This window comes from Tiliqua scincoides, chromosome 4 (genome assembly GCF_035046505.1).
Source record: "Tiliqua scincoides isolate rTilSci1 chromosome 4, rTilSci1.hap2, whole genome shotgun sequence".
Taxonomy (NCBI): domain Eukaryota; kingdom Metazoa; phylum Chordata; class Lepidosauria; order Squamata; family Scincidae; genus Tiliqua; species Tiliqua scincoides.
In genome coordinates, this window is record NC_089824.1 from 135,350,158 (window position 1) to 135,616,316 (window position 266,159).

General features: G+C 43.3%; 1 protein-coding gene and 1 pseudogene across 1 annotated transcript; one reads left to right on the forward strand and one right to left on the reverse strand.

Moving 5' to 3' along the window:
• The first annotated feature begins 11,632 nt into the window (after positions 1-11,632).
• On the forward strand, positions 11,633-172,426 carry TGFBR3 (transforming growth factor beta receptor 3). Its single transcript, XM_066624302.1, has 17 exons — positions 11,633-11,846; positions 35,160-35,328; positions 75,498-75,682; positions 100,414-100,551; positions 127,560-127,743; positions 135,317-135,485; positions 136,764-136,911; positions 141,646-141,835; positions 142,420-142,727; positions 144,371-144,523; positions 147,891-148,031; positions 148,635-148,805; positions 151,304-151,606; positions 152,938-153,058; positions 162,634-162,675; positions 164,989-165,096; positions 170,402-172,426. Exons 2-17 carry the CDS (start codon positions 35,268-35,270, stop codon positions 170,518-170,520), a joined length of 2,541 nt encoding a protein of 846 aa, XP_066480399.1. The 5' UTR covers positions 11,633-11,846; positions 35,160-35,267; the 3' UTR covers positions 170,521-172,426.
• LOC136650787 (5S ribosomal RNA) lies at positions 144,146-144,265 on the reverse strand (annotated as a pseudogene).
• Positions 172,427-266,159: the final 93,733 nt, after the last annotated feature.

The following is a 266,159-nucleotide window of genomic DNA, read 5'->3' on the forward strand; positions in this document are numbered from 1 at the left end:
TTGCTGCCTTTTCCCTGCCTCCTGGCTCCCCCTTCCCTTGAAGGGAAAGAGGCTGGGGCCCTCAGGCTGGGGCGTCATGACACCCCAGTTTGAAAAGCCCTGCCTTAACGTACAGACCTATTGATTAATCAACTCACAACCCAAACCTAACTTCCCATGCTGTTATGCATCGGTGTCGGAACAGCTTCCACTGAACCCAGCATTGGAACAGAAGTCCCCCCAAGGTAAAAGGACATTTGCCTCCTTGCCTTGAGATAAGCCCCAGAGCTGCTATGGGGTTACACATTCCTGTGTGCAAGTCCAAGCAACCTCTTGTTGGCAGATCAGGCACAGGAAGAAGGATAGGATACTGCTACTGATCCTGCACTCTGGGCCCAATCAGCTCCCTAGCTTACCCCATTCCACCCTCCTTGCCCCTGTTCTGCCTTTACCCTGCCCTTGCATTGGCCCACATGGAGCTCACCTGATCTGGCAAGTGCTGGCCCCCTGCTGACCCCAGCAGGGCAGTGTAGGCCTTTATGCTGGCTCCACAATTAACTATGCTGTGGCAACCTGCTTTACAACACATTTGTGACAGTTTAGGCCAGCAGAGCACTTATTCTGCAGGAAGAAAGGACCATAGGATTAGGCCATAAAGTTTTCATAGACTAATCTAGTGATGAAAGTGAATGTTGGTAATCTGCTGATTTCCCTTGTGAATACTTGTAACCTTAGTAAAGCAGAAAGGGATGCTAATTGCTTCTGATTTTTGTAGTACAATTGCCCAGGCCTACCTATCACCTATGGTCCTTTGAACAATGGCTGTGTGACAAATGTATGCATTCAAACTACAATATCTGAACCAAAGTTGTTTCCTTTTAGCTAATCACTTGTCTGGTTTTGAGTTTGCACAAAATTTTGTAGAATGCCCTTTTTATTTAACGGCTTTCTTAAATTTCCAGGCTATACATTTGTGATTCATTCCATGGGGAATGGCTTTTCCCAGGCTGGTGTTTCTCGTTTGTGAAACCCATTTATGCTTTTTAAAATTGCTTACAATGAGAAGGTAAATCTGTCTCAGATTTTTTCCTCCCTTGATTTGTTCCAATGTGTGAAGCCTACTTTGACATTTAAATGAAAGTTATTGTATAAAAGGGATCATTAAATTGTCCCTTGATGTATTCTAGAGAAATGCTGGCATAGTATTCTCAATTATTTTTACTTATAACAGTAGGCTCAGTGGAGAACATATTCGTTAGCTAAAGGTGAACTTGAGAATGGCGCAAGTGGCAATATGTACTCCATACTTCTCACTGAGCATTTAATTTGTTCCTTGAAAGGTGTGTGTGTATGTGTGGCCCCTTCGTGATATTGCTCTTCCCCAGAGATGCCATATTGTATATCACAATTATATTAGCCTGGCTAATTTCTGACTGAAAAGCATTTTCAAGGGTGGGAGGGTCATGGGAGAAAAACCACTTAACTTAGATATCATGTTAAGTGCTACTTCATGTCTATAACTGAGCTTAAAAAATCTGAGACTTGTGCCAAATTACACCTATACTGGACGTGTTTATCTTGAGCAGCTATTTATATTACAAAAATAATTTCAAGAAACTTTATCATAGGTGATACTTAAGGCTATCAAGCAATTACAGGTTTTTAGTTTAATTACCTACCTTTTAACTGATTAATCATTCAATTAATTTCAGAAATTTAAACATACAGTATTTGCATTTTACTAAGATGTGTGTGTGTGTATATATGTGCCTTATTGAGATCTCGAAAGAAGTATATGATCATTTATAATTTAATAAACAAAAGGCATCACTAAATGTTAGATGGGCGGTGCGTTGGGCAAAAAATTTTGGATATAATATATCAATGGATGATTGGAATCAAATTTGGAATACGAATATTAAGATAACTAAAGCAGTGACTTTTAAAGAGAACTTATATAAAATGTTTTATAGATGGTATTTAACACCAGAGAAGTTAGCAAAAATGTACTCTGGGTTATCAAATAAGTGTTGGAAATGTAATGAGCTAGAAGGAACTTTTTATCATATGTGGTGGACATGCGAAAAAGCAAAGAAATATTGGAAGATGATACATAAAGTGTTGCAAGAGATATTGCATTGTGTATTACCATTCAAACCGGAAATATTCCTCCTAAATGTGACATCAGAAATTAAAGACCAACCTAAGAAACACCTTATTGTAAATATTGTTACAGCGGCAAGAATATTGTTTGCGCAAAAATGGAAATCTATAGATGTACCAACTAAGGAAGATTTAATAGATAAAATCTATGAAGTAGCAGAAATGGAAGTTTTAACAGAAAGAATGAAAGAGAGAGATTTAGATAGAGTAAGAAAATATTGGAAGTTTTTTTATGATTGGGTAGATAAATCTAGTTAGATAAAATTGAGTGTTTTGTAAAAATTAATTTTTTTATATTCATAAATATGCGAACCTTTGTATTGATGATTAGTGTTTTTTTTTTTTTAGTTAATTGAATGATGTACTCTCCAAAATTTACTAGTGTCACATTTTAAAAAATGTATTTTTAAAACTTCGAGGCTATAATTCAGCCAAAGTCGAGAACTTTGAAACCTCATTGATTTCAATGAGGGAGTTCAGCACAAATAACTCATTTTTAAAACAATGTGAAATTTGGCTGGATCATGCCTATGTTACTTAAATCTGTTTCTGTTATCATTATCTGCTGAGATTTAATGGTGCATCCAGGATTCCAGACACATTTTGGAAGGAAATTAGGTGCTTCCTATTTATTTGTTGAAGGGTAAGTTCTTTATTGCTCCAGAGCCAACTATACTGTTACAATCTCAGGTTTAGGGCCAAACTACACATGACACATTAGCTGTGGGTAATGTTAATTTGTTGGCTGCTTCTCTACTCTAAATCATCTTCAAGAACAGGGGTCTCCAAACTTTTTGGCCAGAGGGCCGCATGAAATATCTTGCGCAGTGCTGAGGGCTGGAAAAAAATTTAAATATAAAATTTAAATAAGTAAATTAGAGATGGAAATTAGATGAATGAATAAATGAATGAGTGGGCTCATTCACTCAGCCTCTCTGGCCCTCAGAACACCCTCCAGATGCAATCAGAGCACAGCTCTGGTCATGTTCAGTCGAGAGGGCCAGAGGCTTTCAGGGGACAAGAGGCTGGCCGCGGGCCACATCTGGCCCCCAGGACGGGGTTTGGAGACCCCTGCTCAAGAGGATCAGTTTGCATTGGAAGAGCAGTGGGTGGAGGGAGGGGTGCTTATCCCATTCCCAGTCTGCTGTTTTTGCCTTAAAACTACCCCAAAGCATTCTGCATGTAAGTTTCAGACCCATGTTAATGAAGTAAACAACGGTCTGTAATCCCAGTAGGGGTAAAAAAAGTCACTAATTTGCTGCTGTACACTGAGAATCTGAGCACTTCCTAGAAAGGCTTCCATCCACTTATCTTGTATTTGTTCACCTGTTAATATGGCCCTCTAAGTAATGGAAATATTTCCAAATATAGCTTTATTCTCAGTAAGCACATATATTTTCCAGGGTTCCTTACCCAGATAACCCTGGCATCAGCACAAGTCACCCTGAGGCAGCTGCTGAGGGCCCAGCACCCCCAAGAACTACTGGTTGCTAATGCCTGCCATGACCCCCTAGGATTATTTGGGCTCAGCCAGCACCTGGTGACCATCAAACAGCACTATATTTACTTATTGTGGTGGTAGAGATGTGGGTTTTCTTCATTCTCAGTGAGTCCACCCAATGCTGTATAGGCACTGTTGGAGAAAACAAGCATGGCAGATGGTCGCCATCAGTTAGGCCATCATTCAGCTGGCCCACCAAGAATGAAACAAACCTGTGCCTGCTACCCATGGGGCCCACCACCAGAGGATACATTGCCAAAGGTCACCTCAAACCTTGGCCATCCCCTAGGTTCTGTGTTCCAATCTGCAAACCAAGCTGAATGCCTAAAATGGAGCAAAACCAAATTCCATATGGACTAAGCCTTAGCGTCCAATCCTATCTAACTTTCCAGAAGTGATGCAGCCGTACCAATGGAGCATGCACAGCAACATGCGGTGGGGGAGCAGTCACTGATTAATGATTTCTGAATAATCTTAGCATGAATCAAATCTCCTTAAATGGACCTGGAGGCTAGAATACACTTTAACATTTAAATGTTGCTGCAAGTTACTATTTTCCCTCTTTGTTCGAGGAACTTTCCTCTCCCACACCTCTCTTGTCGCACATAAAGATTACATATCCTAAAAGTAGCCTAGCAGTGATAAGAACAGAGGCATGGCATGCTGCAACACGCAGAGTGTTCCAACAAGTTTGAAATGAATCAAGAAAACCTGCCAGAGATCAGCCTCATCGTGTGCCTGACCAGCTCTGGCAGCCCTTCATGTTTGTGTTTATTTTATTCACAAATCAAAGTGGTTTGCCATGGATCCACTTCGTGTTCCTATTTAGAAGTCTGAGATCATGTTGTCTTGCTGATCTCACAAATAAGAGACACAGAGTGAAAAAGTGGTAGTGAAGCCCAAACACTGCCAAGTCAAACCCAGCACTCTAACCACTGCATCATACTGCCTCTCAACATGACATAGAACAGTGCCAATAGGCCCCCCCCATCAGATTGGCTTGTAATGATATCCATGTTTAATGTAAGAGAACCCTTGTTGAACTCCTCTTGGTATCAAGAACTGATCATGAAATCAGTGTTACTTGTGTAAATACATGCACAGCACATTAAATACTAGCTGCAAAAAGCATGTTTCTTTTGTTTGTCCTCCATGGGACATTACTGTGACAACAACAGGAAACCTGCAATGTGAACTATACAGCCTGCATTAATTAGTCCCACAGTCATTCTCATTCACTGTGTTAGGGCCAAACGACACTGAAACACCTATTTCACCATTGGAGCCAGCACACGTTGTTTTATAATGTAATTACACATGTGAGAAATTCCAATCTGAACCTTGTGGGACGGGGGGGGGGGCTTTAATATTTTGTCCCCATCAAATTGGAATGGAGGGGGAGGTATGGGAAGAAGAGCTTCCTTCTGAAATACAGTACTTGGGTTATCTCTGTCTTGCATGATCTTGTCAGATCCAGATGTTAACAATTTGAATCTTTTGTTGTATGTAGTTCCTGTTTGGGGAGGACAATTTATGCAACTCACTTGGAAGAAAATCCTCACTGAATCCTTCAGGAACCTGTTGTTGATTTTAAGGCAACCAATCCTAAAACACAGTAAGTGTAACTAAGGGTCCAATCCTCGCCAAATTTCCAGCCCTGATGCAATCGTGCCAATGGGCTTGTGCTGCATCCTGTTTTGTATTCTCTCTCTTCCCCCCCCCCCCCCCCCGGCTGTTTATTCCAGAAAAGTTCTCATTGGCAATTTGGTACCAATGTAAGTTTCTTCAGAGGCAAATAATCACTGTTGGGGAAGGATACAGATCAGGACTGGGGGCAATGGGTTACGGCCCCCTCTACATGGTCCTAATCTAATGTGAGGGAATCCCATTATGTGCTTATTTGCATTCAAAAATCAAGTACATGTGCCTTCATCATGCACTAGCAATATTGTCTAGCTTGGGATTTAGTGAAGTCACTAGCATGGACTGAAGCCATGCAAACACACACTGGGTCCCTGAATTAGGGCCCAATCCTATCCAACTTTCCAGCACTGGTGCAGCTGCAATGAGGCCCTGTGGTAAGGGAACAAATGTTCCCTTCCCTTGAGGAGACCTCTGTGACTGCCTCCCCACTACAAGATGCAGTACATGCCCCATTGGCACAGCTGCGCCAGTACTGGAAAACTGGGTGGGATTTGGCCCTAAGTCTCCCTGCAGGCACATCCTATGATGAAATTTAGGACCCATTTCTTTTTGACTTCAAAAGAAAGGTGGGGAATGGACTCTGAACTGATGCTTGCAGAGGGCTAGAAGCAAAGCCAGCCCAGCAGATTGGTGAGGGAATGCCCATCTCTGTCTGCCTACTTGCCTTCGCCCCTCCCCCTTCTCCTTCCACACCCTGAATTGGTAAGGAAAGGGAGGAAACAGAGAAGAAGAAGAAGAAATGTGGTGCAGAACATCAGATCAGAGAGTGGAAGGAGCAGAGGCTGGTATATCATTGGTTAAGGGGAGCAGCATATGGCATGCCATCTCAGGAATCAGGAGGTCTTGGGCCAACCCTGACTGGAAGTCACTGTAGGCTAGCTGAAGAGGAGACATCTAATCTAATCCATTCATTAGTTTTCACCTCACCCTCACAACTTGGAAGAGAAGACCCAACTGTTAGTGAAGACCCACTACGTGTTAAATTTTGCCCACTTATACAGAAGAGAGGGACAAGTCTGAAAAGGCTAGTTCAATGTTTCTCAAGGTTTGTGCTCTGCTGTACTGTTTCATATGGTCTACCTATTCAAAGTACCTCTGGAAGTAACTGGCAATGACATTGCCAGTTACTTCTGGGTTGGGAGGCCAGATGTGAAGTGACAAACACCAGTAAGAGGCTCTGGGTGGACAGGAGGCTTTTTTCCGCACGGAAAAGCATGCTTTGGCGCTCTGCCTGCCAAGCCAAGCCTCCTACCACTGTTTGTTGTGTTGCATTCCAGGTCTCGCTGCCAGGCAGCAGGGGTAGTGTGAGTACCACCAGACATCACCCCAAGTACCACTGATGGTACTCATATCACTAGTTGAGATACACAGGGCTAATTATAAGTTTTGTTAAGCCCATCCAATACAGCCCAATCTATCGTAACTCCCTGTGCAGCAATGCAAATATGGTGTCCACTGTATCCATGGGGGAGTTTCAGCGTGTTGAAGCCACCTCAGAGTAAGGGAACATTTGTTCCCATGCTGGCCTGATGAGTCTACTTGGACCTGCACCAGTGATGTCCCTGGCACAAATCCATGTTGACCCATGAAGGTGGATCAGGTGGACCATGAAGATGGAAGGTGGATCAGGCAGCACTGCTGCCAAGCCTGCCCCCTTCCAAGGCCTGATCTGCTCTTCTTCCTGCCCCCTTGCCACCCCATTCTGCCCCCTCCCTGCCTTCTTCCTGACCCGTGCACAGTCCTACTTCAGGTGTCCAGTATCCATTGCTGCCCAGATCTGACTGCTCACCAATTTTGGTGGCAGCCAAGACACACTCTGCGGCAAAGTTGCATTTGTGACAGCTGCAAAGCGCCTTATATTGGCAGAACAAACATTCTGCCGGCATAACATTCCTTCCTGTTTGGGCCCATATTTAACTGCAGGCACACACATAAGCAGCACTGCCCTCTTAAAGCTGCAATTTGGTGCACTCTCACTTGGGAATAGGTCATCATTGAATTACATCCAACTAAATCTCCACAGGATTTAATGGCTGCACATGATGTGCTTGAACATTGGACCACTATAGTATGGGCCACCAGCAATATTGAAGAGAGCTGGGCATCCCACTTGGCAATACAAGTTCTAACTGCCAGACAACATTCCTGGCATCTTCCATTGCTACAAAATGCAAACAGTGAGTCATTCTCTTCAGGTGAGTCAGCTTGGAAGTGATTAGAAACAGGAGACTCCCCTCTTTTAGACATGGAATTCGACTCTCAAACATGTTTGACTTTGAGGCTATTAAGTGGCAATCACAGTTTCAAGTTAATATTCTTCTAGCAAGGGCAAGTGTGCACAACTGGCCTACTGCTGGCGGCTCCTTCTTAAAATCTCCATCTGTGCAAGTTCCCTGGAGGTCCTCCTTCCTGCTGAATGGCTGCATGACTTGTTCGCCATAAAAAAATGATCAGTGCCAGTCAATATGTTGGTGGGTAAGGGTGCAGATTCTGGTTGTGATGAGCAGATCAAAATAACCCATCACCCATACATGGCCAGGCTGTGATAAGCAGAATAAAAGAATAGGGCAGGCTGCATGGGCTCCCTCCCTGATAGTGTGCAAAGCAGACTTAAATTGAGAGGTGCTGTGAACATCTGACCAGAGCTGCTCAAAAAAGCATGTCCTTGCTTGAATGCTCACAAGCAGAATCAAAACAAGTACAGGCCTGTTTGAGGGGAGTAGCTCTATGCTCTCCCCAGTTTTGTCAACCATTGCTTTACTATCCTAAATGTGAAGTTTGAGGCTAGGAAAGGGGGGAGGTAGGGAATGCCCAGCTCCCCAGCACAGTACCCTTTCCTGTTGGAGGTTGCAATTACCAATTGCAGAATCTCTAGCAGAAAACTGAAGCTCTTTGCAGAATTTCTGCAGTGAGAAGTCCTTCAAAGAGCTTCTTCTCACTGGTCATGATGCAAATGTTAGTTTTCCATCAGGTTTTCTGGGTTTGGTAGTTCCTGTCCTCTGTGGAAAAGAAGTCCTCTGTCCCACTAGAGTCCTGGAAGCCCCTACTACTGGAAGCCACTGCCTTCCGTTCTCCAACTCTGGTAGTAAGTACTGTACTTGGCTATTAGGGCTGCAGGGGTTGAGAAGGATATCTGCTCAGAATGTGACCAGAGGCTTGACCCCTTTTGGGGCAAACATCAGATTGTGTCCTTACTCAAGTTTAATCTTTGCCATGTGACTTCCAGTATTGTGTCTAGATGTGCTTTGTTAAACGTTTGTGGAAACATGTCTATATGAGGTCTGTGTACATTAGACACGTGAGGCAGGAGTGACAGGTGAAGCAGGACCACCCCACCAGAGTTCTTCAAAAAGCACCACTACCGAAGCTGAGTGTGCAAACACTTACACTCCAGGTACGTGGGTTGTTTGCTCACTCACAACTTCAGCAGCAGTGGCTGTGCTTTTTGAGGAACTACAGTGGGGCGATCCTGCACCACACATCTCTGGCGTACATCTGTTAAATGAGATGCTTCCCTCTGAGAAGGCCCTCACTTTCCATGTTACTTTTAAGACTCTCAGTAAGTAGCATGAAAACATGTGACATCAGTTTGTCAGTGATCAAAGGCATGCCTAAAATTGTGCCATACATGGAGGAAATTTCTCCCCATCTCTGAAAACTGGTTGGCCCTGTGCATGCCTGTATATGAAACTGATGCAGGCTGGAAATACTCAAGCCATGCATTTTTAGTATGCTTGTTCACATAACAGAATTAGGTGTTAAGAGTCCTGAGTTGGCAAAGTGAGTGTTCTACTCTGGGTGGCAAATGGAGATGTGATTTCCCTACAAACAATCCCCTCTCCAAAATACCAGAACAAAACCAGCACACCATGGAGAAAAGTTCTAGCCCTATCAGCACCTTGATGTGCCAGTTTTCTACTTACAGGAAGGTTTGTTTATGCAGGGAAGAATTCAAAAATATGACACTTGCAATCTAAAGTTGTACTGTCTATCTGACTATCTCAGAACTTTCCCACTTCAGGTACTAACTATAGGTTTCCTGTAAACTTATGTGACAGAGCTGTAGCATAGGTTTTTGCTTGTTTGAGGCTGCAATCCTATACACATTTACCTGGAAGTAGGTCTCATTAAAATCTATGGGATTTACTTCTGAGCAGACATGCATAGGATTGAGCTGTAAGAGATTTTTAAAATTTTTTAACTGTTCCCACACCATTGCTTCCTGACTTTCCACCTGAGGAGTTCCAAATACTGTTTGTGAGGCAAGCTGTATGTGTGGGCCAGGTCATGGCCTTTTTGCTTCTGGTGGTAAAAAGACTAAGGTTGCAATCCTATGAACATTTACTTGGGAGTTAGTCACACTGAACAGAGCAAGATTTATTTCTGATTGAATAAACAAGAGCTTGTGCTGCATGGAAGGCCCTTTGGCACAGACAGCCTTTGGGCTCAGGACAACAGCATAGCAGGCCACAATCTCCAGCTGCAAATCAGACATTTGTGATGTTTTCCATTCTTGTTGCTTTATATTGCATTGGGGAACACTGCCTATGCACAGTCAAAATGAGGCAAATCTAGCAGATTTTAGGACTCTGCTTTTTTTGCAGCCTCCTTTTCTACTTGTGAGTGTGCTTTTTAAAATCAAAGAAGGAGGCAGGATGGGGAGAGGAGCTGACCTTCGAAATACTTGGTTATCTCTGCCTTGCATGATCTTGTCAGATCCAGATGTTAGCAATTTGAATCTTTTGTTGTATGTAGTTCCTGTTCGGGGAGTAGAGTTTACACAATTCTCTTGGAAGAAAATCCCCATTGAATCCTTCAGGAACCTGTTGTTGATTTTCTGGCAGCGAATCCTAAAGCACAGTAAGTGTAACTAAGGGCCCAATCCTATCCAAATTTCCAGCCCTGGTGAAGTCATCTTTTATATCCAACTAAACCTAACAACTGGCTTCTCTGTTTTGTTCAATGAGGGCCCAATCCTATCCAGCTTTCTGGAACCGCCACAGTGCAGCGCCAAGATAAGTGAACAAATGTTCCCTTACCTTGAAGAGGCCTCCCCTCCAACTGCCCCCCCAACGGCAGAACCTCATTAGCTTTGCTACATCAGCACTGGAAAGTTGGATCGGATTTGGTCCTATGTCCCATGGAACTTAGTGAAACTTACTTCTGAGTAAACAAGCACAGGATTGTGTTGCATTGTCACAATCCAGTTTATATGCACTGTGCAATCCTATACATGTTCACTCAGAAGTTCAATTAGGCTTACCCCTAAGTACAGGGTGACAGGATATCCTCTTTTTCCAGGACATGTCCTCTTTTTAGCCTTGTGTCCTGGAAAAGAAATTAAATATCCTCCTTTTCCCTGTGAGCGGGCTGCTGCAAGCAGCACATAGCCTTCTTGCAATTAATAAATTATATGAAATAAATTATAGTTTAAAATTTAATGTAATAAATAAGAATAGTGTTTAACCACATGAAAACAATATATGACTGTTTTTAGCTTTCATTTGGTCACTTTCTACTTTTTTCTTGGAAGTCCCACATTTTGGGGTACCTTGCCCTCTTTTGTGCTTATGACATCGGGTCACCCTGCCTAGGTAAGTGTGCGCAGGATCGGGGCCTCAGTAATTTTAATGTGGGCGTGGGTTAGAACTGGGTGAATGTCTTCTTTTCAAGGCAGAAAGAAAAGCACATGTCCTATATCCGTGGGGCAAATTTTGCATAGTAAATCAGAAATGTGGGGGACAAAAAAGAACCCCCCAAAATGGGCTGGCTGCAGTCTTTTGTTATCTGAGGCTGCAGTGCTTCCCGCATTTTCCTGGGAGTAAGGTCCATTGACTGCAGTGGGACTTACTTCTGAGTAGACAGGCTGGGCTCTAAACTGCAAGACAGGGGAGGGAAGGAGGGGAAATTCCGAGAACTGAAGCGTTGCATAACCCCCGAGTGTCCGAGATGCGGAGCCGGAGGGAGGGAGAAGGGACTGGGAGACCCAGTTGCTGCAGCCGAGGAAGACACCAGCGCACACGCACCCTGCCCAGCCTGGCCGGGGCTGCAGCTGCCCTCCGGCGCGGTGAAGCGCAAGGCTCGGCCGGGGCTCATCGCAGGGAAGGGGGAGCGCCGGGAGGCGAGGAAGGAGGAGCGCTCCTTGGCAAGGGCTCCTGGTTCCCATCGCAGAGCGCAGCAGCCCCGCCCGCCGCCCAATCGCCAGCCTCCGCCGCTCTGACGGACGGGCCCGAGCACGAGTCGCCCGCCGGGGCTGTTGCTCTGCCAGCACGAGGGGGTGGACGCCGGAGCCACTCGCGGCGTCCTTCCTGACCGTCGGGGCATTCCCTGGACGTCTCCCGGGCATCTGCGGGGCGCGGTGGCTGCAACTCCCGCAGGGGGCGGCGCGCCTGGCAAGTGGGGCAGAAGTTTCTCCGGAGTCGCTCCCGAGGAGATCGGCTGCTGCGCTGACACGTCTCCCAGGCGGAGGGTCCTTGGAGGGCTGGGTGCCTACTCAGAAGTAAGTCCCGTGGTCTTCAGTGGCGCTTGCTCTCCGGAAAGTGCGCACAGGGCTGCAGCCCCAAGCCAGGGAACCCCAGCCTGGGAGGGCGGAGGAAAGTGCCTGCCTGCCTGCTGGGCACGGGGGATGCTGTCCCCTTTGGGGAGCTTTCCTGCTGCTCCTCTCCTTTGGACTGCGCAGGGGCTTCCCCTCTCCTCCCTCCACTTCTGTCCTGGCTGCTTGGGGACAACAGAGCCGAGCACGCCCCGAGTGTGACTGTGCCCACGCTTGGGCTGCTCTGCTTGTGTTTACGAGAGCCAAGCCTTTGTAGTAAGGGCGAGTGGCTTTCCTGCTTGGGTTTGCTGTGCAGAGATAAGAGAGGCGCACGCATTGTTTGCCCTGGAATAACAATGGATGGGTCCAGCTGCAAACCACACAGCTGGATGCCCTTCTGTAGGGTTCCCCCCCCCCATTAGTGGTGTTTTTGGCCCATCATTTCTAATCTGCTTTACTTGGGGGGGGGGTGCACCTAGCCTAACCTAAGGGCACAACCTTAACCAGGTCTACTCAGAAGTAAATCCTATTGTGTTCACTGGGACTTACTCCCAAGAAAGTGAGGTTAGGATTGCAGTCTTAATGAGCCATTGAGTAACTTCTCCCCAGGAACTGGAAGCCTCACACACTCATTGCCTGACAGCTCACTTGAGAACAGGAATAAGATTTCAGGCTTCTTCTGGATGTCATCCAGAAGTGAGTTGGAGCACTCTGAAGCCAGTGATTTGATTTGACTGGTGTCCACAAACCTCAACTCAAGATGTGCCTGCGTTCAGTGGGGGAGAGGGACCCCTAGGGCAGCAATTTTCAACCACTGTGCCATGGCACACTGGTGTGCTGTGAATGGTCTGCAGGTGTGCCACTGGTGTTTGGGGGGGGGTGTCATTTATTAATAGGGCCATTGGGGGATGTGCGCCTCCCACCAACAGCATGGTGTGCCTTATCAGTTGTCAAAACACTGATGGTGTGCTTGACAATTTTAGTACCTTGTCAGTGTGCCATGAGACAAAAAAGTTGAAAATCACTGCCCTAGGATAAGCTTGCTAGTAATCCTCTCCCCCTCCCTTTATCCAAAGGTAATCTGGCTCCACAAACTTGCTTAAGTGTACATCTGTAACCCCAGCTTTACTTCTGAGCAAGCAGACTCTTAGAGTGTGACTGTCCACTGGCTGTCACCAGGCTGCAAACTATTTACACTGGAGTAGGGCTGTTGAATCCCAGTCACCTCCCCTAGAGTACATGCGTTGTGCATTGCATAAAATCTCTTGCTGAAAAATATTCATTAGCATTTTTGCCCAGCCTGCAGGTGTATTCATTTGATCCCTGTTGCGTAAGTTGGGCAGAAATGGCTTAACTCAGTTCTGGTTGTCCTGGAATAGAATTAACTGACTCTTTGGTGTTGAACCCTGCAATCCTAACTGTGTTTACTCAGGAGTATGTCTCCCAAGTGTGATGGGATTTGCTCCTTAGAAAGTGTGCTTAGTAAATTGACTTTTTTTTGGCAAGTGTCCCAAGCGCTTACTCAGGGGTGCTCAATAGGTGGATCGTGATCTACTGGTAGATCGCGAGGCAAAATGAGTAGATCGCGGAGTGCTGACCCCCCCCCCTTCAGGTGCCTCTGGGTGAAACGCCGGGAGTAAGGCCCATTGTACTCAATGGGGCTTACTCCCAGGTAAGTGTGGCTAGGATTGCAGCCTCACAGCCTAATCCTAGGCATGTCTTCTCAGGAGTAAGTCCTGTTATACTCAATGGGGCTCAAGGTACACCAACATACATTGTACACATAAATGTTATATGTTATGATGGCGCGAACATTGTAAAAAAAACTCTGGTAGATCTCCGGGCCTTGCTGGGTTTCAAAGTAGCTCTCGAGCCAAAAAAGTGTGAGCACCCCTGGCTTACATGGTCACCTGTGTGTTGCTTACTATTGCACAACTACTTCTAATGCTCTTGACATCTTGGCTACGATTACTGGTTTGATTTGTAAAGCATCTGAACTATGTCACTCTTATATTTAGATTTTGTTAAGTACATTTGAAGCTTCATAGACCATACTCTCACTTACTGGTTGTACTTTCCTAGTTTTCAAGAATGTGGCAAGAGTACAGAATACTGCAGTTTGGATTTTTGGGATCAGAAGGATGGTGCTCTTTCTTCCTTTTTAAAATCCAGCATGAGGTGAATTCTGGTCTCAGCATGTTCCAAGCTTCCTGTGTGATCTTAGGGAGATGCTGTTCCTTTGGGTGACTCTTGGGGCAACTTTGGGGGTCAAGAATAAATTCATTAAAGGTGACATACTGTACTGTGAAAGAGCTCTGGATAGAAAGAAACATGCAGTATGTTCAAAAGTACTTGTTCTCAGGTCAGTGTGCACTGGATTGGAGCCTTAGAAGTACATTTTGCTGGAAGAACTGCACAGCAGCAGTGCATTGGCTCTTAAATTCACGTGTTCGAGGAGGCTATATAAGGTGCCACATGGTTGTGTGCAGGAGACACTTAACAGGGTGTGTGTAGTGGTTGTGGAATTGGACTCTGTTCCGGTTGAAATCCCGGCTCAGCCTGGGATAAAACTTCCTGGGTGATTTTTGGCTAGTCATTATCTATCAGCCTAGTCTACCTCATAGGGTTGTTGTGAGGACAAAAAGGAAGGAACCATGTACAGTATACCACCTTGAGCTCATTTGAGGAAGGATGGTATAAAAATCTGGGAAATAAATACTTGGAAGTGAATTTTATTGAGGTCAGTGAAACACCAAAGATGACAGCCTGTAGGTCACAATGTTATGCACATCTACTTGGAAGTTAGTAAACTTCTGAGTAAACATGCATATGAACAGGTTGTAAGCCTGTGTCTTTCCAGGAAGGCAAGAGCAATTTGGTTGTACTTTAGCCATTTGTGGTTTTAGCTGTTTTGGACAGCGAAGTGACATTTAATATATCTTTTGGACAAGCTGTACAAAAGGATATCCTTTGGACTCTTGCTCTTTCGTTCTTGTGGTTACATCTTCCATTGCAGAAGTACTACAGCTTTACATGTCAGTACAGTACTGTTTTGATCAGTGTTTTGTAGCCAGCTGAGGGTTGCTGGATGTTCTGTGTTTCAGTGACTGATTCTTTAGTCCCTTATGTCAGACCCATTCTCTTGTTGTGAAACTTGCAGAACAGGGACCACACTCTTTCTTCCTTTCCCCTCAATTACATTTCACTTGATAGTTGACAGCTGAAGAAATCCATGCAGTTTCATCAGGCTTAAATGGATACTATTGATACTTCAGTTCTAGTTTCAGTAACCTTAATGTTTTGCTCTGCCTTTGGGATCATATACTGTACATTTTCAGTGATGATAAAGGAAAAGTGGTGTGGTTGATATCAAACATTAGCTATTTGGCCCTAACTGGGTGTCAGAATAGGGAGTGTGAATCATAGTTTGATGCATGCATTTAATGTCTGAGGCCTTGGTTTCCATTCATAACTCACTTGCTTGCTTTTAGGGGACAAACTGGAAGCTTAAAAAAAATTAAATTCTAAGGTTATAATATAATCTGGTTCTAAGACTTGCTGTGAAAGTGAAAAATAATGCTTAGGACAGAGAATACGAAATCTTGCAAACGTATGTGTGTTTATTCAGAAGTAAATGCTACTGTGTACAATGGGGCTAATTCCCAGATAATTGTGTTTTAGGATTACAGCTCAGTGTGATATGTCAGTAGAATAAGAATATTCATTTTGATACTGAAACCAGTCTCAGCAATGGAAATCTGTAAGTTCAGGTTATTCGTTGAGTTATACAGGTGTCAGTAAAATTGCTGTGTGCAACTAAATTTTGCATGGTGTGCACAGAATTCAGGATCTAGGAGGAGCAATGGGTATAGTAGTCTTGATATTGTTGGGAAATGTCTATTTGGCTGCAGTAACCCTGTGCACACTTTCCTGGGAGTAAGTCTCCTTGAATTCAGTAGCATAGAATTGTGCTGTAAGTTACTGAAGTCTAAAGATGTTGTAGGGTTTTGAACTTTGAACTCCTGTGTCTTTAGCAGCTGCATGACAAGCAGAAGTTCTGTAAATAAAGCTTTCTTACAGCATACTGGTACTATGATAGGAAAAGCTGGATTTTGCTTATTGTGCAGCAGGCAGAAGCCCTGTCAGGACAAAGGCTTGTGCCTTAAAATATATTGTGATTGCACCTACTTCTAAAGCAGGGGTGTCCAAAGTTTTTGGCAGGAGGGCCACATCGTCCCTCTGACACTGTGTCGGGGGCTGGGGAAAAAGAATTAATTTCCATTTAAAATTTGAATAAATTTACATAAGTTTACATAAGTGAATATATTAAAGATGAACTTATATGAATGAATGAAGGTCTTGCAATAGCTCAAGGCCTATAAAAGGCCTTGCACAAAGCAAGGCTGGCCTTTCCTTTTCTGCCGCTACTGCATCACAGACGTGAAACAACAAGCATTGGAGGGAGCCCTCATCCCACAGCACACGCAAGAGGTCAAACAGTCTGCCTCACGCTGAGAGCAGTCGCGTCGGGCTTGCGTGGGCTCTAACAAATCTCCAGAGGGCTAGAGGCTCATTGGAGACTGGGGGCTCCCTGAGGGCCGCATTGAGAGGCCTCGAGGGCCGCAAGTGGCCCCAGGACCGGGGTTTGGGCAGCCCTGTTCTAAAGGTACAATTCTAGGCACACTTAGAACTCAAGTCTCATTGAACTCAGTGGGGTTTTTGGATACATTTGTGTAGGATTAGGCTGTAAAAGTTTGGATGGAAACAGTGGTTTGGTTTGTTTTCATGATGCGTAAAAGCTATACAGGAGTGGGCCAAATATGCCTTCTGGCTTTCTTAGCTGAAGCATTAATTGGTGATATTAAAATATGCCATTAATTGGGGTCATTTCCTTTGCATTCTATACTGGTAGGATTTTGTAAGCAAGAAGATGCAGTGACGCAGATTGTTCCCAAGTTCAAACAGTTTGGCTTGTGGGAGAGTGTCAAGACAGTTTACCTTTTAATGAATGATATTGGTGTACCATTGGAATGGGGATTCTGTCATTGGTATTTAGAAGAATCGTTATATACTACTTTCAACAGAGTTCATAAAGCTGTTTAGATAGCAGCAGAAATGAAAACATGGTTCCTTGACCCAGAGGGGCTAATAATATAAAAAGAGTAGAAAAAGACATGAGCAGACTTTTCTAGCCACCTGAAAAGATGATGGTGCTGGGCTGAATAGGGACAGTTGCTCTTCCCTGGCTAAATATAAGAGAGCCATTACTTAAAAGATAGCTCAGTTAGGAAGATCTTCAGTTTCCCCAGTAGATTCTTATCTGATTTTCAGAATAAAACAAAACAGCAAGACAGCACAGGATATTCTTGCAAGATACTTAAACAAAAATGCCTTCACAATCTCGTTTTTGTTGTGGTACATTTAAAATATATTTGACAGCTCTTAAGAACATAAGATCAGGCCATAGGCCCATCTAGTCCAGCTTCCTGTGTCTCACAGCGGCCCCACCAAATGCCCCAGGGCGCACACCTGATAATGATAGATAGATCCACACCTCTTAGATAATGTGCAATGGATTTAGTAGGAAATTTACAGTGTTAGCTGTTTTTCACTACATTTCTTTAAAAAGGGGGGGGGGGTTGTAAATCTCTTCATCATTTAATCAAAACAAAAAATCCATGGGAAAACAATACTATCCTATTTATTTTGGCTGGCTTTCATTTAACCTCTCCAGTGCCAGGCATTCAGACCCTTGCTGTGGCAGAGATTACGTCTGTGCCTGTATTATTCTGCCACAGTCTAAGAACAGCTGAGAAATGTGAAACAAGAGTTTGCTGGCTTAGTCAGGAGGACCCTGCAATAGAGAGAGTTGCAGCAGAGGGTCTCTGTCTTTGGGACTTGCTTTCCCCAGTTGGTTACTAGAGCACAAGGATATTGACCTTGAGGGCACTATGCAAAGTTTATCTTTTCTCCCAGGCTTTCTCTGGGAAAAGGGACTTTCTCTGAATGGTGGGAGTGTCTTGGGGCTACGTTGGACACAAGGGTAGTAGATCAGTGTATTAAAATCCAGATCTGCTGTAGTCTCACAGCACCTCTGGGGATGGAAGACCAATTTTAAAGTCACAATAGGTGTGCAGGTGAGGAGTGCTAAAGGCTTCCTGCTGTCCACTGTTTAATTCTCTTCCACGTTCTCATTATGTCCTTCTCTCTCTGCCAGGCTCGGTTTTGGTATTGCAGTGTGGGAATGGGAAAAATGATGCAATGGGGATGGGGTGCTTATAGGAAGGTAAACCATGGACAGGGGAGTTCAAAACTCTTTACCCCTGTGTCCTTTTTCCTGTTAAAATTGGACTCCCCAGTTTCTTTGTGATGAACAGAGGATCTGAATTTAAGCATTAAAATTGGCCACTGTCACATCTGTTTTGGTTCTTGGTATAGGTGCTCTATATTAAGCATTTGTTCATTTTAACTCCTGTCTACAGGATCATTCCAGAATGGTCCAGTAACTTTTTAAATAACTACAATGTTGGTTTTGACTGGTGAGTTTTTGCTTCAGTTCAGTATGGGGTAAGGATGCACTCAGACAGCAGTGTTTTGCGTGGCCTGTTGCAAGAAATCATGCACAGAGTCGGGCCATCCATTCCACAGCCCATGTTTTACCACTGTTTGCATTCTTCTAAAGAGCTGGTATAATGTGGTGGCTGAGACTACTGCAAATCAGGACTTCTTCAGTTTCAAATTTCTCTGCCCCAAACTCACTAGGTGGCCTTAGGCAACCCATTCCCTCTCAGCTTTAGCTGCAAACAGGACAATAATACCTACAGGATTGTTGTAAGGACTACATCAAGATAATCCTTATGAAGCTCTCTGCATGCTCAGAATGTGCTGTATAAATACTATTAGTATTCCAATGTTTGGATATTGGTCTGGACAACTGTCTGGTACTAACCCACTTACCGGCCACCCACTCCCTAGCCGTAATTGACGCATTTAAACATTTGTGAATTTGCAACATTATGGCACCCATTCATATAGATTGCCTGGTTTGTTTTTTTCCTTTGGAAGATGCTAACTTGGTTACTTTAGTTATCCCACTGTTGTTTTTTTTGGGGGTGGTGGTGTTAGTGTTGACATCCCCAGCCTTGCACCCCCAGGCAAATGTTCGAGATGGTGCCTCCCAAAGAATGCTGCTCCCCCCCTGTCACTTGAGGCTCACGGAACCGCGTGCAACCATAAGCTACATTGGGGAAGCTTCCTGAGGCTTCCCCAAGGCTTTAAACTGTGCTTCTGGAAAAATGGAAGCACAGTTTCGACCCCTTTGAGAGCATTAGAGAGGCTTCTGCGGGGTTCTGAAGTCTCCTAAGTGCCTGGGGCATTTGCCCCATCATCTATAATGGGAGGTCTGTTACTGCGGGGTGGGGGAGCAATTGGATTGGACAGTGGAAAATTCTGCCCTTTCATCACTTGGTATGTACCCTGATGGGATGTCAGGGTGGTTAAAGAATGTCCAAGAGTGGTCAATCTACATTATCTAATCTTGTGTTTGTAACTTTAGATGCTTTTCCAGAGATGTAGTTAATCTGCTATAGCTTTCCTGAGCCAAAACAAAGCAAAAACAGAAAAAAAACCACCCTGAAGCCAAAAAGTATGCCACCCAAGTCTCTCACAAGGCTTAGATAAAACAAATACCTTTTTCTGGCAATGCTCATTTGTGTCCTCGCCCTGGAGGTACAGGTAAGCAGGTCAAAGCAAGAGAGAGGAAGCAGGAAATGCAATCAGGGCTGTATTCTGGGGTCCATAGTACAGGGATTGCAAGTACATAAGAGTTGTTAAGGGAGCTTCTCCTTCGGCACTCTCAATCAGTAAAAGCTAAGAGGCACACAGCCTGGTTGTTGTATTGACTGGGAGGAGTTGATCTGACAGGCTGTCATTTTCTTAGTGCAGTCAGTTCACAAACTGTAATGGGGCAGGAAGGAGTTTGCCCTGGCTATTGTCCATGCCTCTCACTTTCAGAACATCAGCCCACTATCTGGACCAAACAATAAAATGCACCCATTCACTAGACTTCTGATATTCGCTCTCTAGAAAGATCTGAGTGTAGCAAAAAGATCAGTGTGTTTTTAATGAGAGCGCTGTAAATTTGGAAAACTAAAAATGGTTCCCAGGTGCTTGTTGTAAAAGGAAAGGATCTTTAAATACTGTGGTGGTGTTTGCCAAGTGTCCCTCCATTGACATGATGGTGAGTTCAAATGTGTTAGTTTGCCACATAGATCTGTGCTGACCTTGTAACTAAAATACAGACTGGCTGCTCCCTTGACCTACTGGGCCACTGACTGCCGCTCCCCCTAGGGCTACAATCCTATAGGGCGGGTTTTTCTCAAGGATTCCAAGACTCCCCTTGCTGGTTTCTGCAGCTCCCCAGGGAGCCACGGCTCCCAGTTTGGAAACCATTGCTGTAGAGCTCTACTACATGGTTGCTGGGCTTCATTCAACTGGGCAGGCCATAAATGGAACAGGCCTGGCATCCTGTAGGAGAAGACAGAAAGATTTCAGTGTCCCTAGGCAATCTGCATTGTGTGCAAGTTCTCTTCAGTAGCAGCTTCTTCCTTGGAGTTGTCCTGCTCTCAGTCCAGATTCGAGTGCCCATATCTGTGTGCATGGTTGCATGGTTGTGTGTGGCTGCAGACCTCAATGAGTAAAGATAGTGCATGTGTGTGGGCTTGAATATGGCCTCCCAGCTATGTAGGCCTCAGATTGGAAAAACATTTGCCTCCCTTATTCTAACCATAGGGTCCAGTCTCTGTAGTGGCCATCCTTCACTGGTTCGGCGTTATGATGACTTAAGAGCAATTAGCTCTTTTATAGCTTCGCTGGACTGAAAAGCAACACAACTCTGAAAGCACTTTGGGGATTATCGTTGGATCCATTTCTTGGTTGCTTTCCATCCAAAATGTTGTTATTTTCTCTCTGGGAGCATCAAGTTTAAAAATCTATGCATTGTAGCTAAAAGCAGCATGTATCCTAACATAGCTATATGCAAAGTCCCTGATTCATCATTTAAGAGGATATCAAGCTGAACTTTTTGTGGCTGTAAGCAAGAAACTCAACTACATGTGGATTATTAATGCCAGCCACAGTCCTGCACATGCATTGTGGGAACAGTTCATCATAACACATGTACTTTTTCAATGGCAAAAAAGTCTTCACTTTGATAAATGCCCCTTTCAAATAGGAAGTCTTTAGCAGAGGCTTAAGCAGATGGCCCAACGCTAGTTTCTCAGCTTTTGCGTGTAGGGAAGGTTTAGTGATAAGAATTTGAGATTAAGCTGGTTATGCTGAGACCTTGAAAGAGACCTCTATAGATTGTGAAGGAAAAGCTTATCTGAAGGTCATGATCTGCAGCTAGCTAGTTTTTTCAGCAACAACCAAAAAAGAAAAGAAGGGCCTTTGAGACTGCTTCTTCATGGTGCAATTAGCAACAGGAGAGGAAGCTTTGGCTGTGAATTAATTTATGTTGATTTTGATAAAATTATGTCAGTTCAGTCAAGGCTGGTACTGAACATTTGTTTCCTAATGATCTACTGACATTGTTTTTCATTTTTGTTATGTGTAAGTCATTTGCCATGCAAAATGCCCATGCAGTGCACAGGAGATGGGTTCTTCATAAAGAAATAGTTATAATGCCATAAAGAGAAGTATTGAGCAGGTCTTTGGCGCTTGTCTGGTAAAGAGAGACTTCCTTACACACACTTCCATTATGCGCTAGGGGCTCCTATGTTTTTTGCCCCTTCAGCTTTTTAAACTTTGACAATCCTATCCCAGCTTGGATTTTCCATGGAGTAGCAACTAAAATAAATGCTTAAAAAACAACCCAGTCCTAACCACCTTTCCTGCGCTGATGCAGCCACGATGCAACTCTTAGGTAAAGGAACAAATATCCCCTTGAGGAGCCCTCTGTGTCTGCTCCCCCCCCCCCAACCACAGGGTGCAGCATGCAACCTGTTGGCAAGAAGGCATCAGCACTGGAAAGTTAGTTAGGATTGGGCTGTAAGAGAACCTTTTCATACTATAGAGCCAAATATATATTAATGCATGCATTAGAACTACCAGTTCGAGCTAAGGTAGAGCTGGCTGCCACAGGAGCTATATTGTGATTGAAAACCTTACTGATGGAAGGGAGAAGGATCACACAAAAAGGTTTGCCTGGGAGAAAATTGCCTACTCTGCTTGGAGAGCCATGGTACATAGAGTCATTTAAAGAGGCATACATGATCACAAACTCTAAATCAGTGGTTCTCAAACTTTTTAGCACTGGGACCCACTTTTTAGAATGACAATCTGTTGGGACCCACTGGAAGTGATGTCATGACCAGAAGTGACATCATCAAGCAGGAAATTTTTAGCAATCCTATCCACACTTACCCAGGAGTAAACCCCATTGACTATCATTGTTAAAAACATATACATAGTAGATCTGTTAAAAGTACAGGTCTGTAGCATTTCCCCAAATGCAGTCACATACCATGATAGCATCAAGTATAAGATATTAAAAATAAAATATTGAAATGAATGGAAACCCACCAGAAATTGGCTCGCGACGCACCTAGTGGGTCCCAACCCGCAGTTTGAGAAACACTGCTCTAAATCATTCTAGAACAGTGCTAGAGTGCACAGTGCTACAGTGCAAGTAAGGACCGAGATACACATTGAGCAGAAGCATAGCACTATATCGCTTCAGAATGTAGGCAGGGAGCTGTGCGATTGAATTCTCCTTTGCATCAAAATGCCCGTGCCTATAGAGAACTTGCATGTTATGGAGAAACATTCTAGCCCAACCATTTTCAACCACTGTACCATGGCACACTGGTGTTCCGCAAGTGGTCCACAGGTGTGCCACAGGAATTTGGGGGAAGGTCATTTATTAATAGGGCCAATGGGAGATGTGAGCCCCCACTGGCAGCATGGTGTGTCTTGGCACTTGTCAAAAACCTGGCGGTGTGCCTCGACCATTTTAGTGCCTTGTCAGTGTGCCGTGAGATGAAAAAGATTGAAAATCACTGTTCTAGCCCAACCCCTGGTTGAAACTGAATTTTTTTTTAATGTAAGGCAGCATTTTAACATGTGATTCTCTACCTGCATTTTTGGGCTTCTCCTCTGGTTTTGAGTGTATCTGTTTTCCTGTTGTGCTTCCTGTGTTTGCACACTCCCTGTGGGCAAAAAAGGCACACTGCACCAGAAGCCCTTCTGGATCAGAGTTGCAGTTGCTTTCAAATGCACAACATTGGATTCTGCACTGATGACAGCTTCTGTCTCATACTGATGGTTGAATATGTGGATTCTGACGTCCCTGATACCTTCACAATATTATTTCCTTGTGCAATGAAGGAGGAGGAGGTCTGGTTTTAGTTACCTGGAGAGTTTCTGTTAAAAGACATGCACTCCTGTAAAGACTGGCCCTTTGTATGAGCAGCGGCACCAGAGAGAATTTTTCTAATTCAACTCCATGTTTTGCAGAGCTTTGTCTCTGTAATGCTCTCTCGTTCCTTGGCTGTTAAGTTCCTGTCCTGGCCCTCCTTTTCCCTGCTCTTGGATATCAAGACAGGATTAAACCTCTTTCTGGGTAGTCTCTGGTGAAAAGCAAGACCCTCCTTCTCCTTGTTTTGCCTTCAAAAGCAAGGAATTCCCTTTCATTGTAATGGATTTCTCAGCACAAAAAGGCTTATAGTCATTAGCATAGTTGGATGGAGGAGAGATGACTCCTACACAAAGGAAGCCTCTTTTTTGACTCATTGTGTTCGAGGTGCCACACTTGAAAGCCTTTTCCACACATGTGGGAGAAGTTTCCTAGTTCAAACGTGTGTATCTGGAGGCTGTGGTCTTCTGACCTTTAGTGAAAGTGGGCTTGATTGATCTCTTTGGTATTTAATTTTCTTTTCTTTATCCCAGGAAAAAGGTCTTTTGTTGTTCTTGAGACAAAGAGACTATATTTGTCTTCTGCAAGCCAGTTTCTAATGTTTTGCTTGCATGATTTCTCTAGCCATGTTCTCTAGTTTAACCTGATTTCCTACCACATGTTGCAAATGCTAATGTTCAAAACCAATCTGTAAGCCTCATCTCTATCTGTGTGTACAGTACTTCCTTTGCATGCACATTTGCACAACTGTGTCTTATTTCTAAAGGGGCCCTTGCCTCCTTTTCAGATTTCAATCTGGTAAAGATTAAAATGGTTTGTTTTCTGATAAGGAGTTTCCCAATGAAGGATCTGTTTAGACAATCTTAGGGGCTTTTATTATCTCTGAAAATTAATTGTATCAAAGGTTGTGAGACAGAGCCCTACATAACATCTCCTCCCCCCTCCCCCAGTATCCCACTGCTCTGGCTCTGTTGCTTTTGTTATTCATGAGATGGATATCCAAATCCCAATTCTGCATTGAAAACATCTAGGTTTTAGTGATTAGCGTTTAGTTTAGGTGTGTACAGTTCTAGCCCGAGCCAAATCAAATGAAGAGTAATGGAATTTTTGTAAAGTTGATTTGACAGGCATTACATTTGGGAAGGGTTTGTTACTCCAAGGCCAGGAATTTTCTTTGTAATGTTAAACTCAAATAAAGAAAGCAAGAGACAAGTATGCATACAACTTCATTCACACAACCCTATTGCAGGCTTGCTTCAAACCTTAGATTACTTCTTGTTGTCCCACGGCGCAATCCTAACCAACTTTGTAGCACCAAGGTAAGGGCACTGCAGCCCCAAGGTAAGGGAACAAACATTCCCCTACCTTGAAGAGGCCTCTGTGTCTGCCACCCAACTGCAGGATGCTCCATTGGCACATCTTTGTCAGTGTGGGAAAGTTGGTTAGGATGTGGGACCTAGTCAGTGACAATGGCAGCTTTTTGGGGTGGGGGCAGGGCAAGAGCAGCGGTCTCCCAATGGCACATTTTTCCCATGCTTTGGAAAGCACTGATCTAAGCATATGTAGGCCCTCATGGTGCTTAAGGACCAGACAGCAGACAACTATGAGTTCGCCTTCATGCCATTACCTACAACAGTTGCCGTAAAGGACTCTTGCTCATCCCCTGCCCAGTTCCTGGTTAGCTTCCTGCCTGGACATCCAGTGGGGAGGCTAACTGGGACAGTGGGGAGCAAGTGGTAGCAGTGGGCTTTCTTCCACTAATGTTATTTAGCAATTCCTGGATGTTCCGAGCCATGATGCAGCATTGGAAGACAAGACATTGTAAAATGGCATAAGGGGAAGATGTTACTGCTCCTGTCCCACAGTCACCAGATAATAAGCATCCCTGTGAGCTTGTTTTCCCTGGTGGCAATCCAGATCCTAACTGCCTCAGAAGTTGGCCAGGTAGAGGAGTTGGCACTGGGGTGGCCATGAGCATCTGGCCACCAGGCACCGCTTTTGGAGCTACCCTTCATCCAGTTTGATTTAGCATACTGTAACTGATTTTGTGTATAGGTTTGCCATCAGCTGCATATCCGTAACTGTATCAGCTTCCTTACCCAGCCCTTTGATGAGCAAGCTACAGATATGGGGACTTGCTGGACAGGTACTCTGCAGCCTCTGCTCTGGTGTGGGTGGGATTCAGATCAGAAAAATGATTTTGATGTCCCAGTCAAGGCCCTAGGGTTACATTTACTGTATTTACTTAAATAAACTCATAGGCGATCAGTAATGAATTTTCTGTCATTTGGGCTAGTTGCAGCCTCAGATTGTGTGTTTTCCTGTTTCCTAACTGTGAAGATATGTGCATGTGTGCATGCACACACCCCAGCCCTAGAAGTTTAAAAAATAATGTCTGGGAACATGAGTCAGGTCTTTTCTCACAGCAAGACTACCCTTCATCCATTCTGGTAAGGATAGGGGCAGAGTGCCACTGGCACTGGATTAAGGGCACGGCATGTGGAACACGAGGAATATAGGAGTTCTTTTTTCTGGTCTTGTAAGCCCTAGGTAAGAGGTTGTCTTATACCAAGTCAGGCAATCTAGCCTTTTGATCTTCAGATGGTGGGTTGGGTTGGGACTCATCATTGGCTTGCAACCTGACTTAAGGTGGGTTGCACCAGCAGCATGACGACTGTAAGCATGTATCATTTAAAAAAATTAAAAAATCAAGAAGTGGGTCCCATAAAGTGTCTTTGGGCTAGGTCTGGAAAGGCTGAAGTCATCTGACTACTCTCTACCGCCTGTAGAGAACTTTTAAAACTGGCTGTTCCAGGTATTGCACCTTAAACCTTCTGTTTGAAAAACATGTGCACTGAGATTTAGCCCCCGCTTTTTTGAAGGGAATTTTGGGCATCCTTTAGTTAATTTATTAGCAGGATGGTGTATTGCATTAGGTGCAAAGTGTGTGTTGCGGAACAAGATGATGTTTCAGCTGCCACACAGGTGGAAAAAAATGCAAGCCTCTCTATCCTTTTCAGGGTGTAATTATGTATATTTTGTGACTTCCTGAAGTTTGACGGAACACATAGTAATACATTAAGTATAAAAAGAAACAAGCAAAAAGTTACGAGAGGCATATGGGAGTAGGGGGGCATGGCTGTGAGTGGCATAACATAGCTAATCTTGGCACTCTTCCAGTTCCCATAGCCTTTAGCCGAGATTTGTGGAAATGTCCTATTACACACGGCAACTTCTGAGCAGCTCTCAGGCGTCAGAATAACTCTCTCCTTGGGATTTGGATGTACTAGTTAAACTAAAACTTATTTTAACTCCCTGGAAATGAAATGTCTTTGATTTTAGAAAGTACAACCATCCCCCAAGAGCTTCTGAATACATTACTGTTTATATTTGGAGTGATGGGCCCTGTCCTGGAAACAAGATGTTCATTATGGTTCACTGCCAGTCCTGCAGTGTTATTTGAAAATACCATCATTCTACTGCCCCACTAGCACATAAACAAATGCAAAAGAAAGAACTTGGAACCCTGGGAAATGTTACTTAAAAGCTGTGCCAGTACTGGCTTGAGATGAAGGCTGCTTTCAGACCTAATGCAAAACCATAGCTTGTTTTGCTGAACCAGTGGCTCTCAAACCTTGCGCCTGCTGCGCGCCTGGAACGTGGTCCCCGTCCGGACTGCATCTGAACATTCCATTTGGATGCGGCACAACACCATCCTCTTTCGGGATGCTCTGGGCAGTTGTGTTATCTGCGTGGTGTCCCAGAAGTCCTCACGACAGGACATTCAGGCAGACGTGACTGCCCAGAGCGTCCCTGTCCTCTAAAAGAGGAGGATGTTGTGTGGTGTCTAAGCAGAACTGAAAGATTCACTCACTGGGGAGACGGATCCATATGAACACCTGATCCGGCCCCTGGTCCTGGGTTCACGCAGCCCTGAGCTAAACAATGGTTTTGCATTATGTCTGGCCTGCCCACAAACTATGTTTGGAGCCAAGGATTTGAAACCATGGGTTGAAGGTGGTATGAAAACCATATCTGTGCTTGCTGTAGTTTGACTTTTTGTCTGAATTCACAGACTGTTGATATTCCATGTTTGGGGCTATTGCTTTTGCGTCCCAAGGCTCCTGTGCCTTGGAGGTGGAACGGAACCTATAGCCTTATGAAGATGTATCTTGAGTAGATGGGAAACGAAAGCAGACTACTGTCTTTCTAAATCATGGTTTGTCTGTTATATATCTGGAAGCAAAAGCACAGTGTTGGTTAACTTGGTCAGCACAAATCAGAGTTTCTTGTTACATGTGAACCCAACCAAGTTTGTCTTTGGAAAAAGTCTTTAAAGGTGCTTCATATGGTGCCTTTCTGACAGCAATTGTGCTTTTGAAAATGGCAAGCATGTCAAATTGGCATGCTCAATACCTTCAGTTCTAATTAGGGATGGGCAAACCCTCCCTAGTTTGGATTAACCCTTTTCTGGATTGGGTCTGGTCCCCTGGGCCTTGGCATGCAGCGCTTTCAGCATCTGCACAAGCTAGGACCTGCAGGCCAACACCCTTTTGGATTAGATATCCTTTGCTGTGATGGGATCAGAAACTACAGTAAATGCAAATCAAATCTGTGTTTTCTGTCTGGCTCTTGTCAGGCCTTTTGTTACAAGAATTCTGCCCATCAGCTCATTGGAACTAAAACTGTTTTTGAAATCTAAAGGTATTAAAAATCACAGATGGATCTGAAAGACATAATTAGAGACAGTAAAAGGTTGCCTATGTTTAAAATAAGACCAGTCTTAGAAGAGTCCATGTTAAAACAAAACCTGAACAAAGACAAGAATTCCCCTCCAGCTCCCCCCATCCTATTCTGGATAGTCATTCAACCAAACTAGATAAGTTAGCAATATCTAACCTTTTTTTTTTTTTTTAAAGGATGGGGTAGATCGAGATCACAATGATAGATCCCTTTGTCCATCAGTGTACAGGTCACTTTATGTAGAATGAAAAGATAGGTCTTTTTCCCCCACGGAAAAAGCAATCTAGATATTGACACAGTGGAGGAAGTAAACTGGAGGCAGGGGAAAACAGGAAGGTGTATGTGATTGTTTCAGGTACATGTACTTAAGCTTCCTTCAGTAGGAAATGGAGATTGAGGTGTGAAATTCACTTGTCTTCTGACCCCAAAGTTGTTATTTTCCCCATTAGGGAAAACTCCCATTTTTAAAGATGTACAGATGTTCTGATGACAAAGGGTAAACTGAATGGATGGAGTGGGGGATTGGGATTGCATTGACTTCCACATGTTCAGATGAAATACTAAAACAAGCCTATGTGCATGCAAGCTGTATGTGTGTAGGCTCTAAATGTGGAATAAGGAGACCTGCAAAAAGGAAGGTTCCTCATGTGAGAGAACTCATGCATGTGTGTACATGGTGTAAGCACATAGGCTGTGTTGCTGAGATTTAGCTGGATGTGCTAAATCCAGCTAAAGGTCAAGGGAGGGCCTGCTACAACACTCCTGTCACCCCCACTGTTCAGTGTACCTTGCTGACTGCCTCAACATACTGAGATGGACATTGGAAGTCATTCAGTGAGATGGCTGGGCATATGAGATAGCTAGAGATGGATGTTCAGAGCAAGAAATGATGCCTCCTGTGGGACGTGTTCCTGAAACAATTGCTTTGCATTGTTTTGTGGTCAACCCTGATTTTAAAACAAAGAACTAGACCAGGGTCTCCAAACCCCAACCCAGATGTGGCCAGATGTGGTCCACAGTGAGCCTCCATCCAGCCTGTGGCAAACCACAGGCCTGCAGTGACTCTGGCTTGCGAGAGATGTGCGTGTAAGGCACAAATTTCAACCTTGCAAAGGCCAAGGCTTGCAGAGCTCTGCTAGAACCACATAAGCAAGCACGGCCTCTAACAATTTAAAGGAGACTTCAGTGACCTTCAGCCTGCTGGGGAGGAGGAGGAGTCAGGCTGCTCATGGAGGGTGTATCAACCCAAGGTATTTGATTCATTTCTCCTTATTCAAGGGAGCAGTGTTTTAAAGATCCTTTCTGCCCCTTAGAGATGTATCTGCTTTTATTTATTTTTTCTGCTTTATTGGGTGAGGTAGGGAGGACTTTGGGCAGCATGGCTCCATTTATGTGTCTCCCTTTTCTGTTTGGAAAACTCCTTGAAGTTCCTGGGGTTCCCCTGTTTGATTTCGCAGAGATGTATCTGCCCTCCCCCCCCCTTTTTTTTTTTTACTTATTCTGCTCTCTTGGGTTTCTTGAGTTTTGGCAGCATGGCTCCATTTGTGTGTCTCCCTTTTCCATTTGGGAAAAAATAACTTCGAAATCAGAATAAATATATTCATTTATTTAAGTTTATGTAAATTTTAATTTTAAATTTAAATTTATTTTTTCTGGCCCTCGACACCACACCAGATATATGATGTGGCCCTCCTGCTGAAAAGTTTGGAGACCCCTGAACTAGACTAAAAGGACCAATAACGTTGCCAAGTAACAGCAATAACATCATTGGAACTACTCAGGGAAGAACTGTTAGGTTTATGGTTTTGATCTGCAGTATTGTATAGCTTGTGATAGAATGCTAGGAGACTCAGAAGAGCCTTGCCGTGTAATACTTTCTCTGTTGAGGGCAAAGGTTATGAATACTGACGGGAAGGGGGCCTTAGGAACTGTGCTGTGATAAGAAGACCAGGAATAGGAAGCCATTTTTCATGCTGCAAAGAAAAAGTTTGACCGGGAAGATAATAGAATGCAAATAGGTGGAAGGCAAAGCAGGAAAATAAATGGGAAGGAAAAGAGATAATACAAGAAACAGATGGGGGATCTGTTTGGGGGAAATGAGCATAAAGCAGAGAATCAAGGACCCTGTGGAACAGTTATGACCAATTCTTGTTAGAAGTGACAAAAGAAATTGTCCACTCAGCGTTTTATCTATAGGAGATTTATTGCTGGTTTGCTCTTGGAAAATCTGGAGGAATAGAAACAAGTAGTTGTGGGCACTGAGGGAGAAAAACTGTGAGGGGCAAGGGGACAAGGGATGGAGAAACAAATATTCTCTGTAATGTTCATGTTGTTCAGTGTTATGGCTGGATAGGGCACTGTTTGAGATGGGATAGCAGCACCTGGTACAGAGCAGATATTGACCTTTTTGCTCTCTCTGTGACTGTAGATGCAGAGGATGAAATTTTCAGTACTGCACAGTCCTACCTTGAGAATACAGAGAATTGGGGATTTTGAATAGCTTGACTTATACTGCAGTCCTGCATGCAATGCTCTCAAGCATAAGTGACGCTGATGTCAGTGGGACTGGTACACCTTCCTGTCAGTTGGACAGACAGATACTATCAGTCAACCTGCTGATGATTCAAGCTTCTTTTTTGCTGCTTTAGTAAAGTTAATGCTGAAAAATACTTGATTGTCATGTGACAATACAGTATTTAATCAATGTTTGATCAGTCCTTGAGCACGTCTTTTTTGATGGATTAAATGCCCAACCCTAAATGGGATTTAATTCCACATCCTGTGTATGGGTTTGAGGAGCTGCCATCTTATTCTACAATTTAAGATTGTTTATTTCTGTTTGCAAAGAACATGAAGATGTATAATAGACTGTTCAAATTTGATGAGATCAGTGGAAAGTAATGGACCTTATTGCTGAAATGTGGCTGTATATGAACAGGTCAGAAAGGGGAGGATAGGCAGACCTTTCCAATGAGAGCCATGTAACCCTGAAAAATTCTCTTTCCTGTGCAACTAAAGACTGACTTAGGCTGCAGTCCTAAACACATTAAAGAGTAAAAGCCTCATTGATGCCAAGTGTTGGCAAGGTTGTGCCCTTTGGTTCTTAGAGTCAGTGTAGCTTTATCCGCCATGACCCCTCTTTTGTATGCCACTTCAGCAAATCTTTCAGCCACAAAGGACGGCATTGCTTGATTATACGCTGACCTTCAGGAAAAAGTGATCTAACCAATGGTTACAATTTTCCTATTCAGGGTGTTCTGTTTAGCGCTTCTGTATCTAATAATTTCTTGGTTTCCGATTTTCTTCTGTTCATTGTTTGCGAAATGGTCATGGGTGTCAATTTCACGTTGCAAACTGCTTATTCATACACTAGAGCACGTATAATTTCTGGCATTGCATGGTTTGAGGAACAATTCAAGTTGCTCTGGTAATTGGTCTTTGGGGTCCCTGCAGATTCTTTCCTGATGCTTGCCATGAGTGCTTCTTGCATTGGGAAAGACTGTTTTGTGCATCTGGCAAACTGGCCTTGCCCATGAAAGCTTATGTAGTTTTTTAAGGTGTCACAGGACTCAGCTATTTTTCCTAGAGCAGACTATCCTGCTCACCTTGATGTAATTTTAACCTCTGATATACAGTATAATATTGATATCTATGTATTAATAATGAACTCACGTGATTGAGTGCCTGTCCATTTGTATGCAAAATTGAACCACCCACAGAAAAGCTGAAAATTTTTACACACTCTTTAGAAACACAAAAGTAGATAAGTTGATATATAATAAGAAAAGGAACACCAGCAGCTCCATCACTGCTGCCAAAAAAAGTCACAGCCTTGTGTAGATGAAGCATGTTTAGTGGCCCTCCAGAATATTGAGGTGTCAATTGGAAAAAGCCAGTAGCAGAACATGGGAGAGGGGAGAGGCAGGGAGAGGATATTGACTTACTTTGAGCCATTTGGATAATAGGTTTGGGAGAGGCAAAGTTTGATTGTAGGTCCCTCTTCTGTATATTTCCATCTATTAAAGAACTCCTTTGGCAGTCAAAGAGAATGCAGTATAGCAAATGTCTTTATATTTTATCAAAGTGGTATAAGTCATCAGTGGTTTGCTGTCTTGTAGTGATTTGCAGGGAAGAGAGAAGCGTGCATGGTGACAACCACTGGATTTCTATAGGTTTTGAACATTCTTCATGTGAACAGTGTCTGGGTAATATGGAAGCTGGTCTCATTTTAAACTACCTTGAGGCTGCAGTCTTGTACGCACTTACCTAGGTCTAAGCCCCACTGATCATACTAGCACTTACTTCTGAATAAACATCTATTGGACAGCACTGTTAAACGTCTTTGACTTTAAAGATAGAGGGACCTGCAAGCAAATGTATATCTTCCTCTCCCCCCCCCCCCCAATGCTTAGTTTTCTTAAGCTGGCCAGTTCCTTCACCCTCTTTGCATTCTGCTGTTTCTCCAATGGACACCTGAACATTCTGTGGTTCCTGTGGTAGACAGAACATGCTTGGTTGCCATCAGTGGTTTTGTTTCCTTTTCCTTTCAGTTTCAAACTTAGCTACTTCTGTGTATCTAGGGAGTTCCCTGAGCATTTAGAACCCATCACCTTGCTTTTGGGTTGTCCTGTTTTGTATATAAACTAATAGGCACATAACCACTTGAACCAGATGCTACAAATATAGCTCTCATTGTAAGTAAGATGCTGGAATTCACACCTGTGCTAACTACTTATCATTGTCTATGTAGCAATAAGGCTACATACAGCCATACATGGTGAGCTTGCTGCTGGCCTGCACTTGCTTCTTATTGATCAGGTTTACAATCTACGTATTGAGAATTGAGGTTGGGTGCAGTGGTAGTGGCCAAATGTTCTGAATGTTAATTGGCAAGCCCTTGTGGCAATCATGAAGCCACCCCCTGCCTCTGTGAGTAATATTTCAAGTTTATAGAAAAGCACCAGGCTTTTGAGCAGCCCCCTGTAGATATTAGGTCTGAGGGGAAGGAAGATCTATGATTTGACTAAAACTGGGGGTGAGTCAGAGGGTGAGGTTTGTGGGTTTCATTACTAGTGCCCCTAGTAACGGCGAACTAGGGAGAACCTCCAATAATTGGAGATCCTCCAAACCTTTTTGCGATGAGCCCTAAAAGTTTGGCTGCAGAAAGCTTCCATGTTGTGGTACCATAAATCACAAATCCTTCTTAATGGATTACCTCATGACTATTTCAAGTTGCAAACGAATACTTCTCCTCTTAAAATACTGTTTGAACATGCTTAATTTTTGTTCTGTAATGGCTGTTCATACTGGACATTTGGATTCATTTTCCAGAAAGCCGCACCATGGATTTAGGACAGCTCTTTAAAATGGAGATTGGGGCAATTGCATATATTGACTGAATTTGCCCCTCAGTGAGGAGTAGGGTCACTCCTCACTGGAGTGAGGAGACAAGGAAGAGAATGTTACTTTTACAAAGAAAATATCTGGCCATGTGTAGCTCACATGTTTCGCTTTTGGAAACCCATAGATGCGCTTCCAGTAAATCTGTGGTTACGCATTGGAATGGATTGTAAAGAACACATGATTTCATTCCAAAATCAACAGCAAAGTGTTCTTCTGTGGCATACGTGCAGAATGATGGTTTTAATTTGTGTAGAGTGTGTAGGAAAGAGAGGGAGGTTCAGAATCGTCAGTGAGCACGTCAGGCAGGAGGGTTTGTTTCTGGCATGTAAAGGAGGAAGGCGATTTTGAGGAGATGACAAATGCTTTCAAACAGAACAATTGCATCTAGTCCAGCTTTCTGTTTCCAGCAGTGAATAGCCCCTGAGCGCTCAGTGGCCTCTGTGGTCTTCCCTTTTGTAACCTCTTTCCTTTTTCCCAATCGTTCTTTACACTGGCAAAAATGTCCCTCATCCAAGTCCACTTCCTAATGGCCCTCATTTGGTTTGAAATGTGAATCTTATGCCCTCTAAACCATGACAATGGTAGGTTGCTGGGGTCCCTGGAGCACAGTCCTACTCTGGACCCCCCATGGATTCCCCTGATGGTGCATTGGGCCCTTCCACTGCCACCCGTATGTTTAGTTTGGGAGTTGGACAGCCAGGTGGGCGCTTCACCTGGCTGATCCTTCATGACCCACTTATGAAGCATTTTGGCATATATGTATAAGAAGAGCCAAGAAGGACAGATGTGTTATGCCCTATGAGATTTTGGCATCACCAGCAACCATTTTAGACAGTTTCTTGGTGCTACATTGTCGAGGATAATTACAATGGGTTCATGAGAGGTTCATATTTTTTATTTATGTTTCACATTTTTATACCGCCCGTCCTCCAAAGAGCTCAGGGGGGTGTACACAGCTGCTCCCCTCCTTTTGTCCTCACAACAACCCTGTGAGGTAGGTGAGGCTGAGAGAAAGTGACTGGCCCAAGGTCACCCAGGAAGCTTCGTGGTTGAGGATATGCCAGGATATGCATATGCAAGGACTTAGCTCAAAATCTGCTTGAAATAATTTTGAATTCGTTTTTTGGAACTGTATTACATTTTGATCTGGCTGCCCACCTGTGGTCAAATCCAGTGTGGTGGTGTGGTTAGAGTGTTGAAGACTAGAAGACTGGAGATCCTGGTTCACATCTCAGCTCAACTATGAAGTTCACTGGGTGACCATGGACTAATCACCATCTGTGAGTCCCATCTACCTCACTGGAGGATCTTGGCGGCAGCAGTGCATGCCAAGATCCTGTACTCCCTTTCCGCCCAGACCTGCTCCCTACTCTCCTTGGACTTACACCAGCAAAAGAGTGAGCATAGGTCCAAGGAGACCCATTGTTGACTAGGTAGCTTTCAGTGAAGTAAGTAAAAACATTTTTACTTACCTCTCCTGGGTTATCTGGTCTCCTCCTCCACCACTGCATATAGCGCATGGTCAGGTAGCGTGACGACATAGTGGAAACTGGTGGGGAGGTAGGATTGGACGGTTAGATTATTCCTCAGTCGCAAAGGTTTCCTGTCTCTTTTTAAAAGAAAGATGTGATCTCTGTGTTTTTTTGTATTGCATTTAAAACATCAAATGACTGCTCTGCAAGACATGTTTCTAAAAGAATTATTTTTACTTCTTTTTACAGGTCATTACAAGTCTCGAAGATTCTCTTTCAGAACCTTTACAGTAATATTTTTCGTCAGTATCAAGAGCTACAAAGGACGTTAATTTGAAAAACCACAGTGTTGCAAACATGACTTCAAATTATATAATTCCAGCATTTGCTTTGATGATGGGATGTTTAGCATCTGCAGGTAGGTGATATTCTGTTAACTTGGTCTATAATTCTATACACCAGTGGTTCTCAAACTGGTGAGTTGCAACCCACCAGCCCGAGTACCACTTCACCTTTCCCTTTAAGGGGCGGGGGGAAAGCAGCGACACGATCCCCAGGATCACGCTGCTGTGGGGGAGGGGGGCTGTGTTTACAATTCACTTGCTGCTGGGGTCTGCGGGGCTAAGGGCTCCCCGCAGCTTGTAGAATATAAAAAAACCTATCATGATCCACTTCTGGCTTGTGATTGCAAAACTGGAAGTGGGTGGCACTCTATTTTTTTTAATATTCTACAAGCCACGGGGAGCCCTGCAGAGGGCTCCGTGGGGCTCCCCACACCCTCCAGACTCTGGCAGCAGGTAAGTTAAGTTAAAAACAGCCCCCCCTTCCCCCACAGTGGTGTGATCCTGGTGATCGCGTCACTGTTTTCTAGCCTGCCCCCGCAAAGACTCACTCCTGTTCTCCAACTCCCAAAGAGCTTAACCAAGAAGTAGGTCTCATTGAATTCAGTGGAACTTACTTCTGAGTAGACAAGCATAGACTTGGGCTTTTGGACTTTGTTGTAATTTTTTCCATGAGCATTTGGAATTAATTGCCAATAAAAACTTCTGATCAATAAGAGAAGTTTTGGTCAACTAACTTTTATGTCAGTTAAGTACATATATGAGATGTTTCTTGGTGTGACCATATAAGAAGAAATGACCTTGAGAACCTTGTTATCTCAACCGGTTACAAAATTACAGGCATTCCTCCACTCCCCCCCCCCCCGTAACTGGTATCCAAGGATTCAGTTATTAGCTGATTCAAAATCCCCCCCCCCCGTGCCCATGACTGTTCCTTAGTTTTTGTGCAGTATCACTTGAAGTACAGGTGTTCCTTGCTTTAACAAATATGCTTGCTGAACTGCAGCATGCAATCAGCCTGCATGCTAGAAGAAGATTAACAGGGAGCTCTTCCTGTTAACGTTTAGTTAGTCTCCTGCCTGTAGTGTGCAGGCTGGTTGCCTTGCAGGTTGCTCTTCGGTTTTGCAAGAAGGTTGCTTTGTTAAAGCAAGAAACACCTGTGCTGCCAGCGATACGACACAAAAACAAAGGTAATAGGCCCAGGGGGGTGTGGAGACTGCCATTTTCACAAGGTTCCCCATATTCATGGTTTCCATATCCACAGGGTGGTGGTGGAATGGAACCCCTGTGGATACGGAGGGACGCCTATATAAGAGACTTGAGAACTTACCCCTTTATGCAAAAGATGTGCGTTGGTTGGCTATCTTGGAGCTGATGAGAAGACCCTAATCTGGAGGGGGCAGGTATACCTAAGCACATCAAACTGAATAGATTTAGTCGTTAACTCTGTTATCAAATTTAAATCTACATTAAATAAAGGTCTAGACTCAACACTGGAAGATCAGTTTCATGTATGACAGTTCTAATGTTACTGTGAACTTTGTTTTAATATTGATATAAGAAGAATGCATGTAGAGGAACTTCTGTTAATTTGCTGTGTCATGCCATCTTCTGAATAAAGCCCTGACAATACAGGCTGGCTTACACCTGTTACAGTCTTCATGGAGGTTTTCTAATAATAGACCTCTAAAAATGATGTTGAAGTCTTGGGTACTTTTTGTCTAATGGTAACAGCCCTCTTGGGCTTTTGTTTTGGCACTCAAGTATTGAGTCTAGGATTGGTCATCAAGGAAGTGGCGAAATGGAGATGATGTAGTGGGGAGGCTGGACAGAGGATGGATGACTTGTTTAAATTTGGGATGTCTTCATTGTGGAAAAGATGACCAACCACAAGGGAGACACATCTGGGCAATAAAGCTCAGTGCAAGTTGGCTGCTTTTCTTCAATTACGTGGAAAATAATGTTCTTTCAAGAATGCATTTAAATCTTCTGAGGCTTTCTCCGGGTTTGAACTTGGATGAAGGCAGTCAGCCAGTGCTATCATTGATGTATTAACACTGTATAATGCTTGGCTGCTGTAATGGTCTTGTCTTGTGGCAAATAAACTTGTAAAAATATAGGAAGCTTATCTGGAGGTGAGGGTGATGTGCTGTAAATTCTCAAAAAAGGTTTTTGCTTATCACTCATACTGAATGTATTCATGTAGCTCTTTACAGTGTTCAAAAAGCACCTCATATACTTCTCAGTCATCACTTCATATAGCTCTGAAATTTTGGTCAATATTATTGTCCCTTTGTTGCAGAGAGATGACTATGGCTTACTGTAGGCCTGGATACAGTGGCTTGCTAGCCTATCAGAAGAGTTCATGTTAAAGGTGGGATTTCAATTGGAACCCTCCTGGTTTGCAGCTTGGTCTGTGAGCCATTGGCTGAGTTTAAGTATTAACTCAAAATGGAAAAAAATTATACATATATACGACCAGAGTATCTGCATATCAACACTTCAAAAAAATCAACTATTTTTCATATCATATCAACTATTTCAAAAAAATAGAATTTTTTCAATTTTTTCCCTTTTTTTAAAAGTAACTCATAAGCATGTATTGATTTGTGTTTTGTTCTGTTTATGTAATAGAATAAAATTTAAAAGAAAAATATTAACTCAAAATCATGACTTGAGCTTCTAGATGTCCAACAAGCAAACCACAGGACTGTTGGTCTGCTGACAGCTTTGCTTCATAGGTTTGTTGCATCTTCAACCTCTTGAGGCACAGTGGAGGCCCTAACTGTGGTTTGTCAGTTGTCTGTGAATTCAGGTATAACATCAGACCATAGTTAAACCAATAAAATGTAACATGCTTTTTTTTTTTTTTTAGAGCTTTTCTGCTGTGCTGTACTATAATGAGTGATTTAATTTTACAGGAACACAAATCTACTTCATGATATTGGCAAGCAATAGCTGTTACCCCATCACAAATAAATTACAGGCATCAAAACCAAGTACAGTAAAGAAATCCATAGAGATCACTCAGGCACAGACTGAAGACTTTTTCTCCTCTCTAATACTGGTTTCTGGTTGCTGTCAGCGGCTCAGATTCAGGGAAAGACGCAGCATTCATTCTCTTAAAAAAAACAAAATGAATCCTAACACACTATCTGGCCTGGCCAGTCCAGAGCCCAGTCACAATTGTCTGTTTATTCATTTTAAAGCAGTGGTATGCAACCTGGTGGGTCGTGACCCACCAGTTTGTGTAAAGGTTCCCCCGTCCCTTTAAGGGGTGGAGGGAGAGGCAGCGATGCAGGATCTTGTTGCTAATGGGGGGAGGGGAAGTGTTTTTTCTCACTTAGGGCTGCAGCAGGCTCCAGAAGGTGTGGGGAACCTCGCACAGCACTCCTCAGGGCTCCCCAAGACTTGGAATGTTGAGAAAAAGTGAGTGCATTTGCAAAGTGAGTTAAAGCACCCCCCCCCCAGCGACGCGATCCTGGGGATTGCATCGCTGCCCTCTCCCCTCCCCCACAAAGACTTACTTTGGGAGTAAATCTCCCAAAAAGTTGGAGAATCATTGTTTTAAAGCATTTTTACCATGCATTTTCCCTTTTGGAAAAAAAAGGCAGCTCACAACGTTAAAGCCAATATCTGAAACCCAATAATACAGATTTAAATGATGAGTCACAATCATAACAACAGCAGAAGCACAAACTCAAAACAGCGTTGCAAGTGTTGACACTTGCAGGAAGGTCTCCCAGGTTATCGCAAGAGGTGGACTCTCGTATTGGAGAGAAGCAGTCCCAGAAGTATCATGGTCCTAAGCCATATAGGGCTTTAAAGGTCGACACCAGCATCTTGAATTGCACCCAGAAACAAACCAGCAATCCGTGCAGTCAGAGGAACAGCGTCCTGATTGAATCAAACTTTCCAGATGAGTAACATCATGTGCCACCATGTTTTACACCAATAGTAGTTTCTGGATGATCTTCAAGGGAAGCCCTTTGTACAGCATGTCATAGTACTCCAGTCTTTGATTGCACTTCCGTATTTTGTTCTGTGACCTGAGCACCCAAGGTCATGAGTAACTTAGGGCGCAATCCTAACCCCTTATGTCAGTGCTTTCCAGCAGTGACATAAGGGCAATGCAGCTCTGAGGTAAGGGAACAACATTCCCTTACTTTAAGGAGGCCTCCGTGAGTGACACCCAACTGCAGGATGCAGCACATGTCCCATTGGCACCGCTATGCCAGTGCTAGGAAGCACTGACATAAGGAGTTAGGATTGCGCCCTTACTAGGTTAACCTCACATTATTGGATTCCAGGTTAGACTCACATTGTACTACATTTTCAGATTAGGGCACACATGCACAATTCTGAGCTCTTTTAAGTTAATATTTTCTGAATAGTAACAGTTTTCACTATCAGGCTGTTGTCCTCTTTACTACAAAGTGTGAATAAGACTTTACAGACACATTCTCTGTGTGTGTCATATTATCCCAGCTATTACAGCAAGATTCCTATGGAAATGGATAGTAATTATTTACTTGGGAGTTTTATTGTCTTTTTGTTTTGTTTGTTCTGCTTGTTACTCTCTCCTGATAAGGATACTGTGTTGGATCTCAGTTCTGAGTTGCACAACACCATGGTGATGATTGGCATGGAAATGGAACAATAAAAATAAATAGTTCATTTGTTGCTATAACTCTTTTAAAAAAAAGAAAAGAGAAATCCTCATGGGTCTTCTGCAGTGGAATTGCAAAATACGGTTGAGGTTAAGATAATAGAAACTCTTTGAACTGCATCTTGGGAACTGGACACATGTAGGGAAATTAACCTTTCTTTGCTGCGTGACCTCTAGTTTTATTTAAGCTGCAAATTACGTTTCATGCTTTCCTCCATAATACTTACCCATATTTTGTTGTGAAATAAAAGACACGTGTGAACTTCTTTCCTTTCCTGAGAGGAGGAGTAACTTGTTGAGTAATTCTGTTTAAACGCTAGAACAGTGTTTCTCAAACTGTGGGTTAGGATCCGCTAGGTGGGTCGCAAACCAATTTCAGGTGGTTCCCCATTCATTTCAATATCTTATTTTTAATAGATTCTACCATGGTATGTTACAGATCTGTACTTTTAACAGCCTACTATGTATATGCTTTTAACCATGATAGTCAATGGGGCTTACTCCTGGGTAAGTGTGGGTAGGTTTGCAGTTTAGGATTGCTAAAAATTTTCCTGCTTGATGACATCACTTCTGGTCATGACATTACTTCCGGTGGGTCCTGACAGATTATCATTCTAAAAAGTGGGTCCCAGTGCTAAAAGTTTGAGAACCACTGTACTAGAACATGCTCATTTGTTTTTGGCAGTTGTAAAGGTTTTAGGAAGTAGCACTGAATCAAATCTCACAGGCAATGGATGTATTGTAAAGTAGAAGGTGCATCCTAAGTTTAAGACAAATAGATGAGAACAGGAGGGGTTGAAAGTTGGATTGAAGTTTGGCTCTCATGGATGCTTCATTCAGATTGTACCAATTTGGGTATATAATGTTAACAAATGTACAGGTCAGGAGTTTGCCTCAGCCAGTTTATGCTTTAAATTCTTTCTTCTTTAAGAGGCAACGTTGGATCATAACTGGTTAGTAATAAAAAAAAAATGAAGGTCATTAAATCATACACCTGTGACTACTGAGCGAACCAAATCACCCAAATTGTGTTAACTTCTGATTTTTTTTAAAAATGCATCATCGTGAGCAGAAATTGGAAGGATAACTTAGGCAATCAGCAAAATGCAGCTACAAATAATGTTTAGCATGATATTTTATTGCCCACTAAAATCCTTGTCCATTAGTAACTGGCGAAATGGAGCTTTTCCATGCTTCTAGAAAGTAATGGCATCCATTCAGTTTATGTGGGAGGAGAACAAGAGATGGACTCAAGAACATCATTGTGGTAGAGGCTGAGTCTGTCCCTATCATAGGATTCTCTACAGGAAAGGGTTGCCCAACTGTGTCCCAGATCACAGTCTGTTTTGTCCCATAGACCTTACTGGAGACCATTGATAGCCAAGGCAGCTAGCCTCTTCATAGCCCTACTTCTTCACTAACATAGACCTACCCTGGGTTCTATTCTTTGATGATCCCACTTCCCCACACAGGCTATATTGAATGTACGTTTGTGGAGAAGGGGGACAGTGTCTGCTAGTGATATCCTGCTGGTTGCTCTTTCAGCGTTTGTGCATAAGGAGCCCTATCGTATTGTGCACAAGAATCATCCAAGTGATGCTGAACCTTGATTGGCCAGATCTCATGGAGGAATCCTATGTGTGTATGCTCATATGATCCCTTCTGCACCAGTATCTAATATGGGGCCAGCAGGCAGAGTCCTCCTTCCCTGTGTGCATGTTTGTGTGGGTTGGGAGATCTGCACTTGACTCTAGAGTGGGAAGTGACATTGTATTAGAAAATGCCTATTTATGGGGTAGTAGTAGCCAAATAATACTTTTCACAAGTAAAGAAGGTGTTATTATGCTAAGTCACTTCGTAATAACTGTATTTGATACAAGATAAAACCAAGCACACTTCTTTAAAAAAAAGAGAGCTTCTACCATAGAATGTTGATATTTACAAAAGAACATTCACTGTCTTGCCCTCCCCACTTTTTGAGATGAACATCTGGTATCTCTGTGCTTGATATCTTAAATGTATACTCAGAATCTTGAGCAGTGAAACAACAATGTTGGCACACACAGCTATATTCCAGTGGAAAAGTTTTATCACATGCAAGGACTGTAGGATCTGAGTGACATTTTTAATGACCGCATTAGAACAGCAATTGTTTTTCCAACAGCAGATGCTTCGTTTCTTACCAAGACACCTGGAGTGATATATTTTTTAATGCAGCCATGTGTAACTTCATTCCTCCTGCAGACTGACCAGCTGTTTGATAGGTGTGTGTGTTTTCCCCATGCAGTAGCCAGCGTTTTACAAGCTGTCAGTCCTTGGGTACATAGAGTCACCATACAAATTTGTCTTCCACGCTGTTTGTTAATCACTTTCTAAGTGGAATATTCCATCTTGTTGTAATATTCTGCCTGTCAGGCTTTACAACTGTGAAAAAGTATTTGCACAAGAGGAAAAGAAAATCCGATTCTTGCTAGAATGTGGAATTGTGTTGGTAGATTAACACGTTATACTCAACTGAACGGATTAGGTGAGGAGATGCTTTCTATATTGTTCGGGTCAGAAGCTGAAGCACAGAGGACCAAAACACTCCTTCTTTTTCCTTTCTGTAGTCTGCAGATGATCTTGGAGCAAGTTACATTTCGATTCGAAGCGCTCTCTGTGTTTCAGGGTAAATGCAAAGAAAGTATCTGCTGTTGCAAAGGGAATGCTGGACGAGATGAAACTTAGATGAGTCCACTGAGGCAGTCCTCACACTTTTCTCTGTTGCATTCAGTGCCGTTTTTATGAAGCTGTGTTTACACATGACCTGTTCCTTTATTTTAATGGGCAAAAGAGAGACACATACCAAAACTTGAGGTCATAAATGCCATAATGTGCTCTCTTACTGTATTAATGGCCACACGTGTTCCAAGTGAAAAGACTTATCTAGTCTTTTGTGACTTGCTTGGCAGATGACTATGCAGAAATGCGTCCCAATACCTTAGGTTTGCGCAAGTGTGCCCCCGGCACCATTTATGCTTCATATTAAGGACTGTGATGAGGACTTAGATGTCTGGGCCATCCATCTGTTTGTGAATAAATGTCATTGTTGGGAGAGAATAGATGAATATTTATCAGCAGAGCATTTTCCCTAAAAGTTTATCCTGGATTGCTGTTTAGCTTATTTACATGCAATCCTATGTATGTCTATTCAGAAGTGAGTCTCATTGAATTTAGTGAGTCTTATACGAGGTATTTGTGTATAGGAGGCTCAGGCTGCCTCCTTATGGAAGCTCCTTCTGCATGAGGAAAGGAGCAAGATAAGGAGCCCATGCTCCCAGCACTCTTTGACTTGCAGCTCCAATTGCCTGATGTGGCAGAGCCTTAAAGGAGAAATTTAAAAGGGAAATGGTAACTTGGAAAAAAAATGCGCTCCAAGCATGGGGCCCAGGGCAACCACCTCACTTTCCTACCCAAGGGACGGATCTGAAACCAGAATCAAATCCTGGTTTCACTTCCAGTTTGTAGGCTGAAGTTAAATCATGGCTTCCAGATTTAGGTAACACATAGAGCTATGGTTTACTGAGTCAACATTCATTTGTGTGAAATGTGTGTGTGTGGGTGGATGGATGGATGGATGGATGGAGGGGGGGGAGATGAGAGCATGGGCTCAGTTCTCCCTGTGCTCATGTTCACAGTCCCAGAAACCATGGTTTCTTGCATCACCTAAACCAAACCAGTGACTTGTCCAAGGCCTCATGAATGATGTGTATGATCCCTCTCAAATCCAAATTAACTCAGTTTATGCTGGCTCAAATAATGCTGACTTGAATGGGTACTTTTGCATTTCTCTCTTACATTTACAAGACTTCTGCTTATATCTGCAGTGAGAAGCATGCAAGTAAGTCAACATATTAATACCAGACCAAGTCTTGATTTTATTGATATGATTCAGAAGAAAAGAATTCTAATGCAATGTTTCTGAGTGCTGTACTATTTAATGGTGGTGCTGAGTATTTATATGTAGGAAAGGCATAGCATGTTGTCCTGTTTCTTTTTTCCATCCATTTGAAACACTGCAGACATACAATGAACCTATCTGCCAGGAATACATTTATTCCTGCCTAAATGTGTCCTATTTTGCATGTGCCTTTTACTTAAATGAATGAATTGGCTAGGGTACACATTCTCCTCATTCACTTGTTGAAAGCTCCCAGGAACTTGGAGTTCAACAGAACAACCCACTTGACCTACCTAACGCAAGAGCTGAGGGGACTCAGAGTTGTGGAGACCCCTTCCTAGCTTGGAGGTTTTTGTTTATTAGTGAGTACAGTCCAGGGAAGAAGAGAGCAAGCCTCTCTAATTTACTCCCCCAAAGAGTTCTTTATGATGGCCACCTGGTGACCATAAGAGGTTCCTTGCTGACAATGCAAGATAGGCCAAGCAGATTTGGTTCCCTAGGCATTTTCTCTTTTCTATGCACCATCTGCTTTGTTTCAGATGTGTTTTACAGATTAAATAAATGCAGAGGTGATTTTGAGAGGAGAGAGGCTCTAATTATTTAGAGCTAGGGTTGCCAGCAATGACTGAAGCTATTCTCGGAGATTCTCTCTCTCTCTCTCTCTCCCCCCCCCCCCCCATGATGTGTTGTTGGAAATTCCTGGAGGCACTGTTAGAATAGCCAGGATTGCCTTGTGTATTCTCCTGGAGATTGATGCTGGCTTCTAAAGATTCCAGGTCAGTCCTGGAGGGTTGGCAACTCTATTTACAGCTGCCTCTTTCTATCAGTTTCAGTGGAAACTTCTCCTGGCAGGGATTGTGTCAGGTGTTGACCATGTTGGGTTCTGGCAGAGGGCCTACACCCATTAGGGAGACCATCCACCTGCCAACCCCTGAGACAGCAATACTGGTGGCAGTGCTAGCACCAATATGCCATTGGGGTAGGGTAGGAGGTGCCATAGGGGCCCAGTGCAGGGCTTGGACCCAGGGCTCCCAAAATCTGGCCTTAGCACTGATCCCTAAGGAATATTATCTGCTGTTCAGGGCTGTTCAATGCCTCTGACCCAAAACCTGTGTGTGTGTGTGTGTGTGTGTGTGTGTGTGTGATGCAGCCTGGAGTAGGCCTCAGGTCTGCATGCATTTTTTCTTTGGCCGCTCATAAAGCACAGTGTCTGAGCTAGGAATACCACAGTTTTTGAACCCTGACCTTCTGATGCAAACTTACTTACATGTTGTGAGAGGGTGGGGGGAGTGCTCATTTGAGCTTGAGAAACACCTTGATATTTCATTCTAAGGGAATCACATTTGAACAGCCTTCAAGGCCAGCTGTTGGCGCTCTGGACAAGATCCTTGCCCTGTGCTTGATTAAAAAATTACCACATTCTGAGGTTGGTTTCTTAGGCGCTCTCGGTACTATCCTAATACCCAGAACAAATATTCTGTCTGTTCAGTGGATGAGCCATCGCTTGAGACTTTCTTTGAGGATGGCTGTAAAATGGGTTGAATGAATTTTGAGATTTTCCTCTGTGACCAGTTTCTCCTTGTCTCAAAAAGGTGGCTACTGCCTTCATTGTTGAAATTTAAAGTAATGTAAAGCTCGTGTACTATACTTTCTTAGAAAGGCCAAACCCTATCCAAATTTCCACCACTGATGCAGCTGTGTCAACAGGGTATGTGCTGCATCTTGCAGTGGGCAGGCAGTCACGGTCCCCTTTCTCAACCTAAGGCAGTGGTTCCTAAGGCAGCTCACAGTTTGGGAAACCACTGACCTAAGGGAATGCTTGTGCCCTTACTTTGGTGCTATGTAGTGGCTGCATTGGCACTGGAAAGTTGGATAGAATTGGGCCCAAAGTTACTACCACAGTATTGAAGGGAGCCAATAAAGAGAGGAGCTCCATGTTTAATGTGAATACTTGTAAGATCTTGGGGAGAATCTGTCTTGGGGCCCAGTCCTATACAGCTGTCGAGCGCCGGTGTAGCCATGAGGCCTTGAAGAGTCCTCCACGACTGCCTTCTCTTGCAGGATGCAACACATGCTATATTGGTATGACTGCATCAGCCCTGGAAAATTGGTTAGGATTGGACCCTCAATGCATTTTAAACAGTGCCAGTGAAGCGCATGTATCTAGCATAGCTGCTCTTTTCATAGAACTCTGCTCATAATCTTATTTTGATGTCTCTTATTACTTCTAATATTCATTTGTAGAGCTAAATGGATGTCAAATGAGACAGATTTTAAAAACAATTGGCCTTGTAATCTCTTCTATAATCTCATGGAACAATTATTATTCCATGCTGTGTAGTTAAAGCAGTCTTCTAAAGTCAACAGAAGTGGACTGTTTTCCATGCACTCGAAAAGGGATCACTTTGTTTAGTTTGGATGCCTGTCTCCAGTCATAATGAGTGAAAATTACACTTGGCTTTATTAAGCTTATGATTATTGTTAATGGCTTATATCAGCTATTGGCTCAGGATTTTGATATTGTACATCTCATTATTATTTTAGCAAGAATTTCCTTCATATGGAAAATATACCAATTTTTCTTTTTTTTAAATAAGCCTTCAGGGTGTAATCATCGTACCTTAGTTGGCCAGAAGGGGTCATTGTTTCATAATTGCATTCGCCCCAATTAAGGAAGAAGGTCAGGGTGCTTCCTCCATAGTCATTGCTTCCTGGGTGAACAAAACAGGAGAATGTTAGATTGCAAGACATAAGTGTCATTATCTGCTCTTTCTGAAAAGTTCTTTGCTTTTAGCATTTTGAACACTGGTTGTTGCAGTCAAAATAGCTGCTCACTTGACTGGTGTTTCATGTTCCCTGGGCCCTGGTTTGAACATATGTGCTTACAATGGTGAGGATACAAAGAACTGTATTACGACCTGCCAAAGGGTTGAACTTGCCTTGTGAGATTCTTAATTTTTTTTTCCTTTTGAGCCACAGATCCCTATCCTGTATCACAAACTGGTTTCAAAGGGGGCAAGGCTGTAACTCAATGGTAGAATGCATGTTGGGCATGCACAAGCTCCTCAGTTAAATCCTAGTATCTCCAATTAAAGGATAATGCATAGGTGTTGAGAGAGACACTACAGAGCCACAGCCAAGCCAAGCAGCTAATAGTGTGCTAGAAGAACCAATGACTTGACTCGGTATAGGTTCAAAAGTGGTTTTATACATGGCATGGGGCTGCCAGTATTAAAGAAAGAAATCAAAAGATTCCCAAAAGGCGCAGGGAATTAGTTGTGCTGTTCTTTGGATCTTGGAAGTCTAACAGCACAATCCTATGCGTGTCTACTCCGAAGCAAATCCCATTCTGTTAAGTGGGACTTACTCCCAGGAATGTGTGCACAGAATTGCATAGAATGTGTGCATAGAAGTTGCTTTTTCCATGTTACCTTTGGCAACTTCTGCCCTGATTGCAGGACTGTGCACTGATTGCAGAGGTCCACAGATTCCTACTGGAGACTGCTGGAATTTGTGCTTGCCACTTTACCCTTGTTATTGGCATAACACTGAACTTCAGAGGTGCGCATGTGCTCATCCCTGTTGGTTTATGTAGAGGTTCTGGGCTGGATTGATGGCTGATCACTCAACCCTGTCAAACTGACCGTTGGACATTGCAGTGAGACATTTCATGATATTCTCAGGCTTGGGAAGATCTTTCACCAGAGTATATATTTATCTTCATGTTTCATGGGTGCAGTAACCATGGCATGGTCAGAGGTAGCACTTGTATAGCTTACAGCTGTGTTATTCAAACTGTGAGGCATGGCTCTTTAGGGCGGCGCCAGGAACTCAAAGGGGAGGTGTGGGATGTCCTCTTGCAGCGATACAGTCACACCCCTGGGCAGTCTTCTGTGTTTTTTTTTAAAGCAGAAGAAACGGGAGTTGCTCAGCTGCTCTCTCTGAGAGTGACTGCGAGAGTGGCTGCTGCCACCCCACCCTCTTCTCCCTCCACTCCGAGGCTGCCGCCTTCTGTGTTCGATGCATGTTGTTTCCAAAGTTCTTCGACTCCAACCCCCATCTGGCAAGTACCGAGCATGCTGAGCTTGCAGTCTTTAATCCTCGCTGATCCTTGTCTGGTTGGTTCCTAGTTCCCAGACTGGGATTGCTTCTCATCAAAGTGAAATCTCTCTTTTCAACCCTTCCCTCTTCCACTCCCCCCTTTCAATCAACAAATCTTCCCGCTTTCCTCCTCCTCCGCAAATAAAACCTATTTTATTTCTTCCTATTTTACCAGTTATCAGGACTCTTAAAGTTGCTTCCATGCAGTTGGCAAAGGGGGAGGGAAGCACATACTTTACTTGGCCAGGAGCAGAAAAAGCGTACTGTTTTTAAAGTGATTTATTAATCTTATTTTTTGACTGAAGAGGAGAGGGTGTATTTTTAAAGTGATGAATCTTGCTATTTGAAGGGAATACGTATCAGCCATTGATGAAGTGATTGCCAGCCCAATCCTATCCACACTTTCCTGGGAGTAAGCTCCATTGGGGCTTACTTCTGAGTAGGCATGCATAGGATTGGGCTGTGCATCTCCTAGTATAGGAGACAAATCAGCTTCCTAACCAGACCCTTATCAGCTCTGATATATTTTCATGGTCTATTTCTGTTTTCCCTACCAGCTGCTGGAAAAATTTATTTCATTAAATTAATAAAGGGTTCAATCCTATCCAAGGAGAATGGGAGAAATGACTAGTAGGATTGGGGTCCACAGGGGTGTGTGTGTGTAATGTTGGTCAGACTGGTTGTTCACAAAGTTCATTTGAGAAAACAATTCTATTGGTATGCTTACAAAGTTTAAAAAAAAAAGAGTCCTCCTGGACCAGACAAAATCTACCTACTCCAGCATCCTGTCTCCAACAGTGATGAGCAGCTGATCATTTATAAGGCATGTACATTGCTGTGTATTAATAATATTTTTTAAGATCTGTATTTAATTAATGATATGATTAATATAATTAATATTAATATAGTTAATATACATTTAATATTTAATATTATAATAAATATAATATTATAATATTATATTTAACATATTTAATATAGTTAATATTTCTGGCCACTTCCTGTCTAATAATGTCACTTCCAGCCCTCAGGAACATGATGGGGAGTCATGGCCGACAGCCACGGGGATCAAGGGGGCCACTGGCCGGAAAAGTTTGAGTACCGCTGGCTTACAGTATATGGGGGAGGGGAAAGCCGCTTAAATACTGGAGTTGCTTATGAAAGTGGAGATGGTATGGTTGTTATTGAAACATTTTGTACTAAATCTATAGATTTGAAAAATAACAAAACTCAGTAATGTAGGATTCTGTGTTTAAATCTTGTACACAGGAGTACAATAGGCAAAACACACACACACACAGAGATTGTGCTTTGTGGAATTCAGTAGGAAGATATTGCAGCATCAACAGTATAAATCATCAGTTCAGAGCATAGTTAAACATAGGCATGATAGGAAATGGAGTATGTTGTGAAGCTCAGTGATATCCTCTGATACAAGCAGAATCGAGTTGTAATGACAGAGATGTTTACGACTGAGCCAAATTACCAGGCTTTATGAAACTGTGGCTTTACAATGATTGGCATCAGCAGTGAGTTAATTTTGTTAGCTATAGAGAGTTGGCCTAAAGGTTGTTTTCTGACTGCTCTAGCAGATTTTTTCCCCCCAAAAGGTTGTTTTTAAGAGTGTTCTAAAGAAAGCCAAATATGTGTGTCCAAAGCCATAATCTGTATTGTTGAGGCCAACCTGGAGAATTTTAGGCAGCTATAAATTCTTGAAAAACAGGTTTTAATTTAATGAAATTGGCACAGCTGAGTTTAGTTTAATGTTAGGAAAGTCTGAAGTTACCCTCCTTAGGGTTAGAAGATGTCAGTTATGATGTATGTTGAAATGTTATCAGCCTATCTAGATGCAATCCAGCTCTTTAAAGGAGAGGCGCATCGACCATGGAAACAATGAAACCACACCAGTGTTACTCAGGCATGCTGAGGCAACCACAAGATGATGTATGCCTTCAATTTTCACCTGGTGGTTTTGTGAAAGGTGAAGAGGGCACTTTCGCAAGACCGCTTCACTGCATATTGTGGTACTTTTTTCATCTCCAATGATTGTATTAGCCATTAATTTCAGAGAGGAGATATGGAAATAGATATTAACTCTCTCCCAACATAGCGGATCATTTGGCAAGTTAAAAAAGTTGTTGTGTACAACTGACCAGTCAAATCATGGTCTAATGTTTAAAGTACTAATTTAGCAGAACTGTGAGAGATACACGTGCGCCACTTACAAACATCCAAGTTAACTTTAGAGAACAATGAAATTAACGGCACAATCCTAACACACCCTTGGGCTGGTGCAAGTCCCTTGCACTCATCTGGGAGGTTTGCAAGTGTGCCATAAGGCACATTTGTGCCTCCATTTGAGTTGGGGAGGCCAGCGAGGGGGCCCATGGATGGGTGGTGGGGAAGCGGGAGGTGGGACCAGGACCTGGCACTTAAGTTTCTGGGCAGCCCGGGGCAGCTCCAGGCTGCTCGGATTTTTGCTACCTCTTCAGGTGGTGCAGATCCGAGTAGACCCATTGGGACTGCTGTGGTTCTACCCGGGGTAAGGAGAATTATTTCCCCTTCCCTTGGGCTGAGCCAGAGCCAGCCCCAAGTTTGTGCTGGATACAGTGCAAGCCTACTGGCCTGCCTGTTCCAGTGCAAGTTAGGATTGCACTATAAATGTTGTAGTAGTTCTGGTGTTATACCTGGAAAATCCAGGTTCATTTAACTGCTCAGCCATGAAACTTTCTGGTTGATCTTGAGCAAGTCACTATCTCTCAGCCTAGCCCAATGGTTCCCAAACTAATGACTCGTGACCCACTAGGGAAACTGGAAGCAGGGCATGCCCCCTTACGTGGGGTGCCCCTGCTCCAATGGCAGTGACAGTGCTGTAGAGGTTGCAGTGCTGCTGCTATGAAGGGGTTATTTCTTACCTAGGGGGCAGAGCTGTTCTCCTGTAGGGTCCTAGAGGCTTGCATCCCCCCTCTGATGTCTTCTGAGGCTTCTGTGAACAATCCTTATAACCGATCAGCAGCTACTTCTGGTTTTCACTGGAATGTAACTGCTGATCAGAGATAAGGATTGTTTATAGAAGCCTTGGAGGACATCAGAAGGGGCTGCAAGCCTCCAGGACCCTAGAGCAGGCTGGCTCTGCTTCCAAGGTAAGAAATAAGTCCCTTGGTGGCAGCACCTCTGCGATTGCTGTGGTGTCATTGCTGTGTCCTTCCCCGTCCATGCAAATACTTACCTGGTTCCCAGCTTCCCTGTAGGGGTTTGGGAACTACTGGCCTAGCCTATCTCACAAGGTAGTAAGGACAAAAGAAAAGATGGTACGATGTACACTGCCCTGAGCTCCTTGAAGGAAGGATGGTATAAAAAAGTGAACAGTAAATAAATAATAATTTATTGTAATTATGGAGTATTTATACTTACAAGGATATGCAGACTTAAATGTATGAATGATATTCAGGAAATGTTATAGTTTTGCTTAGCTTTTAGCCTGCAATTCCAAAGATAGTTGCAACTTTTGTTTAAAATGAAATTAAACACACACATTACGCACACATATATACAAGGCTGGAGATCAAGAAGCTCTTACTCCTTCCTTTTGATATCTGATGATGCCAATACAATTATGAAAGTAACCAGCCACCACCCAAAAGCCCTGTTCAGAAGTGAAGCTTTCATGCATTCCTGCACACTCCAAAGTGGCAGTCGCAGGGAGACTCTTTCCCCATGTTTAGTGTTTGCTGCCTCAGACAGGGGTGGCGCTAAACTGGGTGCACAATCAGGAAATTCTCATACATACAGGAGCACATGCGGGCTTCTGAATAAGACTGCAGGCATTATTGACTTCATGGATTATTTGACCTTGTTCAGATAAGAGCTGATCATTTGACAATATCTAACCAGTCATTTGACAGGTAAACATAAAGTCTGAGTGAACAATTATGTATTTGTCCAGCTTTTTCACACAGTTTTTCTAGCAACGTGCTGAAAACACATTTGCTAGGAAAGTTAGTTGGCCCCTAGAGTTTCTGAGAGAGAGACCTACATGCAGCAGTAACCCTACTGGGACACCATTTTCCACTTGGGTGGCCCCAGAATGAATGTGAATGTGGATGTGGATGTTCTGAGTCCACGTGGAATTGTGAGCTGGGATATCAGAGAACCAAAAGGTCACATTTCTTCCTCATGCCTTAACTTTGGGAAAGAATCTTGGAAACAATTGAGCTAAACTTTAACCATGTGTATCATTTGTTTTCCCCAAAACAGAGAAGTGGAAACTACAAGATTTTATTCCCTTTCCCACATTTAAATAAAACCATTCTTTTGAGATTGCAATGGATGCTTGTGAATGGGGTCAGCCTTGGCTTGTGACCATAGGCAGATATCAAGATTTGGCCAAATTTGCTGCCAGATGTCTGGCAAAAGGATATTTTAATTGGTGCTTTTATGGTTGACAATGAATTGTTATTTTAGATGTGTGTTAACTCCTTACGTCTTGTAAGCTGTTTGGGATACAAAGTAGAGATATAAGTAGATGTTGGGTCTGTAGCTTGAGAATTCTCCCCAAGTTACTCTTTCCTAGGTTGCTCATATTTTGCAAAAAATTAGTATTTAACTAAGAAATAAGAAATCTGTTTCAGGCCCTTTCTGTGTGATAGGGGAAAAAGAGACTAATGAAGAAGTGCTGTGTAAAGGCCCAATCCTATCCAATTTTACAGCGCCAATGCATCTGTGCCAATGGGTTCTGCACTGCATCCTGGAGTGGAGAGGTAGTTATGGAGGTCTTCTCAAGGTAAGGGACCATTTGTTCCCTTACCTTGTGGTAGCTGTATCGGCACTGGAAAGTTGGATAGGATTGGACCCTAAGTGTGTTTGTCTCTTTTTAAACAAAGAGCCGAGCTCTAGCCCCTACCTCTGTCGGATGCCGGTTTGAGAGTGTAGCAAATTGGTTTTCTGGATTGGAACAGTGTTTCATAAATTTGAAAAATAAGGGGAACTGGTTAACCATTAATGTTCATGCTCTTTTTTTGCCAAAGTGAAACTAAGGGAGGAACTGGCCATTAAATTAACAATTACAGATTGAGTTAGCTGTTGTTGAGCTATATCTTTGTCTTCTGTAAATGTTCGTATCTAGATACCATACACATTTAAGTGTTATGGAAACTATGAGTGATTTTTTTTTTTAAATGGGAATGGGTAGAAGGAAGGAAACATTCTCAGATGTAATGGAGGTGGGAGGTATTTGCAATAAAGAGTGAAATCTGAAATTAATGTTGTTGAGATTTCTAAGCAAAACATAGATCAAGGAAGATGGAAAGAGCGTGCCTGTTTATTCCTTACATGGCTTTGTTTTTCAGAGATCCAACTTCCTTGATAGCTTTTTAAAAACAAGCTTGTGTTGGAGTCACATCCCCAAACAGGAAAGATTTTACTTGAATGATTTCAAGACCGATCCCCAAAAGGATTGTAGAGAGAGATAACAGCAAATTAAGCTATGTTTTTAATGGCTAAGATGTCTTCCTTTTTGGGTGGCTTCTTTATGTAAAGGCACTATTTTCAGAAAGAATGTTGTCTATTCTGTAATTGACTACTAGTATTTGTACTTGCATGCGCAACCTACAGATGTTCAAATTCTGTGCTTGGTGAGAAATTGGGTTCATGCCTAGGAGAGGGGTAAAGGGGGTAATTTGTACCCGGGCCCAGGGTCAAAAGGGGGGCCCAGGAGCCAAGGGAGGGGGCCCAGAAATTTCCTGGGATCTGACATTTTCCTATCTACTCAGACGTTGCCCACCCAGGATGCTGGGGACACTACGGTGAGTGTGCAGCTGCAGTTACTACAGCTCCCAGCAAGCCATATATGCTGGGCCAAGGAATGCACACTTGACACTTCTCAACACAGTTTCCAATCTGGGAGGAAACTGGCCTGCTACAGTAGCTCTAGGGCTTGTGGACCTGCCTACCAGGAAGGAGTGTAGAGGAGCTCAGGGACACAGCCACAAGACTGCTGCTGCTGCAGAAGCCAGTTTTGGTGCGCACAGAACACTTTCCATTCTGGTGGAAGCCTCAATATGATGGGGCTGATTTCCCGCAACGATTTTCTCTATTTCAGAGAGACTTAGGAGTGTGTTTGATTTTCCGTATTTCTGTATCCAGCTGCCAGTGCCACATGCGTGGGTATACCTGGGCTCCAAGACTTTTTCAGCAGTCTCTACCCTGTTTCACCCGTCCCTGCCCCTTTCCGCTTGCCCATCACCACCCTTTTCAAAGGGGCCCCAAAGAACCTTTGTCCCCCCTGATTTCATTCTTCTCAGAGGCCCTGTTCACACCACCCTTCCCTGCCATCTGAAGCTATTGAATTTTCAAAGGTGTCTGTATATGCAGAGTCCGGTTCACGTCCTTTCCTGTATCCAATGCATAAATTTCATGCAGGGTGTGGGTCAGGCTGGTGCTGTCCTAATTGCTTCCCACTGCAAGTGAGCAACTGATGTTAGGAATCTAGCCTGCCAGTTCTATTCTACCCTTTATGAAATTGAAGGGTTAATTAATAAGTTCTGAAGTCATTACTTGCTTTCTCTTTGGCCCTTTCCCAGATTTAAAAAAAATCCATCTCAACACAATTAAAAATTTTAAGATTTGGTTCTCCTGAAAAAGGGGGTGAAGCTTAGGAGGGATCGTCAGGCCCAAGGGAATAGACAAGGGCTCCCTTGAGCTCCTGAAATTATTATTATTATTATTATTATTATTATTATTATTATTATTATTAACAGTATTTATATACCACTTTTCAACTAAAAGTTCACAAAGCGGTTTACAGAGAAAAATCAAATAAGTAAATCTTCAGAGCAAGTTGTTGTCTTGGCACTAACTGAGTTACTACAGCTGAAGTTTGGCTCATTTGCTTAACTTTGCCATGTTTAGGTGCTCCTTAGTGCCCTGGGAGCTCTTACTTATGGTCAGGAAAACAGCAGCAGCCTCTCAAATCAGTGTTGTTCTATATGGCCTGCTAAAGTGTTTTCTCTGAGAAACTACCTGGATGTTACAGTGGATGCAGGGCTGTCATTGGCCTGCATCTCTCTCATGACTCTTACTTCTAATTTCTTGTAAAAGAAGCAGGAGACTGCCTCAAATTCAACTTTTCCCTGCTGCTCAAGGAAACACTGAGGAAATTTCTTAGATGTTGCTGGAGAGTCACATTTCTGTAATATCTAGTTCGAATAATGCTGAAATAAAATGTCGGGTACTTTTATGTGACTTTGTCTTGCTTTATTTCAGTGGTTCCCAAACTTTTTAGCGTTGGGACCCAACCTTTAAAAATTTTCACTTTACCAGCTGCTTAAGCCTCTGTGGCTGTAATGGTGATTGGGCAGTATTGCTCCTACATGTAGCAAGTTGTTTAACCATTGATGCTCATAGCCCAGTGGTTCCTCAACTTTTTAGCACCAGGATTTTTAAAATGACACTCTATCAGGATCTGCCTAGGTTTACAAGACATTAAAAAAGGAGATCCAGAAAGAAATATTTATTTATACCACAAACATTTATTTCCCTATATTTATACATGTTTGCAAACAGCAGTAGCTCAGTTCCTTGCAAGGCAGTTAACAGCTACAGTATCTGATTTTTGAATAGTTTCAGGGCTTCAGGCAATTTGTTATCTGTTTGTTATTTGTTATTTGTTATTTCCATCACGCTTTGGTGACCCACCACAAACAAAGTTGGGACCCATTGGTGGGTCCCAACCCACATTTTGGGAACCACTGTCATAGCCTAATCTATCCTTTCAGTTCCATGAATTGCCAGAAATTGGGTCATGACCCGTTGGTTGGTCCGGGATCCACAGTTTGAGAACTGCTGCTTTATTTCATTTCATATACGGTATTTCTTTGTTTCTGGCATTGAGCCTCACATAAGGGATAGTTTTGACTCCTTGAAGTCAGTGAGACTAGAGTCAAAAGAAAGTTACACAATGATGCAGTCACCAGAACAATGGTGAAATGGCTGTCTTAAGCATTGTCTTTCAAGGAGATTGTGTATTCTAGCAATCCGTGTAATATAGATTACACTGCGTAATATAGAGTTTGGGCATTTTTCATGACTGTGTCATTCTTTTCAAGGATGTGAATGGGCAGTCAGTACATGCCCCAAGGCTATAAACAGTACGTGTTCAATATAAACCATCAAGCTCTGTGAATTCTAGGAGTGTTGGGCTATTCCACTGTACAACTCCTACTAGTTCCACCTGCTATTTCTTAGTGGTGTGATGTATGCTGCCTACTCTTCTTTTATGGAGAGGTAATTAATTATGAAGGGTTATTTTTATATATGTAAAACAGTCAAAAGCAGTGCAGTCTTCTAGGTAAACAGAAGATTTAATTTGACGTCTTGAAATGCAAAACGATTGAAGTAGTTACCCTAGGAGAAACTGCTTGCGTTTTGCGATTAGCTATGCCTTGTAAACTTATCGCAGCAGACAGTCTCTCCAAACAGATGACAGTTGTGTGTGTGTGTGCGCTCTAATGGTTAGAATGGGGGGAGCCATTCAATTTAGGTAATTCTACTGAGAGTCAAAACCTATGTGTGGATGCTAGAGAAGTATCAGTCTACGTACATTGATAAAGCTAATGATAGGGAATTCCTGAAAATGCATCATTTTCAGATTGTGGATGGGTAGGGGAGTTGTTAGGCATTTGAATGTTTTGCCCATAATGGAATCTTGCTGCTAATGGAACATTACAGTGCCATGGAGAAGAATAAAATAGAACCCACATGATTTTCTGTTGCATGTGTTGTAGATATGCATGTCGTTTTAAATCAGTTGATGTTTTTCACACTTTTTGAACTCTAACTTCTGCTTCTAAACTTGTTGAACCTTCTAAATCTCACCCAGCCAACTGGCAAGAAATCACTTTGGTAGGGCAAGTACACATATCTACTTTAAAAGTAAGTTTTAGTACAGGTGGACCCTCGTTATCTGCAAGGGTTCCGTTCCTGGACCCCTTATGGATACTGAATTCCCCGTGATATCAAATCATGAGGATTTTGGGTCACTGAGCTCTGAACACAACCGGAGCTGTTCTGAGATCCGTGGAGGCTGCGCGCAGAATGCAGGCTGCGGGCCTCAGAATGGTCTCCGGAGGTCCTAGAAGGGCACTTCCAGTTTTCATGCAGCCTCCACGGACCTCAGAAGAGCCTCCCAAGCGCCAGTCTCCTCTGGATGCTTCAGGTTGGGCCGAATGTGGCTCAACGGGGGTTCAGAGGACCCCTGTTGAGCCGAATCTGTGGATCAATAGTCCATGGATAAGTAGGCTCAACTTGTAGATCATTGTGTGTTGAAGGACAGTTCGGATGAACTGTCCCCACCATGTGATTGCAAGTTCCCCTGGAAGAGAGAGGAGGGAACAGGCCTCTGCACTCTGTGAGCACATGAATCATTTGACACACGGAGCCAGTTGAGGCAATATATTGTTCAAACTGGCCCACAGTAGGCATTCCAGATGTTCAAAGGCAGGCTCTGCAGACGCACATGGGCTCTCAACATGTAACAGGTTGGAGGAGGTGCCTCTCCTTACCTGTGCCGGAAATGGACTTATGATGCAAGCCTCTGAAGGACTTGCATCAAATGCAGTTACTGAAGCAAAATATCAAAACTAGAGGTAAGATAGGTTTACAGCCAAACTGTTACTGAACACAGTGGATTTACTCTGAGTAAGGAAAATAAGACCTTTTTCCAACACTATCAAAAACTGAAGATTTCTTGTTGACAAGTGAATATATTTAAATATAAAGCAAATTCAGGTAACTGGCAATTGAATTCCATGTGAATTCCGTGCTCTCTTCACTCCATGCCCGCCTGCAATTTTCACAAGTTGATGCAACAGGGTTTTGTGTACTTTGCCCTCAAGTACCCACCTAGGTCCCTCTGCTGGGCATTATTAGTTATTGCATCCAATTTAGTCAAGAACTATCTGTGTCCATCCAACCAAGCTCAGGCCTCTTTCACCAGCCTACTTGTTGTACTTTTCTCTACTCTTCCCCAACTTTAATTCCGTTTTTTGGGCAGGTTTTTAATAAACTGGTTGTATTTTGTCTCCTTGCCTGATGAGTCCATATTCAGTAGAACCACTGGGTACCATTGTCCATTGTGCACTAGAAGGAGGAGTGGTTTTTCCCAAATGCCCCCTTCCCACCAACAGGTTTCTTTAGTCCAGGATGGTGGCATAGATCTACCAGTTCCCTCCATTCAGCCACTGACTCAGCAAATCTGGGAAGCAGAGAGAAGGAAGAGATGTGCTAACCTCCAACCACTAGACTGCGCTTTCCTTGGTCAGGGTCCCACTGTTCCTTGACAGATGCCTTTACAGGCTCGTTGTCTTGTTCCTACAGAATTTGGTCTGCCAGCCTCTCTTTGCAGGGCAAGTGTATGATGAACACGCATGTCCTACCTACTTCCCAGCACGCTGACACTTTTTACCTTATTTGCATAGAGGCAGTTTGTCCAAACCAACAAGCTCAAATGCCACAAAACAACAGTGGCAGTAGCAGTGGTGGCTGACAACTTCCAAGTGGCCAGCAGCACCCAGTGTAGGTACAGTGCACAACGTCAGCGGTCTGTGTTAGGTGCTGCTAACTAATAAGCAGTGGTATGCCTTCATGTTGCGCAGCTAGCAGCCCTCATGACTTTGCTGTCTTGTGATGGGAGAGAGGAGAGGGACTTGAGTGAAGAGGTGCTTGTTTTGCACATCTCACTCCCAGTCTCTTAACTCTGTTAGAGATTGGGTGCATTTCACTGGCACAAGACCTTAATGCTTATCTTTGCTGAAGATGAATTTAAATATTTTCCCAGGAACAATTAAAAAAGCTTTGCTGCAGCACAACATCAGACTTCTGTACTTCTTCAATAATACAGTAATATTGTAATAATACAATACAATTACAATATTGTAATAATACAATAATAGTACTAAATTTTTGTGTGACTTAAAGTGTTGTATAGTGGTTAGAGTTGATGGATGAGTACAGTGGCCAGCTGGGTTGAAATCCCTTCCCAACTATGAAACTCAGGGCACAATCCTAACCTCTTGTGTCAGTGCTTTCCAGCACTGACAGAAGGGCAATGCAACTCTGAGGTAAGGGAATAAACATTCCCTAACTTTGAGGAGGTCTCCGTGAGTGACACCCAACTTCAGGATGCAGCGCATATGTCATTGGCACCGCTGTGCCAGTGCTGGAAAGCACTGACATAAGGGGTTAGGATTGTGCCCTCAGTGGGTGACCTCGGGCCAGCTCTATTTCACAGGGATATTGAGAGGTTAAAATGGTCAGTGGAAAGCATGCACGTTGCCCTGAGCTCCTCAGAGAAAGGGCATAATAAAATAAATAATAAAGTTAGACTGGATCTTTTTTCTATTTAAGTATGTCGTCAATAGGTGCTTTTTCTGAACTCTTTTAGCTTTATGTTGAGAATTCATTTTATTGAGTAAGGCCTATTTTACTGGGCAAGGCAAACAGTAGTGCCATGGGAACTATATTCTATCTGTTGCAAAACGAATCTGTCAGCATCAAACAAATTGCGTCTGGAAGCTAGGGAATGAAAGTGTCCTATTTAAAAAACAAAATAAAAAACTATGTAGGCCACATGCTGTCCTCAGCAACCATATCTGTCCATTTTATGTATATTAGTCTTGAGAGCTGGAAAGCAGCCAGGGTTAAGACTGACAATTCTGTCCCACATGCATAAAAAAAGATTCCCAGATGGTTATTTACATGTAATAAGAGCCCCAAACACTTCATGTTCCCCATGCGCCCCCTCCTCCGCAAATTCCTGAGCGTACCTCCTGAGAGTAGAATGATATATGTGTTTAGACACTATATAAATCACGTACAAGTGCAGTTGAATGCCTAAGTGACCAAGTTTGCCCCTGTAAAATTAAGGTTTGGATATGTCAGGTGGATAGCCGAACTTGTTCATAGGGGATACAGTTGTGTGGCTCAATTTTTTGAGCTGGTGCAAGGAAGAACTGCTTCCTGACCCTTATTTCAGAACAATGATTGGAAGAACGGGTGCCATGTTGGTGCTGAACAAATATAGATGCAGGGGTGGAATACAAACTCAAGAAGAAGGTGGCTGCTGCAAGCCATTTGTGGCTGGGGGGCATAACTTGTGCATGCTCATGATGTTCACAGGCTTTAGAAACCTCCTGTGAGGATTCTAATGCATAATTCATTCATGCTGTCCACCTAATGAGGAGCGATAGCTGTAAGTAGGATGATCTTGCCTTGCCTTACCTCTTCTGCACCCAAGTGAATGAAATTTGACCCAACATATTTTTGTCAAATCCTCACAGCCCATTGTTCAAGGTTCAGCACCCAGACCAAAAGGGCGTCCCCAAACAAACATATGACAAAAGATCTGAGGCTTTCAGGAGTCTGCTGTAATCTGTTCAATGGTGCGTGTGCATGCATAATTCTAAAATTTAAAGAAAAAACTAAACCTCTTCCATTTCCTGAATATTTGTTGTTTTCTGTTGAATAAACATAAGTAAAAGATTAAATACAGTGACCCCCAACATAACAACAGCCAGTATGCCAGATCTTCCTGGACCCACCCAAAATTCCATCCCTGAACAGATGGAATCCAGTATAATTCAGATGGTGTCTTTTTTATTGAACTTATTAGTTAAAAAGCTAACAGGCTCTCCAACTAGATTTAAGATTTTTCACAATTGTGCCTGTACAGAGCCTATAAAACAAAGTCTTTCCTTTCCCCCTCCCCCATCCACCTACTAAAATAAGCATGGCTGAATGCTTACTAGGTCAAAATGGAAAACGTACATTCTTGCCTAGTTTTGAGTACACTAAGCCAATGCTAAGCTATATATTTTCTGGCTGTCTTCCAGCAAAGCAGGCTTTCTAATTGAAAACAACCCTTGCTTATTGCTGACCTTCAGAATATTCATGGCTTTGCTGGGAATGTGGGCCAATGGTTTGTTGTGTTCAGGCATTTCGAAAACACACAGTGTCCATAGGGATTAAACTGTGGCAGTGAGTTTTGTGGGGAGGGGATATTTCTGAGATCGCCCAAAGATGGTTTGTGTCCATTTTTTTGCAGCCGTCCTGCAGTAAATGGAAACTACAACTATGGCTCTGAGTACGCTTGGATTTTGAGTCTCTTTTTTTCCTTTGTTACTGTTTAGCATCTTTGGTGTTTTTCAATCCAGGTCATGATGTCCTTTTTGCAGCCCACCCTGTCTTAAAGTGAAGAACTGTATCTCCTTTGTGATAACAAGCAGCTTAAATTGTGTTTCTGAGATTCCAGAGTGTGGCCCTTAGAAAATGCCTTTCCTCCATTTTACATGATAATCTTTGATAACCTCTGTTTGAAAAAACATATTTGGTTACCTCAGTGTCTGTCTTAGCATACTGCTGAATGTTCATTTTGTACTAGTCAAATCTGCAAATGATTTAGGCACTGTGTGTGTTTTACTAAACAAAGATTGAAGCCATGGTGTTGGGTTTGTAAAATAATACAGTAAACCATATTTTTTTAAATGTTTGTTTTTGAGGGCATGGGAAAGGAGTCAGAACCTGTTAAATTGCCTAGTGTGCACAACTTTAAAATATGAGCTAGCTCTTCTTTTGATATAAACTTTTGCTGATATATAGCAGTGTACAAACTACACGAGAGGCGGACCCCGTATCCGCTATTCTTGGTTTCAGTTATCCATGGATCCACCCCCCTGCCGTGTGCTCTTTAACGTTATTTAAATGCTTACAGGACCAAAAATGTTCTTGCATTGCAAGTCGCTGTAAGCATACAAGCTTATAGTGACGCTCAGGCTGCCTTTTGGTAGCCTGAATGCTTGAAAAAATTAGATCAAGGTTAACGGGAATTGGAAGTTAACTGCTTTCTGTTAACTTCAGTCTAGTTTTTTCAAGTGACCAGGCTGCAGGGAAGCAGCCTGCACATTGCCATAAGCTTGTATGCTTATAGCGACCTGTAAAGTAAGAACATTTTTGGTTCCTTGACACATTGTGAATCTCTTTCAGTTAGTTGACACGACTGCTGTGATCTTGCACAGCATAAGTGGAAGCATTCGTTTCCATCTGTGGAGTTCACTACCTTAACTGCTGCTCTGGAATGCATGTTTGGTTTTGAACACCACCAGAACCAGACTGGGTCTAATGAGCTCTGGACTCTTAGAAAAGAACAAAGATTTTGAATATGCTTCAGAGCTGGATTCTAGTAAATGTGAATGTGTTTGGGTTTCCACACATTTCTGAGAATTCAACAAGTCCTCATCCTTCCTCCTGAAGTGTAATTATGTAGCATAAAGGGTTTTTACAAAAAATATTGTGATCTAGACAAAGCAAAGGAAACACAACTAAAAGTCATACAACAGGATGTCTAATTGAGGGAGTTGGATTGTTATTATTTCAAGTTGGTTTAATTGTGCTGTTACTGGAAACCTGCTTTATAATTTGGTTCAAGAAGGGGAGAAAGATGGCGATTGTTTTTCTTAATTTTCAGCGAAACATTTTCCCGGAATATTATAAAGGGGGAGAGTTTGTTTTGTTTCAACTCTTGAAACAAGATTGGCTTTCAGCTTTGGGGTAATGAGATGGTTAATGGCTGTCAACTCCTCCTTAAAGGGTCACTTATAGGAATTCAGCCTTCAACTGAACTGGGAATCTTGTTATAAATTAGAAAAGGGCTGAAACCTTCCTCCCCTCATGCCCGTTTCATCCCACTCAGGATACTTCACATGCTCTTATTTTTGTGTGTGGTGATAGTTGTTCTGAAGGGAGATAAGAGTTTGCTACAATGTGCAAAGTGCAGTTCTCTCTCTCTCTTTCGAACACACGCACACAGAGCATCATATATATAGTACTTCTTCGTACACCTTATTTCAATGTATGAAGGTTGCAGTGAGGGCAGTGGATCTTCATCTTGCATTTTTGAAGAACAAATTGTGCCTGATAGCAAGTGTTATGTACCTTATTTTATTGTAGTTTGCCTCAGTCTAAATAGCCCTTCCCCCCTTCAATATTCAGAACTTTTTCCTCAGTAATCCATATTACAGCTCTATACTTTAAGTCCACATTATTGGTGATGGGGGGGAGGGGGGAGATGATTTCTTTGTGCATTTTAAAAATTCCAGTGTGAAGCGGTCCTGTCAGTGCAGATGCTTAAGGGAAATAGCCTTTGATCCAGACAGTGGCAGTGCAAGAAAAAAATGTATGTTCGGGGGGGGGGGAGGCACAGAAGGGGCAGAGTGCATTTCAGGAAGGGGACCTTGCCCCCCATGTGACATTTCTGAGAGAGAAATAACTGTGCATTTTGTCTTGATGCTTTCATTCAAAATGTAGTTTCTCTAAATTAAACTGTGTGGGTTTGGATGGTATTAACCTTTCAAGTAAGCATGCTTAGGACTGCAGCCTTTTTAAAATTTCCAGTTCATGATTGGGCAACAGGTCCCTCAATGCAGGGGCACCTTGTCTGAAAACTGCATAGTGGGTGAATGACAGTAAATTCTTTTCTTCTTTTTTTAAAAAGGACAGCCTGCCTATTCCTCCTTGACTAGGTGATCATGCTGTACAAACTTGGAATGAATAGGCTTGCTAGAAGCTTCTTGTGCTTCCTTGACCAGGCAGGTCTTGAATTGGCCCTGACCTGGGGCTAATGGTAAAGGTGGTTGTGTTGGGGGTACTGTGGCAAGAAAAGAATACATGGGGAGAACTGTGTGGTACTTCAGAAAGGGATATCCAGCTTAGGCACACTGATAAAGATGTACACCTTCACTCTTTACATTATTGGGCGTTCTCCAAAATGAAATGAATCCAGTGGACTTATTCTATCTTTTGGTTTCCAGAGTTATGTGTTAATGCCTTGGGGTAGCAGTGTGGTAAGTTAACCACAGTGTGGAAAGAAGTGAGGCATTTCTTCTCTCTCTTTATATTCAGGAAAAATAACGTAAAACTTGTTTTTATTTCTGTGGAAATGCAGCGATTGAAGCCCAATGTGTGTTTACTTTTTTGTGTGTGTGAGTTTTGTTTGCTGATTTATGAATCCCTGCACAATTTAGTATAAAAATAAATTCACTTCTCTCCTGGACTCATGCCACTGGTTTTTATAACGTCTAGTATTTCCTTTCTTATTGTCTTTAATTTACCAAATGGTTTATTATGACTCACTTGCAGCAGTACAATAAACAAAACTACTATATGTCGGGCTGAGACATTTTGGTAGCATTCAGTTTGAAATACAATGGTTTAAAACCTGCAAGGTTATTTATGCTCCTCTATATAGAGTTTTTTCATGTCGGTTTTTTTCCCCTCCTCTCCCTCAGGTCCTCAGTATGGAATTAAAAAAAAAAAACCGGTTGAAAGTTTCCGACCCTCATTAATTCAACAGAGCACTTCCATCCATTGTTTTCCATGCAGTTTCCTATCCTTTCTGTAGTCAAGGAGGTTCAAATCCAAGATAAATGTATGGGCTGGCTCTCTCTCTCTCTCTCTCTCTCTCTCTCTCTCTCTCTCTCTCTCTCTCTCTCTCTCTGTGTACAATGAATGTTGGATACTGTTGACTTTATGAATCTTGTCAAGTTTCTGACCCTCATTAATTCAACAGAGCACTTCCATTCATAGTTTTCCATGCAGTTTCCTATCCTTCTGTAGTCAACGAGGTTCAAATCCAAGATAAATGTATGGGCTCTCTCTCTCTCTCTCTCTCTCTCTCTCTCTCTCTCTCTCTCTGTGTGTGTAGGTACAATGAATAAGTTGGATACTGTTGACTTTATGAATCTTGTAAAATGTTCTTGGTTAACCAATCATTACGCTAAAGGGTCTTCAGTGGATCAATGTTCAACCTCCACCTCTCTTCAGTTTGTTATATTATTCTATTGAGGATGTGGGTGCTGACATTGTGCCTTCAGTGTAAGAGCTGCTGAAAGCCTTCTAGTTGTCTGTCTGTAAAACATAGTTATTTTATGTACTAATCATTGTTTTTGGTTTACAATTGATTTATTTATTGCATGTATATCCAAAGAGCTGAGAGTGGTGTTCATGGTTCTTCTCCCCAGCCCCCTTTTACCCTTATAACAATGCTGAGAGGTATGCTGGGCTGAGACCCAGAAACTGGCCCATGTTCATTCAATGGGTTTCATGGCAAAGTGGAGATCTGACCTTGGGTTTCCCCTGGTTCAACTCTCTCACCATTACACCACATTGACTCTCAGTTTTATTCTTGAGAAAAAAATGAATACAAGGGAAATTGGGATGGTTGTCAAACCTAACTGCTGCAAGGTGGAGTAGGGCATAAGGTTGAGGGGGAGCAAGGCCAAGAAGGTCTGTACAAGCAAAGGCAGATCTCCTAGTTGCTTTAACTGGTAAGCAAGCTGACCTAAATGCTTTTATTGGGGATGGATCCTATCACCTCATCTGTTCTGGTCTATTGGTGTAAAGGAGGCTTCCTTGGCTGATGTGACTTATCTTCCCTGAAGTTGTTTTCTTCAACCTTTGCACCAAATACGCAGCTGTTTAGTCCTCAGTTCACTGGTTCAATAATTGCTGAGAGCTTAAATACTGATAGAAAGGAAGATTTACCAAATACATTCCTATGAGAGCTCCAATTAATTGGGAACAGCACAAAGTGGGACAGCCCAGAGAGGAGCCCAAGTACCTCCAAGTTCCTAGATGGTCTTTAGACCTGACCTGTTCAAACAGAAGGGCCCACTCCACAACACCATGGTATACTACTTTTGGACTTCTGAAGAGTAGTTTGGGATGTACTCTTGAGAATCTGCTATTCCCAAGATGGGAATCTGCTACTAAAGAACAAAAATAAAATTTTCACTGTATTTGTAGAACCTCTTGGATGTATCAAAGCAGCTCTGCCATTGTAAACCCCAATGTATTCTGGTCTAGGTATGGAAAATTCAGTTGCCTAAATAAAATTTGGGCATAGATTACTGGTGTGATTTCCCCCTTCCCCCACAACATGGTGCATTTGCTTATATAGAAAAATAAACAGTGGGCTCTGATGAAACAGCATAGCTTCTCCAATATGTTGCTGCCCAAAGAAGAAGTAGAGGAGAGAGGAGTGGGGAAATGCCCTATATAGAAATTCTCCCTCCATTCTTCTCTCTACCACTTCCTCTACTGGTCCAAACCTTGGCTTAGTTGTAATCTTACTAAAACATCCCTGATTGTATTTCTGGATTTTTGTGAAGCAGTCATCTTCTCGGTTCTAGCTTGCAATTCTGTTGTTCATCCTCTTGCACATCCCTGCATACATTTCTGTTATTCCCACCTTTCATGTACCTTAAAATGGTTTTGATTTTGGACTGGCAAAAAAGAGTTGTGTCGGATAGCATCTGGGCACTTTTCTGGCAATAATAAGTGTTGTTATTCTGCAAATAGGGTGATGATGCCAAGATCAAAAGAATCTTTGAAATTATAATGTATGAACAAGACCTGAGACTAATCTGCACTTTTGTTCATATGCTGAACTGCAACAAAGTTGCAGAAAGCTTGGTACTTTTGAGGAGGCCTTTATTCTTTATTTATTACATCTACTCTCAAAGATTTATTTGCTTATTTGGTACAGATGTTGCATTTTGGGTTGTATTGTGTTCTCAGCAGATGTGGCATTGAATTAGGACTCTGTTTTGTTTTGTTTAAAACCATTGAGAAAAATAGCCAAACTGCAGTTTCCATATTGGTTTATAATACAGTATATTGTGTATACTGGCAAATCTTTTCCTGTGTCAGAAGAAATGCCTTTGAATATATAATGAAAACCTTGTATGGATTTGTCATCTCCACATGTAGTTTACTCCCATTTTGCATATAAACTGCTTTTGTTTTATAAGAACATAAGAAAAGCCCTATTGGATCAGGCCAATGGCCCTTTTAGTGCAGCATTCTGTTTCCCACAATGGCCCACCAGTTGCCTTTGGGAAGGCCACAAGCAGGAGAGAAAGGCAAACCTCTCCTGCCATTGCTCCCGTGCAACTGGTAATTCAGAGATCTACTGTTGCTGAATCTGGAGGTACTGCATGACCATCACCACTAGTAGCCTTTGATAGTTCTCCAGAAATTTGCCCACTTCTGTTTTAAACCCATTCAAGTTAGTGCCTATTTGTGGTTGTGGCCTCTAGGGTAGTTGGGGAGGGTGTCTTCAGAATGGATCAACTTGGTACAAGGTAGCCTTCTATGCTCCTGAGCCAGAAGTACAGGTGTGCCCTGGTATCCATGCGGGTTCCGTTCCAGAACCCCCCTCCCCGTGGTTAACTGAGAGTGTGGATACCAGGGAACACCCCCACCCTCTGGTGGCGAGGGGAGCTTCATGTTGGGGGGACCTGCAGATCCGATCCACGGATAAGTGAATCCACAGATACAGCCCCCCTATATGCACAGTCCTTCTCAGAGCATTGGGGTCAGGTAGGTTAAAGTCCTGAGAAGCAATTATAAGATGATTTTAAGTATAAGCATAATATGATTTTGAAAAAGGTGGAAGGACCATGCTGCTCATATCCATTTGCAGTAGCAGCAGGAAAGGCGTAGTAGAATTGGGAAGGTGCCTCAGTGGGATGCCTGTCATCACCAGAGAACTACAAGCACTGTTGTTCGCTGGCCTTTGGTTCTGTGTCAGTTTTCAGCAGCTCTTCCTGGAGAATCATCACCATTTAGTGCCAATTTCTGTAACTAAGGTTTGTGGAGGGACAGCTTTTAGGCACGAAATCCTGTCAGCACTGTTCAGATCCCCAGTGATCAATGCATTGGGCAGATGACAATTTGTATCTTTTCAAAAATGACAATATGAATATCCCCAGCAATGCTGAAGCCTGCTGTTTCCAGTCTCTGAAACAAAACTCTGGAGTGTTCTATGCTCATGACATGGCACTGCGACACTCTCTGCATTGAAACTCTGATAATAAATCTGTGCTTTTTTGCCCATGTGCAGCGCATCTCATCAGGGCAATTTTTAAGCTTTGGGGGGAAGCCAGCAAGATGTAGTTAGCGTGCTCTGGAAGCTGTGGCACATATTCATGCCATTTGTGGAACGTGGTCACGCTTCTTAGCTGATAACACTGCGGAGCTCTCTATGGAAATGGAACATGTTATATTGGCAATTATTAGAGTTAGAATCAAATTCACTATAGTTATAAGTTGGCCTCAAGGTCACAATATCCCTTCTCTTCCCACATCTCTGTGGCTTTATTACAACACAACACACGTTACACATTAGGAGGCTGGCAATATGGGAAATCAGGCCGCTGAAATTACGTTCAATAATTTCCAGATGTCAGCATCAGAACTGTGAATCTTTATGAGGAGCACAGTTATGAAAAAAAAAATCCTGTTCTCAGGAAAACACGATTTTAAAAAAAAAGCGGCTTCCCCCAGCATGTACTTAGTGATATCAGATTGTATTGCAAGTCACGTACATCCATCCGCTATTGTCATAAAGAGCAGGTGGATTGGGCAGTGCAGATGTGCAGGCCAGTCAGGGTCCTACTTAGAGAGCTGCAACCATGGTATAACTAACTGGCTGGGTGCAGTGAACACAGGCATATCAACAACCAGGTCACATGATGGGAGTTGTCAGTTATTGTATGTAGAAAAGCCTATTGTCACTACAGAGGGACTCAGAAGTGGGTGGGGCTATGCAGATTGGAAAAGGCCAAGAGTACTCTCCTGCAATATAATTGATTGTGTAACTAGTTTTAGAATATTCTTACCCTGCCATTCATCTCCATTGGGCTGTGGGATATTAACTAAACCTTAGCTGCAGGCAGGGTGCAACAGATGTCTGTAGTGACATTCTGTTTTAACAAGGAAGCTGAACTTTTAGCTTTTTTTGAGGATAGCCAAAGGAAGCCATCTCTACCACACTGAAATGGATTGGTGGAAGTCAAGTGAGATGCAAGTTATACTTATTTGAAACATGAACGCCTACCTAGTTGAAGAAAGAAGAATTATTGCCTTCAATCGGTGGCAGCAGAGGCAATTTCTGTGAATGGTGAATGGTTGGAATACATGCAAGATGCCAATGGCTTGGTGATGATGGTTTAGCGGGGGGGGGGGGGGGGAGACAACCAGGATGTGGTCTGCACAATAAAATTTTGCCATGTTTTTGCTTTGTAGCTGGTACTTGGTTTGGCAATTGCAAAGCTTGCTGACACAGCAAAAAATGTTTTTTTGTTTTTTATGCTGTTTGAACTTTGGTTGGGAAGATGACTCAAAGGCTAAATGTGGTATGCTTTATATTGTGTATATTTATTTATTGAAAAACTCTATAGTTTACCTTTCTCTTCTACTACAAAGGCACTCAAGTCAGCTTACAGTAATGACAATTAAAATGACAATAAAAATAAAAGAACATCAAGCAGAAGATGGCAGATCATGAAAACCAAAACCTCTAAACCATAGAGTTTATACTAAACAGAATAAATAACCAGATTTAAATGCCCAGCAGGTCAAAGGCCTCTGAAACAGACAAACAAAAAACTTTAACCTTCCTGTTGAAAGTTACTAGGGAAGTGACCATGTGAATCTCTTGGGGCAGGGAGTTCTACAGTCTGGGCACAGTCACCAAGATGGTCCATCCTCTCACACATTCCCATTGTCTGAACTTCAGGTAGCAGTGGGATATGCAAAAGAGCCACCCCAAATTGACAGACTCAAGTGAAAAGAAACCATTTCTTATTTACCTGATAGTATAGGCCTGCTGTTTTCAAACTCTCCCGGAGTTTGAAACCCAAAGTAAGTCCTTGTGGGGGCGGGGCGGGGGCAGGGGGAAGGCAGCGACACAATCCCCAGGATCACGCTGCTCAGGGGGGCTGCAGGGACTGGGGTGCACTCACCAGTCCCTGCAGCAGTGTCCTGGAGGGTCCTGCTGGAGGCTTGCTGCTGCAGCTAGCTACTTCCAACAGTGAAGGTAAGCTAGCAGCTGGGGTGGGGATAGACGGGGCAGGGCAGGGAGAGGAAGGAATGGTGGAGTTTCTGGGCAGGGAGGGTGTTGATTAGAAGCAGAATGGGAGAAGTAAGGGGTAGCTCCTGGCAGCACTGGTGTGCACCAGGATCCTAACCCTGTTCCTTCTCCCCTTCCCCTTTTCTCTTATTCTCTTGTGTTAGCAAAATAGCTGCTGCAGATCCAAGGAGAACCATTGGGGCAGGAGAAACATGCCCCCAGGTGAGGAAACAAATGTTCCCTTACCTTGAGACTGTGTCCTGGCTGAAAGCATTGTATGCTTTTCTGGAGCGCTGCATTTGCAGGGGGGGATATTAGTTAGGAATGGGTTGCTAGATTTATATTTGGTTGTGGGAGCATGTTAATACATGCTTTGTTGTATAACCTGAAGTTCTCAATTGGCTCTCTATGTGGTTGCATTCACTAAGAGCCCACCATGCTGCAAACTGTCACCTGAAACTACCACCTATATTATGTTGCTGTGTATGAAGACCATAATTAATAAAAGTATGACAGACTATTTTCTTATCTTGGGAAATGGTATGGAGTAATCATTGCTGTGCAGTGATTGGCAATTGCAACTGGTCAAACTATGAGTACGTTTATGGCGGTGTGTTGTTGATACACAATTCTGACAAGAACACTATAGAAATTCTGATGTCTCTAACATTCTAGGGCATGTTCTGAAGGCTATGTTGTAGCCACCTTGCTGAAGCTAAGCAGATTTAGATTGATCAGTGCCTTGATGGGAATTCTGTGCACACTATTGTGCGCACTATATGGAAATTCTGTGCACACTATTGTGTTCCATGATGGAAGAAAAAAAAGGATATAAATGTGCAAGATCAAGTATGAGATGAAAGCTTGTTTTCTTGAACGTCTTGGCCCTTTGCCTTCCTTTTTGATAAGAAACTACATTCCAGTAGTCAGGTGCTGTCAGCTACCAGCATTTGTCTTGAATGAAGACAAGGAATTGTTTGTTTGAAGGTTCCATCTCAACCTGCCAGTTATCTGCCAGCAGTCCTTGGAATAAATGAATTTGTGGATTTGTGTGGAATGTGTATGGATGAGCAGTAGAGACAGAAAAACGTATAAGCTATAAGGGGAATGGTTCCATTTCTTGTCATTCCCATATCATCTCTTTCACTGCATTGCTTCCATTACCATTTTTATGCCCTATCTGCATCTCCTGAGATGTTATGGCTACACTGTTGTCTGTGTCCGTCCGTCCGTCCGTCACCCCCCCCCCCCGCCGGGTTACTCCCATACTTGACTTTTTCCTGTCTTCTTTCTGGTTTTTGCACTGGGAGGAAAGTGTGTTTGCTGAGAAACATTCTGTTGCTACAGGAACATACCCTAGTCTCATGGGCAACTACCATGACCACCTTTGAAAAACATTGCATAGAACACTCACTTCAGCAACATGCCCTAAATTCCTCCTCTGCATCAGTGAGGGCAACCTGAGGACAATCTTTATAAAAGATGATATACAGTGGTGCCTCGCAAGACGAATGCCTCGCACACCGAAAAACTTGCAAGACGAAAGCGTTTTTGCAATTTTTTCTGGTGACTCGCAAGACGAATTTTTCTATGCCGTGCTTCGCAAGACGAATGTTTAAAATTAAAAAGTTGAAGTTTTGTGCTTGAAATTTTTGAAATCCTCTGTACAGTATGTATGCCTTTAAAGAGCACTTAATAAACACTTTGTAAACCAAATTTGACTTTGTTCTGACTTTTTTTGCCCATAGGAACGCATTAATTAAATTTCAATGCATTCCTATGGGAAACCGCGCTTCGCAAGGCGAAATTTTCGCAATACGAAACAACTTGCGGAACGAATTAATTTTGTCTTGTGAGGCACCACTGTATATTAGACCCTTAAGAATTTAGTGATGGTCCATAGAATGTTAAGATAATTGACCAGTAGTCACATTGTGGCAATCAAGTTGGCAGATTTCTACATCCTTGGTTGTATATGTAACTAGCAAGACTGGGGTCTCGTGACTCATAGACTTGACTCAAGTTGGTAAAACGCACTTTTTCTGAGACTCATGGGGATTCAAGTCATGGGTGTCAAAGACTCGGGCATTGACTCGGAACTTGGGGATTTTATATGAAAAAAGTAAAGACTCAAATAGACTCTAGTCACAGAGACTCGTCATTTTGGGCCAAAAACTCAGCAAGGGAGGGGAGAAGAAGGAGCCCAATGAATTGGAGAGGGGGTTCCAATGATAGAAATCATGTGTGGATAGCCTAGGGAGGGGGCTAAGGAGGTGAAAAAGCAGGGGGAGGAGGCATTTCCTTGCAGTAGAAAAGGAGGGAAACCTCACTGACTGCAATGGAACTTCTGAGTTGAGCTGCAAAGGATTGGGTCATAAGCCTTCTGGCTGCTGCAGATGACCCTCCCTCCTGCTTGCTGTTTCTGTCCCTTCATGCTGCCTGTCCCATCCAGGCTTGCCGAGCTTGGGTGCCTCCTTCTTGGTCCATGACATGCTGCTCAGCACTCCTTCTGAAGGTGGAATTGGGAGTCATGATGTGAAAGGGGGTCGTTGTTGGGATTTTGTAAGGAAGTGATCACTTTCTGCACTGCTGCACCCACTCGAATAACAGCAGAGCCTTTGTTTACATCAGTGAAATGAAAAGGGTGTTTGAAGTGAAGGACTTCACCACATTGCTGATGGCAGAGGGGATGGGAATATCAGGGAGTGTTAAGTGAGCAGCACACACCCTACCAGCTCCTCTTTTTTTCTGCTGAGCCATGCATGACTTGTGGCTTGACTCACTTTTCAAAAAGACTTGGACTTGAGTCAAACTGATTCTAAAAAAGGCTCAGGACAAGCTGTGACATCCTCCCATTATGACTTGTTTGTGACTTGAGTTGGGATCGGAGACATAGGACTTGGGAATATGACTCTGGCACTTTCCTGGTAACTAGCAAAATGCGAGCCTTATGACAGGTGGAATGTTGTGCCTCTAAGAGGAGATGAACCAATGATGCATTGTGTTCATGCACCCAGTTGATGTAGCATTATAGCTAAGTGGCTAAGCTGTGAATCAAACCTTTCCTGGTTTGGATCTCCCCTTTAGGCAAGCCTTTCTCTCTCAGCCTCAGTGGCAATATGGGAGGTAATAATACTTTTCTTACAGAGTTGTTGTAAGGATGACATCCAGGTAATACATGTGAAGCATTTTGCATACTCAGAAAAATGGCATACAAATGCTTAGTATAATTAAAAGCAAGAAACACAGGGGGCCCAATTCAGACTGGGACTGTAGTGCGCAGAGAGAAGGGCTTCTTCTGTTCCATTTCCCCACTGAAGATTCCCCCACCCCTGAAAGTGGCTGTTTGCTGCAACCTTCCCAGATAATCTCCATTGCTGGGAATGTGGGGACCATGTGCAGGGGGATAGTATTTCCTAAAATCGGATATATTATACAGTATTTTAAGTTGCATTCAGTTAGTCTGAATAATTTTCTGATACGTGTTGCTGTGTTTGATGTAGGAGTGAAAACCACAGTTTTTTTTTAGTGACCTCCAGAATGGGGGGAAAAATTACAGAATCTGCAGCTGTCACTGTGGGTTTATGCCTAGGCTTGGAGAGGTGGGACTGCTCTCCATAAATATTTGCCTTGCTTTCACTTCCTGCAGATGTACTTTCTGTGTAAACTCCTCTGCATGCTTTAGCTGTCAGGGTATATAGCAACCATAATACTGTATACAGAAAAAGAAAAAAAAGTGTTTGGTAGTGTATTGTGTTGTACAGGTTCTTGCAAGGACATAGGCTGCGTTTGAGGCTAGAGGGCTGTTATCAGCTTATTACTGTTAGTTCCATAAACCAGGCACACCGACATGTCTGTGTATTTGATGATGGATGTTGGCAGTATTGTGGCAGCTTACCTGAGTGGGGCTTATGTTATGAATCAGTGCAGTATCAAAAAGCTTGCAGTAATCAGATGATGTTGTGATTTGGTTTTGTTTTTCTTCCCAGATTTCCAGTGAAGATATTGGATAAATACATCTCTGTCTTCAGCAAAATTTCTATTTTTTATCTTTAAAAAAAAATTTCAGTCTCTTAGGCACACCATATTTTGAGGTGGAATTTATTACTTTTTATTGCCTTGAATGCTGTGCAATCTTATCTCCCAATGGAATGCACTCCCCCCCAAGACCCCCTGGCTCCTACCTACAGTGTAGGATGTGGCTGTCTGACCTGACTTTTCTATCATGCCTTTGGGAGAGGCTGATAGTTTGGTGTTGTGGGTTGCTGGTCTAGATTTGTTTAGTTCTAGTTGATGTTTGGCAGGGTATGTATGATCCTGACTCTGCAGTTTTATTATAATTGCTTATGTGTTTTTATAGTGGATTTATTTTAAGGTATCTTATGTATTGACATGTTTCTCAAGGCAGTCTAGAAATAAACACACAAATCTTTCCCAAAAGCAATGCTAAAAAGCAGTTCCGTTAACACCTGGGAGGAAAAAAGAGCTTCACTTGGTGAAACCAAGGGGACTTCCGTAGAGAGGGAGTTCCACAACTGTGTATCATCACTGCAAAAGCTCTCCCTCCAATTGTATTCGTCTCTCCTCTGGTAGTGGGGGCACCCAGAGGAAAGACTTTGTAGATGATCTTACCATATGGGCAGGTGTCCATATGCATAAATTTAATTAAGTAAAGTCTTGCAAGATAGCCTGTGAAGTGATGATTTATTGGCTAAGATGTAGAGGTGAAGGGTGCTTGCCAAGATTGCCAGATGAGATCTGAACTACGTATTATGTTTACCAATAACATACCATTCAGGTCTCTCTCTATTTTTCTTTCTTTTTAAAAAAAAAATCTTCCAAGTAGCAGCTGTGCAGGGCCACGATAAATGGTATTTAATCCCTGTGCTGACTTTTCTGCTGAAAGTCCAGTCCCGTCCCCCCCCAAGCAGATGTTCAGCCCCAAACCTGATGTTTCAATTCCAAGGCCCAGGTTCCGGAACTGCTGAACAAGCCTAGCCCTGGTGGAAAATTAGTATGGCGCAGAATTGCTTTAAATACTCATTAGCTGATAAGAATCTACTCCAGAAGAATGCACTGCAAAAGGCTATATTTGTTACAGTGAACACAGTACAGAAAAACTCAAGAAACCCTAAGGCTAAAGTCTGTGTGGCTAATTTGGAAGTAAATTCCATTAACATGTATCTCTAGGTAAATTAATTTAAAGCTGAGTTGTGAATTCCAATGAAAATTATAGGATTAACTTCCTATGCATGATTCTTTCAGAAGCAAATTCCTTTGGTTTCAATGGGGTTTACAGGTAAGTAAGTACAGGATTATAGCCTTAAGCATTTAACTTTTCCATTAATTTCAGCACGAAATGTAGTGCTCAAATACTCCCTGGTTTGCACTCAGCATTTTATTTGTTGTTTTTTGTGTGTGTCTTGCCTGCTATGAACTTGGGGCTTTCTGCAATCTGTGTTCCAACAGGGCTTGATATGAAACTGCCAGTGGTTATTTTTGCCCTCATTTCGTTTACATTAAAGCCATTTCCCTCAAAATGATGTTTTGTTTTTGTCCTTTTACTCTACAGGTCCTGTGCCTGCTAGCGAGTGTGTATTGCTGCCTGTCAATAGTTCCCACCCAGTTCAAGCCTTGCTCGAAAGCTTTACAGTTTTATCTGGCTGTGCCAGCCAAGGAACTGCTGGGTTGCCACAGGAAGTTCATGTCCTCAACCTCAGAAACCCTGAAGAAGGCCTGGGCCACCATGAAAGAGAGGTAGAAATAAAATTGTATTTAGCAGGGTTGTCAAATGTGTTTCATACAGTGGGCTGAACAGCATTCATGATGCCTGCTGAGGGCCAGAAGTGATGTCATGAAGCAGGTTATGATGGCAAATAAGCACTTTTTTCTCAGGAACTCATTAGCTGCATATAACAGAAGAGAAAATACACATTTTAAAGTATTTTTAAGATATTGGAGAGCCCAAGTATCATGAGGGCAGCCCTTTCATCTGTGACACCTCAGCAACTGAGAGCATATGGTGGTGCTGGGAGAGCCTGAAGGCCAGATAAAGAGCTTCCAGGAGGCCAGATCACACCCACATGCCTTGACATCCATATATTAGAGAACTAAAGGCATTTGCGGGGGGGGGGGCCTTCAGGTATTACTGCCTAGGAATGGCAGGAGCATGATGAGTAAGGGTGGGGCAGAGATGAAAGGGGCATGCAGACACTCAGAGGTCTTCTCTGGGATGGAAAGGATTCTGAAATACACCTGACATAGGATTGTGCATGGTCAAAGATAGTGCATGGTGCCTCTGAATAGGCAAGGTTCTGTAGCAAGTAAGAACCCAGATGGTGGCACCAACTTTTGAAGGGTGCAGCTCTTAAGTGATCTGGGCTGCAGCAGGCCACGCTACCATGAAGATTCCTGGAGCTGACTATTCAAAAACAGCTTTCTGACAAAGAGTTAGCATTCATTCAACAGCTTCCCTAACCAGCTCTGGGACTCCTACATTTCCAGAGCAATTGGTTTATCCCTTCTCTCTCATATGTTTAACTTTATTGAATTTATGAGAAAGAGAAAGGGAATAAGAAACAGATTTCTTTTTTTTTCTTTTTTTACAAGAGGTGGGTCTCCCTCTCTTCAAAGGTAAATTGCTTATGCTGAAAATTATACTGAATAGTCTTGGAGATTTGCCATAGTCACTGTAAACAAATACTGACATGCATATGCTTTTAGCCTTGCTAAAGGGCCTTCAGTTTTTAACCAATGAGAAATGCTATTCAGACTGCAAACGTTGGAAACTTCAGTCGTTCTTGGGTGCAGTGTAATGATGTATTAAAGCAGGTTCCGTGCTGAGGAACTGGCAAAAGAACTTCTAGTTGGGGTGAAAGATAAAGCAAAAGGGAGAATCTTGACGTTCATTTTTGTAGTGTGCTCTGAAAACAGATCAAAACAGACTGCTAGAAGGAAAAAGAGAGAAATGTATCCTAGCATGGCAGCACATGACTCTAGTGCATGCCCTTGAAATATTCCAGGAAGAAGTATTGTGTTTTAGCAGAGCACGAGAGCTTAGAAATACAGACCCAGCATGGGAGAAAGGGGGGAATTCTCAGCTGTCCATTCCTGAAGTTGCTAAGCCAGAAAATAGATGCTTTGATTCCAGTCCTAAGCACATAGACTTTATAGTACATCCCAGTGTTTCCAAGAGAACATGCTTCCAGGTGAGCAAGTTTAACGTTATCACTTTACTATGAGTTGTTGTGCCAGCACAGTGTCACAAAGCTATTGTATACTAGTGCTTCATGGATGTTTTTGTTGTGACTCACAGAGGCCAACACAAATGTTTAGGTTTGAATTGGGAAAAGGTGAACCACCTCCATAGCCGTGGGGTGGGAATAGCCTGTGGGATCTGGCCTCATCAAAGATACTTTATGCTCTTTCCTGATGTTTTGGTTTTCCTCTCTTTTTCAAATATCTCTTGCTCCCCCCAACCCCCTTATGGAGATATAAAGAAAACTGCAGGAATTGCCCAAATGGACTCTTAGGATTTATTGCTCTGATGGTTATTATGTTATCTTGGTGGATTATGTTTTTAATTTTTGTATGCCACTTCGAGAGTTATTTTGGGCAAAGTTAATGGAATGTGAATTTTAATAATAAAAAGATGAAAAAAAAATTAAAAGGCTACCTCAGTAGTTATCCAGAATGTTCTCTGAGCACTTAAATCTCACCATTATTTGAACAGAAACCAGAAGTTTCCTGATAAATTATTGATAGAGGTGTTCATAAACGTTTTTATTTTTTTGCAGATTTCTTTTTTCCCAAGAAGGAAAAGTGCAGAAAGTGGTGTTATGTGTTTTTATTCCAAGGTGCATTTTTATAAACTATAATTCTAAATTGTAATTGGTTTAAAAATGTACTTGGTATGTGATATAGGTGGTATAGTGTCAGCAGAAGCAGCCACAGTCATTACCCATGCATCCCCCCGGAGTCCAGTCCAACCTGCTTATAGTGACCAATATGTAGAAAATGGTTTTTTTATAGATTTAGATTTTAAAAGATTTTTTTTTTAAAATTAATTTTTTAAACAAAAATGAGAAGTGCAGGAAGTGGTATTATGTTATTTTATTTGGTTATCTCTGAAAAATCACACCTTTAGTTATTGATTTCATGTCAGAATAGTTTCTCTCAAATACAAGTACTTAGAGATTTCCATGGTGGTAGGGTTAGGCACATGTTGCCTAAGCTATTTAAGCATACCTAAATTTATGTTGGATTGTGAACCAGGGGGTCCTTGGGTAATGCAATGACTCCTCTCCAACTATTTTAATCTTTAGGCCAGTGTTTCTCAAACTGTGGGTCGGGACCCACTAGGTGGGTCACGAGCCAATTTCAGGTGGGTCCCCATTCATTTCAATATTTTATTTTTAATATATTAGGCTTGATGCTACCGTGGGATGTGACTGCATTTGGGGAAATGTTACAGATCTGTACTTTTAAGAAACTACTATATGTATTCTTTTAACAATGACAGTAAATGGGACTTATTCCTGGGTAAGTGTGGGTAAGATTGCAGCCTAGGATTGTACAAAATTTTCTTGCTTGATGATGTCACTTCCAGCTATGACATCAGTTCTGGTGGGTCCTGACAGATTTTCATTCTAAAAAGTGGGTCCCAGTGCTAAATGCGTGAGACCCATTGCTTTAGGCAAATCTACTTTCCATAGAGAGAGCCTCCCATTTTTGTTTTACCCTCTTTAATAACTTCTGTTGATTGTGATTTCTAGCATATTAATGGCTTTGTTTTATTGTAGCTCACTGATGTACAGCATACAGGATACATTTTGCACCCACAGTCTCTAGTTTATTTTTCAGATAAAGAAATATTTTCAGATAAAAAAATATTTTTCAGCTTTCTAAAAGCTGAGTAGTTTAGCCTTTGGAGATGGCTCTTCAGAAAAAGAACAGGAAGCTGGGAAAAGGCTCGCTGGAGACAATGCTGTAGCACACACTTGTAAACAGTTGAGTTAGACAGATCACAGTTTTGCTTTTAGCCTGCAAACAAAGCAGAGCAGAGGTTATCTTTACTTTCATAGTAATGATTGCGGCTTAGTGCCCAAGTTTGACTGAATGGAACATAGGGTCTCCATCATCTTGTGCTGAGAGAGCAAAATTCCTTTATCCTTTGTGATGTTTCCTGTTGCCTTCCAATCCGTTTAGGAAAGGCAGAGATTTATATGTTGACCATAGAGCACTTCTAAGATCTTGGAAAATAAACCTTGTTTTCTGTTTTGTTTTGTTTGCATGCCACCACTAACATTGTATCAAGGTGGCAAACAAGCTTGCGCACGAACTGTGTGATCTGAGGAGCACAGCAAAGAAATCTTATTAAAAAATAAATTTCACCAGCCTTCATGTTAGAAGTGTGTGTTTTGTTTTGTTCCTTAAACTTGTCACATTATGGGCTCTGCTAAATTACATATGCCTTACATGCTGAGAGTGAGCAAATGCCTTCTTGCAGCAAATCCCTCATAGGCTTCATGCATTAAACATTCTTCCACTGTTATCCTAGTTCTCATAAATATACAACGTATTGTGATTCTCTCTTTTTTTTTTGTATTCTCTCAGAACCTATGGAAAACAAAAGTCAAATATAACCCCTCAGGGGTCTCTCTCTTTTTTTGTTTTTATTATTTTGCAAGCACAGTACTCCTCCTAAGGTTAATGAAAATTGTTTATGCCCAGACAATGAAACATTACCAAAAACCAAAGGGAGAAGTAGTTGTAAATGGTTTGATAGAGTCTTAGATCTGAAGTATTTACAGGGCTGCCATTGAAATGTTTGCTGTTTGCTTAGACTAGCGCAGTGGTTCCCAAACATATTCAACTGGCGGCTCCCTTGACCTACTGGGCTATTGGATGTGGCTTCCCATTAGGGCTACACTCCTATACATTGTATAGGAGGCAGGTTTTTGGTGAGGATTCCGCAGCTCCCCAGGGAGCCATGGTTCACAGTTTAGGAACCACTTAACTAGAGTTATAAAACCTCCTAAATGGAGATGCAAAGTCACAGCATTGCTGTCTCTTGTAAAAAATATTTGCAGTCTAAGCCCATGCAAGTTCATTTAGAAGTAAGTCCTATTGTGTTCAAGGGAGCTGACTCGCAGAAAATTGTGCACAGGATAACACCCTTAGTTCCCACAGAATAGCTCTGGTGATATTTCCTCATCCCTGCATAGATTCAAGTATTCTTTCTGTATGACAGCATAATGCATTGCATGGTATAGTGATGGATGCCCCTGTACCCTTACTGTTGTGAAGGATTGAGTTTTCACTGCCCCTAGACATAGGAAGACCCAATGAGATAAAGCCATCTTTGATTACTTGAAGCCCCCTTTGATGATTGGTCCATCAAGTTCAGAATTGCCTACACTGTCTGGCAGCAGTTTTCCAATCTTTCTGGAGGTGTCAGGGTTTGAATGTGCAACTTTCTGCATGCAAAGCAGCTGTTCTGCCACTGAGCTACAGTGGCTCCCCAGTTTTAGAGCCCTGGTTGGTTTAATCATTACTATTTATGAGCAATAGTTGATCATTTTTAGGGGTCTGATATAAGCAACTATTTCATCATAGCACGTGCAATATAATTGGACTCTATATAAAGAAAAACACTCTCATGTGGAAGTGGGGTTTGGCTGGATAATGGCTGATTTTCCTGGTTGCAGACTACTGAGTGAATTCCTGTCAGATGTGTGAAATGACTTCAACAGAACTGGGAAATAAAATGATTAAGCGCAAATTTCTCAGAATTGTTAGTTGGAGGGAAAAAAGATGTGGGTTTTGAGAAGTAGTTAAATCAGTAACAGGAATGAGCAAGAGTTTGATGCTATGTTTTGTTAAATACTGAAATGCAGATCCCTTAATAAACTTTTCTCATCGTAAGGCCTTGGCAGCAGACCATGAACCAGCATTTATCACACGGTGGTTCCCTGTGGAGCTATGTGATGACAGAAGTTTATTTCTTCTGGTCCTCCATTGGGACAACCGCTTTTGTTGTTGTTGTTACATAGAGTTTGGAACATCAGGCATCTCTATGGAATTTGTGGGTAGCACTTGAATATTGCTTATTACTTTACTTCAATTCTGTAACTGTCCTGTGGGAGGAAGGTATAGAGGAGCCGGGCACACCTCTCCATTGTGTCTGCTGCTGGCTGTTTTTCCTCTACTATAGCTATTTTTAAAAACTAATTGCCTGCTGGAAAGAAGAGGCACCAAGGATAGACTGGCATCACAGTGGTTGCTGTTGTCCATTTGGGACTGCCCAGCTCATCAGACATTAATGTTCTAGATGTATGTATTATGCATTTTTAATGGGTTTTGATTAGGGCTGCAACTGTTAACTCATCAAATGATTAATCAATTAAAATCAGTTCTAATTGATTAAAGTGGCATCCTTGATTTGGTGACATATTTCTTTTTAAAAAGTTGATTTCTTTCAAATCAAGTCCTTCTTGAAAAATGCAGATGGAAGAGACCAGCATGGCATACTCTCTTGTAGGTGAGAATGCTACTTCTAAGATGACTCTTACAGTAGAGTATACATCTACCACCTAAAAACTAGAGCTTCAATCCTGTATGCACTTTCCTAGGAGTTTGGGGAAGAGTTATACATTAGTAGGGCTGTTGGGGGATGTGAACCTCTGGCCGGCAGGGCAGTGTGCCTTGTCAAAAAACCGATGATGTTCCTTGACAATTTTAGCACCTTCTTAGTGTGCCATGAGACAGGTTGAAGTTCACTGGAATTCGGCAATATGCACTGGGATTCGGAATATGCACTCCGTTGTCATGGACAGATCACTTCCTGGTAAGGTTTAGGCTTGTTGCGACTTCCTTCCTCCACAGAGGCGGGGGGCCGTTTTCTATGGTCCGCTATGGTACAGGCTAATGGATCCTGTAGGTTTCCTGAGGGCTCTGGGGGATTTTCCCACTGCCAAGACTGGTGCCTCATTTGAGGCCCTGGTTGACCTCTAGAATGGGGAAATGACCAGGGCAGTGGATGAGATTGCTCCGGAGCGACCTCTGCCACGTCGCAGACGTTGCCACTCGCTTTGAAACGGGCGGTGGTTCGCCCCCTCCTGAAGAAGCCCTCCCTGGATTCCACAGTGTTGGATAACTACCGGCCAGTCTCCAACATCCCGTTTCTGGGCAAGGTAATTGAGCGGGTGGCGGCGGCTGAACTCCAGAGGGTCTTGAATGAAACGGATTATCTGGATCCTTTTCAATCTGGTTTCAGGCTGGGCTTTGGGACGGAAACTGCCTTGGTTGCCTTGGTGGATGACCTACGCCGGGGACTGGACAGGGAGAGTGTGCCCCTGTTGGTCCTGCTGGACCTTTCGGCGGCGTTCGAGACCATCGACCATGGTATCCCTCTGGGCTGATTGGCCGAGTTGGGAGTTGGAGGCACTGTTTTGCAGTGGCTCTTCTCCTACTTGGAGGGTCGGTCCCAGATGGTGGTGCTGGGGGATGCCTATTCGACACCCTGGCCTTTGAGGTGCGGGGTGCCACAGGGTTCAATTCTGTCCCCCATGCTATTTAATATCTACATGAAACTGCTGGGAGAGGTCATCTGGGGGTTTGGAGTGGGGTGTCATCAATATGCTGATGACACCCAGCTCTATCTCTCCTTTCCTCCAGACTCCAGGGTGGCAGTTGAGGGCCTGGAGCGCTGTCTGGAAGCAGTGAGGATCTGGACGGGGGCTGATAAGCTGAAATTAAATCCAGATAAGACAGAGGCTCTCCTGGTTCGGAAATCCTCGATGCAGGTACTGGACTATCAGCTTGCTCTGAATGGGGTTGCACTCCCTCTGAAGGAGCAGGTCTGCATTTTGGGGGTCCACCTGGATTCGCAGCTGCTCCTGGATTCCCAGGTGGCAGCTGTGGCTAGGGGGGGCCTTCGCTCAGTTTCGGCTGGTGCGCCAGCTGCGGCCGTACTTGGATCGTGCAGACCTGGCCATGGTGATCCATGCCACGGTGACATCGAGGTTAGATTATTGTAACGTGCTTTATGTGGGGCTGCCCCTGAAGACGGTTCGGAAACTGCAATTAGTGCAGAATGCGGCGGCCCTTGTGGTCACTGGAGGTAGGTGGTTTGACTCTGTCAGCCCGCTTCTCCGGGGGCTGCATTGGCTGCCCATTCGTTTCCGGGCCCAATTCAAGGTGCTGGTTTTGACCTTTAAAGCCCTATACTGCTCTGGGCCAGGGTATCTCAGAGATCGCCTACTTCCGTACAATCCGACTCATCCTCTTAGGTCATCAGAGAAGGCCTTTTTACAAGTGCTGCCGCCTAAGGAGGTACGTGGGCGGCGGCAAGAAATAGGGCCTTCTCAGTAGTGGCACCAACATTATGGAACTCCCTTCCCCTTGACTTGAGAATGGCTCCCTTTCTTGAGACTTTGCGGCGAGGCCTGAAGACATTTTTGTTTAAAGAAGCCTTCTGAGTGCATGGCCTTTTTAAACATCTTTTCTGTATCTTTTAGTATTTTTACAGGCCTGATTCCTCTGATTTGCTGCGTTTTGCTCCTTTTATCTGACTTTTTATCTGACTATGGTTTTTATGGGTATATGTTAATGTGTTTTTAATATGTTTTTATTTGTGGTTAAATTATGTTTTTAATCTGTTTTTAATATATTGTGAGCCGCCCTGGGTCCCTTTGGGGAGAAGGGCGGGATATAAATAAAATATTATTATTATTATTATCTGTGTTAAGAGTATCACAAACAGCACGTTGTCATGGGCTGAAACATAAACAAGAGTTTAGTTGTAGTTGCCCACAGGTGGACTGTCATGCCATGCAATCAGAGCCATTCAACAGGCCTGTTATAATAGCATAAATTGAAAAAAAAGAATAATCCCAAATTGCAAGGGACAAAAGTTCCTTTTTTATCCAAATATGTATACACATATATTGAAATGTATTTTGCATTTTTCTTCATAAATCTATCCAGCTTATTTTCAAAAGTAATGAGACTTCCATGACTGATTTAGGGAGACTGCTGCTGTGTCATTATTTTACTTATATTGAAACAGATTTTCTGATCTCATTCAGCATCATTGCTAACTTGTATGGTGTTATGCGCTTAGCAATAGCTGGAAGTTACTGTGATTCAGTTAATGTTAGTCAGTTAATTTGCCCTAATTAGTTCACACAGTATTTTTCTGCTATGTTGGTATATTAAAAACAAGCTTCTATAACTCTTTTTACCCAATGAGTAAGTTACAGTATTCATGCCAGCACAGAAAATCTGGTGTTTAACGTGGCCCCTTCATCTTGTTTACTCTGGATTGAAGTTTCCTCTCGGTTATATTTTCTAAGCCAGCTCAAAATTACTGGTCATTGAACTTGAAACCCTCTTCAGGTTTACCCACCAGGGTTTGCAGAGGATGTTGTATGTGGGCCAGGAGTCTGTTTGTTTAGAGCTTTGGGTCCAACAGAAACATCAGCTAATGATAGTTTACTCTTAAAGAGATAAGAAGCCATTATTTTCAGGCACAGTGTGCCTTAGCCACAGCTGTATTTTCTTAAAAACTGAGCAGTAGAAATTACAGAAGAACTATGTATACTTTGTCAGAAATGCCTGATGGGGGTCTGAGCTCATGCCAAAGCACAGAGAAAGAAAACAGCTATATGTGCAAAATAAAAAATAAAATAGAACAATTTAGCATTTGCTGGCTTGCCTTAAAAAAAACCTAGGACCTTTGTCAAGACCTGCCCACCTGTAGGAGGTAGGATATACACTAAAAGTTGCACAGGTATGTAGTGGAAATGTAAAATGACAAAGTAATGATAGACCACAATCCTTTTATCTGCTACTGATCTGGGTTTAGTTATGGCAGGATGCAATGGAATAACACATTGTGTAGCAGATGGCTAGATGTGTTTCAGTTCTACTCCAGGTGACTCACACTTGAGTTGTGTGTGCTAATGGGGGGGGGGGAAGGGAGGAGAACCAGTAGGAATACTACAAAGGTGACACACACATGTTTACTTTTAACATTTACCCCACATTTCCTCTCATTCTATAGCACTTCAGATTGGACACATCTATACCAGACCCTTGTCTTTAAAGCGCAAATGTTTTCAGTCTCTTGTGACTCATATTCTTGTTTTTTATACTTGCTTTGAGAAAAAAAGGGGGTTTTACATTTCCAGCCTAACTTTTCATTCTAAATTTGACATTTCCTGTATTTGACTGAACTTTTTTTTTGCCTGAAACGCACCTGTAAAGTGATCTACCTCCCGCATATGCAGCTGGAGAAATGTGTAATCTGTGGACTGAACTGACCTTTCATTTTACAGAAACACTGATATTCATCAATGGAATGGTAGCTTAAAAGCACTCTTCTGTAATTACCCTGAAACCCCTCCCAAAAAAAACTCCCTTTAAGTGGCCTGTCAATGTATATTAGCTACAATAAATGTTCTGAAGTTATTCAGCATTTAAAATGCATTTGAAGATTAAATACCTTCTTTCATGTTTAGTTTTTCCTCCTGTGGTTCTGATATAGGTGCTTTTCTTTCTAATATATAAGGGAAAATGTTTAGTCTCGCTTGGGCTTGTGATTGTATTTATTGTCTTTACGTCTACAACTGTAGCAGCACTTTGAAAATTGTTCCTTACAAACACAGCAAAGGAAAGACACATTGATTCAAAATTCTTAGCAGTGGGAAAAGAAGTGGATGGATTTTTAAACCAAGGCAATCTAGCTACATCCCCACAGTCTTATCTCACTGTTCTGTGCCATTATTTAATTATTTTTAAAACAAGGTTATACCCTGCATTATCTCATTAGCAACCTGATCCTAACTAGGGCTATGCAGCTCCTCACAACAGTGGAACATAGTGCTGCTGTACTAAATGGTTATCCGGTGGCCAGGAAATTAGTCTCTGGCAAAAAACTAGCAGGAAGGCCAGATGTACATTTAATGAAAGTGAGTTTCAGAGGGTGAGGGCCACCACCAAGAAGGCACTCATGCATTACCACTGGCCTGGCTTTGGAAAACTGCAGGATATACCAGAGAACCTCCCTTCTAGATCTAAATGACTGGTAGATTGATATGGAGGAAGGCGTATCCTTCACATATCCTGGTCCTGTTTTATTCAGGGACTCTAAAGGTAGTATCCAGCATCTTGAATCACTCCCCTAAATGAACTGATAGCCAATGAAGCTGGATCATTGGTAACCCTACCTCTGTTCTCCATTTTGTTTCTCCACTGCGTATGTTCCAGCTCACCCTGTTTACTGATAGGGGATAGTCATGTTGTGGTACTGTTGTCATAGTCATGTTGTGGTCCCCATTTTTGTCTTTTGGGGGGGCAGTTGCCTTCTTAAAACTTTCTTAGTGTGAGTTGCTAGTATTGTTCTCTAGAACTCAGCTCCTTCCCCATGCTCTCTAGAAGTTGCATCTTGGGATGGGTGGCTCCATTTTGTTACTTAGTGCAAGCAAGCAAGTAAGGACTCCTCCCTTCCCCCAGCATGTGAAAGAAATGTGATCATTTTGCATTGGTGAAAGGGAGGGGCTGAGTGAAGTACTGATGGATTGTCTTCTTAATGACTATTATCTTAGAGTCAAAAGGTCAGCAAGGCTGTTTTTCAATCACTGGAGCAAAGAAACTTTGTTTTCTAAATTGATTTGCTATAGTTCAGTTGTTTTTTTATCCATATGAGTGCTTGGAACTACATGAATAATTAGTCTCGAACTGTAATGCATACAGGATAGGACAGGTGGGAAGAGTCTTCAATGCCATGTAATATTGGAGGGGATGGTGCTTGCAGAGGGATCCTTGGGGCAGGAATAGCAATTTCACAAGCATGTCCTTGTTTTCAGCTGTGAAATATTTGATGGTATCTGTGTCACTCACATTCCGTAATGTGACTATGCAAAAACAGCAGGAATACACTTTACTGTTGAAAGTCAGTAGGCAGGAATTACTAATGGTTCATCTTACCTTACCCAGCTATTTGGACTATGCCTACCTTCCTCTTCACTTGTATAGCAGTGAGTGCAGGGAGGGGAATGTGTGACACCTCCTCTGATGGTTGCACTTCCACAAGCCTGGTTCCTGATCTCATACACTGGGGCAAAAATGAGACCAGGATTTTTTATGCAATCACAGCTTATGTATGTAGAAATTCCATTCTTTATGCCAGATGCAAATAGGTCAGATGCAGAGCTTGCAAGAGTGTGGAGGGCAGGAACAGCTCCCCCCTTCACATGTTGATGATTCACATAATGGGAGCTATAACTAGAGTCTTTATTTCTGAGATTAATATTTGCTTCCATGGTGCTTATCTTCATGCAAGGAGATAATGTTTTGACTTGCCTTCCAAATCTATAGTGTTGCTTATTAATATATATCAGGGCTGCCCAAACCCTGGCCCCCGGGCCACTTGCGGCCTGCAGAGGGCCCCAATCCGGCCCCCCAGGGAGCCCCCATCTCCAATGGGCACTGGGCCCGCTGGAAACCTGCCAGAGCCCTCACTGCCGATGCAACTGCTCTTTGCAGCAGGAAAAGGCTAAGAGCAGGAGCCCCGTCCATCCACAACCCTCCCATTAGGTTGGGGAGGCTGCAGCTGAGTGCAGGCTTTGGATGGGGGTGAGAAGTCCTGGGCCTGTTTGTGCTTCTTGAATTTGGCTTGGGGGGGCAGGCACTGAGGAGGGAGGGGAAACTGTGAGTCTATTTGTGCTGCTTGCGTGTGCTGGGGGGCGGGCGCTGCAAGGGAGAAATCGTGGGATGTTTGAAAGCCACTGGAGAGCATGTCTACTCAGCAGTAAATCCCATCAGACTCAGTGGGGTTTACTCCCAGGAAAGTGTGGATCCGATTGGACTGTGAGTGTGCTGGGGGGGAGGAAGGTGAGGGTCCGTTTGTGAATGGGGAAATGCACACAGCTCTCTGCCTGCTTCTAAGTTTGTTTGGTGCTGGGTGCAGGCTGGGGGAGGGACTGGGAGAGGGAGACAGGCAGCTCCCTTCTCTGTGTGAATGAGGAGAAACAAACTCCTGTCCTGAGGGGGCAGGTGCCCACCAGCTCCCTGACTGATTGTGTTCCTTTGCTGCTGCTTGTTGCCAGGATTGGGGGGGGGGGGAGTGAGAGTAAAAACAGGCTGCTGCATGGGGGGGGGGAGAGAAGCCCACTCTGACTCCTCTTAAGTTTGTTCTGTACTTTTCCCAGGGAAGAGGTGTGTTATATGTGTCAGGAATTATTTTAACAACCCCCCTTTTCTGGATCTCATGTGTATTACAAAAAAGCTCAGTAAAATTCATTCATTCATATAAGTGCTGTCTCTAATATATTCATTTATGTAAATTTATTCAAATTTGAAATGTAAATCCCTTCCCCCCCCCCCCGACACAGTGTCAGAGAGATGATGTGGCCCTCCTGCCAAAAAGTTTGGACACCCCTGATATATATGATACAAAAGAACAGGAACAAAACTGGTTTGCAGTGTCGTAACCAATGATTGTGTAGCCCAGTGCAAGCCCGGAAATGATGTCACAACCTGAAGTGATGTCATACCCAGGCTTTTAATAAAGTGAAAGTTGGGGGAAAACCTGCCTCCTCCCCCCAGAAGCTCACCACCCACTTGCTCTGCTACCTTCCGCAGCCAGTGGCATAGCTAAAGTATCTATCTGCTATCTGGGGTCAAAGATTTTGTAGCCTCCCACGCGACAAAATCAAATTTATTTAATTAAGTAAATAAATAAAAATGTGCCTCTTATTGGTTAGAGACACTGTGCTGTGGTGAAGAGGATTGGATACTCTCCCCCTGCTAAATATAAGAGAAAGTCTCTTGAGAAAGTGCATCTCTCAAGAAAGTCCCTCTTTACCCAGTTAGCAGGGGTAACTATATTATGATACATGGAAATGAGAGTTGACTTATTTATTGAGTCAATAAACCAATAACCTTATTGGTTCCATGCTGTATCATAATATCATTGGCTGTCAGAACAATCAGTTGCATAGATTAGCTTTGAGTTAAAGAAATCCATTTTTTGTTTCGTAAGGTAGTTGTCTTTTCATTTTCTGGTTAATTGACCATAACTTTAGATAGAATACAGATATTCCAATGAGGTTTGTTTCATTGCATTCCGCATTAAATTACCTTTCCAATGATATATAACAGGATGGTATTATTTGTACATGCCAATTTTTTCACAATTTAGGCCACTAGTGTCAAGCTCAGCTTGTTGCCCCCACCCTCAAGCTTGCTGCCCGGTGCAACTGCTACTCCCTGCACCCCCTTAGCTGCACCACTGCTGGTTTGTATATACAATGGAAATCTGACTCTGCTAAGAATCAAAGGTTAATTAACTATCCCCTTTCCATCACCAAAAACTGCACTAGCAATGGAACAAACTCCAGTAGAGTTTACAGTGTTTTTGTCTTTCCCACTGTCTGAGTTTTTGTCTCTGAAAACATACCTGTTTACAGAGACATTTCTGTTTTCTAGTAAAAAAAAAAAATGCTCTATTTCTCTCCTGGCAAATTTCATTGCAAGAGAACTTAAGCAGAATTCTTTTCCCCCAAATAAACAACATTGATGTTTGCCAGTTCTGAAAATCCAGATGCTGAATACCAGCTTATTATATGCACTTTTTTTTAGATGTTCACAAGACATGGGTTAGCTTGAAAATTGTGGCAGACAACCAATGGGCTTGGCAAGTTAAGAGAGTCTGAAGTTCCATCATTCATAATAATTGTGTCATTATGTGGCTAGTGCTGTTTCTAAGACCTAATACTAACAAGGTAGCTAGTCCAATGGAACTGCCAAGTGACTTTGCCTTGTGTGAGTCAAGATAACCAGAGTTACAGGATTCTGGAAAGCTGTGAGGGAACAATTTGATCTGACCGAGTCCCAGCTCCAGGTGAGCTCTTTTATGTCTTCTGGCCCAGGCTAGTCCTTCAAAGCTTCATCCCCTTGCTGCAGAGTCAGGACCTTTTAAGGGACATGCCAATAATTTTACTACTAATTCAGTTGCGTAGCTGGGCCGGGAAGAAGTGCCTGGGGCTGGGTGACACGATGATGCCCCCTACACCATTGTGTCACTCCCTTGCCTGTGCTGTCACCTCTCCTCCATGTGCGTGTGACCTTAACCAAGGAAATGGCTCCATTTGGGGATGAGGGCAGGCGGGTTGATTTTGCGGCATTTCCTGCCCACAAAAGAAGGAAGACAGGAAGGAGCTGTCACCCCCTGAGTGGAGACAGCAGAAAATTGCCACGCCGCTGCAGGGGGCAATGTACCCCATCCTAGCTATGCCACTGTACTAATTGAATAAGTTTGAAGGTGTCAAGGAGCCAGAGATTCTTCATGAGTGTCAAATTATTTGGAGTTACAAATTATTTTGCTGGCTGAGTTAGGGATGCTCCATGCAGTCAGCAGAACCAAGTTGTAAAAGTTTGTACAACTTCAGATTGCAGTCTGAATCCTGAAAGTTTGAGTATTCACTTCTCTCTTGGTTGTGCGCATGCACGAACATCCAACAATAGCATGACAGCATTATTACAGCACACTGTATGTCAATCAATCACCATGAAAGTATGGTTAATATATATTATATTTCTGGATTAGTACTGTGTTTTGCTGCAATGGATGAAGTGGGGAACTATTACTCTTTCAACTCTAATTCAGATTTCATAGTCAAATTTTGCAAAAATGAAAAGCTGGGCCTCATGTTATAGCTCTCTAGAGAGCAGTCTCTTGATCTCTGTAGGGTAGTTGGCACAAGTTGGCCTTGTGACTTTAAATAGAATTAAAACAAGCAAATGTGTTTTGTTTAATGTGTAACAGTCAGTCCCTGCCTCCTAAGGATGCTTTTGATTTTATTGGAATCCTGCTGGCCTCTGTGTGTTGTGGTGAACTGAGACATATGGATTGTTCAGGGTTTTATATGATCATTTTGTCAACCAAAAGATTTTGCAAGTGATAGTCTTTCACTTTTAAAAGTCTCAATTCATACCTGCTTTAAGACACAGAAGCAGTGAATTTCATCAATTTAAACTCTCAGCTTCTTATTTCAGTGGGCTCTACTTGAATATGTTGTGGCTGCTACAGGCTTATTCAGACCAGATGTAGGGCGCAATCCTAATGCATCCTTGGGCCAATGCAAGTCCTTTGCACAGGCCCAGGAGGGTTGCAAACATGCCATAAGGCACATTTGTGCCTCCTCGAGAGGAAGCTGAGCTGGTGCTCTGAGAAGTGTCGGCTGCGGAGGTTTCTTCTCAGACACTTGGGTTGGCCCAGCAGGGCCGATGCAAGGACAAAAGGGAGGCGGGGAAGAGGCGGAAGGGAGGCATTTTGGGGCAGGGGGAGAGCGGGCGGTGGGCGACCCCGGGGGCGGGGAGCAGGAGGTGAGACTGGGATCCAGCAGTGATGCTGGATTCCAACCCCCATTCCCGGGGAGAACGGTGTGACTTCAAGCCGCTCCATTCTCCTCGGACTTGTGTCACATCAAGAGGTGGCGCAAGTCTGAGGAGACTCATAGGGGACAGCAGCCCTTACCCAGGGGTAAGGGGAAAAGTTTCCCCTTGCCTCTGGCTGAGCTGCTTATGGCCACTATCCTGCGCTGGGTACAGTGCAAGCCTCCTGGCTTGCCTGTTCCAGCGCAGGATAGGATTGTACTCTAAGGCTGCTATACTATGCGGTTACTCACCTTTAAAGACTGAGTGGTTAGCTGTAACCACTGAGCAGAACTACTCTTTACTTCCCCATTTCTCATATAATTAACTGTGAATTTTCACCTTGCTTATTTTGTATACCTTTAAGCTCATCTTATGACTAGGCCTCCTGGATTTCCTGCCATTTAACTCTCATTCTTTTTCTCTGTGCCCATGTAATTCTAGTACAGTACTCAGCTCAGTCAGATTCAAAGCCCCATGTCAGCCCTCTTAACCATGGGACTGCTTTAGGGCCCAATCCTATCCAATTTTCCAGTGTGCCAATGGGGCATTCACTGTATCCTGTGGTGGGGAGGCAGTCACAGAGGCCTCCTCAAGGTATGGGAACGTTTGTTCCCCTACCTTGGGGCTGCATTGCGGTTGCACTGGTGCTGGAAAGTTGGATAGGATTGGGCCCTTACTCTGCACTGACTAAGTAGCTGGTGCAGAGTTGAGTAACCCCATTGCAGGGCTGCTTACCTTACTAGAGGGAAGGGGACAAAATGGAGGCATCGGCAGCTGCCTGGCATGCTTAGGATGCTGTGGCAGCCATTTTGGCGCTGCTTCAGCCCCAGGCGCTGGCCAGCTCAGGATTAGGCTGCCCAATAGTTTTCACTTTAAGAAGCAAGTCTCTCTGTTGCTGTGAATAACAAAGAAATATGTAGACAGTGTTGAGTCAAGACACTGAAACCCGTGGGGATAAGCTAAGGGCTAAACTACATGTGACATTGAACTCATGATTGAGTTGGACTGATGTGCTTGAATTTTTCCAACTTTAAATAGGAGCCACATGGAGGAATCAGGAGTGGGACAGCAACATGGAGGGGAGGGTAAAGCTATTCAGAATTCGTTGTCTCCCTGTCATGGTGACTGTTTTTCCTGGCTTATTTCCACCTTGTTTCTGTGCCCATGTCCTTGTCACCCCACTCTTTTCAACCCAAATACAAATTATCTTAAAGCATGAGCTTTTGAAACAGGTTAAATTATGTGAAGTAGGTTAATTTGTGCAATGTTACTAGGCTCAATTCTAAACGTACAATTTGGGTTTCCTTGATGCTGGATTTGGCACCCCCCAGTTTCCTGTGTAAGATATGCTTAGCCCTAGTTATACCAGGCAGAGTTATTCCCACCATACGATAGATGTGCTGTTCTAAAATACTGTATAATTTGGCAGAGCTCTGTACAAATGGCAATTTCTGCAAAGCAGGTGCTCAAAATTGGAAAGCAGATGAGAGCTAAAGACTTTGGCACTATTATGTGGCAAAGTTTGCACATAGCATGCCTACACTGTGCCAGTTCCCTTGGTCTCTTACTTTATAGGAGCATGAGAACTTGCCCAAATTTTCATTTCAAATGAAAACCTTAAAGAAACCCTAGGTTGTTTGACTGTTGACTCAGAAGGGGCCCACCAAAAAAGAAAAAATTTCATGTTGTGTCTCAGGGAACACCAGGTTCCTCAACGAGAACCACGACCAGGATGGTGTTGTAGATCAGGAGTTAGAAATGGAAGATCCAGGTTCAAATCCCTACTCAGCCACAGAGCTTCCTGGGTGACCTTGGACCAGTTATTATCTCAGCCTCACCTACCTCACAGGGTTGCTGTGAGGATAAAAGGAGGGAAGGAACTATGTACACCACACCCTGAGCTCCTTGGAGGAAGGGTGGTATAAAAATGTGAATTTTTTTTTTAAAGATTGTCTTCTCTAAAAGACAGCTGGGCCGCAATTACCTGTAATGTTCAGCTGTGGGAGAATGCAAGGTGTGTTCTGGGGCTGTTTCTCAGTCAACATGGTTTAATGGTAAAGTCCAGCCAACCTGGCCAGTACCCTGCATGAACTATATGCATATCCTAGAATTCTGCATAGCCTCCATAGTGAATTGGGTTTTTATAGCAGACGTTCAGGGTTCATTAGCTACAAACCAATATTGGAAGGGGGTAACTGTAAGATGGAAAGTTTGAAAACAGTTGGCTAAGATTGCTCATGCAGTTTTGATGATCTCACCATATTATTAGTGGCAGCCAAGTCTTAACTGGTTGAATCAGTCAACAAATCAGCCAAAACTCTAGTTGATTAATTACTGTGGGTTGGTTCAAATAGGTGAGGGTAGATTTGAAGTGGTTGAACAATGAGGGAATGGCAGACTTCTTCCTATCTGGAGGTTATTTTGTTTCTTTTGTGTTGTTTTAATAGGGAATAAATCAGAAAAAAAATGTCCTTATTAACAATGTTGGATAGCTTTAGTTTGTTAATTTGTAAGTTACGTTATATTTACTTCAGTAACTCAAAAAGACACCTGGTGTAGTCCTGTGCAACCTTTCCCTGCATCAGTGCTGTCCATGGGGGAGGTTACAAGCATGCTATCAGACCCTGCATGGACACGCCCCTGAAGCTCTGCCCTCCCCCACCATGTTCAGCATTTGTCAATCATTACAAGTGCTGAACAAGGGCAGAGCTTCTCACCGTGAGTGCCACCCTGAAACATTACCCCATTGCATGGATGGTGTCCACACAGATAACATCTGCACAGGGCTATTGGGGTATTGGTAATATGCAAACTATTTAAATATACTTACTTAATTGGTTAAAAAGCAAATAGCCTAATTCAGTGGTTCTCAGACTGGTGGGTCATGACCCACCAGTTCGTGTAAAGGTTCCCCCAACCCTTTAAGGGGCAGGGGAAGGAGAGAGGCAGGGAAGCGACCCCCAGGATCGTGCCCGTATGGGGGGGTAAGGGGGGTGCTTGTGACTTACTTTATGAAGAGAAGGCTGCAGGAGGTGCAGGGAGCCCTGTGCAGCCTTCTGCAGTACTCCCCAAGGCTTGGAACATTCAGAGAAATTGGGCGTAAAGCATAAAGGGCATAAAGCACTTCCGTTGGGCGTAAAGCACTTCCGTTTTGCAGGAGGCGCTTTGTGCCCGCTTTCTCTGAACGTTCCAAGCCTCTGGGAGCGCTGCAGAGGGCTGCGCAGGGCTCCCTGCACCTCCTGCGGCCTGCTGCAGCCTTGTCTTCATAAAGTAAGTCACAAGCACCCCCCTCACCCCCCCCCTTAGCGGCGCGATTCTGAGGATTGCGTCGCTGCCCTATCCCCTCCCCCACAAGAACTGACTGAGGGAGTAAAGCTCCCTCAAAGCTGGAGAGCCACTGGCCTAATTAATTGAATATTTGGAGTGCAGCACACTTGACAAATAAATAGGAGGAAGAAACAATTGTTTCTTTGGACTTTGTGCATTGTAGTTTTTGCTTTGGTTTTTAAACCCCACAGTAAACTAAAGCGGAATAGTGTGTTCCTTGTAGAGCTAAGCATTAACAGAAACTGAGAGTGCTGTTCAGCCTTTTTGATACTTGTTTGGGAAACATCTTCATTCACAGCTGAGTATTTTTAATGCTAATGTATATGCTTCATTTGCATAAGGATTAAGAGATCATACCAAGCTGCATACCTCAAAGCAAGAGAAGAAAGGGGAGTGAGAGAGAGACAGGCACGATGGGGCACTAATCGTGCACTATATCGATTATACACTATATAATCGTGCATTATATAGGCACTAATGATGCATTCACCGGTGGCATAAGAGCAGGACAGGATTCAGGTACCCCTTCCTGGTTCCTGGTACATCTGCTGGTGCAACTCATGCTTTGCCAGTGGGGCCTAGATGATAGAATTGGGCTGTTAGTGCATTTTCTAGTTGCTGTTCTAGAATCTGAATACTCAATAAGCTCTTAACCAAAACTGCTTTTTTACTCCTTCAGAAACCATCTGTTAAAACTTGTGCAGATTCTAGTTTTTCCACATATGGAAGAATATGTTCATTGTAGTACAATATGTTTCTTACTGTACCAAAACATATTTGTTTCCTTAATGCTTTCAAGATTGAAGTTTAGTTAGCAGCTTGCATAGCAGCTCTGTAATTGGTTTGATGGAATGTCCATGTGCTGAATTGAACATGGGAGGGAGTAGGAGGACAAATTCCTTTCCTAGGAGCTCTTCATTTGACGTTTGGCTATTTTGTATAATAGAATAATAAGAGAAAAATAGGATTGAGAAAGTCAAAGATAGTACTTTGACGTAATGTTGCCCCTGGAGATTTCAGATTATAAAATATACTTTTTCAAGCCCTGAGGTTTACAAGAAACTCTAATTTGATCCCACAGCATCCCAGTTGCATTCATAGCATTCAGGTCAGGCTTGGTTGGGGATCAGTGCGAGTCAGGAGACCCTCATTGAATCAGATCCGTGATGAGAAATCCACAGATGATCAGGCACCATATGTAGTAGGGATTGGTAATTGTGTTGGCAGCCTTCAGTCTCGAAAGACTATGGTAATTGGGATTGATAATTAAAGTCTCTCAAACTGAATGTAGCCACCTGAGGGATACTGTTTCTCCCCTTACCCATTTCTAACCCTCTTTCCTCCTCTATACAGGGCTCCTTGAAATTGGGAGACATGGATATCTTTTGATTTTTGTGGGTATCTTTGGGTGAAGAGGCAGAGCCAACCATTGTACTCCTAATAAGTGATCTGTGAGTGGCTATATGTATCTGTCAATTGTTTTGCTGACTGACAGTGCAGGGAGCTATGAGAGATACATGCACACTATTTTTGTATGTTTTTTTACACTTAGGAAGGTTAAATCATGTAATAGGAACGTGTGTTCCTGCTCAGGTTTTCTTCCACATGGCCCAAGTGGCCAGTGACACTGGCAACCAAGCTGTATTCTCTTGGCTGGAGAGCTGCTGCCAGTTCGCACGGAACAGAGAGATCTAGTTGGACAAATAGTCACAATAGAAAGCAACTTCGTTCGTTGAAGTGAGAGGGACTGTCCATGACATGTCAGAAGCGGGTAGCAGTGTAGCTGACATATGAAAAAGTCAGTCATGTTGGTGGAAACATAAACCAAGTGTAACAAGGGGCGATGGTGAACGTGATGGTTTTAAATGGAGGATTTTAAGAAGTATGAAAGACTATCCCTGAGGGCAGTGGTTTACCTTCCTGGAATGTACCTGAATAGGTAATTTGCTGCCTGCAAAATCTCCTTCAAGGTATAGTGCTCCAGTGTTGTGACCCACAGATGCAAAGGGCAATACTTTCTTAGGCTGAAAAGTCCATTTCCTCCCCTGTGCTTCTCTGAACAGCTGTCTCAATCTGGGTCCTGTAACGTGATATATTTTTGCCCTGCTTTATTCGCACAAATTTGTAATGGTTGTTTTGAGGAAAAATGTGCTGGGAGGTCCTTCACACTGGAGTGGTTAGTTCAGCATTACAAAACCTTGGGCATTGGCTTTCATAACAACATTTGCGAGCGTGTGATTTGAGGCCTTGAAGTCGGCAAAACAACATGATACTTCAAGGGTGGTGTTTGCTTTGATTGGTTTTTTCAGTCTTCATGCCCTAGTCTGTTCCTATCATACAAATGACTTTGGCAGAATAATGGGGCACGAGCCCACAGCCTGTTTTTGTAATTTGGTTGCTGTGGTGATGCTTAGCCTTCTATAAAACTGGTATCTCCAGGGAAACAGAGAGTTTGCAGCTGTCTTTACTTCCTTGATAATCGAACGTGTCTGCAACACTCCTTTGAAGGAGATTCTTAATAGCTATATGGGCATATGAAATGCACAGAAATATTATTTACCAGATATACTTATTTTTATGTGCTGGTTATATTCAGAGCAAAATGCTTACAGTAATCTCCAGCTCCAATAGCAAGTCTTCTGTGTTTCTTTACTACTGCTACGCCTGTATAGGGAAGATGGAAACAATTTTTGAATGAAGCTCTGCTGGCCGTTTAACTAAAAGCACAGGGTTTGTGTGCTTTTATCTTCTTTTGGACTAGGAGCTGACATTTGCATGCAGAAAAGTACATGTCGCAGTTTCCAAGGGGAACTTCCAGATAGTTCTTGTAGCACCAGCCAGTTGCTTTTTCCCTGCTTTCAGCTATATGCAGAAAGGCAACAAAATATAATGTCTCGGTGCACTTTCCTTGCACTTTGCGCTGTCAACACTAATGGGCAGTGCATAGCTGTTCTCTAAAAAGTTGAATATTCTGTGTTAATCAAGGCAATGGTTTAAGCACAGGAAAATTCACGTGGATAATGGTTGAATGACAATGTTGAGTGAACCTCTTCCGCTCAAGAGTGAGTGAACAAAGAGTGCCTATCAGGAAGGGCCCTAGGTCTGTATACTTCAGAAAATAGATGGAAGGGTTGCGTGATCAGCTGAGAGATATGAGAAACTTAGAGCCAAGTTGCACATTGCTTTAAATACGTAGTTTCGCTCTGCATGTTGCTTTAAAATGAAGTAGCAGCTGGAGGAGGGGCAGGCAAGACCACAAAGTGCAAGAAGCATGTATTGAACCCTTTCCTGCTGTGCCATATTCCTAATGAAAACTGCACCCCCAAAGCTGTTGTTTGCCCTAGGACAGGGATCTCTAAACTTTAAATAAATGCATTAGAGATGGAACTTAGATGAATAAATGAATGGGCTCAAATGTCCAGGATTTCTCCAAGCACGAACATCGCCAAGGAAATAAAGCACATATAATCACAGCTCTGGTTCTGTTTCGTCAACTGTGCCAGAGGCTCTCAGGGGATCAGAGGCTGGCCGCGGGCCGAATAGAGGCTCTCCATGGGCCGCATCTGGCCCCCGGGCCGGGGTTTGGAGACCCTTTCCCTAGGACATAAGCTTTCCTTGGTTCCAGGTTTATTTGCAGATGCAGTTTTTGTCAGGAACAATTTCCAGTGTTTGTCATGTTTACATTTGCTGTGTCTATATTGCTGCCTGTTAATACTTGTTGCATGCCTTACTTTTTCATTATATTTTTCAAAATATTTTCCCCCCGCTCTTCTGTGCCTCCCGCTTGCTGCTTTCCCCATCGTGCCTGTCTCTCTCTCTCTCTCTCTCTCCTCTCTTCTTTTGCTTTGAGGCAAAATGGCGCATGTGGGGCCAAAGCGGGTCTCCCGCTCATGCAGTGCGGGCTGATGAGGTCCGCTGGCCATCTCCCTGAGGTGACCTCCTGCTGCTAAGGGTGGGAGGGGGAAAAAGTAAGGAAGGAGGAGGAGGAGTATGGGGGGTGGGTGGGAGGGAGAAAATGGAGGTAGGAAAGTGCGGAGCAGCTGAGCTCAACCAAGTCATGACCATGCTCTGTGCAAGGCAGAGTTGGACTGGGAAGTTATGGGATGCCTCCTCTGGAGGGGAATCCGAAACAAGTCTGGCCCTGCCTTGCAGAGGGAGGGGCAACCCATATAGTGACAAATGCCCCTCCTTCCTCCTCCCAGAACAGGAGATTCTCAGGTAAGAATTCCTTTATTTGGTTGAAAAATTAGTGAGAAGGCACTTTCATGAAAATCACTTTATACAGGTCCTTAGAGGATAGCTGTTGGTATGGTGGGAGAGAAATGATCTTTTGAGGATAATGCTCATGTGCTAAACACAGTAAGAACAGGAGGTTATTTCATTGCCAGCCTCCTGAAAAGTGCCCACTTACAAACAGAAAGAGCTTTTAGGATACTGGGTAGAACCGAAAGATTCTGTCTTGCTGAGCAGGTGTCTTTCTGGTTTGCTGTAAAAGAGAGCCCCCTCTCTCTTGCAAGATCCCAAGTATCTTGTCTCTTTCCTGGAATTGTTTTCATTAGTAAATCTCATCTCAGGCATCCTAGACTTCCTCCCTGAAGACTGTTCAGCCCACACATCCTGAATGTTGCAGCAGAGAATCACTCCTCTCTCCCCCTACTCCAAAACTGCAAACGAGCCTTGTATATCTCTGTTGACTTCACAGAACCCATACATACATGTGATCAAAACCTCCTAATTTTGTTAACAAACATCTTGTCCGATTGTGTCTATATGGGCATCAGAGTCAGTGGATCTCAGAGTGGCTTTAGAATGGTGGATTCTGCCTATGCTTTGCAGGACATCAGTGCAGAAAGACAAATGATTATGCTAGAGCAAGGGTCTCCAAACCCCAGCCCAGGGGCCACGGAGAGCCTCCATCCAGCCTGCGGCCAGCCTCTGATCCCCTTAGAGCCTCTTGCCCAGTTGACCAAACACAGCCAGAATTGTGCTTGTGGGTTAGGGGAATGGGGGTCCATTTGAGTGTGTGTGCTTTATTTCTTGAGCTGTGTTGGTGCTTGGAGAAATCCTGGACATTTGAGCCCATTCATTCATTCATTTCAGTCATTTATCTAAGTTCCATCTCTAATGTATTTATTTAAATTTTATATTTAATTTTCTTTTCCGACCCTCAACTCCATGCCAGATATTTGATGCGGCCCTTCAGCCAAAAAGTTTAGAGACCCCCTGTGCTAGAGTTACGCATGATTCCCAAACTGTGGGCTGGGATCCACTGGTGGGTTACAACCTGATTTTTTGGAGGGTTGCCAAAGGGTTATGGAAAGATCAGATAAGTAATTGCCTGAAGCCCTGAGGCTATCTAGAAATCAGATACTTAGCTGCTAATTACCCTGCAAAGATTCTAGCTCCTTAAGTTCACAAGATAGCTGCTAATTGCCCTGCAAGGATCTGAGCTCCTGAAGTTTGCAAGCATGTGTAAATATAAATGGGAGATAAATGTTTGAGGGTTGTTTTCTGGTATTAGTTATATAAAAAATAAGTAAAATATTATTTATTTCTAGATCTTCTTTTCCAAGTCTGGTAAACCTAGGTCCCAATAGAGTGTTGTTTAAAGAAGTGGGTCCTGGTGCTGAAAAGTTTGGGAACCATTGTGCTAGACTCAATCACTAATATGGTCTTTAATAAGGTCTTAGTATTGTTCTTTTCTTTTTTTTTTGCAGGTCACCTTACATTTGAATCCAATTTCTTCCATTCATATCCACCAGAAGCCACTGGTTTTCTTGCTGAACTCTCCTGTGCCCTTGGTGTGGAAAGTGAAGACAGAAAGACTTGCCCCTAGAATCCCAAGAGTTTTCACTGTAAGTATTCTGAACTTTCTGATGCTGTGGAACCCCTTGATAATTGTCCATATTATGATGATTATTACAGAAGATATTTCTGTACCGCTTTTCATCAAAAGTACACGAAGTGATTAGTACAGCAACATAAATGAAAAGGTGGCTCCCTGTTCAAAGAGCTCACAATCTAGAACAGATGCACAAAAGAGAGACATCAACAAGTAGCCACTAGAAAAAGTGCTATGCGGAGGTGAACGGAGAGTTATTGTCCTCCTGCTTAATATAAGGCAGGGGTGCTCACACTTTTTTGGCTCGAGAGCTACTTTGAAACCCAGCAAGGCCCGGAGATCTACCAGAGTTTTTTTTTTTAAATGTTCGCGCCATCATAACATATAACATTTATGTGTACAATGTATGTTGGTGTACCTTGAGCCCCACTGAGTATAACAGGACTTACTCCTGAGTAGACATGCCTAGGATTAGGCTGTGAGGCTGCAATCCTAGCCACACTTACCTGGGAGTAAGCCCCATTGAGTACAATGGGCCTTACTCCCGGCGTTTCCTCCCAGAGGCACCTGAAGGGGGGGGTCGGCACTCCGCGATCTACTCATTTTGCCTCGCGATCTACCGGTAGATCGCGATCCACCTATTGAGCACCCCTGATATAAGGCAATCACTGCTTAAAATGTGGTTCTTAGCTCAAGTGCCAATGCAACTGATGCTGATGACGTTCATTGTGGGGAAAAAGTTGTGAGGTTAATTAAAGAAATGTATGTTAATTACTAAGGTTCAGGGCAATTAGGTAATGCAAATTTCCTCAATGTTTTGACCTTTTCTTTATTTGCACTTATTTGTTTGAATTCTTGCTTTCATGGGGTTCTATGGAATTGCCTTTCTGGTGTGATTGTTGACTCTAGTAGACCTTTCCTACTTTGACAGGCTGTGTGGTTTATAATGTATCACTAGTCTTGGAAGGCATTGTAGTGCGAGTAATCATGCCAAAGGCATAGTAGGAAATGCTACTATAACTTGCCTGCTGTGTGGTCTGCAACCCAAACTCTAATCGGTTTGAACTGAGCCTCTGGGGCACAGCAGAAAGGGTTTGTGCTGCTGTTATTGAAGTTTTTTTGAAGGGACAATACTAGGCCCAGAGTGAAGTCATGTGTGCTTGTCCAATACTGGAATGCTCCTTCTCCAGAGTGAGCCAGCTGCTACCTACTTTTTTGTAAATCAGTTTGCCAGGACATTCACATTTGCTATTTGTAGTGCTAAGCAGATGGGTTGTTTGGATTGCATTTTCCGACTATGATCTCATGTCTCATGATGAGTCCTTAAAACTTCACTATTTCACATCCTAGTTTCAGAAACAAACATTACTGTTGCTGGTAGGAGAGGAATTACTCAGGACCCAGTTCTACTTTGTAAGGCACAGCCCACAGCATTAGCTAGGACAGGTGATGCTCATCCTGGCCTGACTGAAGAGGAAAGAGTTTCTCAGACCATACAGACCAGACCAGTTTCTCATACCTGGATACGGTTTCGGGAGACAGCCTAGAATTTCCTGGAGAGAATGAAAGCTTTGCTAAACTGCTTATGTTTAGCAAAGACTGTTAAGGCAACTACAGTGTGGTACAACTTGTTCATATGGCACACAGTGCTCCTGAGGCTAATCTGAAAGAACAGTAGTGTGGTGGCTCCTGTCATAAGGGATGAGCCCAGCACCAAACTACATTGTCTAGTTCAGGGGTGCTCACACTTTTTTGGCTCAAGAGCTACTTTGAAACCCAGCAAGGCCCGGAGATCTACCAGAGTTTTTTTTACAATGTTCGTGCCATCATAACATATAACATTTATGTGTACAATGTATGTTGGTGTACCTTGAGCCCCACTGAGTATAACAGGACTTACTCCTGAGTAGACATGCCTAGGATTAGGCTGTGAGGCTGCAATCCTAGCCACACTTACCTGGGAGTAAGCCCCATTGAGTACAATGGGCCTTACTCCCGGCGTTTCCTCCCAGAGGCACCTGAAGGGGGGGGTCGGCACTCCGCGATCTACTCATTTTGCCTCACGATCTACCGGTAGATCGCAATCCACCTATTGAGCACCCCTGGTCTAGTTGGTTCTCGGGGGAATGCACAACTTCATTATGGAAATCACACATTTGAATACTCCCAACATCAACATCCCCTGCACTTGGAGTGTCTATCCATCAGGGAGAAGGTGTTATTGTAGAGTTCTTCCTGCAGTGTTGTTACCAGGCTCCTGTGGGCCCTGGGACATGGCCAAGTTCTGGTGTTTCACCCCCACCCCCCACCCCCACTAACCTTGCTCTTGCTCCCCTTGTGTCAGCTTTCCTTACTTCCCCCCACCTTTGGCTTTCCTTTCCTCAGCTCGCCTCTCCCCTGCAAGGTGCCCCACAATTCTCTTGGAGGCTTTGATGGGAGGGTAAGGGAATTCTTCTCCCTTTCACCTTTCTTGCTCTGGAATGCTCTTAGGTAGCAGTCTTGCCACCTGGAAGCGTATAGGCCTCATTGGCTCTTGGAAAGGGAGGGAAGAGATCATGGGCACTTTTCCTCCCATGAAGCAAATCGGGGTTGCCCCCTAGGATCTTCTTGGTCTTCTTGCAGAACTCCATTAGCTGCTATAAAATTCACAATAGCCTCAGATTACATTTTGAACATTTTGAGGTGCGATATGGAGTCTTCGGCTGCCCCAAGACCCATAGCAACCATGGGGTAGATTTGTGAGGGTTATTTATAGACTTTCTGCTGAAGTATTCAAGATGGTTTAGTACACATAGGATGTACTTAAGAGTGTACTGCTGATACTGATTGCTGTATGCTCCTGCTTCTAAGATGCCTCCCCTCCCTCCCAAAAAAAACCCTACGTAATTTGTAGACTGGAAGTTCAGATTTAAAAGGTTTTGTAAAAATTGATTTTATGTTAAAATGTAAAGGTGTGCTCTGCCCCCCCCCCCGGTTTTTAATCTGTAGAAAAATTTTCCCTCCTAATAAGAACTTTTAGGGCCCAGTCCTATCCAACTTTCCAGTGCTGATGCAGCCATACCAACGGGGCATGCACTGCATCCTGTGGTGGTGGGGGGCAGTCATGGAGGCCTCTTCAAGGTAAGGGAACATTTGTTGCCTTTCCTCAGGGCTGCACTGCAGCTGCAGCTGTGTTGGAAAGTTGGATAGGATTGAGCCCTCAGAAAAGTCTGCTCTCAGATTGGACTTCACTACAGTCTGCTACTGTCACAGTTTGTTCAGTGTGTAGAACACCATGTTTATTACTTTGATCCTTGTACTGAAAAGATTTTTGGCTTCGATGTCAGACTTCCCATGTCTGTCCATGCTGGAAAATGCAGTATTTTGAACTGTGTTTTTTCCGAACAAGTTTCTGATCTTGGAAGTTTTTTTTTTAATTTCAGACAATTTCAGTAGAATTTCATTAGAATTGGAAGTATGTGTGTCACACGTGGTGTAGTATTGTCAGTATTATTGTGTCTGTTTCTATGGAAGCATTCAGAGAGATGATTCATAGTCTTCCAGACTTCTCTTGTTAACATGGAAGAACACTGCTTTTTTATTAAAAAAAATAAAAAATGAATAGATCAGATGAACAAATCAGTAGCACAATCCTCTGAGATAGATTTCATGCTAATAAAAAAGATAACAAGAGTACTTATAATTTTTATGTTGAAAGTAAAGGTACTGTGACTAATATCCACTGAGTGACTAATAGCCACTGAGAATTATGATTTCTTAACGTGCTAAATTGATGTGGCTTAGATCAGATTAGATTAGATTGACGTGCACGGATTTCTTGACGTGCTAAATGACTGTGGCTTAGATCAGCTAGTCACGGAGCCCACCAGAGGACAGGTGACTCTGGATTTAATATTGTGCGGTACGCAGGACCTGGTTAGAGATGTAAACGTTACTGAGCCATTGGGGAACAGTGATCATGCTGCGATCCGTTTTGACATGCACGTTGGGGGAAGAATACCAGGCAAATCTCTAACAAAAACCCTTGACTTCCGACGAGCGGACTTCCCTCAAATGAGGAGGCTGGTTAGAAGGAGGTTGAAAGGGAGGGTAAAAAGAGTCCAATCTCTCCAGAGTGCATGGAGGCTGCTTAAAACAACAGTAATAGAGGCCCAGCAGAGGTGTATACCGCAAAGAAAGAAGGGTTCCACTAAATCCAGGAGGATGCCCGCATGGCTAACCAGCCAAGTTAGAGAGGCTGTGAAGGGCAAGGAAGCTTCCTTCCGTAAATGGAAGTCTTGCCCTAATGAGGAGAATAAAAAGGAACATAAACTGTGGCAAAAGATATGTAAGAAGGTGATGCTGGAGGCCAAGCGAGACTATGAAGAACGCATGGCCAGCAACATTAAGGGGAATAATAAAAGCTTCTTCAAATATGTTAGAAGCAGGAAACCCGCCAGAGAAGCGGTTGGCCCTCTGGATGGTGAGGGAGGGAAAGGGGAGATAAAAGGAGACTTAGAGATGGCAGAGAAATTAAATGAGTTCTTTGCATCTGTCTTCATGGCAGAAGACCTCGGGCAGATACCGCTGCCCGAACGGCCCCTCCTGACCGAGGAGTTAAGTCAGATAGAGGTTAAAAGAGAAGATGTTTTAGACCTCATTGATAAATTAAAGATCAATAAGTCATCGGGCCCTGATGGCATCCACCCAAGAGTTATTAAGGAATTGAAGAATGAAGTTGCAGACCTCTTGACTAAGGTATGCAACTTGTCCCTCAAAACGGCCATGGTGCCAGAAGATTGGAGGATAGCAAATGTCACGCCTATTTTTAAAAAGGGAAAGAGGGGGGACCCGGGAAGCTATAGGCCGGTCAGCCTAACATCCATACCGGGCAAGATGGTGGAATGCCTCATCAAAGATAGGATCTCAAAACACACAGACGAACAGGCCTTGCTGAGGGAGAGTCAGCATGGCTTCTGTAAGGGTAAGTCTTGCCTCACGAACCTTTTAGAATTCTTTGAAAAGGTCAACAGGCATGTGGATATGGGAGAACCCGTGGACATTATATATCTGGACTTTCAGAAGGCGTTTGACACGGTCCCTCACCAAAGACTACTGAAAAAGCTCCACAGTCAGGGAATTAGAGGACAGGTCCTCTCATGGATTGAGAACTGGTTGGAGGCCAGGAAGCAGAGAGTGGGTGTCAATGGGCAATTTTCACAATGGAGAGAGGTGAAAAGCGGTGTGCCCCAAGGATCTGTCCTGGGACCGGTGCTTTTCAACCTCTTCATAAATGACCTGGAGACAGGGTTGAGCAGTGAAGTGGTTTGCAGACGACACCAAACTTTTCCGAGTGGTGAAGACCAGAAGTGATTGTGAGGAGCTCCAGAAGGATCTCTCCAGACTGGCAGAATGGGCAGCAAAATGGCAGATGCGCTTCAATGTCAGTAAGTGTAAAGTCATGCACATTGGGGCAAAAAATCAAAACTTCACATATAGGCTGATGGGTTCTGAGCTGTCTGTGACAGATCAGGAGAGAGATCTTGGGGTGGTGGTGGACAGGTCGATGAAAGTGTCGACCCAATGTGCGGCGGCAGTGAAGAAGGCCAATTCTATGCTTGGGATCATTAGGAAGGGTATTGAGAACAAAACGGCTAGTATTATAATGCCGTTGTACAAATCAATGGTAAGGCCACACCTGGAGTATTGTGTCCAGTTCTGGTCGCTGCATTTCAAAAAAGACATAGTGGAAATGGAAAAGGTGCAAAAGAGAGCGACTAAGATGATTACGGGGCTGGGGCACCTTCCTTATGAGGAAAGGCTACAGCGTTTGGGCCTCTTCAGCCTGGAAAAGAGACGCCTGAGGGGGGACATGATTGAGACATACAAAATTATGCAGGGGATGGACAGAGTGGCTAGGGAGATGCTCTTTACACTCTCACATAATACCAGAACCAGGGGACATCCACTAAAATTGAGTGTTGGGCAGGTTAGGACTGACAAAAGAAAATATTTCTTTACTCAGCGTGTGGTTGGTCTGTGGAACTCCTTGCCACAGGATGTGGTGATGGCGTCTAGCCTAGATGCCTTTAAAAGGGGATTGGACAAGTTTCTGGAGGAAAAATCCATTACAAGGTACAAGCCATGATGTGTATGCGCAACCTCCTGATTTTAGAAATGGGTTATGTCAGAATGCCAGATGCAAGGGGGGGCACCAGGATGAGGTCTCTTGTTATCTGGTGTGCTCCCTGGGGCATTTGGTGGGCCGCTGTGAGATACAGGAAGCTGGACTAGATGGACCTATGGCCTGATCCAGTGGGGCTGTTCTTATGTTCTTATGATTGTACTATTACAATTATTATTGCTACCAATACAGCACCTACAGTATTTAAAGCACTTCATATGTAATTTAAGTAATTCTAACAGCAACCCTATATGGTAGACTCATTTTATTATCTCCTTAACTACGGCCACCTAGTGTGTTTTTTGACTGAAATGCCAATCATCACTACCACTAAATTGCTTCTTTCCCCATTAGAGGAAAAATTACAGGTACTTGTACCTGCTCCCTTAGGTCGGGTAAAAGAAGCTAGGGGTGACTTTCAGTGTAAACGTGCCTGAGGTGGAAAGGGTTAAGGAGCCCCTTCATATACACTCACACCATTCTCCCCATTAAAATTGCAGCGTCAGCAGCTGTGTTAAATAAAACAAAATCTGTAAAACTAGTTATGGAACTACAGATGACATACCTTTGTGATATCAGTAATTTTGAATTTGGTCATTTGCTTATATAATTTTTGTACTGCATTTGTTCCTGTACATACTTTATATGTATAATTTTTTTTCCCCCAACACCCATAAATGGTAAAACCATTCAGAGGTGTTTTATTGCCACTTTTGTGAGTCCTCTGTGTATACATCAGTATTGACGGTTGACTGACTGGAACGACAACATGTCAACAACAGTATTTTTGAGTGTGATTCATGAGAGAGCAAACGTAATGATTTAGGAGGATTTTTAAACCACTATTGCCCTGAAAAAAGCTGGTATGTATATTAGATTGACTTCCCCCCCTCTACAACCTCTAACATCTTGTTAGGAAGTGAATTATGTTATCCTGTACTAAGGGATTACTTTAATAGCAGGGGTAAATCACTGTGAAGGGTAAATTGTTTAAGACCTTTCGTAACGTGTTCGTTCAAGCCATGGTGGAAATTAAAAAAAACAAACTAGAGTGAATTAGGCTGAACAGGTTTGCCTGACAAAGGAATACATACTCCTTTCCATGCTGTTTCTCCTCTTCCTCTATCACCTCACAAACTCTGCATATTGAGTGTAACACATGAGCTGAAATACCATGTCTATGGATGTGCGAAATCACTTTGGTCCTGCAACCCAGTTCCTACTTGAAAGCAGGGCTTGGATTATGGGATCCAGAGGTGGTTCTTTTTTGTGGTCTCTGTGCAGTTTCATTGTTGTAACTCTGTGCCACAAAACATCCGTGGATTCTTCTGGAGTTCTTTAGCACAGCTGATTCCTCCAGTCCAGCAGAAGGCCTTATGCACCATTGGGCAGTATTTGATTCTTTTCTGATCACTACTACTTCAGCATGACTTTCTCATTTTTAGTATTTTCACGGAACTTTTTGCAGTTAGCTAGTTTTCTCCATTTGTTTTGAATTTGAAAAAAAAATTCCCTTTTATTCCTGATCTCACTGTCAGGTTTGTGTGGGTGGCAGTGTTATCTGAGCAAACCCACTGCAAAATTGCCCTGGGAGAGGGTGTTTGAATTCGGTGTGCAAACCCAAGTCTCTGATATTCCCATCCATCCACATAACCTGAAGATACTTTCCAGGCTACAAAAATCTACAAATGGGCTGTGCCAAACTCCTCCGCTACTCAAGGTTTCAGTTAACTGCAAATTCATACAGAGAGCGAAAAAATTGACTCTGTATTATTATACTGGCTGGAAATTCAAGTTGTTTGATTCAGCTCAGCTACGAACATTAGGAGATATTCCAAACGTGATGCAGAAAATACCTCCAAGCTGCAGCTTAGTCTTGGAGGTGAAAGGAAATCCCAGCCACACCATTATTTAATTCCTCCCCACTACACACACTCTTTGCTGCAAGCAAGTTTCCACATGAAGGCATTGGCAGGCAGCCATGGGTTTTATGTTTTATTCTTGTGTCAAAGAGGTGGCCTTTTGCAGGTGTTACTCAGCTGGTGGAAACTTTTGCTTCAAGCGGTAGCCCTTTGACTTCCATGGCTGAAGATCTTTCCTGCTGGAATGAGGCTGTTTGTTATGGAAACTACAATGAAACTTCCTTAGATACTTTTCCCTGTAAGCCACAGACCATTATTCAGGTTAAGTATGTGGCAAAGTCCTGGTGTGTTGGATTATGACTATTAGAGTATTTTCACCACTGTCCAGTGATTTGTTCTGGACATGGCAGTTCTGATGCATTCTTTCCTCCACCCCATACAAACTAACTACTCGTTTTAATGGTAGGTTTGACAGTTAGTGGGGAAGATTCTGTTTCTCTAGCGTTTTTCCATTTTTTCTCAAGCAGATAACACAGGCCTACAAAACTGAGGGTCAGAAAAGTTTTTCCCAAACTTTATGGTGGTTTGATATGAATTTCGGGGTGCTGATTCCAAAAATGGCATCCGTTTTGCCCTACCCGTCTCATTCTGGAGATATAGTATAGCCTCATTAGTGAATGGTTCAAGCAGCTTCATCATGAGGAAGGCTTCCTCATGAGGAAGTGTAGCCTAGTGTAGGCTTCCTCATGAGGAAGCTGCTTGAACCAGTCACTAAAGAGGCTATGCCGTGTCTCCAAAACTAGACGTGATAGGGCAAAACGGATGCCATTTTTTTTTAATCGGCACCCCAAATATACCCAGAAATTGGTGTAACGTTTAAGGAAGCAAAATATACATACATATGTACATAAGACCTTTATTGGCATAGATAACAGAAATACAGAACAACAAACAAACATCCAGAACACACACACACGCACAAACAATAAAATAAAACAATCATAATCATCTAACACCCCCTCCCCCCATTCACCATAATATAGCAGAAGACCCAGAATTCCGTCCTGCCAGAATCCCAGAAACAAAGTTGGCAACCTTGTCAAGAGAGTCAGTTTCCTCTATAGAGAGAAGAGTTTGTAATTTAAATGAATCCTCCCAGCCCTGCATTTTGTTCAGCAGTGGAGCCAGATAGTTCTTACGAAGGGTGTCATGCAGTGGGCAATAAAAATATATATGATGTAATGTCTCCACACAATTCCTGTCACTAGTACATCTTCTTTCTGAGTAGGGAATGCCACTAAACCTGCCTGCTAGCAGAGCTGATGGAAATGCATTGCATCTTGCAAGGGAGAATGCTCTGTGAGCCTGTGGGCACTGCAGATGATAAAAGAAAGAAGCTGGCTTCCCAAAACTGACTGGGATGTGCAGATGGAGAGGGGAGCAAATGGTGTTAGCTGCACAGAATAGCTCTTGATGCTCAATATCGAGCAATCTTTCTCGAAGCAAAATATGTGTTGGCCTGTGTAGTTGACAAAGGTTAATCTTAATCCATTTGGGGACTGCGGTGGGGCTCAGTTGGACCTAATGTGTCCCCCTATTTTGCCAGGCAGTCATGCAACATCATCAGGCCCTGCCTCAAACATCTTGAGGTTTTGGATGCATCCAACCGAACAACCCTGTATAATGGCAACATTGCAAAAATAAGCTGTGTTTTTCATTGGAATCAATGTGGCTTTGTGTGTGCCCTGGAGGTCCCTGTGCACACTGTACCATGCATGGAGTTCTGAATGGGGGCATTTGGTTGTACTTTGGAACTCCTTCAACTTGTTGCTTAGATGTTGATTTTGGTAAGTTTGTGTACATGTATCAGTTTTTAGGATAGGAACCTTGAGGATGCAAAAAGGGAATTTGAGGGGTTTGCAAGGTCAGTTCTTGTTGACCTCTGGTTAACATCCATACTAACTGGCAAGAGGCACTTTTTATAAGAGGCATTCTTATATTTAGTGGGGGGGGGGGCAACGGTCCCTATTTAACCTAACATAATTTCCCAGCCTGTGGCTGTTTGCTTGTGTTTCTGCATCATCATTTTTAGCCTGTGAGCCCTTTTGGGTCACAGAAACATGTATTTATTGTAGTCATTATGTAAACTGCTTTCTGCATTGTTTGTTGAAAAGAGGTATGTAAATCTTTTTATTATCATCATTACAATATATAATATGTATATATAGCTAACTAATCACATTGACTTTAAAGGGATTCTTCAAATGATTGATTTTTTAAATGCAACAAAATTAGGGACAGCTCTACTTAAGGCTTGTAATTAAAAGTCCCATATGCATTTCTGGAAATATAAAACGGTGTCATAGTTTCTGCCAAAGCCTGGTTTACTCCCTTCCCCCAGGAATATGTTTCAAAAATGTTGGGCCCGGGCCATCAAACCACAAGCGGCTCTTTGGTTTGCACTGGATTTTGGATGGCTGTCAAAACTCACTGAAAAACAAGTGCTATTTCTTTTCCTGTGCTTAGTATTTAACGGGAAATCAGGAGGCTACGTTTCCAATCACTTGTTAAATCAACCCAGATGTGTTCCAAATACCAGGTTAAGAGGAGCAGAGGGGAGGGGAGGATAGGAAATGTATAACTAGTGATAAAATGTGAATAAATAGTGACCTTATACGATTCCAAGGAAAGCAAGAGGGGATGGTGCCAAATCTGGGAAAGTTAACTTATGCAATTTTATGAGATTTTCTTTTGTTAAGGTGCATTTTTGGGGGGTCCAGAGCCAATAAAAAGCCATAATTACCATCCTTTCATTTTTGGCTTTGGTTCATTAGGCAGCTAATATCCCCTCTCTTTCTCCTTTTTCTGTACAATTTGAGATTGTTTGAAAATTCCTTTCTTAAAAAAAAAAAAGCATCACTTTCTCAGGTTGCTAAATAGACTTTAAATATCTGCCAAAAAACTAAATGCATAATGCAAGGTGTTGTTTATATAAGCTCTTCCAACTAGGACTTTATCCCTCACTTGGATTATTGTAAAAATGTAGCATAAAGGGGTAGAAGTGGGTGTGGAAGGGCTTATGATTGGGAAATTATGCAATTAAGTGCTTTGAATCTACAGGTCGGGCTTCGGTATCTGCAGGGAATCCGATCTTGGATGCCCCACAGATACTGAAAATCACAGATAAGCAAATCTGCGATTTTCGGCCCCTCATGCCCTCTGAAGGGGACTGAAGCTGTGCTCTGGTCCCCTCTGGAAGGTTTTCCAATACCTGCAGAGGCCGCATACATCCACCCACAGCTTCTGAGGACTTCAGAATGGACCAGAGAGGCGAAAAGTGCCACTTCTAGTTTCCCAAGGCTTCCCCAGGATTCAGAATGCATTAAAAGGCATAAAAATGTTACTTCCAGTTTCCCTCAGGCATTTCCCTCAGGTAACTAGAAGTGGCATTTTTTTTGCCTCTCTGGGCCATTCTGAAGCCTGCGGAGGTTGCACACAGATATGTGCAGCTTTTGTAGGCTTCAGAAAGCTCTCCAAAGGTGACCAGAACTCAACTCTGGTTACCTTCAGAGGTGTAGGTGGGGCCCAAGTCTGGCTCAGCATGGGTCCAGGGAACCAGATCCATGAGCCAGATCTGCAGATATGGAAGCCTCACCTGTACTGTACAGCTTGCCTATGGTTATCAGTTTAGATCAGGGGTGTCCAAAGTTTTTGGCAGGAGGGCCGCATCATCTCTCTGACATTGTGTCGGGGGCCAGAGTAAAAAAGAATTATGACCTTTTATAGGCCTTGAGCTATTGCAAGACCTTCATTCATTCATATAAATTAATCTTTAATATATTCATTTATATAAATTTATTGAAATTTGAAATTTAAATTTACATTGAAATTTAAATTGAATAAATTTACATAAATTTATATAAATGAATATATTAAAGATTAATTTATATGAATGAATGAAGGTCTTGCAATAGCTCAAGGCCTATACAAGGCCTTGCACAAAGCAAGGCTGGCCTTTCCTTTGCTGCCGCTTCTGCATCGCAGATGTGAAACAGCAAGCAGTGGAGAAAACCCTCATCCCACAGCTCATGCGAGAGGTCAAACAGTCGCCCTCACACTGTGAGCAGTTGCGTTGGGCCACTGCAGGTTCTAGCAAATCTCTGGAGGGCCAGAGGCTCATTGGGCGTCCCCGAGGGATGCAAATGGCCCCAGGGCCAGAGTTTGGGCACCCCTGCTTTAGATTACACTAACAAGCACCATTTTGATACAATTGCTTTTGTTATCTGATCTTTTGTTTTAAATGAAAAGAAGTATTTGAGGCTGATTGATACACTGAAACCCAGCACTGGCCTAAACATTTCTTGACATAATCGGTGGGCAGAGCATACTTTGGAACAAAAACATTGATTACCCCTCCTAACTGCACCTTTCAGAACATGCCCATGTTAAAGTCAGGTGTTCAACTTGTCCCTGATGTGAGACTCTGTACATTTCTCAGTTGGCTTTTGAGCATCAGATAACTAAAGCTGAAAATGATCTGGCAGTGTTTCAAGGGCAAATTTGCTATATCTGCATACTTGAAGCAGATTCTGGTAAGAAACATAAACAAGCATAGCATCAGGGACATCCTGTTTCTTATCTGTTTCTGGGGGCAAGGAAAGAAAAGCAAGAAAAGATCCCAGTTTGGTGTGAAATTCCCATATCTAACTTCTGGATAAAAAGTGTGCTAGTTTAGGTGAAACGTTTGTTTTCACAAACATATAATTTAATTCTCCCACCCCAGAACACCTCTCCAGTTATTAGTTATTCAGTTATTTCAGGTTTCTAGAGGCAGAAAATAGTGTAGCATTTCTGTGGATTTATGTTTGTCTGAATTCCAAACAGCTATTTTGATAGCTTTCCTTTGTAAAAGTAAAAGTTTCCTTTGTAAAAGTAGCTTTTTATTCATATTTTCAACTTGTCTTATGCATTAAGCATAAACCCCAGTACCTAGTGAAGTTTCTCCACATTTTTAACCTTTGAAGGCCTGCTTGTATTTTACTGTTATAGGTTCATGATGCCTCTCCAAATTGCTCCATATTGACACTTTTTAAAACATTCATAATGTTCCAGTTGAGTTCCTGATGATCCATTCCAATCAGTTGTTTAGGTTATCAAGATCTGTATGCAAGTTCCTTATTTGATTCAGATGGCATTTCAACTGACAACATTTACATTCTGTCTATAATATTGAGTGGTATGTGATATGAACCTGTGACAAAGTGATCTAGGTAGAAAAAGTCTGGAACAGCCCTCAGAGGCAATAAAAAAATTATTAAGCAACAGTAAGATTTATTGAGGAAAACAGAACTTAACACTAGCATTTCTAAAAGAAACATAAAAAGGCATTCAAACCAATACTTGGATTTGCCATAGATATTAAACACCATACGTCATGCAGAAATGCATAACAGTATAAGCATATTTGCTTGGAAATAAGTACCACTATGTTTGTTCAATACCACTTATTACTTGGTAAGTGTGCATAGGATTGCAGCCTTAGTGTTTTAAAGAAAAAGTTATAGTTTATTAAAAGCCCAATCCTATCCTTCTCCTTTCCCACTAGTATAGCTGTGCCAAAAACAAGTGTACTATATCCAGTGGGGAGGGGCAGATCGTGAGGCTTCAAAGCGGGTTTTAAATCGCCTTATACCTTTCTAAGCCTCTTGCTCTGCAGTAGGTCTCCTCAGACTTGTACAATTTCGCTAGCACAAGTCCAAGGAGAGAAAGGGGATGGGCAGGCTACAGGAAAGGGGGCCAGGATACAACATGTGTCATTGTCACTGGATCCCCTCTCCCACAGCCTCCTCGCCCTTGTTATGCCCCTCCCTGCCCCATTTTGCCCCTCCCTGCCCCATTCCACCCTCTCTCACCTCTCTAACTAACTTAGGGCCCAATCCTATGTGGCCTTAGCACCGGCAAGGGCTCTGCAGCATTGGGAGAGGAGGGGCCACTGGCGCTGGGCCAGTGCCAGTCAGTGTTGAGCCTCAAGTGTCACATGGAGGGCCAGCCGGTGCTCCTGTAGCACTAGCCGGCAGTGAGTATTTTGGGGGAAGCAGGGAGGAATGGAGTGGAGGGAGGAACTGGCCTAGAAGGGGGGTGGGACTGGTAGAGCTCTATTCCACTGTATCCTATCCTCCGTCTCGGGCTGCAAAGCCCAATATGGAAGCTCTCAAGTCTACACTGGCAAAATAGCCCGTGTAGACTTGAGAAGCTCCATTGTGGGGCTTGGGGCTTTCCCTAAGGAGACTTCCGGAGGTATTCGTGGTGTTTATGAATGCAGTAGTAGCCATTTTGGTGTTGCTGCATCCGGCGGAGCTGCCGGGGATAGCTTTGGGCTGTTACCTGCTGCAGCGGGAAGGATCCACCTTCCTGCCCGCATCCCAGCAACATGCTTATGAGCATGCTAGTGGAAAGTGCTTTACAATGCTTTTTCAGCAATTAGCACTGCAGAACACTTGTAGAGAACCATGTAGAGAGAATCTAATAACAATAGGCAGTTTTTATAAATTGTTTCAGCACTATCTCTGGGAAAGGAAATTGCAATTTAAAACTCATTTCCACAGTTAGCCAGTGCCATCACCCAGATGGAGTGAAAAGCCCAGGCAATTTCAGTCAGAAAGGACAGAAAAGATAAGAAAAATTTAACTATATATTCAGGAACAAAATAATACTTTATTTGAAAGACTCAGGGCCCAATCCTATCCAATTTTCCAGTGCCAGTGCAGCCATGCCAATGGGGCATGCACTGCATCTTGTGGTGGGGCAGCAGTCACAGAGGCCTCCTTAAGCTATGGGAACATTTGTTCCCTTACCTTGAGGCTGCATTGCGGTTGCACCAATGCTGGAAAATTGGATAGGATTGGGCCCTAAGCCTTTTATCCTATGTGGGTTTTTTAGTCCTTCCCATTGGTGTGACCAGTGGAACTGTAGCTGCACACAGTGATGGATTGGGATGGGAAAGCCTTGTCACATGGTAGCTACATCAAGGTAGGAGGGAAGAGCAGGAGCTGTTCAGTCATCACAGCTGTTAGTTGTTATCAGCTGCATTGAGAGAGACAACTGGCAACAGCTTCCATAACTTAATATATTACTTATATTGCACTATAATTGAAATATGAAATCTATCAATGCTGATGGGAAAGCCAACTAAATTGTACTGAATCACTTTATAGTCCTCTCCCTATTTCCTGTTTTTTTTTTTAAGAACTATTCAGCGATTCTCGACTTGTATGAGCACATCATGTTTTAGGAGAAGTGCATCCTGTAGACATTTGGGCCACATTATAAAACAAGTATTGTGTTCAGGCATACTCATAATTTCTAGCGTATTTACTAGGTATCATGAGATTTAAAAACAGTCCTGGATGTGCTGAACAGAGCTGATCTGATCACTTTGAGACTTTGGGCAATACTTAATGAGGAACATTTTTGTTGGAGCAAACTCCACTGCCTTGATGCATTTACTTCTGCTGCTCAATAACAGCAGGGGTGAATGATAGAATGAAGGAGGTGCCAGGTGGCAAGCTGAGTGCTTGTGATCCAACTGTGGCAGGGTCCACATGTGATAGGTTAAGCGAGCTCATGGAAGTGCAAGGCGTAGATGGGTCAGCAGCAGCTGTTACAATTCAGAATGTGAATCTAGAAGATGTAAGGCCCAATTCGTACAAGTATATAGGCAGCATGCACTGGGCTTCTTAAGCATACAGTAGAGTGTTTCACTCTGTATCCAGCTTGAAATTCAACCCATGCTTATTGGTCTGCCACAAACTGTTGAAAGAAGATTGCATATCAATAGCATATACAAGTGGGTTTTGTTGCAGGTGAGGTATGGGATGAAGCAACTGCTTTGTATCAAATTCAAGCCACATCCACAGATCCTTACATATGCACCACCCTGTCAGATACTCTGGGGATTTGAGCTCAGCATCTGAAGCTGGACCTCACTTAGTAAACAACTGTGGAATATGTTCTTTGCCATTGGTATCTTCCTTAGGCCCAAATCCTACCCAGCTTTCCTGCACTGATGCAACCATGTCAATGGGCATGTGCTGCATCCTGCTGTTAGATGGCAGTCACAGAGGCCTCCTCAAGGTACTGGAATGTTTGTTCCCTTACCTCAGAGCTCCATTGACCTCAGGGCTGGAAAAGTGGTTAGGATTGCACCCTTAGGCACAGGAGGAAATAGGACTGTGTGCGGCCTCCCTGTGGGGGGAGGGGAGGGCCTGCCCGGCCTTTCCGAGGGGGACCCCCTTGTGGAGGCCTCAGACTAGTTCACCACAAGAAGGGGGGTTGTATCACCCGGTTCCCCCTCTTTGGGTTGGCAGCATTTGCCAGACAGGAGCAGGGGCTGCTAGCAGCAGATCCTCCTGCCTGCTCTTCTGACTCCCAACTGCCTTGTCATCCCTGGCCTCCAGGTTTATGTAGGGCAGACCCCTCCTTTTTGGCCCATCCCCTTCCCTCACAGGGATGGTACAAAAAGGGCCTGTCTCTGGGACTGCCCTCCCCTGGGATTACCACAACTCCTCCCCTTTCTCTCTCTGTTTCCCTCCCACCTCCTCTCACCTGGAGCTGCCAAGGTTATTCCTGAGAGGGCTGGGAAGGCTGCTGCCTCTGCTCTGGTCTCTACCTTTGGGGGGTGGTCTGGCCCTGCCCACCTGGGTCCTGTAGCTCCGCAGATGACGTTGGGAGGTCCAGCTGTGGGCCCCCGATGTTATAGCCAGGTGCCCTGCCTGGCAAGGCAGGTCCCAGCTGGCTGGGCGAGGGAGTGCTCCCCTTTTCCCCGGAGGCGGGGGAGGGGCGGCAGCCCAGCAGCCGCATGGCCTGCGTCCTGCCTCCCCCCTCCCTCCTCCAAGGCGGAGGGAGAAGCGGGGGGGTTCAGCGCGCAGTGTTCCTCTGCTGCGCTTTGCCGCCTGCTGGAGTGCCCAGGCAGCATATGAGGAGGTGGCCCCATGTTCCACTAGCTTCTTCTCTGATCCTCTGGCCCAGAAGCCTTCTCCCTGGGTAAGTTGGGGACCTGTGGGAGGAGGGGAACCCTGACAGACTGTGTAACATTAGCCTCAGTGATTGGCAGGCAGTACAAAACCCAACCTGGACTTCTGTCTTTGCTTGGTCAACAGAGCTTCTTCTTTCTTCAGTCCTAGCTGGTATTAGGGGAGCAGGTCATCTTTTTCAACCAATGTGCTGCTGTAGGTGCAGCTGAAATCCATGTATCATTCATGATACACTTTCACTCTTGGTGATTGGTGGCGATATTTCTAGCCTTGTTGATGGTCAATCGCTGATTCCTTAGATCTTCCTCAGTGTGTCTGAGCCACATTTTCTTGATGCTCTTGCCAGCATTTTGTCATCCAGCTTCTAGCCCAGGTTGCTGTCACAGGAGACTGGAAGCTAGAGGGTGCACCCTCCAGGCTGGACTAGGAGGTGACTGCCCACAGCCTCAACTTGACCCTGACTTGGCTGTATGAAATACATTCTAGCAAAGAGATGGCTGAGTAGAATATCTGTTAGATTGCAGTCATGAAAAAGGCTGTTCAGGGGCTCATTTACCATGAAGCTAGGCAGAACAGAAGAAGAAACAGTATGTGAGGGCGAAGAAGAGGCCCTGAAAAAAGTGTGGCTTCTTATTGTGTTAGTATTGTTCAGGCAGGGAATGCCATTGTTCCCAGTGGATGAATATTTTAAAGACTAGTCAGAGTTCTTTGTTTTTGAGAGTGTCTCCTTTTTAGCAAAGAGCCATAGTCTAATGCCTTGTTTGGGAAGTGAAGAGTGGTCGGCCAAAACATTGTTCTTAGAAGAGTGAAAGAGGTCATAGGAGAAGCTAGTGAGGAAAAGTCCCTTATTTGGAGCTGCCTGTGTGTAAAGGCGGACGTGTCCATTGTAATGGCTAGCATGTGGTTACATTTATTATGGTCATTGTGTGCTTATTTCTAAAACTGATGTGTGACAGATGGTGGAGTTTGTTAGGGTGATCACCAAAGGCATTTTAATAACCACAAGCCTGGCCAGAGGGGTTGCTAGCCAGCCTGTTGGCAGGTCTGGTAGTCTTCAGACAGATAGCATACATACATTTTGTGAGTAACTTTAAAGACAGCACAGGACTTTTCTATACTGGAGAACTCAGTATTCTAGCTGAGAAGCACAGTCCCTTTGTCCCAAGATTACAATACACAAGATTATAATATATATGTTCAAGTTGAAGCCAGTTAAAAGTAACGAAGTACATTTGCCTGGAAGTAATTCCCATTAAACTCAATGGAAATTTTTTCATGAGCATGTATAGGATTAAAACCCCCTGAGTAGTGGAAGATGAGTTGTTATTTTCTTTTCTTATACAAAAGGCAGCTAACCATGGACTAAGTCAATTTCTATTCATTTGGCTTGCAAACCAAACAGTATGGGGGTGCGGGGGAATCTAATCTCAGACCCAAATATACCAGGGACTTAAGTACATCTAGAAAGGAGAATTCACAAACATATGTGCTTCCATATTGTAGAGCTTGGGAGTCTGTCCTACTCCCTGTTAAGAGATGCTTAGGAGTGTAGCCAATCCCTAATCACTTCTATTATTTCAGACCAGGGTTGCCCAAGCCTCGACCTGGGGGCCTCTTGCGGCCCTTAGGGGCTCCCAATCTGGACCGTGGGGAGCCTCCAGTCTCCAATGAGCCTCTGGCCCTCAGAGACTTGCTGGAGCCCGTGCTGGCCCGATGCAACTTCTCTCAGTGTGAGGACGACTGTTCGACCTCTCACCTGAGCTGTGGGATAAGGGCTCCCTCCACTACTTGCTGTTTCATGTCTGTGATGCAGCAGCAGCAGCAAAGGAAAGGATGACCTTGCTTTGTGCACGGCCTTTTATAGGCCTTGTGCTACTGCAAGACCTTCATTCATTCATATAAGTTCCATCTCAAATATATTCATTTATGTAAATTTATTCAAATTTAAAATGTAAATTAGTTCTTTTTTTCCCTAGCCCCTGATGCAGTGTCAGAGAGATGATGTGGCCCTCCTGCCAAAATGTTTGGGCACCCCTGTTTCAGACAAACTCATTTGGTGGCCTTGGAATGCTACTGGGTCAATTCACATGTTCTTTCTCATACTGGATACTTCCAGAGCAACCTCACTCTCCTTGAACAGATCAGTTCTATAGAGGAAGCAGTTAATGTTTGAAGAAAAGTGGTGAAACAAAGTGACGGCTGCCTTTCCTTTCCCTCTTTGGAAGAGTTTTTTGATCGTGGTCCAAAGAAAATAACATGTTTGGCTCATTTAATATAGCCTTAAGCCCTCGTAGTAAAACTCCAAGACCTGGCAAGCGTAACAGAATTCTCCTTTGCTCTTGCTTCCTCTGTTCAATTTCATTTCACAAGATCTTTTAAAAGCAGTCTCATAAAGCTTAATTAGCGTTAATTAATTTGAATTCCAGGTTGGAAACAGCAGCACAGAGCCACATTGGCTAAAGACACTCCTCTTGCCTTAAAGGACTACGGGCCCTTTACGTCAGATGAGGGGAAAAAGAGATGCATGTGCTCACTTCTGTATTGTCAGACCTCAACCAAACTCAAAACCAAGTAGCAGGGTGCAGATTGAGTCTGGGGGGAGCAGGAGCTGTAGCCTAGTCCGGCAGATGGTCAGATTCCCTAAGGGTAGTAGTTAGGGGCCAGAAGAAGGTAAGGTGAGGCAAGGGAGCCTTTGTAGTTACTCATAAAGATGACAAATATGAATTGCTGAGACTGAGGAACCAAGCCTGAAACCAGATTTATTGGGCCAGACCCCTCTTGGTTTCCCAGATTATCTAGCCTGGATAACCTTATGAGCAGCAGTACTCACTCTGGCTATCATCAGGGTGGCACTGCCGTAAAGCAAAGATAAGCCCAGTAATTTCCTCTGCTTCAGAGTTGCTCTGGGCCTAAGGTGCCTGGAGGTTGCTGGAGACACTTGTTCAAGACATGTACAAATGGCACCTGGCATGTATCTTTCAGACTGATAATATCTGAAATCCTGTTGCCAGTCCTGACTTTGAGTGAACAGGACAGGTACTTGGATTAGTGTGGCAATGGCAGGTGGCTGTGGGGAAGAGCTCTGGTCAGTGCAACAAGGAATGAATGATCGCTCCCCATGAATTATTATTTGACCTAATACTGAAGTACGTCCTCCAAACGGAGCACGTGAATAGTGGACATTCCTGATTATGACATTCCCAATTACTGAAGCTCACTTAATTTAATACTAGACAAGCAAATAACTTGGCTGTTATAGGCTCTGAGTTTCAAATGCTGAAGATTATACTACTCAAAAGGTGTCTCATTGGAAATGTATATAATATTTTGCGCTGGAGTTTTCGAACAGACCACATAAAAACAGCTTGCTCACTCTTCATGTTCTCTCCCTTTATGAAGCAGCATTTGCTTATATGTACGTATAAAGTGCTGCAAGGCAAATGTTGGGATGGTAGTTGTTAAAGTTGATTAGAAGTTAAAGCAGTATTTGTCTATCCTGTTTGTTTGACTACATTGTATAGGAGGATCAAATTGCTGTTCTAGCTACATCATAACTTGCAGTATTCATACTGAATCCTTGTACAGTATAGCCTGGAGCAGTGGTTCCTACAAGGACTTTGGGACTGTAGCAATTATTGGTGGGGGTGGGGCAGAGAGGGTTCGACAGTGCTGCAGCAATTGTGATGATACCAGGTGCAAGACTTTTTTAACTTACCTGGGGGATCACGCTGGTCTCTGGGAGGGTCTGGGAGGCTAGCAATCCCCTCTGCAGGCCTCCCTGCTGTTCCAAATAGCTCCTACGGGCAATTGGAGCCCACTTCTGCGCAAAAACTGGAAGTGAGTTCCAGTTGGGCAGGAGGTCTGGTCTAGAGGGTAGAGCCTCCATTTGCCTGAAGATTAACATCCACAAGGTCGCCAGTTCGAGGCCACCGGCACCGTGCAACCTTGAAGCAGCCGGCAAGCTGCAGCTGAGCTGTTCCATCTGCTCGGAGCGTGGGAGGATGGAGGCCAGAATGGTAAACCAGATCGGAGTGTAACATCTTGAATGTGGTGGTTCTTGAAAGAGAGAACCTTCTTTCAATTTGTAAAAATCCCTGCGTGGATTTAATAAGCCTGCCTGTGTAAACTGCCTTGAATAAAGTCTTGAATAAAGACCAAGAAAGGCGGTATATAAATACTGTATATTATTATTATTATTATGAGTTCTCATTGCCAGACGGAGCGGGGAGGCCTGCAGAGGGAGCTGCAAACCTCCTGGATCATCCCAGAGGCCAGCATGCGCCCCCCCCCCGTAAGTTTAAAAAAAACACAAAACACCCTTATTTCCTATGCTGCTACGATCGCTGCAGTGCCATTGGGGCACCCATTTCTGCTCAACTCCCCTTAAGGGGGAATGTTCTCTTCCAATTCTCTTGATGAGTTCCAATCCACCAGTTTGGAAACCACTGACCTGGAGGATTCACGGACCCATAGATCTCAGGATGCCGTAAGGATGCTTCAACAAGCATCCTTCATAGGATGAAGCCTATGATAGCCGTAAGGATGCTTCAACATGTTGACTATCTGAAATTATTCCAGAATAAGAAAATTTGCTTCTGTACAACAATTCCTTCCCTACATTGTAAATGAGTGACTGGGACATCTCCAATGCTGAAGCTTATAAAGATTTGATTACAACCTTGTCCTCACACAAGATTAAGGACTGCTTGTGCAGATGTAATGGCTGAAATGACAGATTTGGACCCCACTGTCTCTTTTTGAGGCATCAGTTCAGTGGATCCCATTGGAATTATAGACTGGGCTGTTTGTGGTACATTATGCCTAATTCTCTAACCCAGACTGTGGGTTGGGACCCACTAGGTGGGTCGTGAGCCAATTTCAGATGGGTCCCCATTCATTTCAATATTTTATTTTAAATATATTAGACTCAATGTTACCATGATACGTTACTGCATTTGGGGAAATGTCACAGATCTGTACTTTTAACAATGTTAGTAAATGGAACTTACTCCTGTGTAAGTGTGGGTAGGATTGTAGTCTAGGATTGCTTAAAATTTACCTGCTTGATGATGTCACTTCCAGTCATGACATCACTTCCGGTGGGTCCTGACAGATTCTCATTCTAAAAAGTGGGTCCTGGTGCTAAATGTGTGAGAACCACTGCTCTGTGCATAATGAGGTGCAAGGCAGTGCACACTTGTCACAATGCACAAGAAGTGAAGTGTAAACCTGATGAACATATGATTCCCCATTGCTGCCTTTCTTCAATCTTAAAAGATACCCAAACCTAGGCAACAGGCTGGGTGAATAAGTTTTAGTTCCACAGATCTAAACTTGAGTGGAGATTTGTCTTGTTCAGCCAACTCACTGCTGGGTTTAAGATAAATATGTTGAGACTACCAGGTGATGAACTGCCAGAAAAAGGTTTAATGAAATGTAAAACAATGACATTTCAAGCTTTTGTTTTAAAGAAGACAAGGTATACTTTTGTAACAAATCTTGTTAAAATGATGTATGATGCATTACACTGAATAGAATTTTTTTAATAGAAATATTTTATGAAGGTCACATGACCAGCAACAAATACAAGAGATCATCCAGAGTTGAAACAGATGTTAGTTCAAACTTTTGGAACTATTCTGGTAAAAGGGATAATGGTTCTTAAGCTGCTTTCTGTGGCCAGTGTGGATTAAATGGACTCTTGACACAAGAGATGACCCTTCACAAAACAAGAAGTGCCATGTGTCCCCATAATAAAAGAATGTTGGACATTTTTAAAACAGACTTTCCAATGAGGCTGCAAGTAAAACAGGATTTGTTTGGTGATTCATTGGAGAGATGATCTGCTGCCTGGTGTAGAACTGGAAGTGCTTCACATATCATCATAAGCAGAAAAGGATCTTAAGCATTTCAAAATGTGGGAGACAGAAATGGGCATGAAACATTAAGCTAGAATTCATCTTCCTTGCTTCAATAGAATGTCAGTTACCAGTTGATTGCTTCCACTGATACTGTACTACAGTTGTCAGTAATATTTATTGCATGCACTGAACCACGTATTGTAGAGTGCTGGTGTTCATAAAACCGCATGGAACTGCAAATGCACCAGAGAGTGGAGTTCAGGGTAGACTGAGGTTGACCTGTCCTACTTAGTTATTTTGAAGGTGGGACCGGACTACATAGTAACTATCCTGGAGTCTCACTATTGTGGGTTCTTAATGCTAGTTGATAATCTGTGAGCAATTAATATTGATTTAATTTCAAGTAGTTTGTCCAAGAATTCTTGCACCTCCATTCTGTGCATACTGTTTGTGTGCACAAGTGACACTTCTTAATTCCAAATGGCTTGCCAGAAAATAGAATTTCACTCCTGAGATAGTAATGGATGATGATAATTCTGAGATTCTGTGTGGAGACATCTCCAAGTGGCCCTTCATTTTTATTTTATTTCATTGTTCATTCTGGCTTTTACCATGTGATGTCTTCCTATTCAAAGGGTGACTGCTTTTCTTCCTCTGTGTAAAATGGAAATGCAACAGATGCTCATGTTCTGTAGCAATATTTGGTATTTTTTTAATGTTAAGAACACTGTAGTCTTGTGTAAACATTGCTTTGCTTAAATGTATCTATTGTTTAAGAACACATCTGTGTCCTTCCAGATGAAGTCAGCCAAATGTTTTGCAAATTCATTTGCAACGTGTTGTTGTTTGGAACGGCACTGTTGACTTCGTTGTCTGGGAGATGTTCGCAACTGCTTCGGCAAGCCATTGGTCATAGTGCTGTAGAAAATGTGCCTTATTAAACAGTCGCATCCCTCTATCTCTCCTTGTCACTTCTATGTGTTGCTTAAAACATAGCAATTCCCACTTTCTCACCAGAATAAGTTTCCTATGATGCAATTCTTCATTCTGTGAGATTTGACAACATGAAAGACAAGTTATCTATTTTCCTATATTTTCTTCCTCTAAGATAGGACTGGGTCTGATAAAATAGCTCATACACTGCTAGACACACAGGAAACTGGCTCCCTCTATAGTTTTTAAACAGATAACTCATATGCCCTGGATTTGACCTCCATGGCTATCATAAAGGCCTGCAGTAATTGAGGGGCCAAACAAATGTCTAACTAGCTAACCCATGGTATTGATTGCTAAGTATTCAGCAGGGGGGTACCCCATGAACTTTGACTCCAGCATCTATTAGGTACTAGAATACTAGGTTTACTAGAAACAAGTTTTTGAATTGTTTCCTGTCTGGTCAAGCAGTATGTTCAATCCAGTGGAATTAGGGGTGGAATGAAATGGCTCCCTCAGTTTCACAGCCTGTAGACACATTACAGAAGTGTAGGGACATTTTGATGATTGAGGGCGGTGGGGCACAGTTGGAGGGGTCAAATTCCTTGGTGTTTCTCCTGATGTCCACTCAGAGTGCACTTTGGAACTCAACCCTACAAATTAATACTGAACAAAGATGACATGGTAGTGGCTGACAAGGAGTTGAAGGAGGTGATGGGACTAGATACAGTGAAACCATGATCATATGCTCTGTGTTGGCAGCAAGGCATATGAGTCATAAGAACATCAGTGTGACCTGTAGTGGGAAGCCTTTATCTCTGAGAAATCCATACAGTTTACAGTGTAAACTGTAGATATAATCTGTGGAGATGTACTTATAACCATATGACACAGATCACTGTTTTTTCAGGCTCCCATATATGCAGTTTGTTGCTCACTGCAAGAAAGTTCAATTTGAACAAGAGGAGTTTATTTGATTACTCCAGCGGGATTGTTAATGTTGCTTGGATTTATACTGATGGAACAAAGCTAAACTGGGCATCAGAGAATAGTTCAGTGCAGACTGTCCCATGAACATTTAAACTTCCATATAAAACACTTGCATTACCCCTCAAAGGAAAATTTTATCCCAAATTGCATCAGGCTTCATTATGTTCATGTCTGCTTTTCCATCATAGGTTGAGGGTAGCCAGGTAGGAAACAAAAGAAAGGAAGGAGGGTACCAGTATGTGCAGGTTCAGGCCCCACTATCTCTAGATAGGGCTGGGAAATATCCATCTGAAATCCTGGAGAGCTGCTGCCAGCCAGTGTAGACAATGCTGATCTAGCTGGACCAATGGTATGACTCGGTATGAAGCAGCTTCCTAACTTCATATGAAATAACATTTAATAAATTGCTTACTTCCAGGCACTGCTAAAGCAAAGCAGTCTTCTGCATTATCTCAAAGTATAATTTTTTTTAAAAGCTGTTTCTGCTTCCTTGGGGTTTTCTGGTCTTCTGTGTATTAAGCAACATCAGATATTTGTTCCCTACCTCCTATTCTAGTAGTTACTGCAATTATGTCTCACTGAGGATTTCACTAGTCTGCTTAAAGGCTCTTTCTTGAAGCTGTATGTGACATGTGATAAGTATGAAGTAATATACTGTATTGCAAGAGATGTGGGTGACACAATGGTGATTATGTCATATAAATATATTCCATGATAACTGCCATTACACTGTGGTAATAGGTCTGTTGGAATGGAGGACACTGTAAGAAAGGGAAAGCTCAGCACATGGAACAGAGAATCACATGAATCTATGCAGGGTTTTCATTCATATAGGAAAATACACTCTTTGTGCAGATGTGGGACTTGGCTTTCCATGTCCAGATAGGCCATTCATTGCAGGTATAAGTACGTAGTTTAGCCACAGAATTTCCCAACTCCATTTACTTGTAATGGACTGTTTTGCATGTATTGTGTACAGAGCTGTTTCCTCCATAGCAATCAGTGAGGAAACCTGATATTAAAGGACCTTGAATAGTGCACAGAAATCTGTACTGGAAGCTGTCTCTGTAGTGAACAGTTTTGAAGTTTTCCATGATCTCTTTCTGTATGGCCACCAGTTTCACAATACCTTTAAAGCCTTTCTGAAGTGAGCCACCATATTCCTCTGGAAGTATAAGTGGAAATAACTTAGATTTTTAAAGATATTTTGACTTATGCTTCCTCTGATTTCTAAGAGTTAGGTATTCGATAGGCAGCCCAATGCTGTCATGGGCTAAATAGCTGGCAGAGGTCTGAGGAGGTGCATTAGAGGCCAGGCAGTCTACAGGATTGGACTATAAGCTGGTAAAATTGACTTCATATTTAAGATCTGAGCATGACTTTGAAAATGTTCGTAAATGATTATTTTAAAAATGATAATTAATGATTGATATGATGAATGTATAAAATCAATAAAATGTTGAAAATATGTGGAACTGCTCTGTTAAACTTAGGTTGGCCCCCTCTCTACAGGTGTTTTGGTGAAACTTGAACACTTTTTTGTTTCTCTGTGTTTCCTCTGGTTTGGGGGAGTGCCCCCTTTGTTTGTTGACTGGCTATTTCCCTTTTTATTGTGCTCAGTGGTTTTTTTGGTAACTTTTATTGTTTTTATTGTTGAAGCAAGTTTCCTTGAACACTTCCATTGAGTGGGAAAATGTGGGTTACGCATACTTTAAATAAGAAAAAAAAATATCTGTGCTTGGCCTCCTTAATTAGGTGGTGGTTGTGGTTTATTTGTTCATCCCTTCATGGAGGATTGAGGAAGATTTATGATTTAATCTCTAACAGTATGAGCCACACACTTCAAACCTCCAGGCATAATTTTTTCTGTCAAGAAAGTAACAGTGAAAGTTTTCCCTTTCAAGAGAAGCACATCATCATCCATAGAACTTTTTTGTTATTCATCACTGTCGGTTAAGTGAAGAGAATTCAATTTTGTGTTCTTTCTTATGGTGTACTTAAAATGATTGCACATTGTCTAACTGGCTTACAGTATTATCTGTTTAGCAGATGTTGTGGCAAGAACCCTTGTGATGAACAGATTTTGGTGTGACAGATTTAATTTCTTTTTTCCTTTTGGAGGAATGATTGTTCCCTACCAGGTGAATGTCACATTAAGAGAATGTCTCTGTTCTTGTCAGGTTTCAGCAGGTTCCATTGTGGTGTTTGAGAAAGAAAACTTCTCCCTGTCAGCAAAAATAGATGAAAAGCCTCTCCCTCAGGGAAATAAGCATCTGTTACAGTGGGCCCAAAAGGAATATGGAGCAGTCACTTCTTTCACTGAACTCAAAGTATCCAGAAACGTTTACATCAAAGTGGGTGAAGGTAAGTCTTGTAAAATCAGTAAGACTGTACATAAAGAAAGGGATTTTTATTATATTGGTTTGATTTTTTTTCATTCCGTGATTTGGGAATTTATTAGCACTGGATAGGAAAATCACTCTGCATTTCCTGTGACAAGGATCAGAATGCAGTACATAAAAAGACCAGTTGCAGAGACTAGCAGCTGGGGGTCCTTAAGCCAAATCTGACCTTCCTAGTGGCTACTCCCATCCATTTGTCCTCCTTTCACAGTGCTGGCACAAATGTGAAAGATCAGAAATGCAGGGGAACAGCTGCTCTGACAATGGAACTTTTCAGAAGTCTACTGTGAAGAAGTGGGAGAGGTTTGCCCCCCATTCTTTGCCCTCCTCCAAAGTGTCCTCTGGAAACTAGTTGCTGATCAGGAAGCTGTTGTGACTGGATGTGATACGTAGTTTTGCAATCTGACCTTGGTGTTATCATACTGGCTTATTTATTTGTTTTTTAAAATATCACAGATCATTGCAATTTTTTTGGTACCGGCTTCATCTCAGAACACTATGGCTTTCTCCTAATATAGTAAATATTTATCGTTGGAAATCTAGTTATTGACACTTTGTTCAGCTACTAAAGGTCTTCATCCTATTTTTACAAGCTTACAAAAACATCTAGCATCAAAATGCCTTTTTCTATACATTATTCTTCTTACAGCCATCCCATTGAGAGATTACAATGATTTCCCTTATATGGACAGGGATATTCTGTGGTAGAGGGATGTTGATTTGTCCTGAGATTGAGAAAGCAGCTAGCATTGTGCTGTATTTAAGAAAGTAGAGTGCCTCTCAGTCTACCCTCACAATGACTACAGATTCATTCCTTTAGTTCAGAGAGAGATCTTAGCATCTCCTTTTCAATTTTCAATTTGCAGTCACTGACTAGCAATTCATAGTAATGGTTATTGAATGGTTGGCTTTGTGAATCTTAAGTTTGCAGATATCTTCCAGGCAGCCTGAACATGCTATTTCACATTGTCTTTAGACTCCACCATTTACATTTATTTTCCATTTAAGTTTACTGGTTCTTTTTGGTTGACTTGTTTATTCTCACACTTGCTTTATGATGTTTTAGACTTATCATTACTGCCCTAATCCTATATCTCTGCTGCACAGGAGAATTTCACAAGGCAGTAACTTGTTAACAGTAGTTTCAAATTTACTTCATTTAACTTATCATTTCAATTTGAGAGCTGAAACTCTATCTCCTTTTCAGTGATTGCTAGCTCCTGGACTGTGCAATCCCTTTGGTTCTCCATTACCCTTGAATTAAACCTTTTAAAAAAGAGTTCCAGCTGGGAAGAAATCTTGCTACTGATTTATGACCCTTGGCAATATTAATTTATTGTGGAAAGTTAATACTTGAAGACTGGTTCTAATATTCATAAAAAGTGCCTTCATATTGTATAGCCAGAAAGACTGATTCCAGCTTTGGGCCATGTTGGCCAGGAGCTTGGTGGTAACACCTAATTCACATACAATAGAGCAAAATACTGTTGCCCCCATTTTAAAAACATAGGTGCTGCCCAAAGAAAATACATCTAGGGACCAGTTCTTGGTTTTCAGTCAAGCAAGGCGGCAACATACGTTGAAAGTTCAAGTAGCTGTCAGGAGGCACTGCAAGTGTTTCAAGTTAAACAGAAAGACAGTGTATAAATATTCAAAATAAGTAAAGAGGCCCTGGTCTCAGAGGCCCTGGTCTGATGTTCCAGTGGTTAGTGCTGTTGAATGCAGAGTTAGATTCACCAATGACTGTTCTTATGTTTCAAAAAATAAAACCTTATCCTGAAATGAATTATCAGAAGATAATATCAACTGAGTTCATCATTTTTGAATTTTATATCCATTTGGTTGAGGAGAAAATTGTAGTGCTCCCCTCCATCCCACAATTCCTCAAAGTCTACTGAAACTCATCACTGAATTTTTGGGCCATTGTGGTGCTTTATCATCTTCACTGCTTTGGTAATTGATGCAAACTCTTTTCTTCTCACCTTTCTCTTGCAATTTTACCATGAGGTGTCAGACTTTGACATAAAACTACATTTCCCATCATGTGGTATCCTTTTTCAGGAGACACTACTGTTAGATTTCAGTGCTTCTTCATGTGAATTGAGGAGAAAAGCAGTCTATAATAGTATAATAAAATGTTGGGGAATTGGAGCAAAAACCTTTTTTTAAAATGTTGATATTAATTTTGTGAGCCCTTTGAAAACAAAAGTGTAAAATCAGTTGTGGTTTACTTTTCCATATTCTGGTGTCATAGTTTAGATTTGAAACAACTATCAAAAACTCAGCTGAATAAGCAAGAAATAGCAATAGTTGCTCTTAAAAATTAGTTGGAAACTGGAAACTGTCATTACAAGAAGACCTCTGCTTAGTAGTGTGGTTGATGGAAACCTGAGATGATTTAGCAACACCTAATGAAACTGCAGGAAACCTCTTACAGTGACTTGCCTGAAACTATGTGATGATCTTTTTGGAAAACCTGTTTGGCAAGTCATTTACTTGTTTAGAAGCATTGTATTGTTGGTATTGAGAATTAAATCTGCATTTATGCTCATTAACTTGAGCTCAGCATGGACAACCTCAGGATCACTTTCCATCATCTGTGTGGGAGGAGTTGGCAAGGATCTCTGCTGCTTTGAGATCCCATCTGGCAGGGTACTTAACAGATGTTTGGGGAGTGCTCCATCAGGCTGCATGACTTGATTTAGCCTCTCATAGTTTATATAGAAGGATCCTCTAGAGAAGAAAGCAAAGTGAGCATTCAGAAATCATTTAGTATAGAATTGTGAATAACATGGCCTGGAGAGCTGATCTAGTGTAGTGGCTAAGAAACTGAACTGCCAGTCAGGACTTCCCCATTCAAACCTCACCTCTTCCTTGAAGTCACTGACTGTGCTAAGACGAGCTTTTAGCCTCAGCTCCCGCATCTGCAGTAAGGGGATAATACCACTTAAGTTAAAGTGTCATTGTAAAGATGACATCAAGAGACTACACATGAAGTGTCTTGCATACTCAGAGAACACTACAGGTTGGACCTCAGTATCTGCGGGGAATCCATTCCTGGACCTCTAGTGGATACTGAAATGCGCAGATAATGGAATCTGTGGGTCGGGTCCATTAGGTCATGTCTAAAGGTGTTCTGAGACCCAGACAGGTGTCAGAAAAGTGTAGCATCTGGGAGGTCTTCTGTGGATCTTCCCATGAGTTTGGAACCACGGTTGGTCTAATCTGCTGGTGAAGAAGACCCACTATATACAGATACTGAAATGGATTCAAACACTGTTTGAAACTTGCACAAAAGAGGGTTGGGGTGTGATTTTCAAGGATTCCTCCTTTCCTCTCAACACCCCTGTACTGCATACATCTTGTTCCTGAGGATCCCCTAGCCCTTAAGAGCAGATTTTCTTATAACAGGAGGCCGGTGAGGGAAGGGGGAATGGTCAAAAATGGTACCCCTTTCCTTCCTTGTGCAAGTGGGAGACTCATGCACAGGCATGTCTGGATACAATCCAATAATAATAGTTATATATTCTTATTGCTGGGGATTGTGGGCACTGTAAGTGTCTCCATGGTTTTGCATTTAAGTGCACCTCAAACTGAAGAAAATTATGTTCTGACTATGAGAGACAAATATTCATAGGAGCCTGTTCAGCAACTAAAGTAAATATTGTCAGTAAATCTTCCACACGACATCCAGTATTTTGCTCCTATTAACTAGGAAATTATCCATTATACTATATACTTTGGAAGCATGACATTGGATTAAAATTCAGAAGCTTGAAGTTCCAAGATTCTGTTTCTTACCTCATTGAACAACTCTTGAGTGTATAATTTAGGTCTGTTGCAAACATAACAGTTGCTCCCTGCAAATAATAGTTTGAAAATGCGAATCTAGTCTTCCAACCCTGTGGTGCCTCTACCATTTTCTCTGAGTCCTTTCCCCCCATTGTATCATGTAATAGGTGTAATGCTGCAATATATGGTTCACTTGTAAACCAGGATTTCTAGACCTCATTTGTATGAGAATATGTGTGTTTTATGTGGACAATGACTAGTGATACCTTAGAAGCAATTGTAATGTCTGAGAAAGATCTTCAGTGGTCAGACGGGTGTGTTTTAGAGTTCCACAAAACTCCACTAGCAGTGATTCCTTGGTGCAGAATTTTGGGTTACCTTAGTACATAATTTTTGGGGTCTTTTGTTGTTGTTGTACTCTTGTACAGCCTCAAGAATAATCCATCAATCAGATCCCATGTAGACTGAATGCTGGATCTTTAACTATGATTAAACATTACACCTGATTACCTAAACCATAATTAAGAATTGCCTATAAACCTGGATGTGAACCCATGGTTTAGAGTGACCTTGCAGACCATGGTTTGTGTTACCCATTGTTAAATGTTATATCTGCAGTGGATAAAACATGGTTAAGACAGTTTCCCCACCTATCCAGTCTATGTGTGTCATTCAGGAACAGGGCTCACCGCACACACATGCCTATAAGTCGACCCCACAGATAAGTCGCAAGCAGGTTTTTGAGAAAAATCATGGAATTTTCTATGACCCTCGGATAAGTCGGAGGTTAAACTTAGGGGGGTGTCTGACTATAGTTTTGTCTGATTTTACCCGAGGCCAGATCCTGAAATATAGCCTACCACTAATTGTTACCTAAGAACTGTAGTCTCTAATTTATTAAAAACATTGTAAAAGATCATAAGATACATTTTTATTCTTTTTAAATTCTGGTCTTCACCACCTTTTTGTAAACACTATTGGAGTAAGTGCACTGTAAACAACATACCAGTAGAACAGTGGTTCCCAACCTGGTAGTCATGTACTCCAGGGACACTCAACAGGACCTTTAGGGGTACTTGAAAAAGAATGGAATAATGGCAGAAAAAAGCAGGTTGTGCTCCAGAATATCTTGCAAGGACCAGCAAGGCAGGAAGGGAGGTAGCTAGTTGGCTGTGAAAGCCCCACCAATAGCTAGTTTTTGGTCATCAATTTATGTATGAACCAGTGATTGAAAACCAGCACAGTAAAAAAGCTGAAACATAATATGGAAAGTGATCAATCACCCAGAATTTCTCAGCACACTTCTGGTGCAAAACAGTGCAAAGGCAGAGTCTTCTGTTCCTCAAACAGATAAAAAGAGAAAACACTGTGAAATACATGAAATCTGGGCTTTCATATAGAGGAGATGAGAGCTTGTATTATTAATTACAAACATTTTGCTAATATGAAGGGTACAATTTATGGAAATGGGCTGCCAGAGAATATGCAAGTGAAAAAGGTTGGGAACCACTGCAGGAGAACCATGAATCAAATCACCTTTAAGGTGTCTGGTGTGTTAAGCCAGAAGCTCTACATACAACCAATAACACATAACTGAGAGTGTGCAATTCAATTCACTGCAGAGAGATGCAGCTGCATATATTTGCAAACCTTTATACTCAGAAGTAGACCCACTGCTTTCCATGGGTGTTATTCTTAAGTAATTGAATTCTTAAGTGCATTGAATTGTAACCTGAATTGAATTGTAGCCTGAATTGAATTTCTGATGGAAAGGAGGATCCCATCCTGGTGTTGAAAAAAAAGACTTCTGCCAAATGCATGCATTTGCAAAAAGGAACCAGGTTGCAGCACGAAAGGAAATGGAGGAGAATAAAAGGTTAACCTTGGCTGGAATTTCCCAGGAAAGTTACTATAGAACAGCCATTTTCAACCTTTTTCAGCTCACAGCACACTGTCAAGGCACTAAAATTGTCAAGGCACACTCCCAGTTTTTTACTTACATTTAATTACTATATTACAATTAATTTTTAATTAATATAATTAATACAATCAAAGCATTACATGACAAAGGGCACAATCCTAACCAGGTCTACTCAGAAGTAAGTCCTATTTTGTTCAATGAGGCTTACTCTCAGGAAAGTGTGGTTAGGATTGCAGCCAAAGACTAGGGGGGGATGTGCCTGTGGGACTTACTTCTGAGTAGACATGCCTAGGATTGGGCTTTTGGTTGCACTCTTTTTTCTCAAATACAGGAGCAGGCAATTGGCACTTTTCTCTCCTCCTCTCCCCCACCCACCCCCTCCCTCAGGCACGTCCCCCCCCATCTCATAATTGCAATTGCAGTTAGCACCTCTCCTACTGTCCCTCCCCTCACTGGTCCACACCTTCCAAAGGTCCAGAATCATTTGCCTCACATTCTCCCCCCCCTCATTGCCTGCTCCTGTATTTCAGAAAAAAAGCCTGATCTTAGGCATGTCTACTCAGAAGTAAGTCCCATTATAGTCAATGGGGCTTACTCCCAGGAAAGTGGGGTTGGAGAGAAACCTGAGAGCCCAGCCCAGCCCAGGCATGTCTACTCAGAAGTAAGTCCCATTATAGTCAATGGGGCTTACTCCCAGGAAAGTGTGGATAGGATTTTGTCCCAACGCCCCTCCTCTGAAAGGCAAAGGTGAGGCAGGGAGGGTTGATTTGGGGAGCTGCAGGCAACTGTGGCAAGGAAAAGAGATTTCAGCCAGCCCATTCTTAGGCTGGTAGCCTCAGCGGACTCAATGGCTTTGTACCTGCTTGCCTGCCCCTGGCTCCCTCATTCTCACTCCACCCAGACCTCCTCCAGGCCTTTCTGGTTGCCCAATCAAGCAGGCAGGGCAGACAAGGGACTTGATACCCAATCCGAGGCGTGTCTACTCAGAAGTAAGCCCCATAATAGTCAACAGGACTTATTCCCAGGTAAAGGAGGATCGGGTTGCAGCCTTCCTCTTGCTCACAGCAGGAGATGCAAAGCAGCTGCTCCTTTGCTGCCTGCCTCCTCTGGCCCCACCACTGCTATAGAAACAAATGAGCCTGCTTTAGCAAGAACTGAAATGGTTCAGAGTTGAAAGGCTCTGCCCTCTGATTGACCCAGAGATAAGGCAAAGTGAGAATTGGAGCTTGATTACTTGGCAAAAATTTCACCTACTCTATGTGAGTATCTAGCTTAATATGACAAACCATGGTTAAGCAGGAAGCATCCACTAAATCCTTAACCATGCTACTGTGCAACTGTAAGGTATTTAAAACTCCACTGAAAAGACTGATGGAATCTAAGCTGAGTAGTAGTCACCCTTGCTGGGTAGACCCTTATATTATGATCTAGCAATGCTGGCCCACACAGATAGCAAGCTTTCCTGCTTGGTTTATGAGAAGGAAAAAGCCCTGTATCTTTCCCGTATTCAACAGGAGAAATTGTGTGCACATTCAGGGCTGTAGTTCATGTTTCCCTAGTCAGTATTTGCCATTTATATCTACCTTCTATCCGTTAAAATTGTTACATCTGCAAGGGAAATGCACTTAGAATTTATAAATTCATTATAGCTTGCTAGTATCTTCCTGGAGATCTATCTTCTACTTGTTTTGAATAATTTGCCTATTTTATCAAACACCTTATTGTTGTGATAAAATGTACCCTTCCAACTGTATTTGATAATCTACAAATGATTTGTTAAAACAAGCTGCATGTGTTAAAAAGATCCCCCTCTTCCCTTTAGATCAGTTCTTTCCCCCAACATGCAACATAGAAAAGAACTTCATTTCTCTGAATTACCTTGCGGGATACCTGCAACCGAAGGCGGCAGAAGGATGCATTGTTTCCAACATGGGTCAAGAAAGAGAAGTTCATATAATTGAACTTATCACCCCGGATTCTAACCCATACAGGTAATGTATCTAATCAGTTTTTTAAAAATTATATGAGTGTTTAAGGGAACTAGCAAAACCCTACAAGCGAAATTGACAGGCATGCTGTCAGATTCATATATCTGTGGCCTAACTCTGTGAACAAAGGAGATGTTTGGCATAGGAGGACTTATATCAGGACTTAATATTTAACCTTAAAATTACAAAACCACATTCCAAACTTTAAGGAGGTCAAAGGAAAAGAGAAGGAGTTTGAGAAGAGAAATAAAACTGGAAGAGAGAGTAGGCAGAAAAGAGAGGCGTATATGGTCCAGAGATGGTAATGGGGGAGGGGGGTTGCACATTGGTTTAATATAGCTAGCCATATCTTTGGCAACAGTCTTTTAGTATTCTTCTGTATAAGGGGTTTCCACCTTTTCAGTACGGGGGGCCACATCGTATATTCTACACATTTTCATGGGCTGAAAAAGTCAGTTTTATAAATTAAATTTAAATGAATGAATAAGTTTTACTTGGATCTTTTTTGTAATCAGCATGGTATGATTCAGAACAAAAGAGAGATGTGACAATTAGAAATGAACAATGCCAGGCTTAAACTGAGAAATGATATATGATGAGTAAAAACGTCAAACATTTGCAAAAAACTGTGACAAAAAACCCAAGTGACTGCGGGCCAGATGAAATCTTGTGGTGGGCCAGATGTGGCCCCTTGGTGGTAGTTTGGAGACCCCTGATCTGTATCATTAGAATTTGATATTGTTACAACAGTGCAGTAATTCTACCCATGTGGCAATCTTAGCAAATGTTGTTTCCAAAACTCAGCAGGCCATTGCATCTCTCTAGCAAATTGTGTCTGCTTTTCTGCCACGGTGATGCTGCCAAGCTATAATTCTGAGATATGACAAGGTGGCCTTTGCTTCAAAATTGTGAAGTAAAATGTATATTGAAACATTGTGAGGCAGAAATGAGAAGGCATTGCAAAAGGAAAGGCACACTGCTTTTACTTTTCTTTACCCAACTTCAAAACAGAGAGAATGAGCAACAATTAGCTTTTGAATGTGAGAGCAAAGCTGTTGGACAGTAATTATTAGCCTAAAAAGTATTTTGTTTCCATTGTTATGTAAAATGGTTTTAGCATGTGTGGCTTAACAGTCTGTTTTGCACATGTTGTACCGTCTGGGATAACCTCCAGTGTTTTAATCAGCTGGCCAGACACTGGAAACATGATGGATTGGAAGAAGGTTGATAGCTGAAAATTTCTGGCATGCTGGTTCACTCTGCCTTTATTTCCACATGCAGTGCTTTCCAGGTGGACATCATCATTGATATTAGACCATCTCGGCCAGACACCACACTTGTCAGGGATCTTGTACTTATCCTCAAGTGCAGAAAGTCTGTCAACTGGGTCATCAAGTCACATGACATTAAGGGGAAACTGGAAGCAATTGTGAGTAGATACAGCATGACTTTTTGTTTTGGGGGAGGCATGGTGCTGTTAGCAGCCTATGCTTTATATGAAAAACCCATGATGACAGGCGTCTATCTGAATGTCTCCTCCTCTTTTGCTAATGTTGCTGATGTTAGTTTTTTCCTGACTACTGGGTGATATACTGCTTAGTTCATGGGTGGTGTGCTCCTGTATATGAGGGATAAATGCCCACTCATTTCTGAATGTCTGATATCCCTGACAGAAGTATTGCCTGATAATTCTGGCATGTAGGCAAAGACTTCTCCTTTTGATTTCTTTTTTCAACGCCTCACTGAGGAAATAGCAAAGGAAAAAAAACACATAGGAGATTGCAGTGTGTGTGTGTGTGTGTGTGTGATTATCCAAGGCTACTCAACGCATTTCACTTGCAGAACTCAAAGGGACCACAAAATCATCAAGTCTCCTGTGCCCCCACCAATGGACACACAGATACACAGGAAGCCAGCTCACAGATGAATGTGCAACAAGCAAGCTATCAATAGATGTGTTAAAGCAGACCCAGTATCTTAGGAAGAGGAGTGGGGAAGTCCCAGGGTCTTCGCTGGCTTAATCTCAGGCTTTGTTTATGGCTACTGCTACAAAAGCTGAGCTTCTTCTTCCTGAGGATGTCTAGGATAAAATCCATGGGATCAGAGGCCACATTGGCATCTCTGGGAGGACTTGCTAGAAGAGATTATTTGGAGTGTTCCAATGTATAGAATGATAGAAAATTCAGACAGAAAAGGCCAGTTTCTGTTAAGATTTTAGGAAGTCTGTAATCTTCATTCTCTGCATAGTTGGATCATACTTTACATTTGGTGCTCAGGAACAGTTCCACAAGGACAAAATACATATGCACAGTGCAGTTTATGAACAGTGAGCATGTGAATAAATCAAGGGTTTGGCCTGCTAAATATATGAGAGCTGAGTGATTGAGGAAAAAGTTGAGTCTCTGCTGGTATGCATTTTGCAGACAAAGGCCATGGTTTAATCACATCTGACCCATAAATAAATGATATAGTGCACATATATTTGTCAGATCTTGGCCAAGCTCCGAGGCAGGCTGCAGGTGCGGGACTCCAGAGCAGGCAAATGAAGATCAAGGGGACTAGACATGATAAGCATGGTCAACATGGTCAAGACAGGCTGGGATCAAATAATAGATCAGATAGAAGGATCAGAGGCAGTAGACATGGTCAAGGATGGACAGCTGGTTGGTACTGACACAGATAGAGGAAGACCATCTGGCCTGAGGCAGAAAGACTGATTATGGAAAGATTATGGATCAGTTGTGGCAAGACAAACAGTCTATTCCTAGCAGCATCCTTGGTCACCCTCAGTGCCTTTTGTACCTGAAAAATGGTTCCTAAGTAGAAAGCGTACACTTGAAGAAGTCCTGAGCCAACAGGCCAAAGACAATTTCTGCATTATTGCCCACCTCTGAAGTTAGACTAGAAAATGTTAATCAATCCCATATACAGTTAGCAATCACCACTTGGGGATTTATGGTATCAGTATACCTGGAGGAGAGGCAAATGTTGGCCTGAGATGTAGCCAAATTTCAGGCTACCAGTTCTGTTGTCAAAATTTTTGGTTCTCCCCGGGAAAGAAAAATGGCTACAAATTTCACATCATACGGTTTGTTTTAGGACAAAATTGCTGCAAAATATCAAGTGGAAGGCATTTTTAGTAGTAGTAGTAGTAGTAGTAGTAGTAGTAGTAGTAGTAGTAGTAGTAATTAATAATAAAATAAACTGGGCAGGTGGCAGTGATGACAGTCATTTTCTGAAAAACATATTTGTTCAGCTGTTTTATTCTACTATTTGAAAATAGAGAGAACAGGACATCCGGCAAATTTAAGGAACATAGTAATCTTGGTCTGAACTGTACTTTCTGCTGATTTGAAACATGTGTAAAAAATTGTTTTCAGATTTGACTTTACTGAAGTGATCATCTTTTGGGCAGAAGCTGAAAGGGCCAGCACAACTCTAGAGGAGAGACTCATAAGAACATAAGAACAGCCCCACTGGATCAGGCCATAGGCCCATCTAGTCCAGCTTCCTGTATCTCACAGCGGCCCACCAATTGCAATGGACTCCTCCTTTGCAATGGGATTTGCTAATGTTAACAATACCCTTTTTGTACATGGATCTCCTTTCAATTCCACCTGCAGTAAGCCTTTCAGTTAGACAGAGATTGCAAGATTATTTTGTGTTCTGTATGAGTACTTTAGGACCCGAACAAGAACGTTAAAAAATTAAGGCTGCAGTCCCAAACAGACTTCCAAGGGAGTTAACTCCATTGAACACAGTGATAACTTCTAAATAAACGTACATAGAATTGGGCTGTGAATTCCTTTTTCCAGCAATGAATTTGTAGTTTTAATTTTAGTGCTTATAACTATATGGTTGAGTGTTCTTTATTTGTAGTTTGCCCCATGTCCTGATTTCAAAAAGCATTTTGATTTGAAAAAGAAACCTCTTCCCTGCAGTGTTTTCATGGCAGAGTGAGCATGCTGTATTCATCCTCAGTATAAGACTGCTGTTCACCATGTGCAGGAAAGATTGACATTTGCTTAGCGGACAGGCACAGAGTTTCATGCCTTCATTTTGATTAGTCCTCCCAAATACTGCAGTTTACAAAATGACAGCTATTGATTGCCTGCACTGGTATAGTCCAAATGACTTAACTCAGTGGTTCTCAAGCTGGTGGGTCGTGACCCACCAGCTCAAGAAGCACTATCTCTGCCCTCTTAAGGAGCAGGGCAGGGGGATGGTGGCAACACTATCCCCAGGATTGCACCACCACCGGAGACAGAGGGGCTTTTCTGTACACACCCTCTAGTCTGCACTGCTTTCCTGGAGGTGCGGAGAGCCCTGTGGAGCCCCCTGCAGAGCTCCCCACACCTCAGAACTTTGAAAAAATGCAATCTCAACCCACTTTTGTTTTTGTGATTGCAACCCAGAAGTGGGTTGCAAATGCATTTTTTCAAAGTTCTGAGGTTCGGGGAGCTCTGCAGGGGGTTCCGCAGGGCTCCCCGCACCTCCAGGAGGCCAGTGCAGACAGAGGGTGAGTGGAGAAAAGCCCCTCTGTCCCTGGTGGCGGGCGTGATCCTGGGAATCGCGTCACCACCATCCCCACCCCTGCAAAAACTTATAATGGTGCAAACTCGACACGCGAGTTTGAGAACTGCTGACAACTGAAATTAAAGCAGTGAGTCTTTAGTGATTCAGTGAAGCTCTCTGTGGCATCTCAGCAGGCCTCTAGGTTCTGTCTCAGTCACTGTAAGCAAGGTCTTAAAAAAAAAAAAAGGCAGAGCTTGTGAAAACTTGCATCTTCCTCCATAAGGCATGAGTATTTCTCATTGCTTCTCCTCATAAGTAGGTCCCACTCAATGGAGCTTATTCTGAAGACAACGTGTCTTGGATTTGCAGCCTGGGGGCCCAATCCTGAGCATGCTCCAGCAGTAATGAGTGTTGCAAATGTGCTGTAAAGCATGTTTGCAGCCCTCAGCGCCAGTCCAGTGCTGGTGCTAACTCAGCAGTAGCCCGCGCTGGGCTAGCACTGCTGGATCACCAATGCTTCATGGCTCAGAGGTTGCGCGGATCACTGAGCAGCGGAGAGGTGAATGGAGTCGTGAAGGGAGGCGGGAAGGAGGTGTTGCAGGGTGGAGAGAGGGCAAGGAGGAGGCATGTCGGGGGTGGAGCAGGATGGGACGGAGGCAGGACCGGTAGAGCTCTGCTCCATCGTATCCTGAGCCTCCGTGTTCTAGGGTAACCCAAGGGTTGCCGTAGAATCGAGTAGCCCCGTTGCGGGGCTACTTCCCTTACCCGGGGGAAGGGAATGAATGTCCCCTTCCCCCAAGGAGCCACCGGCAACTGCCTAGTGCACTCAGAATGCCGCAGCAGCCATTTTTTGTGCCACGGTAACCTCGCTCTCCAGGAAGCTCAGAACTGGGCTGCTCGTTACTCTTTTTTTTTCTAACTATTTTGGCAGTCCATAACAATGAAATATTTTTCGTGATGGCATAATTAGCAGGCATTGTCATCGTCTTTGTTTTCTGCTTCTGCTGGTTTTTAACACTATCAGCAGCAAACCTGTTATTGAAATCAAAGTTTTTCCATGGAAATTAATGCTAAATATGCTCTCCCTGCTTCTGCAAAACTGTGCTTTTTTTCTTTTAGGTACTGCTCTTAAATTGCTGCTTTTTATTGCTCTCCCATTATGTGTGCTGATGGCTCTGTTTTATCAAATGTTTTTTGAAGAAGTTTTAGGATGTATCTTTTTGCTAGCCTCCTTGGACACCCACACAAGTAGGGGGAAGTTGAGATTTATTGCATAGAATAGTTTATCTATACAGCTCTTCATGGCTTTCAAGTTCTAGAAGGCCTATACTAGCCCTGGTACCCTTTTGGGAGGGAAGTTCCTGTACCCATATGCTCCCTCCAGCTTCAGAGGCAACCTGAATTCCAGCTGCTGTGTTAAATATGATGCTCGTCTTTGCTGATTTTTTGACACTTGCTTCTTCACGCTTTTTTTCCTCTCACGTGTCAATATTAGTCTTTCAAATATAACCTCTCCAGTCTCTTTACATTGAAAAATATGCTGTTATTCACATGACAAAAAATGCATACTGTTTCCATACCCATATTTTCTGTAACTAGAAAAAGCTTTGTCTGAAGTCTTAAAGCATTCTGTCTCCTTTATGCACAGGCAACAAACAGTGTTGGCTTTGGGAAAGAAACAGAACGTTCTATGGTGATGACTAAAACCATCTTGTCTGATATTCCCTCCTCTCACGAGGCTTTGATTACGTGGGCTTATGACAGGGGCTACCGTCCGGTTACTTCCTATACAAAAGCACCTGTTGCTAATAGGTTTCATCTACGTCTTGAGGACCCTGGTAAGGAAAGAGATGGATTTGTATCAAGTACAACCATATTTCTGAACTTGTGTCGTTCCAGTTTCTAAGGATCTGAATTTCTTCAGACCTGTGGGACTTTTCATGAGAAAAGATATCTGGTCATCAGGCAGAATTTTATTTTAAAATTTCCACATACTGCAAATATCTGTAATTCTGGGGTGCTGCAAACATCTGTAACTTTTCTGTCTAGAAATGAACATTGTATATTCATAGTTGGTCAAGTGCTCCAGAGAAAGTAACAGGCTTCTGGACCATTATCGTGGAACTGCATGATCTCATGGCGGGTGGTGGGGAGGAAGCAAGATAAAAGCAGACCGGGGAAAGTTGAACAACAGTCCTTTCTGAATTTGAGAGTGTTGCATAGGGAAGAATGGCAATAATCCTTTCACATAGGAAAGATAAGTAGCCTGATCTGCCTTTTGAGTGGAGTGCTCAATAATCTGTGTCGTCCCCCCACCACAATAGGAAACTGTACAAAATATTGTTGATTTACAATATTTCTTATTGCAAGGTATGACAATTGAACAATTGGTCTCATGACTATTTTCTCCTATTTTCTCTAGAAGAAATGAATGATGAGGAAGATCATTTTATTCCACCAGAGCTGGAAGAACTTCTGCATGGCGTTAACCCACCTCCTGTCCAAATCCCACCCTTGAGCGACAGCCTTGGTTTTGCCCTCCACTTTAATAGAGAGCATGACAATAGTGAAACTGACACAGTGGACACAATCCTGGCTAATCATGGCTTTGAGCAACTTCTTCCAAAAGTCAAAGAACCCGAAGAAGTGCAGGGTAGTGTGGACGTTGCCCTGTCAGTAAAATGTGATGACACATCGATGACTGTAGCTGTTGCAAAGGACTCACTGGAGGTTAGTATGACCTTGTGATTCCATGGTATAGTGAAGTATGGTAGAACAACCTGAAAACTGAATGAACTGTGGAGTGTTCAAAGTGTCAAAGAAACTTTCGGAGCTACAGAGGAGCATATGACCAGCATTGACTGCCCAACTGGTGGTCTGTCCTCTGTTTCCATACTTTTTAATGGACTGAGTTCTCAGCAGCTGGAACTATGAAGTGGTCGTCCATGTTTAACATTAGGGTCTTGAAAGTTTGTGACTGATTAATATGTGGTCCAGAATCCATCATGAGTGCTGTTTTCATTCGTACAGTGGGGAAGGGGTGATTTTTGCAAATCTCCCCTTTTCTCTGCAACTGTTTGTGCCCCTAAGAAACCTGTTCCTGAATGTTGGGGAACCCTCAAGTGCAAATATTCAGGGCACTCAGGGGACTGTGGGAAGGGAATATTGGCGAAAATCCTTTCCCGCTTGTTTAAATGGAGTGTTATCTGTGATTGAAAGACGCACCTTAGGATACAGCCAATTTTCTTCTTTACTCTCCTCTGGGAAAGAAATCCTGGGAAAGTTGTGGGTGCCATCGTCATGGTATGTATCACAAGAAAATTAAAAACTGCAGCTGTCATTATTTTTTATTTAATATGATAAATTACTTTCTTAATTTGAATGACTTGACTGTGCCAAGGGGCTCAAGCTAGGGATCCTGGCAGCAGAATTTATGCACCTTATGCTTTGCTCTACTGAGGCCACAGGCCGGAGGAGGGAATGGCTGACCTGCTTTCTGCTGTACTATTACAGATTGCCAGAGGCTGGAATTCTAACAACCAGCTCAATCTGGGGGTCAGATCAAACATTAAGCCAGTAGGTCCCTTTGAGCTGCTTCCTCATCTGAGCAACTTGCTGTTCAGGCCCTGACTGAGGCCTGCTCTAGATATGGAGCAGAATTTGGTGCAAATGAAGAGGTAGTCACCTGGGGTGGTAAAATGGACCAAGCCACTTCAGACTATATGGGGGATTGCATTTTTTTTTAATGCATGAAAAGCTTCCTGCAAGTAGAAAACAAAAGTAGAAGAGAGTGGGTAGGACTCTTAACAGCTCTCTCTCTCTCTCTCTGCTGTGCAAGTTTGTTTATTATAGGAAACTGTAGGTTGGGAGAACTTCCAAAAACTGCATCCCCACCTGTCACCTGAAGTGGTATAGTGTCCTCTACAACCTCAGGGTCCTGTCACCTCATTCGCCTGCATGAATCAACTAGGCTTGAGCTTCCCACCCCTGTCTGCTCACTGCCTTCACATCAACCTGCTTCCCAGCTCACCTGCCAACTTCCCTTCAGACTGCAAGTCCTGATAGTGACAGGAATCATGGTAATATTTTGGTAGTGGATTTCACAAGATCTAGGTTGGCAACCTTCAGTCTTGAAAGACTATGGTATAAGCCTACAGCACCCGGTATTCCCAGGTGGTCTCCCATCCAAGTACTAACCAGGCCTGACCCTGCTTAGCTTCCAAGATCAGACGAGATCAGACGTGTGCAGGGTAACAGTTGCTGTAAACATTTCACAAGATGCTCAGTTAAAAAAATGCATTTAAAACTTAACAAGTAAAACATGATCAAAGTTGGGGTAGATATGTAACATATGTTGCGTTCTCTCTGTTTAGGCTAGTGGTTACATTGGGACACAACTCTCCCTGCTGGATCCTTCATGCAGGGCTAAGGCAAACAGGACCCATTTCATACTGGAGTCATCACTGCAAGACTGTGGGACTCGACGGATATCCTATCCCTTGGACAGTGTTGTGTATCTAAATTCTGTGAGTATCTTATTTTTTTTATTTAAATAATTCCTATTCCTACTTTCCCTCTGAATCAATGGAGTTTTCGGTGCTTGGAGCAGGGGTCATCGACAGATGTGTCAGGACCCAGAAGTGGATTGTGACCTGAACTCAAGTAGGTCACAACTATGCTGCCTCCCCCAGAGACTTTGCTTTGCGGTGGCGGCTTTGGCTAAACCTCCCAGTTTTCATTGGGCCCCCTGTCTCAGGACAGTTGGTATACTATAAACTCCTTTTTTATATTTGACAACATATTTACTACCAATAATAATGTTGTTGGACAAGAACGGAACAATAAGAACAGAATGAGAATTCTCTCATTCACATGGCCCTTGAAGCCATTCCGTTTTTTCCCCCTTAGGTAGGATTGGAATTTGAGAGTTTAAACAGTTTTATAAGCAGGGCTGGCCCCTTGAGGCCAACTGAAGTGACTGCCTCAGGCAGCAGATTGGTTGGGGGAGGGGCATCCATCTCTGCCCACCTAATTGCCTCCATTGCTCCTCTTTCCATTCCCTGGTTTGGAAAATGAAGAGGGAGAGAGAGAAGAAGAAAAAATGTGGACGGGAAGAGAATGCTAAGTTAGAACATTACAGGGTGGGAGGAGCTGAGGCTGGCACATCATAGGGTAAGGGGGCAGGATTTGGGATGCTGTCTCAGGTATCAGAAGGTCTTGAACCAGCCCTGGTTACAAGGGAACAGTAGTTGAGAAAAGTAGTAGCTGCAATTATAAGCCTATTTAAGGGTCTAAATCTGTTCTCCTGGAACATCAGTCTGGCAGGTTCCATATATGTTTCCATTCCATTTTCCATAAAGAAAACAGTCAGTATATACTTCTTTTGAGGCCTGCTTTGGGAATGCTAGTTTTGTTAAGCATAATTTAAAGTACATCTAATGTGTGTTTAGCACCTGAAACTTGAATCCAAGTGATTCAATCTGATTTTCTCCATAGGGAAGCAGGCATGCAACCAATTGTACTTCATTTTTAAGATTTCTATCTACAGCACTACCTCAGCACTTTCACTGTAATCATGAGTGGTTCTTGGTCAGCATCAGATCAATAAGCAGGGACATCTCTTGGATTCTGAAGTTTCAGCACATAGTGATAATTTTGGCAAATACGGAAAAACTTGTTGGCCAACTCAAATAAAGCTAAGGCAACCTGATCAGACATAACCTGGTCCAAATTTTATTTTAAAAAATACAAAAATCCTATATTGGCCAGACCTTCTGGCTGTTGATCTAGAGATGTACCCAACCAAAATCCATGCATCAACAGGCGGTGGAAAAATACACATCTGGATCTCAACTCAGCAGCTGGCTTACCATCTTCAATGTTGCATTAACTCTAAACTTCCCAGTGCTTATCTTTCACTCAAGTTCCAAAGCATGGATTTCTCTGAATGTCGAACTTAAAAGTCTGTTTCAGCATCGCCAAAGTTGATATGCAATTATGTGGTAAATACTTGAAAACACTAGCTGTACTGTCTTTGGCTAGCAGCCATCCAACATCTGAGCAAATAGGGATGAAATGGAGTTAAGGAAAAGCAAAATAGTCAGGAAATGCAGAGGAACTGAATATGTGAAGAATGTTCCTGTACGACAAAGAGGCAGGAGAGGTTTAATGCATCCCAGTGTGGAAGTTGACATGGTGGCACTAAAAGGACTGGCATTGGGGGAACTGAGTGGGTAAGGTGTTGAGAAAAATGAGAAAACAAAGCAAATAACAAATGTCCATGCCATAAAAGAGAAAAATGAATAAAGCAAGAACTGAAAACCAAGATGTTTGTAAGTCCAGTTCAGTGAGCCATAGCTTTTTAATGACATTGGTTATATAGCTTTACCAGAAGTAGAGTCGGGCCTCTGGTATGTTCATTTATATACCAGTACCCAGCCTGCTTTTTCAGACCATCCAGCAGTTTTATTTGGAAACAAACTGAAGGCATTTCCTCACGCATACTCAACTTGCCTTTAGAGAGCCAGTGTGGTGTGATGGATTCATGCTGCACTTCTATATTCAGTTTGCTGGAAGTAAGCCCCATTGAACACAATGAGACTTACATTTGAGTAGATATGCATAGGATTTTGCTGTCAGACTGGAAAGGCAGGATGTAAGTGGGTTAAATTGCACAGTGTAAGGATGCTCTTTTGGCATGATCTTGGATCCCAGAGGTGTTCCTGTTGAGTAGGAAAAGTGAATTAAAACCTGATCTGAATGGGGTTACACTCCTCTTGGAGGACCATTGTAATTCAAAAGTACTCCTGGACTCGGCCTTGCTCCTGGATTCTCAGGTGGTAGCTGCAGTCAGAGGTGCTTTTGCTCAGCTTTAGTTAGCATGACATTGCATTCAGTCTGCTGTAAGGCTCTCTATATAGGACTATCTTTGAAGACAGTTGGAAAGCTTCTGTTACAGAATGCTGCAGCCAGGGTAGTCCCCCAGTCTCACTGATGCTAGTAAGAGCACATCACAGCAGTGCTCTACGATCTGCGCTGTCTACCAATTTGCTGCTGAGCAAGTCAAGATGGTAATTATTACATGTAAAGTCTACATGGCTTGGAACTTGGGTATCTGAAGACCTGTCTTTTCCCCCATAAGCTTACTCATACATTACATTTGTCATCTGAGACCCCACTCTGCCTCCCGTAACCAATGGAAGTTGCAGAAGCTGCAGGGCCTTTTCAGTAGTAGCACCCAGGGTGTGGAATTCCCCCCCCCCATGAGGCCTGATTAGCTCTATTGCTGCTAGATTTGAACAGATTAGTTAACACTTCTCTGTTTTATTTGGCCTTTTGCTCATAATATTGCTGTTTTTCTGTAGTTTCCTGTTTTGCCTGTTTGATGACTGCTCTGTTTTTAATTAACCCATTTTTGCCCAGCCCACGGGTGTACACATTTGGTCCCTGTTGCAAATATGAAATGGGCAGAAATGGCTTAATCAGAATGTTATATTGTGAGGTTATTTGTTTTAAAATCATCACACAGTTTTTCCTCATGTGAGCTACCTTGATTATCCCTTAAATGGGATGGAAAGACAGCAGACAAACATTTACTAAATAAACAGATGATTTAGGGCCCAATCCTATTCAACTTTCCAGCACCAGTGCAGCTGCAGTGCAACCCCAAGGTAAGAGAACAAATGTTCCCATACCTTGAAGAGGCCTCTGTGATTGCCTTCCCAACACAGGAAACAGTGCATATCCCATTGTTGCAGCAGCACCGGTACTGGAAAATTGGATAGGATTGGGCCTTTACTCACCAGCAATTTACCTCACTGTTTTTTTTCCTGAAAAATAAACTGAAAATAGAACCAACTTGAAAAGTACTGCTTTTTGCTTCCTTTGTTGAAGATTGTTATTCAGCTGTCATCACCGATTGAAGCCAGTGGTTGGGAAGTCAATTATGAAGATATGGAATCTGGAGATAATGGATTCCCTGGTGACACTGATGAGATTGATACCCTTTTATCCAGCCGGCCTGAAATCGTTGTGGTACGTAACGACTCGTCTGGCTGCAATGAAAATGAACTCACTGTGCGTGTTAGGAGGGACACTGTCATGTATTAGAACCTTGGTTCTCATAGTGTGAGATCAGCCAGCCTGGTGCAGGTAGTTGTCAAGTGAGACAAAATCTTTTCCCTGACACACATGTCATTGCTGACCTAAGAAGAAAGCAAGCACTACTGGAAAATTTGTTTATGTTTAGGGTAGATGTCAGTGACGATGAGAGAGAATCAAAGCCCCTGCTTTAGGAAAAGTCAGAGGATTGTTTTCTGTTTGGGATATCAGCCGTGGTTAAGGTCAATAGCCAAACAATAAGGGACAAAAGGATTCATTTCTCTGTGATGGGATAGGTAGGTCCTGATCAAAGACTGATCTTCCCTTACAAAATGTTTATGAACCATATATTTATATTTCCCTGTATTATAATCAAAATATTTATGTAGTTGACCATATTCTGCTTTAATGTGACCTGCCTGAAGCCAGTGAAGTTTTTTGTACCTGAAGACCAGAGAACATTCTCGCCCTCTCAGTAGCAATGCTGTTTGTTTTTCGGCCCACTTAAGTTCACTTGCCGTCTTTTCCTTTTTCTAGTTCAATTGCACATTCCGTCAACCAAAAGTTCCTCACCATCCCTTTTACTGGCCACCTGAAACACGAGTTGGCAACGTGACCTTCAGCATGGAACTTTATGGAACGGACCTCTTCCATACCCCAACTCAGGGGATCTTCTCCATTGCAGAGAATAGTCAGATTTTTGTTGAGGTAATGAACTGTGTCTGATACAGGGATCAAGTGAAGTGTGGTGCAGGAATATGGAAGCTAAGTGAAGTCTCTTCTTGTCTGCCCTAAACTAGCACTACACTATTGCCTTATTGCAGACAGGTGTCTTCTTTTGTGGTTTCTGAAATTGTGAAATTAATTCCTAAAAGGGAATTGTAGAGATTATATGAAAGAGAACACTTTGTGGCAAAGAATCCTCACAGCACTTGGCATGTCCAATGAAAACTGTGATAATTCATTTTATTTAGCAGGCTGATTTTATGTACTTGCAAAAGAGAGATCTGTCAGTAATTTATTGTTCACATTTCTTTCTTCTCTCCCAAATGCTAAGGCTTGATTGAGCTACAGAAAATCAGTTCAGTGTTGTCTGGAATACATTATATATTTTATAATGCACACATTTATATTGTATTTGGTCTTCCTCCAATGACCTCAGGGTAGCATGTACACAGGGTAACATACATACATGTATGTAGGCATATGTACATATATACTTGGAAACTGTACTGAGGGCCATAAAGCATGTTTAATGTATTATTAAAATAAGTATATCCCTGCTTTTTGCTGGACTCTATTCACCCATCTGGATCTGTTTGGGCTCAGCCCAAAATGGAACAGAAGAGGATGGGAGAGGGTAGTACCAGTGCAGCACTGAATTTTTGTGGATTGCACCCTTTGTTAAGAAACTGTTGTAAGGCTATTGCATCACTTTGGAAAGAGCTAGCTGTTTTTAATAAGTTTGTTTTGTACTCGTAAAAGACTATAATTTCTCTTAGCCTTCTGGGATGAATCCCACTGGCTGTAGATCTGCATCTGGCCTTGCCATTAGTTCTTTGGACAGATGTCCTAAGTTTTTCATCACCTGTCCTGGCACAAACTTGGTTTTTGCCTTTCTACACAGTGGAAAATTTATATCTGTGCCTGACATCTGTTCCCATTTTCTAGTGACAGAATTTTTTTTTAACATTAATCTCCTTGGACAATAAATTATTCATGACATAATCTTTCAGAGGTCTTAATTTCTTTCTTCTATGTAAATACTTTTACAATAACGGTTTTCTTAATGGGCAGATCTCCAAGTATCCATGCATCCATGCTTTGATGCTCCATGCAATTGTGGCACACTGTGGCTAGTGTCTAGACCAGCAATTTTCAAACACTATGTCACATAGGGTCATCAGGAGTATGGGGGAGGGTCATTAGTTAGTAAGGACCTTGGCAGATATGAGCCCTCCACCAGCAGTGCAGTTTGCCTTGTCAATTGTCAATAAATTGATGGTGTGCCTTGATAATTTTAGCGCTTTATGAGTGTTACCATGAGATGAAAATGGTTGATAAAGTTCATATAATAAAACTCAAAAACAACCAACACAGAGAACCTAATACAAGCCTCACTCAACCCCTTATATATCAATTATAATCAGGGATGGGCTCTCGATTAGGGTTGATTCGAGTTGAGCTAAGCAGCTATTTTTAACTAGTCAAGTTGACTCAAGGTGGAAGTCACTGACCCCGACTCCTCATGACTGAAGGCCAGTGACTCAAAAAATGACTATGTACTTGAAATGACTTAAGTACCTGTCTCCTGTGTGTGTGTGTGTGTTCTTGCTTACTTTTTTCCCTTCGCCACTTCTGCATTGCTCGGAAAGACTTTGTGGGCAATCCAGAAGCCAGCATTCAGAAGGATGGCAGCAGCTGACATGGTGAGAGGGTAGCTTGGTTCCAGAAGGCAGAGGCCTGGGGGGTTGAGGGGAGGAGAAAGGCTTAAAGGTATGCGTTTTTGGGGGGGTACAACTGTGAGGTTTCCTCTAGGAAGCCCTGGACTTGTGACTTGACTCGTTTCTCGAGATGACTCTGACTCAAGACTTGAAAGACTCAAAATTTTTCTCGAGTCACGTTGCAAGGGCCACAAGCTATGATTCTCTAATCAAGTTATGGGGTCACTGGCTTGTGACTTGACTTATGACTTGGGCTCAGTGACTTCAGCACATTCAGCATAGTGATTATAATTAAAAAGGCATAATAACTACTAAGTCAGAACCCCAGATAAAGCATCATATCAGCAGCAGCAACAATAATAAAAGCCATAATTGGTAAGAATAAAAAGGCAGCTCATCCCCCTCAGTATCCCAGTATTAGCATTTTGAGGGTAGGTGGAATGCTGTATTTTGCGACAGCCAGAAAGCACCTTATGCCGCCAGAACGCTCATTCTGGTGGTGTAAGACCCAAATAGGATCAAGCTGCAAATCTCTTAGTGCTTCATGGGGCAAAAACATTTTTAAATAAAATAACTTTTTAACTGTGCTTCTGCATTCTTCTTTTAGCAAGTGAAGGTTAATAAAGGTAGAAGTGTTTTTCCATCTCGATTACTCCCAGGAAAGTGTGTATAGGATTGCAGCCTAAGAAGAGCTTTCAGGATTTTTGAAGAAAAGCTAAAGGTAGCCGAATAAAAAGAGAACCTATTTTCTTTCTGTTGCAGGTTTCTGTGACCAAGGCTGACAGATCCCTGGGCTTTGAAATTCAAACTTGCTCTATCTCACCACATTCACACCATGATGATAAGATGTTGGAATATACCATTATTGAAAACATTTGTCCAAAAGATGAATCTGTAAAATTCTACAATGTTCCAAAGATTAATTTCCCTATACGACATGAACAAACAGAGAAAAAACGATTTAGCTTCATGTTCAAATCCATCTTTAACACCTCCCTTCTCTTCCTTCACTGTGATGTGACCTTGTGTACAAGGAAAGAAAAGGATAGTCAAGGATTGGCCAAGGTAGGTATTTACTGAATCTACTTAATTTGGGGGCGGGGAATAATGCCCCAATATTATCATTTGAGCCATCAGGCTGTTGTTTAGGATCAGGTATACCAGCACTGTCTGCATTCTTTTTATTGTTTATCTCATCTTTTCATGGCGTATTCCTTTTATGGAAACATTCAGCATAGAGGAAAACTTGTTCATTTTCTGAGGAAGAAAGCTATCCATTTTTTAAAGCAGTGAACAAGATAATATTTGCTATTTATTTCTGTTGTTATAGATAACAAACAATCCCAGTTATGGCTATGATAATAAAATACCTCTTGCAAATGAGCATTCTTAGACATCAGAGCTGAGCTTCTGATTACCATCCTCTCTGGCTGAACCGCTGATTACGACTCATCCCATGAGTTGGAACCCATAGTATCAGGCCTTTTACCCTGCCAGTGATCCACGTCATTCACTTTTTGCTGGTGGGTCCAGGAAAGCTTTTGATAGGATTGCTGATGGAACACAATGAGTTGGGCTGAATAAGATGGCCAAGGAAGAAATTCCACAACAGGACCGATCCCTTTGGCAAGTCCACATCTAGAGCAAATCATACAGACTTAGGATTTGGCTGCACCAGCACAGTGTCACACAAGAGTATGTGACCAGCCCAAGTTCTGGCCATGCCTGAGGCAGGATGCCAGACACCACTTCTCTTAGCCAGAGGTACACAGCATATGCCAAATTTGTTCTCCTCTTACCCAGCAGCATGCCAGGGCACAAAGTTCCATGTCTGCCTTCTTTGTGTTCTTCTGCCTCTACTGCTCATCATCTTCCCATGCTCCCTGGATTTAAAAAGAGAAAGGAGAGTTTAGCAGAAGAGAAAGTATAGAGGAGCAGTGGGCTGGAGTGTCTTTCTCCTGCACACTTACTGTTTTGCTCCATTCCCTTTGTTCCTTTTAAATCCAGGGCAGGAAGGAGGAGAGGGTGGGGAGGATGGTGGAGATGCCAGGTAGAAGCAAACCCCCCCCCCCACCTATCCACAATCTGCAGCATTAACCTCATGGAGAAGCCAGTTCTGCTAGAATATGTTGCCCAAGCATTACAGTGAAAAGAATGCATGCAACCTTGATGCTTGGTGGACATTTTAAGTAATGTCATTACCAAAATATAGTTCCCGTCCTGAAATGCAGCTGGGGAATGCTTCCTTGGAATAAGGATGACATGGGTGTTTTGATAACGTGTGCTGCTCAGTAAGCTATGGAGTGCTGCTGGTAACAAGGCAGCTGTGCGTCTGCTCTGATGCAATATTTTGAGTCCCTCATCTCACAAACTGCATGTGGTCTCCGTTCCTGCAGTGCATCCCTCCTGATGAAGCCTGCGCCTTTCTCAACGTCGACATGATCCTCGCCATGATGCAGAATAAGAAAAGCTTTACCAAGCCTCTTGCTGTGATAACTCCTAAAGGGAAATCAGAAGGTACCGTAAAGGTTTTGAACCTACTAAAAGGAATATGTTTCATTAGAGAGTATTACCGCTTGAATGGTACAAAAGAGCCTTCAGGTGGCATATATTGTTTCGTGTTCACATGTCATTATTGTTCCTGGGCCACATGGCACCGTTATCTTTGAGTGCCAGTATTTATTTGCTCTTTTATCTCCCTGCCATGTTTATGAAAATATAAGTTTGGCCAGGCACCAAGAAAGGAATGCACTTCTGATGTTATATCACAATATGGGATTCATAAACATTAAGTAAGTCTATGCAATTGCTTCCAGCAGTTCATTATTGTTTAGGAACCAAAAGCTGTGTGTTTTTTTTCACAGCTATAAATATTTATTTAAGCACTGTAATTACAGTAGAATTTCCAACGTATTGAAGATATTAAAGCATGGTGTGTTTTTTATAAATAGAGCGGCCACAATAAAAATGGCTGCACTAGCCTTGAAGAACATTACTACGGATAAACTAACTCCTGGAAGAATATTAGTTTTTGTCTTACATTTTGCATGGCTCTAGGAACCCGTTTTATTGTCTGTGTGAACAACAGTAGTTTCATGAAATTGTCCGTGTCCTGCAGACCTACACCACCACAAAGACATGCTTTAAAAAAGTATGATCTGCTTCTGCTCCTGTGGAAGCATCTTACAGAAGCCAGTTAGAATGGGACATTGGGGTTCTCTTTGCCAGGAACAAAAGTTCAGGGTCCAAAGAACTGTAAGACTATTTCCATTTGCCCCAAAGGGTTTTGGATGCTGTCCAAAGGAAAGCATTAATAAACAAATCTCAGTAGACCAGGGGCAACAAACATAAGGCCTGTGGGCCAGATAGGACCCACGGAAACTCTTTATCTGGCCCACATCATAATTGGGCTCTCCTAGCAACACCATAAGCTGCTCTCAGCTGCTGAGCTACAAAGTGATGCATTGGCAAAAGTGGGACTGCTGAAAGGGCAAAACTGGGAGAGCCCAGTTATCATGTGGCCTCACTGTCAGCAGCTCCACTTCTGCTATGGTGTCACTACTGAAAGGGCAGCCTGTGAGATAATTGGGCTCTCCTTTCCTTTCAGCTACACTGCTCCTGCTGTGGCTCTGGGAAGAAGAGAGGTATCAGAAGAAGAGCAGCAGTATGGGAAAAGAGGAAGAGCAAGAGGGGCAAGGAAGGGAGATGCAGCCAAGGCACGGAGAGAGCCTAATTATCATGCAGGCTGCCCTCTCATTAGTGCTGCTTCTGCTGAGGTGTCACATCTCAGTTGCTGATAAGATGACCTAAGTTTTAAAAAAACAACAAAAAAACCTCTGTCCCCGGCAGTGACACAATCCTGGGGATCGTGTGGCTGCCTTCTCCCTGCCGCCACAAAGACTTAGTGCTTCCCAAACTTCCGAGGAGAAGTTTGGGAACCACTGACTTACACTAAATACTCATTTATAGCTGATCTTACCAGATATTTAAAATACTGCAGGATAAATTTTGTATTTCCCTTGGAGTCATAGACTTGTGTTAGTCTTAAACATCACAGGCCTGATAGTTTACAGTTCAGAACTACCAGTAATACTTTGCCAAATATCAAGAACTTTATTTCTGCTAAATCTGTGGACGATGCAGATTAAGCTGTAATATGAAGGCTGTTCTTCACAAACATGTCCATCCCTACTATGGAATTATTGGGCTCCGCTTTAGTATATTGTTTCAGCAGTGAACTGCTTTGCTGTGGAAAAAAATCAAGTTTTAACCTTCCACCAAGTAGTAATGCTTCATCCCATGCTCTTTTCCTGCAGGGTAGCTGAGTGGATGGGGCATTCCTAATTCAAACTCAGAGAGAGTTTGAGCTGCTCGAAGTTCTTATGGGGGCAGGGGGAAGGCAGCGGGGGCGGGGGGAAGTCAGCGGCGCGATCCACAGGATCGTGCCCCTCAGGGGGGCTGCAGGGGATTGGGTCCACTTACCCAAGCCTCCTGCAGCCTCCCGGGGGAGCGGGAAGCCCTGCGCAACCTTCTGCAGAGCTCCCTGCAGCTTCAGAAGTGAAAGTGGAGCGATTGTGCTTCGGTTTAGCGGAGGCAGGGTGCAATCGCTCCACTTTCGCTTTCAAAGCTGCAGGGAGCCCTGCAGAAGGTTGCACAGGGCTCCCTGCACCCCTGGGAAGCTGCAGGAGGCTCGGGTACATAAGAACATAAGAACAGCCCCACTGGATCAGGCCATAGGCCCATCTAGTCCAGCTTCCTGTATCTCACAGCGGCCCACCAAATGCCCCAGGGAGCACACCTGATAACAAGAGACCTGCATCCTGGTGCCCTCCCTTGCATCTTCGCTCCTTTGTCCCCATATCCTCTCATTGTGCCAAACCGTTTATCACATCCCATCACGCTACCTTCCCCAATTTCTTCTCCTACTCTGCCTTTGTCTTGTTGTTCTCTAACCTCCCCATCCTCATCCCATAGGGATGAGGAGTCCCGAACCGGATGCCCCTCGGCTCCTGTCGGCCTTCCCCCAGGGATCAGTTTAAAAGCTGCTCTGCCACCTTTTTAATGTTATGCACCAGCAGTCTGGTTCCATTCTGGTTCAAGTGGAGCCCATCCCTCTTGTACAGGCCCCGCTTGTCCCAAAACGTTCCCCAGTGCCTAATGAATCTAAACCCCTCCTCCCTACACCACCGTCTCATCCACACATTGAGACCCCTGATCTCCGCCTGCCTAGCTGGCCCTGCGCGTGGAACAGGTAGCACTTCAGAGAACGCTACCTTTGAGGTCCTGGCTTACAGCTTCCTGCCGAAAAGCCTAAATTTGGCCTCCAGGACCTCCCAGCTACACTTGCCCACGTCGTTGGTGCTGACATGCACCACAACCGCTACCTCTCCCCCAGCACTGTCTACCAGCCTGTCTAGACGAGAAGTGATGTCTGCCACCTTCACACCAGGCAGGCAAGTCACCATGCGGTCCTCACATCCATCGCAAACCCCCCTCTCTATGTTTCTAATAATCGAATCCCCCACTACAAGAAGCCGCCGACCCCCCTCCCGCCGAGGAGTATCCTGAGTGCGTTCGGATACGGGCCCATCCCCTGGAGAAGGGGTCCCCCCTAGGGGATTGTTTCCCTCCTCTCCAGGATGACGTCCTCCAGCCCTGAGACTTCCCACCCGGGCAGCTGAGGAGCTGCACGCCTGAGGATGGGACGAAGCCTGATCGTCCCCGGAAGTCTCCCCACGGTCCTCCTCTGCCTGCCTGCGCTTCTCCAGGTTGGCCACCAAGGCTTCAAGGGAGCGGACGCGTTCCCTGAGACCCTGGAGCTCCTTGCACCGAGGACACACCCATGACTTATGCCCCAGAGGCATATAATCATACATGTGGCACTTGATGCAGAACACTGGATAGCCCCCACCCTGCTGCTGGCTGTCTGACTGCATAGCTTTTTTGTTGTTGTTGTTTTATTTAGGGGTACTTTTAAAAACCCTACACTGGTTAGCAGCCCTCTTCTCAAGGGAAGAGGAAGGGCAGTGTATGGGGCCCTGGCCTCCTCGCCCTGCTGCTGCACTCGCCCAGATGCTAAACTCTCAGTTTACCTGGCACTTAGTTCCCAGAGGCACTTAGGGTTCCCAGAGGCCCCATGCGTCTGGAGAGAGCCTCACGCGATGGCAGGTCTAGCTTTATACTCCTGGCTGGCTCCTCCTCCCTCCTTCCTTCCTGATTGAAAGGGGGGCTGGTCTTCCCAGGTGAGTTTACAAAAGCTCAGGAAGACAAAAGGCTGCTGATGGGCGTAACCTACTCTGCAGGCTCCTGAATGGAGTGCTTGGATTAGCCTAATGGGGCTCTTCCTCGTCTTCCTCCTCTCCTTCTCCAAAACTCAGAGGTCTACTTGCCTTCTCCTCGCCCAGATGCTAAACTCTCGGTTTACCTGGCACTTAGTTCCCAGAGGCACTTGGGGTCCCGGAGGCCACACGCGTCTGGAGAGAGCCTCACGCGATGGCAGGCCTAGCTTTATACTCCTGGCTGGCTCCTCCTCCCTCCTTCCTTCCTGATTGAAAGGGGGGCTGGTCTTCCCAGGTGAGTTTACAAAAGATCAGGAAGACAAAAGGCTGCTGATGGGCGTTGAGGAATCTTATTTGGAAAGGCTACAGCGTTTGGGCCTCTTCAGCCTAGAAAAGAGATGCCTGAGGGGGGACATGATTGAGACATACAAAATTATGCAGGGGATGGACAGAGTGGATAGGGAGATGCTCTTTACACTCTCACATAATACCAGAACCAGGGGACATCCACTAAAATTGAGTGTTGGGCGGGTTAGGACAGACAAAAGAAACTATTTCTTTACTCAGCGTGTGGTCGGTCTGTGGAACTCCTTGCCACAGGATGTGGTGCTGGTGTCTGGCCTGGACGCCTTTAAAAGGGGATTGGACAAGTTTCTGGAGGAAAAATCCATTATGGGGTACAAGCCATGATGTGTATGCGCAACCTCCTGATTTTAGAAATGGGTTATGTCAGAATGCCAGATGCAAGGGAGGGCACCAGGATGAGGTCTCTTGTTATCTGGTGTGCTCCCTGGGGCATTTGGTGGGCCACTGTGAGATACAGGAAGCTGGACTAGGTGGGCCTATGGCCTGATCCAGTGGGGCTGTTCTTATGTTCTTATCTGGTATTCTGATACATAGCCCATTTCTAAAATCAGGAGATTGCACATACACATCATGGCTCGTAACCCATAATGGATTTTTCATCCAGAAACTTGTCCAATCCCCTTTTAAAGGCATCCAGACCAGATGCCGTCACCACATCCTGTGGCAAGGGGTTCCACAGACCAACCACACGCTGAGTAAAGAAATAGTTTCTTTTGTCTGTCCTTACTCTCCCAACACTCAATTTTAGTGGCTGTCCCCTGGTTCTGGTGTTATGTGAGATTGTAAAGAGCATTTCTCTATCCACTCTATCCTTCCTGTGCATAATTTTGTATGTCTCAATCATGTCCCTCTTCAGGCGTCTCTTTTTTAGGCTGAAGAGGCCCAAACGCCATAGCCTTTCCTCAGAAGGAAGGTGCCCCAGCCCAGCAATCATCTTAGTTGCCCTCTTTTGCACCTTTTCCATTTCCACTATATCCTTTTTGAGATGTGGCAACCAGAACCGGACACAATTCTCCAGGTGTGGCCTTACCATCAATTTGTACAACGGCATTATAATATTAGCTGTTTTGTTTTCAATAAGTTTTCTAATGATCCCAAGCATAGAGTTGGCTTTCTTTACTGTCGCCGCACATTGGGTCAACACTTTCATCGACCTGTCCACCAACACCCCAAGATCTCTCTCCTGATCTGTCACAGACAGCTCAGAACCTATTAGCCTATATGTGGTTTTGATTTTTTGCCCCAATGTGCATGACTTTACACTTACTTCCATTGAAGTGCATCTACCATTTTGCTGCCCATTCTGCCAGTTTGGAGAGATCTTTCTGGAGCTCCTCACAATAACTTCTGGTCTTCACCACTTGGAAAGGTTTGGTGTCGTCTGCAAACTTAGCCACCTCACTGCTCAACCCTGTCTCCAGGTCATTTATGAAGAGGTGAAGAGCACCGGTCCCAGGACAGATCCTTGGGGCACACCGCTTTTCATCTCTCTCCATTGTGAAAATTGCCCATTGACACCCACTCTCTGTTTCCTGGTCTTCAACCAGGTCTCAGTCCAGGAGAGGACCTGCCCTCTAATTCCCTGACTATGGAGTTTTTTCAGTAGCCTTTGGTGAGGGACTGTGTCAAACGCCTTCTGAAAGTCCAGATATATAATGTCTACGGGTTCTACCGCATCCACATGCCTGTTGACTTTTTCAAAGAATTCTAAAAGGTTTGTGAGGCAAGATTTACCCTTACAGAAGCCATGCTGATTCTCCCTCAGCAAGGCCTGTTCGTCTGTGTGTTTTGAGATCCTATCTTTGATGAGGCATTCCACCATCTTACCCAGTATAGATGTTAGGCTGACCGGCCTATGGTTTCCCGGGTCCCCTCATTTTCTCTTTTTAAAGATCGGCATGACATTTGCTATCCTCCAATCCTCTGGCACTGTGGCCGTTTTGAGGGACAAGTTGCATATTTTAGTCAAGAGATCAGCAACTTCATTCTTCAATTCCTTAATAACCCTTGGGTGGATGCCATCAGGGCCCGGTGACTTATTGAGCTTTAATTTATCAATGAGGTCTGAAACATCTTCTCTTTTAAGTGGTAAGTGGACCCAAGCCCCTGTAGCCACCCTGAGCAGCGCAATCCTGAGGATTGTGTCGCTGCCTCCAGGTTGCCAGGGCGCACAGGCTGCGGTGTTGCGACGCCCCAGTTTGAAAAGCCCTGGTCTAATATATTAGGATTCTACTCATGTGTAATTGTGCTAAGAATAGTAAAGAATCCACACTATGGTTTCAGCTTCTGAATGTACAATAGTCAAACCACAGCTAGAGCATGGCTTCATCTCCTTCAAAAGTTCACTTCCACCTCCATGGTGTAATCTTGAGTTAAACACTGGCTCTAACTATGGTCATTAGTTTGTGAATTCAAATGTAACAACAAACCACAGGTCATATGAACTTATTTTTGAACCAACTTCAACCTGAGCATCAACAAGTTACATTATATTGAGCTCCATCTAGATCTGCATTGTCTCTACCAGAAGGTGGTGATGGAGGTGTCTTTTCCAGCCTTACTTGGAGATGCCAGGAATTGAACCTGGCAGACGAGGATATAGCTCTCCTATTGCTTGTCATTCACAAACCATGGTCTGTAAGCTGGTGCAGGTTGAGATGGCAAACCATAGTTTGACTTTTGACATACTTTGACTTGACTGTAAACTACTACAATTTGTGAACTAGTTTGGCCGCTAGTATTGTAATCCATGATGTAATTGGAAATGGAGATATGAAGAAGAAGGCACGAGTCCCCAAATTAAGCAAGCTGATCTTACTGAGTCATATTTTCAAAACCAGTGTGGATTATATGTGTGGCAAAAGTTGAGAGAAAGAGATCAACTAGCAGTATAGATGCATGTGCAGACTATTCTTTTCCTGAGCCCCTCTGACAACAATAGCAGGAACGCACATTTTAAAAACCTCTAAATAAACATTGGCCTTGCCTGCTCTTGTTTGGTGTTCACATGGCACTTTAATTAGAGGGTTTCAGTGGCTTCCCTGAGAGATCAAACTCTGTAGCTTGCATGCAAAGGCTGTTTGAAATTCTGGAATGCTTTCCAGGGAGACTCAAAAGCTGCAGATCAGAAATCCTTTAACCTCAGTCCTGCAGAGCATTTTTTTTTTTTTTTTTGCATTTAAGCACTTTATGGTGTACCATCAAGCATTGCTTGGGGGATTGGAGGAACAACTGTTTCTATTTAACTGTATGAGGCTGCAGAGAGTGTTACAATTTTTTTTTTCCTCTTAACACCAATGAATCCACTGTGGATAACACACAAATATTTGATCTCCAAACACAGTACAATTAAAACTGCATGCTTACTTGGAGTCTTTTCTGGCTCTCTTCTGTCATCTTCCACTGATTTCAGTAACTAGAACAATCCTCTGTTGCATTAATAGTAATTGGTCACTTGCAGTTCTGACTCTCCAAAGAATCTAGTGCCTGAATACATTAAGTTGAACCCTATCTTTTTTTCTTTTTCTTGTCTTGTAGTGAGATAAAGAAGACAGTGGTGTGCTAGAAAGCATGGCATGCTGAGGGAAGGCTAGATTAATTGTGGGATGTTTGGTGTAGCGGGCAGTAGTGCATGGATAATGTGTCTTTGTTGGCCACTACTTTCTCCACAGTGAATCAAGTGTCCTTTTCTTAAGGTTAACTGCCATTGTGCACCAACGACGAATTAGCAAGGCTTAAAATTTAAGTGAAAATAACTTACTGAATAAGAGCATTTACATCTTTAAGACATCAGTTATCGTTTACTTTGATGCAAACCAGGCCAGCTTTTATGTGTATTGTAAACCATATTACTGGATTTGTTCCTGTTCTATCTGCATCAGAAGCCAAACAAAGAATCATGCAGGCTCCACAGATAGGGAATCGGAACAGAACATTCTGCTCTCCCCTCATCATGCACAACACTCCCATTAGTAATGATGGGGTAATATAGCTGTGCGTCTGGAAGAGAATAGTTCCTTCCAGGTTTTGTTTTACTGTCTCAATGCTGGTTTTTGCTGTCTCAGCCCATTGTTTTATTGAACCAGATCCCAATCAAATTAGATAAGCCTTTGACCATTAGCTAGAGGTGATTGGTAGATTTCTTTAAAAGATATACTTTTTGTAATTTTCCTGCATTTTAGAGGCTGTCCTTTGTGAATGCAATACCTGCTTAAGGGTTGTTGGAGATCACACATATAGTAAATCATTGCATGATGTAATTGTAGTGAAATGATGCATTAGAAAGGAGTTTACAACATAAAATGATGACTTTGGCACATTGGCAGCTGTTAAGAGATTTACAGATTAAGAACTTACAGATTATTATTATTATTATTATTATTATTAGTAGTAGTAGTAGTAGTAGTAGTAGTAGTAGTAGTAGTAGGCAAATGGTAATGTCCCTGTATGGTTGCAGCAGCTACAACTGCCTCTTCAGATAATGCCTTGATCCCTGGGGAAACCAGTCCTGCAAAGCATTCAGACACAATTCATTATTTCTGGTGTATCTCACATCTAATGTTATCAGTATTTTCGTTGATGGAATGTGTCAGATGGTTGTAGCATTGTGATGGGCATCTATTGGACAATGTCTGTAACATCATTTACAAAGAGCACAATCCCTTTCCTTCATCCCTGGGTGGTTTTAAAGGGGGGAGGAGTAAAAAGACACACACCCCATGAACTTTTCCAGTTCAGCAGTAGCCCTTTTGAAAAGCAAAATGAAAAGACTGCGGAATATAGTACATGGATATCTCATCTCCTGCTATTATCTGCTCCTTTAAAGCACAGTCAGTCACCCACCTGCCTCTGGCATTATGGAATAGCTCATTTTATTTCACTAAGCGAATAAGCTTAGGCTGCAGCACAATTTATTGAATAGTTGTCACACCTGTGCTGCAGAAGCAGGGTGAGCACATGAGGAGCTCTCACATAATGCCCTCACTCTTCTTTGTGACTAGTCCTCTTTGCAAGCCCTTCTTCACTGTGGAAAGTCCGTTATAAGTGTGGATTGTTGCATCAAACCCACTACGCTTAGAAGGAGCAAAGAACATTAGGCTTCTGATGTTGCAGACGGGAAATGAACAAAATGATGGTGATCCCAAATCCATCAGCACCTGGAAGCAGAAACCAGCATAAGGGATGGAGAGTTAATGTAGGAGAAAGCCAATAGTAGCTTGGTGTAGATGCTTGGACAGCACTTGGTAAACCTATATAGCATACTACTCCATGGGCACATGCACAGACTGATCCTTGAGGATTTTGTTTGTACTTTACACACTTGTCCAAGTTTCATCAGATCTGACTGAATTTCCTAATAATATATTGCAGACTTTGCAAAGGGATTGCTGACATAGAGTACAAAATTCTGCTGAAGCAAGTATCATTTATCTCTCACTCTTTTAACAGACAGACCTTCCTCCAACTCAAAACCTCCTGAAGGATTGCCAAGTAAGTTTCACATGCCTGCCTCTTCCAGAGATGTACGCCAGAGCATTTTGGGTAGAAATAAAATTTCTACCCAAAAAGTGTAATTTCCTTAAATGTGTGACTTTGTAAACCACTCGTATTTAATAGGATCCAGAATAGAATGCAATTATTTGTATGGTTCTATTACCCCGGGCGTGATTCCAGTAGCATGTAGCAATGGGACTAGGCACAACAAGGGTCGAGCAAGCAATTTTGCTGGAATGCATCATTTCTGCCGCAAGCCAGGCTGGGAAATGGGTGTGAGCGTGAATGGAAGGCACTCGTGGAGTTCACTGGGTGGCCTTGGTCTGGCAGAGCCTCACAAAGTGGTTTTAGGGCAAGGGCATAACATAGAAAGATATATGATGGCCCTTTATTTTATTTTTCAGGAAAAGCCAGTTTAGGAAGGGCAATTTGGAGCAAAGAAGTAGATGGCAGTGGTGCTTAACCCCTTCCTTACCCATCATTTCACTCCAAATTGTCAACTCCCCAAGTGGCTTTTCCTGGGATGTAGGGAAGAGGGATACTGGCATTCCATTGCACATATTTACGTATGTATACTTAGGCCCTAATGTATACCCAGGCTCTAACGTGCAACTCTGAGCTCTTTGGAGCACGAGTGGGATATAAGTGTTACAAACAAATGCAACTGAGAAGAGCACAGAAAGATGCCTGTATAGCAGGGCTTAGCAACCAGAAGCCTTGGAGAAATTGAGTTCTCGTGCCACTTTGTACCCCCGCTGTCCATCTAGAGGTGGAGTTTGTGGCAACAGAACTTTCTATCTGCAGATAAGAGCTATAAGACCTCTGGTTTCTGTAGTCAGCTACATAGTTTGTCAGCTGAACCCATTTCATGCATCCCTAGAAATATCAAATGTACAGTTGGTGCTGACTCTTAAATTAAGCAGTGCAGCTAGGAAATGCATCATGCTGGTGCCTCTGTATGAAAGAAGGAAAAGCTCAGAATGACTGGAAGTGGCCGCAGTCGTTCAGCCTGTACTTAGAACAATGCCAGCAGGAGCCAGATGCTCTCTCTTACAAATTGCCCCGCCTCTCCCATGGAGAGCTCAAATTTTATTTTTTATTTTTTTGTGGCCTGGAACTGATTTCTATGATTAAGACCATTGCCAAATGTGAAAAACAATTGTTTCTATTTATGAATTTGCTGACTTTCAAGCTGGCATCACCTCCCGCTTAACAGTCTTTCCGCTCCCCACCTAACTAATAGGCTGAAGAAGCTGGGGAGATGGAGCAAAGTTGGCCAAGCCCTCATTTAATTATTTGCATTGTTATCCCACCCTACCCTAAAGGCACATGCTTGAGGAATATGTGGATTTAAAAATAAGTCTGCTAAAATTAGAGGCGTACACTATTTTTGTCTTTCAGGCTGAAAACAAGCAGTAGCTAGCAAGAAACCTAGCAGGATTGCAACTTGAATTGGTTTCATGGTGCTCATGGAGATATTTTTAGATTGCACCCTTGCTTCCATACTTTGTTCTCTTGGCACATGTGCCGTTATCGCACTACTGGCATTACGCACAGATGTGCCAAGTCTTGCACTGTGTCCCAAAATCTTGATAAATACGTATCTGCAGCTATAGTGGGCCTTTTCAGCAGATAGTTTAGCAGAGAAAGACTTTTGCTTCTCAAGGTGATAGCCATCCTCCGGACTCTCTTCTTTCCCCTGCCACTTCCTTGCTCTCTCTTGTTATAGATCTCTCCTTCAAGCATCTCTCATTCACTCCCTTTTCTCATCAGATTTGGACTTCCAAGCTGCAGAAATGGGAAGGCAGCAGGCAGGGGGCATAAAAGCATGAAAGAGGGGTGTATATCTCTAATTTTGGTAAGGGGAAGAAGAAGAGAAATTTTGGTTTCCCAGTGGTAAGCCCAAGAAGATGTATTTCAGGTAGATACATCCTGGTGGGTTGCTAATTTGTTTATTTTTCCACAGTTATACTTTATATTGCCATTTCTTTCAAGGAAAGAGCTCCTCTCCCTCCTTTTCCCCCTTACAACAACCCTGTGTGATAGCTGGGCTGCGGGATAGTGACTGGCAAAAGGCCACCCACAAAGCTTCATGACTGAGGGAAGATTTTGAACCTGGTTCAAGTCTAGCACTCTCACCACTGCACCAGAGTACCTGACTAGCTGCCAAGCCTCTCATTATACAATTATTTGAACAATTGTGTGTTTATGCTTTGCTTAGTCTTTCTAAACACAAGGAGGGCATTCTAAGAAATCAGTTCTGCTTTCCAAATATAAGTTTTCTTTTTGTATTTCCCTTCCATTTCACAGCTGTCTTCTATGGCCTGGATACGGTGACAGTTGTGGGCATCGCTTTTGCAGCCTTCGTAATTGGTGCACTGCTGACAGGAGCATTATGGTTCATCTATTCCCACACAGGTGAGCATGACGCACCCCCCCCCCATTGCACAGTAATTTTCTAATTTGCTTTGGTGTAGAACTGCTTTGGTCTTTGTTTGTTTTAAGGTATTTATTCTTTCTTACCAGGGCAAAGAGGGACGGCTTACAGCAAAAGCAAATACAAAACAATAAAATATAATGTTAAATCAAAACAGCAAAATATGGTGAAAAGCAAAAACAATAGCCTCAAAAACAAAAAACTGCAGCCAGAACAATCAAACAGCTTCAGCCCTCTCCAAAATCAGAATGAAAAGCAACGTTTTAATTTTGAACCCGAACAGAAGGCAAAATCTGTTCATTGACAATCATTGGTTATTACCCCAGTCAAAGGTGTGCAGAAGTGCCTCTTTTGAACAACAGCAGAACTTATCTGCTGAGCAAGCTTAGTCATCACGGTCACTTGACTATGTGAAAGTGTTATAATTACACTTTCAGCCCATTCTGGTAGGTTAGGGCAAAATTGTAGTGCCAAACCACATGTCAGAGAGAATAGAAAACCCTTTCTAAATTTTTAATCTAAAATAAAGTAGAAATTAGTTTAAGTTAGTAAGTAGTGTGTGCTGCATCCTTGGGAGGGGGGCAATCCCAGAGGCTTCCTTGAGGTAAGGGAATTTTTGTTCCTTTACAAAAATTGGCGCAAGCCTCCACTGCCCAGATGGGTCTCCTTGAATCTGAGCCAGCCATTTTACTGGTGCATAGCTGAGGACAGTAAGAGAGAGATGAGCTTACCTTTGGTCCCACACGTAGCTGGCTGTAGCAGTGGACTACTGACATCACCGCTATTTGCGGCATGAGTTCCAGAATGCCTGCCAATGGTGTGCTGTGCATACCACTATAGCCATTTACGACTGCAGAACCACTGTCCTGTTGTTTTAAAGCCCAGTTGGGATTTGTCTAAAAACTGAAATGTACTTTGTCTGTTTGTCTACTGTTAGAACAGGTGGCAATTCCCTTCCTTCTCTTTGTGCTAAAGGTTGCATGATCTGTTTTGTAGGCAGAGCATATTTAAATTTCATTTCACTTTTCACTTTTGGAGTCTTTCATAGCTTACACCATTTCTGCCCAACGTTGCATATATGCAACAGGGATCAAATGTGTATACCTGTGAAATGGGCTACGGCTGCAATCCTATACACACTTACCTGACAGTAAGCCCCATTGAACTAAATAGGACTTGCTTCTGAGTAGACATGTATAAGATTGCACTGCAACGCAACTGCACTATGAAGGGAAGCACCTGGAGAAATTGAGGTTCTGTTTCTCCTCAATTTCATGGAAAATTCTCATGGAATAAATCTTTAAAAATATCATTGAAAAATGGATTTATGTTCAGCCTGCCTATGTAAACTGCCTTGTGTCTATTGAAAAAGGTAGTTATATAAATTTTATAATAAATCATAATCATAAATAAATAAAATGAATGAAAAGCAGCACAAAGAAGAAAATACAAATTAAGGACTGATGGATATGGGCTTTTATATGAAAAGAAATTTGTAGCATTTGCCTTTCCATTATTCACAACTGTCGCTGTATACATAAATTGGGAAATACCTATGAAATAATGAGGTTCTTTTAAAACAAGTCAAGACTTTGGCTGTGTCACTCAGGTTCAGCAAACATCAGCAAACAGTGAAGGTAAATACTCTTCTCTGTAAGATTGTGCGTTTGGTTTTTGGGTACGTGAACAAGTGTGAAGGGCCAAGAACAGTTCTACAAGTCATTAGTCTACAGTTCTATGAGATATTAGTCAAAGCAAGCTGCTTAAAATGCACTTCACTTGCATCTGTCATCCTATCCTGTTAAAGTCTGAAGATTTTGTTCCCCCATCTTTGGATCACACTTCCAATTAAGAGGATGGATGATTCCCCACCCCCAAACTCCAGAAGTATAGAATACTGTACTCTGTTTAATAGGATCTGTTTGAAATAAACTGACAACGCAACAAATTATATTTGGCAAATGAGAACAGCAGAGCAAATAGACTTTCTGGACAGGGAGCAGTACTGGCAGTCTTCCTAAGTGTGAATAAGAAAGTACATGTTGTTGCAGTCAGATGGGTTAAGGCTTGTTTACAGCCTATATAGAGAAGATGGCCAGTTTGCAAAACTGAGAAATGGAAATCTGCTCTAGTACGAAGAGTGTTGGACATGGTCCTGGAAGACTGCAGTTCAAATCCCAACACTTGTCAGGTTGCCTTGGGCAACTAAGATCACTCTTTCTAAGATTCAGCTTCCTCTTTGTAAAATGATGATGATGATGACCTGCCTCATAGGAGTGTTGGGATGAATGAGATACATTGCCTATCATCAGCCTTTGGAACAGAGGAGGCTATGAGTCAGAGACACACCAGAACAAGAAATGTTCATCTCCCTCAAGGTGAAACTAAAACCTAATTCCAGGTTTGCAAGCATGGTGCACACAATTGAGATGGAGATTATGTAACACCTATGCTGATCACCACTAGTTGGAATGAATAAGTGACATCAGCACTGGCAAAGTCAATAATTGTGACATCAAGCCTGTTCCTCCCCCCTTGCCATTGGTACATCCTCCAATGTTGTGCTTACTGCTTCATTTGTTATTCAGTGTGTAGAAGTGGTGTAAAAGAAATATGGTGTATTAGTTATTCGGAGGAAAAGGACTAAAAAATAAGATGACAAGTTATTGTACTTCCGTCATGTAAATCAACAGGGAAGCTGTATTCAGAATATTCTGTAGGGTTCTGAATGCATTATCTCAGAAATGATATTGTTGAGTTGGAAAAGGTACAGAACAATGCACCCCAATTGAAAGACGGTTCATTCTCTATAAAGAATGGTTGATGCATTTGCAGCTTGTAGTTTAGAAAGAAGACTAAGGGTGCAATCCTAACCCCTTATGTCAGTGCTTTCCAGCACTTACATTAGAGCAATGCAGCTCTGAGGTAAGGGAACAAACATTCCCTTACTTTGAGGAGACTTCCATGAGTGAAACCCAATTGCAGGATGCAGCACATGTCCCATTGGCACCACTGTGCCAGTGCTGGAAAGCACTGACATAAGGGGTTAGGATTGTGCCCTAAGGGGCATATAAGAGTTTATGAAATAATGTGTGGTATAAGAAAGTGAAGAGTAAGACCTTTTTCATAATATTTCCTAACGTCTTGGGGGCACCCTGTGAAATGGATTGAAAGTACATTCTTTAATCTGTTTCGAATTTACTGTTTCATCATTAACGTATGAAATTCAGTGTTACAATAACTAAATGCTGGAATAATCACATATTCTTTCCCCGTCTTTTCCTGCTGCAATCTCTCCACTTCCTCTGTTGTCTTCTTTAGGGGTTTTTTTGGGTTGTGAGCCTTTCAGGTCAGGGACTTTGTTTCTTGCTCTGCGTAAAACACCATGCACGCGGATGGTTCCATATGAACAATAGAACACTGCACAGTATGTCTGCACAGAACACTGCACAGTATGGAAACAGCAGGAAGGAAAGTTAGGGCTTGCACCCTCCCCCCAACAATTCAGGGACAGCCTTTCTTTACAGTCACTTTGCCACCATTTGGAGGTCAACTCCTCCTGAAACATGTATTTGTGACCACTAGGTTCATGCCATGCGACTCTTAATCATGGAAGTTGAGTCACTGCAATTGGAGGATGCTGCAAAGACTGTTTCAGAGAGTACAGCCAACATTTTTCTTGGAGGAGGAGGGTGCGGAAGAAAAGATGAAACTCCAGCCGAGAGCTGTGCCACTGAGACAAGGGGGCATAACCCCACATTTGAAAGGAAAAAATGCATCTGTGGAAAGTTGTCCAGAAAGAAAAGAGGGGGAGAGGGGAAGAAAAAAATGAGGCAGTATATTTTTGGCATCCAAACAGTGACAGCTGTGCATGTCGTTTTCCCTAAAGACGAAAAGGTATTCATCTGTGCAAAGCTAGAGCAAAACGTATACCTATCGTATCTGATATGCTGTGGTTGCTGCACAGCTCTGTGTAATAGTGTGGTTTATAAAATGGGTGACAGCATAGCTGTAATAGGACCCAGCAGCAGGGGAATATGGGCCAGTTCTACATCTTACAGATCTGCTTTCTTGGCAGAGAGCTGGAGGGGCCCTAGAAAGGGAATGGAAGCAACCTCAGTTTCTGCATCAGGGTGGAAAGAGGGAGGCCTTCCCTCCCCGTAAACATTATCAGTTTTTAGCAACGGAGATTTGCTCATTGCTATCTCAGAGAAGTGGCTTTTTGAATGTCAGAGAAAGCAATGAATGCCATACAACAGGGTACAGTGAAACGAAAGAGCATCAGATAAGTCCTGATATGCACTTGAATCCACTTCTTGTGAACAAAGTACAGCAGTATATTTTGCTGCTAAAGCATCAAGCCAGACTCTGATCTCTGTTGCAGTAAATGTCTCTGTTTGTGTTCTACACAACTATAAAAATAATCCAAATTACAATTAAAAATACACTGGCTTATCTGTCTTCACCAAGAAGATTCTAAATTAAATTAGATTGTAGTTCTCCCTTCAGTCTAAATAGTCTACTTTCTAGTCCTTCAATCAGTGGCCTGCAGGAAATGCCAGACCCATCAAATGCCTCTGGCTGGACCACTGAGTTTTTGCCCTTTTCTGTCCCTTTTAATTGCTTCCACTTCTGCATCTTCTGCTGCTTCTAGGAGCCCCTTATGGGCAGAATGTATTTATCAGTCCACAGTTTTTCTTTTCAGTCTATATGGAAAGAGAGACATCGAGTTGTACTGTGATGCATAGGTGTTGGACTAGAACTGGGAATTTCTGAGTTTGAATGCTTGTGTCCCTACAGAATTTTGGGGCAGTCGGATATGCTCAGCCTCACAGGATGCTTGCAAGGACAAATTGGGACGTTCCTCATGTATGCCATCTCCTTATCACAAAAGAAAGATACAAATGTGATCTACATGTTTCTTCACAGTAAAACTGATTTTCCACCCTGGCGTAACGTCTTCTGTAAAACACAAAAGCCTACAAAAGAACTTCCATTGGTGTTATGTTGCTTCAGTTTGTTGGCAGACAGCTGTAAATAATTTTCTTTATCCTCAGATGAGAAACTCCCCTTGATAGCAGGGCAACCCACAATACAAGATTCCTATTTCTTTATGAACACACCCTGTGTTGCACTCAAACAGCATTTTGACATCTCTAAACCTGAAGACTTGCTATGCACAATTTCTTTCTTTTTTTAGAAGTGGCCAGAAGATTACAGCGATAGTGAGAGATTTTCCTTGTAACCTTTAATTTTGTTTGTTTGTTTCTTCCTCCTCTCCTCCAGGAGCACCGACAGGAAGACAGCAGGTACCCACATCCCCACCCGCCTCTGAAAACAGCAGTGCAGCCCACAGCATTGGCAGCACACAAAGCACCCCCTGTTCCAGTAACAGCACAGCCTAACCCAGGGGTGGGGATGCAAGTCCAAGAAGCAACATCAGGAGAGCAGAGGTTCAAAAGGAGCTTGTTTGTTGTCATTTGCCTTGAACAGATTGGTTTGGATTCTTTGGTGAGAAGCGGAGGGATTTTCTCGCTTCTCAGGATTAGTGTAGTCCTAGAACCTCTTGCAGCATGCTAGGCTAATATACAACAAAGCTACTATTTATGTACAGCTGTGGATTGTGTACACGAGTTCACAGACTTTCAATGTGAAACACAAACCAGTTGTTTTTTTTTTCTTTCCATAAATGCTGCTTTGTCTCTACAGAATCACGGGGCTAGGTTCTGCAAATGTTCAGGTGACACAAAGTGTCTGTAAAGGGATTTAAGCTTCCTAAAAGGGTGGAAACCAGACTTTCTTTTTCACCCTACCTTGGGTCAAGGGATTCCATCTCATCAGAACAGGAAAGTTTCAAGCACAGAGTGCTTTGCTTTAAAATCATGCATCTCCTGAGCTATACATTACCATTTCACAGATGTTGTTTCTTTTTCATTCGCATTACCATTGAGCTTAGTGCAGCATTTTGCCTGCAGTCATGTTATCTGCAGCTTTGGTGGGGTTATATTCCCGAAGTGTAGACTTTGGTAGACAGCAGAGATGAAAGCAACATCCCCATGCATAACTATGGGTATTAAAAACACTGACTGGGTCTTTCAAAAGACTCCCATCTGCACCAAAAATTCCTTAATGCAAGCTTGTTTGTACGCATATTGCAACATCTTAGTGTCAGTCCCAATTTTATTCATAATGGGAATTGCCAGTCTGCTGGGTCTCCTGAAGTGCGTATGAGGTGCTGCAAAGCCAGCCTGCTTTATGGTTCCTCCTTTCATGAATGGCAGCACATGCAACAGCATCCCTGTTTCCTCCAATGCTAGGCACAGCATTGTATGCAAAAATGAGCAAACTCTTACAGTGGACGAGGAAGTCCAGGTGTGTCAGAAATACCATGTACACATGTGCATAACTGTGTGTCCTATATAACATTATATGTATATAGTTAGCACATGTATATTTGAGGTGGGGTGTATGTTATGGGCCAGTTCTGAATTGTAGGCATATCTGAATGTACTCTTAAGAAATGCAGAAATGACCCAAAAAATCAGGAACAATGCAGAAAAATATGGCTGTTGAGATAAGCTTTGGAATTTGTGTATTCTGAGTGCAGTCTCTTGGGGGCACATTGTTTTCAAATCATAGGAATACATTCTTTCTAGCGACTGCATCCATTCCTGCCATCTTTAGAGTCTTTAGACAGCCTCAAGGTAGGATATTAGCATTTTAATGAATAACAGTCAAGATCACCCCGCAGTGTACAAATGTTTCTAGTTTTTATGGATGTGTCCACATTTGGGACTGACCCATAACACATACATCAGCGTTACTTTAAAAAAGAGTTTAGTAGATGAATGTAATAATCTAATTGGAGCACCCATTGGACCTCCTCTTCCACTATCAACAATTAGCTTTTTGTTATCAAAAATACTCAGTTTGGGCCTGCATTCTTCCAACATTTCTACAATTTTATAGTGGTTTGTTTTCTCTTTTAGTGCTCAAAGGGAAAACTAGTGAGCTAATTGTACTGTATTACTCACCATACATTGAAGTGGGATTCCTTAAAGACCCTCTGTGTTTTGTAACTAACTGTGAGTTAGTCATCTCTGTCTTGCAAATGGATGTATCCCAAAGCAGTATTTGGAATGCAAGGAGGGCAAACTGGTACTACCGTAGATACTCGCCTATAAGGCGATAAATTTGCACTCGAAAATGGTGGGAGAATCACGCGCCCCCTCCTCGTCTTATCTGCGCAGTCGTGCAGACAGACTGAGGGGGCAAGGGCGCCATCTGCACCCTGCCTGGGTCAGGGAGGGACTCTGCAGCAGGAGGGGCAGCAGCGCCTCCCGGGGTCTTCTGTGGGGTTGTGGGATTCCTGGCAGCCTTGCTTCCGCCCAGCCAGTCCCCCCACTGCGCAAGGAACCGGAGAAGCCCTGGAGGAGGCAGGGCGGTGGGGGGATAACCTGCTGGCCTGGCGCTACCCTGCACCCACTCAGAGCCACTGCACGCATTCACTTAAGTCCTGCCTTCCCACAAAGGCAACGAGTGGAACGGGGGCATCCTGGCTGCTGCCACCGCCATCACCAGACCAATGGAAGGGAGGGAGCGTGCAGGGAACATCCTGTGCTGCCTGCTCCCCGCCAGATGCTCCCTGGTGCGGAGGCAGCTGCCTCCCTCCGTGCCCACCACAGACGCAGCCCTGCGCTTGGGAGTGGGCAGCGCAGGTCGCTCCCTGCATGCTCCCTGCCCTCCATCAGTCTGGTGACAGTGGTGGCGGCAGCCAGGACGCCCCTGCTCCACTCCCTGTCTCCATGGGAGGCAGGACTTGTGAGTGCATGCAGCGGGTCTGAGTGGGAGCGGGGGAGTGCCAGGCCAGCAGGCTGTCCCCCCCACCACCGTGCCTCCCCCAGGGCTTCTCAGGCTCCTTGCACAATGGGGGACTGGGCAAGTGAGAGGTGAGGCTGCCAGGAATCCTGCAACCCCACACAAGACCCCAGGAGGCGCCGCTGCCCCTCCTCCTGAAGAGGGTCTACATCTGAGTAAATCAGGTGCTGCTTTCCAGTTTTTTTCACTCCCCTTCCCCCCCCCCCGGATCTGACTCCCTGCCTGATGAAATGAAACCCCATGTGCTTCTAAATCTCCCCACCGTGCAGTGTCTTCCCTGGGTAAGAGGTGTTCTTTCCAGTTTCTTTCACTCCCATGTGTTTTTATCAAAGAAGAATATTCGTAATGACGTGGCCCTTCTGCCAGACATTTTGGAGACACCTGATCTATGAGATAGATCGAGGTTTTTAATAAATTAGAGACTTATTAAAAACAGCTTTTGCTATGCTAGGTATACATACTATATATACTATGTATGTATACTGTGTTTTTAATACTTTCTTACTATGTTTTTAATAAATTAGAGACTGTATAGTTCTTATGTAACAATTACTGGTAGGTTATTTTTCAGGATCTGGCCTCAGGTAAAATCAGACAAAACTATAGTCAGACACCTCCCTAAGTTTAACTTCTGACTTATCCGAGGGTCATAGAAAATTCCATGATTTTTTTTTTTGCTCAAAACCTGCCCTCGACTTATCTGTGAGGTCAACATATGGGCCTGTGTCTGCGGTAATTTTCGCCATGCTCTAAAGTACCCATGCCTTCCCATACCCTAACAAGACATCTCAAATTGAGAACAGAATATCACAAGTGGAATATCACGTGGGAATATTATGTTGTCACTTTGTGGACTGAAACATGGTCCTCTGATCCCTCCTTGTTGAAAACAAAACTAAACTTTGCTCTCCCTTTGCAGGCTATCAAAAGCTAAGTTCTTATTACTTTCATTGGAGAATTTTTTTAATTCTTAACTGTGGCAGAATAAAGTTTATTCTGCTAGAATCCTACTGTTTCAGTTTGCAGTAAAATGTAGACTTGGTCTCTATGCCGAATCAAGCTGTGTGGTGGCATCCATTCCGTCTGTGTCCCTGGTTTCTGATCAGTGGATATTCAGACTTCAGAATGAATCTGACAGATACGTGTGGTCTGAGCAAGAGGACAGAGTTGTGCTTTTAATTAGGTGCCTAAACATGGTTTGCATCTAGTCCTATAAAGACTTCCACACTAAATTGACATTCAGCCCAAACTGGTTAGTACGGGCTTGCTGTGCTAGGACTGGACTGTAAAAGGGTGAGGAGGAGGAAGGAGAGGCTGATCCTCTGACTGGTTTTTGTTAAGAGAAAAGCCTGAGGGGAGGCATTTTCAGCAGCCCTTGCCCCCACACCCAGGCCTCCTCTTATCACACAAACCAACCAAGTAAAACAATCCCATCAAACTGCTGTTCTTGCATCTTAATAATAGCAATTTGATTATAGTCCATCGGAGTTTTTCCTAACATAAACCAGGCAATTGCTACATTTAAAACCAATAGTTAAAGGCACAGCTACAAGGTCCAGTTCCAAAGTCAGCAGTCATCAGTGGCAGGTTCTCAGTTACCCTTCATGCCCATAACCCTTTGAGCTCACTTTATAGCAATGTATTCTGGCCAAGGAAACAAAATCTTGGAAGATGTGCAGCATCCAATGAATCTGAGGTTCTTAGCAGTTTTGGAATGTATTAAAATTCAAATGGGATTATTTGCATGAGCAAATTACTGCCATTCTGAAGTGTCTGCAGGACTAGATCATTGGCACCTGGAGAACCAATATGCTACCTGTGTAATTAAAGATAACGCGCTTTGCCTAACCTTCAGCTGAATGTATTATGTAATCATATTCTATGTATGAAAATTTTGAAATGTCTTCAAAGAAGACTACAGTCTGTCAATCGTAGCTATATTTTACTACATTAAATGTGGACATAAAGATATATAGAAATATATATATAGAAATATATATATTTAAATATAAGTGGCTTTATATAAGATATTTAATTTCAGTTACTGTGAATTCTACAGTTTTGTACATTCTTTCTTTTCCTTGTTTTAACCCTTTGCCCTCAGATTTTAAAAAAAAGTAGAGATCTCATAGGAATTATTATAGGTTAAGAATTTTTTTGTAAAATAATTAAATATATATTTTTGAAAGAGAAAGAGAGAGATGTTGCATTATCAATATTTCTATCAATAATTTACTCTGAAAATTGGATTTATATTTACAGCCTCACAGAACCAAAAAAGCAATAGTTATAAACAACAGACATTTTCTAGGCTTATATGCAAGATTAAAATGTAATTAAGAGAGTGACCTTAATGCACTTAAGAATACTTCAGAATGCTCACTTTATTATATACCGAGTTATAATACTTTATAAACAGGCTGACTTAATGGAAATTTTTTTATCGGTTAATAAGCAGTAGAGCAAATGATAGATGCAAATAAGGCCCTAAAAATGTTTCTTTTGTCCCATAGCTTCTTATTTGGCTAAGGACATTGTGTTCTTGTGCCCTGATCCAGGGAAGCGCACACAAAGAGGGTGCAAATATTGGGTTGCCCCATTGATTTGAGTGGAGGAGCCAAAGCCATTCATGCATTCCAAGTGTGGATGGGATCCCTTCACTAAAATCATTGGGAAAGTCTTCCAAATAAGAGAATTCTATGTGTCCATTAAAGCTTTTGTGCTCATAGCTCGATCAGGGCAGTAGATTATGAACTTCAAGCCACTGAGTCCATTCACTGAGTGCCATTCACTTTGATGGAGATGTAAACATCTTGAGGATTGCAGCATTAGAGGACTGAGTAACTCCTTTTAGAAGTCAGACATATAGAAAGAAAAAGAATTTTCTAGTGGACAGCTTTGCCTCAAGGGTGAACAGTACCTTTTTCCACGGCCATGGAAGACTGTATTTCTGCTTCAATTTTAAGCTCTCTATTTTGGCATCATTTATTATTTACTGCAAGTTTCTTCATGTTATCTGATGTTGTGTACTATAACATTTGATGTTGTATAGCAGTGTTTTTTGAGAACTTGGTCTTGTCTCTCTAACAAACTGTTAAATCATGCAAAGAGGCTGACCCAGACCTTGGGCAGGGCTCTGTTTGTCCAAATGCAAATTTCTTTTGTTCTTACCTAGCAAATCAGAAGGATATTATGGAAGTCTAAGTCCATAATGTTGACCAGAGGATTGCTAAATACGTTCTTATGGATATTGTTAAAGATCTCTAAAAGATTGGTGAGGCAGGATTTTCTTTTATTTCTCCTCAGCATTTCTTGCTCACTTTAAGAGTTCTCGTTTTAATATGATAATGTGTTCTACAAATTTCCCTGGGACAAGTTTTAGATTCCTCCCCAGCTTGTGAATTTTTCAAACAAGTTTATTACATTAGCAACCTTTTACTCTTACGGTAAACAGGCTGATTTTAATAAGTTGCATATTTATCTTAAAATATTAGCAATTTCACATTTGGGCTCTTTAAGGACTTGTGGGTGAATGTCATTCAGCCTTTGTGGTTTGCTAATTTATAATGTATCTGTTAATTCCAAAACCTTCAGTCTTTGTACTGCCATTTGTCATAACTTCAGATATCCTTCAACAAGACAATGGTTATGTTGTGGGTCTCCCCTCAACAAACATCTTCAGTGAAGACTGATGCAAAGAATACATTTCACTTCCCTCCCTATTCTTTTTCAGTACTTCGAACAGACTTTTGCTATCTAACACTGCAACCCTAAGCACACTTACTTGTGCGTAAGCTGCATTCGACACAATAGCCTTAATCACTGAGGATTGTGCGATTGAGGTCCTATGGTCTCTCTGGCTAGTTTCTTCCTCTTAACATATTTAGAGAATGGTTGGTTGGTTTATGCAAACAGTAATTCCTTCTTTACTGCCTTATCACCTTACATGTAGTACATATTGCTGGCTAACATGAGGTATTTCCGTTCACATGAGCAGAACTGCTAAAATGGGGAAAGGAGAATTAAGTGTTCAGAAGAAACTTCTCTCTGTAAAACTTTTTTCTTAAAGATATCAGTTCCAATGCTCTGCTTGTTGTGTTCATCGTATTATCTACGCACTAGCTTTTTGCCTTTTTTCAAAATATTTTGGCATTGGGCAGCTGTTCTTTTTCTGTCACATGAAGTCAAAATGTCACGCATTGTGTAGGGCTGGTGCAGAATTCTGCATATCATTTTGAAAGATGATTGTACACCCTTTTTTGTTTGCTCCTTAATTGTTTTTGGTTGTGTGTGTGTGTGTGTGTGTGTGTGTCCTGGTCTTTTCTATTATGTATATCTACCTCATGCTTCCAAAGAAGACCCTACTGCTGATTGTAAGTGCAGTCCAGCAAGCACTGCTGTTGCACATTATCCATTCATCTCAACTGGGCTTGTCCATGTCAAGGTTCTTTTGAATGAATGGAGTGTGTGCAGCAGTGGTGCAGTCTGGTTTGTACACCTGTGTGAGTAAGGTGTCTTTTATGAGGCAAATGTTCTTTATTTTGTTTGTCAAACTTGGGGGTGTTCATGAAGCAACCGAATCACTGTCTGGAGTCTGCCATTTCCAAAACACAATACTTTAACCTTTTTTAATGAGCCTAATTTCTTGATGTCCTTTTAAAAAAAAAAAAAAAAGCTAGTGGGAGAAATATACCCACTTAATTCCTGTGGCCAGTTTGAGCACCCCACTTGTATCTGTGTCTGTATTTTGTGTATCCCCTTCCAAAAAAAGTTGTGTAAACTGATAAGTTGTACAGTTTTGATAAGCCTGTGTCATGTTCCCTTGAGTCCTCTGTGCTCAATAAAGGTATATCAGTTATTAATAAAAATATTGTGCTTATTTTTTTTTAATTATCAAAACTATTGAGCTCTAAGTACTGCAATGGTAAGTTTTTGTTCAAATGTAAAAGCGGTTTTGGACATAAAATTTTGGAACAGCAAGAAAGAATGGCAGAGCACATAGGCCATTACTCTTGCTTCCTGCATCAAATCTGAAGTATGAAATGGCACCTCTCCCCCGCTGTGAAATATGTCATTTTTTTTTACATCTGCATTTCCAGGAGCAGGCCAGGCTGTGTTTCTCTTTGCTCTATCAGTGGTACTGAAACTTTTAGCACCGGAACCCACTTTTTAGAATGAGAATCTGTCAAGGACCCACCGAAAGTGTTGTCATGACCGGAAGTGACATCCTCAAGCAGGAAAATTTTTAACAATCCTAGGCTGCAATCTTTCCCACACTTATGCAGAAGTAAGCCCCATTGACTACTTTTGTTAAAAGCATATACATAGTATCCTGTTAAAAGTACAGATGTGTAACATTTCCCAAATGCAGTCACATACATGGTAGCATCAAGTCTAATATATTAAAAATCATACTGTATATTGAAATGAATGGGAACCCACCTGAAATTGGCTCGCGACCCACCTAGTGAGTCTCAACCCATAGTTTGAGAAACACTGCTCTATATGTGATTAGGCAAATCATATAATTGGACTCTGTCTTCTTATAGCTGAAGACCATGCCAGTCCCTCTTTGTGTTCCTAACCATTTCCTTAATGTGTACCAGCACATTGCTTTTTCCATAGCTGCTCATACAATTGAACATCCTGAGCTAAACAAAGTAACTTGGACATAAGAATCCAAACCTGTGCACTTTTGAAAATCCCAAGTGGAGATCCCTTCCAAACTTCCAAGTTTCCACATCCTATCCTCTCTCTTTAACTCACAGTAAAAGGAAGCCAAGAAAACCAAAAGATATATTTTAACAATTGCATGTGTTCAGGTCCTGTTCCTAAATGTAAAATCAAAAACATGAAGGCGCTTCTTACTAAAATGTTTTAAGGCTGAATATTAGACTGAAATCTATTTCTACTCTTTGTAAATGCAGATTTTGACATATCTTGCTTAGAATGTTGGTTAAGCCATTTCTGCCCAATGTTGCGTATACGCAACAGGGACCAAATGTGTACACCTGTGGGCAGGGCAAAAATGGGTTAATGGACTAATTTTAGAAAAGTGACTAAATCTGAGATGCTAGACAATTCAAACTGAAGTCTTGCAGTACCTTGGAACAGTGGTTCTCAAACCTTTAGCACCAGCACCCACTTTTTAGAATGAGAATTTGTCAGGACCCTCCGGAAGTGATGTTGTGACTGGATGTGACATCATCACACAGGAAAATGTTCAACAATCCTAGGCTGCAATCCTACCCACACTTACCTAGGAGTAAGCCCCATTGACTATCATTGTTAAAAGCTTATGCATAGTAGCCTGTTAAATGTGCAGATGTGTAACATTTCCACAAATGCAGTCCACAGATGCATCGGAGCATCAAGTCTAATATATTAAAAATAAAATATTGAAATGAATGGGGACCCACCTGAAATTGGCTCACGACCCACATAGTGGGTCCTGACCCACAGTTTGAGAAACACTGCCTTAGAATTTGCCTCTTGCAGACAGAGACCTTGCATATGTTGCAGAGCCATTGAACCAAGTTGTGCTCCCACCTACTCTGTGCATTTGGAACAATGGGCAGTTTGCTTATAATTTTAAGAAACCCTCATTGTGAAATTGGTAAAATTGCAGATGTAGGGGGGGGGGTCACATCCATTGTGAATATAACAATTAAGGGAGAACAAGTCAATTCATGGCTACTACAGTAGTCCTCAATGGAATATGTCACCTTGAGGCTCTGAGGCAGTATGCCTCTAAATACCAGCTGCTAGGGAGCAATGGTGGGAGAGGGGTATTGTCTTTATCTCCTGCTTCTGGACTTCCCAGAGTCACTCACTGACCACCGCTGGACTAGATGAGCTTTTAGTATGGCAAGACCGATCATATTTCCTTTAGTTTTAAATCCTTGTCTATTGTGCAAAATTGGTGAGTTGGACCACCTGAATCACATTGTTTTTATGGTTGGAATGGGTGGGACTATGTTCCTCTATAGAAAATCAGTGTCCCTTTTCATTTGCACTTACATACAGAATTCAGATATCTATGAGCAATATTTTGGAGCATCAAGAGAAAACTGAGTCTGCTTAAATCTCATTAGAGTCAATGGAACAAGTATTCAGTTAAGTACTAACATGGGATCAGCAACCTTTTCAGCAAAGAGGCCGCACATTCGGGGTTGACATTGTAGTTGCCAAGCTCCTGGAAGCAGCTGCATGAAGCTCAGCTTGGGAGGCAAGAGTTCTGCCCAGTTTGCATGCACCAGACAAGGAACAGCAGAGCTACCTTCCTAGGCTTCATGTATCTACATAAAGAACATGAAGAACAAAGTTCTTCTGTAACAAAATGTAGATCTTGCTTGCATAGATTACACAGTATATATCATCTTGTAGCGTTGGCCCACTCTGGAGGCAGAGTGAAGCTGTTGCTCTGAGCAGTAGGTAGAGGGGACTGAACAGGTAAGGGCTGCCCCACACCCCATGCCTGCCTGCCACCTACCTCAGCCCATCACCCATCCAGCCTCTTTGCCCTGAGGTCCAATCTTTTGCTGGATTGGAGCTGGGGTGAGCCATCTTTTCATCCCAGCAATCACAGCAGCAGTGCTCAAGAAAGAAGCAGTCGGAGGCAACAATGATCCTGTTCTGATTGCTCCTCTTCTAGGAGAGTGCTCAAAAGAGGATCACTGAGTTTCCACCACCACCTTCTTGCCTGCCCTGCCACATCTGCAAACAAGTAGCCTAGGTAGCCAAGCAGGAACAAGAAACAATGATGGCAGAGATTATAAGAAACGAAGTGTGCTCTAGGAATGTGCTACTGCTGCTTCCTCCTTGTCTGCCTAGCTGCTTTTTTAAACAGGTTGAGCAAGCATCTGAGGATCCCAGCCTGTTTTGAAGAAATAGCTGGGCAGGGCAGGGGTTGGACTGTGGTGCACAGAGTCAAAAGGGGGGGGCGACCAAAATTAGAGAGCAGTTGTGGACATTGCTTCAGCTTGGACCAGGCCTGCACAAAGGCGTAGTGGATATGTACATAACAATGAAAGACAAAGAACTTGTTTTTTCCTTATTAGAACTGTGTTTTTGTCTTAAAACTTAATGAAGATAAAGCATTCAATCTGTCCTTGAAATTAATCTTGAAGATTGATATTCTGAGGGATGCCCAGTTTACAAAAACGATCTGTCCTACTTAACTTTTTTTAGAGAGAGAAATACTTTTCAACTCGCAAGTTACAACTTGTTGTGTGCACAATTTGTTTAAAATGTTATAAATTGAAACCTTGGGTTATTGCTAAAGAAACATTATCTGTTTAAACGTGTTGGTTCCTGCCAGACACTTGTGAATGAAACAAGCATTTTGGATTTAAAAAAGAGGTGATTAATAAGTGTCAGTTATAAGACGAGTGCAGAACAGACCTTTTCTACTCTAAACAAAGCTGAGATAGATATCAGCAGGGCCTCAACCGAGGCAGCGTACCAGGCCAGTGTTCTGATAAAGTTCTCTAATAAGTCATTTTGTAATTGTAAAGCAAAAATTTATGAGGACTGAAGTCAGCTTGCTGCCTTTGTTTTTGTTCTTTATTGCCAGTGCCTTAGCAGGAGAGCAGACCTTCTGAACTTATGTGCATTTACTGGGATTGGATTGCACACGCACATACAAAAATCAAATGACATCACCTACCTACCCAAAAAAAGGTCAGAGCTTAAATTACTTTTTCATGGATTTTCTCATTTACTGGAAGCCGTAAGGGAAATCTCTGCAGCCTGCACGGAAGAGTTTCTGCTGAAGCAACGTTTTGGCCGGCGATGCGTAAAAGAATGGGTTTCGTGTCTCCTACACCTCTCATTTTGACCACTGGAGTACTTTTCCTGTCACCTTTGAACTTCAGAGGATGGAAACATTTTCTAGGGGGTTGAAGCTGATTTGTAATTTAATCTTTCAAGAAGTAAATATTAAGTTTGTTGGCCATTTCAATCGGCACAGAAAAAGGTGCCGTAAGGGGCTGTCCAACAATGAAGCCACCTGAAATGTTCATGTGAAGTCGCACCCTTGGAAGTGTGTCGAATGGATGAGCCCCACCTCATGCATCCATCCTGCACCCTCTCCAATTGGCTACTCCACAAAGAGCGCCAGTCCTCTTATGTCTTGCTGGGAGCAAGTATCACTGCAAGTCCTGGAGGAAGGGATGGGGGAATAAAAGCCTGCCACTGCTCCACATCTCTTTTCCCTACCGACGTGGTGCTCACAAAACACCTATTAGGCACAGAATTGCATATTTTACCTTCTTGATGACATAGTTCCAGGAACCAGCAAGCCCCTTTCAAAAAATTATTGAAACGAATATAGGATTCTATGTCTTTTCAAAGAATGTGGGATCATTTGATGAGGACGAAAAGATGAATAGACTTTTCTGTCCTATGTCATGGCTTGGAAGCAATGCAAGAAATGTCTGACCTTTCTTCCTATGGCTCTTTTTCTTTTCTCCATCTTTTTGTCCCTCTGCAACATACTGACACAGTGTTGCTCCAGGAACAGGGGGGGATATTATAGCCGAGAATGTGTTGAGGGGGGAACGACAGGCTAGACATACCCCCCCCCCGGGGATAAGAGAGCAGCACTGTGGCCGCTGGTACATCATGAATGTTCTGTTAGGGGAACAGAGCAGGTCTCTGGCTGGCTCTAGTTCTCTGCCTTTTTTCATTGTCGGGACTTGCCAATGGCTCAGGCATTTTCAAACTGAGCTGGCAGTTAAAATCCTCACCAGAGAGCTAGCTTAATCGTAGGCAGTGGCATAGCTAAGGAGGTGCAGGGGGTAGCAAATGCACCAGGCAGCAGGCTTGTGGGGCAACAATGCCCCCCGTGCCTTCCATCGGGCTGCTGCAGCCCTGTCGGAGGCTGAGCCAACAGTCGCCTGCATGTAGCCTCCTGCCCACCCAGCCAAGTGTGCCCATCCCAGGAAATGCGGGATGGCGAGCACTGCTGTTGCGGTTGTGGCTACACCCTCCCCCTCCTCTCTGGAGCCAAACTTTAGAGCCCAATCAGCCAGCCAGCCAGGAGTCTCCCTCTGCTTCCTGCACCTCCCACCCCGCATCCCCCGCTACCCAGGAACGTGCTGCCTCTGGCAAGCCTGGCGGGCTCCTCTGTCGCCCCTCGCACTGCAGCAGGTCGGTCAGCATCCCTCTTTCTCTCCCGCATGCTCCCTCCCTCCCTCCTTCACTCTCTCTCTCTCTCTCTCACACAGAGCCAGGCTCCTGTGTGCCTGTCGAGGGAGAGGGTTGCATGTTCTTGCCCCCGCCTGTTTTTGTGTCCCCCCCTCAAGCCTGGAGCATCACAGCCTCTCCCCCCCCAAGCCTGGAGCATAACAGTTTCTCCACAACACAAATGCTCCTCCCTCTCACAACACACAGGCTGCCCCCTTCTCTTACACACACAGATGCTCTGTTTCCCCCCACACACACACACAGCAGGGAAGGGGTGCCTTCACTCACCTCATCCAGCACCGGAATGTAAGCCCCCCACCCCAGCTGGCAGCAACCTGCCCTCACAAAGAAATAACGGTCTCCTTTGTCAGAATGCCAGTGTTTGCTTCCTGCACATGCCCCAGGTAAGGCTCAGTTCTCACCATGAATCCAGAGGTTCGGTGTGTCTTGAGAATTCAAGTTGTGGTTGGACTTTCCACTTGTTCATTGCAGCAGAGAGATAATGTGATCCCCTATTTGTGTGCACCTCACTAACTCTGAGGCTGCAGTCCTATGCACACTTTCCTGGAAGTAAGCCTCACTGAACACAATGGGACTTACTTCTGAGTAGACAGGACTCACTTCTGAGTAGATATGAATAGGATTGCCCCCTAAAAGTGCAACAAGTACTTTCAACAAGTGCCTGCTCTTTCAAAATAATAACGAACATTTCTCACTTTAACAAATCAAAAGACCCAATTTAATTAATTAAATTTGATGTCATTGCTGGGGTGGGGGGCTACAGAATGTTCTTTGCACCAGGCAGCAACTGGGTTAGCTACGCCACTGATTGCGGGGAAGCTGAGCAGAGCAAGCTGGCTATACCCTGCTGGACAGGAAACGTTTTCCCCTCGCTGCCAAAAGAAAAGTGGCACTGAAGATTTGCACTAACCTCCATGGATCCATGGATCATATGCTTGTGTTGGACTATAAATGTTGCCTATGCCAGTGCCCTCTGCTGGAGCACAGACCTGCCCCCCACAAACTTAATGATGACGGTTGGTGGAAGGCAGCTCCTCACAGCCTCACCATCTCTAATAGCAAATTTCAACATTGGTGTGCTGCAAATTATCTGCAGCGGTGTCGTGGGACGTTGGGGGAGGGTCATTTATTAATAGAGCCATTGGATGCTACTAATAATAGCTCACAGCCATTTATTAGTGAGCCCCTCACCCGCAGTGTGGTGTGCCTTTTCAATTGTAAAAAAACCGATGGTGTGCCTTCACAATTTTAGTGCCTTATAAATGTATTGTGTGATGAAAAAGGTTGAAAATCAGTGGTTTAGAGTGAGGATTGGTCTAACTGCGTGGACCTTCTGATGGGTATGGGCTCTTGGTTGGTGCCCTACTTGGTCAAACACCAAGGTCACCACCAGATGCTAACCCCCGCCCCCCTCCCCCAAATCTGGTTGCTTCTTAAGCACAAACTCTTGAATGAAAGCAGGAAATGTGAAGCAAGGCAGGATTGCCCCCAGCTCAGGGCCCAATCCTATCCAACTTTCCAGCACCAGTGCAGCTGCAATGCAACCCTGAGGTAAGGGAACAAAATGTTCCCATGCCTCGAGGAGGCCTCTGTGATTGCCTCCCCACCACAGGATGTAGTGCATGCTCCATTGGCACAGCTGCACCGGCACTGGAAAATTGGATAGGATTGGGCCCTCACTCTACATCTCCTCCTTGTTTAAGCCATGTCTGTCCAACGTTGCAACAGGGGCCAAATGTGTACACTTGTAGGCCTGTGTGGAAGAAAGAGCAATTGTGCTTCTTCCCTCACTGAGCTCTTTTAAAGCATCTGTTGGAGGAAGGTGAGGGAGCCAGAACTCAAAGCTCTGAGGAGTGGAACATAGCAATTCTGATAGCAAAATCAGTCCTTCCTCCACGAGGAACGGTAAGTAAGGGCTCATAAGGAGGGTGACTCTGACCATGGTGACTGAGTGGGGCAAGGGCTGGAGAGCATCTGTTTGCTGCCTCCACTTGGTCCCCAACTGCCACCCAATGTGAACGGGCTCATTTGCATCATGGAAGGGCAATCCTAGGCCCTTGTGCTAGGCAAGGAATTTGTCTTGCCAACAAGCTGGCAAACAAATAAAACATGACCTCATTTGTTCCTGAGCCTTTAACAGAGATCTGATAACACTGAAAGCAGGAAGTAAAGCTCTTTGTAACCTGGAGATAGACACTGTCACTGATGTACATATTGCTACAGATTTATCTGCTGTTAAAGTTGGTTCAGAAGTGGGCATTGGTCCATCCAGGTCAGTATACTTCAGGGTTTTTGACAGGGAGGGCTTTCCTGGGCCTAGGTGAAGATGTCAGGGATGGTGCCTGGGATCTTATGGATGTCACGCATGTGCCTCTGCCACTGAGCTATACCCTCCCGCCTTCTCACCAGCTCCAAGGCTCACTGGAACAATTCCATGGCCCAAAGGAACTACCGTCTAGAATCTAGATTGATATTTCTATTTTAAAATTTGTTATTATTGAAACTACAGGAAAGCTACCTTGATGGGTAGTTCTGATGTGTTCATCGTCTAATTCCCAGGTTTTATTAGTTGAGCATGAGGGAGAGAATGCAAAGTTCACAACTAATCCATTTGCTTCTAGCATCATGTCCCCTGAAGTCACTTCTTAGAGAACACACTGTTCTCTACACAGCTTGATCTGCAGATGATGGCGGTAGAAACATTCACATTCTGAACCAGTAAATAGATCTGACTTTTTAATGACATACATAGAGAGAGAGAGAGAGAACGTTTCACCAGTGCTAATCTTTATACAAACCTCTAAGTGACGCCTGTTTAATGTGTTTTGAAAGTTTTGGTAAGGAAATCTTTAAATAATATTGAGGAAGTCTGTTCAAATGCCTGGAAATGTGAGAATTAAGGTCAGTTCTGTGTCACAGCTATTTTAAAAGCATGTTTTGGTAAGAGAGCCGGCAGGATTACATGTCAGGCAAATGCAAGGCTAAGAATGCCAGGTTCTGCATGTTTGCAGGGAAAGGCTCTACATGGTTATTACCTGTTCAATAAAGATGACTTCCAGGAAAGTGTGCATCGGCTTCAATTCTACCCACATTTACTGGTAAGTATTTTATTATGTATTGTATATATCCTAACAGGGTGGCACAAACTCCCCACAATTTTTGATCCTCACAACGATCTGGCTAAGGGCAAGTGGGCCAAGATTACCCATTTAGCTTTATGGAGCAGTAGGAATTGCCCCAGATATAGTCCAACATTAATCCCTACATTATGCTCAGTGCAAGAAACTCTAAATAAACATGCATACATTCAAGGTGTTCAGTTAGTGCTGCACTGAATCTAAAAATTTTACTAAAATGAAAATCCCTCTGAGTTCCATGGGCTTACTCTAATCTGTAACCAGGTTGCAACTTTGGCAAGATTGCATGCTGCTAGAAATTGATGAGTTATCCCAGAGGGAATGAACCAAAGCAGCAGTGCTCAAACGTGCAACCGCTGTGTTACAAAAATGCGGTCCCCGTTCTGACCGCATCTTGCTGTTTCTTCCCGTGCGAAATCCTCCACATTTGGGGTCAGGGATGCTCTGGGTAGTTGCGTTTGCTGCCTGGCATCCCAGAAGGCTGTGTGAGAGGATGTCCGGGCAGACATGACTGCCCAGAGCATCCCTGTACCCTGAATTTGGAGGACTTTGCATGGCACTGGGGCAAAACAGTAAGGTCTGCTCACCGGGCAGATGGATCTGCCCAAACCCCAGATCTGGCCCCCGAGCCAGGGTTTGAACAGTCCTGAGCTAGAGAATATGAGTACCCATAAATCAGGGGTGGTCAACCATTCAACTTTGGAGCTCCTGCGCCTTTAACAATTGTATAGTGTAGGGAATTTCAGCAGAGGCATCTCACAGATGACAAGCTGCACCTGTTGAAATTCCCTTCGATAGACAATTGTTAAAGGTGCCAGAGCCCTAAAGTTGAAAGGTTGGCCACCCCTGCCATAGATGTCTGAGAAAGTGAGCTTCTTGTCATTTTGGTTGGTTTTTACCAACTAAGGGCGCATTCCTAACCCCTTATGTCAGTGTTTTCCAGGACTGACATAAGGGTAATGCAGCTCCGAGGTAAGGGAACAAACTTTCCCTTACTTTGAGGAGGCCTCCGTGAGTGACCCCCAACTGCAGGATGCAGCACATGTTCCATTGGCACTGCTATGCCAGTACTGGAAAGCACTGACATAAGGGGTTAGGATTGCACCCTAAATGACATAACAAAATGGCATAACAAAACAATTTCTGTAGCCATCTTATGAAACATCCTAGTGCAATTCCTATGAAACATCTATTAATTCCTCCTTACAGGTGTGTGACGGAAATCCAGAGGACACCCTCAGCTCCCCTATGAACATTAATGGCAGATTTGCACATGGAGATAGTGTAGCATGAAGAGTTGTCCCCTCCAGTGAAATATATAAATTTATATGTGGTTTTACATACACACAATTCTGAATCAAGATTCATAGCTAAGGTGGCCCATTTGCCAAAAATGACCCTGTTTCTCAAATGTTTGTGTTTTGCTCAGATGGGAGGATGGCCAAGGTTAATTTCAAGCCATTTGGGGGCTGCTGCTGGGACCTGCCAGCATCAGATTTTTTTTGCCCAATTTTTCAAGGATTGGTAGTCTTCTGACATCACCATACTCCACATTGTGACATCACTAGGCCTCGCCTCAGAACTCTCATATTTCTGGGTGCCTCTAATCTAGCTATTTTATTTATAGCTACAAGTCTGAACTCAACGATGTGTGTCCAGTTTCACACACAGAAGAATAGAATCCTTTATTGGCATATATAACAAACAGATCTGCAAACTATATACAATGGGTCAGCCAGGAAGCAATTCAATTTCTTAGTTGTGCAACTCAATAAGCTGATACAGGAAGGTTGCCACCACATCAGTTATTTCAGTAGAAGAGTCGGTTAAAAGACAACATATTTTGGCCCCGTAAGAAAATCCCCCCTCTTGTTCGCAAGATGAGGTCTATAAGTCTTTGACAGACCTCAGGGTAGAAGGGGCAATAAAGAAAAGAGCAAACAATAGTCTCAATACATCCCTGCCCGCAAGGGCAGCGTCTGTCACCGTGGGCTATCTTATAAAATTTTCCAAATAAGACAGGGGATGGAAGGACATTAAATCTAGCAAGAGCTAGAAAATGAAAACACAGTTGCCTTTTGGAACAAAAAGTGGATTTCTTTAACTCAAAAATGACCTATGTGATGGGCAGCCCAATTCTGAGCTCCTCGGGAGAAGGGGATGTTCGTCCCCTTCCCCTGAGTAAGGTAAGCAGCCCTGCAATGGGAAAAGGAAAAGGCGCTCATGTAGGGCGCACAGCCCTCCATGAGCGCCCTGGATCCAGCAGAGCAGAGCTCCGCGGATCCTCCTCCTGCCTGCCCCCGGCACGCTTCCCGTCTGCCCTCTCTCCGCCCCCCACCAGCCTCCCCCCTTCCTGGAACGCCTCCTTCCATCCCTGTCCCCACCCCTGCCTACCGTTTCACAGCTCGGCAGTCCATGAGACCGTTGAGCCATGGGGGCTGCGCGACTGCCCCGCGTTAGCCCAGCACCGGCCAGCACTGGGCTAGCACAGGAGAGAGCCTGGCAGTAAGCCCCGCAAACGTGCCTTATGGCACATTTGCGACTGCTTGGCGGCAAAGAGCAGTGCTGCCAAGCACAGGATTGGGCTGTGATTGTTCTGGGAGCCAATGAGAAGTTACAGCATGGAACCAAGAAGGTGCTAATATGAGTCAGCTCTCATTTCCATGTATCATAATACAGTTACCCTGCTAACTGGGTAAAGAGGTACTTTTTCAAGCGGTGCTCCTCTTATACTTAGCAGGGGGAGAGTAACCATCCCTCTTCACCCCACCACAGTGTCTCTAACCAATAAGGGGCACATTTTTTATTTATTTACTTAATTAATTAAATTTGATTTTGTTGTGGGGGGGCTACAAAATCTCTTTGACTCCTGGTAGCAGACAGATGCCTTAGTTATGTCACTGTCTGGGGGGAAGGTGGCAGAGCCAGTGGGTGGTGTATTGGAATCACAGAAGATATGGTGAGGAGATAGGATGTGGTGTCTGCAGTGGCCCTTTGCTCTGGTGAATCTGGGAAACAAGGGGTTAAGACCTGGGCTTTCAACAGACCTGTGTGGCACAGCTGCAACCACTAGAGGCAGTCAGGCTATTACAGGATATAAGGAGCACCTGGGGCAGTCAGAGACTTGCTGATTAAATGAACTGACTCACAGTGTTACTTATTGGACTGACTCTCCAGCTAATGGCTTACTGGACTTTTGGACTGATTAACTGGCAACCTGACCAATGGATTGGAGGCAAAGAATGAGCTGATGCACTGACTCACGGACTAATCAAACAGAGACTGCTGAGTGGTGGAGAGCTGAAGTGGTGGTGGTGCTGCTGTATCTGAAAGGACTGCTGCTTGGAGAACTGGGAGGAGGGACCCTGTAGACTCAAAGACAAGCCACCTACTAGTCTTCTTGCTGGGGTTCATTAGTAGGTATTAGCTGTGCATGAATTGGGGGAGTGGCTAATGAGCTTGAAGTGGACATAAGTTCTCTAGGCCAAGGCTAGAACAGGAATTTGGCAAAACAGGTGATGAGCTGCTTTGTGGGAGGAGGCAGGTTTTCTACTGACTCTCAAAGCCCAGGCGTGATGTCACTTCTGGTTGTGACATCACTTCCGGGCATCATTTTTGAGCTCCGCACCAGGCTACACAATCATTAGCTATGCCACTGGCAAGCGATGGCTTGTGCAGGAACATTAGCAGTTTCACACATAGTTTTGCTATGGTTTACATTTCCAGGTAAAAATGTGCACAGTTCCACACAGGGTTACAGTTGATCCAATGTACATAATGAATAATTAGAAACTATATTCTATATAATCAAGCACCAAAAGGCTGACCACACTGCTCACTTGCTCCATACATTCATTAAAGTTGCCACATTTACATAGATGAGGATTTGTAGTGATTTCCAGTATCTTATAAAAAGATGTGTGCCAATACACTCACTGACTGGCAATTGCTCTGGGAGCTGTTTAGAGTTTACGAACTTTATAGTATCAGAACATTATTTTCAGGGGGGGAAAACACTCAAAATTGATGTTAATCAGCACAGCTCTATTGGCCTTGATGGAGAAGGTGTCATTTATACTCATAGAGTTGCTGGCTTGAATGTACAAATTCTCATTTAGCTCCAAATACCAGAAACATTAATCTGGCAAAGAGCCCTCTTGGATAAAGGCCAGTCAGTGTTTTGGTTTTGTTCCCTAGACAGATTTCCCCTCCTCCCCTTAAAACGTACGTTTCTTTGATAAATTGGATTATTCCCCTGTCTCTTGGATAATACTTTTTCCTTTCTTTTTTGGCACTTCAATATTCTTCTCCCTCTTGCATCACACACCTGATTTTTAACCATGTAGCACCAAAACCTATCTAAAATATTATTGTCCTAGTTCTCATTATCAAATGCTCCAATTTCTAGTTTTAAGGGCTTTCATTCAGAACGTTTGCTTTTTGATATTTGTATTTCTATCAGAAAGGATTATTCTTTAGATTAACCAATTCAATTGCTTTTTTTCTAAAAAATAGTAGGGTGTGCTAGATGCCTGGGCAAGGGTTAGTTTGACCTCATGAAGCACTGGAGAACTTATGAAAATAAACCCCAGCGGAGTGGATAAGCACACCCCAGGTGCTCTCTACCATGTTGAAGCAGACATCTAAGAAATGTGTTCATTAGCCATTTAGCTATCAACTACACCAGGGGTGCCCAAACCTCTGCCTGGGGGCCACTTGTGGCCCTCGGGGGCTCCCAATCAGGGGCCCTCCAGAGACTTACTAGAGTCCATGCTGGCCCAACGCAACTGCTCTCAGCATGAGGATGACTGTTTGACCTCTGGCCTGAGCTCTGGGAGGAGGGCTCCCTCCACTGCTTGCTGTTTCACTTCTGTGATGCAGCAGTGTCAGTAAAGGAAAGGCCCACCTTGCTTTGTGCAAGGCCTTTTATATGCCTTGAACTATTGCAAGACCTTCTCTTGATAAGTTCCATCTCTAATACATTCATTTACGTAAATTTATTCAAATTTTAAATGTAAATTAATTCATTTTTTCCCCGGCCCCCGAACACAATGTCAGAGAAACGATGTGGCCCTCTTGCCAAAATGTTTGGACACCCCTGAATTACACAACAAAGTGTGCATGTGCTCCCTGTTGTTAGAAAATTTTCAATAGTTACACTTACAGATTTTCTCTAACAAGAGACAGCTGAGGTCTTTGCCGTCCATTTTCGTTATACATGTACCCAATCAGAAAAGGGAGGGAGGCTCTTTCACAATTCACATACTTACATTCTGAGATCTTTGAGCCTGCTCTTGTTAGCCAGAAGGAACCCTGCAGCATACATAGTAGATCCTTCTCGACCTCCAAAATGTGCCAAACCTATGATTCTTGTCTTCATGACAAGACCTTTTTAAAATAACCCAAATTAATTTTGGGAAACCACAAACCTTAGTCAATCTTACCCGTTATCTAGCTAGCCAAACCCACCTTATCCTCTTCCACTCTCTTTATCACTAACATTTAACAGGCTTCAATCCTATGCACGCTTTCCTAAGCCCCATTGACTAGAAAGGGATTTACTTCTGAGTAGACATGCATAGAATTGGGCTCTTGGGGCTCAAATCCTATCCAACTTTCCAGCGCCAATACAGCTGCAATATAGCCCCAGGGTAAGGGAACAAATGTTCCCTTATCTTGGGGAGGCCTCCATGACTACCCCCCATCACAGAAAGCAATACACACCCCATTGGCATGGCTACATCAATGCTGAAAAGTTGATTCAACTTGGGTCCTTCATAGTTGAATCAGATTGGGCCAGTCATTAATATTTTTGGAATTCTGAAGGTAATGGATTAGCTTAATCCTAAAGGTTTAATTTAGGTATTCTGTACATTTTGGGTTCAGCATACTTGTCAATTCCAAGATCATTAGATGGGAAACCCCACCTTAGACTAAGCATTCCAGATTGGCTTTTCACAGACCCTGCCTCTTGCAATCTGTGTGATGTCCAATGGCATCCAGCCTAGATACCTTTAAAAGGGGATTGGACAGATTTCTGGAGGAAAACTCCATCACAGGTTACAAGCCATGATGGGTACGTACAGTCTGAGATTAGCTGGTCACTCATTATGAGGGCCAGGTAGGAATTTTTTCTTGTTGTCTGCATTGGCCGTGGATGGAGGTTTTTTTGCCTGGCATGGAAGGGAAGGTATATTCAGTAGGTTAAATTAAAAATTGGTCACTGTGTTTAATAAAGTAGAACAAGGTCAACCCAATTGCAATCTGGTGTCTTTGCTGGGGTGTGTGAGTATAAATAGAATGCTAGAAGTAGGGAGGTAGCAGCAAGATGCAAGTATCTTGTGGTCTTGTGTGTGCTCCCTGAGGTATGTGGTGGGCCGCTGTGAGATACAGGAAGCTGGACTAGACAGGCCCTGGAGCTGATCCAGCAGGGCTCTTCTTATGTTCTTAAGGCATCAGTGGATCCACATCACAAAGGGTTTGTCCTTATCTTTTCCCTAGTCCTGAAGCTTTTTCCCTAAAAGAGTTGGACTAAAGTTACCCAGGACATGGTATAGCATAAGAGAACATGGTATGGCACATACCGTACCATGGTATGGTGTAAGAGAATGTTTTCCTATGTTTTCATATGTATTACCAGGAGCCATCTTCTGAGTGCTGCCGCAAAAGGCAGCAGCACCGGAAGAAGATTGTCAGATGCTGCTGACACCAGTACAGGTAAGCCACCGGTGGGGGAAGGGGTGGGCAGAACAGGGTGGGGTGGAATGGGTGAGTTCAACAAAATCCACGTTAACTGTGGAGGAAAAAAAGCCAATTCTTAAAATTGTTGTGACTCTAAAATGTATTGGACGGAGTGCATAAGTTTAAATTTCATGGAGCTCAAAAGCTTATGCCCTTCCACAATAGATGTTACTACTTCAGAAGAGGAGTCCCTGGGCATTCTTAGTGTTTCTGATCCTATTTTTCCAAAGCAAATCTAACTGTAGCACCTATATACCAAACACATGACTCCCCTTAATGTTGTCCTGACCCCAATGCTGCCCTGACACTAGCACAATGCTGATCTGTGGCAGGACTGGCACAGCATTTCATATCCCATGTTCTAGTAATGTCTATGTCAGCTGGAGCAGAAAATATATAGGTATGGGTTGTAAATCAGCTATTATGGAGGATTCTACAGTATGGCCTAAAAGTCTGTTTTTTGGGGAAGGCAATTAAATGACTGCATCAGCAAAAGAAATCGCTATGCTAATTTTAGAAAATGTCCCAAAGATTGCTTAGTAATAATAAAACAACCCCATGTGGAAATTTCTACAGGCTGGTTTTTGACATTCCTTCTGCTCAGAGTGACCAAATCCCAGAATTCCGAAATATATATTGCCTTCTTATACATTAATGGAATTTAGCATCCACAGTCAGTTTTTCCATGATTTTGTAGTAGCTTTATGCATGTAAATCTTCAGAACTGTAATGGGAATGCCTAATTCCCTCAATCCAAAGAGACTGACAATAGGCCCCCTCATTGCTGACCTTTGTTGGTGTATGAGATTTGATTGTCAATAAAAGCTTCTCTGCATACTTCCCTTCTTTCCTTTCTAACAGTTGCCGATAATTCTTAGCAACCTATTTTTGTTCTTTCCTGTTTCCTTTCTGCCATGTGCCCCCGAGCGCTGCAAAACTGGTGCATTGACCTTTGAGAGAAATGACTCCCAGGCTGTTATTTAGAGGACACTCAGTAAAGCAAATGCAACTTATTAAAAATGAAGCTTCTTCACACCCACCCCCTCCGCAGATTGCAAACTTCTTAACCAGTCATTCTCATTGTGCCTTTAACAACATATTCATCTGTGTCCATCAAGGAGGGACTAAAGTTTACTTTGTAAAGCTCCATTTGATAATTTCTGCACATCCAGTTGTTAAATACAAAAGAGCAGGCTGGGCTGGTTGTTTCTGATCAGTTGTCAACTTTGAATCTACAAGGTTCCTTCTGTTTTATGGCTTAGTTAGTACATCTTATGGCATCCCAGCTTCAGAGGGTCCTGGAGGAAGTTGATTATTTGGATCCATTTCAGTCTGGCTTCAGGCCGGGATTTAGGATGGAGACTGCCTTGGTCGCCCTGGTGGGTGTCCTATGCCAGGGAATGGACAAGGGAAGTGAGTCCCTGTTAGTCCTGCTACACCTCTCAGTGGCCTTTGACACCATCGACCATGGTGTCCTTCTGGGTCAGCTGGCTGAGCTGGGGATTGGAGGCACTATTTGTTGAGGTCTGAACCCAGGAAATCACTCAGGTCCTGTGCACAGGAGGGAATGTAACAAACGCTGTGGTGAACAGACAGTTTGTAGCAAGTAACAGGGAGCAGCTGTTCCTGATTGCTGACTCTGTGCAGCTGATTGTGGGTGTGCCTTGTGCATATAACAAGGCCGAAGACAAACACTCCTCGGTGAGTGAGGGGGTGAGTGAGGGTGAGCGTGTAGAGTGTTAAGGAATAGGAATCAGGATGCCGTATATGTGTGTTGCTGTATGACTGACCAGTGTTGCTGTAAATATCCTTGTATATAATATATCTTGGTGATGGAACCTAACTCTCGTGTCAAGTGCCTCTTTGCCTTCTGAGAGTTTGCCTTGGACATCAGCCTCGAGTTTCTGTTGTGCTGCCATTTGATTTTGCTCTGCTGGAGACTCCTACACTCCACCCCCAAACCTCCCGCAACATTCTGCAACTTCCTGGCTGACAGATCCCAGAAGGTGGTGCTGGAAGATGCTTGTTCAGCAACCTGGTTTCTTCAGTGTGGGGTGCCACAAGGCTCCATTCTATCCCCCATGCTGTTTAAGATCTACTTCAGGGGGGCCCAAACCCTGGCCCAGGGGCCACTTGCGGCCCTCAGGGGCTCCCAATCCGGCCCTCAGGGAGCTCCTAGTCTCCAATGAGCTTCTGGCCCTCCAGAAACTTGCTGGAACCCATGCTGGCCCAATACAACTGTTCTCAGCATGAGGACAACTGTTCAACCTCTCACCTGCGCTGTGGGATGAGGGCTCCCTCCAATACTTGCTGTTTCACGCCTGTGATGCAGCAGTGGCAGCGAAGGAAAGGCTAGCCTTGCTTTGTGCAAGGCCTTTTATAGGCAATGAGCAATTGGAAGACCTTCATTCATTCATATAAGTTCCATCTCTAATACATTCATTTATGTAAATCTATTCAAATTTTTAATGTAAATTAATTCATTTTTTCCATTTTTTCTGACACAGTGTCAGAGAGATGATGTGGCCCTCCTGCCAAAACGTTTGGACACCCCGATACATGAAGCTGCTGGGAGAAGTCATTCGGAGGTTTGGGGAGGGGTATGATGGGGTTTAGGGTGCTATCAATTAGCTGATGACACTCAGCATTTACTCTCCTTTCCTCTGAGTCCAAGAAGGCAGTTGAGGTCCTGGATCATTGTCTGGAAGCAGTTGGGAGCAGGATGTGGGCGAACAAGCTGAAATTAAATCCTGATAAGACAAAGGTTCTCCTGGTCTGGAAGTTCAGATATTGGACTATCATCCTGCTCTGAACAGGGTTGCACTTCCTCAGAAGGAGCAGATCCACAGCTTGGGGGTTCTCCTGGATCCACAGTTGCTCCTGGAGTCCCAATGGTGGCTATGGCTGGGGGAGCCTTTGCTCAGCTTCGGCTGATTTGCCAATTGCAACCACATCGCACAGACCTGACCATGGTGACCCATGTCCTAGTGACATCTAGATTAGTTTACTGCTGTGCGCTCTACGTTGGGCAGTCTTTGAAGATGGTTCGGAAACTGCAGTTAGTGCAGAATGCGACTGCCCGCGTGGTTGCTGGGGCTTGCTGGTTTGACTCTGTCAGGCTATTGCTTCAGCAACTTCAGCAAGTTTTTCTGGGCTCAATTCAAAGTGCTAGCTTTGACTTTTAAAGCCCTTTATGACTTGGGCCCAGGGCATTTGAGGGACCACCTCCTTCCAAATAAACCTATCTGTCCTCTCAGGTCATCAGAGGAGGCCCTTCTAACTGTGCTGCCACCATTAGAGGTGAGGAGATAGTGGCAAGAAATAGGGCCTTCTTGATGGTGTGGACCCATCTTTGGAATTGTCTCCCTCTGGAATTGGGTTTAATTGTTTTATATTGATTTTTTAGCATTGTTTTTATTGTATTAAATATTATTTTGTAAGCTGCCTTGAAGGCCCTTAAGCGGGATAGAAAGGCGGGGTATAAATCCCTTAAATACACTACCATGCCATCTGCCTTGAAGAAACTGGACTCTGTCCATCAAGGGATTTCATTGTGTACTGATGTGTGTTGCAGTGGCACCCAAAGCAGCAGCAAAAGTTAGATTCCAAACAGATGCAAACAATGTGTGGAATCTGTTACCAAAATATTGTCTCTGGGCCTAATGCATTTTTGCAGATTTGCCAGGATCACCACACTCAATGGAATTTTATGCCTTTAAGAAATTATTCTTGGTGAAAGCAAGCCCAGCCTAGCCACTGTTTTCTTTGCTATGGGCTCCTGAACAAGGAGAACTGAGAAAGATTTGACATAGAGACAACATTGTTCTCTCCTTTTGGGAGTCCATTTCCTTTCTCGTTTTCTCCATTCCACAAGGGACCCCCAGCAACATAAAAGAGAAAACTGGTATAAATCCAGTCTCACCCCATTGGTTCAGATGGAACCAGCTGTCCCTTGGTTCCTCCCCTCACAGATCTATCTCTTTCCATGGTGACCATTCCACCTCGACAACATCATGCTTAAGTAACAGTACATAATGTTGCATAATTGGCACCTGCCTTTGCTTATTTTTCCTTTTCTACTTTGTTTTTGTGTACCTTCTGTGTCAAGTCTTCTAGATCATATCATATGCTATTTTAAATTGTAAAATGCCCTGAGTGCATTTGCAGAAAGGTGAAATGTAAATTTAGTTTGTGTCCCCAGAGGCTTAGGGATCTGGAGAGATTCCTGACATCTTTCCTCTCTCTCTCCCCCCCCCCCCCCCCATGGTGGGGAAGAGTAAAACTTACACACCAGGCTCTTAGCATGGGGAAGAGCATTGCATAAATATCAACAGCAGCTTGGTGTCTCGCTGACCAGTTTCTTAGACACTTTGCAGACAAAATTGTTTGCATCCATCATGACTCTGACTCTATATTAACAATTCTTCTGCTTCTGTTAGTTCTTTTAACCTTGTGCAACCCGAGAATGTGAACAGGGTCCTCTGGAATGTTTGACCATCTACTTGCCAGCTTGACCCTTGCTCAGATTGCCTGGGAGTGACTGGCCAAGTGGACAGGGAGGATGGTTAACTCATCTTTGGGGAGGGGGTGTTGCAGGTGGTACTGAAGTTGGCTGTGGTTTGCCCCCTCCTGAAGAAGACTTCCTTGGATCCCACCACACTGGCAGTCTCATACCTTCTGTTTCTAGGCAAGATGATCAAGCAAATAGCGATGTTTCAACTCCAGGTTTTCTTGGATGAAACTGATTGTCTGGACCTATTTCAGTCTGGCTTCAGGCCTGGTTTTAAGAGAAAAACAGCTGTGGTTCCCCTGATGGATGATCTATGCCAGTGTTTCTCAACCAGTGATATGGATACCACCCATGGTACTTGAGGTGGTGTCTGGTGGTACTCACAGGACCCAGACCCCTGCTCCCTAACAGTGAGACCAGTGACATGACATGACAATCAGCGGCAGGAGGCTTGGCTTGGTGGGCTGAGCTACAAAGCATGCTTTTTGCATGCTCTAAAAAGCCCTCCGGTCCATCCTGAGTCTCTTGCTGGTGTATGTCGCTTTGCATCTGGCCTCCCAACCTGGAAGTAACTGGCAATGACATCATCATCAGTTACTTTTGGTGGTACTTCCAATAAGTGGACCACGCAAGGTGGTCCAGCAGGGAGCAAACACTGGGAAATGCTGATCTATGCCAGGGCCCAGACAAGAGAGTATGTCCCTGTTGGTCCTGTTGAACCTCTTCTGGCTGGATTGGTGCTGGGGACAGGCGCTACTTTGCAGTGGCTCCCTGGAGGAAGGGACACCTTCTCTAGTTAACATGTACAGGAAAGTTTACTGCAGTTTGTACCAGTGCAAGCCAAAACAGAAAAGGCTCCTTCCAATGTACTCTAGTAGCACAGGGGCTCTGGCATATGATCTTTTTCATATGTCTGGACCAAACCCAAGGACTCTAGCCAATGTGCCATGCTGCCCCAAGCTAGAATTTTGGTTTGGCCATATTTCCTTTCTAAAGTGCTAAGAAATACTCAGCATTGAGAGGGTTAAGAAAAATGGCTCCTGGTGTTCATCATTCAGATCTGAATGAGTTTCAGAACACATAATTAATTTTAAAATGGAGTCTATAAAACACAGTTCATTTAAATGTAACCTAGACAAAGATGTTTCTTCACCATGAAATTCCCTTGCTGGTGCCTCCTGTTCCTTGGGGTGTTTAAGTTTCAGCATGACATTTAATACTTGTGCTTTACAAATTATGTCTCTTCTGACAAACACATGGTATGATATCTGCAACAGATGCAAAGAGGAAACAGACTAGATAACAGTGTGAAGCCTTTCTCAGATGCAAGAGATTGTCCCCTTATGTAGCTAGAGGGCTTATTTCAAAACAACAACATGGGGAGGAAGAGTCTATCAGCAGAAAGATCACTTCCCCCAAAAGTTACTATGCCTGGCTTGTGCAAACACCAAAAACCAACCCTTGGGATAATAATAAAACTGCCTCACTTAATTCTAATTTATGGTGTAATTTACAGAGGGAAATGCCATTAAACATTTCAGCAGGTGTTACCTTTGCAAATAGAGCTTATGGGGGAACAGGAAAATTAATGAGTGAAGACAGAAGGTACTCCACAACTGGCTTTCAAATTAAGCAAATGTTCCTTAAAGCTTTTTTGAAAAGTGGACTTAGTGATCCAGCCACCTTGCAAAATCTAAGCAGGTTGAATAGGATCAGTGCCTGGCTGGGTGACTGGCTGGGAACTCCTCACATGCTGGTTGATTTTAATGATGAAAGGCAAGGTATAAATAAAATTTAAAATCCAAAGCACATAAAAGCAGGCACAGCCTGCCCAGGCACATGCTGGAAGATGGTCAACTCCATTGGCCTACCATGCTCTCGCATTAACTACTATGGGTGTTGCAGCTGCCTCAAAAGTCATGTAGCTCAACTTTTTGGGTGACTTGACTATTGAGCTGAGGAAAGGTCAAATCACCATGATGCTAACTTTCCTAAAGAAATACTGGTGCTATTGTGACTCCCGTGACTTATTTTATTTAGGGCACAAGCCTATGCATGTCTACTCAGAAGTAAGTCCCATTAATCAGTGGGGCTTACTCCTAGGAAAGTGTGGCTAGGATTGCAGCCTTGTTCATTCATTTACCATATTTCTATCCCACCTTTCTCCCCCTAATACCTACCTCATTCATGATTACCCAAGCACATGATGAGAACTTCTTTCAATAGCATCTCTAAATCCGATTGCTGTTCAAGGGTTTGTTTAAGATTATTTTTGTCCCTCTCCTCTACCTAAACATGTACTCAAAGTGATGATTATCTTGAGGATAAAGTAGAGGTGTTGCAAGATTCTTCTGACAGAACTGAAAGGATCCCACACAAAGCATTTTGAGTTCCAACGTCTCTCGAAACAGGACTGAATGTGGAGAATGAATGCAGTCCTCACCATAATAAGGCCCTCTCCTGAGTACGCAAGGCCCACTTGAGAGACAAGCTGTGGAGTTGGCTTTGTCAGGCAGAATGGCAAATGACAAGCTCTGTTAGGCGGAGTGACAAGGTGGCTTATTCTCGGCTCTCTGGCGCGCCAAGTCGGTTACGAAGTCATACATTTTAGCAGCTTCAGGAAAATGACAGCCTAGTCAAAACAGCTTTAGTATTTCACTTGCTTATAACATTAAAAGCCAGGGTTACAAGTTGTAGTCCACTAACCTCATGGATGGCATATTAAAAGAATAGTTCTTGGAAAAACAACACCCCCCTTCCCCCAAAACGTTGCGTACCTTTTGAAAAATGAAGCTTTGAGGGCGCCCTGAGGTCATGTTTTCCACACGCAGAGAAACAATGCAGACGAAGCTGCCAATCTGGACATTTTATTCCAAAAAAGTAACATTCCAGTGTGTTTGTCCATGACCCACAGTTCAGAGCAGTAATACGGAGCTGTTCTTTACAGTACACTTTTCCTTATGTGAGCATATGTTATGTAGGGAAACTACTTAACTGTTACATCCCACTTTCCATAACAGCTAACTGGCATACAAAGTGTGCTCACATTTAGCAAATGCTTGGTTGTGCCTCATCCTATGTCAAATGTGAGTGGACTCCCCTCAGCCCACCATGGTGCCCCTCATCACAGCCATCAGCAGTGCAGGCCTGGCAAATGCCAGCCAGCCAGCCAGCCCAGAAAGGCAAATGGTGCGCCTCTCAGGACAGCACTGAGGCCGTGCAATGACAGGAGCCAGTGAAGTGGCCGTACCCCAGTGACCTAGTTTGTGTGATAAGCGCTATTTGTTGGTGGATGGAAGGAGGAGGAGGCTCCAGTGTGAGACTCACATAGACCCTTCCTTCTTTCCCTACCTCACCAACCAATCAAGCTGCTCCCCTGGGTTCCTCTGCCTGAGATCTTTCTCCTTTGCATTATTTTGATGAACTCCTTACAACAACCTTGTAAGGTAAGCAGACTGGGCATCTGTGGCAACATTCAAATTCCATGCCCCTCTCTTTTTCAGGGTTCATGGTACTGCATGTGCCATGGACATTTCTCCCAATTGTCACCTCTCTGCTACCACTGGTGTAGAATAATCGGTGAAAGACAAGATAGTAGGACACAGGTGACACAGTAGGGTGACAGCATCAGTGGTATCACAACAAAGGTGCAGCTGGTGCAAGCTGCACCAGGTGTCACCCTTAGGAGGGGGTGACGCCACACCACCCAAGCCACCATTTGGTGACCTTTGGCCTTCTCCAGGCCCAGTCACGTCACACTCTCACAATGATCACGTTTTTGCCTCTCATTGGCAACAACACAAAGCAAGTGGGCCTGGAGAGGACTGAAGATTGCTGAATGGAGGTGGTTCAGAGGTAGGCTTATTGTATTAAAAGCAGTGTGATAGCCTGGAAGGGCTGGGGAGGTGTGATGACATAATTACATCACTCCCAAACTTCCAGAATGCCAAGATCATGCAGGTAAGCACAGCACTGAGTGACACACCCCCCAGCAGGAACTGGTGGTGGCAGTAGTACCCTACTTCTCCTTCCCTCCTTCTCCTCCTCTTGCTCTGCCACCATGATAGTGCCACTAGAGGCAGGCTCCTCAGTTCACCCATCCACTGCTCTTCCTTAACTTATTTCTCCTACTCATTCTGTTGCTTTGTTTTCAAACAGAGCAGCAGAGCAGAGTTTGAGTGAGAAAGCCAGGAGCAACACTGCTTTTCCTTGGGGGGGGGGGAAGTGGGGTGGTGCTTCTCCTGACTTCCTTGATCTGGCCATGCTCTGCCGCTCTATTTCAAAACAGAGAGGTGACAGGAATAGCTATGTGGGGGCAAGATGAGGCAGCTGCAGAGTAGACCTGTGGGCACAGGGTGCCATCTGTGCCCAACTGGTGACTGGAGCAGCTATTTCACCTGGCCGCATGGGCGAATCATCCTGAAAGTAAGTAGTATTATCCCTAAATAATAGCTAGTGAGTGAAGGCAGAATAGTTTGCCTAAGGCACCTAGAAAGTTCATGGCCAAGAGTCAAACCAGGGAAGTCCTAATTCACAGCATGTTCTCTACAGGCATGTGTCATTTAATGACAGGGATACATTATCCTATCCCTGTTGTTATGTGATTAGGTCGTTAAGCAAACATTCAGCCCAATCTAGTGCCTTTGTTGTGTAAACAGACACTCCCTGCCTGGCACTAACTGGCTGCACAAACTACTGGAGATAAATCGCCTCTCCTTTTCATTAAGAGCCTCTTTGTTGTGCTTTGACCACTGTCATATATGTGGACCGACCTTAAGGAGATGGTTAAGTGATGCATGCCTGTACTATGCTATATCAGCTCTCCAAAAAATGACATCAAATCAGTATGGGACAAACATTATTGTGGTGTGCATGACATTCTCTTCACTGTTTTACGGTAAAAGAAGGGAAATCCTTGGTCACTTGAAATGACCCTCTTCTCACACCATAGATCACTGCCCAGCCCTCTTCCACCTGCCTTATGTTGTTTCCATTTCCTTTGTAATGCTTGTCCTGCACTGGTTTCTGAAGTGGTCATGCAAGAAAACTGACCACAATGTTTTGTTTTTTCTTAATGCTTAATTTTACAGCGGACCTGATTGTTCCTTTTATAAATAGCTGGAACTCAAACATATTCAGCAATGTTTATTATAAGGAAAGGTGGTTCTGGGGAGATGGTAGAAAAGTAGTGTGCTGGTAATTTGTGCCTATGTGCAGACATGACATGCATTTGAGATAGGGGGGTCTTGGATGGGACTTTTGCTCAGTTGCACAGCACACGCTTTGCATCTAGAAGGTCCCACGTTGCAATCTCTGGCAGGTCAGACAGAGAAAGAGCCTTTCCAGAAACCTAGGGCAACTACTGAGAGGCCTTGTAGACAATACTGACCTAGAAAGACCCATTGTCAGATCTCGTATAGGGGAGCTTCCAGTATGACATGTATGCAACCCAAATCTGGAGATTTGATCTTTAGAGAACTGAGTGGGAAGATAGACATTGTCTTGCGCACATGTGAACTCTAACAACATTGTTTAAAAGGCCAGTCCACATTTCCTCCCAAAGGCAAAATAGAGACAGTGTTGCACTAGTAACTGTTATAGGAAAATAGGAACAATTGGATGTTGTGGCTTGGTTTTATGAACAGCTTATTCAAGAAGAGAAGAATGACGATGTGTTGCATTATGGGCCTTCCTTGGGAAATGGATCATTTCAGCTCCTCCCTGTTGCATTGCTACTGTGACATACAGCCATGCTTTCCTCCACCAAGAGCTCTCAGGGGATACAAGCTTAGGCTTTATGAGCAGAGGATGCCAGATGCATCATGGAGGTGACTCATTGATTGTTGCCAGGGTGTAGAGAGCTGAGGGAGAGAAAAAGAACCAGAAGGCTTTGGCTACAGCACTCAGTGGAGTCTTTCATTTCCATTTCCCACTGGGATCCCATTCTTTCCCATTTAATACACTTCAAACATGTCCTCAAACTAATTTATGACATCACCTTCAGGGAGTCTTTTTCTTCTTCACCAACTATGCATATGTTTTGCAGCAGATGTCATGAGGGAAATGAGGAGAGGTGGACGGAAGAGCATGGGTGGGAACCAAAACGGAGGGTTTAATGAAAAACCAGGGCATCCGATGACATGCTAGTTTAATGGCATTGAGGGTTGAACTAAATAGTTCATCTCATCTTCCAGCTGCTGGGTGACCCAAGTCTCATCTCCATACCAACAGCCTCAAAACTGTATCTGATTCCTTGATTTTTTTTGTTAACTCTTTCCCACCTGTGTATTTTCTGTCCAAAAGATATGAACCTTCACCAATTTGTATAAGAGTATGTGAAGAAATCATGGTTATTTTTAAAGTGAGTGTATTTGACAAAGTGAACTCACACTGTCCATGAACATGAACATCTAAACTGCCTTTAGCTGACTCTGTCTGAGTTATAAGAACATAATAAGAACATAAGAACAGCTCCCCTAAATCAGGCCATAGGCCCACCTAGTCCAGCTTCCTGTATCTCACAGCGGCCCACCAAATGCCCCAGGGAGCATACCAGATAACAGGAGACCTGCATCCTGGTGCCCTCCCTTGCATCTGGCATTCTGACATAGCCCATTTCTAGAATCAGGAGGTTGTCGGACCACTGCTTCATCCAGTTTACTGTGGTCTGCAGTTTGGCAGCAGCTCTCTTGATTCAGATTAGGGGCCTTTGTCTATCTTAGCTGGAAATCCAGGAATTGAACCTAAGACCTTTGGTGAGCAAAGACCCCCATATAATGGTAGTTGCTTACACATCATATCTGCATGCCACTCTCTGTTGGGTGTTGATTTGAATGTCAAAAGAACTTTTCAATTCCCTTTCATTTTATAGAGCCTTCCTTCTGTCAAGGAAGGGATTGAGCTCTCAATTCCTGGACATCATTAGCAGATATGGGTGAATATGTAAGCCACAGAATCTATCAACTTACAGTGATCTATGCACCTAGGAATTGCTTTCTTTTCGTTTTGAAGGCTCACCCTAAATCTGAGGCTTTAAAAGCATTGTACTGTATTTGAATTCCCAACCTTTCAGACTGGAGAATGCAAATGAGTGGCAAAAACACAGCCTTTCTATGAACTTGACAGTGTGTGACCTGTTTGTTTCTGCAGCTCTAGACAGGTAGGAAAAGAACAAGAGGTTTTTCCAATCCCATGGTAGGCAGCTTAGGGCCCAATCCTATCCAATTTTCCAGCACCAGTGCAGCCATAATGCAGCTGAGGAAATTTATTCTGAGGTAAGGGAATAAATGCTCCCATACCTTGAGGAGGCCTCTATGACTGCCTCCCCACCACAGGATGCAGTGCATGCCCCGTTGGCACGACTGCACCCGCACTGGAAAATTGGGTAGGATTGGGTCCTTAGTGGGCAACAAATTATGCAGGCCTATACTGTAGAGTAGTATGGTAAATTGGATAGCAAAAGCTTATACTGTATATTCCAACTTCCTATTAGATCATATTACAAGCATAAGAAGCTGCCTTATCCTGGGTCAGACCACTGATTCATCTAGGTCAATAACATCTATGTTGGCCAGCGGTGATTTGTCTGGAGTTTCAAACAGAGCTCTTTCTCCAGACCTAGCTGGAGATGTTGGGGATGGAAATAGGGGCTTTATATGTGCATGGCAGGTACTCTACAAGTGAGCTCCAGTCCAACCCATAAGTAAGAAAGTCCACCAACAAGTGAGTGCTCCAACCTGTAGCCATTATACCATTGGGTGTTTTTTCTGACATTTTTATTGTCCTGAACCAGCAATCTTTTGCAAATGTGAAGGATCAAATACATAAATGGAGCCACTCCATTTAAATCAGAGGGAAAGCCTGTATGCTCTGGAATTGTTTCTGCATCCAGTAAATCACCTGGGTTTTGAACTGGGGTGAATGTAAAGAAGCCCTAAGCATCAAACAAACACTCAATGCAATTTTCTAAAATTACTGCTTTAGAGCAAAAGAAGAGAAGTTCTGGCTGCTAGAAAGCTCCAAGAAAGATCTTGCATTTCCTCTGGCAGTGATTAAATTGATAATGAGAGTACTTTGGGAAGACTGAAGTATGAAACCAAACTGCATGCTCATGCCACAGAATGGTTGATTTACTTCTTAGCATGTGGCGACTGTTTATAGACTGTCCATGATCAGGATGATTCATGCAACTCAGCAAAATGTCAGATCCTTACCAGATAATCCCTTATTTTCACTTACTTCACTGGATAATTTATGGATCGTAGTTTCATGGATGGGCTCCAAAAAAGCCATAATTTTCCCTCATTGGAGTTGGACAGGAAGGAATTTGATTTAGAATTTATTCTAAGCTATAAAGAAAAAGGCATGTTATACACTTGTAACCTTTGAGTTGTAAAATTCCTCATAAAAATCATAAATACCTAATTGGTGGCAAAGCACTCAAGGCACAAAATTTGAGACATCATAGCCTGATCCCTAGACCAGTGTTTCTCAAACTGTGGGTCAGGGCCCACCAGGTGGGTCGCAAGCCAATTTCAGGTGGGTCCCCATTCATTTCATTTTATTTTTAATATATTAAACTTGATGCTACCATGCTCTGTGACTGCATTTGAGGAAATCTTACAAACCTGTACTTTTAACAGGTTACTTTGTCTATTCTTCTAACAATGATAGTAAATGGGACTTACCCCCGGGTAAGTGTGAGTAGGCTTATAGCCTAGGGTTGTTAAAAATTTTTCCTGCTTGATGACATCACTTCCAATCATGACATCACTTTTGTTTAGTCCTGACAGATTCTCATTCTAAAAAGTGGGTTCCAATGCAAAATGTGTGAGAACCACTGTCCTAGACAATGTCTGGTGTCTTTGATGAAGATTGTTTATTGAGTCAGTTTTTATTCTGTCTCTCCCCTCACAATGAGGCACCCAAGGCAGCTTGCAAAAATAAAAATATATACAACAATAAATACAGTAAAACAGGGGTGCCCAAACCCCGGCCCTGAGGCCACTTGCGGCCCTCGAGGCCTCTCAATGCGGCCCTCAGGGAGCCCCCAGTCTCCAATGAGCCTCTGGCCCTCTGGAGATTTGTTGGAGCCCACACTGGCCTGACACAACTGCTCTCAGCTTGAGGGAGACTGACCTCTCGCGTGAGCTGTGGGATGAGGGCTCCCTTTACTGCTTGTTGTTTCACATCTGTGGTGCAGTAGCAGCAGCAAAGGAAAGGTCAGCCTTGCTTTGTGCAAGGCCTTTTATAGGCCTTGAGCTATTGCAAGACCTTCATTCATTCATATGTTCATCTTTAATATATCCATTTATGTAAACTTATGTAAATTTATTCACATTTTAAATATAAATTAATTCTCTTTTCCCCCGGCCCCCGACACTGTGTCAGAGAGACAATGTGGCCCTCCTGCCAAAAACTTTGGACACCCCTGCAGTAAAATAACACTATTAAAAATCAGTGACAATACTATTAAAATTTGTAGCACAGTAAACCAAATTAGAAAGTAGATTATAACACAGAGCACTCTCCCCAACACGCGTAAAACAGCAGCATAAAAAAATATTTACAAAAATCTATCAGAAGAGGTAGTGGAGCACAAATCTTGTAGGTTATGCAAAGGAAATTCTTGTCTGAAATTTTTTTAGTGTGTGTAAGAGTCCACCACTGACTACAAGAGTGTTCTGGAGGCGTTAAGCACGCTTAAACCTATATGATGTGTTCTAGGTACACCTTATAACCCCTGCTTTTCAGGTAATTCTGTGCAGAGGTGGCCCCATCTGTTTTTGAGGCCTCCAGGAGAACTTCTATGGATTCTGGTAGGTCCCTAGTTTCAGATGAAATCCACATAGGGTTCAGAATTTCTCTTCTGAGTTTTGCTCATCCTGCATTTGGCTGAACTGAAGTACAGTAGGCCTGCCACATCCTTGGGCTCCTCATCCACAGATGTAACCATCCACTGATTGAAATGCGTTTTAAAATATCTCCTGCTGTTCTTTTCTCTGACAAGCTATTATGGTGGCACAGGGAACAGGAAACAAGTACTTGTTCTCCAGAGTGCAAGGGTGTTTGAACCCGGACATTAAGCAGGACAGAGTGAACTGGAACACCACCTGACACTGCTGCTTCGTCAGCCACTGGTATGGTGGGAGGAGGGGAGTCCCTTACTGTGCTCTCTGTGTGGTTTTTACAAAACTGGAAGAGTGTAATTTCCAGTTTTCTTGAAAGGAACCATGCAATTGAGTTTGTTTGTGCAGTCCCTATAAATAAAACCAGAAGTCCTGCACAATGGAACACAGTAAGGTGGCAGATGATTAGCTTTCCACTTGACTGGGCAAGAAATGGATCGGTGTGGCTCATATCCATGGTGGGCTGGATGGAGGCAGCAACAGGGTGAAAAGCACCCCAAATCTGCTGCCCCCTCACCCTCTGCCACTGATGCAAGTTGCATCAGGTCATCTCAGGCCATGATGACAATCTGGTTTGGCATCCTGGAGCTAAGAAAATGATCTAATTGCAGATATGATTTGTTATGTGGCATAGCCCTGCTAACTGGGTAAGAGGCACTTTTTCAAGTGGGTGCTCCTCTTTTTAGCAGGGAGAGAGTAACTGGCCCACCTCACCCCAGCAGTGTCTTTTCTAGTGGCTGTCTGCTGGTGTTCTTTTGCTTCTTTTTAGATTGTGAGCCCTTTTGGGACAGGGAACCATTAGTTATTTGATTTTTCTCTGTAAACTGCTTTGTGAACTTTTTATTGAAAAGCAGTATATAAATAATGTTAATAATAATGATGATTATAGATTAATTGGTAAACTGCCTTGGAGAGTCAATTTTGAAAGGTAGGTTTGATATAAGAAATCTATAGAGTGGAACAGGAAATTGTAAAATTGCATAGAAAATAAACTGAAGGAGAAAAATCATCGTAGGCATTTTAGTATGTGCAAGTTGTCACAATTCCAAAATCAGTGAGGCAGGCTGTCAGGATTTCCTTCCCTCATCCCTTTCCCATTCTATCCCCCCAGTCCCTGAGCGCAATCATGCAGGTGTTTGTTGCAAAACATCTAATTCATGAGGAACTTTCCTTACTCTTTGCCTATTTAAGTCAGATGTTTATGCCAAGGTATCTCAGTTCTTGGATTTGAAGCCTAGAATATGTGTACTATTTTGTTTAAATAATAATTTTTTGAAAAAAACCTAACCCAGCTGGAGGAAAATTCTTTGTATGCATCTGCAATAGTAAAGTAGATTCTAACTTCAGTCTGGCTACAGAGTGCCGCTGATATTCTGTTCCTAAATGATCTCAGTGTTATGAGACCAAACTATTTCTATCTAGGTAACTTCTTTTGAACAGCATAGCTCTTTGAGGTTTTCTTTCTGGAGGACTGTCAGTCATATTTTTGGCATCATCCAATTGATGGCAAAGATTCAAAATGGCTGCCCCTGTCGAAACTGTTTATTTCATAGGTTTGCCCTTGCTGTGCACGCACACACTACGTTTCATTACACCTTGATAGTCTTGTATTGGAGAAGTCTCAAGTCCTCTTCAAAATGACTACATGTATATGCAGTATGACTAAGCTTGGTTCTGAAAAGGCATGTAGATTTCAGCGTAGATGACAGAAACTACAGCCCATTTCAGAGCCTGCTTTCCTAATCTGTAGCCATTCATATTGTGGATAAGGTGGGGGTGTCCCCAGACAATTTTGTCCCCAGACAAAAATGAGTTGTTTCATAAGGGTACAAAATATTTATTTATTTATTTTTTAAATATATGCCTCTTTCATGAATTACACCAAAGTGATTCCCAAGATAAGTTAAAAAAAAATTACATACAATGAAATAATATATACAATAAAAACCCAACCCCTGCCAGAATAACAGATGGAATCAAAACCAATTCAACCAGCCTTCCCCACCTAGCCCAATGAAAGAGGTATATTTTCAAAAGATTCTGGAAGGTCAGAAGTTGGGGCCACACAAACCCACAAAGGAAGGAGTTCCAAAGTCCAAGTGTCAACAAGGAAAAGGCCTCTGTTGGCACTGGCATGCAAAGCAGAGCCTCCCCTGAATACCGTAACAAGCAGACAAGGTCATGGGGCCACCTAGGGTCCAAATTGTTTAGGACATTATCAGCCCAGTCCTATCCAGGGCTTATGTGATGGGTCTCACAATCCGCCACTATAAATCCTGGATCAGCAGTTCAAAAGACATGCTACTGTTGTGCATGCTGGGGCCATTAGTGCAAATGGCTGGAGGCCCTGCACACATGCACAACAGTTGCTCTCTGCTGCCCCATGAGAGCAAGGTCCGCAGCAGTGGTGGTTCAGGGGAGAATCATGGGCAGTTCGGGGTGAAAAGAGGGCCAGCTAGGGTGGGAAGGGCAGGATCTCTGTGCATGGTGAGATCCTATCCCCCTTTCTCCACTGGGAAGCATGCCCTCCACTGGGAAGCATCTCCTCAGACTTAAGGCAGCTAAACAGATCTGAAGAGACCCATTAGGATCCAGATAGTCTACAGGGAGTAAGGAAAATCTTTACTTACCTCTGCTAGGCCATCTTGATGCCCCGTCCAGCATACAGTGTGTGCTCCAGCAGCAGAGCTGCATGCTATGGAGTGGTGGAGGAATAGGACTGGGATCTAACCTGGAGTTGCACCCAGATACAAATTGGAAGCCAATGAAGGTTGTTTAACAATATGTTTAAGGGAGTAACGTATGCCCAGATGCTGAAGCTTAAATACTTTGGTCACCTCATGAGAAGGGAGGACTCTTGAAAAAGGACCCTGATGATGGGAAAAATTGAAGGCAGAAGGAGTAGGGGAAGGCAGAGGAAGAAATGGTTCGATAGTGTTGCCAAGGAAATGAAAATGAATTTGGACAAACTCCGGAAGTTACCAGTGGTAGACAGGGAAGCCTGGCGTGCTGTGATCCTTGGGGTCATGGAGAATTGGACATGACTTAACAATTGAACAACAACAACATATGCCCTCCAAGCTATTAACGCTTGACAGACAAGAGTGTGTGAGGATTAATAATAAAGTAAAAGCTCACATTTAAAAGTCTTACACCTTTTAATGAAACCTGTGTAGTGTTTGGCTGGGATGAGTGAACATCTGTCTAGTTCTAGAGATCTAGATATCCTGAACACAACTTATCAGGCTGTTCTTAATGGGTGGTTGGCCTCACACAGAGAGAGGCTTTGCTAAGGTTTGTGGCAAGCTGATAATTTAGAGCAGAAAACTGCACCAGGGAACATGCCCAGAAGACAATAGGAAAATTAGTGCAGACAATGGAATGCTCGTGTGTGCTTTCAATTAAGCTCCTGGTGACGCACTTTTGAGGAGTAAAGCTGCCCTCTTCTTTGGTAAAAATTGGTCACTAACCGAACAAATCATTGGGAGTCATGAAATTGGTATGATAGGCCTAACAAACAGTGTCTTGAATATTAATTTTACATGCCCAACTTACTCAGCTGAAATGTTAGAAGACAACCAGACTTCTCAATACAGTTGGGGGGGGGGGGGAGAATCAAAGAATAAAATAGTCTGAACCTTTCAAGCACTAAAGGTGAATGAGTATAATGTACTTACTAAATGCAATTCGTGTGGCAAATCCAAGGACCACTGAATTGCCCTATCTGGCCTTGGACAAGACAGCTCTATAAAAAAATAAAAGATAGAAAAGGTCATGAACAATCGCCTCTCTCTCTCTGGAATATCTCTGAGCTGATAATTACTGTAATCCAACGATGATATAAACCAAGAACAGCTTGGTCTGCAAAATGCACTTACCATCACACTTGGCAAAACACTCCACTCTGCCATTTCTTTTCAAAACCATCTCTGGACATATTAGGCTGTTGGTCATGAGGAAGTCCTATTGAAATTAATGGGGCTCAAGTTAACTGCATGCTCATGTTTCTGTGTATCTCTATGCATTCGGATAGTTGTTATCTAGGTGAAAATGGATAGCAGGAAAATAAAAATTCAACTGAATTAACTTTAATATTAACTTTAATTATGCTTCAGTAGCTTATCCATGCTGTTTTTTTTTTAAAGAGAAATAATGAACATTTTTGTGAATTCACTGTACAAACCTATGTATGTCTACTCAGAAGTCTCACTGAATTCAATGGGACTTAATCCCAGGTAAGTGTATAGGATTTCAGCCCTAGAGTCTAACAGTCATAAACAGATATGCAAGGCCAATTCACATCTGTAGATGTCATAGCCTCTGGCTCCAGAAGACAGCAATACCTCCCATTAAGCTATCTCATTTAGTGCTCATGCACTTCATCCTGAGTTGTTTGATAGTTGTTGTAGCCAATAGGGGCAGTGCATTCGGAAGAGGGTGGGGCCAGTCAGCTCCCATTTCCTCCAAAAGCATCTTCTGTGTTTCAGACCACACTCAGCTTGACAAGAATGGATCTCCAGTGTTGTTGGAATGCCTCTCAGTCAATTGGCCAGCACCTCAGCCTCCAGCAATCTCCAACCCTTTCTTACACTTGCTGCATTCACATGGGTAGCATCTTATAAAGTTATCTCCCTCTAATAGCTGCCCCTTGAGATAAAGTCAGTCACACTCACAAGATTTTCTGTTGCAATATTACAGTCTGTCCTGATGTTTTGAAGGGTTTTCTAGTTGTTTGTCTATGTATCAGAAACATTTCTCAGATTTTATGCTGTTTCAATTCTTCTGTAATATCTGAAGTGGGGACACAAAAGACTGCAATGGCTATTTCTGTCCTTAGGAAACCTGCATTTCTGGCTTTTCCAGTCACTTGCTTCTGGAACTTGAGACACTGTCCACACAAGTAGACATAATGCATAAGAAAATGTCAGATAACCAAAGATCCATTTTTTACACCATTTTGCTTCCCACAGTAGCCAGCCAGATGTCTCTAGAAGCCCACAAGCAGAGTATGAAGACAGGGGTCTTCTCCTGCTGTTGCCACCCAACAACAGGTACAAAGTGACATCCCACTTTTGAGCTTGGAATTCCACACAGCCATCAAAACTAGTTGGTGATGGTGCTAATTACACAGGTCTGCTTGTATTTGCTGCAGGTAGCCCCCCCCCCCAACTAAACTGGAATGATCAACCTCTGAGAGTGCCTCTTCATAGTGAGAATGGGCTCATCATCTGATCTTTCCCACTTCTGACCTGGGCATGGGAGATTTTCATACGATCATTTTTTCTTCAGCCTCCAAACCTCTACATATAGTTAACGTATCTCAAGACATCTGAGGGCCCAATCCTATCCAACTTTCCAGCATTGATGCAGCCGCAACACAGCCCCAAGGTAAGATAACAAATGTTTACTTATCTTGAGGAGGCCTCCATGACTGCTCACTATCACCACAGTGCCCACTCCATTGGCATGGCAGCATCGGTAATGGAATGTTCAATAGGATTGAGCCCTGTGTATGGTAAATGTGTGTTACACAACTTGTATATATGGTGCAAACTTCTACCAAGTTTATTTTTGAACAGATCTCTTACTGAGTTCCCATACTCTGTGTCACCATCCCCAAAGATTCAGAACATGGTGCTAAAAGGACTCTGTGCCATAGTTGTACTGTTTTCTTCTTCCTTACTACCAACCTATGAAAGTGAAGTTGATTTAAGGTGTGTCACATAGTCAACCAAAGTTCTTTGGAAGTAGATTCTGATAGAGGTTGGAGAACTTGCAGGTATTGCCCTGATGAAGGTTTTTGTTGAATCATGTTGGAGAACTCAGCAGTATCGATAAGTTCTCCTTCAATGAAAATCCTACCCTAGTTTCATTTCTGTTTTGTATTTTTTTTTAAAAAGGAGGATAAGTCTGTCAATGGCCATTAGCCACAACAGCTAAAAATGAATCCTACAGATACAGAAACTGTACTAAGATGTTCAGGCAAACGCATATTACTTCAACTTCTGGTTGAACCCCTGCTAACTGGTTAAGAGGCACTTTTTCAAGTGGGTGCTCCTCTTTTATTTAGCAGGGGGAGAGTAACTGGCCCACCTCACCCCAGCAGTGTCTTTTCTAGTGGCTGTCTGCTGGTGTTGCATCTTTTAGATTGTGAGCCCTTTTGGGACAGGGAACCATTAGATATTTGATTTTCTCTGTAAACCGCTTTGTGAACTTTTTGTTGAAAAGCCGTATATAAATACTGTTGTTGTTGTTGATTCTCTAGAAGCATAAGTCTGGCCATCTCCGAGTGCAAAATACTAGACTAGATGGATCTTGGTCTGTTCTTATTCATTTTTGGAAAGGGATCAGGAAGCAAAGTGAAGCAAATCAGAGTTAGGCTGGCACTCTCAAAGAGGTAGAATTAGGAGTCCTGTTTTAAGTTGCCTGTCAAGATTTGTTCATATGTTATTAGGATTAGGATCCCAGCCTCAACTACTACGGAGTAAACAAGAATCTTTTGTGCTGTGCTTGGTATTTGATTGTTGCTGCAATTGGAAAATAATCCTTAAGTACTGGAACAGTCATCCATGTGGTATTGATTTACTAAGGCCCATTTAAAAAAAAAAAAGGAAAAATTTATTATAATTGTTTCTGATGGATGAATGAATAAGATTTTACTCACTAATTGACTGACAGGCTGCTATTGTGCTTAACTTCAAAACCACATGAAACTCTCAGAAGAAGTACAAGTGATTCAGAAGTAGTTATTCCCCGATTATGATGTTTTAGTGTAAACTTCTTTTTATTGTTATGATTCAAGGCAGTGAGGCTTGGAGAAGACTTTCATTTGGAGAATGGGTGCCGTGGAATGCCTATGTTTTAAGAAAACTGTCAGACTCAGATAAAGGGCTTGCTTGGGTGGTGGAGTTGTTTGGTTTGAATCTCAAGAATAATTAAAGTCATAAACTGATTTAAATAAAAGCAGATGCCTTGGACTAAAGAAGAACGTGTTTGGGGATACAAAGTCCTAGACTGTTACAGCACTGATGAGTAATACAGGAATTTTATTTAGCCTGTGTCCCAACATGTCTGGGCAGTGTGATGGGTTACTTATGGTTTTCCAGGCTCAGGCTATACATGATGGCAGCAGACCTGTTTGTTTAAATCTGTACAAAGGGGGCTGGACAGAAGTCCAATTTAAAGAGCAAAAGGAACACATGGGGACTATGCAACACCAGAGATTCCCCCCTCCCATGCCTTTGTTTTCTGATCATGTGGAAATGTTTGTAAATGTTCCAACCCAGTTCAACCAATCAGCTGCAAGTGTAGCAGTATATCGGTGTCTTGCTTCCCAGTTTGTGTGAAACCGATCATTACCAAAGCAACTGTAAAAAGACCAGGAGTCCTGAACAATGCCACTAGAACGGGGTGCCCAAACCCCGGCCCTGGGGCCACATGCAGCCCTCAAGGTCTCTCAATGCGGCCCTCAGGGACCCCCCTGTCTCCAATGAGCCTCTGGCCCTCCGGAGATTTGTTGGAGCCCACACTGGCACGACACAGCTGCTCTCAGCGTGAGGGCAACTGTTTGACCTCTCGCGTGAGCTGTGGGATGAGGGCTCCCTCCACTGCTTGTTGTTTCACATCTGTGATGCAGTAGCGGCAGCAAAGGAAAGGCCAGCCTTGCTTTGTGCAAGGCCTTTTATAGGCCTTGAGCTATTACAAGACCTTCATTCATTCATATTTGTTCATCTTTAATATATTCATTCATGTAAACTTATGTAAATTTATTCAAATTTTAAATATAAATTAATTCTTTTTTTCCCTGGCCCCCAACACAGTGTCAGAGAGACAATGTGGCTCTCCTGCCAAAAACTTTGGACAACCCTGCACTAGAATCTAAAATAAACTCAGAGCTCACCTGATTGAGTATTGAAACTATAATGATGTCTATTGCAAATAGGGTTGTTGGATCAGATGAACCTGAGATTTCAATGGCAGGGCCTGGTGGTGTGATAATACTTTTAAAAAATGCTCAAAAGCTCATAAATATAGAAGACTACTTTAAGCAATTTCTGCTCAACGCTGCATATACGCAACAGGGATCAAATGTGTACAGCTGTGGGCTGGGTAGAAATGGGTTAAGCATTCCTTACATAAGAACATAAGAACAGCCCCACTGGATCAGGCCATAGGCCCATCTAGTCCAGCTTCCTGTATCTCACAGCAGCCCCACCAAATGCCCCAGGGAGCACACCAGATAACAAGAGACCTCATCCTGGTGCCCTCCCTTGCATCTGGCATTCTGACATAGCCCATTTCTAAAATCAGGAGGTTGCGCATACACATCATGGCTCGTAACCCATAATGGATTTTTCCTCCAGAAACTTGTCCAATCCCCTTTTAAAGGCGTCCAGGCCAGATGCCATCACCACATCCTGCGGCAAGGAGTTCCACAGACCGACCACACGCTGAGTAAAGAAATATTTTCTTTTGTCTGTTCTAACTGTCCCAACACTCAATTTTAGCGGATGTCCTCTGGTTCTGGTGTTATGTGAGAGTGTAAAGCGCATCTTCCTATCCACTCTGTCCATCCCCTGCATAATTTTGTATGTCTCAATCATGTCCCTCCTCAAGCGTCTCTTTTCTAGGCTGAAGAGGCCCAAACGCCGTAGCCTTTCCTCATAAGGAGGGTGCCCCAGCCCAGTAATCATCTTAGTCGCTCTCTTTTGCACCTTCTCCATTTCCACTATATCCTTTTTGAGATGCGGAGACCAGAACTGGACACAATACTCTAGGCGTGGCCTTACCATCAATTTGTACAACGGCATTATAATATTAGCTGTTTTGTTCTCAATACCTTTTCTAATGATCCCAAGCATAGAATTGGCCTTCTTTACTGCTGCCACACATTGAGTCAACAATGGTTGCGCTTTACATGTGATATTACAAAACAGCCAAAACACAGTGAAATCTGGTACCAGAATAAGGACTGAGATGGTACGTCTGTGGTTGGTTTTCTCTTTTCTAATGCTATATATCAATCATTTCAAATAGTGTATTCGAAGGGGATACAATTGGCCTTTTCAGAAAGTGATACATAGCATTTTAGGGTAAAAAACAAAACACTCAACCCCACCCTTCCTGTATATGCAGCTAATGTCTGGTTCCAAAATATTGCACCCTGCGACTGATGAGAGACAAATACAGCCAACAGACTACCAGGGTACGTCTGAAATCCTTTCCAGCTGTGATTATCTGTAATCCTTCCTGGTTTCTCTTGAAATGCGAAAAGAAGTACAGCAGATGGAAGAATGGGAGATGATGGCGTACGCATCAAGTGAACAGAAGGTAAACGCTTTAACATTTGGAAAAGGCTTCCCAAATACTAGACTTTGATTCAAAATAGATGGCAAATGACTTAGGAACGTAGCATTACACTCTGTATAGGCACTGCCAGCAAGAAGGATTCCAAACCCAGTAGGAACATCTGGTTCCCTAAACTGCAGTTGGAACTCCAGTGAGGAAGGTCTTGTGTGTTTCCTGGATGAAATCAGTCTGTCAACAGAACTAGGAGAAGAAATAGCCATTTTCACACTGTGAGGTGTACAGCCATGTCTCAGGTGGACTGTGGGGTTTGTTCTTGCAGGCACTGAGAAGCACCTGTAGGGCACCTGTGGAGCAAGGGTGGACAGGCTGCAGACTTGTGGGGATCTACTTTGTTTGTTACTAGAACTCTGAGGACCACCATGGGAGCCAGTTGTAAAATAGTGGCTTCTGAGAGTAGGAGGGCAGCATTCCCTTAGAATTAAAGATTAGAATGCTCCAAAGTCAGTACTTGTCAAATGGTGGTATGACTACCACTGGTGGTACTTCAGTGCATGGCAGGTGTTCTGCCATGGTGACTCCACTGGCATGGTGACTGTGTGGCACCTAGTCTGGTCATACTGCAGGTGGAGATGGCTGGGGCGCCAGTGCACCAAGGTGTGCTTGTACAGCAGCCTGGCCCTTTGAAAGAGATGCAGGTCAGGCAAGGAGGGCAGGAGGATGCAGAGGGGAGGAGTGAACAGGAGACAGCAGCACCAGGTATGCCTCTCTCTCACTCCAGGGCAACTGTGAGGCTAGTCGCCCATTCCTGTGTGTAGCAGCCTTCTCTGGTGGCAGTAGTGGTACTTGCAAAAGTTGTACTTGTAAAAGAAAAAAAAGGTTATAAAACTCCACTTGGTGCTCAGCTTAGGAATTGTTTTCAGTACCAGAACTGAGCTGGCAGTTCTTCCACATACTCGTAAATCCACTCCAATTCCCATCTGCAAAGCATTCTTAGTTTCAGCATCCTATTTGTGGAGAAGAGCTTTTTGCTGTAGTCATTGACCACTGGAGGTGGGGCAAAAATGCCCTGGGAGTGGGGCTGGGGAGGTTCGCCACTGCCAGGTGGTCCTCTCATCCAGTCAGATGACCTTATGACATCAGCAACCCTGATGTCACAAATAAGTTAAACCACAGGGATGCTCTGCATTGATGAGCCATTTCTGATTAATGAAGGGCTCATTCACTCCTTGTAAGAGTGCAGACAACAAAGCCCGTCCCATTTCTCTTGGACAGGAAATAGCTTAAGATAGGAAACATAGGAAAGCAACTCATATACTGAGACGTGATTTTATTTATTTTCTTATTTTTTTTAAGCTGTCCACTTTTTGCAAGTCCTACACCCTGGTCTTCCTGTTCATTAGGAACAGGTTAGCCACGCTTGCCCAGATTGTTCAGTTCTGTTTGCTTTAACTTTTGAGTAAGTGGTAATATCTTTTCAGATCAGCAAGAAAGGTTTTCCAAGGTGGCCTCTCTCCACCTGACTTCCCAGCCTTGACAGTAGTAGCGGAACCCTATAATCACCCAAATACCTTAGGGTGGAGGGAAACCTACCAAAACCTCAGATAGACCCAGGTGGAGGAAAAGAGGAAGAGTGAGAGGCAGGAGGGTTGACCATATCTGGAATCCAAAGACACCATATTCAGAGATGCATAAAGCAGCAGAAGCAAAAAAAAAAAAAAAATCTGGGTGCTATAATAAGGTAGTAGTTGAGGTGGTAGTAAAAAGAGCCTGCTGGTGGTAGGAAAAATGTATCAAAAGTATAACAATGAACATTGACATTGAGAAATCTCTTCTTCCATTGTATTGTAGTCGTGTCACAAATTTGTGCTTGGCACCTCTCTATGCACTGCTAGCTGCCTAATGATTAGTTACTTTGTAGCTGTTTTGATATTTTTCAAGATTGTTTTTAATTATTGAGAACGACCTAGGTGGCCCCTTTAGTGGGACCAAAAGGCAGCCTCAACATGATTTAACCTAAAAAAGAAAAACAGAAATGTATGCATGCATGTGGCAGGCATTAATGTGTAACAAATTGCCAGTAAGTAAATGTGTAACATTTTAACTGAGGTTGAGATGGGGCTGTGCACAGTGGGAATAGTCCTCCATCTCTTTAAAACTTGAGGAAAGCTTGTTGTTGAAGTTATAGAGAACGGCTTGAGACCAGTCAGAAGCGGCAGCAAGACAGAAAGGTGATGCAGCTGCCGGAATAGCCCCTTTGAGCACTGTTAATGTTACATCTAAAAAATACTAAATAATTGTTTGAAGCAGTGGTGTCACTAAGGTTTGCGTCACCTGATGCGGGAGGCCAGTGCATCACCCCTGTGCGGTGGGTGTGACAGCACCCTGGGTGGTGGGCACGATTATGCACCATTGTCCCGCCCCCACTAGTTTTTTGGCTATAACTTTTGATAGAATAGAAATATTTCAGTGGGCTTTGTTTCACTGCGTTCTGCACCTCCGTAGCAATGCCAGTTGTTTGAAGTTAGGATTCCTATCACAGAAGAGCAGCACATGGTACCAGGAGTATGGTGGAAACAGGGCTGACCTTAGGAGCTGCAGGGCCCAAAGCGGCGGCACCCAGAAGTAGGTTGGCAATCATGCAACAACACAGTTATGTCACCACCAACTGCTTCCGGGGTGCAGATTTTGGGCCAATCAGAGGTAGTGGGTGCCCTCCAAGGGTAAAGTTCCGCTCGCCACACCGGCCTTGTAATGCCTTAGCATGGAGGATTTGATGCTGGAGTACGAATTGAAGAGTGAAGTGTCAGCTGCGGCCGCAGGCAGTTCGTTCTCCGCCCTAGCCCGGAGCCCCCTCAGTCGAATCGGCCTAAAGCTGGTGCTGGGTAGAAAGAAAACAAGAGAATAAGAAACTGCTGAGGAGATGGAGTGTTTAAAAAGGCCCAAGGAGCTAAAACTCTCACTAAAAGCTGCTGAATCCTGGAAAAAGATTTCAACTGAGTTTTGATTTATGTAAGCAAGCAGCAGGCTATGTGGAAAAAAAGACAATGAGTAAAAAATAGCAATTTTCCTGAATGTAGCTGGAAATGAGACTATGAATGTCTTTAATCGCATGCAGATAAACCAAGGGGAGAGAAAAGACTATGGAACTGTCTTACAAGTTTGCAGAATACAGCACAGCCGAAACAGGTGAGCCTTTTGAGGGATGTAAGTGCCACAAATGAATTTTTTTAAAAAGGTGAGTCTAAGGAATTCTTCACAGATTTAAAGTCGATGAGCCAGACTAGTAATTTTGAGTTGCTCACTGAGAATGTAATAAGGGATCAGATTGTAAAAGGAATTGGAGATCCAAAACTACAAAAAACAACTTTTAGGAGGCATGCATCTGACCCTAGACAAAGCAGTAAAGATAGGCAGAAATTACACTTCATACTCCAGAAGGCAAAACAGAAATAGTTACAATTGACCAAGAGTACAGCAAGCAAAAGATCAAGCAGGAAGAAAGCAGAAGGGTCCCACGCTATAAAAAGGGAGGCTAAAAAAAGAGATAGACAGGATAGTGGCTTAGAGGCCCGCTCCTGGGGAGGAGATGGGCTGGCACAAGTTCACTGGTATTGCAAAAGTGCCATAAAGCACTTTCATGCCACTGGGAGAGGTGGGAGGCCAACCCAAGCCCCGTCAGGCTGGCTCAAAAGGTAAGCCTGCAGTGGCCGAGCTAGGCTGGTGCAGGGGTCTGGGGGGCATGGGGAGGAGGCGTTTCAGGCTAGGGAGACGGCGGGCAGTAGGTGGGTCTGTGGGGGGGCCACAGGTGAGGGGACGGGGCCAGGATCTGGCACTCATGCTGGAACCTATCCCTGTTCCCAGGCAACACGGGGCAGCTTTGAACGGCTTGAATCTGCGCCACCTCTTGAGGTGGCGCAGACCCAAGTAGCCCCATTGGGGTGCAGCGGTATTACTTGGCGTAAGGGAATCCCCTTGCCCTGGGCTGATCTGCTTTGGGCCCCAATCCTGCTTTGGATGTGGGGCAGACCTGCTGGCCTGACTGTTCCAAGGCAGGTTAGGATTGGGCTGTAAAAGAATCATTTATAAGGTAGATGGAGCCACTGAACGGGTATGTTTATTACCTATAAGTTGTTATAGAGAAAAAAGATGGGACATTACAACTATGTTTAGATTCAAAGAAGCTCAACAAATGTGTAAAAATTAAGCATTTTCTGTTGCCCACATGAGAAGATATATTTAGTGAAATGCCTGGTACGAATTTTCTGCCAGTTCTGGATGCATAATGGGGATTTTGGCAGGTTCTGCTAAATGAAAAAAGTTCAGGGCTATGGAATTTTAATATGCCCTTTGGGAATATTGCTTTCACAGTTCCTGTTGACCTTTCACCTGCCCCCCAAAGTCTTTGACAGGATGGAACAGCAAATATTTGGGGGTTGCTTCTGTCAAATTGCATATTGATGACACCCTCGAATGAACAGAAGTAAAGAGGAACATGATCAAAGGTTGCAGGAGGCCCTTGAATGGGCTAGGGCAGCAGGAGTGGGCAAGCAGAAATGCAAAGTTAGCATTAATCACTTACTTTGAGAAATGAATATCTGAAAATGGGGTGCAAATTGATCTAAAGGAAATCAAAATTATCACCAACATGCCACCCCCAAGTGATAATGAAAGGGTTTAAAGATTCTTAGGGATGGCAACCCATGTAGGCATATACAGTACTGGAAATCTTGAACAGCATATCGGTGGCTTTATTACAGCATTCATTAAAAAATATTCACTGGCCCTGGGATGACAACATGAACAAGGCATTGCAAAGCTGAAGCATTCATTGAACCAACTCTGGTCCTCAGGTGTTATGAAAGCAAATAGTAAGGCCAACATTTCCACACATGCTTCCAAAGAGGACGTTGGGCAATACTCCTGCAAAAATATGTTGATGAGGCCAGCAACATATGCACCCAAAGCTCTCACAGGCACAGAAATGTGTTCTAGCTCTGATTCATGGAAGCAGGAAATGTAATACTTTTATATATCGGAGGACCACAAAGTCAGAGGCATAACAAGGGCAGAGCCTGGGGGGCACTTGCCCTGTGCACTACACCAAGGGGGATACAGTGCCTTGCACTGCTTACGGTACTCCCAGAGGAGGGGGTTCTCACTGTGGTGGCTTTGTGCCCCATTCTTTCTGCTCAGTGGCACCCCTTCAAGTGCTGCCCGTTCAAGGGTGAGCCTCCATGGGAGAAGGAACAGGGGTGCAAAGTTGGCACTGCTTCCTCCTCTAGGAAGAACCCAGAAGTGATGTCACAATGTCTCTGTGACATCACTGCCCCAGGCACCGGGGCTTCTAGTTACGCCTCTGCACAATGGGACCACAAAAGTTTGGTCACTGTTGCTAGAAAGTAGCTAGCCAATATCCTTCCCAGGCTTCAGATTCTTTTTTCAGTTACAAGCTGTATTATTTGATATTGAAACATAAACTTGATAAGACTCTGGTGACTGCAGACAGCTTGCACACGGCAGGTGACAAAACTGTGATGATGGGGAGCTGATCATAGACATTATGATGCAACTGTTTACCTGATTTCCATGGAGCTTGTTAGGAAGATGCCATCCTAACAAGATAATTCAGAGAAGGTGCGATCATCAACCCTTAGTCAAAGAACAAATCCAAAAATGCAGACTGTAGTCATTTGGCCAAGTCTGCAAAATGAACACTAGCTGGCCACTCCTCTGAGAGTGACCTCTCTACTGGAGTGTTCAACGGCAGCACTGAAGAAAACATGGCTCATACACATTGAGGAAGATCTAAGGAACCAGCAATTAACTCCACACACCTCAGACACAATATGCAGAGTACCCGGAAGACTTACTGATAAATTTTAAATGTCTCTGTTTAACTATTATACATTGTGTTAAAAAAAAGGGGGGTGGTGGTGGAGAGACATGGGAATAGTTTACTGTGTCTTTAAGGTTTGAGGACAGTTTGCTGTTGAAGTAAACAAGAACTAGCTGAGACCAATTAGAAGCAGTGCCTAGAGGGCAGAGTGCTATAGCTGCTAGAATAGCACTTCTGAGTACTGTTAGGATTATGTCTAATAAAGACTAAAAGAGTTGTTTGTAATCAAACATTTTTGTTGCTGTTGTAGAAGAACAGCACATACGGAAAGATAGTAAAGAGACTTTCCCCCTTAACATTTATCTGTATTTATTTTTCTGAAGCCTCTTCTGTGGCATGCAGTACAGTACTTGTTTCCTACCAGTCCATGTTTCCTTCATGTGAAAAGATGTTTTGTCAGCATTTTATTGCCATTAGCTGGTTTAAACAGGGAATGTCGTTTTAAGAGCCAGCGTGGTGCTCCCTCAATCTCCAGGGTGTCATTGGAAATGGAGGATTTTTGTATAATGGATGCAGGGATATGGAATTTACAATCAAGCACGCATTTTGTGTAAATAACTGTGTGGATTTGATGCACATGTTTGGTATTAGATTTCACGAGTAATGAATGTAACCCAAAGCAATGGGGAGTGAAAGCAATGTTATTTATTAGGAGTTTTTTTTAAACCTTTGGCTGTATAAAATAAGGTGGTGCAGTACAAGGGCGACCAGATGGCCTGATATTATGAGCCCAATGGTAATAAAAAAGGGTAAACATTACATGTGCATTTCTTTGTAGCTGTTGGTCACGTGATATTTTTCCTATGTGGTACACATTTTATCTGTCAACATACTTTCTATTTCTGTGCTTTTCCAGCCATTAAGTGATATGAAACAGTTTATTTCAGGTGGCAGATTCCATGGGGAGAATTATTGTCTTACCTCGAAAACCTATCATTTTAAAAATAAGAGAGACGGGGCTGCTGTGTTTCTGTTGTTTTGCTTTAGCTATAAGGATGCCCAGTGCCTACACCCATCTTGCCCATAGCCTGCTACTGATGGTGAGTACATTGGGACAAGAGGCAGGAAGCTCTGGGGCCTGGCACCTCCACACACCCACTCATGTGAGGAGTGTACTTCCCTTTTCTGTTTCTTTCCCTTCCAGTAACTGCTGCCACCATTTTTTGTGATGGTTAACAATGTAGGTCAGTATGAGGTCTCTTCTTGGGGACAGAGGAAAGAGCTGGAAAAGAACACAAATGATTGCTGAGCAACGCCGTCTTGCCAAACATTTCAAAACTCCTCATACCTGGATGAAAAGCAAGGTCTTTTGTATGAGATATGAAACCTTCCATGCACTTATACACAAATAATGCATGTTTGCCTAGTGCAGCAGTAAGTTGGGAATCATATTATTCACTGTATTAGGATAGCAATACATATTATTCACTGTATTGGGATAGCACATGCATGGATGTCAGTAGTGCTGAAGCCCTAGAGCAGGGGTGTCAAACAGAAGGCCCGGGGGCTGGATGTGGCCCATGGAGGCTTTTTATCCGTTCCTCAGGCTCTCAGCTGCTGAGCCATGCTGAGGTGTTACTGCTGAAAGCGCAGCCCACTTGAAAATTGAGCTCTCCCATATCTTGAATATGACCAAGATATGTATATTTTCTCTTCTGTCATTTGCAGCTAATGAGTTCCCAAGTGAGAAAAAGTGCTTATTTTTGTCATGAAATGTTTAATGACATCACTTTCGACCCTCAGCAAGCATCATGAATGCTATTCTGCCCTCTGTATGAAATGAGTTTGACACCCCTGCCCTAGAGAGAAAGTGAGTTTTCTCATTTGCCCTTTTTTTGTTGCTCCAGCCAGAAGTGTTTGCTGTTCCCATCAAGTATTTCCTCCCCCAGACCCAGCTTGGGACTCTGTGGGGGTCCAGCTTGTGCTTCAAGCCCATTACCACAAAGAAGACACTGAAGCTAAATTAAGGTTGTTCACACAAACGTATTGCTCTGGGGTGTCCAGATTAGACCCAACCACTAGCAATCTTAGAAGACAATAAGCAATACTGTACTGTGAACAGTAGTAGCAAGCCCTTCTGTAGCAGAGAGAGAGAGCAGAGCACTTATACAGGACACAAAATTGTCTCCATATGTAACATGTTCTTTCATGGACTACAATTCCCAGAATTTCTTTGTTTTCACCAGCACTTCCTATACATGGTCGGGGGAGCTAACAGGGTGGCATCTGACTGGTTGCAGGACAGTGGGACAAGCAACTTTATAAAAGAGATACTGAGAACCCAGGAACCGTAGGAACCTGTGGTGCCAATAAGAATTTAAAGGGCCCAGAACATATGATAGTAAATGAGTCACAGCCCAATCCTATCCACACTTTCCTGGGAGTAAGCCCCATTGACTGTAATGGGACTTACTTCTGAGTAGACATGCATAGGATTGGGCTGTGTGGCTGCAATTCTATCCACACTTACCAAAGAGTAAACCCCATTGACTATAATGGGGCTTACTTCTGAGTAGACATGCATAGGATTGGGCTCTTAGGTCTCTTGTTTCCAGAGCATGGAGGGGACTTGACACTATACTCCAGGGATAGGGGGTGATGTTTAAAGGTGATTTGATAGTGCATTTATGTATCATTAATCTGCAGGTGTGTCCTGCTGCCCCTTCTGCATATATAGTAAATACAAATCAAGCAGCCAAAATGTAAGAAGCTTAAGCAGGGAAGCAAAAGGCATGTATTCAATCCTCCAAAATTTCAAACAGGTAAGACATCACATGGGGGAATAGAAGGAAGTTGCGGAGGACGGGGGTGTGTGTGGGCCTTGTGTTATACAGTTACCAGGCCCAGGGAACTGAGGATCAGACTGCCTCCTGCCCAGAGCCACGTAGTGTGGAAAAAGAGCCTGCTTCCCTGTTGTGTAACTGCTGCTGTGAGTTTTTTCCCCCTTGACTAAACAGAAACATGACTGCTTAAAGTTAAACCATAAGGAAGACTTTGTTGTGTGCCTTTCTTGAAACAATGGAAAGAAGACAGAGATGGATGTTGTCAGGCCAGCTGTTGTTATGTGTTAATGATTCATTTTTAAAAAACATATCAAGGACTAATTAGATGCACATGCCATCTGTGGGAGCTGAAATTGCAGAGTCTTTAGCCTTGTGGAAATGCTCATTCTGTACAGAAGTGAAGATGCTAAAGGGGAGATGGAATTGTACCCACTGACCCCACCCTTTGTGTCAGTGCCACAGCATCATTTGCATAGCAGCCATTTGCATGATCCATAGCCTTCATAAACGAAGGGGATAAACTCCATGTATGGGGCTTGTGTGCAGTCAGATGTTCTTGTATAGAATCCTCTGTGGATCATACCTTGAACGTGTGGAGGTCAGCTTGGGGCATGGTCCTAACTCTCAAGGGCTGGCCTAAGTCCTCATGGTCCTTGAGGTGGCATGCCAAAAGCCATCTCCACACCCTCATTTGGCACCTCCTCCTGCTGCTCTCTGAATTTGAAGGGGAAGAGGAGAATGGAGCAGAAGAGGAAATGTGAAGGAAAGGACAATAGTGGGCTACGACATCAGAGATGTACTTCCATTCCATACCATTTCTCTCTTCCTTTTAAATGCAGAGAGTGGAGTGAGGAGCAAGGACTTGGACAGACTAAGTGCCTACTGCCACGCCACTACCTGAGGTGACTGCCAGGCAGCACAATCCAAACTGGTCATTGTGCTGGTCAGGCCCCTTGTGCCAGCTCAGGTGTGCCACAAATGTACCGTAATGCACATTTGAACCGACTCACGTGCCAGGCGCATGGAACAACAATGTGCGCCAGCCTGCCAGCACCAGATCCTGTCCCGCACTGGCTGGCACAGGTGTGTATTGGGATAGACAACATAGGAGCGGAAGAGAGTGGTGGGAGGCTGTTCTGGGGTGAGAAGGGGACATTTTGGGACAGGGGAAAATGGGGGGGGGATTGGGTGTGGGAGGGGGTGGGGTTGGTGGCTGTGGTGCATGTTGTATCCTAACCCCTCTCCTGGCTGGCCTGGTATTACACGGTATTGCTTGGATCTGCACCAGCTAAATAGCTGGTGCGATCCGATCCGAGTAGCCACATAGGGGTGACTGGGGTGTTACACAGCATAAGGGGAAAATATCTCCTCACCCTGAGGTGACCTCCAGCAGCCTCCTAACCTGCTCAGGGTACAGCGCAGGACGGAACTATGTTAGTGAGCCTTGTGGAAAAGTAAGTCCTGACGCCCACACCCCCAGCATTCATTTCAACACTGACTGGATGTTTGCACAGGGTCTTTCTGCCAGAATCATCAGCCCACCTCCATTTTCAAATGGAGAATGTGGCCGTTTGCACAGAGTTTATCATGGGCTGCTTTTGATTAACTCTTCTCTGTCGATGTGTTTACTCCAGACAGGCTGCAACTATGAGATAGTCCACAAAGCCTAATAAAACATAAACTATTTCATGCGTTTGTAGACTTCGTCCAAGCAGGCGTGACAGCATGATCTCCTCATTCCAGGCTTTTGGAGTTGACCTTTGTTAAGAGGAAGTACCACAAACAGTCTCCAAAAGTTCCAGAAGGTTATGAGAGCAACAAGGCTTGTTGCTATTTCTGTAATCATAGTTGCATTCTAGGTTTTTTAACAAGAGAAGAACGTGTCAGCAAAAACCCTCTGCCCTTCAGCCTTCTCTCAACTGCATTCTTTCTCCAAATGAACCTCAGATATTTTTTGTTGTTGTTCAGTAGAAACTGAGGACTCATCCATTTTGTGGTACAACTAATGCTGCCTTCAATGCACTTTGACCATAAGATGTAGGGGAGTGTGTTTATTCATTTGGTGACAGAAAAATGAGTAGGAGAAGGGAGATGGAGGGAGGTCGACTGCTGCGGCTGTACCCTTTGTCCTCTCTGAATAGTTCCTTGAAAGGCATTATGCCATACTGACTTATTGGCACCCGAGCTCCTTGGTGAGTTGTGGCTGCTAACAATGGCAGCCCACCTGCACTATATGGCATGTTGCCTTTTGTGACAGCCATAAAGCACACTGACCTCCAGAACACAAGTTTGGTAGTGCAGCGGCCCTGTAGAACTGGGCCCCAGGTCTCCCCAGTCACTGCCTCTGAGAAATCCCTATTAGGAAAGTCTCATTAGATCAATTTTGAAACATTTATCTTTTATGGAGTTTTAGTTTATTACGTTAGTGGAGTTCAGATGTGATGGCGGCTAGAAGTTTATAGAGTGACAGCAGTTATCTTTCCTGTGGGAACTAAGCCTTCGTGAGCTCTGAAATCTTGTCTGTACCCCTTTCACTCAGAAACATTTCCTAATTCCTAGATATTGCTTTTTCTCTAGACTCACTGATCTAATGCTTAAGAGTTCAAGTCAGCCTCTTGTGCCATTCTAGTCCCACAGATACAGGATTGCTACACTTTTATAACATAAAACACAGGCACATTTTCTGTTTCAGTCCATCTGCTGGGATTTTATTTATTTGTCTTATTTTATGCAGCTGTTTGGCTTATTTGTTATTGCTTCAACACAGCTTTTCCGTTGAATTGATCTACTTGATTCACTGGAAGTCTCAAAAATTTGCCAAGACAAGAAAAGCTGTTTATGTTAACTGACCACAGTCTGGAGCTTGGTTCTTGCAGTTAAGTCCCAATTAAATCAATGGGCCTTAATCATGTCTCACTATGTGCTGGATTGTGGCATAAGAACATAAGAACAGCCCCATAACTGTAGATGAGTAGATGAGTAGATGGCCATAGGCCCATCTAGTTCAGCTTCCTGTATCTCACATCGGCCCACCAAATGACCCATGGAGCACACCAGATAACAAGAGACCTCATCCTGGTGCCCTCCCTTGCATCTGAAATAGCCCATTTCTAAAATCAGGAGGTTGCACATACATATCATGTCTTGTAACCCATAATGGATTTTTCCTCCAGAAAAAATTTGAGATTATGCTGACCCTTCCTTTATTCATTTCACCCTGCCCTTGTTCTAATGTTTATTGGATTAACCCATTTCTGCCCAGCTCACAGGGTGTACATGTTTGATCCCTCTTAGGTATATGCAGTGTGGGGCAGAAATGATTTAAGGAGTTCAAGAGGATTGTAGCATCCATATAAGACTTGAAGCTAATTAAGAGATGAAATGAGGTAAGCCAATTTAGCAGTCTTGGTCATTGTGGGGCTCAGTGGTGTCACTAGGGTTTGTGTCACCCGGTGCGGGATGCCAGCGCCTCACCCCGCATGCAGTAGGCGAGGCAACACCCAGGTGGTGGGCATGGTGATGTACCATTGCTCCAAAGGGCGCCAGTTCGAGGCCACCGGTACCATGCGACCTTGAAGCACCTGACAAGCTGAGCTGAGCTACTCCATCTGCTCTGAGCGTGGGAGGATGGAGGCCAGAATGTGCGACCAGATCAAGAAAGAAACATCTGAATGTTGTGGTTCTTGAAAGATAGAACCTTCTTTCAAATTGTAAAAATCCCTACGGGGATTCAAATTGCCTGCCTATGTAAACCGCCTTGAATAAAGTCTAAGGAGAAATCTGAGGACCAAGAAAGGCGGTATAGAAATATCTGTATTATTATTATTATTATTATTATTATTATTATTATTATTATTATTATTAAGTTCGCCTACCCATGAGTAAACGCGCGATACGGCTCACTTTCACTTTCCATAGGGATCCATGCATTTTTTGCTCTCCAGTTTTTTGGCCATAACGTTTGATGGAAAGGAGATATTTCACTCTGGTTTCTTGTATTGCATTCCGCTCGACATTCCGCATCCAATGGTATATAATATGATGGGGTTACTCCTAACCACTGAGATTTTAGCATGTCACCCCCCAGTGTGCGTCACCCACCCTGTGCGCGTCACCCGGTGTGGCCCGCACCCCCCGCACTCCCTGCACGCCCCTAGCGATGCCACTGGTGGGGCTGTATGTATAAGGAGTCAAAGAACAGCTGGGGTTTGACACATGAAGATGTACCAAAAGATTCTACCTCAACCTCCACTTAGGTATCCAAGTGCCTTGAAGGGCTTGACTATCTCTATTAATCTAATAAAATCAACACATAGGTCATTAATAACACTATGGATTAGTTATTACGTGCCTGAAACAAATTAGTCCTGTACAAAAGATAAAAGTAAGAAACCCTGCTTGTAGGCTAACAGTGTAACAGCCCAATCCCATGCTTCTGCCTTGCCAATGCAGCCATACCAAAATGGCTTGTGCTGCATCCTGCCGGGGGTGGTGGTGGTGGTGGTGTCCCGGTGATCTTCACTGAGTAATGGGACATTTGTTCCCTTATCCACGGGTAAGTCTCTGCAATACACAAGGGTCTTCTTAGACCTGTATCAACAAAATTGATGGTGTTGGTACATGTGGATCCGGGCTGTGAGTTCAGGTCCAGGAAAAGAATTTAGATTTGGTGGCCACCTCTGCTGCCGAACCCTCCCCCTTCTCAGACCTGAGCTGCCTCCACACCATTGCTGCTCTGTTCTGCCCTCCCTGCCCCATTCCACCCTCCCCCCATCCCGCCTCCCCTACCAACTTAGCTGGGTTGGTGGGCCAGTCCAGTGCTGTTGCTGTGTGCAAGGCTGTTGTGGCCTCCCCGCCGGCACTCCAGCAGTTTGTGGCTTCCTGCACTGTTGGAGGCCTTTATGCAACTGCCATAAGGCGGTTGCTGCTGGTGGAACACCCATTAATGCCCAATATTAGATCTGGGCTGTAAAACACGCAGCACATAAAGAAACAGTAAGAAAAACTGTAGGAAGTTGTAATTAATTAAACTACCTGAGGAGATCAACTTGTGGATACAGTCTGTTTCTCCTGACCATTGACACCATCAGAATTTAGCACACTGCAAAAACAAGTTCTGATTTAAAACAATTAGGTCTAATCTTGAAAAGAAAGGATTAACAGCATTTATAAGCAGTGGTGAACCCCAGTCTAGACATTACTAGGAAGGAACTTGCTGGAAGGGTAAATCAGATAAATAGAAATTTTTAAATTTTGTGAGGAGACACATGTGGACACACGTTGGACATAGACACACACAAGGACTTTGAGGAACAGAGTGGCTGGAGGCTGGCTAGAGACTTTCCAACCACAATCCATGGGCATGACTTGAAAGAGAAAATGACTTATAAGCACAAGTTAATAGTGGCTGATCTAGTTAAGCATGGGCAGCTGAACCCGACAGAGGGCAAAATAGCTGCTGTAGGTCCAAGACACTTTGAAAGCCTTAAGTTCAAGACCCATTGAAAGCCAGGTGAACTCACCTCTCCTGGGCTGTCTGTTGTGCCCCCCTCCATAGCATGTATTGCACATTCCGGCAGCACAGCTGCATCATGTAGGATGGGGGGGATAGGATTGGGGCACTAGTGAGTATGTACGTTTAGAGAAGAAAGACACGTTAGACATCTTTACTTTAAATCCTTGTGCCGTGTGTATAAAGTAGAAATATTTTTCTCAGGCCCAAATCCTAATCAGCTTTCCAGTATTGACATAGCAGTGCCAATGGGGCATGTGATGCATCCTGTAGTTGGGGGGCAGTCACAGAGGCCTCCTCAAGGTAAGGGAATATTTGTTCCTTGCTCTTATGTTGGTGCTGGAAAGTGGGTTAGGATTGCGCCCTCAATTACTTTTATGACTGCTGATGTAATCATATGTCCAGTAAAAACTGGCCTTTTAAAAGAAAGCCTCAGGCTGTGTGTTTTTGTTTCTGCAACCTGTAGCCTGTTATGCGTCATTGCTAAAAGGAGTATGGAGGAAGAAAAGAAGACCTGTTCCTTGTTGTAACTGGTTTTGTTCCAGCAGGACTCCCAGAAGCTGGACCTTTGTATATGGGGAAGAAATGCCGGAAGGATAACCAAGGAGGCCACAGAGTCTTATAAGGAGGCATTTAACTAGATAGAAGAACCTAATTCATTCTTACCTCTGCTGGTGGCAGCACGGTAGCAATATTTTGTCAGGGTAAAAGGACTAGGAAAGGGTAAAAGGGGTCGTCATCTTTACTGAGATCTAGGGATCTCAGTCTATCTCCAATTTCCCTCTGTTTGACATGAGATAGATGCAACCAGTATTACCGCAATGACTTTTCCTTCACACTGTAGGATGTTGCCTGGAATGTATGAGAGGAAGAAGATCACACACACTGTTCCCAATCTTAATACACTCATTAAGCCCTATATGTACACACCTGTACACACTGGGGTCACTCCATGCAATTGAGAATCCTGGTTTCAAGCATGAGTGGGGTTTTGTATCGGGCAGAGAAAGGACTATGCCCATATAGTTGTGGATATGTAGAGAATTCAGTCATTCTCAACCTTTTATTGGCTACAGCCCCTTAGGAGCTGTTACCAGGTTCAAGCTTCCCCCAGCCCCAGGTCAAACAAGGATACAGCATGAACAGATAACCATAAAATTCCCTTCTCACCCTTTTCAGACTGTGGCCCCCTACAAATGTGCCAGGTCTCCCCAGGGGACCATACGGCTCCTGTTGAGAATGGCTGGTAACCTCCGTACAAACCTTAACTAAATACATAGGGGTTAGAGCAGGGACAGCGCAAGCTATCCTGCTCGCTCCTTCACACATTCAAAATGACACTCTCACAGTGCTAATGAATAGTGCCTTCTGTCTTAATAGATTTCTAATTTCGCACTTCATTCATCTCAAAAAGACAGTGGTATTCAGTTTTTAGATATATAGGTTGAACCTATTTATCCACAGATTTTCCATCTGCGGATCTGGCTCAACGCCGGTCCTCCAGACCCGCGTTGAGCCAGACTCATCCCAATCTGATCCTTACCTAGGCCTCAGAATGCCTCAAAAGGCATTAAAACGTCACTCCCAGTTTCCCAAAGGAAACCGCAAGTTGTGTTTTTCAGCCTGAAATGGCCATTCTGAAGCCTGCAGAGGTCGCGGGCAGATGCATAGCTCCGGTTGGCTTTGGAGATTTTAAAGGGGCTGAAAGCACAGATTTCCATATCTGCGGGGGGAAGGGTCTGAGAACGGATCTCAAGATACCAAGGCACCACCTGTATGCATGTATCTTTCAATTTGATTATTTGATTGATTGTCAGTTAGAAGAGTGATGAATAATCAGCCAGCAGTTCTTTAGGTGGTTGCCAGCTCTACTTACAATACCTTTCAGCAACTTATGATGTGAAAATGAGCAGTTCAAAATTCCACTCAGCCCTTTGGAGGATGAGCAACCCCAGGCCAAAATGTTCCAAGGTGTGTGTGTGGGGGGCGGGGGGTGGGTGCGTATTATATGTGCATCATATCTTAGGAGAAGCTGGGAGAGGAGACATTCAGCAACTTGGCTCACTGCCTGAATGCAAAAGAACACTTGGCACTGAACAATCAAGCAGACTAAGCTTTGCAAGGCCTGCAGAGGTTGTCTGGATTTCTGACTTAAGACCGTATCTCATCAAGGCCCATTGGTTCATTTTCATGGATCTTGTTACAATAGCTTCCATATCAACAGCATGTTTCCAATTTGTAGGGTAGTTGAGGGCCTTAGCTAGAGATTCAGTAACTAAAGCTAGTTTTCTTTTCCTGTTATGGAGACTTCTGACTAGCATTGTAACTGTAATACATACAGGCTGTAACATGGGAGGAGAGAGGAGGTCCATGGATAGTAGGTGCAAGGTGTGGAGGGTTTTCAAACAGGGATTTTAGTAGTGAGATCCATAGGACCATTTATAAACTTTAAACACACACCAAGGAGGAGCAGGTGACAAAGTTGTAAGTAGGATTTAGTGTGGGTTAAATGGGATAAAATATGAGAAGGGTGTGTGTGTGTGTGTGTTGAGCCTTTAAAAGTGTGACATATATTACAGGTGCTCCCAAAGTGTTTAATTCTGTGCCACCTTGATAGCTTGCTTGAGGATGAAGTTATTTGCCTGGGCTGTGCTGCTCTTCAGTGCCATCACTGTGGATGACAAAAGGGTGGTATTTCAGATGGAGACAAATTACACAAGGAGCAAGTGGGGTTCCATTTGGTCTGATAAAGCTGCTGATTCTGGTCTGGTTTTTCAGTCGGAGCCACAGCCAGACTGTCCCTGTCACCAGAATGCTAGCCCTGAGGGTCAGAAAGCCAAAGATCAGGGAACTAATGTCCTCCACTCAAGCATTTATGACTGCACAACAGGCCACCCTCCTCCACTTTTGCTGCTTACATTGTGGTGACCTGTTCTGCAAAACAGGGCAGGCTGCAGAGGATAAAGGGCAGGATAACTTGTGCTCTGCAGAGCTAAGTTGAGCAATTTTAGAATACAGAACATTCTGCTGTTACCCTGCACATGCCCGATCTTGCCTGATCTTGGAAGCTAAGCAGGGTCAGGCCTGGTTAGTACTTGGATGGGAGACCAGGGACCAGAACCAGGGGACATAATACCAGAACCAGGGGACATCCACTAAAATTGAGTGTTGGGCAGGTTAGGACAGACAAAAGAAAATATTTCTTTACTCAGCGTGTGGTCGGTCTGTGGAACTCCTTGCCACAGGATGTAGTGATGGCGTCTAGCCTAGACGCCTTTAAAAGGGGATTGGACAAGTTTCTGGAGGAAAAATCCATTATGGGGTACAAGCCATGATGTGTATGCGCAACCTCCTGATTTTAGAAATGGGTTATGTCAGAATGCCAGATGCAAGGGAGGGTACCAGGATGAGGTCTCTTGTTATCTGGTGTGCTCCCTGGGGCATTTGGTGGGCCGCTGTGAGATACAGGAAGCTGGACTAGATGGGCCTATGGCCTGATCCAGTGGGGCTGTTCTTATGTTCTTATGAGACCGCCTGGGAATACTGGGTGCTGTAGGCTTATACCATAGTCTTTCGAAACTGAAGGTTGCCAACCATTAGCTGCAATCTTTCTGCCCAATCATCTTCTCCCTGCTCCCAGTTTGGTCTCTCTACCTCCCGAGCATCCTTTCCATTGTTAGTAGGCAAGTTTCTTGCAGAACCCAGATTTTAGCCGACTTTAATCCTGAACATACGTTCTTCACATGTTCAGTGAATGCATGGGGTGGGTGTGTCCATACTGCATTATGGTGGCAAACTCTGTTCCCTGCCTACATGGATTCATTAGAAGACCTGGAGGCAGCCCCTCCTCTCTGTGACTGGGAACTCTGCTTCTCAAGGGTTCCTGATCACACAGAGATTGTTCTTTGTGTGCACAGTTTACAAGTGTTCAAATGAAGGTATTTAAGTTGGGGGCAGGAGCTAACACTGAATTCCCCCCCCCCCAACCTGCAGTGAAAAGGTGTGCTGGGCTTACCTTTATTGGATGAGGGGAGGGGTCAGGGAGGGAGGCAAAACAGGGAAGGGAGGCAGCAGGATTGGCAACACTTGCATGCAACTGTATCCTACCTCCTTCCCACTTCCTTGCTTTCCTTGGTTCTGTGCCAGCAAAATAACTGGTGCAGAACTGAAGAGACCCATAGGTGAAACAGAGGCTTTCCCCAAGGTAAGAGAATGAAAGTTCCCAAGGTAAGGGAATGAAAGGGGTGTCAAATATAAGGCCCCTGGGCCATATGTGGCCCATGGAAGCTCTTTATCTGGTCCTTGGGTCTCCCAGCACCACCATCAGCTGCTGAGCTGTGCTGAGGTGTCACTGCTGAAAAGGCAGCCCACTTGATAACTGGGCTCTCCCATATCTTGAAAATATCAAGATTGTGTATTTTCTGTCGTTTGCAGTTAATGAGTTCCTAAGTGAGAAAAAAGTGCTAATTTCTGGTCATGATCTGCTCAATAACACCATCTCTTGCTTAGTGACATCACTTCCAGCCCTTAGCAGGCATCATGAATGCAGTTTGGTCCACTGTATGAAACGGGTTTGACACCCCTGTCCCAGACTGCCTCCCCACCCAAGATGCAGTGTGTGCCTCCTTGGCGTGCTTGCATTGGTTGGGGGGGATTTAGTTGGGGTCATTTGGTGCAATCCTATTGACACTTACCTAGGAGTAAGCCCAATTGACTCTAATGGGACTTATTTCTGAGTAGACATGCCTAAGATTGGGCTCATTGTCAAATAACTCAGAGGAGGGCTTTAGAGTACAATCTCTCTCTCTCTCTCTCTCTCTCTCTCTCTCTCTCTCTCTCTCTCTGCTGGGCTTTGTCATTGTAGTGACAGGGAGTCTCCCAATTTTTGCCCTGGCATAGTGGCTGATCTGGGGGAAGAAAGGAGGGCTCAGTACCAGGGTTTCCCCTGCCTCCATCACCACATGGCATAAGCAACTTCTTAGTGCTTTCCTCAATAGCAGAAGGTTTGTGGGTTTTTTGCCTTTTTCAAACCTCACCTTTCACTGAACTAATGGAAGATTTCGTTATGGCAAGTAGAAGTATTAAAGAGGGTCACGTTACTCTTTTAACCAAGTCACTTTGCCAAATATTTACTAGAATAGGGCAGATGCTTGTAAAAGTATAAATAGTTGGTTACTTATTTAAATAAAAAGATCCTTGGAACCTTATTTGGTATGATCCCTTGATAATGTTTATGTTTAAAAAAAGAAATAATAAGAAGATTTCCATTATAGATTCCACTGGTGAAAAAGAAACATTTCCAGAAAGAAAATTAGTTATCTCTCCTATAAAACTTGATACAAACCACGCAGCTTAGGAAGTTCTGATCTGCTATAAACATGTCAGCTGTGAACACTTGCTAATAAAATGTTTGTTTAGTCATCAGAGTGCTGCAAACCAAACACTTCAAAGTTTTCGGATACCCTGGAAATAGAAAAGTGTTAAACTGAAAAACTCACTTCTTAATGCTAACTGAATTTAACCTAATATTAGTGTCCATGTTAAAACATAGTCCGATTTTTGAATTTGTCATGTCAAGCTGGTTGTCAGGGTGGGTCACCCAAACAGTGCCTCTGAGTTCTGGAATGAAAGACATGTTCAGGCCTGATAGAATAAAGGTAAATGCATGCTATGCTCGATCTGGACATGTCAAGTGACTTTTGTCACAAAAAGAGTATTTATACAGATTGGCCAAGATCCAAAGAGGCTTGCACATACAGAGTTGGGGAGAGGATCAGGAGGCATTGTTGATTTTCTGTTCCTTTGGCAGCTGTAGTGGAATAGCAGAAGATCTGGTGAGGAGGTAGAATGTGGTGTCTGCAGTGGCCCCTTTAAGAGTTAAGGCCTGGGCTTTCAGTAAAGGGTGTGCTGCACAGCTGCAGCCACTAGAGGCAATGAGATCCCTAAGGATATAAGGAGCACCTGAGGCAGGAAGTGGGTTGTAGAAAGAGTGCAGGTTGGAGAGGAGACTGACTTGGCTTATTGATGTTGGGAATCTTGGACTGTGACTTGGCTTATTGACTTTGGACTTTGACTTGGACACTGACTGATTTGTCTGACTTACCTGCAATCTGACCTTCGACTGTGACTTGGCTTATTGACTTTGGACTTTGCCCTGAATACTCTGACTGACTTTGTGACTAATGGACTGACTAAGGGACTGCTGGAACAGACTGCTGGAGACACTGGAGATTAGTGTATGGCTGCTGTGCCCAAGACCTGCTGAGGACCAAGGGTCTGCTGTAGTGGTGGGAGGCTGCTGGCAGGAGAGAGGACCTCTGCAGGTTGAACAGGCGAGCTACCCTGGAGGTGGGGTCCAGTAGGACTGCAGGGCAGAACCAGGGTCATTTGTTGGGGAAAGAAGGGGAGCTAATTTGCTTAAAGTGGGCATAATACTCCAGGCAGAACGTGGCCTTGGAATCTGGCAAAACAGCAGCCACTTATGGTAGGCTCTTCTGGAAGGTTCCCCAGACTCTCTGGGTTCCTTTTCAGCTTGCTACTGAAAATGAGAGTCTGAGAATCTTCCATGTGCCCATAGTAGATTGTGCACAAGCTTTTAGAATCTGGACATTGTCATGTGCTGTTGATGTCCTTCAGTGTAAAAGATAATCTCACAGAGAATCCTACTTACCTGCTCTGCCCATGCAGTGGTGCCAGAGCAAGGTGTTGTGAATGTGCCAATGAGCACATTTAAAGCACTGCACGAGCAGGCAGTGCTGGCGGGGAAGCCTGCACCACCCTGCTGATGCTGTGTCCAGGAGAACAGCCGCCAGCAGAGGTAAGCGAAGTGCCAGGCTGCAGAGGGGTGGCAGGAGGGTGGAACAGAGGCAGGGTGGGGACATTTCTGGGCAAGGGAGGGTGGAACAGGGAGTAGATTTGACCTGGGAGAGGGAGTGGGATTGGCCTCCACCATATCCTCTCTCCTGAATCTGAGCACCCTACACAGGACTGCTCAGACATGTGCCCACTAAATAACTGGTACAGATTTTAATAGCCCCATTGGGCAGGCTGGGGAATTACTTGGGGTAAGGGGAAAAATATTCCCTTACCCCCAAGAAGGTAAGGGAGAAGGTAGCTCCTTACCGCCAGTGCTGCTCCCATGAGGCCCCACTGTGCCAGTGCTAGTTAGGATTGGGCTACCCATCTAACAAGGGCTTAGTTTCATATTGCGCCACTCCAGAATACTGCAGTCTCACATTACAGGTGAGTTTACAGAGGAAATTTCTGCGCCTGCAATGTTTACCAGTCATGAACTTGGAGAGGGAGTAAGGAATGGAGGCCGAGTCATCTTGACTGATGTTTTTCCCAGCAGATTTTCTAATTTCCCAGCAAATTGTCAGGACATCATGCCTTGATTGGTGGAGGAGTTGCTCAGTTGCTGGGCTGTCTGCAGCCCGTGCATTATAGATCCTGTAGAGTGTGATTTTGACTTTCCTTGTATGGATGTGGTGCTGTTGGTGGAACATAGGGTGCTGATTCTTGCATTCATGCAAAACAGGCTCCTGTGGCCTACCTAAAGTATCACGCTGCAGATCATTGTGTAAAAGCCTCCATATTCTCTGTGAGTTGAAGATAGTAGAAAGCAGGCATTGGCAAGAAGAGAGCTGTTTTTGTCTAGCCCCATTCTCCATTGACGAAAGAGGATGAGAGCCCTTAGGAACATGCTTCTATGAGCCTGTTATTAAATTGCCCTGTATTATTTGGTATTATTAAGTCATGTTGGAGTTAATCTGCCACTTCCTAGACTGGGGGAGAGCCTTCGGTTAACATATGTGAGGTTTCTGGGTTAAAATGCCGGCAATTTGTCTTCATTTATTTACAGAACTGGTGTACCCTCAGACAGGGTTGCACCAAATAGCCCTGACATTGGAAGGTAACGATGTCTGAAGTCTTCAGATTGGCAAGGATTGTTAATCTCTTTAGGGATGAGAAGATCAAATCTCTGTAAACACAGCTGGATGTTTATGTGGGAAAAGCCGTTTGGCTTCATAGAGGCACTTGAACTCTGAGCTGTCCGTCTGGACTCTTGGATGTCATGTCTGGACAAGGCTCACTGCTATTTTCATGTCCTGATTGTGCAAGAACTAGTCCCCATGTTAGGAAACCTGGGCATTTGTATTCACATTGACTTCTGTATCAAAGGCTTTAATAGAGAGTTATGATTATTGAACCAAGAACTGTCTCTTCATACCTCAATGAGAGTCTCCTTTTGAATCTAGATGGGAAGAAGAGGTGGTTTTTGGCTGCAGAACTGGAAAGAAACAAGTACTTGGTGCCTGTTAATTATGAAAGTAGTAGTTGCAACTTCTTGGTCACAGACGAGTGTCTAGGATTCCCTAGAAATGATAACAACAGTTCTTCATATTTTTATAGCTTTATTTGCATATCTGTTGCGGACCTACCATTAGGTCCAATGGGACAAATGCGCCAGGTGGGAGCCTCTAGAACCCCACCTCTTTGAGGCTCTTGACAGGGGTCGGAAACTGTGCTTCTGGTTTTCCGGAAGCACTGTTTATAGCATCAAGGAACCTCAGAGAGGCTTCCCCAATGTGGACTAAGGTTGTGTGAGGCTTTGTGAGCCTCAAGTAAGTAGGGGGGGCAGATTTTCACATGCAGGAGTGGCAACAATCTGCAGGGGGGGCACCATCATGGACCTTTGCCCCGGGCGTGGGGCTGGGGAGGTCGCCACTGTTGCATATGAGAAGTTTCACAGGTGTTATCTTATCCTTACAACCACTAGCGTATCTGAGGGGAGGCAGGAAATAAGTGTCCCTGGGCATCATGCATGGGGGGAGAGCCACTGTCAATTGGCCCTCCCCCTCACAGCCACTTGGAGCAGTTACATGTTGCTCGGAGTGGCTGCCTGTTGCTTTCAAAATGAAAAAAATGGGTGGCCACTCCAAACGGTGTACAACCTTTTGGAGCATGCTAGAATTAATTGCAGTGACATCATCATGCCACCACAATACTTCCAGGTCAGCCGGGGGAAGCATTTAAAAGGTTAACCCAGGGCAGCAGAACATGCAGGAGTGTTGCTGTTTACAACAACCCTGTAAGGTAAGTTTTATTATCCTTGTTTTGCAGATGAGGAGCTGACAGGGTGTGGCTTGCCAAAGGCTACCTAGTGAGTATTCATGGCAGAGACAAAATTCAAAGAAGGGAAATCCTGATTCATAGCTCAGTCTGTTGAAGAGATGTGGTGGCAGCTGCAGACTGTGATGGCTTCGGAAAGGGATTTGGGCAACACATTTGTGGAGATATCCCTATCAATTGCTAGCGACAATTATCATTAAAATGTAACGCCATGTGCAGAATCTCTCCCCAAAAGCCGGGGTGGGGGTGGGGAGGATCAGTCATCATCGTGCTCTACTTGCAAGCCTCTCAGCAGCATCTGGTTGCTGGCTACTTGGACAAACACAACACTGGATTTGATGGGCCACGGGCGTCTGATCAGTTGACCAATTTTAATGTTATCAAACAATGGCTGAACAGCCGAGGGGGCATCGAGGGATGCTGTATGAGTGATACGAAATTGACTTTAGCTGACAGAGTGTCTTTGAGGAGTCAATTATGGTTGCCAGCTTTTGTACTGGCTCAGTTCCTGCGCTTATAACTGCAGCCTGACATGCAGAAATTTAGCAGATTAAACTTTTTCTGGCCTGGAGACAAAGTGATGGGGAAAGCATCATTTCAGTATGTCAGGATGCTTGATTTCAGTATGTCAGGATGCTGTTAAAGGCACAAAAGCAGATCGGGAAAACACAGTTGGCAGCAGCTGTGGATACTTGATCTAGCCGTGCCTGCAGGTGGCAAGTGCTTGACAGGGGAATCAAGGGCTTCTCAAGGCATACATTTCCTTCAAAGAGCCCCCAAGTCACACTTTTTGAAGTGATATACCACCATCTGCGCAACTGTGGTCTCTGTTATTGTAAAGTGGGTTTTGAGTTTTCAGCTACTGCTGTGATGGAAATGGGAGAAATATCTTCTGATTTTTGTTCCCTTTTTGGAGCTGGAGCCAATACACTGGGAGTCAAAAGAGGCAGCAATGGGGACATAGAGAGAGAGAGAGAGAGAGAGAGCTCCTGCCCCCCAAACCCCACAGAAGCTGGATGAGACCATATATATTTCATTTCTATATATGATAGTTCCAAAGACTGGATGAGCAAGTTGCTTAGAGGGCCTGAAATACAGTTCAGAAAGACACTGAAATGAAACATCTCCCAAATGCGGAAATGTATTTATTTATAAATGTTTTCAGCATTTGCTAAAAAAATCCCAACACCTTAATTTATACAGCCTTCCATAAGACTGTCTTAGCAGATAATGTGTTACTGAAAGCAAAGATAAAGCAACTAAAGAAACCAATTGTGTTTAAAGAAATAATTGTGTTCATACATTTGTTGATTATGGGCAAAACAGCATCTTTTACGTAGTTGTATATAGCTTAGGCAGCAGAAGGAATATTAAATTTTAATGCTGCAGAAAAGATTTCTGGAACCTTCTCCTAGCCGCTTTAGTAGAAACAACTTTGTGTCGCCGTTACTTTCATTTATATTTGATGCAAATAAATGGAATCAAGTTTCCTTTTAACTGAAGACATCAGGCTAAGCCCTGGTGCATACAGTTACAAAATGACGTTGACGCATTAAACATGTTTGAAAGAAGACATTGTTGCTTTGGGAATGATCTTACCCAAAGAATAAGCCACTTGCAGCTTCCCAGCATGTGTATATGGTGTGAATAACTCATGGGTGCAATTGTCACACATTTCAGTCAGCAGGTATCACGTCCGTTCCTATGCCCAAGTGCCTTTTATGAAGAAATCTTATGTTGTGAGCACCTGTTGAAGCAGATAGTGGGAGGATGGTAACAATTGTATTAGGCATACCCATATAGCCCAAGATTAGTCTGTTATTATTCATACAGTATCTACCTTTAAAAAAAAACAAAACTCAAGGAGCCCCAATTTTGTTATCAAGAAATCAACCTTTTATTCTCCTTCACCTGCTCATGCATACATAGGTGAATCTGACAATCAGCACCTCTATTTGCCCTTTCATTACTTTAAGTATCCCAGTGAATTCAATCTTTTTGCCCTGACTTTGAAATATTAACAACACAAACATATACATGTTACCTAAACCACCATCTGATCTTTTCAACTATTAGTAGACATGGTATGGTTATAGTAGTGGGTTTCCGTTTCTGCTAAGACAGGTTTTGTGCCTTGGTCCCCGTAGAAATGCAGCAGACAAGACTTGGACATCAAGACTTGTTCTTAGGCATACATGCTATAGTTTTTGTCTTCTTTCTCTTTCTCCTCTCCCTTTCCAGCAGGTTCCTCTAGGAGTAAACTTCAGGGGGAAAAAACAACAATCTGAAAAGGTGGTACAGCTGCAGGGTTAAAATACGTGGAAATCTTCCTGTGGGTAGGTTTATGGCACTAGTGCCCGCCATTGAGACCACATGGTAGAGTTACTTAGGGCCCAATCTTATCCCGTTTTCCAGCACCGGTGCAGCTGCAATGCAGCCCCATGGTAAGGCAACAAATGTTCCCATACCTTAAGGAGGCCTCTGTGATTGCCTCCCCACCACAGAATGCAGTACATGCCCCATTGGCATGGCTGCACTGACACTGGAAAATTGGATAGGCTTGGGCCCTCAGGCCCTAGTACTAATCAACTTTCTAGCACTGACACAGCTGTGCTAGTGGGGCATGTACTGCATCCTACAGTTGGGGGGCAATCACAGAGGCCTCCTCCATATTAGAGAATCTTTGTTCCCTGACCTTGGAGCTGCATTACCCTTACCTCAGTGCTGGAATGTTGGTTAGGATTGTGCCCTTAGTGGTGGTCCACTTTCACCATGGAATTAACTCTGTCTCTCTTTAAGGGTGTTGTTTTAATACAAGACATTATATTGGGCCAGGAGGTTAATAAACCTCTGGTTTCTCTTTGCATGCAATGCAGCCCTACAAGTGTTTTCTTTAAGTAAGGAATGTTGGTTGTAATCATTTGAGAGAAAAAGCAGGGAGCTCATCTCTTGGAAGCCTGAGCAGCCAGTACTTTGCCTTCCACTGACGATGACTGAAACTGTTCAGAATATGCCATTCATAGTTCACATCCTCTCCTGCTCCAAAAAAAGAAGGAAGTACCTTCAAAGATGGGTTTAGCATATAAATTATGTATAGGTTTCTCTAGGGCAGCATTTCTCAACCAGTTGTACATGTACCACTGGTGATACTTGAGGTGGTATCTGGTGGTATGCATGAGACCCCCAGACCCCTACCACCGGGCAGCAAGATCAGCAATGCAGTGCGACAAGCAGCAGAATGGGACTTGGCTCGGCAGGCAGAGCTCCAGTGTGTGCTTTTTTGCGAGCTTGATAAACTCTCCCATCTGCTCTGAGCCTCTTATTGGTGTTAGTTGTGTTGCGTCTGGTGTCCCATGATGTTATCACCTGTTACTTCCAGTGGTACTTCCAATAGGTGGACCATGCAAAGTGGTATGGAGGGGGACAAACATTGAGAAATGCTGATATAGGATCTTTCCTAACTGCACCTGCTGTTTGACAGCTTGCTGTATTCTGCACTTAATGAAGTTTCTGGACCATTTTCAAGGACAATCCAATGTACAGCATGTTACAGTGGTCCAAATGAGAAATTATCTATAGTTGGCAACCTTCAGTCTCAAAAGACTATGGTATCGCGCTCTGAATGGTGGTTCTGGCGCAGTGTCTAGTGTGGCTGAAAAGGACGATTCGAGAGTGACAATCCCTTCCACACTTGGAGCAAGTGCAGTCTGTCCCTGGTCTGTCTCCCTGGCTATGGGCCTTCCTCCTTTGCCTCAGTCTGTTGGCCAAGTGTCTCTTCAAACTGGGAAAGGCCATGCTGCACAGCCTGCCTCCAAGCAGGCCGCTCAGAGGCCAGGGTTTCCCACCTGTTGAGGTCCACTCCTAAGGCCTTCAGATCCCTCTTGCAGATGTCCTTGCATCGCAGCTGTGGTCTACCTGTAGGGCGCTTTCCTTGCACGAGTTCTCCATAGAGGAGATCCTTTGGAATCCGCCTATCATCCATTCTCACGACATGACTGAGCCAACGCAGGCGTCTCTGTTTCAGCAGTGCATACATGCTAGGGATTTCAGCTTGTTCCAGGACTGTGTTGTTTGGAACTTTGTCCTGCCAGGTGATGCTGAGGATGCGTCGGAGGCAGCGCATGTGGAAAGCGTTCGGTTTCCTCTCCTGTTGTGAGCGGAGAGTCCATGACTCGCTGCAGTGCAGAAATGTACTCAGGACGCAAGCTCTGTAGACCTGGATCTTGGTATGTTCCGTCAGCTTCTTTATCTAAGTGTGCAGAATTAGACATGGCAGTGGTCATGTCCTGTGGTGGTTGAGTGCAGGTTGAGTGCAATGATTAACCATATGATAGATACATATTCTGTGTATGCGCATCTGTGTGTATGCATGTGCACAGGGCAGTTTCTGTTTCTCTTTGCAAGAAGAGTGAGGGGCATCAGAGGTAGGCCAGGGCCACTTGGGCACTGGCCAAGGGCCTGTGCTCAATGATGGGTCCACCTAGAAGTCCTGTTGTCCACAACTCAGTCCTGTTGGAAGCTGTAATGCTTTGTTCCATCAGTGGGAGGGTAAGAGGCACCATGGGGGTTTGGCGCAGGGTGACCAGATACAATGGAGGACAGAGTGCCTATATCTTTAACCACTGTGTATAAGAGGGGATTTTAGCAGGTGCAGCTCAGCACGGAAGAGTTTAAAAAGCTGCACTGACAAAATTCCCTCTTCTATATAATGGTTAAAGGTATGGGCACTGTGTCCTCCACTGTATCTGGTCACCCCAGTCCAGTATAGGACTTTGCCTCAGAGCCCCCGACAAACTGCTGTCAGCAAGGGGTGCAAGTCCTCAGTGAGAAAGGGGGCTTTCACTTCAGCTTTTCATTCCCTGAATTGCCCAGAAATCACAGCTACGTTTAACATTGTCTGCAGTAGAGTAAGGAGTGGTGTGTTGTAATGGCTATAAAAGGAATATGAGCTAAGTTTCAGACGCAGCAAATAGATCAGTTCTCTTGAAACTTAAACTGGCATTTCAAAGAAATGTGGGATTGTTAAATCCCAGAAGAGATTCTCTATTTGAACAGTTGAGGTTTTCTAAACGAAAGATAACACTAGTAAACGGGGTATGTTAATTAGATTAAGAGGTTGTGCTCTTTAATCCCTAAAGCCTATCTAGAAGTCTTTCTTCAAACAGATGTAACTGAAACCAGATGAATGGAAAAATCATTAATTAGAGTTCTCTCTCTCTCTAATATTTACAGAACAAAATGTTCCAATCAAAAATGATCTATCTGATGTAACTTTCCTGAAGTGAAAATATTCTGACATGGTGCTACTAGTGGATCAGTTTCTTTGAGGGATATAAACTGTCTGGCGAACAAGCCAAAAAGTGAACTATGCATTTCAAAAAATAAATACAGCTCAAAGGGCACTGCAACAATGAGAATTCTTGCTCTTTTTCATTGCTGAGTGTAGTGGCAGCCTGTTAATACACTGACAAAAAGTGGAGAGCTTGATTTGAATCAGCGAGGGTGCAACCCTTTCACTCTTACATGGGAATAGGTCCCACTGAACTTGGTAAAAACCTTCTTCCATATATACGCGTATACAATTTCTCAGTGTAGGAACTGTAAACTACATTTACCCATTCTTGAAAATACATCCGCAGATCAACTGAGGTCATTTTGAACTATACCTTCTGTAAGGATATCAAAAGTGAAAGGGAACAAAAAAGGGTTTTCGGTCCCTCCTCAGGTTCCTTTTCATTGTGGGAGGGCCACAGATCACAGTTCCTTCCTTGAACCAGTTGGAAGGAATCTCAAGGTAATATGGAGCAGATGTTAAGCAGAGTGAATAGAGCTGAGTCTCATTGGATGCAAGGTTCAGGTTCAGGGTCATCAGGGGTCTACTGGGACAAGGAAGCATCATGGCTGTTTCCCTTCTGGAAATAAAAAAAGCAATTGTTTGGATCTACCTTCAGAGCTTAGCAGAACATATTAACAGCATTAACAATCTTAAGTATCAGCTAAATCTTTTTAGATTGTGAGCCCTTTTGGGACAGGGAGCCATTCGATACTTGATTTTCTCTGTAAACCACTTTGTGAACTTTTTTTTGAAAAGCAGTATATAAATGCTGTTAATAACAGAACATACAGATCACTTGTAAAGAGATAGAGAGCAGAGTTAAATAAAAACATTGAATCATAGAGTTGGGAATGATGTTCAAGGCCATCTAGTCCAACCCCCTGCTAGAATATGGGAATCCTGATATTGATGTATCTGGAAATAACTTCCAAATATGTTGGTATTTTGAATTTGCAAGTCACAGTATTTGCAGATATGAAACTTGTTCTTAATGTGATTGCTTTTAATGCCGATGTAAAATGTACTGTGGCCAGGATACTCATTTGCATTACAAAAACTTCTTCCCCTCCCCCAGCTTCCTTTTTCACTTTAACAGTGCTAACTCATGAAAATAGCACATGAGAGACTCAATTATTTAAGCCTCATGTTTGAAAATACTTTTAGTGTTTGAATGAAATACTAGATGGCAATGGTCCTTCACACAAGATTATTCCAACTTCCATAGAATTCAGAAAAAATCTGAGCAGGCTCTTACTTTCAACAAATGCTATGAAACTTACTTCCCTCCTTCCGAGATGTTTTTCCTATTGTTTGCCATTTTATAGGTAGAAAACAACATATGTTTTGGAGATTTTTATGCAGTTGCATTTTACAAATTCTATGCTGAAAATCCACTGTGTGAAATTACAAGTTTGGGCTCATCCATTTTCAGAAAACCCAAAAAGACTTTCTGGATTCTTTCACATTAAAGGGCCCGATCCTATCCACTTTTCCAGTTCTGGTGTGCCAATGGGGCATGTGCTGCATCCTGAGGTGGAGGGGCAGTCTCAGAGGCCCCCTCAAGGTATGGGAACTTGTATTCCCTTACCTCAGGGCTGCATTACAGTTGCACCAGTGCTGTAAAGTTGGATAGGATTGGGCCCGAAGTTGATAATCCTAGTGTGATTTTAAGAATCTGCTGAAGAATATCAGTGCTCTGAAATATGTAATGATGGTGAAGGGGCATTTGCATTCCTGAGACTCAATTTATACATGCACAAAATCATAGGAGAAACCTCTGTGCAACCTGGTCTGTACATGGGAACAGCCTCTAAGCATTTCCACAATGATAGAAGTGTTATTTTTCTGATCATGGATAGTGTGGTGGGCTCAATTCACATCAAGTTTTCTCTATATGTGTACAGGAGGGTTAGCTGGGAGATGAAGCTTCTCATTCACATATGTGAACCATCCCTATGACAATAAGGTTAGTACAAGACCTGAGAATGCCTCTGATCATTAATTAAAAAGGAGCACCTGAGGTTGAAAAAAGATTTCTAAAGTTCCGCGTACATTAAATGACTACATTGTATCAACCATGGTCTTCAAATAATGCATCATGCGAGAGTTTTTCTCAGTCTTGTGAGTCATTGCAAAAGTAGAGTGTGGGGCGTGAAAGAAAGAAAGAAAGAAAGAAAGATCACCCTGATTACTCTACCAGGATGCTCTGGCTCTCCTTTCACTTGACTGTAGCAGCAGCTAAATGAAAATCCAGATTGGTTATATAGGCACACAAAGGGAAATAAATAGCTCCTCCATACTTCACAGAAGAGGAATGTATTTAAAGTGGCTTTGGGAACTCGTGAATTCATCGCCCACTTTCCTTGGCCATCCAAACAATACTTTTGTGAAAGATTAACTACACTAGTAGCATGTTAGGAAACTGCTTAGCTATCACTTATGGAGGTTTCGTTTGTGCATGTGTGAATGCAAACTCACACGTGTGTTTACAGAAGGATTTTTTTTGCCATTTTAGATTTATAATAACAGGAAGAGCTGACTTAAAAAAAACATCCCAGTTGTTGGCATAATCCAGTAAGAAGGAAGAATGCAGAATATTATGGTCTGTTTGGTATCAAAGTATGTGTGGCATGGTGTTTTCAGTTTCATTCTGATGAGCTCCTTACATAATTTTTGGAACAATGGCAACAACCCCTATTTTTCCGCATAATTTTCAAGCTACATGGAGATACTTATTTGGGCTCATTATTACCGTAAACATTAACAGAGATGAACTTGCCAAACAGCTGATTGCTTAATTTCCCTCCGAAGAGTTCCATGACCATTGCAAGGTTAATAGCTGTGAGAGGCCTAGATGCAGTTGAACAATTGTTGTTCTGGAGCAACAGCAATGGAGTGCTCTTTGCCTTCTCCTTGCTCTTGCCTTCATGCTTGTGGGCTTCCAAAAGTATCCAATCAGCCACTGTGGGAAAACATGAGGATACTGAACTAGATGGGCCTCTGATCTGACCCAGCAGGGTTCTTATGAAACTCCAGTGATTGGTGCTTTTTTTCTTTAGGTGACATTTGCTATAGCTCTGGAAAATCAGAGGTTCAAAAAGCTTAAAGGTTGTGTTTGGTTTGCTAAGGGAGTTGGAGAATAGAAAAACCCTGCAGAGAGGGAACTCCAGGAATAGCTTTAGGAAGAATTGGCAACCCTAGTGCTACTTCAGGCCTGAAATAATATGTTTAACGCTCCCTCTGTCTGCCACATAAAAAGAGTTGTTTTTTTTCAATGTGTGAGGGGGGCATTCACAGGTGGTACCCCAAACTGCAGCCTGAAATGGTGCAATCCACTCTCTGCCCTCAGGGTTCTACTGCCTTGCAGCCCAATCCTGAGCTGTCTATTGTGCCAGGACTGCTGCAGCGCCAAAATGGCTGCCACCAACAGCTCCACGGGGGAAGGGAAGTAGTCCCACAATGGGGCTACGCAATTCTGTAGCAGCCTTTGGGCTGCCATAGACTCAAGAGCCTCCTTGTCAGCCTGTGCAGCCTGACATGGAGCTCTGGATCTGGTGAAGCTCAGCTCCACTTGTCCCGCCTCTCTCCTGCCCCACTCCCTTGTCCTGACATGCCTCTTCCCCACCCTTTGCCTACCGTCCCCCGCCTCCTAGAATGCCTTCTCGCCACCTCCCCCCATGACCCCACTTACCTCTTAACCACCTGGCAGTTTGGGTGACCACGGAACGGCAGAGCACCGGTGTGTTCCACCAGCACTAAGGGCTCACAAACATGCTTTACGGCACGTTTATGACAGTATGGGCTGGTGGTGAGCCCATACAACATTGAGGATTGGGCCTTATTCTAGAGCTACTATAGAGATTAAGCTCTGGTAGTTTGTGGATGGGAGAGAACAACTGAGCTGCATATTGGAGAAAGTCTCTCTTGCTGTTGACACTGATAAGCAGTGGGTTAAAAGTTTTCACAAACTGAAATTCATATTAAGGGAAGGTTCTGCCAAAGACTCTGTTGCTGTTTGTCCTGGAGAGGGAGGCCTTTTGTCCATGTGTCTTGTTTGCGCAGAAGAGTCTGTGGATGGAACCAATCTTGCTAGCCTGTGCCCAATTCCACATATGAGCTCTGTTAAAAATAAGTTTTTAAGGCTTTCTCTAAGAAGGACTCTGTCTTTTCAACTTTGACACACAATTCCCATTCTGGCTTGCTGCATTTGTGTGCATATCTGAATTATGAACCATGTAATACTCTTGGTAGTCTAATGTGTATAATAAGTAGCTTTTGTTGAATGCATGACTTATTGCACAGATTCATGAGCAGGAAATCAGTCCATTTATTTCAGATTTGTCCTGCTTTCATTATCTTATTTCCTTTGCATGTGCACCAGATGCAAAGGGTGGGGAAGTAAGCCACATCTCTCCAAATGTAGTTAGAGGCAAACTGTTTCTGGTTCAGGACAGCTCTGAGATCAGTTCCCCACGTCCAATGAAAAAAAATAAAATAAGATATTGCCTCCCCAGAACCATTTTGATTAGGCAGCATGTTAATTATTCTAGAGATCTTGGGAGAGCATCATTATGGCAATTTGAAACATAGTACGCAAAACTCTTTGGGTCATTTGCCTCCTATAGTTGTAATTGTAATAAATGATAGAGTTGTTCTCAACACAAGATATTCCCCCCCCCCTTTTTTTGAACTGGTGCTACTGAGAAATACTCACATGTATTTCTCATGTAAATACTCACATGCACATGCCTGTAAAGACTAATCTAACTCTAAGGTGTGCTTAGCAGCTCTCCCTGATTGCCTACCCTCTCCTGCCCTAATGGTTTTGTTGTAATTAAACAGAAGGTAAGATAAACTGCAGCAGTGTGATAGCAAATTAATGCTGCCTTCGAACTGCTGGCACGAGAATGGCTAACCATATTGCATGTTAATGGTACATGTGATTTTATTAAAAAAAAACAATTGCAATTAATGGGCAATTTTTATAATCACATTTTACTTCACTGTGATTTCAAGAGGACAGGAATGCAATCTGCATTTTTGCATGGAAAACTTACAGCAGGATTACCATATATTAGCTTTGCATCTAATTGAGGGGGAAAAAATTAATCTTGCCTATTACATTTGAGCTATCAGGAAAAGAATTTCCAGGGACTTGTCCATTGGCAACCAGAAGGCACCAAAAGCAGAAGGCATTTGCTCTATGGAAAGAAGATTCTGAGCGTGTTAAATAGTGGGTTCATGCAAATAAAGGAAGGCATAGAGATAACAGCTAAACACATTCATTTCATCTTCAGAACAGAACCTGGCAATGAAAACACAAGGCAAACACCCCTGGCCTTATACCCCTTAGCTCCACCCAGATTCCCCGCAATTGGTGCTGTTGAAACACTAAACTAGAGAGCCTATTGCTGAGGTATTCAATCTGTGCATCCCGCCTCCCTAGTGAGGCGTGTCTCGCCTCCAGGGGTGTTGCCAGGCATCTTGGGGAGAGGTGGCTACAGCTGCTCTACTCTGCTCAGCTGCATGTGCTGCCTGCTGACTTGCTGCTTTTCTGCAGCTGTGAACGAGGTGGGTGGGGCAGCATGAGGCTGGGAGGGCATGTGAAACATGATGGGGGGAGGTGGGAGAGAAGGCTGGCTGGGCAGGCAGGCAGGCAGAGGTGCCGCATCTCATCATGGAGCTCTCTTCATGTGCAATCTTGCCCCAAGGACTACATTTCCCAGTGTGCCCTTCACACTGAGTATCCTGGGATTGGTCAAGGCTGGAAGAGAGAAGAGTGCGGAGGTGCTGCATCTCATCAGCACAGGGTGCGCTCCTGGCAGGCTTCAAAGTAAGTACAGGCAGTGCAGTGCTTTCCTCTGCTTCGGAAGGAAGGAGCCAGCCTGCTCCTAGTTGGGGGGGGGTGTCCAAATGCCCCAGCCTGCATCCCTCTGTCTTGCCTGGGGGGAACAGAGGTGGCATCTGCATGTTGGGTATATGTGTGTGAGCAGCCCCCATCTACTTTGGGGTGAGTTGTAATCTTGCTGGTTGTGGCTGCAATTCTTTCCACACTTTCCTGGGAGTAAGTCCCATTGACTACAGAGGCTTGGGGTCTGTGTCAGCTTAACCAAGGATCCTCACCTTTCTCTTTTTCCTCCCCCTTCAAAAAAAGAAAAAAAGCCACTCTTGGTGGCTTTGTCTCCAAAAACTGATTAAAAATAAAAATCCCCATTCCTTTTTAGCCATTCCCCTTTTTCCTCCTGCCTCCTTTGGGGGGGGGGGTATACTCTGCTATTGTAAGACAAAAGGCACAATCCTAGCTAGGTCTACTCAGAAGTAAGTCCTGTTGTGTTCTATGGTACTTACTCCCAGGAAAGTGGGGTTAGGACTCCAGCCAAACAGTCTCTAGGTCTCAGTTTGCATAGGTTTGCAATGAGCAGATATATACAAAACAGTCTTCCCCTCCCCCAGCAAATTCATCACTTACCCCCCTCCCTTTCCAAAACCCTCCAGGTGTGCTGCTAACAAACTCAGGGCACAATCCTAACCAGGTCTATTCAGAAGTAAGTCCTATTTTGTTCAATGGGGCTTACTCTCAGGTAAGTGTGGTTAGGATTGTAGTCTCAGAGTGCTGGCAGCCTTGTTTCTAGTATATAATTATAACACCTTCATCCCCATTTTGGGGGTAACTGAGGTGAGCTGTTCTAATGGGGAGTTGTGGCCAATGGCTACAAGGATCAGGGGAGGCGCGAGCTGGAAAAGTTCGAGAACCACTGGCCTATTGGATCCACCACCCGATTGACCAGCCATAAGACTGGGCCAATGGGTTATGCAGGATTTCGATCCTACACAACTTGCATACATAACATTGAAACAAAAAGTAGATATCCTTGTTATCATTCCTGGTGACTCCAAGGTCATGAAATTTATATATTCACCATGGTGTGTGGGTTAACAAAGGCTTATGCTGCCAGATGATCTTTTAGTGGATTTCATGTTGACTATTTGTTTTAGGTGTTAAGACAAATAGCTCTTGGTTACTTCGATAGCCTTGATGGAGACTATTTGTTCACCATACATAAACTTCACAGTTTAAAAATACGTCATTGACTTTTTTCTATTGAGTGACAGATCCCCATGCCACATCACAAACTGCTTTTCAAACCTGAAAGACGCCCCAACGTATCTTTGGATCCATGTAATGCAAACAGGAAGCAAAACAATAAAAATCAATGCCCTCTAACTGAGTCAAGGAAGGGAACTGAATGCTTTTAACAGAACAAAATGGTCTTCCCTCATTTATTCTTACCTTATGAGTTTTAACCAGCTATCTAGCGTCTAATTTTGGCTAGAAAGATTTGCCTGACCTGCAGACACTTGGTAAAGACTCCCTTTATACTAGGAAAACATTGGAGATGGACCTTAACCCCCTTTACTTTGTCCATTTTTGTTGAGCTGGCGCAGTGTCATGTGGGATTCTATTGTCAGTATGTATGAGTGGTTTTCTTTTTATGTACCATTGTTGCTTTTTCTTATTGTAAGCCACTGCAATGGCCTATTGGTTCTGAGAAGGAGATGGCATTTTCAATTTTTTAAAAAAGTGTTTATCTTGGATTATGCTCATTCAACCTGGCCAGTTTTTAAATCCCTTTTATTTCAGTGGAAGTCATGTTGGTGCATGCTTTAACCCTCTCATTTAAAGCAGTGGAACGTCAAAGTGCTGAACATTTTGCTGAATTGTATCCTTGCATTTGTAATGCTTTTTTAAAAAAATAATGTCAAGATAACATTTATGACTAAGTATGATCTACTGTTCACATCCGGCTTCTTGGAGCACCTTTGAATTCTTCGTTAGTGGAAGCCTGCCTGAGGTCAAAGAGCTCTTGCAAGAGCATGTGTCTATTAAAACCTCTCTTCCTCTGGCCATCTTAATGACACTCTTCTAGATTCTATATCCCTTTCAGATTGTTTCAGTTGAGCTACCTGACATTTTGCTCCCTTATTAAAATGTTCCCATACTTATAAAAACCGGATTCCAGGAGCAGCCTTTAAACTTTCCAGTAAAACAATAAGCAAGGATTTTACTTTTCCAAACCCTCCATTGTAACTTTGGATGACACTAGCTACACTGTAATTCAAAAAATATGTGCTTGGCTAGAGCAAGGAATGGTTATTTCTCTACGTGATATCCCAGCTCCCTCTTAATGTTACTACTATTTAACAGAGCCCTCTGCCAGGAACACAAGGCGAATGAGTTTTGGTCTGGTGCAAACTTATGTGAAATTGGATGAGGGTGGTTCTGATATTCCTGATTAAAGATAATCTACGTTCAGGGTAGAACTGGTGTCCTGCCAGTCAGGTCAAGAACTGATTTCAGAAAGCGCTAATTCAGGTGTAGTCACATGCCACAACAGCCTGAGACAAGATGAATTACAATGGTAATACATGGCCCCATCCACCCAGTCAGAAATGAAAGGCTGACATTTTGTTATGATCTGAATATATAGATCATATATATAGGGCAGGAGGTCTGGCTCAGTTGGTAGAGCTGCGGCCTTGTATGCCTGAAGATCTGAGGCTGCCAGTTTGAAACAACCGGAAGTACCTGAGAACTGACGATATTGATATCATCGTTGATATACTGATGAGCTGACCCTCACTGGCAGAGAGGAGTTGCCGTCAAGTGGAGCGTGGGAGGCGAAGGGCCAGAGAGAGACCAGACCGGAAGGAATCCAGCTGGAAGGAGGAGTTCTATGAAAGACTAGAACTATTCAATTGTAAAAATCCCTAAGGGGGTTTAGAACAGTCTGCCTATGTAAACTGCCTTGGATTAAAGTCTGAGGAGAAATCTGACGACCAAAGAAAGGCGGTATATAAATACCTCTATAAATAAATATATAGTAATTATGACCTGAATATATAGTCCCATGGAAACAGTACTGCACAGAATGATTCCACTGATGGCTAGAATTTCCTTTCCTATTGTTTGCAAACTTTGTTTTGCAGCTGATCTCTTTCAGAGTTTATCTTAAAGAGACACTCACATTGTATCAGTTTGGTTCCTATAAACTGTTGGCACCTAAAAATGTTATGTACGAGAACTCCATACTCTGGAGACCTTTCAATTAAACTTTTGCAAACAATATCACCATTTTCAGATTAAGACTAAATGAGAAGCAGCAGGTAGGTAAATTTGGCAGGTCTACCTATGTGTTTATTATACTAAAAGGGCATTTCTTTGGTTTGGCAAATGAGGTTATCTGAAAGGCAATACTTGTCTTTCTATTAATAAAACAAGGGGTTGTCTTGTTTTTTAAATGTAGCGAGAACTGGTGTGTTGGATGTATTGTCTAAAACAGGGGTGTTAAGCTCATTCCATGTAGTGGGCCAAATAGCATTCATGATGCCTGCTGAGGGCCGGAAGTGACATCATTAAGTAGGAGATGGCCAGAGATAAGCACAGAGAAACTCATTAACTGCAAATGACAGAGGAGAAAATGTGCAAATCTTGTTCATAATTTCAAGATATGGGAGAACTCAATTATCAAGCTGGGAGAGCCCAGTTATATTGGGGTTTGGAGAAATTGCTTCTGGGGGCTGCATACCACCCAAGGGCCTTATGTTTGACACCCCTGGTCTGAAAAAATCAGCATGTGATAGCTAGAAGTAAGGCAGGAAAGAAAGGTTTGTTCTATATATTGTAATGATTGCTGCATTGCTGCAGGCCTTATAAAATTCTTGCATCTGATTTATTCACTAGTTTTATTGCATGCCATATACATTTCATAGTTAATCAGACTTAAGTGGAGCATTTCAAACGGTTTATTCTTCCCCCTCTTCTCCTTCCCTTTGTGCATTGTTTGAAACTAGACCGGAGAGAGCAGTTCTGGTCCAGTAGAATCCAAGAGAGCCTGAAGAATGTTTCACTCCACCGTTATGTCCACTGGAAAACTTATACTTAAATTGCTGTGCATTCCACTGTACAATATAAAGTCTTTACAAATGGGCAACTTCTAAAAGCACTGAGATTATAGTGCTAATTTGCAGTGTTTTGCTATGCAACCTAAACTGTTTACAAACTAGAAAAAAAAGATAAATTACTGTCCAAACCCTATGTGCTCCATGCCTTCTGCAGCCTGCCAAGTTCATATGTCTTGACTTCAGTGGTGAAATCAGCTAGACTGGATTTGCAAAGCTTCTGATTTAGTTAATTTTGGGCCCAATTCTATCCGACTTTCCAGCACTGATGCAGCTGTGCCAACAGGGTGTGTGCTGCATCTTGTGATGGAGGGGCAGTCACAAAGGCCTCCTCAATGGAAGGGAACCTCGTGGCTGCATTGGAGTTGGAAAGTTGGATAGGATCAGGCCCTTCATCTCCTATGGGAATGAAGCAAAAACTTTTGAATGTGCCACAGACCAGAAATACATACATGACACACTATTAAATAAGCTTTTTAAAAGAAACGTGCTCTTGAAATAGTGAAAGTAGACAGTCCTGAAGTATTTTTTTTTACTTTTAAAATAACTATACAACAGAGTAGATAATCACTTATCTCATGTGAGTGAGAACTCAAAATTATTCCCATTATTCTATGGTCGACAACAATCCTGTAAGATAAATCAGTATGATCCCAGATGGGGAGAGGCTAAGCCCCCCTAGTGAACTTAAGACAGAAGCAATGTTCAAATGAGCAACATTCTGATTTATGGCAACCTCTCTTACTAAGTTATTACAGCACACACAAGGTTGACCAGAATCCATGGCATGGTGAAGAAAGAGGTGGTGGAATCCTGTGATGGTGGTAAAGCAGATGCTATCACTCCACGTTCAAGTGGGGCAGGCATTTTTGAATGCCCCCTCTAAAACAAACTCTCTCAAGATTTTTTTTTTAAAGAACTCCAAAACTAGAACATCATGGAGAAATATTGTAGTCCAGATCCACTAACTCCTTAGTTATTGCTAGTTTACTTCTTGCAGGAATTTTTTTTGGTACTAGGATATTTGTGTCCTGGATGATTATGTCCTGGTTGATGTGTCCTAGTTATTGGCACCCCTGGACATTTGTGTCTGGGTTTTTATGTGTCCAGGTTATTTGCATCCCACAATAACTGGGCAACAAACCTCATGTTATATCTATACTAAGCCTCTTATCCCAGCCCTAACCCTATTGTTTCATTTAAAAAATAAAAAGTACATGTGATATGAATATACATATATTCAGATGCAAATGTCTGGGATGAAAAAAGAACAGATGCAAATGTCCAGGGACACATTTGACCAGGGCACAGTTGTCCAGATGCAATGATTCTGTCACTGTTTTAATCCCCTGCCTGAAGTTCAGAGGTACAGTCCATTCTACCCCTTTATTCCACTGCACGTATAGGCTAGACCTTCAAGGCGGCACAAAAAGCAAACGTTTGTACCATGGCAATAACAGTTCTGTGTGCCACTTCCAAGTCTTTACGTTTTTATCTACATCGGCTGAGAAGACTGGAAGGAAAAAACAGGTTAATAGAGGGAAACCTGAAGGCCACAGAAATGCAGAAAATCCATTTAAGGCTACATCTAAAGTTCAGCTGACTCCCCTGTCCTGAAAACCAGAAGTGTTTGTGTAGGGCTGTAATATATTGTAACAAACATCAAGGAAAACAAAAAATTCCCTCTAAGTAGTTCCAGGTCTTTCCAGCAATGGAGAATAAATACACTCTGGGGACACTCGAGCACATTTGCTTGTTTCCTTTCTCCCTCACAGTACATCAAAGTGATGCTGGTTTTTGGTTTGAATTCAGACAGCGTTCTTGGAAAGGCAAAATGAAACCATGGTGGTTGTTTCAAAGAACAAGATTCAATCGCTGTTCTAAAGGCTTGTTGAGGGAGTGTCCCCATGTCACCGGGACAGTTAGAACACAATGTACAGAGTTGGGTTAATAAAAAACTTCCATGAAAAGGCTGAAAAATCCTTCTCGGATCTGGTAAATGTGTCCATTCGAAGCTGCTGTATATGGAGACAGACCACTGGTCCACCTAGCTTAGTATTATCAACACTGACTAGCCATGTCTCCAAGGTATCAGTTGGGCAATTTCCCAATCTTGCCTAGATATGTGAGAGATCTCAACCTGGGACCCTCTTCCATTGAACTGCAACTCATCCCTACCAATCACATGACAGAGTAAGTAGAATCGCTTAGAATTGGTATGGTGGTTGTGAATACAGAGTGCTTTCCCTTGGACCAAAATCTTGTGGGCCTTTTTCAAAACAATGGGTGGCATAAAACTTTAGCAGTCTGACTTGGGAAACTCCATCAAAAGAAGCAGTTAGGATTTTTCTGTGAGTGAAATAGGTCCTTGCATCAGTGCATCTGATCCATGAACAAAAAGACTTCCAGCAACAGGGTGCAGCTCTGTCAGAGGTTTAGATAATGCCTACTGTAGAGGTAACTGTAGATCTTTGACCTTGTCTTCACATTTCAATAAGTAGTTCTGTGCTCCAATTATATTAATCATTATTAATACCGACATTAAAATTTATTAATTTTAATAATGCTGCAAACTTGCTAATAAACATACAATGAATACACATGCTAAGTGTGTAGCACAGGGGTGGCCAACCTGCGTTATGCATGGCACTAGTGACACACGTACACTTTCTAAGTGGCACACACAAAGTTGCCATATACTTTTGAAAAACATTTTGATAAGAACAAAGAAAGCACCATAGCAGTTTATGGTTTGCTTGATTTCTTTGCTACTCCTGATGCAGCAAACCCCAAGTTACTAATGCTGCAATGGGTGCAGTCAGGGCAGCCGCACCTACTCTGCTTGATTGGCTCTGGTTGGAAAATGGAGAGAAAGGTGGGAAAAGAATGATAGACAGGGACAGATGCGAGTGAGCTCAGCTGCTTTCCACTAATTGGCAGGTCACTCGCTTACCCAAGAAAGCCAGTGTTAGTGGAATGCTGAAAAGGTAAGGGGTGGGCTGTAAAAGGTGGCAGGGACTGAGGGCGCAATCCTAACCCCTTATGTCAGTGCTTTCCCACACTGGCATAGTGGTGCCAGTGGGACATGTGCTGCATCCTGCAGCTGGGTGGAACTCATGGAGGCCTCTTCAAAGTAAGGGAATGTTTGTTCCCTTGCCTCGGAGCTGGAAAGCACTGACTTAAGAAGTTAGGATTTCGCATTGAGTGCAGCAGCACAGAGATGGCCAATGATCAGCAAAGTCCAGGGGGCCCAGCCACTTTTAGATACCACCTTCAATAGAATAATCTGCAGAGATCCCAGCTAAGATCATCTTTGAGGATGAGAGGGTGGGTAGGCAGAGAGGGCTGTGTAGTGCTGTGCAGGAGGGCAGTAAACGTACCTTATATGAACCTAGTTATCTATTGTGGTAATCGCTAACTGTGAAATTAAGGTGGAGTGGCACATTCAAGATTCACTACATAAAAAGTGGCACATGGCGTGCTGTGGGTTGGCCTCCCCTGACATAGCACCAAGAGTGTTCAAAGGACTTTATATATTCATTATCTTGGAAAGCCTTACAATAACTATGTAAAGTGGATCAGCATTATTATCCTCACGTTGAAAATGGAGAGGGTTTAGGCTAAGAAACAGTAGCTTGCCTAAAAAAGCCATCCAATGAATTCATGACAGAATTGAATTAAGGACTTCCTAATTCACAACTAACAGCCCAATTCTGAGCTGCCTGGTGTGCAAGGCCGCCATGGCAACCAACATGTGTCGGGCAGCCCACAGTGGCTCCTCAGGGGATTTTTGTCTCCTTCCCCTGGTAAGAAAGTAACCACACAATGGGTCTACTCAGTTCTGCGGTGACTCTTGAGCTGGCACAGAATCAAGGGGTCCTGTGTCAGGCTGCAAGGCTCTTATACATATTACGGGTATAAAAGAACATTATAGCCGCTGCCAGAATTTGAATATGTACTGGTATCTCTGAGACAGCAAGAGCATCTGGCCCAAAGTCAGTCAACAGCAAATGTAGAAACTTCTTATGTTGGCATCTAGATCCAGTTGAAAGTCCAAATATAACCACTAAATCCAGCATGTATGTTCTCTGTCATTCTTGAAATGTCTGATGGCCTACAATTCTGAAGCCTGGATTTCTCCAAAGAACCATAGGAATTTGAGTCAAAAGGTAGGAATCTGAGATTTCAGCTTTTATGTGATCATATAGTCTTCAAATAAGCTGACACAGAGCATCTGTTTCTGGATGCAGTGTAAAACACTTTGCTCTGTGATCCAACTTGAGGGATTGTGTTTTTCTGCCTAGCTCCCATTTCTGGGTCTATGTAACCAAAAAGTATGTTAAGTTTTCTAATTTGAAAGATGGATTTCATCCTAGTCTACCATCATCTATAGCAGGGGTGCCCAAACCCCAGCCCGGGGGCCACTTGCGGCCCTCGAGGCCTCTCAATGTGGCCCTCAGGGAGCCCCCAGTCTTCAATGAGCCTATGGCCCTCCGGAGATTTGTTGAAGCCCGCACTGGCCCAACGCAACTTCTCTCAGTGTGAGGGCGACTGTTTGACCTCTCGTGTGAGCTGTGGGATGAGAGCCCTCTCCACTGCTTGCTCTTTCACATCTGTGATGCAGCAGTGGCAGCAAAGGAAAGGCCAGCCTTGCTTTGTGCAAGGCCTTTTATAGGCATTAAGCTATTGCAAGACGCTCATTCATTCATATAAGTTCATCTTTAATATATTCATTTATGTAAACTTATGCAAATTTATTCAAATTTTAAATGTAAATTAATTCTTTTTTTTCCCCCGGCCCCCGACACAGTGTCAGAGAGCTGATGTGGCCCTCCTGCCAAAAACTTTGGACACCCCTGATCTATAGCCTTGTCTTTGGCCCAGGCTTCACAAGGAATCTCTTCTTAGACTATTTCCTTAAACTATTTGTTTGGAACTCACACTGGGCGTCCACTTAAGATATACATCACTCTCAGAGCAGTTCATTTTCAGTATATTGATCTTCCCTACACAGCCTTGTTGGGAGGGATTGCCATTTTAGCAACTCAGCATGTATCTTTGGTGGAAGTCTTTCTATGTTAAGTTAAACCAACCGATTTATTTGAGTTAACAAGCCATGAGCCAGCAACCAAACTGCCCTGTGTGCAAGCAGAAAGCATTTTCTCTCTCTCTCTCTCTCTCTCACACACACACACACACACACACACACACACACACACACACTCACACACAGGGGAAGCAAGATTTGCTCACACTGAGAGATGGCCACTCACACTTCATGGGATGCCATTCTGGATGAACTTCAGGCTGTGATCCTATCCAAATTTATCTGGGAGGAAGCCCCATTGACCCTCATGGGACTTACTTCTCAGTTGACATGCCTAGGAATGGGCTGTCAATCTAAGGGTCAATCTAAATGCTAGGGTGCTGTCACTGGAAGTGGGATCTGAAAAGCTCCCCATGTGTAACCGAAACATGGTTGGGATCTGGGTAATAATATTTAAAGGGCTCCAGACACCATACAAAAGGCCATTGTGACAAAAGACTTTTAGGTATATACACACAGGGAGAAGTTCAGATTTGTCCCAGTTAACAGAATACTCTGACAACACCGTCCACATCTTCTGCTACTTGAAGCAGTTTTGAAATCAAATATTCTGGGCCTGTCAATATGAGAAAAGCATCAACAGAAGAAAATCTTGGTTTCTTTTTTTCCAACTGAATTGCCTTTTTTTTTTAATCTCCTCCTGCATTACTGCATAAGCCAAGGGTTCCAAACACTATGATATCCATAATAGAGAACATATCATAAAAACATTCACACGATTTATATGACGTTTCCATTTGTCTCCATTTGAGGTATTCAAAATGTAATCCCTCCCTATAGTGTGACCTAGATGGACCAGAAGATATAGTAGAATTGGTTAGGAAAGATGGTTAAATAATGTTTTGTGCTGAGGTAGTCTTTCCTCCCCCTTTACTGCTTAAAAAAAAATAATGAAAAAAGCCCCAATGGAAATTACTACTAGCTTATACCTTGGCTTTTTAAATTATGCTACTCCTTGTGGTTTGCTTTCCATTTGTATTTTAAATCTGGCTCTGGAGGAAGCAGTTTTGTCAACTTCCTAGTGACTATGATATGTGAGAAAAATATAACTTAAATTAGGAATGTGATGGTAGGGAGGCAGGGCATGGCCCATTTTGACACATTATAACATTAAATTAGTTCTAACCAAATTCATCCTTTTCCTCCCCTTTATAGCTGTGTCAGTATTTGTGTACTTATATAGCCACCCCAGCTGCCTTTTCTCAAAATGCTAGCTGTCGCTTGTTTCCCAAACTCCAGGTTCATGTGTCACATTTCTCGAGTCCTGGATCTTTTTGGCTACCCATCTTGGGTTCCTTCTAAATTTTACTACCAACCTCTCCATATCGTATCGTGTACTATGCAAATGTTCTAGCTGTGGGCTGGAATCCAAATAAGGGATAGGCTTAGGTGGGAATGAACAATGCTCCTGGTCTGACGATTCTTTGGATTCTGCTAATTGCTGCGGATACGTTGCTTTTCAGTGCAAGATTGAGATAAAATCCATCAAAACGAGAACCGGCCAAAAAGTGTTGTAAAAAAATATATAAATACCAGTGCCTGCAGGCCCCCCAAATATGTGGAAGGGGGGCGTCTGGTGTGCTTTCCTGTGATTCACTTGTGGGGGGGTTCATAGGTCCTTTTTTGGCACAGGAGATCGGTTTTCTCCCACTATAGCACAAGGCTGTGCTCACCATGCTGATGTTTCCTAAAGCTGAAGCAGCCAGAGCTATTCTTGATATTAAGATTTGTGGTTTGGAGTCATTCCAAGGTTTGTTCCCAAGGCAATTTAGTACGTCTAATGGCCAAAGGGAGGATTTCGGTCACATGCCCTCAAACAGTGATTGTAAACAGATGTTTCAAAGGAAGGTGCAGGAACCCCACAGTTAGCAGGTGTTTGGATACAAGAAGATGAGGCTTTCAGAAAGGCTTCCCTAAAGAGGCAGTAACTTTAATCTACAAGTGCTGGATTCCATATGGTCTCTGAGAGAATTTGACAGTCTGAGTTCCATCTGCTGTGCTGTCCTGGCTGTCCATCCATTTTTATCCATGTGTCTGGCCATCCCTCCCCACCCCCCCAGAAAACACCATAAATAGGAACCAATGTAGAGCCAAATTACGGGTTACACAGGAGAGTCATGATCAGTTTGCTCAACATTTTGATTACTACTTACAAACCAGCCACAGCTGTTTTGATTGGCACAAGGATTCAGGGAGGAAAGGGGAGTTCTAACCTTTCCTTCACACTGTATTCCCAATTTGTCCTGGTCTCCACAGCCACTGTTAACTTTGCTGGGGGAAAAGATATCAGGAGTAATTTATTAATGTTCATACCAATTTGTGTAGAAATCATCTAATGAGGTAGCATTGCATGGTAACATGTGAATAGCTTACACCGGTAGTTGTGTAGGGTTACTAATGCCTAGTTGGAAACACTTCTCTATGATGTAAAAGCAAAATGCACTGCAGAAAACCAAAAGCCATTTGAGAGTGTGCCATGGATGATGGACAGTTTTGCTTGGTGTTAATTAATATTCTCGTAAGCCCACAGACAGCTCGCAAGAACGCAGAAGGAAACAATACATCTGCAAGTACTGGCAAAAAGCTCTGCCTGCCAAATTTGGCCATTGCGCCTTTAGATAAATAACTTCTCAGTGACGTGCTGTGCTGAAATTACATAAACAGCAGAAATTACTAAGACCTCAGCCACAGGGTTTGTGGGTTTCAAAAATTTCTGCAATCAATATTCTGACATCTGCAACCATTTATCTCTAACATCTGATGCCAAAAGCCATTAAAAAAAAATCACCAGCACTTCACTCTTCCGAAGAACTTGAATCAAGTATTATTCCATTAAAACTGCTTTTCATCTAAGTTCTGTGCAGCTTGCTACGCTATAATCTACACCTTATTTGGTAAGGTTCTGTTACGAATGTTAGTATGTGTGGACCATGTATTATATAAGAAATGAAATACTGTATGTAAACTATTTTAAAGGGAAAATCACTTTAAAGTGATGACTAAATGGTATAAGACATCGTTTAAGGAAGATGCACTTACTATAAAATGATGGTAATACACACTGAAGCAGGAAAACAGGTGTAAATAGGCTATGTTGACAATCTTCACATTTGGTAGTCTAAAAAAATGGTACCTTTTTGGAAAGAAGTAATACATTTAATTAAGTGGATAATGAGATGACCTTCTATTTAACTCTTTGATTATCTCATTGAAGTATATAAAAAATATTCGCTTGTTTCCCAAGAAGTGCATGAGCAATTATGGTGGCATTTTGCACTAATTGCACATGCTGTTGCACAACCTCATGTAGAAGAAATGGCACAACAATGAATTCCTGACCATTTGATGCGCAACATTCTTGTGAAATACATTGTGCGGAGCCAAGTCAGAATTTCATGCAGATTTTGTACACAAGGACTGCACACTATCACTTCCACATGTGCAAGCCCCCTTACATGCATGGGGATATGAGGATAATTTAGGATACAACCCATTGTAAGGCAAGAAAATGGGGAATTAGTGGTCAGTTTGCTAATTAAGGCAAGCCCTAAAATGGTTTCAATCAAAAACTGGTTAAGGGAAACATGGAACACATTATTGATGGTGACACTGACTATTGTGAACTACGTCTCTGTGAGAGCTTCAAAATGTAGAGCACAGCCAGAATGATGGCTGCACTTGGTCAGAAACATCTGATGTATTTAGGGTTCTGTGACTTCTTCTTGCATAACAAATAATTGTAAAAACTTCATTTGATATAATGGGGGTGTGTGTATGTATGTATGTGCATGTGTATATAACACACTGTTGTGTGCCACTTACTCACTTACTGATGGGGATGTGGACCAGCGTCCCAGTCATCAAGCAGCACTTGATGTTATGTGAGGCCTCTGAAGCCTCACATAAGGCTTTTCCAGAGGCTTTTCTGAGCCTCAGAGGCAGTGTGCGACTGCATGCTGCCTCTCCGAGGCTCAGAGTGCCTAACTCCGTGAGTGAGAAGAGATGGACAGTCTGAGCCTTGGAGAGGCAGCATGCAGTTGCCCATTGCCTCTCCAAGGCTCTGAAAAGCCTCCGGAGGTGAGGGAGGCACTAACTTTGGCTTCGGAGGCTATGATGGGGTTGATAGGGGCCAGCAGTGGCCAGTGGATATATGAGCTGCTGCTGGCCAGGGCATCTTTAAGCTCTTTGTGTGTATGTATGTGTAAATGAACGTCCTGACTGACTCATCAATGCCCAGCCCAAACTCATCAAAACTCCTGGACCTAGAAACAAGAAATGAGGGGAGTATATTCTTACCATGATGTAAGGCCCCACTAAGGAGGAATTTTGAGAAATTTGAGAGTGAAAAGGGGTAAAATGTGTTTTCACCAATTCCTCACTATCTCTCAGGCCCAATGTGATATCAACCCACATGAATGCTTAAAAACATAATTCAGGATTTCACCCTAATCCACCCCAAAAGGGCAAATTTAAATTGTGGAGTGAATTGTAGAACCCTTCCTATTTCTTAGGCCTGGCTGCCTTTTTCCCCCTGTGCTACTGCTTGAGAGAGGCCTGTGGCCTACATGGCAACTAAGGCCAGGCCGGCCCTTTTAATGTAACCCTTTTTAAGTTGGTATGTTATGGCAAGAGGTAGTAATAGTAAAATAACAGAAAAACAAGTATTTCTGACTCAATGCAAAGTTCTGCTGCCCCAAGATTTTGACAAGTTTTTCACCTGAGAACTTGTGCTAACACCAGCCCTTGCTCTGCTTATCCCTGTGTTCCAGTGAGAGTTAGGAAGGGGCAGTGGCTTGAGAAGGTTTGGCACAGTCTCCCTTCCCTCACAGGAGGCATTGCTCTGCTTATCTTGTGTTCCAGTGGCAGGAGAGTTAGAGAGGGGCACTGCCTTGACTGGCTTCTGTGGCACAGTCTAGCTTTCCTCACAGGAGGCAATTTCTCTTGACTATAGTTGCTGTAAGTAATAGAGTCCTTCCATTTAAGTTGTTATAGCAATTGAGTATTTAATAATGAGCTAGTGCCTCACACTATTGGCAACATCATGTTCCATTCTGTCTCCTATCTCATGTATGACACTCAGCTAATGGTTAGGCTAGGAAGGTGTGTGAGCTCATCATGAGGCACATAGTGGATGACTGGGAGGAGTTCTCCATCATGTCCCATGACATGATAAACTCCACCAGCTTCACCACCACCTCGTTCATATGTCCCAACCCTTTACTTATAGTGTTTTATGCCAACTGGTGGCAGTTGGGCAATGGTTTGAGTTTGTCTTTGAGTCTATGAGAGTTTCAGTGCTGAAGGTCACCCCGAGAAGAGGCTATACTTTACACAGGACCTTTCTAGGGGCCATTTTGATGTGTACCTGCATCGTGAACCTGATTAAGTGTCCACCCTCAGCCCAACTGTGCCTCACACCACTCAGTCATCACCTCTTCCTGCCCCCAAGAAGGCTCCTGGCAAACGTTGTGCCAGATACGCCAATGCTAGAAGTAAATATGCAGAGTAATCCTGGGGTGCATTGTGCTGCAGTGGCCAAGTATCAACAAAATTACCCCGAGATCCACAGAGTGGCAGAATCTCAATATGAGCATAGCAATCCTGGAAGACAAGTAGAAAGGTGAGCA

Coding starts and splice junctions, on each gene's coding strand:
- TGFBR3 (XM_066624302.1), top strand. CDS start 35,268: ATGACTTCAAATTATATAATTCCAGCATTTGCTTTGATGATGGGATGT. Junction 148,806..151,303: donor ATAGTCAGATTTTTGTTGAG/GTAATGAACTGT, acceptor TTTCTGTTGCAG/GTTTCTGTGACCAAGGCTGA. Junction 165,097..170,401: donor GTTCATCTATTCCCACACAG/GTGAGCATGACG, acceptor CCTCTCCTCCAG/GAGCACCGACAGGAAGACAG.